Source organism: Loxodonta africana, chromosome 6, assembly GCF_030014295.1.
Source record: "Loxodonta africana isolate mLoxAfr1 chromosome 6, mLoxAfr1.hap2, whole genome shotgun sequence".
In the NCBI taxonomy this organism is placed as follows: domain Eukaryota; kingdom Metazoa; phylum Chordata; class Mammalia; order Proboscidea; family Elephantidae; genus Loxodonta; species Loxodonta africana.
Window position 1 is genome coordinate 42,968,593 of NC_087347.1, and position 205,908 is coordinate 43,174,500.

The 205,908-nt window shown below is 35.9% G+C and overlaps 1 protein-coding gene across 14 annotated transcripts; it reads right to left on the minus strand.

Moving 5' to 3' along the window:
• Positions 1–1,258: 1,258 nt before the first annotated feature.
• Positions 1,259–188,291, minus strand: NBEAL1 (neurobeachin like 1). Of its 14 annotated transcripts, none has more exons than XM_064286784.1 (58): positions 188,033–188,144; positions 186,599–186,883; positions 161,284–161,329; positions 152,909–152,955; positions 151,962–152,053; positions 146,675–146,836; positions 135,105–135,186; positions 134,387–134,514; positions 125,871–125,953; positions 120,777–120,862; positions 116,022–116,328; positions 114,254–114,360; positions 98,550–98,636; positions 96,161–96,244; positions 94,254–94,352; positions 93,579–94,159; positions 92,709–92,841; positions 91,981–92,100; positions 90,505–90,808; positions 88,639–88,724; positions 85,960–86,049; positions 83,571–83,739; positions 82,323–82,456; positions 81,709–81,868; positions 81,501–81,603; positions 80,732–80,888; positions 78,555–78,713; positions 76,988–77,147; positions 75,947–76,035; positions 73,176–73,751; positions 72,654–72,829; positions 71,661–71,814; positions 71,245–71,373; positions 68,790–69,095; positions 68,549–68,698; positions 63,195–63,352; positions 60,467–60,591; positions 56,602–56,728; positions 50,523–50,671; positions 49,764–49,897; positions 47,304–47,405; positions 45,788–45,883; positions 45,082–45,206; positions 43,923–44,063; positions 40,277–40,407; positions 37,084–37,193; positions 34,198–34,315; positions 28,744–28,841; positions 27,810–27,926; positions 25,624–25,713; positions 24,012–24,121; positions 22,367–22,539; positions 21,148–21,242; positions 19,660–19,776; positions 19,083–19,244; positions 18,016–18,164; positions 14,649–14,784; positions 1,261–12,080 (listed from the first exon to the last, which is right to left on the minus strand). In XM_064286784.1, the coding sequence occupies exons 2-58, from the start codon at positions 186,647–186,649 to the stop codon at positions 11,979–11,981; spliced, it is 8,262 nt and encodes a 2,753-aa protein (XP_064142854.1). In that variant the 5' UTR covers positions 186,650–186,883; positions 188,033–188,144; the 3' UTR covers positions 1,261–11,978. The 14 variants fall into 14 exon arrangements, 13 of the variants coding, with proteins under 13 accessions (XP_064142860.1, XP_023397999.1, XP_023397998.1 ...); XM_064286786.1 differs by having other exon boundaries at positions 186,599–186,680; positions 188,033–188,143; XM_064286788.1 differs by having other exon boundaries at positions 186,599–186,674; positions 188,033–188,132.
• Positions 188,292–205,908: the final 17,617 nt, after the last annotated feature.

A 205,908-nucleotide genomic window follows, 5' to 3' on the forward strand; every position in this document is an offset into this window, starting at 1 on the left:
GAATATAAGTAAAATTCTGTAGGAAATGCATCTCTTCATATGATTTAAGTATTTTTTTCAATTATTTCACATATTTAATGAATATTATTTATTGTTAAAATAAGCCAGGGTTCAATGCCAATTCTATTCAACATCAATATTCAATTCTGCTTTTTGTTTTAATAATTTTAAACCCTAAGAACCTTTTTCACATAAATAACAAAGATGGAACGTTGCCGTAGTAATGTCATTTAATTGTTTGCAGTTCCTTTGAGTTACAGGTCAAAATTTAGGAGTCTTGAGTGGCACAAACAATTAAATGCTTGGCTACTAACCAAAAGGTTGGCAGTTCTAATCCACCTAGCAGCGTTTTGAAAGGCCTATGGTCTTCCTAAAAATTAGTCATTAAAAACCCTATGAAGCACAATTCTACTCTGAAAAAAATGGGGTTGCCAGGAGTTGGAATTGACCCCCCGGTTAACTAGTTTATACATACAATTAAATATGATTATATGGTGTTTAATGATTCATTAGCTCACATCTCAAATGGTACTCTTTCCATTTAACTAAAAAATAAAGATTTGGAAACATCTATGCCACACCCTCACATCCACTCTCTGCCATTCTTTGCCCTAAACTGTGTGACTCACAGCAACCCTACAGCACAAGGTAGAACTGCCCCACAGGATTTTCAAGAAGTTCCGCCAATAGAAGGCACCAACAGGAAGGCAGCTGAGAAGAAGGTAGGTTGAGAATGCTTCCTTTTTTTCCCTTTCACCTCTGAGCTGTATTTTCTGATGGCCTGTATACCTCTACAGATAACCTTTGAGGTAGAGGCCCCTCCTATGATCCTCCAGCCCTCTCGGAGCAACAGTAATATTATTTTCTCTCTTTGCCTCTTCATATCTTTATTCACTCAGGATTTAGGATTTTAGTATGTGCGCTAGAGCATCTGGGATTGGATCCGAATGTGCTTATTTGGTTAATTGACGCCTGGATTCAGTAGTGGCTTAAGTCATTCAAGTTGGATGTCAGAAATTTACTAGCATACTGTATTGCAGGGGTTAGGAAACTAAGGATTGCAGGTGCCTGTTTTTATAAATAAAGTTTTATTGGAGCAGTCGTATTCATTTATTTACGTATTGTCTGTGGGTGCTTTCATGCTACAATGACACAATGGAGTAGTTGTAACAGAGACCTTATAGCCCACAAAGTCTAAAATACTTATTATCTGGCACTTTACAGAAAACGTTTGCCAACTTCTGCTGTAGAGGAGAAGTCCAAAGGTTTATGGAGATGTGGATATTGGTGTAGATTTGGTTGGCGTATGTCAAAATAAGTCACAAATCAACAAAATGTTAAATAAATGGTATTCTATTTTTCTACCCTGAAAAATAAACTTTCGCAGTAACAAAATTAAAATGTGTAAAGTTATGGTTTTTATGACTGAAGGTCAGCAAAATATCAAAGATAGCTGAACTTAATTGTCTCATGTTTGAGTATTTTATAATGGTATAGTGATGTTTGGGTGAGTAATAAAATATAGATACATGATTCATAACATACATTCATTTCAAACATTTATTGTTCCCTTCATTTCAGGAAGATTATTATTTTTATAATCAAGATTTTAACATCATTTGTGTACTATTGACAATAATGCTAAATCAGATTGTCTTGGGTCATTGTAGTCCTTGGATAGATGTAAAAAAATTTTTTCTTCCAGGTTTAAAAGGTATAATTTATATACAGAAGAATTTTTTTTTTTTTGCAAGCATCACTATTTATTTCCAAATTTTTAATCACCCCAAACTGAAACCCTGTCTATTGACCAATAACTCCACATACCCCTCCCCAGCCTCTGGTAACCACTAGTCTACTTTGTCTCTATGTATTTGCCTGTTCTAGATATTTCATGTAAGTGGGATCATACGGTATCTGTCCCTTTGTGTCTGGCTTATTTAACTCAGAATAATGTATTCAAGGTGCTCCCATGTGTTGTTTTAATATATTTAAAAAATAGCAACCTAAAAACAGTGGGATCTGTTGATGGTATATAAGGCAATTGTGAGAAATAAAGGAACGAAGGTTGTCTTCTGAGAGTATGAGCACTGGGTAGTGTTGTTAGTTGTCATCGAGTCGATTCTGACCCATGGTGATCCACATGTGCAGAGCAGAACCACACTCCATAGGGTTTTCAAGGCTGTGACCTTTCAGGAGCAGATTGTCAGGCCTTACTTTTGAGGTGTCTCTGGGTGGGTTTGAACTGCCAACCTTTCGTTACTAGTCTAGCACTTAACCATTTGTGCCACCCCAGGGCTGGCTAATATACTTGTGGTGTGCTTTTGTGTGGCCATTCTTGCCATGGTCTTGTAACTCCCACCCAAGTAACTAGAAGGGATTGTGCAAATAGGGTAATTGTGGTCCACCAAGGGAATTGGTCAGTTTTGCTATCCCGCTGGACTTGAAACGATCCATCTCATAGGCAGGAAAGAGGATTCCACCACCACCGAGGAAGAACAGCCAGGAGCAAGAGCGCACTCTTTGGTCCTGGGATCCCGGCGCTGAGACACTCCTGGAACCAGGAGACTGAGAGACAGAGAGCTGTCACACAAAAGATGGAAAGAAGCAGTGGCAGGAAAACGATGGCAGGAAAGACCTGCAAGAGACAGCGCGGTGGGATTCCCGGCCCACAAAAAAAGTTGAGCGCCTTCAGGCAGGAGGTTTGCTGGCTGAGTAGGGTGCCTCCAGCCACCTGATGGAGCTAGGTTTGTGGACCCATAGAGCTAAAACTGACTGAGAGCTTGCTTAATGGTGGAATGGGGTGCCTCTGGGCACTTAACCAGCAGAGCTAGAAGACCTTTGTAACACTGTCCTGAGCAGGGCAGAAGCTGAGGGGCCAGAAAGAGGCATGCCTGCAGCACGGCAGAGAAGAGGCAGTCCTGATGGAAGAATTATATCCTGAATGTTCCTGAGCCTGCGTTGTAACCTTTTACTTCCCTGATAAGCCCCATAATTGTGAGCATTGTCTGTGAGTTGTGTGTGGCCACCGCAGTGAATTATCGAACCCAGCAGAGAAGTGAAGAGTGCTGTGGGAGAGACGGTTGGTGTCAGAATTGGTAAAGATGGCAGAGAGAGGAGGCATGTCTGACCTCTGCCTTATAGGAATGAGCCTTGGGCTGTTGATCTTGATTCTCCTTCCCCCTTGTGAACTTAGAGGAGATCAGGTGCTCCCTCCACACCATTTTTACAATACTGCATTATAAATTAGTAAATTTGTACTCTATAGAGTCACTCTCTCATGAATTTGTGTTGAGTAGCATTCCCAAACTTGATCATCTTTAGGATACTTATGGGGCTAGATCTTGAAATACGGCAGGTTCATTGGGGTCATACCATCCTGAGAAAGTCTGCAACTGGCTGAGTCCCTCTGTATTACTGTGGCTCTAAAAAAAATTATTAATATAACCGCTACATATTTAACCAATATGGGAAAACCAAAGTATCTGAAATGGTTTTCCACTTTCAATATGAATTTACAGTTTCCTCAAATTAAAGTTCCTCAAACTTCTACACCTCAAGTATAAGTTGCAGATGACCTGCACATTCCCTTTCAGTTGTAAAATTTGCCGGATCCTACTTTTTAGGTAGTCAATGTCCTTTCCGCCTCTTTGACCTTGTGTTCAGGTTCTCATGTAAGCAACTTCTCATGTGTTTTCCCATCTGTAAAGGCCTCTGTGACTTTCCTTGGTAGTGTTCTGACAAATAATGTTTGAACAGATTCTGAAACTATTGTTCTAGGTTGAATAATTAAATCTATCTTCATCTTCTCTAATAATCACAATATCATATGCATACGATGACTCGGCACATGGATTTCCTTCTGAAAATATATAACTTTTAAAAATATTTAGGCTATATGTTAACAACTGAATAATGTATGAAGACACCTTTCAAAAATAATTTGATATGAATACAGTGTAATTAACAGTCATTTACAATATTTATGGAGTCTTCCTCTAACTCTTTCAATCTCTGCAAAGTTATACTTGAATTGCTTTCAAATAAATACAACTTACATGCTATGCTACGTAGGTAAAGAGTTTTACAAAAGTTGAATGGACTGTCAAAGTCATTCTAATAAGTTCAGTATTGAATAAAGTATTAGTAAATGTTAATACACAATAAAAAAAACTTTTGAAAAGTTGTTTGATCTACAGTTCTCATCAAATGGATGATCGGATGTTATATGGCAAAAAAAATATGAGTTCCAATATTATTGTGTGAAACAAACATATTTATTTGAAACCTGGTATAGTTTTACTGGACTTGCTTCACAAAAGCAAGGTGGTCTGAATTGAACCTGTAACTAACCTGGCTTTGATTGTCCAGTGACTGAGAAATTTCACCAGATGAATTAATGCAGGAAGTTTTCAGTTCTAGTGAAGTATCTTCAATAAAAGTGTAGTAAAGAGCATAGATGGTGCTGGGCTAGATAAAGTTTAATGTTCATGTCTGTTGTCTTGTTATTCTGGATCTAGAGACAAAAGTACAAGCAAAAATCTGGAACAGAGTCTGGCTTCTGTCTTACTATGGCTTAGGTTCTATTAACCTCAACAAAAAACAGAAAGATTACGTCAATGTTTAGATAGCCAAAATATGATGAATAAAAGATCTCAATTATGAAAGGAAATAAAGGTTAAAAAAAAAAAACTAAATGTATTATTTGGTTACCCACAAATGGAGATTTACAGCTATGATTCTTAGCTAGGATAAAAAAATTGACAGTTTTCAAGGTGCTGTTTAAACGAAAGGCTAAATGCTGACAAAAACTGGTCAATGAACATAACATTGACCTTGTGAACATAGGACCACATACGAAATTATGCAATAAGAAAGCAGCAGTGATTAATCTGCTGCTTAACAAATACTACATTTAATTCCTTGCCTCCTCTAATGACTTAGCCAGGGCTAAGTTCCAATCAGATACTACAAATTGGGAATTACAAATCCACTAAAGAAAGTAACATCATTTTTTTATTTGATCCAAACCCATTTTCATATACAAAGCTAATTTATTATGTACAAAATAAACGTACATTCTTAAAAACTGCTAGAATACAAATTTCCAAGGGACTAAAAAAAGTGCAAAATTTCCAATTATTATTTTCAATCATGCTATACAGAAAAACAAATCAAACATTAGCTCATATACACACATTGAAAATTATTAAAACAGCACTCGATGTAACAAATAAAATAAAACATACATCTTATGTAATTCATTTTAAAAAGATAAGGAAGGAAAGAATGTATTGCACCAAACTAACAGTAACTTCATGATAATGAGAATGATAATCAAAATTAGGCATACTCATATATCTTTGTTAAATCTAAATCTTGCTCAACTTTTAAAATCTTTTTTGGCATACAAATATCCACTGAGTCACAGTTTGTACATCAATAATTAGATATAAATAAGGCCTAAGATTCTCTTTTTCATAGTCAATTCCAGTAGAATAAGAAGAAACATCTTTTAATAGCTACACAACTTTTTGAATTCCTTAAACACCTAAGTAGCAGCATAATTTCCAAGTACTTTTTTTAAACAGTCGTTCTGAATTTCCAACTTTTCCCCCTTTGAATTGAACTATGTGCATATACATGCGTTCAAGTTACTGTCACCCTCTATGATAGAAATGCTCCTATGGTAGAAATACTTTGTTTAATCCGGGTCCCAGAAAAACTGACAAAAGAGACAAATATGTTTGGTATTTTTCTGCCTTAATAGATTCACTCTATAGCAATGATTCTGACAGAAAATGGCTGTCTGGCCAAGTCTACTGATTACTTTTTGTGAATTTTTTTGTACCCCAAGTCTATGAAAGCACACAATTGAGGGCAAGAAAGTCATATCTGTTGAGTTTCTGAGTAAAACAGAGCAGGCACATGGTGTTCTAACAACTTTTTTTCCCCTTTTTTTGTAAAGCTGACTATAAGGTAAGCAGTAGCCACAAAAAAATTTTTGTTTTATGAATCACAGTTTTCGAAAGTAGTAATAGCAGAATAGGAAAAAAAAACTAAAATGTAAAAGATCTTTGACAGTAATATCTACTTTAATATGACATAATTTTGGAAGGAGTATAGAAACTATATATCACTAAAAAACTATCTAGGAAAAGCAATTAAAATTCCAAAGAAAAAAATAGTTATTCTCTTCGATTCTTACATAAGAAACTATGAGGCTGAAATTGTTTCAGTTAATCTAAGCATTGATTATCTCCCTACTAGAACTACTTTTCAAAGTATCTATTGATGGAGTTAAGTAATTTTAGCATTCTGAAGAGCAAAATAATTGTCTATCACAGATAAGAGCTTTTTTCCCTTTAAAAATTCAAGAGTAGCATTTATGAATTTGTAGGTTGAGCCCATGACTAAATCGTCAAACGCACTGCTTGGATAGTATGGAAAAATGTTTCCAAAAGAATAAACAAAGATAGCACTCACCATGAGTTGGGATAGACTTGACGTCAGCTAATAGCACTGACTACGAAAGAACCTCTAGTTGAAAGATATTACCAAAATAAAATTCAAAAAGGTCCAATTGGAATAAGACTTCTTTTTAAAAATCGTTTTTATTTTATTCAATAAAATATAATTTTATTTTTCAATCTAAGTCCTAACTTGTCTTCTTATTTTCAAATTACATTGTTTTGAAAATGACAATCATTTTGTACACTCAAAAAGTTATAAATAAATTTTAAATGAGATAGCCATCTTATAAGTGGAATGGAAAAACGTACACACACAAACACAACTCCACTATTAGCCGACTCTGAAATATGAATGGGCAATTCTTTAAATGACAAAATTGTGTTGTTGTTATATTTGCAAAAGAAGTTTCCAAGGAAACATATTAAAAGTGTACCATGGAAAAAATGTTGAATTAGTGACTTTCTATTTGTTTTTTTCCTTCTAAATTTTCAGGTCATAATAAGGGTATGAACATTAAGACAAAGGTAAATACTGCTGTATCTCTGACCTTTGCTTATCACTAAAGTCATTACTTTTATAGGTTCAAATCCTTCAATGTATGTGGAAACCACCCACCTATGACAAATGTCAGTGAGATAATCTAAAGCTGTGTTTTATGAATTACCACAATCTACCAGAAAAGTATCTGATAATATAGCCACCTTTTATACAGGTTCTTACACTGTGGAAAATTCCATAACTCATATATTCTAAAATGGCCTTACATTTTTAACTTAGTAAAATGAGTCATTTCCAGTTTAGGCCTGAATAACTTAAACGTTAATGTGTTATTCCCTGTAATACTAGGCCTCTTCATATGAAATAAAGAATATTTCCATACAGAGGCTGTACATACAAAAGTCATCAGGAATATTTGGAGAATTTTTTCCAATGTTTTTTAATTAGGAAACTTGTATAGATTACAAGCTTCAAGTCTACAAAATATATTATTTTTAAATTTAGCATTTTGTTACACTTTTTATTAACACTTTAAAATATTACCTAATTCAAGTGTGCAAAATATTCACTGATAGTCAGTAGGCACTAATACTAGCAAACAGACATCCTTTCTTGGAGGCAAATATTAGCTAAACTTTTCAAATGTAAAAGACCTGAAGAGAGTTCATAATAAAAATAATAAAACTAAACAGGAAACTTGGTTGTTTCTGTGGCATGTAAAATGAAGACAATAAAGACATTCTCAACAAATTTTAGACAAAATGTCTATAAGATAAATGATTAAGCCAATTTTCAAATAAGTCTGTGAATATTTTATCTGATTTATAAAAATGAATGGACATAATTTCTATAGATGAAAACATTTTAAGATGTAATAATCCTGAGATACATATTTTTTAATATCAAGTAAAGAGATTCAGAAAGTCCCAACTAATGCCTAAATGCCTAGACATCTGTATATTCATAAAATTCCATGGACAAGTCTGAATGGCATGAACAATTAAGAAAATGCTAGGTTCAAATTAAAGATGGTGTGGCCAAGTAAACATTTTAAAATTAAAATGATGACTGGTAACTTTTTTTTAATGTCATCAGACAAAGCACCACCAGGACTCTGATAAATATGGGAAAACTCTACGGAACAATGTTCTAGATGGGGCCAAAGTTTGAAACAAATCAAATGTTGAGTATATATGATATATGAATAGGCAAATAGAGAATATCGAGTATGGATATTTATTAAGAATGGTAATGGTCACTTACTGGGAAAAAAAAACTTTCAGTTATTAAGATGAACAATAATTAGGAAAACCTAGGAGTCTGGCTGATATAAGAAAACATAAGAGATTAGATTTAGAAAGAAAAAGGATATATTTCAATTCTTATATCCTAATCAAAAATTGTATCCTGTATCCTGAAGACAGGCTTAAGAACCTATTTTTGGAAGACAGGTTTAACAATATATATGAAGGGACCAACTTTTACACACACACACACACACACACACACACACTCACACATACACATATATGTTGTATATTATTTAATATTTATATTTAATATAGTCCATGCACTTGCAGCTTTTCATAGGAAATGTGGTAAAGACAATGCCACTCATTTAATAAATATAAATATATAAATAGGAGCTAACCTCTTTAAATTCAACTAAGAGATTTCCATTAGTGATTTATTTAGTAATAATTATATAAAACGTACATGGCAAAGGCCATATCTCTATCTTCACTAAATAAAAATCTGGAATCCAAGTTAACAATTCTCCCTGCTTACTCCTATTCAAACAAAATACAAAAAGTCCTAGGTTAAGATTCAACCTTCAAATTTATATTTTAACTAAGAGGGTACATTCATTCTTTTCAGAAGCATAAAATTAACTCTCAGTACCAGTTTTTTGAAGGATAACTTTTATATGCCTTAAATAGAGAAAAAGATGAAGCTTCACTAATATTTCTTGCTAGTGACAAAGTGAATTGGCATTTTTTCTACTACAGAAGGATGCACTGTACCCTAACGGAAACTGATAGAAATTTCTTCATGGCTGAAATAAGCCTCACAGGATAAAAGGAAAGAATTTCAACAACTGGCCAAGCCTCCTTTTTACATATCATATGTTCCTTTATCTCCATGCTATGATCTATTTTTCCTTCAATCCTCCAATTTTATGCAAGTAATGACAGAATACTGTTGGGAGAGTTGAAAAAATTTTTTATAAAGCTTCTTTATTCTCTAAATGAGGACACCTATATGTTTTAATACTTGATCTCACTTTCTAAAAGTAAAATCAGTATCTTAGCATCGAACTCTCCCATCACCACTATGCTGATTTTTATTTTCATAATCACCAGTGTCAAGAAACAAAAGCTGACAAAACGTTATACAAAGACAAGGGACTTTGTAACAGCCAAGTAGAGATATTATATTCATCAACTGAAATGCCCATCTGTTATTCCATTGCAATGGTATTATTAATTTTTCTCATTACACAATATAGAAATAATTTCTATGGATAACATTTAAATATATCAGACTCCCCAAAAGTGTATGCTTCCAGTGATTTAATCTAGTGAGTTTTAATTCTGTGTGCTACACTGTTTGAAAGAGGAATATATTACTCAGTGAATAGTTCTACTGTATTTATTTTAGGAGATAACTTTTAAGTTCCATTCTTTTAGACAGCTGTTAGCATTCTCAAGGATTTTCCTTAAAAATTCCACATTTTTGATTTTTACTTTCTGGAAGAAGTAATAAAAAGAGTAATTCTACTGTTCTGAACATCTAGTACTACCCTACGAAGATATCGATTCTATTGTGAACAGAACTTCTTCCTTTTTGTGCTATAAAATGAATAAAGCTTGTTCAGTTTCTCCACCTAAATAAAAAGCAGCACTGTCGAACAGCATAAATTTAAGGTTTTTCTCTCTGATAATATGAGTACAGTTTTTTGTAACTTATAAGCATCAAAAAATAATTTGCAAAACCTATATTAAGTGATCTTAAACACAGAGAACAAAGAAGGCATCTTTACAACAAAATCTCTGGATAAATAACCAAAAGATGTTCAAACTTTTGATTTAGAGAGGCTTTTAAAACCAGTATTTTAAAAATCAAAAATCAATCATGGTGGTTCTGCTGATGTGAAATTGCAAAATAAACCACAAAATAAAAAAATGAAAATAAAATGAAGTAAGCTACTGGAAGCAATTTATCTTACTTATAAATCATAATTATCTCTACTGACTCGGTTTGAGAGTTTTTTCTATACAAATTCTTTAAGTCTTCAAAAAGGAAACCTTCACATTTACAAATGCTCTATTTTACACCTCCTGCATTAGTTTATTGCAGAGTTATTTCTCTAAAACATAAATATTTTTATTGAATAAAACATAGGATTTAATTTATTTGAAAGCAAATTCTTCTATAACTTTTTATTATTCCTGACTCGTAAAAACAAAATCTACATATAAAAAAGGCTTCCCCAAACAGAATGATTTTCTTTTTTAAATTATTTTACTCACTCATAGGACTGTAAAGAAAAGGGTACTAGATACTGTGGTCAACAGGAGGGATGAATTGCAGAGGGAAATATTCTCAAAGATTCAATTGAGAAGACAACTGGACATGATATGTGGAATATATTCTTAACCCTTCCTTCACTTTTTTTTTTTTTAATTTGATCACAGAACCCTTTAAGAAAGCCATGGAACCATTATTTGCTGAAAGCACAGTTAACATACAAATTTTCCACACAATTTCAGGAGATGCATAAATTCCCCCAAACCCATGGAATCTCAGATTAAGAACACAATTAGTTGTAAAAGCTCTCTAAACTAACTCAAAAGATGAAAGCATGAGGTGTAATGATCTCTTTGAATTTTAAATTAAATCAATCGAACTTTCACTTTAAAATCTTGAGTAATAAATACATAATGTAACATTTAGCTATATATAATAAAATTAACAGTAATCCTAAAAGTTAAACATAACATGAAATAGAAGCATGTATTTTTAAAAAGTACTGTATCTAAATGACTAGTATAAATTATGCATGTCTTTTCAGTTCATTCATTAGTCACACGGAAGTCATACGTAAAGATGTAATATATTTGGATATTATTACTAACTCTGCTAATTATTAGGGGAAAAGCCCTGCAATATTTGCTTAGTAAAGAAAAATCTAAGAAATTTTAAACTCTGCAGATATAAATTATGCTGCAAATGCTACCTGAAGGACCCAACTGTCAAAATCACAGTCAGCATTTTTAATTATGCTCTGAATGTACGACATCTGTAAAATATATCTCTAGTTTCTCCTCTTCTTCGTCAACCTTTATTATTTAAGGATAATAATACCTCTGAATAAATCCTCAATAGTAATGTGCTAAGTAGTAGTGCAAGTAGTGGAATGAACCAAATGTCTTAGTTTCAATATTCTTATTTTCATCTTATCATGGAAGCCTGGAATTTATACAGAGTTTTGAAAATCCAAATGTGCAACTAATACCTTTAAAATATTACCTTCAATCAGGAGTCCCATAAATAAATCGATGCGCTTTTTTATATGGTGGTCAGCAAACAGGAAAATGATCAAAGAACGTATTAAAAGCCATGTCTCTCGACCTAATACTTTGCTGTTTAGAATAATCAAATTGGGCCTAATTTCTTCATTTTTTGAATTTTGTTTTTAAAAAAATTTGATTACTGATTCTTAGGAATGGGCCACTAAACCTAATCAAATATATTTTCTAAATTCCAATTTAGTACAGACCAAGAATTAGTTATGATTGGGTTCAAGAAATCTGATCAGAAATTTAATAAATGAATAATAATACAACCTATATCTGTATAGACACATCATACCAAATTTTGATAATCCCTAAATGATTTTCAGAAATAAAGCCCTGAAACATTTCAGATAGTTGCGAGATTGGTTAAAGTGACAAAGCAATAAATCAATTTTAGTTATCTATGACAGAAGACAGAAATAACAATCACTTGGAATCCTGAGTATTATATTCAGTTTCTCCAGCTGAAATCTGGCTGAGTCGCTTGCTAGATCCCCACAATTTTCGAGAAAGCTGACCTGAACGCATCTGTTTAAAGTAATCCAGAAAAATGAAGAACAGATGTTATTAAGGGGAAAAAAGAATAAATGAAATTGATAAACAAGGCACTGATTTTTTTAGAACGAAGAAGAAATAGGTTTTGTTAGTACAATCATTCATTAACATTTTAGAGATTCTTGATAAATAATAATTTAAAAAAGCTTCTACAACATTTGTTATATCTTTCAGTTGAAAAAGGTCTAATATCAATGTGGAAATTTTTTAATTCAATGTCCCAGTTATGTCAAAATTACCAGATTCCTTATTTTATTTATTAACAAAAACACATACTGCTTCATTAAAATAAGCTTGTCATACTACACTCAATCTAGCCAACAAAACACATAGATTTGGGTCCTGGATTTGCAGTACTATTAATGCCAATCAAAGGATAAGAAAAAAAGTACAATGATTTTTTGACAAAAAAACTAATTAAAAAAAATGATGTAGGAATTTCAAAATATATTCTTCAATGATAAAATGTTAAAAAGCAATTTAGGGAAAAAAATAGAATAAGCTCTTTGAAGGTGAGAATCCCATTCTGTCCACTATTAAATCTGCACTACTTATCACACGTCCCAGCAAATAACAAATATTATTTACATATTAACTGAATCAGTGAATAAAAACCCTTTTTAAAGTGCTTACATTTCTAGGCAGGACAAAAACAAACACATAAAAAAAAAAACCATGGGAAACATTTGTCATTCTTGCCAAAATTGTTGGAATTACTTTTCTAAGTGCAATCTGCTTTTTAATGGTGATTCCTCTGCCATCTTTCTTGAATGGTTACTTTTCTAGGGTACATTTACTGGAGTGATAAAAAACAAGTCTCGTGGAAAGACACGGACAGCTTTTGGTATGCTTATTTTGCATTTTCATTTCCAGATGTATTTTCTGAAACATTACTTTCATTAATCTATTACTACCCTTACCGCTGTATTTATAAATAAGAATTTCACACTGACAGTAGAGTATATAAAACTGATACATGATTTAAAAAACACTTAATCAAGAATTTGATTTTTTAAATAAAAATAAACCTTGAAATATACATGTGCCTTTTCATAACTAAATATTGATCTATTTAATATTCTATACTGTCATATTTATAGAACAGATGAGATTTTAATTCTGTAAGTCTAAGTATCCAATAAGATTATTTACAAAAGTAGAACCATAATTCAGCTGATATATTCAAAGCTGTAGAACAGATAGAAAACAGTTTTATTCTAAATCTATCTATACACAATTCAGATTCTATGTGTTGTAGACTATATAAATCTTTCGACAAGGGCAAATTATCATACTTCAAAAATATTACAAAACATTAATTTAGGCTTATAAAATGAAGCTGCTTAGGTGTATTTTTTCCAATCAATTTTTAAAAGAAAACATGTAGTAGTCATCTCGTGTAAAAAATTTTCAGTAGAATCAGAAGCAGATAAATTGGGGGAGGACAAATTTAAAAGGCACTTGAAACCACAGAAAGTAAAACAAACTCAGAGTAAAGTCTGAGCAGATTTCTTAAGTGATCATCATATTAGTAGACGACATTAGGCAATATTTATTTAGAAATGTTATTAATCAAGAAACTCAATTAGCATTGAATAGAAACATACTTAAAGTATAAGTGGAACACTGAAGTATAGAGTTGCCGACATTGTTTAGGGGACTATTATGTTTGAAACTACATGTTGTTGCAGTCACTTTAATTTAGCAAAACTTCTCCTTTGTTAAAATAATACTCTGAAAAAGCTATAATGACTAAAGAAATTTTAAAATACTTATAAAACAAAAATGGTTTCTCTGATAGAGGATAAAACCACTGACAACGAGATAGTAATTTTTTTTCCTTCAATAACCCCTACAGATGTCGTACTGCTAGATTTCTCAGAAAAGGGAGATGATGATGCTAAAAATTTATAATGCTTAATTTGATGCTATGTAATAAAATAAATTCTCCAGAAGAATAATTAAATTACTGGGAGTATAGCCATACAGTTTCCTAGGAAAGAGTATGAGATTTACGATATTTAAGTATTCAGGAATTGATAAATTTTTGGCAAGTAAATTTATAATAACCACAGGAAACTCACTGAGAATAAGCACGTTATATGGGGCATATTCTTAGTTCCAAGAAAAAAATCTTGGTTTTACAAAAGGAAAACTGACATACAGTCATGCTGAGTATTTGTTACAGCAGAGAGTTATATTTTTGAGCCTACGTTTCATTTTTTATAAAGGCTTTATGTATTGAAAATCTAAGAAGTGATCTCATATCTATATTTGGAAAGACAGAAAATAAAAGAATTTTCTCATCCCTATAGAGTAGTAGATGGAAACTGCCAAGTGTGTGCTCTCAGTTATATCATAATATAAATATCACTATTGAATAATAGCTTTATCCCCTTTTCATTTACCACCCTTTGAAAAATCAAATTTGTTTTTTAATTTGTTCATCCATAATGGTGACTTCTGACACAACTGGACCAAAGGAGAACCAAGGGAATCTACAACAGTGTGAGAAAGGAAACTCTTGATGCTAAGTTTTACCTCAGCTGGCTTGCCAACACCCACTACAATCAATTTGCCATCTTCTAATCCTACAAGAATATGGCTGTACTCTTTGGTTACACAAACACAGTGGATAGGCAATCGCATGGCTAATGGGTTGATGCTGAGATTCAAACTAGAAGAGAAATAAAAAAATATACACATGATTACATGGATATATAATAAATTCACAGAAATTTATACCTGGAAAATAACAATCATCTAGTTCTGCATTCTAATTTTATAAATGTTAGAATGTAGGTTCAGAAAGTCTAAGTGATTCACCTAAGGGCCCACATTCAGAACATTACTTAAAATTCTTGATAAAAAGCTTCTTTCTGCTCTATTCTACACATTTTCCATCTAACAATATATACCCAACCAGTAAGTATTAATAAAGTAATCACCAACCTAACATATTAAAATTATTTTCCTTAGTCTCTAAAGAATCTTACTCTTTCTTCAACTGTCCAATCCATTCTACTATTACAAATCTTCTTTTTGATTCATCATTTGTCTGAGGTTAATAACCCATATCTGTTCCCTTGGAGGGGCCCTGGGGACAAAGTGGTTAAGAGCTTGGCTCCTAACCAAAAGGTCAGCAGTTTGAACCGATCAGCTGCTCCTTGGAAACCCTATGGGGCAGTTCTACTCTGTCTATAGGGTCAAGATGCATTAGAATCCACTCAACAGGAACAGGTTTGGTTTTCTGGGTCCCTTGGCAAAGTGATCCTAGTGGGATTAGCAAGAAAGTGAGAGACAAAGTGAGGAGGAAAACACATATGGTTGTGTCTATAAATTAACTAGAGTCCTGTCCTTTGTGTCTATTATGGATTGAATTGTGTCCCCCTAAAAGATATATTTAAGTCCAAACCCCTACACCTGTGAATGTAACCTGGTTTGGAAATAGGCTCTTTCTTTGAAGATGTTATCAGTTAAATTAATGAAGTCATCCTGAGTAGCATATGTCCTAATCCCTTCTGAGATGTTTCTTATAAAAGGAGAGAACAGACACAGAGACAGAGTCACACAGGAGGAAGATACCATGTAAAGATATATCTATAAGCCAAGAGAAACCTGGAGCAACCAGAAGCTGGAAGACACAAGGAAAGATCTCTCCCCAGAATGGACCGAGAGATCATGGTCCTGTTTGCACACTGAATTCAGAATCCTAGTCTCCAGAACTGTGAGACAATAAACTTCTGTTCTTTGAAGTTGCCCATTTTATGGTATTTTGTTTATGGCAGCCCTAGGAAATTAAGACAGTGTCCTACCTAAAACAGGTAGAGATAAATTTCTTGCACCAGCCACCATTCTCTGAGCCTCAGATCGTCAGTGGGCATTTGTTCCAGCCTTGCCTTAATCCCTGAAATCCAGCACAGTACATACTGTGCTCACTGCTGTCTCTGGGCCATTGTTCTTTATTTTCTCAGATCTTGACTACTCCCACCTTTAGAAGGTTGCTCTCCCTCTTTCCATCTCCACTTCTATTCCTACTAATCCTTCATAAAGACTCCTCTGGCTACTCAGATCCACAGTAATCCTTAATGTCATCAAATTCCTCCTGCACATTTAATTGTTATTAGGTCTTCAAGCTGGTTCCAACTCCTAGCAACCCCATGTACAAGCGAACGAAATACTGCCTGGTCCTGCACCATCTTCACAATCATTACTATGCTTGAGCACATGTAACTGTAGGAAAAAAAAACCAAACCCATTGCCGTCTAGTCGATTCCAACTCATAGCAACCCTATAGGACAGGGCAGAACTGCCCCATAGCATTTCCAAGGAGCGGCTGGTGGATTTGAACTGCTGACCTTTGGTTAGCAGCTGAGCTCCTAACCATTGCACCACCAGGGCTCACATATAACTAGTACCACATAAGCTAGTTTTTGACTTTTCTAATTAATACATACTATATTACTATGTCCTCAACTAGTCTGAAACTCTCCTAAGTCAGTTATTATGAGTAAGCAGTACAGTACTCAGAAGACAGCAGCTCTCATTAGATGATTTTCACTTCTTTGATTATTAATTGGAAGTTGGATGCCACCCAAAATCTACTGCTGTCGAGTCAATTCCGACTCATAACGACCCTGCAGGACACAGCAAAACTGCCCCAAAGGGTTTCCAAGGCTGTAATCTTTACAGAAGCAGACTGCCACATCTTTCTTCCATGGAGTGGCTGATGGGTTTGAGCCATTTAGCAGCCAAGCGCTTAACCACTGCATCACCAGGGCTCCTTGAAAGTTGGATAGGAAAGCCAAAATCCTCAAAAAGTGTGTGTGAGGGAGAATGGGGTGATGGAGGTCAATAAAACTGGTCTATTTGCGTTGTCTAATATCCATTATGAAAAATACTTGCACTTATTTAATGATTAAAAAATGAAGAATCCTATGACATACATACTTGTGTTCTAGACTGAACTGTTCAAAGATCCATTGATTTTTCAAATTTTGAATTCTCCGAACAGTACCCTGAAACCAGGGTTGTAAAAAATGTTGGAAAGATATAATTGGAATAGGGATTCAATGGTCTGCTACAGGAGAAAGAATGACAAAATGAGAAAGAAAAGACCAACATAATTAGGAGATTTTGGTATAGAAGTGAATCTGATATACATGTAATTAAGATAAAACACTCTGAACCAGGAAATTATTTCTAAGGAAGGTTTTTAGGGGGCTGAAGATAGTTTGAGGAGTGTAAGTAAGCTGTAATACATTTTTAAAAAGCGAAGAGAAGAAAATGAAAGAAGGCACTTGGGGCACATAGGAAACAGCAGTTTTGTGTATGCTGTTGCTGGGTGCAATCGAGTTGATTCTGACTCCTGGCGACCTCATGTGGCAGAGCAGAACTGCTTGGAAAGGTCTTCTAGGCTATAATCTTCATGGGAGTGGATCACCAGATCCTTCTCCTGCTTTGGGTATACAAGCTACTAAATATGAAGAATATATATCCACTATTTAAACATCTTTCTTCTTCACCGGATTAAATAACAAAAGACTTCTCTACCCAACTGTATACACACACATATACATAAAAAAATATATACATGCATAAATACATTAGCCTTAAAAATTTAGTTTATAGTAATTCGAGCCATAATTTGGACAATTTCCAAATCCTTAACCCAAGTTTGGCGCTATAATTTTTTTTGCTGGCTCTAAATATTTTCTTAATACATATGTATTTCATTTACTAATCTAGGAATACTTTAGCTGCCCATATTTCCTTCAGAGTTTCCCGAAAAAGGCATTTTTCATAATAATTGATAAACCAAAAAATTAGAAACCTTAGATTCCTGATTTCCACTCTAGGCTGAAATTATTACCACCTTTTTTCTTAAGTGACACTTTTTAAAATTTACCTGTGGAGATCTCTTATAGACAGGAACCCTTGTACGCTGCCCGTGACAATATGTTCTCCAATTATACATATATCTGAGACTTGCTCCTTCAGGATTTGAGATCTTAAATACTTGCCATTTACAGAAAACAGATGCAATGTATTCTTACCCTGCGAAGGTTAGATGAGAAAAATTTAATTATTTCAAATAAAAACTGAGTTTTTATATTGTCAAACTATGATTATAATGGAATGATTACTGGGTTTTTTAAACTTTGGAATAAAACTATCGTTATTTTTAAAAAGAGTGTGTAAACAATATTATAATATTATTACGGTGATTTAAAATCAGATAATCAAGTTAATAAATATTAAACAAGAAATCTCATTCCCTCCAAAAAAAGGACTAAATCTCATCCAATTAAAAAAAAAAACAAACCCACATTCTTTTAAAAAAATTCTCTTAATTTTTAAAAAGCTACATGATTGACAGGAAAATAAATATATAAAATTCAGTTTATTTATACCTTGCCTTGTTCAAAAAGAATTTAAGTTGTCTACAATTTCCACTTAAGCTTACAGTCAAAGTCCTATGTCATCAGAAATTATTTTTGAAACCATGTGTTATACAAGCAATAAAAAAATCAAAACTCATTGCTGCTGAGTTGACTCCGACTCATAGCAACCCTATAAGACAGAGTAGAACTGCCACACAGGATTTCCAAGGCTGTGATCCTCACAGAAGCAGACTGCCACATATTTCTCCCACAGAGTGGCTGGTGGGTTTGAACTGCCAACTTTTTGGTTAGCAGTCCTGCACTTAACCACTGTACCACCACAACTCCTTACAGGGCAATAGAAATACCTAAAATAAAGTATAAATGTACAGCCAAGACTGTGGTAGAAGCCCATGTAATGGTAAAAAAAAAAAAAAAAAATGGTAAGGAACGAATAATTACATGATGACAAGAAAACATCCTGTTTAAAATACGGTGTTCTTAACTTCTACGAAATGCCTCATATATAATGTGAGAAGGAAAGACAAGCCAAGCTGAACAGCCTAGCCCTACTGCATGAAATATGATATACCTTAAGGGTGGTTTTTTCTTCAATGCTAGAGTAGATGACAATATGTCCTTCCCAAGATATAGCCAAATTGGGAATGGTCAGAAGCAGAGAACTCTCACAAGGTGGTCGTAAAGTCCTCATGTACTGACCCTTCTGAATGGTATATACAATCACGGTGCCATCCTACAAAGAGAAAATATTAGAAAAGGAAAAGAACAAAGGAAAAGAATAGCAAAAAAGGGAGAAAGGAAAGCAGGCTGGAGAAAGCTATGTGGGAACAGAACTAAAAAAAAGGATTATTCCATCAAAGGTATACCCTGCATATACCGTAGGAAAAATTTCAACCTTGAAATTTCAAATAGTATTTTCCCTTACAGAATGCCCTCTTCTGTTAACCAATAAGAACAATAAAATTCCAAAATAGAACCTATTTTTTTAAGTTTTTTCTTTTATATTACTCCATTTTCACGAAGTTCTACAAAAATATGATATAAAAACTGTACTTTTACCAATTCTCCTAGAAAAACTTTTAAAACATAAATATTACTTATGAATTTGGAGAAAAAATAATTAGTATTTTTAAAAGGTGAAATCTTACCCTTGATCCTGACACTGCCATGTCTAGTTCAGTGCTGATGCTGACACTCAATACCTCATCAGTGTGTCCATACAGAATCTGAAAGGGTTTAGATGCTAAGCCGACAGGAATGCCTCCCTAATATTAAAAGAGAAAAGCAAAGGTAAAGATACTTTCTTGCAGGCTTTTTTTTTATAATGAGAAATATGTTGCCCCTTAAACTTTCTAATCACAAAATAACGCTGGAACACATTTTTACCGTTGAATTATTCATAGCACTACTTATTCTTTTGTTTTCTTCTTGGATTCCCAAATTATTCTTAAATCTTTTGAAGCTCAAAAACTTAATCTGAATGGTCTCAACAGTGATTGTCTTGTATTAATTGTTTTAGGTATGTTATTTCGCTATTTTGATCTGCAGACTTATTTTTCCTTCACTTCAAAGAAACTTTTTATTATAGCTCTGAATACTTTCTCTTTTCAATGTATTGAAGTCTCTATTTCAAGGATGTCAATTATCTTTGTATTCACTGGTTTTTGATTTCTATAGCTATAATTCTTTCTCTAAATGCTTTAATCTTTTTATCTTTTTTATTCGTATTTACTGTGATTACCCTAAATCTTTGTCCATGCCATTAATTTGATTTTCAGCCCCATCAAATCTGTTCCTTTCCACTTCTGTTTAGGGTTTATTATATTTATAATGGTATTGGTTTTAGTCTAGTTTGATTCTTCTTCAACCTCCCTTTTATTTCACCTTATTATGTTGTTTTATCAAGAGTCCCTGGTTGGCACAAACAGTTAAGCATTTGACTACTAGCCAAAAAGTTGGCAGTTCAATCTTACCCAGAGGCGCCTCAGAAGACAGGCCTGGCAATCTGCTCTATGGAGTTCTATGAAACAGTTCTGCTCTGCACACATGGGGTCTCTATGAGTCAGAATCAACTTGATGGCAATTAAAAACAACAATGCTATTTTATCATTTCATCTTTGAACTCCTATTTTATTTAACTCCTATTTCTATGCTCTTCTAATAGCATGATTTTATTGCAAGAAATATGTCTCTGTCCCTGAGTTGTTTTCTTCCAAAAGAAAGAAGATTCTTCATCTGTCTTTAGCATGCTTTGTTTATATATTACCTTCTTTGCTACACAATGTTTGGAATAGTTCCCATAGTATTTGCTTTGCTTATGGTTATCCTTCTATCTGCTCTATATAATGTGGATAAATTCTCCTTGACTCTCTATTACCTGGGACATATCTGTCTTCTTTTAAGAGTGCCAGTCTGAGTGCTTAGTGCTGTAATAGGAGATACGGTAATGAATCAGAGACTAAACCTAGAAAAAAATGTAGTGATCAGAATAGGAAAGAAGAGGGGTGAGAGAATGCAATGGAGCTCAAACAGTCATTCACAGCCACAGAAAAATATATTACCCTATGAGAACATCTCAACAGTATTCCCAGAATGAACTTATGATCTTATCCAAGAGCATTTAAATGTGTGACTACCTGTTGTGTTATCTGCCATATCATACATGTAGTATCTCTGGAACCAGAAATCAAATGTATTCCACAGTAATCTGTAGCTAAGCAAGTCACAATATCTGTTTAAAAAAAAAAAAAAAAATTAAATGGCTTTGTTTTGCTGAAACAGAACTTTTAAGAGAAATTTTAGTTTATGTTCAAACTATTACTAAATCAGTTGTTTCTAACAGAGGGAAACGTTGGGAAAGAATTAGGAAAGAGTGACACAGGGAAGAAGCAATATCAAAACCACCTAGGAGAGCTTTCTTTGAAGCCACACTTCTTAGAGGGTGAGGAGTAGAGCTGGGGATTGGAAATGCTTATTAGAATCTTGGGTGGAGGCTAGGTAGCTTGAAATAAATCCCCAGTTGATTTTGATATGCCTCTCCAGTTTCATTCCCACTCACCTTCTACTCCCATTGAGAATTACAATCTTATAGAATGTATCCTTAAGGAAAACAGTACATAATCTGTATATATATTTTATATATAAATCCACATTGTAATATGCATTTCTCAGGAACTATAAAAAGCTGGGATAAGTGACATATTAGGAGTCACTGATAAAGAATCAGGAGCAGGCTCCATTTCCCTTCCCTAACAGGTCTGCTGGAAACCCTGGTGGTGTAGTGGTTAACAGCTACAGCTGCTAACCAAAAGGTTGGCAGCTTGAGTCTTCCAGGTGCTCCTTAGATACCCTATGGGGCAGTTCTACTCTGTCCTACAGGGTCGCTATGAGTCAGAAACGACTCAATGGCAGTGGATTTGGAATAGTTTGTTAGAAAAAAAAATCTACTCAATATTTTATTCTTACATTGAAGGCTGTGGCACTAAGAAGCACCTGGTTAAACTACACTAAAGAAGTTTACCTCTCTCATGCTTTACTGTTAACAGAGTAATACAGCAGTTAATATTTTAACTGCTACAGATTTAAATTTATTAACATTTTGTCTTCAAATATCATTAAAAAAATGACTTTTAAAAAATATTTCAGACACTCTAAGTTGTATTTATATGCTGCTTTGGTATACCTAAAGTACATCAGATACTCTTATATAAAGGATATACTATAATACTGAATTGCCAAAAAGTTCACTTTGCTTCAAAGGTTAAACTTCGGGCTCTTTATAAGGTTAATGCACTACTTTTATAGACAGAAAAAATGAAGAAACTTTGGTTTTTCTGGAAAAAAGTTAATGCTTACCCATATGTCTGATATTGTGTGAGATAATTTTGCCTTTTGTGAGTGACATCACTTGAATGCTATTATCCCAGTGTCCAGCACTAAAGAGCAACTTTGCATCATGTGATACTACAAATAGCTTAGAAGTGACCTCCAGCCCTGGAGCAAAAGGACCATTCATGCAACGCTGAGTTCTGTAAGCACAAATAACAAGTAGATTTTTCCTTAAAAGATCACTTAGGTTGGTATCAATTATTTCTTTTATATCTCTAAAGACAAAAGTCCCAACTGTTCAATTTGAAATGCCTATTAATAAATGATAAAGACTTTCATGAAATACATTGGTCTTACTTCATTCATATTTGGAATAAAATAAAAATATACATAATAGTCGTGAGGGTTAAGCATAAAGAAGTGGTGAAGGTGTGAAAAAGGTTCAAATCTTATCCTTCAAAGCCAATTTAATAAAATTGTTAGTTCCATAAATGGCAGCCTCAAAGTATAAGGACAAAATAGGATCTGCCAGGACCAGGAAAATCAAACGTAAACTAAAACCAGGGATCTACCACATAGTGATGAATCAGGCAGATAACTGCATATCTAGCAATACTCGTGAAGATTGTTTTCCATTCCAACCAAAATAAGCATTTAGGTTTTACCTGTTTCCAACCAAAACACCCATGAGCTTAACCAATCTAGATTCTGCAGAAAGATGCAAAGAAGTAATCGCACTTTAGTGTGTGTGCAGAAAATGAGGGCTGATTCTGACACTTAAGCTCCAGAACTTTCTTATTCAATATTAATTTTCTTAAAGCCTGCCTTATGCTAAGCACAACAATACTAAGTCCTATGTGGGATAAGAAGTAAAAATGATGTTGTTTCTAATCTCATGAGATTTTAGGCTAGTTGGTAAAGACAAGAAAAATATAATTATATCACTTTAAATACTAAAAACAGCAATGAATGTTAGATATGATTTAACTGGAAAAATGTACACAAACATTTATGCTAAGAGAACTCAGTCTAAGGGAAACATCACTTTAAGTTAGAATGTAAACTTTCAACATTTTTAGAAAATAAGTAAGGTAAACACTGAATTCTTATTACATAAAATACATAGGGCTTAGACCAAACAGTCAACATTTACCCAGAAGCAAAGATGAGAAGGCAAGGAGGGGAAGGGAAGCTAGATCAATGGGAACAAAACAAACAGAATGGAGATAATCAGAATGCTGACACACTGCGAAAACTGTAACCACTGGCACAGAACAGTTTGTATAAAATTGTTAAAGGGAATCCTAATTTGCTGTGTAAACCTTCACCTAAAACACAATAAAACATTATTTAAAAAAAAAAATAGGGCTTATTTGTAAATAACACTGTAAAATAAAATTATAATTAAGTTCGAGAACTATTCCTAATATAGTTTTTGCTTCCATAACTGATATTACAGAACCTCTGTTTTGTCTTTAAACCATTATCAAGTAAGGGCATAACTTAAAAGAAAAAACGAAGGAAGGGAAAGAAGGAAGAAAGGAGGGAGGGAAGAAAATCTGGGTCTCTACAACATTACTTTCAAAATGATACCAATCAATAAAGCTAGTTGTTTTTCCTGGTAATAAGGTAATCACCTGCTGCAGCTATTCAGCTTTAAGTATTTACTTACTTTGGATTTGTCACAGTTTGGTCCTTGATGAATGTAAAGTAATTAGAAATGTTTCTGTCGTAAGGCAGCCATCCATGTGTTCCAATAATGTTATTCATGCTTATTGTTATCTGGAAAAGAACACATGAAGACTCAAATTAAATAAAAGATGAAAGTCAGCAACGTAGAACCAAATGTTCACACGACGTTAGCATTTCTCATTTAGGGAATACCGTGTGACTGCGTAAAGAGCCCTGGCGGCACAGTGTTTAAGCACTTGACTGCTAACTGAAAGGCTGGTGTTCAAACCCAGGAGCTGCTCCTCTGGAAAAAGATGTGGCAGTCTGCTTTGGAAAATCCACGGGACAGTTCTGCCCCGTCCTATAGAGTTGCTATGAGTCAGAATCGACTCGATGGCAGTGGGCTTCAGTTTTGGGTGTGACTGTGTACTTAAAACAGAAAGTCTTAAAAAAATTCACCCTAAAATGGAAAAACTTCTTTATCTTAATGCAAAAAAAGCTGTGAAATGTATCTTTTCGCAACCTGTTACTTTTATAAGGTGGGGGGCCTTTTCATTTTGCAGAGAAAACATTCACTCTGATCGTTACTCCAGCGATGGTCTACAATTCATCGGAAGTTCTACTTCTGATTTGAGGAAGAGTATTTTCCTCATAACTTCTCAAAGTTTATTATCATCTGTTAGTAGTCAGAAGAAATTCAGGGTCAAGACTTAACATAAAAATATGATACCTATCCCTTAAAACACAAACCAGAAGTAGAACTTTTGATGAATTGCAAAGGTCGCCACTGGAGTGACAGTCATAGTGAATACTACCTTTTCAAAATGAATCCCCTGAATTATAGAAGTAACAGATTATTTTTTAAAAATCAGATAAGTTAAAAAAAACTATAGGTATTAAAAAAAATTTCACAAAGTTTACCATTCAAAAAATACTATAAGTGTTTTTATATCTTTCTAGATTTTTTTTTACTAAGAAAATATACAATATGTATACTTACCCAAATAGGTCTAATTCTGGAATCTCTGCTGTTCAATGGGCTATACCCTGTTATTGCAATTTCTAAGTGACAAATTCGAATAAGACAGCCTAGGTTTGATCCATGTGCCAGGGTCCCAGATCCCTTGCTAGCTGTCTGACCTTGGGAAAATTATATCTCTTGAGTTTTAATTTCTCATCTGTAGAAGGGCAATAATAATAGTGCCTATCTCATAGGATTATTATGTGGACTAAATGACAAAATTCATGTAACGCACTCATTAAAGTGCCCTGCATGTACACCTTTTTCAATCCTATATTGATTCTCATTATCATTATAGCTTTATAATAAAGTTTAATATCTGGTAAGATTTTATTCCTAATTTCTTTTTCAAAAATTTCCTATTTTCACACATTTAATCTTCCAGAAAAGGTTCAGAATGACAATAGCTACTTAAAAAAAAAACTGTGTAAATAGAAAAAATGTTTTGTGCCTTGGTCAAAATAATTCTAGATAAATTTTCTCCATTGTTTTTAAAATTGACTTTTTAAAATCTTTATTTCCTGAATATTTTTATAAGTTGTTATGGATATAGACATGGTGGTGTGAAAAAGGTATAAAGCAACTAACTTACCAGTAACTCAGGACTGCCTTGAGACATAAAAGAGCGAGACTGATTTTTGGGGACAATGGCCTTTATTAGTGGAATACCATCACTAATTCCCTATAAAATGAAAGACAGAGGTTTAGTAACTCATTCTGCTCATCTTTATTAGGCATAAATTATTGAAAACTTCTATTTCTTTAAACAAGGATGATCCCTGTGATATAGCACTTTATTGAAACATACCAGTGTTTAAAGTATAAGAAAGGAATTGTATACCATGTTTGCATGGCATACTTGAAACTTCTGAAACCTATCACCTTCGTCTATACCACTACTCTGTTGTGGGACAGAAATGGAGATTTTAAACTTTATCAAACATTTAAAACAGTCCATGATTTAGGATCTTTCCTTCTCCCCTGCTGTATTGACATGAATATAAAGTAGAAAATAGAAAATATAAACCATGTAAGAATACATTTCTCAAATCAGTCAAATGGGAATTTTGATTATATGCATAGAAATTTCCTTTTGGGTCTAACTTCCATTAACTGAGGTAAAATCTGAAAGCCACAAAAATAGGACGAGAAAATAAAGATGGTCCTCAGAAAACATGCACTATTATCTTATCACAATATGATGGAGAACAACTCTTTCTTTTTTCCTTCCTTCCTTCCTCCTTCCCTTTCCTCCCCCCCTTCTTTCCTTCCTTCCTTTCTGTCTCTCTGTCTTTCTCTACCTACCTACATATCTGTCCATCTTGAAGCTCTCCTCAAGAACTTAGATCCTTGATGTGACAACAGTTCATAAAATGATACCTAACATTCATTAGGTAAAGATAACCTAACACTATTGGATATGTACTATGTGCTAGGCGCTGTTCTAAGAGCTTTATATGAACTAACTCAATGACAAATCATAAACCATATAAAGTTAGTGCTCATCTTTTCTCTTTATACTGTGAATTAATCAAGAAAAGAATGACTTACATCTGAACAAAAGCATAAATGAAAATGATCTCTGAAGAAATACATTTATTAAGCCTGTGCTTTCACTGCTACCTCCATTTTTTTTACCATCTTATCACCTATGAAGAGGTGACCTACAGAGTTCTCTTTTCACGTAAATGTGTGGGGAAAGATCTTGACTTATGATAATGAAAAGGGGTTAACAAGTTATCAGTACCCAAGGATATCTACCACGTTCTTTCGCCTGCTCTAGATACTGGTCCTAGGGAAAGCTACCCTGTGACAAGTTGGGTACAGAGAAGGGCAAATGTGACACTGCACCAATGAGATTCAGAATGTATTCTCTTATAACAATGTCACAACTGATTAGACATGATGGAAGTAGTTCTATCAGCATTACATAACAAATACAGCATTACGTGTCCATCAGATTATGGCTTAAATAGGGTTTTGCAGGTTGCCCTGTATTCAAAAAAAAAGTACACACAGGAGGTCTGGGACTGCTATTCTTAGAAAGTCCTGCTTGCAAGGTTGGTCTCTGGCTGGTCTTTGGGAAACCTTGGCTGGTAAACAGTTACCTACACTGATAGAGAACTTTCCCTAAATGATAAGGGAAGCTCACTGCACCTAGACTGTACAAACATGGTCTATGCTGATCACTTGCTTTTCTTCTGGGAGTCTGAAATTTTGGTATGTGGTAGACAGACAGTATCTACATGACCAGCCCCCAATAAAAACCTTACAGCCTGTTCAAACTTATGGCCTGTGGGACAAATCCAGCCTACCGCCTGCTTTGTAAAGCTTGTACTTAACTTTTACATTAACCAATATGTAAATTTAAACATATGAATTCCCTCCTGATATTATGAATTAGCAAGCTGACATATTAGGCCATATTTTACAGATGAGTAGACATTATAAATAAGAGCTATTTTAAACTCCCTCTACAATTGACAGAAAATGCATTTTAAATAAAATTATTTATTCTTTTTTGTCAGGAAAATGAGAAGTAGGAGAAAGAAAGCCAAGAGAACAGTTAAGACTATCATTTAGCAGCAAACGAAAGCTTTCAAATAAAATTGTTTTAAATGTCCACGAATAGAATTGTTGAGATATTATTTGCTATTTGGGGTTAAGTATTTTTTTTTTTTTATTACAATCCTCACCCAACGTTATAGAATAAAATTAACTTTAAGGCATACAGGATTCACAAAGACAACTCTTTGCTATTACTGAGTTGGATATTACCTCTATAAAAAATGACTTGAGTTCAGTGAGGTGTTCAAATAGGTTTAGGGTTGAAGTGTCTGTTCTGGTCTGCTTCTGCACTGCTTCCTCTGCTGATAATCTAGGAGGGTGTGGTTCCTTCAAAATAATTTTAAAGAAAAATAATCCACAATTATATTGAAACATCTCTCATTGTATCACTTCATGCATACTGGCCTCTAGCTACAATGCACACTGTGCACTGCTCATAGCTCCGTGCATTGGCTGGGGCGGTTCCCTCAGCAGAGTTCTACTCTCTTCATTTGTATAAAAACTCTACTTCCACTTTCAAGTTTTTCATACTGATATCTCCCCCGAATATCTAAATCAGAATTAATTATTCTCTTTTGATATTTTCCTCAGTACATTACTTTATTCTTTTATTTAATACTTGTTTCTGTTGGATTATAAATCATTGTTTATAGTCTGCCTTTCCCAACAACACAATAGGTACCTTAAAGTCAGAGATCAAATCTTACTAATTTTAGGATTTTCAACACCTAGAACAATATCTTAAGCATGGAAAATGCTTACTAAATGTTTGGTAAAATTTAATACATTATTCCAAATTAAAGATTTATAATTTGGCTGAATCTTTAATTTCCCAAACAACCTCACTTTTTCTTCTCTTAGAGATAGTAAATAAGGTGATTGGCTTTCTGAGTAAATAGAAATCCTTCCATTACAGAGTAGTTGGCTGTATATGTGCATTCTGACTGCAATATTTTGTTATTTCAAAATAGGAACAATTATTTAAATCTATTTAATTTTAAATGACAGTGTAATTTTTTTCCAGATTCTAGATAATTCTGAAATAAGGTTTTTAAACCAATATCCTTAAAAACACTGGTAATATACAATTCCTTAGCAATTCAATTCCAGGTTTTTTATGTTATCAATAACTTATATGATTTACCTTTAACAGTTGACAAGGTGTTTGCCCAAAATTATTAATCATCCCTTCTAAGGCTTTTCTTTCTTTCTCATCTGTTAAGGCATCCAGATCCACGGCTCCTAAAACCAGTAGAAGCAGTCAACTCACCAGAGAGTGAAAATAAATCAGAAAGCCATACAATGTCAGAAAAGGATCAATGTATTTTCAACAAATATTATTCCATTCTTCAATTTACAATAACATTGTCAAGAGGTAATTTAAAAAACAAAAAACAGTAAATCTTCAATCATTATATTTGTGCAAAAATAAATTTTATCCATTATTTAGAATTAAAATTTTAGAAAGCTAACTGGTCAAATATAATTAGGCAGAAAATAATCTCACACAGTGGTTAAATGTTCGGCTGCTAACTGAAAGGTTGGCAGTTTGACCCACTAGCTGCTCTGCAGGAGAAAGATGTGGCAGTCTCCCACAAAGATTACAGCCTTGGACACTCTATTAGCAGTTCTACTCTGTCCTACAGGGTCGCTGTGAGTCAGAATCAACTCAACAATACACAACAACAACCATCTCACTTAAACATTCTTTTGTTATTAAGGGGAATCCTCCGATAACAATAAAGACCAACCCTCAGTCATATGTTACATGGAAGTTATGGAATCTAGGGTGCCACTGGGTATAATTCTGAGACGGCTACTGACGCAATCACAAGTAGGTCATACAGCAATGCAGACCTAAATGTCCATGTCGCATCCATAATCTTGGTCTCATAGGTAAGCACTATTCCCAAGAAATACATTGTTAGTCTATAGTGTTAGTGAGAAATGCTGCATTTGTGGCATAATGGTTAGGCGTAAATTAATGTACAGAGAAAAAGTTCAAGTACTTCATTATAAGAGATAAAAGATCCATTCTGGAACTATTTTGTAATTCTGAATATATATATTTATTTATTTATTCCTCCAAACAATGTGTTTCAAGTGCCAAATATATGCTAGACGCTGTGCTGGCTAGTGGCACAGAGCAGTGAATAAAGCCTTAACTTCCTAAAGTTTACAATCTTCTTCACTCTTGTGAAGATTATTTTTTTTTATCTGCCAAACAAAAAGGCAAATTATATGTACCTACCCACATAAATACAGTGTGGAAATTAACTTTTATTTGAATGTTTCCTCCTAAAATCATTTCCTGGCATCCCCTGTGAAAAGTAAAGATATGTAGAGCTCTTGCAACACTTGGAATGAAGAATCACTAACTCAGAGAAAACCAGTTTCAAAGCAAATCTCTTGTGATTTAGAAAATCGAAAATGTTTCCATCACCTCTGAAGTGTAGACACTAGTTGGTTAAAGTCAACTCATGTCTGTTTGTTTTTAATAGGAATCACTAAGAACAAGATGAGATTAAGAGAGGCTTGAAGGTTAAAAAAACAAAGGATTTGGCCCTAATTCATCTGAGAGGAGCAGCCAAGACAAAATAGAGTGGTATTGCAGAAAAACATGAAAATCTCTAATTCAGCAGAGAAATAAGAAGTTCTCTTAAAGTATAAATGGGTCCTTGTTGAATTTTGGAGTTTCTGGGTGTGCAAATGGTTAAGTGCTTGACTACTAACAGAAAGGTTGGCTATTTGAACCCACCCAGTGGCACCTCAGAAGAAAGGCCTAGAAATCTGCTTCCTAAAGGTCACACCGTTGAAAACTCTATGGAACGAAGTTCTCCTCTGACACATATGGGGTTGTCACATGAGTTGGAATGGCTCCATGGCAAGTGGTTTGAGTTTTTTATTGTTGTTGTTGCTGAATTGTACCAATCCCACAAAGGAAAGACTCCTAGAGATATCTGAAGTTCTACATTTACTATGGAAAGACTTTATACCCTCCCTTAAACAACCCACTGGCCAAGAGCCAGAACTTGAGGCACCACTGGAAAAGAGAAAAGACGAGGGAGTCCAAGCACTTGCACATTTGCTCCTGGGGAAGAATATGCCCACCTCCCAGAGTTCTAATTAGTGGTAGTTCTGGACTCCAATTAATGAGTCCTTCAGTGGGGCTGACCATGCTGTCCCCACTGCTGCTCTTGAGTTTCCATTTTTACTCCAAATCTGGAAGTGTCCTCTCAGTAAAGAAAGCCCTCAGATGATGTAGAGGGAATAAAAGAAAAATGCAGATATTAGTGCTATCTGAGACCAGCCGGAAATGTCAACGGTAGCAACTGAAACAGCCCAGATAACTATTGAAATATAAGCTAAAGTTCAGAACACGATTACTATGTCATGAATGTGATTTTTTTTTGAGGAGGGGACAGCTTGTGAGTTAAAAGTTTATGAGTCGATGTGGCATGCAATCACTTTTTATGATGTCCTTTTCTGGACTGAAATTTCTCTGAGTCATAGTGGCAGTCCGGCTTTTGATTTCACCTCCTGAAGAGGACTTCCTCTGCTGGTTAGGTGGCTGAATTGGGATTACCTATATCTGTAGTCTGTGATTTAGTTACATAAGCGAATATGATCTTTTATGTAATATGTAATAATAATAATGCCTGCGTTTGCATGCTATCTGCTGGGCACTCAGCTAATCTTGACAAGGCTACATGGTGCAGAAATTGAAGCACAGGAATGCATGTGATTCACTTACGGTCCCATCTGCTAGGAAGTAATGGTCCTGGGATCTGATGAAGGCAGTATGGTTCAAGACACTGTGTTAAACCATCTGCTTTTCCTTTGGAACGAAAACCCTGATATGAGCACTAGCAATAATTTTCAAAGATTAACAAATTTCCCTCTCAAGAGAAAATAACATTTTGTGAAAGTAGAAAAGGAAAGAGTATGTAAGAAGACAACAAAGAACAGCAGTTAAGAGTTAGGACCAAGTTTGAATTCTAAGTCTTCTTCCTGCTTCTGTGTGACTGTGGATAAGTAGCAACCTTGTAAAGACTCAGTTTTCTCATCTTTAGAACTGGGATTATAACAGTAAATTTACTGTAAGGATTAAATGAGATAATGTGTATTAAGTAACATATCTAGCACAATAAATAGTAGCAATTAATTTAACGTCAAGATACACTGCCCCCACTAATAGTGAATTCATTCCAATGAAATCTAAAACTTCCGTTTATCTTACCCTCAGAACATATACTAAAAGATTGTTTTATATAGACCACTGAGGATTTGACAATAGCAGGAATATTTTTGATTACAAGAAAGAAATATAAAAATTGCTTTTAGCACATTCAAAGTTCTGGCAACACTCTGACAACATTAAGCAAATAATTAAACTGAGAAGCTGCTGTCCAAGACAAACCAGAATAAGTAATACCAGCTTCACAGTCTGCTCCTGAAAGCATCCCCAGTCTTTGGTTTCTTCTGAGCCATTTGGTTTATAGTCACTGTTTCCCTGGAGCAGCAGGTGCTTGTCACGCAGCATTGTGGCTTCCAGTACCAAAGGAAGCTTTGTGACCAGATCACCCTAAGTCACTCTCACGTTTCAAGCTGCTGAAGACTGTGGTTAGACAAATTGTGGAAGGATCCTATAATTTAAGACCAGGGATCTTCTTTCCATAGGAGTGATTCCATGTGCATTGCACGTGAGTTTAAATTTCCTAAAGTTTTGAGATATCTGTAAAACATCGGATGGCCTTTTCCTTGTGTGTTTTGTTCAATTAATGTACTTAATTTTCTGCTGATTTGAGATTATACTTTATTTAAGAAAAGTCTCAACAAGTGTTCTTGAAAACTTGTCAATAAAGTTTTTGAGTTTCTGGCAGGTAACTGACTTTAATAATAAGAAGTTGTATCTAACTTGTCTATAACCAAGGACTGGTAATTGTGTTTATGTGTGTTCACTCCCAAAATAAAGTTAACTCCAAAAAAATAAAAAAGGCTAACTGGCATTCTACGAAAGTTTCTCTTGGAAAAATGTAAACTATACTCATAATAAGGTGCCCTGGTGGCACAGTAGTTGAGTGCTCAGCTGCTAATTGAAAGATGGGAAGTTTGACCAGCCACTACACATGAGAAAGATGTGGCAGTCTGCTTCCTTTAAGATTTACGGCCTTAGAAACCTTATGAGGCAGTTCTACTCTGTCCTGTGGAGTTGCTATGAGTTGGAATCGACTTGACAGCAATGGGTTTGGTATGTGTTTATACTCATAGTATACGTTCACCATAGTCAAGCTAAAACAAGAGTAATAATCATACAATAACACGACTCTAAGTTCCTGCTTACCTAACAAACACTGGAGAAGGTGATATTCTAGTTAACTGATTATTCTCAGCAAGATTTAACATGAATTGTCACATGGCTAGTAATTGGCTAAAGTAAGTATGTCTGAAATCAAAGTCCATGCTCCTAAACACCATGCAATACTACCTCCCTATGAAACTATTAGAGGCATATTAGTGGTTTAGTGGTAGAATTCTCGCCTTCATGTGGGAGACCTGAGTCTGATTCCCAGACAATGCACCTGATATGCAGCCACCAGTCATCTCTCAGTGGTGGATTGCATGTTGCTATGATGCTGACCAGGTTTCAGTGGTGTGTCCAGATTAAGACCGATGAGGAAGGCCTGCAGATCTATTTCAGAAAATCAACCGATGAAAACCCTATGAATCACAACAGCCTGATCTGCAACCAATCATGGGAATAGCACAGGACCAGGCAACATTCTGGACCAGGAAACAGTCTTTCTGGAGTCCCTGGGTGGTACAAATGGTTAACATGCTCAGCTCGAACTGAAAGGTTGGAGGTCTGAGTCCACTCAGAAGTACCTCAGAAGAAATGTTCAGCAATCTACTTCCAAAAAATCAGCCACAGTCCTACTGTGACATATATACATGGAGTCACCATGAAGCAGACCAACTCAATGGTAGCTGGCTTCAACTGGTATGAAACTATCACCAGAATGAATATGGCACCCTGAAAACATGCTTACCAATTTACCAAAAGTCACATGAGCTTTGCTCAAATTTACGTAACTTCACACTCTTTACAATCTTTAGACTACTGGTTCTACCTAAGGATTAGATTAGAAAAAACTACTTTTTATGCCTTTTAATGTCTTTAGATCATTTCCTTGATCCTGAACTAAATATTAGAACAATGCTATCTTTATTTTTTTTTTTATCATTTTAAGAATTTGTTATTTTTAATTCTAAAAACAATTTAAAACTGAACATTTAATACAGAATCCCACTAAATCAGCCACATATGACCAAAGGTAATAAAAAATTTGTATGACACTAATCACTGATACCTATAATTAATCACTGATACCTATAATTAGATTTGCATATATAACCTAACTACATTACCAAAAAGAAAATCAGTAGCCTCTTCATCTTTCAAATACAAAAAGATAACTAAAATTTTTTCAAAGTAGTCTTTCTCATATTAAATAGCCCCAAAATACCATGTGTAAATACACATTAAACTATAGTTTCTATCAATATAATGCAAAAGAAAAGCTATATAGGCTTATACCTTCATAACTACAGTAATAGAAAACGTTGAGTGCCTCCACTGCAGCTGGCCCCCTCTGTTTATACCCAAAAATCAAATCTATCCATTCGTGGAGATGAGCAGAAACATACTCAGACTCCTAGAAAAAGAATAAATTTAATAATTAATATAGACACCTTCCAACTAAAATGTAAATACAGATCCTTTAAAAAGTAGAAGGAAATTAACATTTCCATATATAAAGCTTACTGACTACAAATAAAATTATTTCAAAATCATGTTAAACATTTATTTAATATCTATGACATGTATTGACTACTCGTATCTACTATAACGTAGATATATTTATTACCTTCTACTACATACATACTTCCTAATTAAAGGGCAAAAAAAATAACACAAACATTCTAATAGCCCACAAACAACAAAAGAATTAATGACATCTTTGTGGTGAAATTTCCATTGAAACAGTTGTCTAGAAATTCAATTCAAGGAAATAATGAAAAAAAAAAAAAAAACTACAGTAGGCAGTATTAAAAATGGCTGCAAATCGTCCTCCACCCCCACCAAGAGGCAGACTGAGTAGCAGGCATGAGGCTGATGATGTGATGGCTTCAAAGGCAGTGAGGAAACTGTTACTGGAAACATGAAAAGAGGGGACTCATGTTTTAGTTACATGAAAGATAGCAAAGGTAGCTCATGAACTTCTAGATCTGGGTACAGAAATTTCCAGGTAGAATATTTTAAAGTGCCAACTGGTTTCTTTCAGCTGCCTAAATGATAAAATGTGGAGGGGTAAGATGAGTTAAAAAAAGAAACTGTTCAGTTTGGTATGGTCAGGAAAGAGGCAGAAAAAAATACTCAGTTGTAAATAATGGCCTTTTTTATAGAAGAAGATGAATGACTCAGAGTGGGGAGTCAAGTGCCCAAGGGTGGAACCCAGAGCCACTGAGAAGCACTCCCAGGGAGTAAGACTGGGGCTGCTAACCAAAAGGTGGGCAATTCGAACCCACCAGCTGCTTCGTGTGAGAAAGATGTGGCAGTCTGCCTCCATAAAGATTTACAGCCTTAGAAACCCTCTGGGGCAGTTCTACTCTGTCCTGTAGGGTTTCCATGAGTCAGAATCAAGTCGACAGCAGTGGGTTCGGTTTTTCTTTTTTGTTTTTGAATTGAAGTTAAATTGTGGCTCTCCTGTCCTTGTCTTACCATAGATGTTATGCGGGGGCAGATAACTTGCCTCTTTACTTCGGTTTTCAGACACAAGAGGAGCCACACTTGAGGAATTTCATCTACACATGGACTTGATTTGGATGATAAGATCCTAGACTTCAGGCCTGATGCCTTAATGGAGGGGCCAACAAACTACTGCCTGTGGGTGAAATCTGGTTGGCTGCCAGATTTGTAGATTAGCAGAACACAGACACAACTATTTGCTGTCACACTACAATAGCAGAACTGAAGAGTTGCCACAGAGACTTTATGGCCTACAAAGCCGAACATAATTACTATCCGGCTCTTTTCAGAAAAAGTTTGATCCCTGCCTTAATGGGATGAGACTTTTGGGAGTCTTGAGACGAAGTGAGAATATTTTACATGTGGAATTAAATAATTTGTGACCAGTGGACAGACTGTGGTGGATTAAAAACTGCAAATTCTTTGTCACTCTCACCATGAAAGGAGAGTTTACTTCCCCTTTCCTCCTGGAATTTGAACTGATCCTATGACTGCTTAACCATTACAAGATGGCAGAAGGGATGCTGTGACAGTTCTGAACCTAAGCCTTAAGAAAGCATGAAAGCTCCTACTTTTGTACTTTTTGGGGACTTGGTGAGGGCAAGAAATCCAACTATCCCAGTGTGTCAATGCAGTCTATAGATGACTAACCCTGGCTGCTGTACGACTGCAAATGCATGAGAAACCTCAAGCAAGACCAGCAGAAGTATGGCCCAACTGAGACCAGCCAGCCCATAGAACAGTGAAAAATAATAAAACGGGCACTAAATTTCAGGAGTTTGTTACACACTTCTTAATATTTTATTAATAATGATCTAGAAAGTACATCTTCCCAAAATCCTGGATTCCGCTTCATTTCATAGACGGTATAGGAGAAACGTACCTGAGAAGTTCCTGGCTGGCTAAGTAACAGGTTATTTTTCACAGTTGCTTTGTTTCTTTTTTCCAATTCCCTATTCATACATAGGGCTGTTAGCTTACAAATGTTATAATCTAATCCTGAATTTTATAAATCTGTTTACAAATGTTATAATTCAATCTTGAATTCCATAAACTTGACGAACTATGTACTAATGACAAGGAGTGTTGCAAAGTACTGGCCTAATCAGTTTCAGAGTCTGCAAGACTTCACTTTAGACAACTAAATTGTCTGTTGTGGGAAAAATATGGAGCCATCAACATTATCTGCAAGATAGTAACACAATAATATCAACTAACTCTCACTACTCCTTCAATTCCAAACTGGAGATACTTCTAATAATTTTTTAAGTGGCTTTCGGAATTTGGCTTTCTTATTAGAAACTTAGTGAAATCCTTCAGAGAAAACAAAAGCTTACCATTGTTAGATTTGAAACAAATGTGGGAACTGGAAAACCTCAAAGTATACCAGTTTGTTGAATGGAACAGTTTCACATACAGCAGGCAGGTATCTTATGGAACTGAAAATATTTAATCTTTTGATAAACAGTCATAAAATTGTACTATATTATCACTATATCAAAATTCATATCTTCAAAATAAATTAGTATATTGTACTTTCTAAAGCACCATACATATTAGATTACAAATTAATCTAGAAAATAATGAACAGTCAGATATACATTATTCCATCCTCTAAAAAACATACATCTTTACCTTCTTAATCTCTCTAATAACTAAAGACAAAAACCTTACCAGAGCTCTCCTATGTTTACAGATGAAATCTTCAGCTGACTTAGCCCATTTGGGAAGAATGACATCATTCACTAGTTCTTTGGAAACTTGTAGACAACCCAAATTAAATTCTAAAACATGTAAAAGATAAGCGTACAAAGCACTTTCAGATTTAAATAAAACGAACACAAATTTGAGTACATTCTTGAGCAAAACAGATGGCTTTTTTTCTTCTTTAGTTAAGAGTGAAAAGTGACAACTGAGTTATCTTTTGTTCTAAATTTATTCCACAGATAAAAAAAATTCTTATCTGTCAGAATGTATTTTATCAGTTGATTAAAAAATTGTAGATGAAAATAGAAGTTTTAAATTAGTTATCTGCAAGGTGAATCAGGTAATTCTTTTGTTGAGAAAAATGGGGAAGCTATAGCTATGATCCTCATCTTAATCTGAACAAAAAGTAAACATTCTTCCTACATTAAAAATAAATAACACAGAAGGTGGAAACAATCCAAGTGTCCATTAAACAGATAAATGCATAAATAATAGAATATTACTCAACCATAAAAAGAAATGAAGTTTGATACAAGCCACAACATGGATGAACTTTGAAAACATTTATCTGAGTCAAATAAGTTAGGCACAAAATGACAAATACTGTATGATCCCACTCATATGGAATACCTACAACTGGCAAATCCATACAGCCAAAGTGAGTGGTTGCCATGAGTGGGTGCGAGGCGGAAATGGGGAATTACTGCTTAAGAGGTGCTGAGTTTCTTAGAAGGGTGATGAAAATAATTTGGAAATTGTTAGTGGTAATGGTAGCACAATATGGTGAATGTAATTAATGTCACTGAATTGTACATGTAAAAATGGCAGATGTTTTGCTTTATATATTTTACCACAATAAATTTTTTAAAAAATACAAAAGTAAATAACATAGCCCCTCTAATGGTTAATTTAAGAAACATAGCTCCTTAGAGCTTTTTGGTGTGACTTACGCCCTAAATTTGCTCACTGGGAGAATTGTATTTGTCTTATGGAAGAATACTGTGTTTATATACCACTGTTCTAAGTAGGTATTGACAAAAAGATTCACTCAAATACAGTTACAACACGACATTTTAACAAACTTTTCCCAACAATCGAGTTTTTTTGTTTATAGTGTGGGGAAAAAAGTGCTAACACGAGACTTTTAAAAAAAGAAGCTGTCTTAAAATACCAGTGTATTCCAAGTTGGAGAAAGGTTTAAAGGTCATAGAATGGCAGGATGCACAGGGTCTTTGACTTAATCTTAACCCAACTACTGTTTAGCAGATATTGTTTGTTACCCACCCAATAGCCATTCCTTCTTCTTATGGGCTAGCAGAGCCTTAATTTTCTTTGAGTGTCCATTTCTACCCTATATGACTCAGAGATTAACCAAAGTCAATCAGGGTATTTTCTGCTCATTTTATGTGACTGGTTTAGGTGTTGGTATATTACCCAGCTCTGGACAATAAGGGGAGGTTATGAGAAAAGTTTTCTCACTTTTAAGAAAAAACACAATGAATTAACAATTCTACTTCTTTCTCCAACACTGCTGTATTGGCCTATGATGCTGAGAACTGCTTTCATCATTTCTAAACATGAGAAGAACTAGCCAAGGACAAAGCCAAAATACTTAGAATGGCAGAATGGAAATAAAGAACTTGGCCTTGATAATTTTTTAAGCTACTTGAAACAATCATACCTTAGAGTTTTTTTGTTATGGAAAATAATAAATTTCCTTGTTCACATAATTTTGAGTTGGTTTTATTAATATTTGTTCCTGAAGGCATTATGATATTATGATTTGTTCCTGAAGGCTTTGATGATTTTTTTAAGCTACCTGAAACAATCATCCTTAGAGTTTTTTATTAAGGAAAATACTAAATTTCCTTGTTCACACAATTTTGAGTTGATTAATTAATATTTGTCCCTGAAAGCATTGCTTTCTCCTACTGAGCTCATTTCAAACAAAGAGGCAAAGAAGTGGAGGCCATCAGAATAGTAGTGCTCAGTGCCCCTTGCTCTGGTGAATACTTTATCATAAATTTGGAAAACTCTGTATCCGAATCTAATCTGCTCATCCCTCCTGCCCCAGATACCCTGCTTTAGAAAACGCTAATTCCATAGACTGAGAGTCTAGGATCAGACTCAGTCAATTGATTTATCTGAATTTCTAAAAGTCACCAATTCTGACTGCCCTACACTGAGAATCAGATGCCCTGCTCCAACACCCTGCCCCAGGATGCATGGTTAAAGTGACACCAAGCCCTGGACATGCCTCTCCCTGGATGATAAATAATTCTACTGACCAAGCAAAGGGTCAAACAGTAACATTACCTGCGAGAGGAGGAAAGAAGTTGGCAACAGTCTTTTGACACTTCGGAGTCTCCTAGAGAACACCAGTAGTGTCAATCTTGCCAATTTCCTCATTTGCGCTTAAAAATAAACCTAACGGTATCTCATAGAAAAAGTATTTAGATAGTATCTGGATATTTTTAAAGACCATATTTAGCTTCAGCTTCTTTACTTGAAAAACATACTGTGAATTTTCAAGTACTGTAGTGATTTATACTCTGCCACTATTTTCATTTTTTCCTCCTCTTATTGCCCTAATTCAGGAGACTTCAAACTTTTCTATAAAGGGTCAGAGAATAAAAATATTCCACTTTGTGGAATATTTGTTGCAGCTACTCAAACCTGCTGTTATACTGTGAACCCAATCACAGATAACACATAAATGAATGGGCTGGCTGTGTTCCAATAAAACTATTTATAAAAACCAATGGTAGGCGACCAATGGTAGGCGATATTTGGCCAGTGGACCCATAGTTTGTTGACTACTGATCTAAATGCTCACGTTATCTTTCACTTAAAGATTTTTAACCTAAATAGCTATACGGCTGAAATAGCATATAGCCATTTTTGTTTCTCTAGTAAACACTGTGCTCTGATAAATTCTCTTGCCAATTCAAATTGACTCATTTATCTTAGTTCCTTATAACATTTCCCTGGTAGGTAAGACTGGTTACCTGGGCATTGGTTAAGCCCTGTCACTGAGTAATTCATAGACTGAATGAACCTTAAATAATCTGCAGAACATCACAAAATTTTTCTGAAGAACATTTTCCAGACCACTCCACTGGGACCTGTTGAGTCAAATTCTTAATCCTCTATTTCTTACGATTTTGATTTTCCAAAAACTCTGGGAAATAGAAGAACTCAGGAATAAGCTCCTTCACATCATATGGATTATCCATGAGAGCCTGCCAGGTAGCAGGGATGGAATGGAATTGTCGGTCTGCACAGTCAAACCTGCACGTGGAGAATGAAAGGGAATAGTGATTACTGAATGAGCAACAAGAGGCATTAAACAAAACTTCTAAAATCCCTTCAGATCTCCTAGGCAATCAAGCGTCTATCTTTTTCTTTAATGTCTAAAAATATAATTTTTTCTACCTATTATGATAATCTCATTTGTATTTTGTTGTTAGGAACTAAATAATTTTAATCACCAATACCATCTTAGTTAAAATATTTGAAAACCAAATCACCTGGAAAAAAAGTTCAAGTGATCAAATTAAAGATAATCTTATGACAATTTTTTAAAAAGGCTTTGTTTTTTGCTGAGTAAAATTTATCACAAAAAGTGAGTAAATGTTATTTGGATATTTGAAAGAGTTTAAATATCACTCTAAATATTATACTGTTAATCTACTTGGTTAATACATCTATAGGAATGTTGCTGATTTAGTCCTTGACATTTGCTGGTAAACATCTTTATAAACTCTTCTGCCCAAAACCAGATGAGGAAGAGGAACAGAAACAGTTTTGAAATGGCTTAAGTTTTTATATTTTACTTGCATATACTATTATCCTATTTTTATTTAATTTTTAAGTTCCTCCATGGGCACTCAGAGCCTATGGTTGCTGGAAAAACTCAAGTGGTCATGCTACAATTTTATCATGCTTTTCCTAATCACAGAAAGCATAGATTTGTTTCATTTTCTTTGATATTATTTTCCAAGGATTTATTTATTAAGTGATGGCTTTGGGTCTGAAAAGGTAAGGATATGCTCTAAAGAAAAAAGTGACACTGATGACTGATTTGACTCTTTGTTTATGCCTATTAATCTTGTTTTGAGGCAGAGCGGATCATTATATACCACTTAGCAGAATTTTGAATTTAATTATAAACAGACATTGGGTAATCTTCAAAGTTTAATGGTATCCATATTTAAGGAGAGGTACAGCTTTAGTGGCAGAATTTTTTTTTTTTGAGCAGCTTTATTAAGATATAATTCACATACGTACAATTCATCCACTTAAAGGGTATAATTCAATGATTTTTAGTATATTCACAGAGTTGCGCAACCACCACCATAATTTTGGGACATTTTCATATCACCCCAAAATGAAACCCTGTATCCATTAGCAGTCACTCCCCATTTCATCTCGCTCCAACCACTGGCAACCACTAATCTGTTTTCTCTCTCTCTAGATTTGCTTATCTGGGCATTTCATACAAACGGGATCATACAATATGTGGTCCTTTGTGACTGCTTGCTTTCATTTGGTATACTGTTTTCAAGGTTCATCCATATAGTAGCATGTATCAGTACTTCATTCCTTTTAACCATTTGTGGCCAAATAATATTCCATTATATGGACCATAAAAAAGTTTTTACTTTTTTATGGATATAACATCTTTTTTCTTAATCAACAAATTTACAAAACAAATGACTGTGGATAAATAGAATATACATTTTATTTGTTCATTTATCAGTTGATGGGCATTTGAGGTTTTTCCATTTTTTTGCTATAACCAATAATGCTACTATGAACATGCATGTACAAGTTTTTATGTAGACATGTGTTTTCAGTTATCTTGGGTATATACCTAACAGTGGAATTGCTGGGTCACATGGTAATTCTATGTTTAACCATTTGAAGTACTGCCAGACTGTTTTCCACAGCAGCTGCATCTATTTACATTCTCACCAGCAGTGTAAGACAGTTCCGATTTCTCCACATCCCCACTAACACTTATTATGTCTTTTTGTTTATGGCCATCCTAGTTGGGTATGAAGTGGTATGTCATTGTGGTTTTGATTTGAATTTCCCTGAAGACTAATGATGTTGAGCCTCTTTTTATGTGTTTATTGGACACTGGTGTATCTTCTTTAGAAAAATGTCTATTCAAGTCCTTTCCCTGTTTTCAACTTAGTAATTTGTCTTTTTATTTTCGAGTTCTAAGAGTTTTTGTATATACTTTAGATACAAGTCCCTTATCAGATGTATGACTTACAAATATTTTCTCCCAACGAGTGGGTGGTCTCTTTGCTTTCTTGATGGTGTCCTTTGAAGCACAAAGAGAATCTATATTTGAAGCTCTTTAAAAAATCATTTATTCATGAAATTATTAAAAGCTGAAAAGACACAGTTATACTTACTGTACCTTATGGGGTGGCGGGGGGGACTACCTGCTATCGTGGTATCTGGAAGTCCCTGGGTGGTGCAAACAGTTAACACACTCGAGGTTAACCAAAGGGTGGAGGTTTGAGTCCATCCATAGGCACCTCAGAAAAAAGCTCTGGCAACCTACTTCTAAAAAACAGCCACTAAAAACCCTATGGAGTTTTGACATACATGGGGTCGCTGTACGTTGGAATTGATTTGACAGCAACTGGTTTCCTGTCATATTTGCAATATTTCAGGATTTGCAGTAATCTTGCAGACAAAGTTTCTTCTTGAAAGGCAAGGCTTATCGTACTTAAGGTAGTGATAAAAGATTCAGGCTAATTCTGAGAGGCAGGAGCTCTCTGGAAAGTCAGAGTAGAATAGGCAATGATTACATAAGCTATTGATTGGGTGGGAAAGGCAAAATGATAATGTTAAAGCGTAAGGCAAAATGGAGACAAAATGTGAATAAGTAGGAAGCCAGCTGGAGGATACACTGGGGATTAGAGGATTCATGGAGAAATGTGTTTCTTTAGGACGATTAGGAAAATGTGAAAAATAGGTTAGTTATAACCGTAGTAGGCAATATGTTTATACAATGGTATCATAGACCTGTTTAAGCTGCTGCGGATAATGTAAGAGTCCCTCGTTCTTTTTTTTAATTGTACTTTAGATGAAGGTTTACAGAACAAACTAGCTTCTCATTAAACAATCAGTACGCATATTATTTTGTGACATTGGTTGCCAACCCCACTACCTGTCAACACCCTCCCCTTCTCAACCTTCAGTGCCCCATTACCAGCTTTCCGGTCCCCTCCTGCCTTCTAGTCCTTGCCCCTTGGCTAGTGCGCCTCTTCAGTCTCACTTTATTTTATAGGCCTGTCTAATCTTTGGCTGAAGGGTGAACCTCTGGAATGACTTCATTACTGAGCTAAAAGGGCGTCCAGGGGCCAAACTCAGAGTCCCTCATTCTTCCTATTCCTCTTGCTAAATAAACATTTTTAGCAGGACTATATAGACATTGATTAGGTTTGAATCTCTAGTAGATAGATGTCTTGGATCTAGGTCTAAATCAGATCCAACTCTAAATCACTGGTAGGTCCCTGAAACCAGTAGAATCACGAAGGTATATGTGATAACAATAAAAAGGAATTCTCCATACAAGTCATTTGTGTAAGTCAGTTTGAGGGACCTATTCTCAAATGAGTTTGGCATAGACTATCTTTATCTAGAGGTGCTGTATGAATCAATGCCTACCGGAGGAGAGTAAAAAAGACTTGACCCTGTTATACAACAAATAGCATAAAGACAAATAGTTTTAAACACGAACATAGAGTCATAAGAAAATATCTCATGTACCCAAAATATACCTTCCACTTTGCAGCTGGATGTGAAGGGAGGTGAATGGTTCTACGCGAATCAGATAGTGCATGACCCCCGCAGAATTTGAATAGTGAGTACCATAATGAAACTTGTCGATAGTTCCCATCGGATCCTCAAAATTTTCATATCTAAAAAAAGAAACCAAAGTTTTATAACCACTAACAGTAAAATTAAATCAGAGGGACATAAGTTTGTATTGTTTTGCTGAAAACATGGTTTTAAAAAAGTCCTCATTAATGTTTCATTATCAAATAAGTATGCTTATCATCCATACCATATTAATAAAGGAAAAAGTTTTATTTATTAAAAGTTTTTTTTTTTTTGAAAAACGAATTATTGCTAATACTGGATTCTGAAACAGTTTCGTATTATGTAATAATACATGCTCATTGTTAAAAAAAAAACTAGAAAACACAGAGAACTAAAAGAGAAGAAAAATCTTGGAGAAGATTTGTGAAGAAAAAAATAATAATGCATCATCTACTTTCAAATAAATCTAGAACTACTAAGTTAGTTTGCAAAACATTTCTTTGTTCTTATTCTCAGAAGTCACAGCTGACAAGTAATCCACAAGTACACTTGGAGAAAAAGGAAATTAAAATCAGATAATTCTATTACCCATTGCCACCATTCTTTGAAGAAAAAAAAATTGTGAGATGTTTACATGTAGGTTAGGTAATAAATAAATAGAACTATAAGTATTTCCTGTCTTTATTAAAATGATACTTTGTAAATTTTCTCATATTTCACTGTTCTTTATTCGTATTATTGTTAAACAGTAGACTAGCATTATTAAATTTATATCTACCAAAATATTATTATGTTAGTTATTTTTACATGTTGATTGGGTTATTAAAATCTCAAATTTTCAAGAGCCTATTACCCTTTAACACATAATTATTACAAGATGAAAATAAATTCTGATTATCATCAATTTAAATTTAGCAAAGGGAATGAACACAACTGTAGCTATTTTAAGGGTAACAGACATTTTCAAGAAAATTTAGTGCAGCAATTATCAGACTCTGAATATCAAAAGTAGCTGTACATTCAAAAAAATACCATTTGGTGTGTCATAGTAAAAATCAATACTATAAATTCAAACAAGCAACAGATATCTTTCAAAAGACATAAAAGGCAACTTACTTTTCTCGTGTAGCTTTGGCATTTTTATCATTAACAACCCCAATTGGTTTGGAAAGATCTCGAAATACAGCTGGGTTATTAAGGTCCAACTCTTCTGAAGTATAGTCTTGTAAAATCCAGGGAAACTAAAAGAACCACAATTTGCAATTCAGACATTCTTTCCTAGAGAATTTAATACCCCCATATCCAATATCAAATGTTTATCTAAAGACAAAAAAAGGACAGTCTTTAAAAATACTTTTTTCCTGTTGCAAATGTTTTTTCACTCTTAGTTCAATAACCAGAATTTCCCTGGAATATTTTCAATAAACTCAAAGAAAAGCTCCTCTATTTTTTAAATTACTCTTCATGTTTATACACCGTACTTTCACACAGATAACGTGTGCCTTCTGTGTTTGTTTCCCAACTGTGCCCTCCCTCTGCTAGGTATTTTCATAAGCGTGCCATACTAATCTTTTTACAACATGTAAAAAAAAATTGGCATAGTAGCGCTTATGAAAATACCTTGTGGGGAGAGGGAGCAATTGGCAAACAAACGTAGAAGGCCACGTTATTGGGGTAAAAATGGGAAGAGAATATAAAGTCAAGAACAGTTTTATATAGTTTTAAAAATCAAAGAGTCATTGAAGTAACATGTACATATATTTCTGAGCATTATAAAACTGAAAGGTAATTTCATATTTACGAGATTTATACAACAACTTACCACAGGATATTGTGCGAGGTCATTATAGGTTCGCCCTGCCATTGTATTTATTTGAATGAGGTAGTCAAAATTTGATATCTCTCTGTTTACCCATTTCTAGACAGCACAGAAAAGAGCAAAATAAAATTCAATTAAGCTACATTTCTTAGAAATCAGCACAATTACTGATAGTACTAACATAATCTTGTATTCCCATTATCTCTACCATCTTCATAATATAAAGAGGGCTAAAAAAAAAAAAAAAGGCTTAACAAGGAGATAAATCAACATAATTTTCCTAAATTTATTTTCTTTAAAAAATTGGGCTCTAGAAAAGCAAAAGTCAACACAAATCTTACACTACAGTCCACAGGGTCTTCATAAGAATTGTCTTTTCTTCAATTAAATAACTGATTTGATAATCTTAAAAATGTTAATTTTAGAATGATTGCCCCATTTTGAAAAATTTCTATTAAAAGTTTAAGATGTAAATAATATGCATATTAAGATGTATCTTAAAAGTATATTAAAACTATTTAAGAATTTTAATGAAATATTAGATTAACTTTCTTCAGAGAACTGCCTTTATATAGCAATGATAGATGGGATTTTGCCACATTAGATACAAAATTTTCTAAAGAGATAATCATTTTTTTCTTTCAATCACCTTATTGTACCTAGTCTGCTAATTACTCTACACAGTGTGAGTACACTCAACTATTTTGCTGAGAGATTAACATTCACTTTTAGGTTTACTGTGGGCCTTGAGCAAAGGATAGACTTATGGGAAATAGTGACAAATGAATCTCTGTATATAGATCTTATAAAGTCCAATTATAATTATTCTTGAGTACCAGTTTGAAGAATCATTACTTTAATGAATAAAATTTATTCCATAGGCAACAGGGAAAGTACTTTATGAAATAAAGTTCCATTTCACAGACAGTAGGAAAGAACTGCTATGGCTTCTGAATGAGAGCGACACTTAAGAAAAATGAATGCATACATAGGAGGAAGGAGAGAGTCAGGTGGCAAAAATCATGTTAGAAGATTACTAATAGTCCTGGAAAGCAAAAAAGAGAGAGAAAAAAAAAAAAGCCTTCACTTGGGTTTTTGCAAATTCAAGTGATGTTAGGAAACTGGTGAGGATAAAATACACGAGGACATTAATTTGCCTTTGCTAGCAGGATTGGTGATTTTATTTGCTTTTTATTCTTGGCATTATCTTGTATTTTCCTCATTTTTACCTTGTGCATGATTTTTATTACTAAGAAAAAAAACACTTTTTTTTTTTAAAGAAAATGATTAAGGAAGAAGAATCCATAGGACATGTCTATGAACTGAATGATGTGGGAGGGGGAGACACTGTGTGTGAGGGAAACAAAGGATGATTCAAAGATAATTTGAAAGATCAATCTGGAGGGAAAAATAACAGTTGAAATAATCGAAATAAAATAATTAGAAAGAGAAAATTTGATTTTCAGCAAAAGTCTGAGATATAAAATGAACACCAAGAGTGCCTATTAAAATTTCCTACCTGTGTCAATCCTGATGTTTTGAATACCTCCTGTGGTGATCTGGTTCCATAACTATTTGGAGAATGAAGTGACAACAGTCTGCTATATACTCTGTTTCTAACCTATAAAAAACAGCATTTTATAGTTTTAAAATTGATCAAGACAAATATGGGATTGTGATTTCTATAACAGCTTTATTGAGATATAATTCACATACCATAAAATTCACCCTTTTAAAATATACAATCCAATAGCTTTTAGTATATTCACATAGTTATACAACTATCACCACAATTTTAGAACGCTTCCATTATCCGAAAAAGAAACCTCACACACATTAGCAGTCACTTGCCAACTCCCCCTCCCTCCTATCCCTTGGCAACCATTAATGTACTTTCTGTCTCTCTGCATTTGCATATTCTGGACATTTCACATAAATGGTGGATTATGATTTTAACTTAACTACTAGACTTGGTGGAGTCAAGCCACGTATTTTTTGAGAAAGTTATAGTATATAATCATTAGACTTTGTATCAGAAAACTGTTCAAGTCTAGTACAAATTTAGTCACATCATTTACTATTGACAAATCAATTAATATACTGAGTTTCATTTGTAAATTAAACATAATAATCTTTATCCTTATAGTGTTGTGAATTATATAAACGACACAGTGGCTACAACAATGGGATCAAGCACAGCAAAAATTGTGAGGATGGTGCAGGACTGGGCAGTGTTTCATTCTGTTGTACAAATAGGGTCGCTATGAGTTGGAACCAACTCGACAGCACCCAACAACAACATATAAATGTAAAGTAATGAGATTCACCTTTGAACTTCAGTTTCCTCATCTATGAAAAAAAGAATGATGGAATTATTCCTATCTATTACTAATCTGAGGGTTATTATTAAGATTAAGTACTTTATACAAACATGCCTCAAAAACCATAGGCTGCTCATCTAGCCTAAGACCAGGAGAACTAGATGGTGCCTAGCCATCACTACTAACTGTTCTGACCAGGAACACAATCAGATAGAAAGGGAGAAAAACACACAACAAAACTCAGACTTCTAAAAAAGGCCAGACTTACTGGAATGGTAGAGACTAGAGGAACACCTGAGATTAACAGCCCTAAAATATCCTTTGAACTTAGAACGGAAGCCAATCCTGGCGGTCACCTTTCATCCCAATAACAGATTTGCTTATAAAACAAACAGTATCACCCGTGAGTACTGTGCTCTCTTAAATAATCAACTACATGAGACTAAATGTCAATATTTACCCTAAAACAAAGATGAGAAGCTATGGAGGGGCAGGGAAGCTGGATTAATGGGAACAGAACAAACAGAATGAAAAAAATGAGAATGTTGACACATTGTGAAAAATGTAACAAATATCATGGATCAATTTGTAAAAACATTGTTAAATGGGAACCTAATTTGTTATATAAACTCTCACCTAAAACACAATATTTTTTTTAAAAAAATGCTATACAATATACAGTATTCAGCAGGTACAGACTTGGTAATTACATGACATACCCCAAAAAACCCACTGCCATCAAGTCAATTCCGACTCATGGCGACACTATAGGACACAGTATAACTGCCCCATAGAGTTTCCAAGGAGCACCTGGTAGATTCGAACTGCCGACCTTTTGGTTAGCAGCCATAGCACTTAACCACTAAAAAAGTCATGCTTTGTATTCTCCTAAGGGGGAAATTTATTTTTAATAGTAAAGAGGTATCTTTTTGTAAACACAGAATAATACTCTTAAATTTCTGAATCAAATCATTTCTTAAGTGAACCTAGGTCTTACAGATAAACAGAAACATTGTCTGGGTTAATCTTAAGTGCCATGACAGAATGAACATGCAAGTACTTTATTAGTGGAGATAAGCGAGAGAAAATGGGGAGAGAGCCAAGCAAGATGGGGAATGCCATCAGACAATCATGGAAGTCTGACCTCAAGTGAGGGAAGCTCCTAAGTAACTTGCCCCAAGGTTACACAACTAGTAGAACAGGTACTTGAACCCAGGTAATGTGGCCTCAGATTAAGCTCTTATAAAAAAAAAAAAAGCTCTTATGCAAACATTTATTGTATTCTTAGAAGAAACAGATGTTTCATTATTGTTGAATGTGAACCAAATCTATTTCCATAAAGCCAGTCATATCCTATATTGCATGTTATATCATAATCAGATACTGTAAGGCACCCAACTGGCTGTCACTAATAAGCTACAACTTCTTTATCTACCCATGTATATAAGAACTGACAACAACTACCCTTTCAATAGTCAAATATAAACAAATCCCAGCAAAAATTCATATAATGCTAAGACCCAAAGTATATATTTTTTTTCATGTAATATTTAGACCTGATGAAAGAGTACAATCCAAAGTTCCATTAGAGTTCACTAGCTGGGAAAGACTTTCAGGCTAATAATTCAGGGCTTCCAAAAAGTTAGTGTCTTACACACCTCTTTTTTGAAATTGAGAAAGTAGTTGGACTGGTCAACATGAAAAATCTCAAGGGCTGATCTCCTTAAATTGTAACGCCGCAGATGAATCTCTCGAACTTGGGAGTGAGGCCACTTGAAATCAAAACCTACTCCTGAAAACAGAAGCAATCTTGTGATTGAGGTGCCATACAAAGTTACTTGTGCTATGCAAAAAATATCTCCTAATTCCTGACAAAAGCAGCACTTAAAGAAAAAGAATTTCTATGTCATAAAAGCTATTTGCTAAATCTACTGGACTTTTGAATTGTGTTTTTTAACTACTAAAAAAAATTCTGTCGCTGTTCTACTGCCTTCCCAAGAGAACAGAGAATAATTCTGAATATTATATCTTAGAAATATTTTTCCTTTTCTCTTTATGCTGGTATCATTGATTTAATCATCTTTTCATTAAGACATAAAGGAATAGATGAGATGCCTACAGAAATAAGTATGCATACAAAGGTATGATAAAATTAAAATTGTATTTCATATCTTAGGTTTACAGCAATTCCCTTAGGCCAAACCTTTTAAAGAACATTAGTAATAAAAATAAAAGCATTCCCTTCAACACATTGTTGAATGATAAATTTAACCCCATACTTAGTTTCCATTTCTCCTTTTACATGACAGACTACAATTTCACAGTTCTGTCTTATTGTTTCCTTCATCTCATTCATGATCGATAAACTGGATAGTTAATTATTAAACAACAGAAATTATTCTCCCAGAACTACTCACCATCTTCTTTTTCAATGCTGCCATCATAGAAGTAAATGTGTTGAGTAGTGATTTCTAATCTGCCAGGAATTACATTAATTATTGTAATGAGTTCACAGTCTTCTGTCAACACCAATTTTTCTTTTTGATCTTGTTCTTCTTTCTCATCACTGTAAAACAAACAAAAAAACGTCCAATATCATATTCTGCTTAAATAGAAAGAATATCATATTCAAATAAATATCACGCCTATAAAATAATTACCCAAGAAAGAATAGGAATTACCTACAAAAAATAGTCTATTACATACATATTGTCAAATATTTTTTATTACACAATGGTTTGGTTTCATTAAAAATAATAGGCTATACATTTTAATTGTATATGCTCCATTAATATAAAATATAATCAAGACTTTAGTAGTACTGCCAGAGAACAGGTCAAACATGAAGCAGTACTGGTGATGCCATTTTAGTTGTATTTTGGGAGACCTCGCTTAACCCAGGAAATTCTTGAATCTGTGAATACAAGGCTGTATTATTAAAGGCACTGTATAAATAATTATTAAAGTACTAATCATGATTCTTGGAAACCCTGGTGGCGTAGTGGTTAAGAACTACAGCTGCCAACCAAAAAGTTGGCAGTTCGAATCCACCAGGAGCTCCCTGGAAACTCTATGGGGCAGTTCTACTCTGTCCTACAGTGTCACCGTAAGTCGGAATTGACTCGACAGCAATGGGTTGGTTTTTTGTTGAATCATGATTCTTAAACTGTAAAAGAAAAATTTGAAGAGCAATTAAAACTAGTACATAACCATTATAGCATCCCCCTGACAATGGAAGTGGAACATCTTTTTATACGCTTATCAGCCTTTTAGGAAGCCACGGTGGTACAGTGGTTAATCGCTTGGCTGCTAACCTAAAGGTCAGTAGTTTGAACCCACCAGCCAATCCACGGGAGAAAGACGTGACAGTCTGCTTCCAGAAAGATTTACAGCTTGGAAACCCTATGGGGCAGTTTTATCCCGACCTATAGGTCGCTAGGAGTCAGAAGAGACTCGATGACAATTGGTTTGGTTATTTGTCTATTGATGTCTTCTTTGGAATAATGTCTAGTCAGGGTCTTTGCCCATTTTTTTAATTGGGTTATCTGTCTTTCCATTGTTGAATTTTAGAGTTTTTGTAAAAATAAATTCTGGATGTAGATCCTTATCAAATATACGACCTGCAAATATTTTCTCCCACTGATTGGTTTGTCTTTTCACTTTCTTGATGATGTCTTTTGATGCACCAAAATTTTTAATTTTGATGAAGTATAATTTTTCTGATTTTTCCCCCCTTTGGCTGCTGTCTTAGTTATCTAGTGCTGCTATAACACAATACCAAAAATGCATGGCTTTAACAAACAACTTTATCTTCTCACAGTTTAGGAGGCAAAATTCCAAATTCAGGGTACCACCTCCAGGGGAAGGCTTTCTCTTTCTGTTGGCTCTGAAAAAGGATCCTTGTTTCTTTTGAGCTTCTGCTGGGCCATCTTCATGTGGCTTGCCATATCTCTACTCTGCTGACTTTTTAAATCTCTTTTATATCTCAAAAGAAATTGACTCATTTTCAATTTCTTGAATGAAATTCAAGTAGAATGATTCTACACTAATCCTGCCTCATTAATATAACAAAAACAACACCATTTCCAAATGGGATTATAACTACAGGCATATTGTTGTTGTTGTTGTTGTTGTTAGGTGCCGCTGAGTCAGTTCCATCTCGTAGCAACCCTATGGACTACAGAATGAAACACTGCCCAGTCCTGTGCCATGCTCACAATAGTTTTAATGCTTGAGCCCATTGCTGCAGCCACTGTGTCAATCTATGTTGTTGAGGGGCTGTCTTCCTCTTTTCCACTGACCCTGTAAAACTTCTTTGGTAAAGTACAGGGTCAGCAGAAAACTACAGGCATAAAGGTTAGAATTTAAAACATACATTTTGGGGGGACACAATTCAACTCATAACACTTCACCTTTTGGCCCTCCAAAACTCAGATCCTTGCCACATGTAAAACACATTCACCCCATCACATCATCTCAAAAGTCTTAAATCTACTCTAAGTCCAAAATCTCATCTTCTGAATCATCTAAATCAATTATGGGTAAGACTTGAGGAGTACCCTATCTTGGGGCAAAATTCCTCTTCATCTGTGAACCTGTGAAATCTAGATTATAAGCTGTTTCCAAAATACAATAGTGGAACAGGTACAAGGCAGACATTACAAATGGGAGAAATTTGCATAACAGGTATCCAGCAAATCCAATACCCAGCAGAAATTTTTACATTAGCTCTCAAGGCTTGAAAATAATCCTATGTTCTCTGAGACCACCTGGGCCATGTCCCTGCCCTCCAGACTCTGGGTGTTGACCATGCTCTCTGGATTCTGGGTGAAGGCCCCTTGGCCCTGGGCTTCAGCTTTACCTTCCAAGCCCACTGGGACAGCACCTCTGCTCCCTTGGCTTTGAGCAGCTCCATTCTCCTAGTACATCTGAGTGGTGACCCTTCCCCTCAGGCTCAGCGGGCCCTATTCTTCTGTCGCTTGGCAGCCTAACCCCCTCTGCTGAGGGCAGCGTCCCCATACCCCTGGCACACCTAAACGGCAGCGCCACCCTCTTTGAAATCCTGGAGGCTATGGCCCCACCCTTTGAAACCGAGGCATTTCTGCTGGCCATGATCCTTTTAACAGTTCTGCTTATCTCTGAGCTACTCCAGGGACAGTTTTCTTTTCATGGAGGACAACAAATGTAGCTCCTTTGTCCTGTTTTCTGGCTGTCGAATTCTAAGAGGCAGACAGCATTCTCTCCTTTCATTCTTTCTCTGTCCCCTTTAGTCTAAGATGATGGGTTTTCTTCTGTGGTAGTTGGTTAGATCCATCAGTCACAGGCTTAATCTCTTTAACAAAAGTTTGTGCAGCCACATTCTTGGTGAAAATTCTAGTGCGTGTGTCCTTAGTTTGTACAACAGAAATTTCTAAATCTTTAAGTTTTGTTTTCATTTTGCACAGTTCATTTTTAAGTCTGTCTCTTCCCTCTACATTTTAGTATAAGCATCAAAGAAAAAATCATACGGCCCCTTTAAGGTCTTGCTTAGAAATCTCCTCAGCCAGATATCCAAGTTGATCACTTACAAGTTCTACCTTCCATCAAACATTTGAACATAATTCAGACAAATTCTTTACCACTGCGTAAAAAGCATCACCCTTCTTTCAATGTCCAGTCACATGTTCATCATTTTCAGTTAGGGCCTCACCAAAAGTCCATTTAACATCCACATTTCTAGCCACACTCTGTTGCTGGCACTATAAGTATTCTCTAGAACAACAGAAACTTTCTCTATAAATCTCCTCACTTTCTTCTGACCCTTCACCAGAATTGCCTTTGACATTCATAATTGTACCAACAGTCTCTTCAAGGCAATGTAGGCTTTTACTATTTGGCACCTCAAAAGTCTTTCAGCCTCTACTATTATCCAATTCTCAAACCACTTGCACATTTTAGGTATCTGTTAGAGCAGCACTCCATTATTCTGGTACCAAAGTCTGTTTTACTTATCTAATACTGCTATAACAAATACCATAAATGGGTGGCTTTAACAAACAGAAATTTATTTTCTCACAGTTTAGGTGGTTAGAAGTCCAGACTCAAGGTGCTGGCTCTAGAGGGAAGGCTTTCTCTCTCTGTTGGCTGTGGAGGAAAGTTCTTGTCTCTTTTGAGCTTCTGCCCCTGGGTAAACTACATGTGGCTTGGCATTTCTCTTCCGTACACATTTGGTATCATATCTAAGAAACCATCACCAAATCCACAGTCATGCAGATTTAGCCACAGGTGTTCTTCTAAGATTTTTGTAGTTTTAGCTTTTAGAGTTAGGCCTTTAAACCATTTTGAGTTAAATTTTATATACGGTGTAAGGTGGGGTTCTGTGTTAGTTACCAAGTGCTGTTATAACAGAAATACCACAAGTGGATGGCTTTAACAAACCAATTTATTTGCTCACAATTTAGGAAGCTAGAAGTCCGAATTCAGGGTGCTGGCTCTAGAGGAAGGCCTTCTCTCTTCGTTGGCTCTGTAGGAAGGTCCTTATCTCTTCAGTTTCTGTTTCCTGGCTCCTTGGAGATCTCCATGTGGATTGGCATCTATCTTCCCCCATCTCTGCTTCCTTAATCTACTTTTATTACTTGTAAGAGACTGACTCAAACACAACCTAACCTAATCTTGCTGTATTAACATAACAAAGACAACCCATCTCCAAATGGGATTATAACCACAGGCATAGTTAACCTGAACCCACTGCATAGTTAGGCATAGTTAGGATTTAAAATACATGTTTTTGAGGGGCACAGTTCAATCCTTAACAGGGTCCAAATTCATTCTTTAGCATGTGGATATCCAGTTGTCCCAGCACCACTGACTTCATTTTGAAGGATAGTTTTGCTGGATATAAAATTCTTGGTTGACAGTTTTTTTCCTTCACCGTTTTGACTATGCCATCCTACTGTCTTTTGGACTCTACTGTTTCTGATGAAAAATCTGGAATTAAATTTATTATGATTCCCTTCTATAAAGCTCTTACTGGGTTTATAACGTATAAAGTTATGACAATAATATCACGAAGGACAGATGAGGAAATAGACACCCATTTTATATTTACTTAGAGGCAGTTTTTAAACCATAAATTAAAATGTGAAAAATAGATATTGTCATGGATTGAATTATATCCCCCCCAAAATTTATCAATTTGGCTGGGCCATGATTCCCAGTATTGTGTGGTTGTCCTCCATTTTGTGATTGTAATTTTATGTTAAAGAGGATTAGGCTGGGACTGTACACCCTTACTAAGGTCACATCCCTTTAGGGGGTTTCCCTGGAGTGTGGCCTGCACCACCTTTTATCTTACAAGAGATAGAAGGAAAGGGAAGCAAGCAGACAGTTGGGGACCTCGTACCACCAAGAAAGCAGTGCCGGGAGCACAGCACATCCTTTGGACCTGAGGTTCCTGTGCTGAGATGCTCCCAGACAAAGGGAAGACTGACGCATCACAACGACCTTCCTCCAGAGCCGACAGAGACAGAAAACCTTCCCCTGGAGCCGGCACCCTAAATTTGGACTTCTAGCCTACTGGACTGTGAGAGAATAAACTTTTCTTTGTTAAAGCCATCCACTTGTGGTATTTCTGCTATAGCAGCACTAGATAAATAAGACAGATATAAAGCTACTCAAGTTAACTATTTCTTCTTGAGGAAGCATTGGTAATTTGTGTTTGTTAAAAAATTTGTCAATTTCATTTAAGTTGTCAAACTTATTGGCATAAAGTTGTCATTGGTATTCCTTTATAATCATTTCAACATTAGCAGTGATATTTCCTTTTCGTTCCTGGTAATCAGGGACAAATTACCCAATAAGCTGGGTTCACACAAGCTTACTTATGCTTACTTACTGAGCTGTAGTACACAATTTCATCTGTTTTTCACCACATCAGTGATGTGAAATTCATGTGAAATTGTGTACTACAGATTAGTAAGTAAACACAATTAAGCCCATGCATACCCTGTTTACTAATTAATCCGCCACTGTTGGTAAGAGTAATTTATATTGTCCTTTTTTCCTGGTCAGTCTCAGTAGGGGCTTATGTTTTTTGTTTGTTTGATTGATTTTTAATAACTACCTTTTTTTTTTTTTCATTTACCTTTCTGTTTTTTGGTTTTCTCTTTGATGAACTCCTGCTTTTGTCTTTATAATTTCCTTCCTTCTGCTTATTGAAGAGTTCATATTTAATGCCGTATATTTCCATCCAAACCAATTTTGTATATTGTCTTTTCATTATCATTCAGTTCAAAATATTTTCTAATTTCAAGGTCCAAATCCAAGTTACCCCACTTCCAAGAAGCCTTTCTCAATAATCTCAGTTAATACTGATAGACTCCTAACAGCTTATGTAGCATTAACTGTTGAACCTTGGAAATACAGAGTATTAGAATTTTAAGCAAGTATCTCCCATGATTTCATAACCTCATGTCTCAGAACAAATAATTTTAAATTCTTTCAAATACTTATACATACATATTTACTCTGGCTGTTATGTCATCTTCAGGTAGGTCTAATTTATCCTCCTCCATATCACTAACTTTTACTTGTTTCACTACTTCCAAAAGCAATGAATCACTGGAAGGCTGTGAGTGCTGGATGCCTGTTTAAACACAAAGTATTTATTAAACACAGAGTAAGAGAAAGTTATATTATTGCCCTACTATGTTCCTTAATGTTATTTCATAAAACTAATATGTGTATTATAAATTAAAGAGGTACTTACCTTGAAATTTTTCCAAGATAAAAAAGTAAAATAAGTTACTATAGAAGAGTTTTGAAACATGACTTAGAATAATTTATGATGCTTGATGGTGACTTTTAAAAAATTACAATACATGTAGTAAAAGGAATAAATGTTTTTAAACTATGGTATCTAGTTTTAATAATGGTATTATTTGTTTTTCCGCAATAGGTGAAGTGCTCTCTTTGATCATCTTAAATTCTAATGCCAAAAATTAAGGCAAAGATTAATTATTCCAATTTTATTAATATAACAGAGCTATAAATTTTTTTTTTTTTATTTCTACCATACATTTTTTTTAACAAAGAAACACTATTAAAGAGCAACACGACAAATCATCTTCAACTGGAAGATAATACATAGACCGAGACCTGAGGTGTTCCTTTCTGGAGCACATGAAGTTTAACAGATTAATTCTGATATATACATATAAAAACCGAAAACCAAACCCATTGCCATCGAGTTGATTCTGACTCATAGTGACTCTATATAGGATACAGTTGAACTGCCCTGTAACTTCTAAGGCTGCAAGTCTTAACAGAAGCAGACTGTCACATCTTTGTCCTGAGAAACAATTGGGTGAGTTCAAACTGCTGACGTTTTAGTTAGCAGCTGAGCGGTTAACCACTGTGCCACGGGGGCTCCGTATACACACACACACACACACGCAACACATAAGCTAAACAGTTTGTAAAATGCCAGACGGTGTAACAAATGAACCTGGGCTGTAAAGTGGCAAACCCATATTCAAATTCTGTTCTGCCATTTATTAGCCACATGACCCCTCTCAATCTATTTTTCTGATCTTTGAAATGGTGAATTCATCACAGGATTATTATAAATATGTAAGGTAATATACGTGAAGTACTTGGCACACATTAAGTATAAAACAAATGGCAGTTATTATACATTCACCTCATTTATATGAATGATATGAGAAGAACAGTAATATAAATTTACATAAGTTATAGGTAGAATGGAGAATACTTATATATTTAAATAAATAAAGACATTTCAATTATGGAAAATAAAAATAGTTCATACTAAATAACAAACAGTATAAAGATGACAAAGTAACTAAGTCTAAATGCTACATTCCATCCTCTCCCTCAACTCCTCAAATGGTATCACTGCTCAGACATATGAAATGAATCAACCTAATGTACAGTTTAATTATTCCATATAAATTTGCCTCGATCAGACTTCCTCTACACTGGAAAGTACTGGCACACACTTTCCCTGGAACAAGTAACTACTTCTACTGAACATGGTTTTTTATTTGGTCTAACTAAAACACAGTTTTACTGTTAAACATTTAATTAAGTAAAGTACACGAGAATTCAAGAACAACTGGCAAGAAAGAAGACTAGATAATCTGATACAAACAACTGACTATGTAAATGAATGACACAACTACATTAAATTGAAAATCTGATGGATGATTGATGAATGAACTGAGGGTGGGACGGACTGCAGACGAGGAGGCCAATGGGGAAGCTATTACAGCACAAGTGAAGCCAAGGTAATAAAAAGGGAATGAAAACAAGGAAAAACATTCAATAAGAGGTAAAATCAGCAGGACACTGTGCCTGAAGAGCTGTAATGTTTAAAGGATTAAGAGAGAAGAGGACAGACTCATAGATAACACTAACGTTTCTAATTTGAGCAACGAATAGATAGAGACACTGTTAACAAGATACAGTAGAAACAAAATATAGAGTAAAAAGTATGGGAAATGATAACGAATTTGGTTTCATACATGTTATATGGAGGCCTCTATGGAAAAGTCAACTATATCCCAGTAGACAGTTTGAAACCTTGGTCTAGAGTTCAGAAGGCAGGTTAATACTAGGAATACACACTGGAAACTTCTACATACAAGGTGGTGAAGCCATGAGATTACCAGGAAGACCAGAAACAAAGGTAAAAAGCAAGAGCTTTGGGCACGGATTTGGGAACACCGTCATTTAAAAGCCGAACAAGAAAAGGTTCTAGAAAACAAGACTAAGAATTGATAAGAAAAGTAAAGAAGTTAAGCAGCAGATATGAAAAAAAATATATATTTAAGGAGCTTCAAATGCTTTATAGACAATGGAAGCGGTGTGAAGACTGAAAATAAATTTTTGCACTTGGCAGTTAGCAAACAGTATGTCTAATGAAAAGGCGTGGTGCAAAACAAAAAATGTTCAACCAAATATTTTTAATGATACATTCAAGAACATACATATAACTTTGTTTTTGGCTATTCCGAATCCCTAATTTACAAGTGCTGTGTTTCCAAAGACAATTTACAAGTCATTTGCTTGAAATTCACAATGGATTTCATATCAAAAATAATATTCAAAAAAATGATTAAAAGCTTGTAACCTATAATATAAACACTATTCTGTACATTTGCACTGAAATACTTACAAAGCAGTACTGGGGTAGGTGAAACAAACCAAAATAAAAATATATTTTAAAAAATAACACCATGAATTCTGGTAGCTAATAAAAATACTTATATAGATAGAAATAAGGAAACGGTAAAACATTTTGCAGTTAATTCTGAAGCATATTTAAGGGAATGTTAACAGGCTTTAAAGACGGATGCCACTACTTTTTTTTTTTCTATTATCAATTTTACTTTGAAATGCATGAATTTTTCTTCTGTACAGTTTTATTGTGGCCATTATAACTGGGGTAATTTTCTTAAATATGTAAAAAGAAAAACTGAGACATGAAAAGAAATAAATAAAAAAAGAAACGACATTGTTTTCCTAGGCTTTAAATGACTAAGACCAAAAAGGGATATAAAATTATGCTTGCATGCTTGCGGAAAGGGGTTAAAAGGAGAGGAGGAGGGAAATTCCTGAGGTGTGACTTCTTGGTAAAAGTCAAGAAAAAAAAAAAAAAACGACTCCTTAAACACCTACTAGGTTGAAGTAATTCACCCAAAAGATGTCTTCTGAGTGATAAGGACAGGGAATGGAGAAAGTATAACTGTCATAGGGTATGTACAGTCACAGTAAGGAGAAGCTGACTACAACTGACTGTTCCTATATAAGATATATGTATTTGTTTGTATCACGGGCAGGGCTGGTATTTTTGCTAAGGAAAATCGCTTTCTCTGATTTATTTTAGAATGTAAGACCCTAAATGGCAGGCATCATATCCCTTTTTATTTTATGGCTTCAGCTATACTGGCCAATATACATGGCAATTTTAAAAAGAAAGATTTAAAAACTGCTAGTTATTTCATCTAAAACCTAATCATTGAACACAATGTACCACGGTGTCTATAGTATAACCCATTACCGTCGAGTCAATTCTGACTCATAAGAACCCTATAGGATAAGAGTAGAACTGCCACATAGGGTTTTCTAGGCTGTTATCTTTATGCAAGCAGACTGCCACATCTTTCTCTCATGGAGTGACTGTTGGGTTTGAACTGCTGACTGTTTGGTTAGCAGCTGAGCACTTAACCACTGTGCCACCGGGTATACAACCATTTAAATGTAATTTGTAAAATGTCACCCTTCCTTCATACACAATTAATAAAAATAACAATAACCAACCCTCAGAATGTTCAACAATTAATCAGTCGTTGGAACTCACCTAGATTATCTCTCAAGGCACTAGCTTCCTCATGGGTTTTGAAGTTATAATTCGGCACCAATTTAAGTCTCATGCGGGAATAATTTTCTACATTAGCTAGTTTCCAGTGAATTGGATTCTGTTTCCTATGAATATTCATAAGTAAACAATTAAAACTATTTAGCTTAAAGTTAGAAAGCACTGATTGACTGACATAACGTAAAAAGTACTAGGTACCTTATATTTGTTTAGCACCATTTTATAAAAAAAAAACTATCACATTCATTACCTCGATTTGAACCAAACAACCATGAGAGAAAAACCAAAGTGAGTATGTACGGCTGCAGTTTATAGATAAGAAATCTGAAGTTAAGAAAGTTAAATTATTTGCCCAAGATGTCACGTGTTTTATAGGTAGCAGAAATAAGATCTGGACCTGGATCTCAGATTTATAGCTTGATACCTTATTACTCCTACACCAATAAGTGTAAATTCTTAACTAGTTATATCAATAAGCTTATATTTCCAAATACAGTTTTCAAAATAAAACAATAATATTTACTACACATAAAGATAACATAATTCCAAATGGATCAAAAACCTAAGTATAAGAGCTAATACTGTAAAAATCTTAGAAGAAAACATAAGTCTTCATGACACCAAAAAAAAAGTACAGCAACAATAGAAAAAATTGATAAACTTCATCAAAATTAAAAACTTTTGTGACTCAAAAGACACTATCAAGAAAGTAAAAAGACAACCTACAAAATGGGAGAATACATTTGCAAATTACATATCTGAAAAGGGTCCACTATCCAGAATATACAAGAACTCCTATAATTCAACAACCAAAAAAAAAAACAAAAGCCCAATTAAAAAATGGGCCAAGGACTTGAATAGACATTTCTCCAAAGAAGATGTACACAGGCCCCAGATGATGACCAGGTTCGTTCCTAAGCCTTTCTTTAAGTCGAATCTGTACATAAGGCGGAACAGTTAGGTACAGTTCGTATCTAACTTCCGTTGGTCAAATGTTTATCTTAGTATATAGTGTACCTTTCTATGCATAAAAAAAGGAAAGAAACACTTCCAGATACACTAAAACATCTTTAACATAATAATACAGTAATAATAACGTTTTGATGTGCATCAAAAAGTAGCGCCCTGTGGTATTAAAAACAATTGTATGTACCTCAAATTTTTAATGTAATCAGCTTTACAGAGGTTGGTTCATAACTACAGGTTGTATGTAAACCAGAAGTTCATAACCCAGGAACTGCCTTATACAAATGGCTCAAAAAGCATATGAAAAAGTGCTAAAAATCATTAGCTATTAGGGAAATGCAAATCGAAACCCCAATGAGATACCAAGTTAAAACAAAGAATTACCATACGACCCAGCAATTCCATTCCCAGGCATATACCCAAAGAATTAAAAACAGGTGATTAAACACTTACACACAAATGTTGACAGCACCACCATTCACAATAGCCAAAAGATGGAAACAAACCAAACATTCATTAACTGATGAATGGATATATAAAGTGTGGTGTTGGCCCCCCAGATGCCCTTTTAACTTAGTACTGAAGTCACTCCTGAGGTTCACCCTTCAGCCAAAGATTAGACAGGTCTAAAGAGCCAACAATAACACATATGAAGAACGTGCTGTGTAGTTTAATCATGTATATGAGACTAATGGGCACACCAGCCCAAAAGCAAAGATGAGAAGGCAGGAAGGGACAGGAAAGCTGAATGAATGGAAACAGGGAGCCTGGGTGGAGAAGGGTAGACTGTTGACACATCACACGGTTGGCAACCAATGTCAGAAAACAATTTGTATATTAACTGTTTAATGAGAAACTAATTTGCTCTGTAAACTTTCACCTAAAGCACAATTTAAAAAAAAAAAACTTAAGTGTATATTTTGTATATAAAATAAAAATGACACTGGATAATAAATAAATAAAAATAAAATGTGGTATATATATATCTATACAATGCAATATTTATTACTCAGTCAAAAAAAAATGATGAACCTTGAAACCATTATGCTGTGTAGGAAGTCAGACACAAAAGGCCACATAGCATGTGATTGGATTTTATATGCAATATCCAGAACAGACAAATGCATACAGACAGAAAGCAGATCAGTAATTGCCAAGGGCTGGGGGAGAGGGGTCTGCGGTGACTACTGAATGCATATGGAGCTTCCTTTTGAGGTGATAAAAAAGTTCTGGAGCTAGAGAGTGGTGATGATTGCACAACTATTTAGTTTGAAGTGAAGGTACTTAATGCCACTGAATTATGCACCTTAAAATGGTTTAAAATGAAAAAGTTCATGTTATGTGCATTTTACCACAATTGTTTTTTTAAAAAAGATAATTCAGCAAAACATAAGTGACCTTAGGATGAATTAAGTAAACTGTAAGATATTAAAACAAATAGTATCACTAGTACTAGCTCAAAGTGGTGGTATCAGGATGGCAGGAAAAAAGTGGTTCAAAAGTTAGAGTCTAAATTTCAATAAACTGCCTACCACAGAATAAAGGAAATGGATATAACTGCATGATGAAAACATATACACACAAACCTCTAAACATCCCAGTCCTATAATTCACAAAAAGAAAGCAGCATTAATTAAAACCATTCTTTCATAAAGAAAAATTAGAGTAAAGGAGCCATTGGCTCAAAAAGTTCTAGATCAGAATTCTAAATAAAAAAGGTAATTAATAAATTATAGACTCCTACCTTTCAGCCCAAGGTCCCCTCTCACATGTAAGATAGAGCTGTATTGCCTTCCAGCGTCTCAGAGTGGCTAACTGTTGGCTGCTAAGTTGTTTAAGCATATTATTATACCTCAAGTTCTCTTGGCGTGCTTTTCGATTAAATGGCTCCACAAATGACTCCTGAAAGAAACAGCAATAAATAATAGCACTGAATCTCATATATAAAGTTTTAATGCCTTAACTTTGAAAAGCTGACCCAATAAAACACGAGAAATTTGGTCATCAATAGGTTTTTCTTGTTCCATTAGAATAATTTTCTTTGATAAAGTATATTATTCCAGCTATCATATATCTGTGTGTGTGTGTGTGTGTGTGTAGAGCAACCCTATAGGACAGAGTAGAACTGCTCCATGGCGTTTCCAAGGAGTGCCTGGTGGATTTGAACTGCTGACCTTTTGGTTGGCAGCCAAGCTCTTAACCACTGTACCACTAGGACTCTGGGATACACACATACACACACACACATATATACATATATATGTTAGAAAAATACTTAACCAACAATAAATATGTGAAGAACTCAAAACCTGAAGGTGCCTCAACACAGGATTTTTAAACTTAGAATTAACTCCTACTGTCAAATGAAACCCTGGTGGCGCAGTGGTTAAGTGCTACGGCTGCTAACTAAAGGGTTGGCAGTTCGAATCCGCCAGGTGCTCCCTGGAAACTCTATGGGGCAGTCCTACTCTGTCCTATAGGGTTGCTATGAGCCAGAATCGACTCGACGGCACTAGGTTTTTTTGTCAAATGAAATAATTTTCGTTTGGGATCTTTTGGTTTATGACGCATCTGGAATGAAGTTCAAGTTTAAAGGAAGTAGAAGGAGGTATAACCACATTCCACACTGCTAGTGATAGTTCTAAAAACAATGCCAGAGACAAAAGAAATCTATATGGGCAAATCTCCCACAATGAAAATTTCATCACTTAGACACTACCTGAATGGCATCCCAGCTAGCAAATCAAGTCACATACTGATCTTATTCCAATTTTAAGGATAAAATAGATTCTGGTACTAGTTTCTGCCAAGATAAAACTTCAAGCTCTGAAATTAAAGTTACAGCTTTCAAAAAGACAAGTGGTGAGACCAGCAATTTAACTCATTGATATTCATATATTAGGAACTAAAAAGGACAGCATTAATTTCTTTCAAACAAATCAACAGTGAATTGCAACAGAAAAAACAAAGACATAGATGAAACAACTTTTGAAAGACAGTACAGCAGTGTGTAGTTACAGCTGGATATGAATTTTAGCTACTTAACTTTCTGGAGGTTCGGCATGTTCATTTGTAAAATGAGGTTCACAATAATTGTCATCATAAGGGCTTAGTCCAGAAAATAGTATGCTCTCAATAAACAGTAGCCATTATTATTATAGTTGTTATAATTATTACTGGACTTGTAGGAAATAAATTATTTGGGACAAGTGTTATCAAATATTTAAAACAGATCATTGCTGAGAAAACGGAGGCAGTCAAGACATCTCCATGATACTTTAATATCAATTCGACACTTTTAAAGTTCAAGCATATAAGAATATCCTTACATTAGGTTTTTTAAATAATGGTTAACAGTGAAGTTATGGAGAAAGTGTTGTTGGGAATATAAATTGGTAGAACTTCTTTAATGATATAACAGTATTTACCGTAAGTGTTACTTATCAGTAATTCCATTTATCCTAGGAAATTCATCCTGGATAAGCATATGACTATAAAGATGTTCAATACTATTTATAATAAAAGAAAAACTGGCAAATCAGATCCAACAATGGAAAATAAATTTAAATAATAAGATGGAATACTATGCAGCCATATAATAAAAAATGGGAAAATGTTCACAATACAGCTTAAGTTAAGAAAGTAAGTAGCGAATGAAATTGTCCTATTGGGTTTTTTTTAATATACATAAAGATACACGAAAGATATATACTAAAATATAATAGTGGTTAAATCATAGATGTTACATAACTTTATCCAACAAGAATTCCTTAGTATTTGTGGATCCCTCGATACACAACCCCTCCTCCAAAACACTCTTCCACAATATATATTTGATTGACACAAAAAAAATGAGTGAATGAATGAATATGTACATATAGTTCCTAATATATGAGTATCAATGAGTCATTCCATTTTCTTTTAACTTACATAATTATCCTTGAAAAAGTGAGTTGTATAGGTTTCACATGTGATGTTATCAGTATTTTTTATTTTAGTCATTCTAACAGGTATATAATAAAATCTCATTCTCATTTTAAATTTGTATTTTCCATTTTTTTAAATTGGGGTGTTTGTTTTCTTATTGTGGAGTTTTGACAGTTCTTTATATATTTTGGACACACGTTCATTGTCTGATATGTGATCTGCAAATATTTTCTCCAGCCCATGGCTTGTCTATTCTTTAACACTGTCCTGCTCAAAGACAAAAAGTTTTTGATTATGATGAAGTCCAACTTATCCACGTTTTCTTTTATGGGTCATGTTTTTGGTGTCTAAGAACTTTGTCTAACCAATGGCATAAAAACTTTGTCCAACAATGGCATGAAGATTTTCATCCTACGATTTCTTCAAGAAGATTTATAGTTTTACATTTTACTTTTAAGGCTAATTTAAATCTAAACCGAAAAAAAAAAAAAAAAAAACACCAAACTCATTGCCATTGAGTTGACTGCAACTCTATAGGACAGAGCAGAACTGCCCCATAGGGTTTCCAAGGAGTGGCTGGTGGCCTCAAACTGCTGACCTTTTGGTTAGCAGCTGAACTCTTAACCACTGTGCCACCAAGTCCTCATAATTTAAGTCTATGACCCATTTTAATTCTTATATACAGTGTGAAGTGTAAGCCAAGGTTCTTTTTTTCTAAAAGTACATGGATATCCAATTGTTTCAGCACAATTTGTGAAAAATATTGTCCATTCTTCTTTGAATTATTGTTGCACCTTTGTCAAATATCACTTAACCATATTTGTGTGTCTCTATTTCTGAATTTTGCATTCTATTCCATTGGTCTATATGTATATTCTTTTGCCAACATCACACTGTTTTGACAAGTGTAGCTTTATAGTACATCTTAAAATTGTGTAGTCTAAATCCTCCAATTTTTTCTTTTCCAAAATTGTTTTCGCTCCTCTGTCTTTCCACATAAATTTTAGAATCAACTTGTCTATATGTACAAATAATCCTCCTATGGCTCTGATTGGGATTGCATTAGATCTTTAGATTAATTTGGGAAGAACTGACATCTTAAAATGACTCAAGAGTATTGAGGCTTCCAAACATGAACAGTGTCTACTGAGTCTTCCAATCCATGAATAGTATCTCTCCACTTATTTATATCTTCTTTATTTCATCAGTGTTTCGTAGTTTTTAGCACACAGCTCCTATATATATTTTGTTAGATTGATACCTAAGTATTTCATTCTTTTTAGAGCTATTTTAAATAATATTTCTCTTAAAATTTCAGTTTCCTATTATTCATTGCTAGTGTATAAAAATATGATCAAATGTTGTATATTGCTCTTGTGTCCTGCAACCTTCCTAAACTCACTTATTAGTTCTATGAGTTTCTTTGTAGATTCCTTAGGATTTTCAACGTGGTTAATCATGTCTACAAACAGGGACAGTTTTATTTCTTCCTTTCCAATGTGAATGTCTTTTATTTCTTTTTGTATTGTTATTGCATTTGCTAGGTCTCACAGTACAATACTGACTTGAAGCAGTGAGAATGGATATCCTTGCCTAGCTCCTGATCTTAGGGAGAAAGCATTCAGTTTTCATTATTCAATATGAAGCTAGCTGTAGGATTTTTGTAGATGTCCTAGCATGCTGAGAACTTTCATGAATGGATGTTGACTCTTGTCAAATGCTTTTTTGGCATCTATCAATGTGATCTTGTAATTTTTTATGATAAGTCTACTAATGTGGTCCATTATATTGACTGATTTTTTTAACTAGCCTTGCATCGCCAAGGGAAACTTTGGTTACAGCGGATTATTTTTTGATATATTGCTGGATTTGGTTTGCACCCGTGTTCCAGAAGAATACTGGTCTCTATTTTTTTTTGTACTGTCTTTGTATGGTTTTGGTATGAGTGTAATATGGGAAATAAAATAAGCTGGGAAGTGTTCATGCCTTCCCTATTTTCTGAAGAGACTGTAAGGAACTGGTGTAATTTCTTCATTAAATGTCTATAGAATTTGCCACTGAAACTGTTTGGGCTTAAGAGTCTTCCTTTATGGAAGGTTTTTAATTACAAATTCAATTTAACAGATGTAGGACTATACAAAGGAACCCCAGTGGCACAGTGGTTAAGTGCTTGGCTCCAAACCGAAAGGTCAATGGTTTGAATCCACCAGGCCATGTGGAGGAAAAAGACGCGCCAATCTGCTTCTGTAAAGATTTACAGCCTTGGAAACCCTATGGGGCAGTTCTACTCTGTCCTGCAGGGTTGGTATGACTCGATAGCAGTTAAGAGCTACAGTTGCTAACCAAAACGTCAGCAGTTCGATTCCATCAGGAGCTCCCTGGAAACCGTATGGGGCAGTTCTACTCTGCCCTATAGGGTCGCTATAAGTCGGAATTCACTCGACGGCAACAGGTTTGGTTTTGGTTTTTTATTCAAGTTGTCTGCCTATTCTTGAATTTGTTTTGGAAATTTATGTCTTTCAATAAACTGGTCCATTTCAATTAAGTCGTCAAATTTAAATATTTGTTCATTTGCTTTATTCTCTTATTATCATTTTGATGTCTGCGGGGTCAGTGGTGGTATCCCTCTTTCATTCCTGGTATTGGTAATTTTTTACTTGTTTTGCTTTGTCAACCTGGCTAGAAGTCTATCAATTTTATTGATATTTTTTGAAGAAACAGATTTTGGTTTCATTGATTTTTCTCTACTGTTTTGCTGTTTTCAATATCGCTGATTTCTGCTCTTTATTAATTCCTGTTTGCTATGGGTTTAGAGCACTTTTCTTTTCCTAGCTTAAGGTCAAAGCTTAAATTTCCAATATGAGCATTTAGTACTATAAATTTTCCCTTTAACCCACTGATATATATCCACCCTCCTTAGAGATATCTACTAACGTACTATCAGCTCAATACTTTTTACATAGTCACCATTATAGAACATTTTGCCATTAATTTATTTTAGCCATTACTAATCAGTTGTTTCTTCATTCAATTTTGACATAATTTTCAGGCAAACAATAGAAAATACTATTTGTTTTCAAATTTCAACTTGGTATTACTTCTCATTGGAATATCAAATGCTTGTAAGCAACATGAATAACCATGATACTAAAAACATTTAACAATTTTTACCTGAAATTTCAGTTTGCTTTCTCCTCCTTCACGATCTCGTTTATGCATATTCACCATTAAGGCTTCATAACAATCTTTCCAATAAAGTGCCATGTTCTCATGAGCATCATTAAACGTATGGATTTCATACTGCTTCATATAAGGTACAATCTGATTAAAAAAAAAAAAACATTTAACATATACTTCTACAAAAGTAATAATTTAGTAAAAAAAAATCTCGATCAAAAAGGGTAAAACTTACATATTTTTCTATGTAAGCTTGCCATTCATTTGAACTACAATATTCTTGAAAATCTTCAAAAAATGAGGAGCTACCACTGGTAAGAGGTAAAGAAGGCAGATGCAAGTTCATGAATAGAAGCTCATAAATTTTGGAAACCAGGGTACGAAAAACAGGAATCAGAAATGAGTAGATTTCAGTTTGTTCCTTGATTGACTGACTTAGAACATTTTCCAGCTTCCCTAAAATATAACATGCCTCATTCTGATTTTCAATCACTTTGGTCTGAAGGAGTGTATTTAGCTTTGCTGATGCCATTGCACAAACCTGGAGGAAAAAATAGTGTAGGTAAGAAAAAACAGATCGAAGAAAAAAGAGCAGACATTTAATGATAGCAAAAGTTCTATCTAGCTTCTCTTCATTTTTTTTTTTTTTTTATTAAAACTTAACCCATATTTATTAATTTGAAATACACAGAAAAGTTGTGGTGGGTAGTTTATCAACCCATCCTTTCCACTCCTCTTTATAGTTTGCAAGGGATGGGGAATGACCCCATCTCTAGCTCCAACAATAGGTTTAAAAAAATATATAAGCTAAACAGAATATCCAAGCCCTTGCCAGTGTCCGGTTCAGGTAACTCATCTCATATCAGTCAACTCATGTCACTGCCTTTGTCACAGAGATTCATTCAGGGGTGGCCCTATCAGTGCAACCTCAGAACTTTTATATAATAACTGCCAAGAACTGCAAAGGGTTTCAGAGGTTACTTTACCTCCAAGTTAACAAGTTAGCCTGTCACAGTGTCATGGATGCTGGCAGAAGATATGAAACTCCTGGGTCAGAGACAAAGAGCCTCAGCAATAGCAGTAGTCACAATACCAACATTTGCGCTGGCTCCCCAAACTACGATTCCCACAGGGAGAGATGAACAGGACTAGACGATGCTGCACATGTAGTGGTTGCATTACAAGAGAGGAAGCCTGGGCACAGGGACCTCAAACCTTTTATACTGTGCAGGAAGCTTGCCCGACCTTTGCCTTAGAGAGAGACATCATCTTTATTATAATGATCAGTAAGTCTGCCCTTTGCACTGGAGGAAGACACTATCTCTATCTCCCAAAGTTGTTCACTATACAATCTTCGAAAAGAAGTTTGTAACAAAGCCAGCTTGTGCTTCGTTTGCAAATATGTAGAAACATGAGAGACCCGTGGAGAATCATCTACCAACAATGACTACAGGAAGAAGCATGTGCTTTTCCCTGGATATGAATAAGAAAGAATGTAGCCCCAATTGCTGCTGGCAGCCATTTTGTGGCCATCAGGGAAGCCAGATCAAGAAGGTTGACACATGATCAAGAATAGTGTTGTGAGAACAGCAAATAAATGGAGCCAGAGCCCTGACTAAATCATTTCTTAAAATCATTTTAACTATGAGATTTTCAATTATATGAGCCAATAAATCTCCTCAACTAAGTCAGCTTGCATTGGTTTCTGTTACTTGGAACCAAAAGCATTCTGATACATAAAGGACAGGTACATAGGAGACTGAGAACTTGATTAGAAACCTAACCACTCTTAAGGTTCCCAAGAAAATACCTATTCAGGGCACAAAGCCAGGCAAAGGAATGCTCTATATTACTATTAAGCTTTAGCCTTAAGCACAGTGTAGGGAGGTAAATTAGGTCATAAAGGGGACTCATTTTGTCTAAGGTAGAAAAGATCCAAGTCTTATAGCCAAAGCAGGACAAGCAATCCATTGTGTCTCCTTCTCCCTTTTGGATCATATTTCTTCCAAAATAAAGAAAAGTGAGAGACAGAAGAAGAAAATATTAGAATCTGCCATCACTTCTAGAATGTGCTTATGCCACAAGTTCAGGACAGTGCTGGTCTGAGCTGTACACACAGGTCTTTGCAGGCCACACCAACAAGATTAGACCTCAGACAGTCTTTTCCAAGCAAATCTTGATGAACCAGAATACGTAACACGAAACAATGCCTAAGATGGCTCAAAATTTTAACTCCTCTTCTGGAAAGCGAAGTTTCTTCGCCCCTTCAGACTTTCCCCAAACCCCCCAATTTAGTCCATGAATATGATTATGAATGTGAACAAGTTAAAAAATAATTTTCCTAGAAGCACAAGCTCTAAACTGCACAGATATAAACAGCCTAAGCAGGTTGCAGATATAGATAATAAAATAGATAATGAGAAATGCTTTCTAATGTAGGCTGTGTATAAACCCTTTAAACACAAACCTTAAAATTATACTGAGTCATAAATATCAAGGAGAAATAATTAATTAGATGTCTCTTCAGCTCCTTTCTAATCTCACAAAACTGAAAAGAAAGTGAAATCATGGACACTTTTGGAACTAATGAAAAAATTAAAATACTGAAAAGGCATTATCATCTAGTTATCAAATGAATAATACCTATGCTGTGTGTAAGTATAGAAAATAATGCAAAACAACTGACAAACCTGCAAATTACCCTTTCCAATGAATCCTAGAAGCAACTGGATCTGAATTTGAGAGAGTTTTACCCATTCAGGACTTTCAGCATACCAGACTGACAGACAGTCGAAGAGCAGCATTATATCCTCTAAAAGCTACCACAAAGAAAAAATTAAGAAATTAAAACATCAGTTTTTTAATCTACTGATGAGTTTTTCCCAACACTAATACAAATCATAAATACTTAAAAACTAGCTCAAAGTTCAGTTGGCAAAGTCCAAAGGAATCATTCTATAAATAAGTAACAAAATCTGATTATTTCTCACATCTTTTTATGTTTATTGAATATTAATGTTCTAAAAAAAAGAGGGATGCAAAATTTCTTACTTTGACTAAAGTCCTGGACTACCAAAAATATAATTTTAAAGGGACATTGCTGTACCTTTTCAGTCCACATGTTTGAATTAACTAGTCCCTCTGACTGCAGAAAGTCCTGTATGATCAGCATGAGTCGGAAGGCATTTTCAGCAGTTCCTGGGTTAGTTTTTGCTTCTCTGTTTTCTGTGACTGCCCATTCTAACATCTTCTGCAGCAAACTAGGTATAAAACAAAGTCTTCATTAAATCATTATAAACTTTGACAAACAGTAGGACATAGAAAACAAACAAAATGTTACTTATTAATAGAACTGAATTTCCCAAGTTACACTATCTCTGGGAGGTATCACCAAGACAGTGTGGATGGAACTTAGTAACAGTGGAGCACCTTTTTAATCTCTGGAGTATCTACCTTTTTTACACCTAATATTATAAAGGTCAAAGTAAAAGGTATACTTCTTTTACTATAAAAAGGCTATGAAAATAATCCATATTCTAGTCTATATGAGATATTTAATTTCTTTAAAGCTGAAAACTGGAAAGGCTAGAGAAGAAAGCCTTATTATGCCTTGTGGAGTTTAGCCAAGTGGAAAAACAAAGAGGTAATTCTTCCCTGCTGTGCTATTGTTACAGAGTCCTATCATCTTCAAGGAACCCTAAATGCTTTAAAGAAGTAATTTCATCAAAACACTACTCCCTACCCTTAGCATGGAAACACTCAAATTTGGACAAACCTCTAGAACACAGTGCATCAAGTTCTCAGATAACACAGAAGACAATTTGAACAAGTAACCTGTCATTACTTATAACCCAAATTAATTTAAGATTTAAATCCCCTCACACTGGAGTTAGCTTTGGATTGCTCTCTAGATCCCAATAGAAAGGTAAAAGACAGGAAAAGGGGCTTAGCACAGTTTCTCCTTTTCTCTCTTCGCAGCCACAGAAGATACTGAAAGACACAGAAGATACTGAAAAAATAAATTTTCAGTAACTTATTATTTTAGGCTCCTGCCTATTACAAAAGGAAGGAGACAAATCATCACCAACTGAATGCTTACATTAGTTTTATTTCATCTGAAGGTCGAAGTAGCTCACTGGATATTCCTGGTTTAGTTAGTGCAGAAAACACTTGTCCCCGTTCAATCCAAGTATCATCATCAGACTTTTCAAGTCCCTTGCACATTATATAATTTAAAATATCTGTCAGTAATTGAAGAAGCTCCTCCTCACACCTCTATAAAAAAGATAAAGTAATACCGAATTACTAGAAGGAGGAAGTGCTAAAAGCACGTAAGAACTATTACATATACAGATTATGATCATTAACATATTTTAAAAGTGCTTGATGAACTTGGCACTTCACTAGGCCCTAGAGATACAAAGATAAATGGACACTAGCTTTGCTCTCAAGGTACTCATAGTCTAATGACTTCTAGGCTTTTAAGTCTTAGATCATGAAACTTAGCAGTTGAATATAATAATAAATTGTTAATAATTGCCCACACATTCCTAAGGATGAGAGGTATATAATGGCTATACTGAAAAGAAAAAAAAGCAAATGGACAGATAAGGGATATTACCTCCTGGCTTTCAAATAAGGAGAAGTCATCACTAAAGCCCATATCATTTGTGTTGCCACTTTCTTTATCAGACTGCACAGAAAATGATTTAGTCGACTCTATTGGGGATGGCGTACTAGGCAGGCTGTCTGGCATCTGACTTCCACTATCACTCAGCTCACATGAGTCAATTCTACTGAGATCTAAACTCAAATGTGAAGGGTTATTATGCCAGAAGTCTTCTTGATTCTCTGATTTGAAAGACATTTCTCCTACAGAGCTATCTTCTTGAAATAATGGCGTGTTTGAGTCTAGGGAGTGTCGATCCCCCAAACTCCACTGATCTGAAGACACATTAGTCGAGGCAAAAGTGTTGATTTTTTCCTCATCTGTCTTTTCATCAAAGTTCCTCTTAATGTCTTCAGCTGAAATATTTGTGTCATTGTCTTTCATTAAAACAGCCCTACTGTGCTTGTTAAGAGTATTTCCATTTTCGAAATTGGCTTTTAGAAGAAGCCTAACCAAGGTGTCTTGCCAACCCACTTGGTGCGATATGTGGTACGCTGCGTCTGGCTGGGACCGCAGAATCGGTAAAATCTGCAAAGAAATTAAGGATACAAAATTCTTCAAAAAGTGCACCGTACTTCACAATAAAAATAGTCTTTTCAGTTATTTTAATGAGAAAGTAACTTAATAAGAAACTATGGGAAGATTTACTTTAAAAAGATTATGGTATTGACTGGATTATAAGCTATTTGGAAAACATTGTGTTTCTAACTAATCCATATATTATTCATTGTACCTCATACAGAGTAAAGAGGGACTCAAATATTTGCTGAAAGATAAACAAAGGAAAGGTAATTAAAACGGCCCTCTAAATGCCAAGACACTCATGTTAATAATTTAATTTGGTCAAAGAGAAACTATAAATAGAATGATGGTATATATAAAAAGGAATAAAGTTATATTTTCTTAACTGAATACTTTCACGAGCTTATTACATTTGTTCACAAAATATTATTGAGTACTTACTCTATGGCTGGCACAGCTTTTGGCACTAGGAATAGGGCGGTGACTAGGACACGCAGACACCTGGATACACCAAGGATAGTGTTTCCCCATCTCATTCTTTTCCCCCAAAATTAGCAGTTGCTTTTGCAAAAAAAAATCATTAAGTCTATACTATATTGTACAAACAAAGCAAAAAGTAAATTCTGAAAAATAAATTTCAGTAAGATGGATGCTGCTGTTTAGCCTGAATAAGAAGTTGAAATTAAGAGTAGTCTTTGGCATGGTAACGTTTGTGATCTCTACTATCCAACTGATTTCAAAATTTTTGAATGAAAACAATTTCTCAAAAACTATCAAAAATTCATATAAGAGCTTTAAGACATTTTTATCGTAAAGCCAATAAATATCTGGGTAGATTAAAAAAAAAAAAAAAAAACTTCATATTTGGCTCCTAGTGTTTGGAGCATCTGTTTTAACAAAAGTTCTAAATCTGGCAATTTTCACAGCTGGAGGTGAATAATGTTGGCAGGGACTTCAATATTAACGATATTAACGCAGGAATATGATACAGAAAGCAGTGAGTCACAATGACATGCAACGTTTCTGTCTTCATTAATGCTATCGATCAGTGAACTACCATTACTCTGTCAGTGTAGAACACCAATTTTTCTTTCTTCCAGATTAAGTTTTGCTTAGGAAAGAAATGTTTCATGACTTTACAGCTTTCGAGTTTCAATAAAATAAGACTTATTTAATGTCTGTTTTATACACATATAATGGGTAAAAACTAGAAGCTGGCGGCATTGAAATATGTTTCTATCCAATTGCACATGGATGGGAAAGGATCAATCTACATGACCTGCTTCAAATTCTCAGGGTTGTGGAACATACACAGAAACAGTCACTGTCACACTATTTGTGGAAATGTAAACTGATGGTTATTGTGAAGGAAAATATGGCAAAATTCATCAAAATGTAAAATGCAAACAACCTTTGACACAGCAATTCCACTTTGTAGAGTATGTTCTAGAGATACATTCCCAAAAATCGGCATATATATATATATATACACAAAAGATGTTCTTTACAGCAGCATACAACACAAAAAGGTAGGAAACAACCTAAATGCCCATCAATGGAGAACTAGATAATATTTTATAGAACAGCCACAGAATGAAAAACTATGCACCCATGAAAGAAAGATGTATATCCAGAAAATTAATATGACATAATTAGGGAATAAAATTGAAAAGAAGAGCAAGAGAGCAAATTAAATAGTGGATATGTGAATGGTTACCAGTGAAGGAGAGCGAAGGTTATGATCAGGAAGGGGCACCCAGGGTAACTATTTCTCGGTTTAAGTAAGGGTTAAACAGATGCACCAAAGGCTAATCATAGTTGAAATACTGTACTCATAAACAAATTATAGAAAACTCTTTCAACAGAGTTCAAAAGATTTAAAAACTCTAAAACATGTTCTACGAATCAGAAACGGTCATATTCATTGTAGGTTCTTGATAAACTATTCTCTAGTAATAAATTTCTGACTTTGGAAAGAGGATATTTCCAGGATACTATGTGGGGATAAGAAGATGAAATTCATACACTGTTTGCTAATAAAGTTAATAAATCTCAAAAAGAAACTGCTTACTTATAAAATTATATCATTTGTAAAACAAGAGAAATTTAAACTTACATCTGGTGCAACACACAGAACCCAAAAGTCATTCATAGTATAACAACACCGCTATTTTTAAAGTATATCTTAAAAGTTTACGAACCTTTCTACAGATGACCACTCTGACATTTATATATGCTCTGTGAGATATATATACCACAGATAACAGATCTTTGAAATTAATAACAGGATCTATGGTGGGAAAAACAAAAAGTTAAAATTAAATTCTACAGATAATCAAAGAAAGAACTGTGGGCAATAGTTGTATAAATGCTGAAATAATTGCTTCATTTTTTAAAAATTACAATGTGTAAAAATATAAACCTAACTCGTTGCAATCAAATCGATTCTGACTCATAGCGACCCTATAGGATAAAGTAGAACTGCCCCATAGAGTTTCCAAGGAGCACCTGGTGGATTCAAACTGCTGACCTTTTGGTTAGCAGCCATAGCCTCTCAACCACTACACCACCAGGGTTTATAGTATGTTCAAATTAAATAAAATTTAGAACGTCCGATGCCTTCCTGAGCCAACCTTAAATAACTGTTCTTTTCCTTCCATTGGCTAAACAGACTGTCTATACTGCTAGGCTCTTATAATATTATTTATCTTTTTATGTACATGTCTTCTCGAGAAACTGTAAACCACTCAAGACAAAGGACCTTATCTAATGCCTTTCTGAACTCCCGGCATAAATCTGGCATAAATTCTACACTTTGCAGTTAAGTACTCGAAATTTTTTAAAAATAAAAATTGGAAAACAAAAAATATCTGAAATTAGTTTTCATTTTTGTCTTTAAGTACTTAAGCTCCTTTAAGAAAGAGAGACTCTTTTGTACACAATTCCTTTAATGTACTTTTCTCAAAACGTAGCCTCAATTGTTAACTTAGTCATTCAGTCGATAAAACATTTACTGAAGGCCCACCAAGTACTAGGCACTGTACTATGCCATGGGGAGACAATAATAACAAAGACACATAAGGTATAATCTCCAAGGAAAACACTGCTGAATCAAATAGCAGGTAATTTTTAACCAATCTAACGGGGTGGTGGTGGGGGCGAGGAAGGGAACCTCCAGGAAAAAAAAAAAGAGAACCAACGAATAGAATTACTCTGCTATTGAGAACATTTCTTAAACGCACCTGTATTTATGATTTGATTAGTGAGGTTCTTCACCAGAGAAGTATTAACAGGTGCCTCACTGAGAAGGAGTCCCAATCCTGAGTAGCCAACTTCTCTGAGTCGAATACGTTGTTTACTTCGTTCATAAACATTTGTGCATTTCAACATTTGTTCCATAACCTGGTCACAAGTAATATATTCTTCTCAATACAGAGAACTAAAAACAGTTTATCACTTAGGTCAGTATTAAATAAAATATTACTTTACAATGTTTTTGTAGCATCATTGTATTCCTCAAATATTAAAAACAAACAACAAAAAACCCAATAATAATAGGAAGAAGTACTCCACATCACACTATCATTAAAAAATGGATCTAAGAATTATCACTGAGATGCATAATTAAATAATATGTTTAAATTCTAGTTTACATATACTTCTTAAAGGAAAAAAATAGAAATAGTTTTAAATTTCTTTAAGGCTAAAGCTTAGAAACAAACCTTGTAGCTTGCAAAAGGAACAAATGTGTGTCTCTTAGACACCTGTGAATCAATCTGGTAATCTATTAATGTAACAGTTATCAAAATAATTTCCAAGGATAACTTAAAATTTCTTGAAGAAACTCCATATGCTAAAATGGGGGGCTGAACTAGTGGCCTTGTACTTTTTGGGGTAAGATCAACACTTTTTTTTAATGAAATACTGAAACCCTATATGAAAAGGGTAATCTTGACAAAATAATACCATGAGCAATCCCTGCAAAGCTGTTTTGGAGAACTAAAAATCTCCATAAAGGATCCCTTGTGTGGGCAGATGCTGTAAAAAGCAGCATAGGTCACCACAATCAAGACTCAAGAGAGATTATGTCAGGTTTGTTTTTGAAAGTTTAGGAATATCAAACACAGGCAGCCCAAATGTGACTCCAGCAGTAGACACTATAATACAACTCTAAGGATGTAAGGGGAAACAACCAACACAAGACAATTATGCATACTGAACAGGAGAATAAATCATGGGGAAAAAAAAACAATGCATTTGGCTGGAGAAATATAACTGATTTCTCTAAGTTTAGTTGACAAAAAGGTGAGGTGAGTTCAGTCAAAGCTCCGAGTGACTATTTTGGATAACTTAATAAAATAGATCATATATTCTTTGAGAAGTTACTAATCTCTCTGGCCTCAGTTTCTACATCTGTAAAATGAAGATAATAATAGCACCAACTTCATAAAGTTGTTGCAAGGATTAAATAAGCCAGCATAGGAAAAGTGCTTAGCGCCTGCCAAGGTATTCTGAATTTCCAAATAGGCCCAGCTTAAGTCAAAAAGGAGATGAAAGGATTTCATTTTGAAGATGGTACGACGAAGTGGATTTTCCTCTCCAATGAATTGTCAGATCGCAATATAACTAGTTTTTTTTTTTTAAATATACAAATAACTGAAATATGAAAAATTTAATAAAATGAACTGAACCACTTAAAATCAGAAGTGAATATGAAAATAATTTATATTCATAGAATAGATATGTTGCAAGTGCATTCATATACCTATAAATACCACAATTATTAAGATCCTTAAGAAATGTTTTTACCTTAAAAATGATTTCTCTTAGTCTGTCAGAATACTTCTGATTTAAAAGCAAGGCATAAAGTATATCAGCATTTCCTGGTTCAAACAGCAGTAAGAAAAGCTGACCTCTAGTTGGGCTGGTACGTAGGAGACTGAAGAGTACATCCAAAATTCCAAAGAGCTTTTAAAATTAAACAACACAAACCAAATAACCACACTCATATATAGAAGTACAGATAAAGCCATAAGCCATAAAATAGTTTTTCAACTAAAAATCCTATATACCCTAAGGAGTCCTTGGGTGGCACAAACACTTAACACACTCACTGCTAACTGAAAGGTTGGTGGCTGAAGTATACCCAGAGGCACCTCAGAAGAAAGACCTGGCTGTCGATCTACTTCCAAAAAAACAGCTACTGGAAACCCTATGGAGTACAGCTGTACTCTGACATGTGGGGTCGCCATGAATTGGAATTGACTCAGTGCAACTGGTTTGCTCTGGTTTTCAATATAGCCTAACATTCTAGCTTAACTGGACTGATCTTCTGAACCAACCCTGTCTTTTCCTTCCAACATACTTTTGGCTTGTTTCCTTTCCTTTTGTATATCCTCTCCCTACCCATATTCACCTGTTTAAACTTTACCTAACCTGTTTTGCACATGTGAAAAGCCATCTCTTCCATAAAGCATTTCCTGGTCTCCTTAATATGTAATACCCTCCTATGACAACCTCACGTTATTATTGTTGGTTAGCTGCCATCAAGTAAGCCCCCAGCACATGGCAACCCCATGCACAACAGGATCGAACTGTTGTGATTCAAAAGGTTTTCACTGGTAGACTGTTTCAAAGTAGACTGCCAGGTCTTTCCTCCTAGTCTGTTTTAGTTTGAAGTTCTGCTGAAACCTGTTCAGCATCACGGTAACACATAAGCCTCCACTGTCAGGTGGGTGGTGGTGCCCTTGAGGTGAACCGGCTCAGAATCTAACCCAGGTTTCCTGCATGGAAGGTGAGAACAGTGCCTTGTAACTCTCTTACAGATATTATTATGCTCCACTTTGATTCACAGCTATTCATAAACCTCTCTTACTGATCCCAGCCCCCAATAGGCTAAAAATACGAATGATAAGTCACTTATCATTGTATCACCTGCAACTTACAGGATTATTTTGTATATATACTAAGTTCTCAACAAATAACTTTTTGACTGAATTGATCAAGAAAATATCACTGGCAATGACCCACAGCCATATGATAGACCATACAGCAATCATGAAATAAGATGGCTACTCATTCTTCTAAACAGTCTAACCTTACATGAAAATAGCCAGTTAACTCATCAGTATAATACTAATTATGAAGTCATGTAACCATTGAGCACATAATGAATATTACCTGACAGTAAAGTGGGAAAATATTTTAGTCAACATAAATTAAGGCTGCTCACCTTTGTAATGCTGAATGTGGTGCGTGGAAAGCGCACAGAAGTAACAGTAAATACTCTTGGGTTCCAATCCCAGGTTTATTAGCTGTGTGACTTTCTAAGTCGCATAATCTCCCTAAATATCTATATTTCCAAATGTATAAATGGGAAGAATACTTCCTGCTCTGTATATTTTACAACAGTGGTTGTCAGTTTTTACTGTGCATCAGAATGCCCTAGAGGGTTTGATTCAGTAGATGGGAACTTGGGGGACAGGTATTTGCATGTCTATCAAATTCCTAGGTAAAGCTGGTCAGAGACCAGACACTGAGAACCACTTGTTTTAAAGCATAGTGCTGAAGATGAAATAATGTATGTGAAAGTATTTTAAAAATAGAAATACATTTACAATTCAGTCATTATGCAAAATGTTTATGAAACTAGGTTATGTTAAAATTTACTTTAGAAATCTGCCTAATAACTTTGATGATGGTAAATATATACAATATGAACTACAAAAATAAGCTTCATAATTGCCAAAGCCATGTACTGTATTTTCTAGCTAATTAAAATATTTAACTGTATTGTCATCTATTTTATTAAACTTTCAGTTAGTACATAAAATTTACTTCAACTGAATGATATTATTATGTGACACTTGACACATTTTACTTTTAAAATATTTAACATATTAACTAAACAAATTTAAGCTTATAAGGAGATGTTACAGCAACTTAAATGTTAAAAAGAAAAAACAGATTTATCTCAAGCATAATACCTGTTCTTCTTCATTGGTAGCAGCTATGTAACCCATAATACTTTGTATCTCTTCATGAGTTCCACCTTTGCTCAGAAAATATTTAATTAGTCCATACAAAGATGTCCTTATTGTTCGAATATCATCTAGAGACAGCTCATTATATCTACACCCAGTCCTGAAAGTGAAAGCCAAGGAGCAAGAATCAAAAATTTTAATTTTTACATTTTTGTGTATTTTTTTTTACTAGAAAAGACTTCATAGATAAGGAACAGACCTTTCTGTGTAATTATTAGAATTCATGGTATCTTTGACTTCTTTTTCTTTTTTAAGGAAAACTTTCTGAAGTTCAAAGCCTCAGAAAAAACATTAAAAATAATAAAACAGCTTACATTTATACAACACTCACTATGTGACAGGCACAGTTCTAAGTGCTTTACACATACTCATTTAACTTAGTCCTGAAAACAACCATGGGTCATAGTTTTATTATCTCCTTGTCACAGATGAGGAAACACAAGTAACATGCCTACGGCTACACAATTAATAAAACGCAAGATTCAAACCCGATCTACGTGGTCCATTTTTCAATATCTCAACCTCCACACTATCCTGCCTCTCTGAAGTTAAAACCCAAACCCAAACCCATCGCTGTCAAGTCGATTCCGACCCATAGCGACCTCTGAAGTAAAGGGATGTTGGAATTGCTGGAAAAGAGACAATCGGCAACTTCCAATCAAGTAGCTGAGAGGAAACATTATGAAACTGAGAAGGAGCATGGACATCATACCCATAATAAATCCTAAGCGTATCTAGGAGAAACTGAACGCCATATTTCTTTCGAAAAACTCTCCTGCTGTCTTTGATGATGGTGGAAAGATACTGTATATGACCTAAAACAGAAAGTTCACTCTTAAATGATATACCTAATAAAGTCACATAAGTAGTTAAAAATTTCTACAACAACTATAAAATTTTATCTAACAGTCTGCTCTCACCAATTCGAAAAGGAAAATCTCCATGATTCCAAATACGAAAGTCAAAGAGTAAATATTGATACATTTGTTGTAAGAGCTGCACATTTTTCTCTAATGACACCTGCTCAATTAATATTTGAATTGCCATCAGTACATTTACATCCATCAAGGTGCTTGGCACCTGAAATCCAAACAGAGAGGATTCTGTAAAGTTCAGTGTAAACAATCATCATTAAGGTATAATTTCAAATGATTACCTCAGACCACCTACTTACTATAAAAATATTAAGATTTTAGTCAGAAAAACAAACAAAAATTATTTTTTCTGATATAAAGCAGAAAGACTTTTCTTACAGCATATTCCTAAAACAGAGTCTTAGATGGATTAAATATTCCACATGCCAAAGCTAAGAACAAAGTTCTATATATGCAAAGTTCTACACCAAAGTCATTCTTGCGTAAGGTGATTCAATAAAAGTTTTTAACACTTTCCTATGAAACAAATAAAATCCATTAATTTAACTTAAGCAATACTACTATAATTTTTAAAAACACATTTATTAGGAAGAAAGACCCCCCAAACCAACTGTTAATTACAATCATCAGCCACATCTACGCAATACTGACTGGCTCACCTTTTGAAGTAGGGCACCAAGAGTTGCGACTCCATGGGAGTGAATAAGGTTGTCTTGGTTGATAGGATGTCTCTGAATAAAGTGCTTCACAATCAAAATAAACGTTGCAACTAAATTTCTCTCTAGTCTTGACTCTGAAATTGTGAACACGTCATTAATTACCATAATCATTCTTATAATTTTTGTTTCACATCTCAGTATCACAATGTATATTGTAACAAGGAAGGAATTTGGTTCAGCTGTTTGCCTCCAAGGCTCACTTACAGAACATAAACACATCAGAGAAGGCAGCAACTGCATATTACACCCACTCCTCACTTATCAACATGGTTAGGTTCCAAAGACCAAGTAGTTATGCAAGAATCAACATTATGTGAAAATGGAGGATGGCCACATCAGGTCACAAAAATATCATGTGGGACACATATATCTCTCTGGACCCAGAATGGGGAAAATATAGGTAGGTGGGTGCTATATGTCCCACTAGTCACGGAAGGGTTACAGCCAGACATACATCGCTAATGTGTGAAATAGATAGTAAATCTTTACTATTGTTGTAAATGCAAAATGTTGGATAGCGAGATACCAATAAGTGAGAAGTAAAAAAAAAAAAAAAAAGACCAGTTGCCATTGAGTCGATTCTGACTCATAGCAGCCCTATAGGACAGGGTAGAACTGCCCCATAGGGTTTCCAAGGAGCACCTGGTAGATTCGAACTGGCAACCTTTTGGTTAACAGCTGTAGCTCTTAACCACTACACCACCAGGGTTTCCAAGTGAGTAGTAGGTGTATATATTTATATACACATGTAAATGTTTTCTCTACCACAAATTTAAATAATGTTGCCATATTTCAACTAAGAATTAAAGTAACGCTACCCCCAAAAACCAAACCCACTGCTGTCGAGTCAATTCCGACTCATAGCTACCCTATAGGACAGAGTAGAACTGTCCCGTAGAGTTTCCAAGGAACGCCTGGTTGATTCGAACTGCTGATCTTTTTAGTTAGTAGCTGTAGCTCTTAACCACTATACCACCAGGGTTTCCAAAGTAAAGGACAGCAAAGAAAAAAACCAACTTAAGGTTTTTGACCAAAATATTAGAAACTTTCTGAACTATATTAGTAAAATTGGGGATGGGCTGCTATAGCTACGAATAGTTAAGCTTCTTCCAAAGGGTGTTTTAATCAATTTTCCAATTAAGTTTCAAGTTTCTCAATGACGATTTTGTGTTAATACCATCTTAATACCTGATGTCTTTGTGGAGGTCAGTACCACCCAATCTCCTTCTACAGGCGTTACCAATTCAGAAACTGTGCTTTCATTCATTCCTTCAGGAATCTGTCCTTCAATGAAGTGGCTGATTTGTTCCAATAAAGGAAAGAATACATTTAATCCACCTATGCAGTTTATGATGTCCTGAAAGGAAAATTACAATTTTTTAGTCTTCATATCTACGCTGTATGTATGAGGCTACAATTTGCTAAACCTTTAGGTAATGTATAGTTGTACAACATAATATATAGCAAAGACATCAGAAGTATGGTATCTGGAAAAACCTGTCTCTGTCACTTACTATACGTGTGACTTTGGGTAAGTTAGCCTCTCTGGGTCTGAGTTTCATTGACTGTAAAATAGAACTACATGTTATATCACTGTATGACCACAGAATAATTTATTTAACCAGTCCTTTACTAGGATATTTAAATTGTTTCCTATTTTTTCCTATTGTACATAATAGTTTTAAAAAACAACTTGTCTAAGATAAATTTCTAGCATTGGAATTTCTGGGTCAAAGAGCATTTTTTTACCACAAAGAAATTGCCCAATTGCCTTTCAAATATTTCATTATGTCACAAGCATATCCACCAAAGCACAGGAATCCATTTTCTCACACTCTTCTCAAACATCCCTTTATCAGGTATTTAAATTTCTGTCATTTGACAACTTTTTTAATTATCTTGTTTTTATTTTAACTCAAATTTATGAACAGTTGAGCATTTTTTTCAAATGTTTACCCATCATTTGTACTTCTTTTTCTGTAGACAACCTCTTCATAGTCTTAAACTGTTTTTCATACTGATTTTTAAGGACTCTAAGAAAATCATATTCAAATTTAGCTTTCTGGACAGCAAATATTTTTTTCCCAGTTGCCATTTAATGTTGTCTTTGATTTTGTTGCAGTATAAAAGTACAATTGTCTCTCTCTGGTAATTCTGTTCCTTTTTGACTTCCACGTAAAGTCAAAAATCTAGCTAGTTAATCCATATAGCTGTAACCCAAAGCACCAAAGACTCCTTTGGTTTTCTGGTTTAGTACATGGCATAAATAATCAGCTACCTACATGCAAGTAATATATAAAACTAGCCTTGTAAAACCAATCTTACAGTGACAGAGAATATTAACATGAATTTTCAATTATATTATAAATCTTACTACATTAACAGATAGGAGTAAGTGTTCCTATCTCAAAGTTAAAGAGAAAAATGCTCTATACCATATGAATAATATGAGATTAACATTAATTGATGAATTCATTTTACAATGGCAGAATTATGCTAATGATTTCAGTCCCACTGAAACAATAAGCATATTTGACTAGTTGTGAACTGACTAGAAGATAAAAGTTTTTTGCTATTTACCAACAAGTTCCCTTATAACTATCTTTTATATTTCTTTTTATTTCACTTAGGCTATAATTTCTATTAAAGATACCTTTTAAGGAAATAATATATTAAAAAAATAGGATATCTCTGACTTTCGTATTAGTCTAAGTAACCTTTACTAATTCAATCACTCAGTCAACAAATATCCATGTGCCAGGCACTTGTGACAAAAGCAATGTTCCCTCCTTCAACGTCCTTAGGAGTACTGGAAAGTCAAGCAAGCAGTTACCAGTCATCATGATAAGTGAAATAATAAAGTGCTATGGGTATGCATGGCAAGAGCAGTTAACTCAGTCTAGGAAGATAAGTAGAGGCTTCTAGACGGAAGCAAGGTTCTAGCTGAGACATAAAGATAAGTTAAGTGAAGAAGGCAGACAAGATAAGATAGATGAGAAGAGGAAAGGTTACTCATCTTTGTAACTTCAGAAAGGAAAGATGTGAATTTGTTTAAAGCTAATAGACAGGAGGCTATAGAAAAGGAAAAGGTCAGGAGGGTTGGAATCTATGACATAGCTTCAGGAGTTAAATATACCTTTAAAGTGGGATAATGGACTAAAGCAGCATATTTTTTCTCATTAGAGTGTCAGCCTCATGTCATAGAAGAAGATAACTAACTTCAAGCAAGTTAACCACTACTATAGTCATTCAATTACCAGCAGCAAACATTTTAACTGGGACCTATTATTCAGATCAGGAGCCCTGGTGGTGCAATGGTTAAGCGTTTGGCTGCTAATCGAAAGGTCAGCAGTTTGAATCCACCAGCTGCTCCACAGGGGAAAAGACCTGTCAATCTGCTCCTGTAAAGACTGCAGCCTGGGAAACCCTACGGGGCAGCTCTATTCTGTCACACTGGGTCACCATGAGTCAGAATCAGCAATTATCCAGATCAATCTGGTGGTGCTTAAAAAATAAACTCTTTAAAAGAATTAGTAAACCTACATAATATGATGCCCATCAATTATCATCAGTTTACCTTAATGTCCCAGTTTACCACTTTGTTTCCTGTTAGCCTTCCATGCAAACAATTAGTAGATAAATCAAGACAGATGGGATTTTTGCAGGCCTAGGAATAAAAGAGAAGTATGGCAAACAGTTAAGTGCAATTGGGACAAAATAAAACTTTAACCATATATGAAACATTTCATCATAATTTTAAAAGGTATATCGTATAGTCAATGATGAAATGCCCATAACAGGAATTTTCATATTACTGTTTTCTGTCTTTTAAAAGAAAAAATCAAGACAGAGATTCTAAAGCACTCACTCATCAAAAGCACCACTGATGCTTGTCAGAACGAGCTATAGCTAGAACTTCTCATTTTCCAATCACGTTGTTTTAAATTTTTTCTCTTTTAAACCAATTATGCAAAAGTTTTTTTGTTTTTGTTTTATTTCAGTGTTTTATTCCTATTAGTACTTCCCTAGTGACAATTTCATAATATACATAAAATGTGTGTCTAAAATGTGAGATATGGAAATCACAGAACAGAAAGGTATATCACAATATGAAAATCTGATCATGTTACTCACAGACATTTCTGGTTATATTCAGACTAAGAGCTCAGAAATGCCAGAAAGTCATTTCTTAACTTCCATTCATAAAGGCTTATAAAGCATGTAACGTCACATTCAACCTGTGAATTTCTAGGTAATGAAGCATCCTTGAATCCAATCACCATTCCAAAAGAGAATAAAGAAATCCACAAATTTTAGCACATCAACAGATATTACATAGTTGTTGCTTCTCTCTTAAAGCATTTGAGAAATATTGCTTTAATAAAACTAAAAAACCTCATTTAACTCAGTGAACTGTGTATCAGTCTCAGGGAACAGAAATGTCTTTCTCCCATGACTATATTAGTCTGAGCACTGTACGTTTATGGCCTGTCCTGTCACAATAATCTCCTAATGAGATCACTGCCTCTTGTCTCCCACCCCTTCAATTCACTTTCACACTGAAGCTTGAGGCTTTTTTCTAAAATGCAAACCTGATGATATCACTCTTGTGCTTAAAATTCTATTCACTGCCTACTATTTAGTCTAGCAGAGGAGGTTTGCTATAATCCAGCCTGTACTTGCCTTCTAATCTCATATCCTGACATGCTCTCCTCCTGCTCATACCCAGTACCCAAATATCTGTAGAACCCAGTTTTACAGTCTGTGCCTTTGTAGGTATTGTTCACTCTGCTTTGTACCTCTCTCCCACCCTGGCCTTTTAAGACATAAATCAAACCATCTTCTCTTTGATCTTCTAACCTACTGGAAGAGCCAATCACTCCCTCCTTATGCCTTCCATGTATTTTGTGCAAAAGTTAAACACAAAAATACAGTACAGTGGTTAAGGATATGAGTTAAAACAGACTGGGTTCTAACTCCAGCACTACCATTCACTAAAGTAAGAGCCTCAGCAAGTAACTTATCTTTACTGAGCCTCAGGATACTAAAGCTTAAAAAAGATACAGATAATACCACATACCCCTCAGGGTTTTTGTGAAGATTAAAATATATATATATGCAAAACACTTAGCATAGTGCTTAATATATTGTAAGCATCCAAAAATGGTAGCTAAAAAGGAAAACACATGCTCATAAAATTACATTACACTTATTTTATGAATTTATTTGATTTTAGACTATAAGCTTAAGGCCCGAGACTTTATTTATCTTTGTATCCTAAGAGTTTAGCCCAGTACCTGGCACAGAGAAAACAATAAATTTTATAGAAATGGATGACTAAAAATCTCCTACAAATGAGTACCAAATGAAAAACTGTTAATAATTGGTGTTAATAGCTGGTGAATTTAGGTGAAGAGTATACAAGATTTCACCTTACTATTCTTTCAACTTCTATTTCGGTTTGAAATTTATCAAAATAAAAAGGTGGAGAAAAATAAAACTGGTAAAAAAAAATTATTATGTCAAATATCACAACAAATAAGTATTCAAAGAAATAAATTATGACCATGTACCACTTGGCTAAATTACAAAAAAACATTCTACAGTGAATATTCTCATACAAGAAAAGCATATCCTGGGTCTATGTAACAGTGAGTATACTGAAAGCAACTGATATTGTTTATGCCACTCTTCCTTTTCATCCTCCCAATTCTACTTTTTATCTTAACTTCCACTCAGCTTCACTTCTACTCTACTTAACTTCCCTCAGTCCTTGATGACTTCAATTATTTATGCTAGACAGGCCCTTGAAAGAAAAAGGACTGGGCACCATACGCGTGTAGGTAGTTTCTCTTTTCTTCTTCTGAAGCAAACGTTTCATTTCCGCTTGCTCATATCATATTAAAAAAAAAAAAAGTTGAGCACAACACGGTTTCAGCTCTCATCCAGAACACTATGAGAATATAAACTTTCATTTACTGTAGTCAAGTTATCAGTACAAATCCTTGCTACAACTATTCTTGTTAAAATTATTTGGATGACACACAGAGTTACTTACGGTTGCATCTGAACCCTAATCAACAAAGTGTGTCTCAATTTTTTTCTGCTTTTCCTTTGAAAAGTCATGTATTTTTTTAAATGGCAATTCAAGCCCCTCTCTCTCAATTACTGACTGTAATAACTAAAGCAATAGAAAAGGAAGTTTAGTTGACAGTAAAGTTACAACTAGATGGATAGTCCATGCATTTACTCTGACCTTTGGTGTGTAGTGAAGAAGGACGTTACCAGGCAGGTCAGCCATGTCAGACTCCTGACATTTCCAAGGGCTTAAACAGTTTGGACCTGAAAATTATTTGGACACACACACACACACATCATTTAACAGATATGGCTTCCTAGGTTCTGTTTAAGCAGAACAAAATGAAACTGAATTTCTATTCCTCATTTAAGTCGATTTTAAATTAAGCTGTTTCTAATTACTTAAATAACACAGTTAAAACACACTGGCTAAAATGTACTTTAATTTTTACATCACCTGAAATTCATCCAAAATCTAGAAAAGTTAGGGGGTAGATCAATCTCTACTACAGAAAGTTACATAACATTAAAAAACATATCAATATCAAATATAATGAAGTTTTTCTATTAGGCTATAATACATAAACTAAATCAAATTTACAAGACAAAGTAACAAGACAATAAATAGGGTGAACAGACATCACAGAAATGGAATAGTAAATGAGTAGGAAAAAATCTTAACTTTATTAAAATTCAAGAAACACAAATTAAAACAAGGTTCCATTTCACATTTCATAATGAAGGATCAATATTGACCATTCCATTTTGTTGAGGTTGTGGTGAAACTGGTTCACTCTTGTGTTACTGGCAGGAATTACAAACTGGTATATACCTTCTGGAAACTGATTAGGCGACATTTAGTGAAAGCCATAAAAATATCCATAAACTCGGAATACCTATCCTGGGAATTTATCCTAGTTAAATAAGTCAAAACAAGAAAAAACTATAATGGCACAACTCATCCTATTCAATATTTGAAATTTATGTCAATATTAAAAATTATAAACTACCTAAATAAGACACTCACTATGAATCTAATGAAATATTATACAGCCATTATAAATAATTATAAGACAATTATTATTTATAAGAATGGAGTTATAAGTTGGAAAAATTATAAGAACAAAATCCAAGCCATAATGGCTGTAATGACTGCCCTAAAAGACTTAATATTAACTTGGAGTTTAGATTGCAGATCTCCTTCAAATACTTCGATGAGTTTCAAAGTAATCATGAGGGTTTAATGTAAACTTTGAAAGTCTGGACAGCCCATTCACCTTAAAACCCCCATGTAATTTAAGACATTTGATAAATAATAAAGTACTCTGCACAGTTAATATACATGACTACTTAAAGACTTAACTCCTGAACATCCTACTAAAATATTGATGTAATTTTCAAAGTGGCTAGGATCCAGTAATGACAATTAGTATATCTTTAAAATCAGCCCCCAAAAAAAGAAAGCACAGTATGTAATCTTACCTAAACCAAAAAACCCACTGCCTTGAGTCAATTTCAACTCATAACAACCCCAAAGGGTCTCCAAGGCTGTAAATCTCTATGGAAACAGACTGCCACATCTCTCTCCCAAGGAGAAACATTTCGGTTAGCAGCTGATCACTTTAACCACTGCAACCACCAGGGCTCCTTAATTTTATCTAAGGGTTCCTAATTCTACTCTCTCATGAATGACAAGTTTTGGGATGGGATAAGACTCATATGATTTTGTATTCAGTCACATGATTTCTTATGAAGATTTGTTTCATCAATTTATTAAGATCTGTCAAAAGTACTGAAAACATCACGGAAGGTATCTGAAATATTTCCTTTTACGGAAGAAAACCCCAGAAGGTTGCTTTATTTATGCCTACAGAAAGCAGTATGGTGTGTGTTAGGGTTTTTTTCTCATTTTCAGCTTCAATTAAAACAAATACGCTATTCAGACCAACTATATGCCTCAGATGAAGAAAGCGAATCTTGCTCTAGGCAACAGGAAAAAAATCATATTTAATTTTAATGAAACTGTATGACCATCCATGCTCACCTGCTAAATATAATGCCTTCACCTGAGAAGGCTGTAGTGCTTCATAGAAGATGATAACAGACCCTAGCTGACCTTCCAAAGATGTGGGACATCCCCATTCACTGTCTTGGGTTCCAGCTGATATCAATTTGGTGATCAATTTTGATTTTTCATTTGTTCCTCCCCAGGAAGCTGACGACAGGATTCCACCAAATGAAGTCCGATGAGGGATAATGGGAGAAGAAAAGGGTGGATCTGGGATTTGGGATGGCGGAGGAGTCGTCGTTCTTTGCCCAGCAGAACCAATGCAACAGGAAGTAAAAGGCTAAAAATTAAGAAACCAAAAAAAAGAAAGAAACCCATCCACACAATTTTAATTAAATACCTACCATCATATTTAAAATGAAGCTGCACTTAACACAAATAAGTACATTGAAAATAAAACTGGAAGCAGTTTTATTTCTACTAGATTATGATGCATACATACGTGGATATAAGAAATCATTACGAAGTTACTTTGGCCAAGGGGATTTGAATGTGTTACTTTTATGACTCACTCTTTTTGTAAATGTTTAATTTTTTAATGAGCGTATATTAAATAAAAAAAAACTTTACTGTATTCTAAAATAGAGAAAACTGCCTTTTCCTCTTAAAATTTATAAACCAAGAATTATACACATCAGTATAAAAAAACGCTAATTAAGGGTTATCCATCATCAAGATGAGTGCCAACAAGAAATTATTAGAATAGTAGAAGGATTTGAAAAATAATCAAATCTATTCCCTTACCTTCAGGAAGACGTCATCTCAAAATTACCTAAAAACTTCACACAGAACTTTTACACTAATGTTTAACTACCTCTGAAGAGTCCCAGGGTGGCACGAATGGTTATTGCTCGACTACCAGCTGAAAGGTTGGCAATTCAAACTCACCCAGAGGTGCCTAGGAAGACAGGCCTAGCAGTCTGCTTCTGAAAAGTTCCAGCCTTGAAAACCCTATACAGCAGTTCTACTCTGTACACAATGAGTTGTCATGAGTTGGAATCGACTGGATGGCAACTAACAACAACAACACAGCTAACTACAGTGTGAAGGTTTTACGTTTCTTCTTTATTGTCTCTAATTCAGTGGAGGTGGAGAACAGTCCGTCATAATACTCTCTAAGTATTTTGTGTACTTGAAGAGCTTGAGTAAGTGATCCTTTGCTCTCCTCTATTCAATTCTTCTGACTTTTCTATTACAGGTCTTTTTCTCAAGTCTTTAATTGCATTTGTTACTCTTCCTTGAATTGTTTTTATTACATGTTGTCTGCCTTCATTCTAACGATAACAGGCTAACATAATTAAATATTAACTTACTGTGTTTCACTACATAGAGACCACTTTAAAATTTACAAGCACGTATTTAGAATAAACAGAACAAACCCTTTACATTAAACTGAAAAATTTTAAGAGTTCTTAATTAATTGGGCCTGTGAAATAGGTTAGATGTGCTTACTTCATTCAGGGCTGGAAATCTGAGAGGGGCAGAGACCTTCTGCTGTCCATTGTCGTAGATATAGACAAGGCTTTGACCAAAGGGCCTTTTTCCAGGCATATGAACAACCGTTATGTTGTGCTGGTGAAGTAAAACATACATTTAAAAAGCTAAAATTACATTGTATCTTTGGAACTGGCAAATGTTTTCAGAGTACTAATCTACAAATAGTTTGTGTGAACAGTAGAACATTAAGATTAAGCTGATTAAATGCTGATTAAAATGATGATCTCAAATTGAGTAAGGATTTTTTTCTGTAGTATTATAAAAGCACTTCAGCCTATTACCGAAAATTTACACACAACCGTAACATAGTAAATTTTTCCAGTCTATGAGTATTCTTTAGGATCAATTTTTCTAATGAGACATTTTACATTTTAAGAAAAGGAAAAGCAGTGCATCGTTTTTAACAATCTTTGTTCTCATTTTAAATTGGAATTCAAAACTGAATTTGAAAGAAATTCTAACATTTCATTTTCATTCCTTTTGCAGCAAAATGAAAAGTGCTGAATCCATGACAGTGATTGTAAATTAACCCCATTATATGTAATTTCAGTACAATAGAACTTTAATGTGGAAATTAATCAAATCTCAAAAAGCAGATGACAACTCCTGATGTACATGCACTAAGCTGTGTGTTTGCTGAAGGCAAGAACCAAGAAGTTAAAAGTGATACCCTAAAGCCTTACCCAAAGGGAATCACAGAAACTGTGGTCAGGAAGCATAACTGTTGCATATTCTCTTTTGGTGCACACGGCCACAACCAACATACCAGAATGGGTAATGAAAGCTTCAAAACCTATGCCACTTCCTGTAAAAAAACTAACAAAAGTATGTATTATCAGGACTTTGAAGTCAGTTGTTCAGTATCATTGTCACTGAAGCACACAAAACCATAAAGCCAGCATGTCTTTATCAACAATCCTGTGGTTTAAATTCTTCTGCCACAGAGTAGTCCAACCTTGTTTCAAAGAGGATTTTTAAATCCTTTTTGGGTGTGAGAGTTTAATAAATTACAAAACGTAGCTTTATGAGTGGAATTCTATTAGCAAATCACAGTAAAACTACAAACTTTCAAATCTTCAAAATTCTCCAAGGTAAGTTTAGATGCGCATTCTTATTGAAAGCATGAGCAAAGGTATTAAATATCACAAGACATGTTAAAAATGATTATTCAAGTTTGAAGGTACATACACATTGATTTTCTGATCCTCTATATAAATATATAGCACATTTAACGAACAGAGAGATAACTATTCATTTTCAAGTATCATTCCTTTTTTCTCCTTTTTCACACTGCTTTTAAGAAAGAACATTGTTTCCAAGCTAGCTTTGGAACTGAACTAGCAACTGAACTGTAATCTGAGATATGCAGTTATTATAATGAAAACAATAAAGCATTTATAGTTAAACCGTGTGCAGCCAAATGATGAAAAGGCTTTAGATACATAATTGCACATTTAAAAACTATATGTATAAAAAAGCTTATTTCTGTTCAAGAAGCACAGCACATATTGTTACAACAGTATTCATGTATATTCTACAACTTGTACAAGTACCTGTACAACTGTTTTCTTTTTCCTCCTTTGTTAGCAATGCCAGCAGTCAACTGATCCTGATCTAAGCAAAACCAAGCATTGAAGGAAAAGGCAGACCCTGGCCATTTCTGTATGGAGGGCACAGAAATTCCTGCCATACTGTGTGACAAATTAAAATACTGCAGTGCACTCTCAAGACTTTGTTTCCGGGCCATTGTCAGGATTGCTCGAGTCACAGGAATGGTATATGGGTGAATATACTCAGATTCATCCACTCTCAACAATCTTAGTAGCCGACGGACTTCTTCTGAGCTCACTGACTGACTCCCCAGGGAACCATGGAGTGCAATCAGGTTTTCAGCACAAGCTCGATGGAGGGAAGAATGGGAATCAAGGGCTTCAATGATCCGAATTCCCATGTTTGCATTGACACAAGTAGTTCGACTCTGCCTATTAATACAACAAATTCTTTTTAGCCAATCAGAGATGAAGATTTGTAGGTCATGGGATTCTAGCTCTGGAAGCCACTGGATAAGAAGCAAAAGAGGCTGGACATTACTAATGCCCAAAATCCCAACTGAAGTGTGGTCACCCTCTACAGCCTAGAAAGCAACATAAAAGACAAAAAGAAAGTTACAACTTTGATGTGGAGATAATTGACAATGGAGATTCTTTTAATAAAGCTAAAAATCTTACCATATTCATAAGTTCTTTAAGTAGTTCCAGCGGTGGCTGACCCAGTGATTTTAATACTTCAAACATGTGTGTATAACCAATTCTTTCTTTAAAAACTTCCTAGGGGAGGGAAAAACAATGTAACAAACCACATTTTCAAAGACTGAATTTGTCGGAATATTGAATATATTAACACTAAATTATATTATGAGCTCAATATTTCTGTTTTCTTAAATCACATCTTCATCTTAAAATATATTGCACATGCCATTTGAAATACAAAGTTAAAATCATTTTACAAAATGCTAAATGATATTAGTAATAATTGCATATTATAAAATTATTATATTTTTGCAAATTAGGGCACATGATGATTACTTTCTCACTTGATTTGTAATTGATAGGTGAGGGCAAAACAAAAGAGTATTAGATAAACTCTAAATAAAAGTCTTGGGGGTAACAAAAGTCAGACAGTAGTCCTAAAGGACTAGATTAAGAGTCCTGGCAATTTTGAGTGGCAGCCAGAGAAAAACTGGGTGCAAAGAATTTTTTCTCTACTCTTTGTGTCTTAAAATGTCTGAATTATCTGGATCATCACATGTATTACTGAAACAGTTGGTACACAAAGCCATAAAGTAAAACATAAAGACAACCAAAAACTTTAGCACAGGTTAAATTTGGTCCATTAACATAGGCAGTAATACATACATGTACTATAAAATCAGAAGATCTGAACAAAACTAGTAAGATTGGGTTGGTTCTGGGGAGGGGAACAAGCTGACTATGGGTCAAGGGTAGGAAGAAAAAAATTTTTTTTCAAAAGGTATCTTTTTATACCCTTTTGAAATTTTAAGTCATGCAATGGTGCTACACAGTGAAAAAATTAATATTTAAAAAAGATTTGAGGCTTAAACTTCATAATGCTGTTCAGGCAACCCATCATACCCATGAACTAATTACTTAGAACTTAAAATAATTTTTTGCTTATACAAACTATTATAAATAGAGATTAAATTCCCAAGCCAGTCTGCTAAAGTTGTAAAAGCCTATTTAGTAGGAACTTAATCATGAGTTATACCAACATTTCTAGAGCAAAAGTTAAAGTCTTTTAACATAAACCAATAGAAAGTAGGGAATATAGCTAAAGGCATGGCTCACAGAAAAAGGAGCAACCAATTAATTTCTGGTACCCAAAGAGTAAAGTATAAAGTACAAAAGAGGTAGTGGGTGAACAAGAAGGTGAAGTGGTAAAAATAGTCACTAACATTTGTTAAGCACTTAGCATATGCCTGGCACTCAACATAGATGATTTCACTAATCCCTACAACTACTCAATGAGATAACCACTAGCAAAAAATCAGCATAACTGGACAGCAGGAGAGGGTCAATGGTAGTGAATGAGAAGGAATCAGAAATCCTGAGGGGTAATGACCCCAAATAAAGAAGCAGAATGCCCATGACCTCACATTCTGGAAAAGCAAGTCCCAAACTGATAGTCCTGTTCACATGTGAAAAATGTTTAAATTCTAAGCAGTCATAAACTGACTAAATAGTGAAAGAGTATTTTACTAATGAAGGAAAGCGGTAATATCGAACTTTGATTTTTTAAACTCAGTAACCACAGAATCACTTAAGAGGGTCATTTCAACACCAATGTTATCTTTCCATCCTTTGACCAACACTGTAAATCTCTTTGCAGTTCAGTCATCTATGTCTTTAAAAACCCCAAAGCAGTGTTCACAAGGGTTTCTCTGAAAAAGTATCATCAAAGTTATTCTTATACTAAGATGAATTATTTGGTGAATTATTTCATCATTTCAGGTGTGAAACCATATGTTTTGTATACTTTCATACATTACTTTGAGATCTACACAGTGAAAACTGGTACATCTGAGATAACATTTGAAGCCTGGAGATATATCTCTCACCTTAGCAGCTGGAGATTTGTCCATTACTGCTGTCAGAGCTTGAATAGTTGATATAGCCAAACAATCCAACTGTCCCTGAAACACCTAGTGGGAGGAAAAAAGCAAGAAACTAACAAATGTGTTTAAGATTCTTACTCAGTTAGGAAACCTCAGTTCTGAAAACCTGAAAAAATAAGTACTTGACATGCATTAGATTTCACCTACAATGAAATGGATTTCTGGAACACTATAACCTGCAGATAAAGTTACCTACTTAACAAAAAAATAAGCCACATGTCAAGAAGGATAAAGCTACGTTTACTCATTACATTAAAACGTTTTGAGAAAAAAACAAGCTTACCACATGCTTTTTAAAAATAATGGACAATCTCAAGAGGAAGGGAAGGAAGTCTAGCATTGGAAATTATGTTTTAATTTCCCTTCAAAACTACATGTGAACTTTCTAGGCCTAAGTTTCATTAGCATGTATAATAAGATAGCTAAAACAATCTTGTCCACCTAGTTTCCAAACTCTGTGTTATAACAAATGGAATATGCATATACCAATCAAGTAATCATACTTACACAAACAACGAGCTGTATCTATTTTTACAAAAAATGCAGAATTTGAGGCAGATACAGAAAATGGAAAATACATCTACAAACAGTGTCATGCTTTTGAGAAGGCAACCTTTAATGCCAAAAAGTTTTAAGAAAAAATAAAAATTAGCTTCATTTTGTCTAGTGCTCTTTAAGCTTCATTGTAAAAGAGATGTGCTAAATTTCTGGGCAATATGTTTACAGCAAAATGAAAAAAACAAAAATAACATCAACAATATAAAAAAACTGAACTTGACTTTTATATCTAACCATGAAAGCATACTATTAGGACTAGGAAGTTATAAAAACTAACGGTCCCTAAAATCTGCTTTCAGGAATATATTAATATGATCTGAAGTTAAGTCACTCCACAAATATGGATTTTTCCCTCTCCCTTAACAGAAAAGATTTAAGTATAACAGGGACAGCTTAGATCTCTGTAGCTTTATGCTAAACTCTTCATGCCTGTTGTTGCTGTTGTTAGGTGCCATTGAGTCGATTTCCACTATAGCAACCCTACAGGACAGAGTAGAACTGCCCCGTAGGGTTTCCAAGAAGCAGCTGGTGGATTTGAACTGCCAAGCTTTTGGTTAACAGCCAAGCTCTTAACCACTGTGCCAGCAGTGCTTAAGCAAGTTATCTAACCACCCTGGAATCCTGGTTTTGTTGATATTGTTTGTTTGATGACATTATTATATATAATAAACATATTAAATATGTACAAAACATATTGTAATACACATTAAACATTCTGCATAAGCAGAATTTCCTATGAATAAGATCTGCCTTAGACTTTATAGAAGGGGACTAAGCATCAGAGTACCAGAAAGACCTAATTTTGCCTCCAACTGGAATTGTAACATAAACCTCAAAGAAGACTATTATAAGTTTTACTAGTCTATGAAAGAAGGCCATAAGAAGAACTAAAACTTGTAGTGATATCAAACTATTAAGTACTCTGTAACTGCTATCTCAAATACAGAATAGAAAATAATAAATTATCACATCTCTTTTTATACCACAGCTCTATTTATAAACTTGGACATTAAGATAATGTTAATAAAAGACATCAATGCAAGCTCTCTCATTTTGGGAAAGAAAAATAATGAAGCACATTTTTACACGTAGTTTTTTTTTCTGAAATAAATTGCTTAAGGTATTGTAAAAAAGCAACATGAATTGTGTATTCTGCCTAGTTTATATCCACGTAGTTGTATTTTTAGGGGGAAAAAAAGTCATGTTTTATGCTAAATTAATTGTCTCAAAGAATTTGGCATCTTCTTCCCTTCCTCCAAGATTTGGGTTGTCCATTGGATTATAATCATTACTTGTCAACAAGAAGCAAAGAATCAAGATATTAAAAACAACCATACATGTTCACAAACAAAGCCCTAAGATCCCAATACACCACAGTGCTTAGAATAGGAAGCTCCCCAACATAATGAAGTCATCACCAGGTGGACAGCACTGATGAGATCCCATTCCTGTACTTTACATCTTCTCAAACTGAAAAGAACACACACGCATTTGTGTATATATAAGATGGAATTCTATTGATCATTTATGTCAATCACCAAGATTTCAATGTGTCTTTTAGATGAAAACAATTTTTTAATTTTAATTTTTAAATAATTTTCAAAGTAGTTAATGAAGATTCCCTATTTTCTGCTGCTGACAAGTTGATTCCAACTCATTTAGAATTCGATAACATTTGTATATTTTAAGATGCAAGAAGAAAAGTACAGGAATAGTTACTCCCATTTACTGATTCTGGACTTCAGTTGAAACAAGATGCAGGCTTTATCGATACCTGGTCCTCATTCATTTCTGTCAGTAATTTGTTGGCAAGATCTTTCTCGTTCTTGTCTGCCACCTTAGTGTTAGCATTTAAAAATAGCTGTTAAAAACAGAGACAAGAATAACGGAGAAAGAATATTACATTGTTACCTACAAGTGGAAATGAAGTATAAATGGACTTCCATGTCTCTTGAAAATAAATCCAAGAATCCACTTGTGACATATACCACTTTTAGAAATTGACTATTAAATATTAGCTTTTTAAATTACAAATTAATATTATAATGATTATTATTGTTAATTATTATGATTGACCATTATGATATATTTCTCTCTAGAAATCAAAATTACTAGACTAAGAAACAAAAGTAATAATTAGAATCAGTTAATACAGGTAACACCCTGCTTTTCAGAAGTTCATGTTACGTCCCTTTACTTTTATGAAAAACCTACGTCAGCACCTGTTTTCACTGACTGAAAGAAATCCAAAAAGGATTTCTGCTTTAATGAAAAGAGCATTCAGTAGAGAACCACACCTACTCTCACTCTTCCCAACCACCCCGTCTCATTCCTCAGGGGCAAGCAAGATGCTTGGTAAAGTGTCTACATCAACTGTTCACCTTCCTTTTCACATACCAGCTTAACCAAGCTCCTCTTTTCAAACTCCTCTGCCCTTATTAAACAACCCAGTTAAAACCAATCAAATGCCTGGTGACATATAAGGCCACCATGCACTGCAAGATCCCATCCTTGACTTGTCATCCCTGGTGCATTTCTCTAATTGCAGGACTCATCCTCAGTGCATACAGTTAATATAAATCCCGCTCCTCTGCAAGATTCACACCTCGGTCCTTCAACCTAGCCCCATGTGGTATTACCAGTTAGGCTACCAGGGCTACAATCCTCACCACTACCACCTCTCAGTCTTCCAGTGTGCTTGCTGTCTTCCCTATTCTAGTGAATGAAACTATATTGTATATACGTTATTTCTACTTTATATAGGCTGTGTATTTATCATACCTTTCCTGCTTTTACTATATATTAGTGTTATTTTAGGTTTTATGTGTTATTTGATATGATTTGGTAGATTATTTTTTGGGCCTGGGAATACGCAAAGATTTTTCCCAAATAAGTTAATATAATTGCTTCTTCACTTTACGTCATTTCGGCTTACAAAGGGTTTCACAGGAAAGCTCTACCTTCAGATAGTGGGGGAAACCTGTATTTCTAAATCCTTCAAGAATTAGTGAAGAGAATGCCTCAGAGAAAAGAAGGAAACTTGCTACAGAGACACACTAAAGATACTGTAAGAAATAATGCACGGTAGAGGTTCTGTAGTCAAGTAAATGTTATTAAATGAAATTTTTAAAGGTTCTTTCTGGAAACACTTCTTAGAGTTTCAATAATGCTACTGTGTGCTTTGACAAGAGAGGTCAGTCTACAGCATTTCCCAAGTTTATCTGACTACACACTTTGTGAGTGGATTCTATTAAACAGTACACTCCAAAGTCATCTAGAGTTGAGTGTAATTTTTATTAGTCTGTATTCTGGAAATGAAGATTGAATTTGTTATCTCCAACACATATGGGAATCGACCTCTTTGCTGACAGAAGAAATAAAGGAATAAAGTATTTTGTCTTAAGTATATATATATATATATATATAACTCAAAATAAGAAAAACAATTCAAATGAGAGTAAAAGGAATAACTAACATTTATAAAGAAACTTAGCATGTGTCCTAAGATGGAAGTTCTCTGAAGTTCTATTATTTTAGAAAAGAGAAAATGAAGTTTCATTTACCAGCTGAAGTAACTCAATCTAAAATAAACTGGACAGAGGTCTAGTACTATGCGGTATCTAAGAACATATATAAGGCTTAACACAGCAATAGATTAGTATACAAATACAGACTTTGGAGTCAGAGACTATTTCTCTGCTACTAGAAATTCAGTTTTTTTGTTTGTTTTCCTTCTCATTAAATTCAAATATCCTTAACAGCTTTTTAAAAAATCAAAAACCACTTACATTAATTTACATTAATTCAAATCATATCCCCCTTCCAAAATGCAATACAGAAAACAAAATTACCGTTAAATGCTTAAGGTTCATCTTACTTATCTTAAAAGTTAAATGTATGATTCCATGGAATTGTATTTTAAGTACTTAAGAGTATAACGAAACTCATTTTGACAAGCCCAGAAACCTTTACACAAATACTTAAGGAAATTAATACTCACTTAAACTGGTTGATAAATCTCAGACAAAACGAACAGCATGAAAACTGCAACAGCAGTCGGCTTAAAATTTTCTATGTGATTCATAAATCGCTTATGATACTTTTAGCTTCAGTTGACAATGTTTCCAGTGGATCTCAATGTTTAAATAGCAAAAGTGTCTTTATCTTATATAACCACATAAAATAAATGAGTCAGTCCTTACTAACAAAAAGCAATCTAAACAAAAAGCAGCTATCTGTAACACATCATGCAATACAATGCTCTCTAATTTAAGAAGCTTTAAAAGGGTTCCACACACTTTTATATATTCATAAATTATATCAACTATCTCCATTAAATGTGTTCATCTGTCAAAAACTGTAATTTTACTATATTTAATGCAAAGAAAACATTTTTTCTACAGACTAAACAGTGACCTTAAGTTCTGTAATACAGTTACAAAACTACATACTACGACAGACTCATGGTCAGAAAACCTGGGTGAGAAATCCTAGCTCCATCATTTCTTAGTGCTGACCCTGAGCTAATCTTTCAATCTCTCAAGGCATTTTTCCTCATTTGTATAATGAAGGAGTTAGGAAGTTTATTTCAAAGGTTACCCCCATTTTAAGGACTTAATGACTTTAATGTATGGTGGTAAATCCACAATGGTTTTGAGGTTCCTGAGATAAGAAAGACCATTGCCAGCAGGGAAGGCCCGGACCACATAGCCTGGCTTTTCCTCTCTAGAGTTGCCTGTTTCAAAACAAAATAATAAGTGCTATCATACAGTTAAATTTTAAAATGCCATGACTGTCCGAACTACATCATAAGAAACTTGCCATATACTACAGTAAAAGGACCATTAGGTTGACATCATGAAAATTATGCCTATCAGCCATTTTTTTTTTAAAGATATTGTTGACCATGGTATGTTAGATTTTATGTTATCTCTGAGTTTCATATGATGTAGAAAAGCCTATACTAATACATTTTAGCCGGAAATTATATTTTATCCTTCTATAATGTGTGATTAGCAGGTGCCTTACACATGTGAGATTTCGTTTTTATTATTGAAGTTCCCTTTATCACCAATAAAGCCACACTGCTTTTTAATAATAATCAAAAGTTTTTATAAATATTTCTGTCATGCTGCTTTCATCTCCCTAGGATTCCTTTCCCATGAATGACTTTAAAAGGGGAAGGGACATCTGGACTCTCCACTGGTAATCTGAATTTGTTGACTTCAAATATTGTATACTATTTACTTCATAAACACTTTGTTTCCTATTTCATGTTATTCTTTACTGTTCTACTACAAATTAAGCAATGTAGTGACATAAATGCTTTCAGGGATACCCTTCCTAACTGTGAAAAAACTTAACAAGCTGATGACATTAAATTCATTCTTCTAGATTATTACCACTATCAGAGTGAACCTCTAGTATTTTCACCTGGGGTTCCATGAAAGGAATACCTCAAATACAAAGGTAAAAGCTCTTTGAAGTATTTTCATTTTCAAAGGCTTCACAAGAAGCTCTCTAAAAACTTCTGATACCATGTTAAAATTCACGGAAAGATGACATAATAATCATATTAGTTATTATGTACTCTCACACACTGTAGCTAGAGTTATAAATTTAGAAAAAAAGAAAGCAAATGGGCATTATATATCAAGAACTTTAACTGTATCTCTATTTTTTCTACTTGTCTATATTTTCCAGTTATAACTTGTTTTTATACAGTGTTCCCTAATTTAAAAAACAAAAAGTTTATGCCCTTTTACCTAGTAGTTATGCTAGCAATAGAATTCTATTCTATGAAATTTAAAATTGAGTTACATAGTAGTAAAAAACCTGGAAACAAATTAAGTATCTACCAGTAGGGAATAGTTAGTTACTAAGTATATTACAGTATATCCACTGAATACCACATTATGTAGACATTAAAATCATAACAACACAGAAAAACGCTAATGAGGTAATCTTAAATGAAACAAAAGTACAAAATTACGGTGCATCAAATGCTCACACTCAGATTTTAGAATACTTTTAAAAATCATCTTATGTCAACAGAGTGATGGGGATAACAATAGATCATTTATTTATCTATATTTTAATTTTTTTCTAAAGAATAAAATTTCTATAATAAAAAATAAGCTTTATCTTAAAAAGACAAAATAATTTCTCACAAGAGAAATTTAAAAATGAAATAAAATTATAGCAAACCAGTTAACCCACGGCTGTTGAGCTGATTCTGACTCATAGCGACCCTACAGGACAGAAAAGGACAGCTCCATGGGGCTTTCAAGGCTGTACATCTTTACAGAAGCAGACTGCCACGTCTTTCTCCTGAGGAGTGGCTGGTGAGTTTGAACCGCCGGCCTTTCAATTACCAGACAAGCACTTTAACCACTGTACATCCAGGGCTCCATATCAATGATAATTACTTTAAATATACATTTTTGGAAAAAAATCAATCCATATATCAGAAAGTAGTGCAGGTACAAATCTTCAATATGTCTGTTTTAAACATATGCACATAGTTAGCTGATTCAAGACATGTACATTGCTATAAAGGTTTTTCTGAAATTTTACTTAAAAACATTTTCCTCAAAGTAACAGAGGAAAACACTCCTAACCAACTAAATTTTATTCTTTTTAAGATAGAAATAATTACTTATGGAAAAAAGACCAAATCAGAAATATTGGGAGAGTAAATTTATTCATCTTAACTAACACATATATTCACCTACTGCAACATCTATGACCCCCTAGAGAAAAAAATACTAAAAAGATATGATTCTGCAAGAATAATCAAATTTTCAAAAATAGGATGTTAAATTGTAACACATGACTGGCCCCATATCCTTAAGATCTAAGAAGTTTCTTTTGTATTTTAGAGCCTAAGTTTGTTAAAATGATTCTTAATTTTCAAGAATCACAAAATCATCTCTATGGATGCAGAAAAAGCATTTGATAAAATCCAACACCCTTTCTTGATGACAACCCCAAAGAAGATCAGAATAGAAGGGAAATACACCAGTATGATTTGGGGCATATATGAAAAGGAACAGCCAACATTATACTCAATGGAAAAAGGCTGAAAGCTTTACCGCTGAGATTAGGAACAAGACAAGGGTGCCCACTCTCACCACTTCTATTCAATATTGTATTAGAAGTCCTAGCCAGAGCAATAAGACATGAAAAAGAAATAAAAGTATCCAGATTGGAAAAGAAGAAGTGAAAGTATCTCTATTTGCAGATAATATCTTCTATATAGAAAACCCCAAAGAGTCCAAAAGAAAATTTCTAGAGCTAATAGAGGAATTTAGCAAAGTTGTAGGGAACGAGGTCAACAAACAAAAATCAGTTGGATTTCTAAACACCAGCAATGAAAAATCTGAACAGGAAATTAGGGAAACAATTCCATTCATAACAGCATCTAAAAGAAAAATATACCCTGGAATAAAGCTAACAGGGACATGAAGGACTTATGAAATAAAAACTATAAAACACTGCTAAGAGATTAAAGAAGATAAAATAAATGGAAAGATGTTCTGTGTTGGAAAAGATGTTCTTGAGTTGAAAAACTTAATATTGTTAAGATGTTGATACTATCCAAAGTGGTCTACAGATTCAACACAATCCCAATCAAAATTCCAACAGCCTTCTTTACGAAAAAGGAAAAACCAATCCTCAACTTTATGTGGAATGGCAAGAGGCCCTGAATAGGTCAAGAAATGTTGAAAGAGAAGAACAACGTAGAAGGACTCACACTTCTTGATTTTAAAGCACATTATATCGACAGCACTGGGTTGGGTTTATGCACTAATGAAAACAGCCTGGTACTGGTATAACAATAGACTAGCCAAAGGAATAGAATTGAGAGTCCAGAAATAAACACACACTTCTATGATCAACTGCTTTTTGACAAGGGTGCTAAGTCCTTTTTTTTTTTTGATGGGGAAAAAAGAGTCTCTTCAATGAATGGTACTGGGAAAACTGAAGTTTCACATGCAGAAAAATGAAACAGGATCCATGCTTCACATCATACACAAAAACAAACTAAAAATGGATTAAGGACCTAAACTAAACGTGCAAACTAAAACCATAAAATTCTCAGAAGAAAATGCAGAGGCAATGCTGTCCAGCCTAGCCTTTAACAATGAATTATCCAATATAATAACAAAAGCACAAAGGGTAAAAGACAAAATAAATAAATAGGACTGCATAAAAATTAAAAACTTTTGTTCATCAAAAGACCTTACGAGAGGGAGGGAGAATCACTAGTGAGGTACTAGACAAGTGTCAATTCTGGTGAAGGGAAAGGCAATACATAATATGGGGGAAGTCAGCACAACGTGACCAGGGCAAAGGAAGACACTGAGACGTACACAAGAATAAAGGGCAACTGTCTTAGTTATGTAGTGCTGTTATAACAGAAATAACACAAGTGGATGGCTTTAACAAAAAAAGTTTATTCTCTCACAGTCTGGGAGGCTAGAAGTCTGAATTCAGGGCACTAGTGCCCAGGGAAGGCTTTCTCTCTGTCGGCTCTGGGGAAGATCCTTGTCATCAATCTTCCCCTGGCTTAGGAGCTTCTCAGCGCAGGGATCCTGGGTACAAAGGACAAGCTCTGCTCCTGGCACTACTTTCTTGAAGGTATGAGGTCCCTCTGTCTTTCTGCTTGCTTCTCTTTTATATATCAAAAGAGATTGATTCAAGATACAACCTAATCTTGTAGATTGAATTCTGCCTCATTAACATAACTGCCTCTAATCCTACCTCATTAATGTCATAGAGGTAGGATTTACAACACATAGGAAAATCACATCAGATGACAAAGTTGTGGACAATCACAATACTGGGAATCATGGTCTAGCCAAATTGACACATATTTTGGGGGGACACAATTCAATCCATAACAACTACGGTAAATGCTATAACATACACAATCCTGCATCAACAGTAATATCCAACATTAATTTGTGAGTAGATAAATAGGTAAATACATATGCTAAATAGCTGTGGGAAGTCCTACAGGAGTACACCCTAGTGCATATATAGGTATGGTTGTGGAAATTTCTACAAACATAGTTGTAAATGCTGCGTATATATTTATATATAACAGAGCACATAGAAATACTTAGATATTGGGACTGAACTACTGGCTTGAAGACTAATGACCAGAGTCTTGGGGGACATCTAGGTCAATTGGCAAAACAGCTCATAAAGACAATGCTCTACATCCTGGTCTGGTGAGTAGCGTCTGGGGTCTTAAAAGCTTCCAAGCAACCATTTAAGAAACAACTATTGGTCTCTTCCTATCTGGAGCAAAGGAGAATGGAGAAAAACAAAGGCTTAAGGAAGCAATTAGTCCAAAGGGCTAATGGCCCACAGGAACCACAACCTCCTCTAACTTGAGACCATAAGAATTAGATGGTACCCAGCTACCACTACAGACCATAAGAATTAGATGGTGCCTGGGCCTACAACAGAAGGTCCCAGTTAGAATAGGTAGAAAATGTAGAATAAAATTCAAATAAAAAAAAAAAAAAGGCCAGCCTTATTGGTCTGATAGAAACTGAAACAACCCCCAAAACTATTGCCCTAAGACAACTTTCTAACTTGAAACTGAAGACACTCCTGGAGGCCACCTTTCAGTCAAGTAATAGATGGGCCTACAAAATAAACAATACCACTCGCAAAGAACATGCTGCTGAGAATAATCAACTACACAAGACCAAAAGGGCAACATTTGCTCAAATCCAAAGATGAGAAGGGCAGGAAGGGACAGGGAAACCGGACAAATGGGAATGAGAAAGCCAGGGAGGAAATGGGGAGAGTGCTGACACACTGCAGGGACTGTGACCAATGTCACAGAATAATTTGTGTATAAATTACTGACTGGAAAACTAATTTGCTATATAAACTTTCATCTAAAGAAGATCAAATGTTCAAAATAGATAAATAAGTAAAAGCAGTAAGAGACACAGGGAGACACACATGGACATGTGAAGATGCATCTGTAAGTCAGGGAAATCCTGGAGGTACCAGAAGTTTTAAGTGACAATGAAGATCTTCCCCTAAGACAGACAAAGAGGGAGAACATGGCCCTGTCAATATCCTGAATTCAAACTTCTCACCTCCAGACCGTGAGACAATAAATGCCTGTTCTTACCAGTCCAAAAAAAAAAAAAGTCTACCAAAAAAGTGGAATGACAAGCTACCGCCTGGGAGAATATCTCTGGAAGCCAATTATGAAGCTAATAATCAAAATATACAGGTAGTCCTTGGGTTATGAATGAGATCCATTCCTGTGTCTTCAAACCAAATTTGTAGGTAAGTCAGAACAGGTACATACGGTTCTTATTTAGTGCAAGAAAAGGCTCAAGTCCTTTTCAATGATTTAAAAGCTACATGTGCAGCAAGTGAAGGTGATTGTGATGAAGAATTTGTTGCAAGTAGGGGCTGGTTCAATTGTTTCAAAGCGAGGGCAAATTTACATAACATTTAAAGGCAAGTATGAGTTGTCCCAAGGTCAGAAGTTTGTAACCCAGGGACTAACTGTACATAAAACTTCGACAACCGAACAACAAAAAGACAAATAACTCAATCATAAAATGGACAAAGTACTTGAACAGACATTTCACCAAAAACCCACTGCCATCGAGTCGATTCTGACTCATAGCGATGCTACAGGACAGAGTAGAACTGCCCACAGGGTTTCCAAGGAGCGCCTGGTGGATCTGAACTGCTGACCTTTTGGCTAGCAGCCATAGCTCTTAACAACTACATCACCAGGGGACATTCAAACAGCCACCAAACACACAAAAAAATGCTCAAGTCATTAGCCATCAGAGTTGGAAATCAAAACCACAATGAGATACACCATTTCACTCCCACTAGGATGGCTAAGAAAAAAAAAAAATGTTAGCGGCAATGTGGGGAAACTGGAACCCTTACTTATTGCTGGTGGGAATGCAAAATGGTACAGCCATTGTGGAAAACAAGATGGCAGTTCCTCAAAAATTAAAAATAGAACTACTACATGACCTAGCAATTCCACTCCTAGGAATATACTCAAAAGACTTGAAAGCAGAGATTCAAACAGAGACTTTACACCAATGTTCACGGCAGCACTATTCACAATAGCCAAAAGGTGGAAACCACCTAAATGTCCATCAACAGATGAATGAATAAACAAAATGTGGTACATACGGGACAATGGAATACTACTCAAAAAGTAGGACAAATGAAGCTTGAAACATGCTACAATATGGATGGAGTTTGAAGACATTATATTGGATGAAATACCTCAATCACAAAAGGAGAACATCACTTATATAAAAAGCTAAGAAAAGGCAAATGTATACAGGGTAAAGTTTACTAGTGGTTACCAGGGGAAGAAGGAAGAGGGAAAGGGGGGATTGACGGTGATGAAAAAATCATATTGATTAAGGGTAGGGTTGCATGGCTGATTGTTGTAATTGCTGTCAATAAGTTGTATACCTATAAAAAGTTGAGCTGGCAAAAACTATGTGATGGATATATTTACAACAACCACCACCAAAAAAAAGAGTAGCTGCCAAGCCTGCTTATTTACAACCAAAAAATCTCATGTGATTTGGTTCCTTGGTCTTAAGGTTAGAGCTAATGATTAGAAAGAAGAGATTAAAGTCAACATGCTTGCCTTCACTGTTTAGTACAAAACATAAAAAGTGTAGTGTGTCACTCCATAGATATGTAAAAGATACCACGGGGGCCCAAAACATATGTCTACCTAAATCCAGCAGAATCAGAGAACATTACAGTTGTTAAAAAAAAAGAGCAGAAAAGAAAGAATTTCAAGTAGCAATAACAGCACCAAGTAAACAAAGAGCAAGAAAACTGGTTCAAGATACCACAAAGGGTTTAATAAGGCTGTTGGTAGCACAATGGTTATACACTCAAGAGCTAACCCAAAAGTCCGCGGTTAGAACACACCTGCCACTCCACAGAAGAAAAGACCTGGTGAACTGTTCCTATAAAGATTACAGCCTGGGAAATCCTATGGGGCAGTTTTGCCCTGTCATATTGGGTTGCTATGAGTCAGAATCAACTTGACGGTATACAACAACAGTAAAAAGTTTATGTAAGAAAAGCTACACAGGCTGAGCCAAATTTCTTAGAGCCTTGTACATGTTATGTTAAAGAGTTTTAAAGATCACTAGAATAGTTTAACGGTTTTGGAGAAAGTATTCTGGGCTAAGGATTGGCATGACGACACTGATATGCTAAAAAGATGGTTTTGGCTTCAGTGTGGAAGGGAATCAGATGGGAGTGGAAGAGAACAGTTAAAAGAACACTGCAACGATCAGGTAAGAAATGAGATCCTGAAATAGGACAGTGACACTGGGAATAAAAGGCTGTATTTGAGAGCACATTTAAAAAGTAGAATTGTCAGAATTTGGTAAAACAAAGCAGATGTGGGAGATAAGACACAAGAGAAGTCTAGATTGATTCCCAAGATTCTCCCCTGAGATACTGGGTGGATAATGGAGCCTCCGACATAAACTGAAAATAAAGAAGCAACTATGAGGATGAGGCAAGAAAGGGGAGGAGAGTAAAGGATGATCTGTTCCATTTCAGATGTGAAAAATTTGAGACTTCTGAGGGGCATTAAGTAGAATTCCTCAAAAGAGATCTGCACTGGAAACAAGAAATTTGGGGATGTTTAACTTATAGACAGTATCTGAAGTCATGCATAATTAAGAAAAACTAAAGAATGGCCACAGCAGTATGCAGAAAAGCAGATGAGTGTGTTGACAATTCAGAAACAAAAATTTTTTTTAATGTTTCAAGAAGAGATGATCAACAGTGACAAAAAGAAAGTGCCAGTTAAAATAAAAACTGTGTGTCCATTAAATTTGGAAACCAGAAGGTTTTAAGCAGCCTTGATTAAAAACAGTCTCAGTGGAGTTGCAAAGGCAGATGCAAGATACTGACTGAAATAAGTAAGACACTATCCAAGTCCATCCTACCTCACAAAGTGCTCCAGACCCTACAACTACATATATTACATTCCTCTTGTAGCTACAGTGCACCTTACCAAACCTAAGATTTAGGAAGAAGAGCTCCACAGACACATCCAAACTCCCTGAGAGACCGAACTACTGGGCTGAGGGCTGTGAGACCATGTTCTTGGGGAACATTTAGCTCAACTGGTATAACATAAAGAAAACGTTCTACATTCTACTTTGGTGAATAGCATCTGGGGTCTTAAAAGTCTGTGAGCAGCTATCTGAGACACTCCACTGGTCCCATCCCTTCAGGAGCAAGGGACAATAAAGAAAAATAAAGACACAAAGCAAAGATTAGTCTAAATGACTAAGGGACCACAAGTACTACAGCCTCCACCAGACTGAGTCTAGCAGAACTAGATGATGCCCAGCTACCACCACTTACTGCTCTGCCAATAATTACACTAGAGGGTCCCAGGTGGAGCTGGAGAAAAATATAGAACAGAATTCTAACTAACAACAACAACAAAAAAAAAAACTACACTTACTGGTCTGACAAGACTAGAGAAACTTCTAGAGTATAGCCCCAGGATAACCTTTTAGCTCAGTACTGAAGTCACTCCCGAGGTTCACCCTTTAGCCAAAGATTAGACAGGCCCATAAAACAAAATGAGACTAAATGGGCACACCAGCCCAGGGACAAGGAGGAGAAGGCAGGAGGGGACAGGAAAGCTGGTAATAGAGAACCCAAGGTTGAGAAGGGGAGAGTGTTGACATGTTGTGGGGTTGGCAACCAATGTCATAAAACAATATGTGTACTAACTGTTTAATGAGAAGCTAGTTTGTTCTGTAAACATTCATCTATAGTACAATTAAAAAAAAAAAAAGAATTAGGAAGAAAGCAATCACTCAACAAATTCATACTAGTTTTCTGATAGTCCTTTATTTTAAGAGAGCCTTTTATTGAAAGCACAAATGAATTTCTAATAGGAAAAATATGTGCCAGTATAAGAAAGCAAAGAGAAAAAGACGAGTACCCTTGAGATGAAACACTTTGAAACAAAGGCCCTAAAGGCAGTTAGTCAAATGGTGTCGGAGGCTGCTTCTGGAGTGTCTGGGTAATTTTCATTTCCTTTGTTTTTTCTTCCATGTCTAAATGTAGAGATTTCCAACAAGCTCAAAGTTTTTAGACAATAGTTTCCATGGCAGTAAGGCAGTAATTAAATTTCACTATCAAATAATTACTATCAAAGCAAAATTCAAATAACACAGTATCTCTTTCAAAATAGCAAAAGTACAATATATAAAATGTACAGGAAGTAAAGCTATTCATGAAATGTTTAAAAAAAAAGGGAAAATGCTTATATGCTAAGTAAAAAGAATAAGGAAAAAAAAAAAGCCTGGAATGTTAAGAAACTGCTAACCTCTTAAAGATGGGGTTTGAAATTACATTTTTCTGTTTCCTTACACTTTGTTAATCAAATGGTTTCCTTGCCTAATTTTGCTTATGTAAGAATTAAATTTTTTTTCTTAAATGGAAGTTAGGACAAACATAAAATCAAGGTCTCCTTTTGTGCTTTTGCTCCTTAGCATCTATTTGATGCAGTTTTCCATAGACTCTGTTCCTATGCCTCAAGATTTTGCATCAAAATACTGTTTTGCTAAAAAATTCAATCTTACCTTGTGCACAAACTACTTGCAAACATATTAATAATGTTATTACAAGTCTGCACTAATTTCTACAGCTTCTGTACAACTGCAAAAGGGGTAACATTGATACTGGAATAGCCACTGAGTAGTTGATCACTTAAGAAACTTTAAAATTCATTAGTGTTATAATATGATTTATAGCTATCTAAAATGTTTATTAATGTATTATATTGATATTATTCAGCATGATGTATCTTATATTTTCATTAAAAGAGATATAATTTTTATATTAGGAATTATGGGAATTACTAACAGCAAACACATCAGGTAGAAGAGAAAAAATTTTAAACTAATATTTATTATTATATTGGAGAATTAATACGCTGTTGCAATTTGCATTTTACGATGGCCATGTATTATTTTAACAATGATAAAAATGTTAATTGATCTTAACAGGGTATCATATTATATATTAATTTTGATCTCAATTATGCAAAAATACTGTTTAGAAAAAAGACTAAAAATAAACATACAAAATTGTCACTTCAGGCATTATATACCATTAAACTTAAGAACAAAAGCCTTAAAGTCAGACAAAACTAAACTGAAACCCTGGCTGTGCCACTTGAAATCTCTAACTTATAAAGTGGTCATTATGAGGACAAAATATGTTGTATGCCCTCAAATATGATGTACCTAATACAACATCTGCCATACAGTAAGGAGTTAGTAAATACTAGCCTTCATTCTGGTTGATAGAATTATAGGGTATATTTTTTCTTTTTCATTATTATCTTGATTTTTCTAATTTTTTTTACAATGAACATACTTCAAAAATCTGCATGTACTTAAAAATTTCAGCTGTCCCTTATTGTTTTTTAATTATTGTGATATACACACAACAAAACTTTCAACATTTCATCAATTTCTACATGGCTCTACATTATTTTTAATTCCAATATGTAAAAAGCCTAAGTGTAGAATTAAATAAAACATTGCCCTCACCAAACTCTTTCCTCACTTTACTAGCTATGTGTATAAAGTGTTCCAATCTAGTTTTAAAGTAAAGTATGTGCTAAGTGATACCTGCATTTTAGTGAAGCTGAAATTCTATCTTAAAAAAGAAGTTCATATGACAAACAACTTTCAGAATAAGGTAGGTCTATAATTATTGACAGGAGCTAACATAAAAGCTCTTCCAGAAGTACAGTAAGAATGATGGAACATGTGACAGTCTTTAACAGCAGGTACCACTCACCCAACGCTAGGTGAAAAACTGAATAAAAAGTGAGGGAAGCAAAATCTTTATCACCTGAGTATGTTCTGACACAAATAGCTAGCCAAGAGATCAGAAATAACTAATGGCTTCAAAGGCCTCAAGGATATTACTAAGCATTAAAAACCCACTGTCGTCAAGTTGATTCTGACTCCTAGCAACCCTATAGGACAGAGTAGAACTGCCCCATAGTGTTTTCAAGGCTGTAAATCTTTTTTTTTTTTTTAATAATTTTTATTGAGCTTTAAGTGAACGTTTACAAATCAAGTCAGACTGTCACATATAAGCTTATATATACCTTACTCCACACTCCCACTTACTCTCCCCCTAATGAGTCAGCCCTTCCAGTCTCTCCTTTCGTGACAATTTTGCCAGTTTCTAACCCTCTCTACCCTCCTATCTCCCCTCCAGACAGGAGATGCCATCCATCACAGTCTCAAGTGTCCACCTGATACAAGTAGCTCATTCTTCATCAACATCTCTCTTCAACCCATTGTCCAGTCCCTTCCATGTCTGATGAGTTGTCTTTGGGAATGGTTCCTGTCCTGGGCCAACAGAAGGTTTGGGGACCATGACTGCCGGGATTCCTCTAGTCTCAGTCAGACCATTACGTCTGGTCTTTTTATGAGAATTTGGGGTCTGCATCCCACTGACCTCCTGCTCCCTCGGGGGTTCTCTGTTGTGGTCCCTGTCAGGGCAGTCATTGGTTGTGGCCGGGCACCATCTAGTTCTTCTGGTCTCAGGATGATGTAAGTCTCTGGCTCATGTGGCCCTTTCTGTCTCTTGGGCTCATAGTTGTCGTGTGACCTTGGTGTTCTTCATTCTCCTTTGATCCAGGTGGGTTGAGACCAATTGATGCATCTTAGATGGCCGCTTGTTAGCATTTAAGACCCCAGGCGCCACATTTCAAAGTAGGATGCAGAATGTTTTCATATTATTTTGCCAATTGACTTAGAAGTCCCCTTAAACCATAGTCCCCAAACCCCCGACAAGGCTGTAAATCTTAATGGAAGCAGACTGCCACATCTTTCTCCTGCAGAGCAGCTAGTGAATTCCAACCACCGACCTTTCAGTTAGCAGCCGAGCACTTAACTACTGGTGTTACGTACCAGGGCTCCTATCCAAAAACCAAACCCACTGCCATTGAGTCGATTCCAACTCAAAGTGACCCTAGAGGAAATAGCAGAACTGCCACCTGAGGTTTCCAAGGAGCAGCTGGTGGATTCGAACTGCTGACCTTTTGATTAGCAGCCAAGCTCTTAACCACTGTGCCACCAGGGCTCCCTATGAGGGCTCCTACCAAGTATAAAACTAACCTAAAAAATAAAATACTTCATGAACTGAAATGCTCATGATACAAAGAAATTTGCTTCCAGTTTGACTGTTCTTAGTTCTTAAAGTATTTAGACAATTATAAATACTAGTTTTAATTCAAGATAAAACGTGGTTAATGATTAAATAGAAACACAAGTTAATTATAAAAATTCACTAATATATGTTAAAATTGGTATCAAAATATAAACAATAGCTTCTTAAAATCAAAGACAATAATAATAATAGAAAAACTACCTTGCAGTTCTGCAGTAGTCGTATGAGATGTTCAAAGCAATTGCTGTTAAGAAAAATGGCCTGAAGAACAGGCCTGTCTGTGCAATCTAACATGGCTGTGATGGTATCTAGGAAAATAAAAACAATATCATCCATGTACAAAGGGAAAGGTTTGGCATCATACAAACATTTACTCTGATCACATTTTTAATTTATGCTTTTCAGTTGACAAAACAGATGTAAATTAATTTTGAATGATAGGGTAAAGAGCAGAAAACAATCTGTACTTTTACTTGATAAGAAAAGAATTTCTATACTTTATTATATTGAACTTTTTACATATAAAAAGTCTGTTGCCATCGAGTTGATTCTGACTTATAGTGACCCAACTAGAGTTTTACATATACGAGTGGTATATACTCCCTAGGGTTTTAATTATCTGTTCTTCCGTTATAAGGCTCAAGTTTAAACCAACTGTGGTGTCCAACTTGCTATCAATAAGCAATACCTGAATATGTCTGGCAACACAGTCTCATTTATGTATTATAAAATTAACATATGGCCATTACGAACATGGTGCTTAGGTAATTAATCCATTTGTAATACTGTTTTGCTGTCTTTTTTTCAACTGAAGGGATATACCCATCCAGAAATCAAAGGATATCTAGAATGGGCAATACCATAGTTGCTAACAAAAAAGAAGTCTATTCAGTACAGACTCAAACTTACTTATACATTTATAATCTATAAGAAAATCATAAAATAGAACATGTTAGAATAGAAGATACAAAATAGTAAAAGCTATATAATCTTATTTCCCCCATAGAAACAATGTTATAATGGTTCATTAAGTTTTTGACCAAGATTTGGATGTCCAATATTTTTAAATGAGACACCATACACACACACAAACATATAAAAACTTTTTTTTTTTAATCTCTAGAAGCTATGCACCAAGCTATTAAAACAGGTTATATCTTGATGATAGGATATAAAGAACATTTATTTTCTTTCTACTTATCTGAGTTTCCTAATTTAGCTGTAATAAACATATATATATTTTGTATAATAAAGGAACTATCAGTTTCTAATATCTGTATCTACCAATCTAACAGGGGAACACAATAAGAAATTATATATATATATATATATATATATATATATATATATATATATATATACTGGAGTGAAGAGTGTACAAAGCAAAGACATATAAGCACAGAGTAATAAAAAACAACCATTACAAAAAGAGAGAGAGAGATACACGCACAGGGGATCTGATTTAAAAAAAAAAAGAGGCCCTCTGAAGGAGGGAGAAATGTTGGCGTGACCTCTACAGAGAAGTTACGCAGGCACGTATAAAACTGATTTTATGTTCCTCTTTGTCACAGGTTAAAAACTACAAATGGCACTTTCTGGAAATTTACTTTTCCTAGAGTTTTGAAATCAGAGCTGCCTTTGTTTTTAACAATGATGCTTTTAGTGGTTTACACTTTCCAAAAAGAATACAGAATCAACAAATATTTTATTATATGTATTTTTAACACAATAAAAAATAAGAAGACTATAGAGGCTCAACTTTGTCACTGTTAAAGCAAAGATGAACAAATCAAATCTATATTAATTATTTTGAAGTCAAAAACTAAAACTCACGTGATGGCTGAATCAATCAATACTTTCTATACAACTGCCTTACATTTCAAAAGGAAGTGGCATATATGAAAAAAAAAACTCAGAAAATTGTAAAAAAAAAAAAAAACTCAGAAAATTGTCATTATGTAATACTCACTCAGCATCTTGATCTGTAGAGCTATGAACCGGCTTTCCCACTGCCTGGATCTCCTTTGATTAGGTAAAGCTGAATGATCTGAATTTAGCAATTTAAAGTAATTCTCCAGAATAGTGCTGGTTTCCACTTGGCGCTGGTCAGAGCTGCTAGTCAGAAGGATATGGATCACTTCTGTAAGGCACTTGAGAGTTAATTCTACCTTCCTACCCACTTCTTCAGGATCTCCATCCTCCCAGGAATCACAATCTGCCAAAACTCGCATAAGAACTTCCATAGTGGCTGGAGAAATCGCTTGCAAAGCATTCCTCTAAAATATTAGAGACAATAAAAATGAAACCCAATCCTAACTGAAATTCTGTATGTTTGCAACTACAAAGAGAATTTAATAAATCTGCAGGCAACATTTTCTTTAAGAAAATCAAAATACATTTTAAACAAATATTTTAGCAGACAGTGCTAGTGTTTCACACATTAAATCTCCCCTTCCTCACTAACAGAACTCTGATTTTGTTCAGGATAGCAACCTGCTTGCGTAGAAAACTCATCTTCTAGCCTTGCAGCTAGGGCTGACCATGTGACATAGTTCTGGTCAAGGATATCTGGCAATAGACCATGGAGAAAACATCGCTTTACAAACTAAAAGAGAAGGACCTTGTGCCCTTGGCCCTGTCACCTCCTTCCTGCATGGAATGCAGAAATAATACTTGGAGCTACCATTACGCCATGAGGAGACGCGCACAAAAATTAAAGTCACGGGCTACAGAGAACACAGTAGGAATACTGTGAGGACCTTATGTCCCTGACGATATCACTGAGCTATAGTGCCGGTCCAAAGCTGTTTGCATCTGGATTTCTTAAGCAGGAATAAAAAAATCTCAACTTAGTTAAGCCTGTTTGCCAGGTGTTCTGGTGATTACAGAAATGCATTTCAACTGATACAGCTATTGCCTGGCTATCATTCTATAAACATATTTCATAACTCTGTACACTAAGAAATCGATAGCTATACTGAGGTGACCCAAAAAAGTTAGAAATAAAAAATACATATTGCCTTAAATTGTTAAACTGATACATAATGAATCACAACACAGCTATGCAAAATCACCTGAAAGCAGCAGCACTTATGCCATCAAGATTTGTTATCAGCAATAATTATCAATAGAATAAATAATATCAATGATAACAAGTGTTATGATAGAAGAAACTCCCAATGGCCCACCCAAAATTTTGATGGGCACATGGCTACCTGGAATAAAGATTACTTTTCCTAGCCTCCTTGCTGCTAAGAAGGGCCGAGGAAGCAAGTTTTACTAAGTTTTTTAACTGGAAATATTTGCCTTTTTTTGTAGTCTCATGACTGAGTTTGGCAATGAAGCCAGACAATGTGAGTCAGCTTTTTGGTACCTCCTTAAAAGACAGTTGGCATATTAACTCTGGACTACTTACTGTTATTCTTTTCCATTTTTTTTAAATGAGAGAGAAACTAAAGCTGTTACAATTTTTGTATTAACTGCTACTTATGGTGGATCCTAAATCTAACTGATATAACTGTGATTTCCTCAGTTCTACAGGTACTTTATTAGTGCTTTACATATATTACGTGTCTTTTAGTTCTCACAATGGCCCTGTAAGTTAAGTGTTACTACTTCCATATTACAAAAAAGGAACTAAAACACATGTAAATAGTTTATTCAAAGTTATACTAGAGATGGACAAGGGATTCAAACCTAGGTCTATCTTGGCTCCAAAACTCTTGCTCCTAACATAACACAAAACTAAACTGGTGATTGTAGTAACAGATCTAAAGAATGAATATGTCAATGAGATGCCCAGGCATGATTCTTTGGAATGAGACTTCAATATCTCCGTTCTTTCTGACAGATCATTCCTTCCTTTAGATATTCAAATTATCTAAATACCCTTGTGCTGATGCCATATTTAACAAACAACCTTCTGACTTCTATACAGATCTAACTACAGATCACAGGGAAGCCCTGGTGGCACAGTGGTTAAGAACTATGGCTGCTAACCAAAAGGTCGGCAGTTCAAATCCACCAGGCGCACCTTGGAAATTCTATGGGACAGTTCTATTCTGTCCTATAAGGTCGCTATGAGTCAGAATAGACTCAATAACAACAGGTACGGTACAGATCACAAAGGTTTTGAGCATTTTCAGTACATAAAATGATAAACTGGTCTTCCAATATCTACTTGATTTCCATGTGAGTTTTAATTACTAGAGGTCTCTCAGGGCTTCATTGTCCCTGGGTACTAACAAGAATGAGTCTCTGGGTGTTCACAAAGAGAATGGGATCTATCGGGCTTCCTGTCAGTCAATAACAATGCCACTTATAATTTCATTCATGTATAATTACTCTCATTCTCAGTAGTGGAGAAATGGTGAAAATGGGGAGATACTGACCCAAAAGAAGGGTATCAGCTACTAAAGGAAGGTGACTAAGCAAACCTAAATGAAAAGTAAGATTCTGTTCAGCAATTCTCTCACTTTAAGAAGACTCTTATCTTTCACCAGGGTAAAGAGAAGGAGGCAAGGTACTGACCAGGAAACCCAAGTAGGAAATTTGGCTAAGTACTGAAAAAGGTGTAGGGTAAAAAAACAAAAGAGAAGGGAATGTCAGCAGGACTCTGCAAGATAACATGATGCTGGTATAAAAGGGAATAAAAATAATACAGAAAAAAAATGCCCACTGAGCACAAGGACTACTCCCTGAAAAAAAAAAAAAAGGAATAAGGAGAAAAAACAAAACAGAGCAAAGATAGGGATGAGAGGAAGAAGCAGCAGTACCAACTGACAGGAAACTCAACCTCATAATGGTATTCGCAAGATTAATGCTCAAGAAATATATCTAAATTGAGTACATTAAATGAAAAAGAGACTGACTACATATATATAAAGTCATCTGTTTATGAAGGTCACTTGAAAAACAAAGGTTGCTCTTCCTCAAATCTCCGAACTAAATAAGAAATGGTAGATAAGATATAAAATAATTAGCAATTCCCTACTGGTATAAAAGTTCCCTACTACTGCAAGATAAAAAGAACCTCACGAGGGGCTCCTGAACTCAAATAAAGGTCTAAGTATTAAACTCCCTGATATCTTCCAGAAGGTAGACAAAGATTCCTTACTAGTGCCCAAAGTGAAAAAGTACTATACCTAGTGTATTATTGGTATAAGTTTATGTGTTTAAATAAAAATTAAGTTTTAAAATAAGTTTCTACGGTTTTAAATAAAATTGTAGTTTAAACATAATTTGGTATAACAATATAAAGAACATGGTATTTTAAAATATGAAAAACTAGTAGATTAAAAAAAAAAAAAAGGAAGATAACTTTCATTCTGAGAAAAAAGAAAGACAGACAGTAAATTTAAAGTTAATATGAAATCACCTAAGTTTAGGGTTCTTAACCTCAGGTATACAGAATTCAAGAAATTTGTGAAAGTGGATGAAAAAGAATTATATCTTTATTTTCACTAACTTCCAACTAAAAATTAGTATTTTCTTCAATTTTAAATGTAAGCAACAAACCACAATAGTATTAGCAGTACCTGTTACAGTTGTTGCACTATCTTAAAATATCATTTACGCTTATCTCTTCTTTGAAGTTACATTAGTTACTAGACTTGCTGCTAAAACTTTTTATTTAATATGTTATAAAGAAATACATATTACTACATCACAAATTTGTTTCATTAATATTTTGATAACTGCACTTCAGTATAATTGATTTCCTTTGTGATTTTATGTATTTCACCTAATGCTTTTAAAAACATTCCGAGAAGGGGTTTATGGGACTGTCAAAGGAACTTGCAGCACAAAAAGTGTTAAGAACCTCTGGTCTAAACTGCATTGGTTTAAGAATACATGTAGAATATTCTCTTTGAACTATAATCCTGTTGTCAATGAGTAATTATACTCAAAGTTTACCACAGAGAGCTCTTCAGTTGCTCACCTTAAAAAAAAAAAAAAAATCACAAATATTACTGGAATTTCTTTCTTTTAAGTAAAACAGTACAGGCATTTGTTGAAAAAAAATGCATGTAATTTAGTAATTTTAACTAGACAGAAAAAAAAAAAAGAGTGACTAAATTCATGTCTTTGAAAATCAAACTCCTAGAGTTTGATTCCATCAAGTAGACTAATAATGCTGACTTCCTCTAGATTCTAATGTAAGAACTAGTAGCTGAAAAGCCAACATAACAAAGAACTCACAATACTACTCTCAAAAAAATCAATTGACTATATAGCACTACTTGAAAAATCAACATAGGATGCTCACAAAAAGCAACAAAAAATGTTAAATCTGTTAAATTACTTACCCAGTAATTTTATTGTTAGTGTTAATATTATTAATTACAGTTTTTTGTTTTTGTTTTTTTTTGGGGGGGAAGTTAAATAAAAGGAGGACATAAGTAGATTAGTTTTAAACAAGATATAAAATCAGACAAATATTTGTATGGTTTATACAATTATAAAAAGACAGAGTAAATTATACAATCCATCAAAACCAAAAAAAAAAAAAAACAAATATTTGTATGGTTTATACAATTATAAAAAGACAGAGTAAATTATACAATCCATCAAAACCAAAAAAAAAAAAAAAACAAATATTTGTATGGTTTATACAATTATAAAAAAACAAAGAGTAAATTATACAATCCATAGAAGAGCTAAATTAAGTAAGCTCTTCTCACCATTAAGTATTTTATATCTTAACGTTCAACACTTTTCTCACCTGTCCACCAGCTACAATGGCTCCAAAGAGATGCAACAAGCAACACTTAAGACTTTCCTTGAGATGTTCGCTTTCCTGAAAACATTCTGTGAATATGATAAACAAATAAGTAAGATTTTTCTTTCACAATATGATTTATCTATCTCTAAGAAATGTCAGGCACTGAAACATGAAGATCTATTTGTGAAAAGGATAAAATTTGTTAAAAGACTAGGTTAATATGCATTTTTTGCAGGAAGGGAAAAAAGAAACCATCTATCATATAGTACTTTATGTTATCACATTCTCATAATTCTCCACATAAGAGTGATATTTTACTCCATTTATAACTGAGTAATCAGAATGCCAGAAGTTAATATTTTGCCTGAGATCCCATGATTAGTAAACGACAAAGCTAGGAAGTAACTCAAACCTGACATACAACTGGTTGTCTTTTTCCTACCACTACTGCTATGAGCCCAGTTTAGTCAATTAAAAAATCAAAGAGTTGGAGAAACAGATTTCCTGGGTCCTTTCCAGTGCCAAAATCCTAAAATTCTAATGCCAACCTTTCTTTGATCATTGTAAATTTTTGTTTTGTTTTTAATAACTTACTCACGCACAAAACAAAGAAAAATTAAAACAGTATAAAAGAGCTGACAAGGAAAAGTCTCCCTCTGACCTACTCTGCAATCCGCCAGGCTCCCATCTACCTTAAAAAAAAAAAGGAAAAGAAAAAGCTATACACACTCTCCTGCATCATGTTTTTTTACCTCAATATATTCTGGATATTGTTACATCTGAACATAAACATCTATCTGTCTTACTCATTTTTCAGAGCAGACCTCTACATTGACATACTTTATTTAAACAAGTCTCTACTGATAAATTCTTATGCTTTTCCCCTTTCTTTTGATGCTGCTAATACTTTTGTAATAAATATCCTTTTGCAAGCATCAGCACACTCATAGATGACACTTTAACGATAGAATTATTTCTGATCTTCTATATAGCAAACATAGTCTACACGGGTACAGTAAAAACAGTTAAGCACTGGACTACTAGCCAAAAGGCTGGTGGTCTGAACACACCCACAGCCATCTCAGAAGACAGGCCTGGAGATCTGCTTCCAAAAGGTCACAGCCTTGAAAACCCCATGGAGGAGTTCTACTCTGCATACATGGAGTCACCAAGAGTTGGAATCAACTCTACAGTAACTAACAATAATATAACAAACATTAGTAAAAAAGAACAGTCCTGAGGTAGAAATCTATTGCTCCTAAAGCTCTTAACCACTGCAAAAGGGCAAGAAGAAATAAAAGGCATGCAATTTGGAAAGGATAAAGTAAGCTGTCTTTTTTTTTTTCCCTGACAATATGATAATATGACTGCATACATATAAAATCCTAAAAACATAAGGTTACTAGAATACATCAATAGCTTTAGTAAGTCACAGGATACAAGACCGATATACAAAAATAAATCGTGTTATCCTATACTAAAAAAACACAAAACCAAACCCAGTGCCATCGAGTCGATTCCGACTCATAGCGACCCTATAAGACAGAGTAGAACTGCCCCATAGAGTTTCCAAGGAGCTCCCGGCAGATTTGAACTGCCAACCCTTTGGTTACCAGCCGTAGCACTTAACCACTACGCCACCAGGGTTTCCTTATCCTATACTAGGAACAATTAGAAAATACAATTTAAAAACAGTATTATTTACAAAGCATAACAAAAATGAAGTACTTCGGGATAAACTAACAAAATATGTATACAACGTACATGCCGAAAACTACAAAATGTTGATGAAAGAAAATAAGACCTAAATAAACACTGATATGCCATGTTCATAGACTGAAGTTTCAATATTTTTAAGACAGCAATTCTCAAATGGTTCCATAGATTCAATACAATCCCAATCAAAATTTCAGCAGCTTTTTTTGTAAATACTGAAAAACAGATTCTAAAATAAATATATAAAAATGCAAAGGATCTAAAATAGTAAATCTAAACAATCTTGAAAAAAAAAAAAGACCAAACTTGGAAGACTTACACTACCTGATTTTACAACTTAGTATAAATTCAGTGATCAGCATAGTGTGGTAATAGCCTAAGGGCAAACATATGAAACAAAAAAGGGAATTCAGAAATAGAGTCACACTATATGGTCAATGGAAACGCTGGTGGCATGGTGGTTAAGTGGTACAGCCGCTAACCAAAAGGTCAGCAGTTAGAATCCACCAGGCACTCCTCGGGAACTCTATGGGGCAGCTCTACTATATATATGGTCAGCTGATCGTCAACAAGGGCGCGAATGTAATTCTATGGGAAAAGGGTAGCCTTTGCAACAAATGGTGCTAGAACAACTGGATATCCATATGGAAAACATTAACTCAAAATGGATCATTGACCTAAATGTGAAAACTAAAATCAGGAAGCTAGAACAAAATGTAGGAAAAAATCTTCATGACCTTGAGGTAGGCAAGATTTCTCTGATAAGACACAAAAAGCATGGATCATAAAGAGGAAAAATTTATAAATTAGATTTCATCAAAATTTAAAATTTCTACATTACAAAAGACTCCATTAACTAAATGAAAAGGTAAACTGAATAAGAGAAAATACTCCCAATGATCAAATTTGAGACGATTTATCCTCAAAAAGGTAGTGACCATAACTGACTATAAAATCAAACACATAAAAGTCAACGAGTCCGTAAACCCACTGCCGTCAAGTTAACTCCAACTCATAGCGACCCAACAGGACAGAGTAGAACTGCCCCACAGAGTTTCCAAGGAACATCTGGTGGATTCTAACTGCTGACCTTTTGGTTAGCAGCAGTAGCACTTAACCACTACACTACTAGGGTTTCTCAATGAGTCCACAGTAATATTCAAAAAGAAAACTTATTTACACCACCAGAAGTGACTACTATATGAACTAATCTTGAAACCAGATATGTAAAAGAGAAAGATTCAGTCATTTTATCCAGCCTTTTTAGAAACCAACTAGAGTTCATCCCCAGCTGATGAGGTAAAATTCTTTATTTTTACAGAAGAAAGTAATAGCTAATAAGTGTCTAAAGAATGACAGAATTAGAAAATCATGATTTTGCAACCATCAGTGAAAAACCGATCCAGGCAAGAATCATCAAATGGATGCTAAAACATTAGATGATATGTTAGAAAACAAGATACTCACACTGTGCTAAAGTATTATCCCAAGGGTAACCTGCTAAATTGCAAAAAGAAAAATATATCTTTACAATGGAGAAATTTTACCGTCACCACTGTAAGTAATTATTTAACAAGACCCTTTTTCCTTCTCTATGAGAAAATGGAAGAAGCCCTGGCAGTGCAATGGTTAAGCTCTTGGCTGTTAACCAAAGGGCTGGTTGTTGGAACCCACCAGAGGCTCCATGGGAGAAAAAGACCCTACGTTCTGCTTTCTGTAAGGGCTCCCATTGAAAACTCATTGCCGTCAATTCCCATTCACAGAGACCCTATAGGACAGAGGAGAACTGCCCCACAGGGTTTCCAAGGCTATAATCTTTAGGGAAGCTGACTGACCCACTTTCTCCTGTGAAGCGGCTAGTGGGTTCGAACCACCCACCTTTTGATTAGCTGACGAGCGATTAACAACTTCACCACCAGGGCTCCCTTCTGTAAGGATTACATAGGAAACCCTATGGGGCAGTTCTACTCTGTCTTATAGGGTCACTATGAGTCAGAATTGACTCAAGGGCACACAACAACAATGTGGGAAAATAAAACTAGAATTATTTCACTGGAAATCTGACAACTGCAGACAATCAGTAGTGTTAGTGTTACTGGCAACAGTGCTTATGTTAAAAATAGTCCACACAATGGGTTGGAGAGAGATGCTGATGAAGAGTGAGCTACTTGTAGCAGGTGGACACTTGAGACTGTGTTGGCATCTCCTATCTGGAGGGGAGATAGGAAGGTAGAGAGGGTTAGAAACTGGCAAAATCGTCACGAAAGGAGAGACTGGAAGGAGGGAGTGGGCTGACTCACTAGGGGGAGAGTAAGTGGGAGTATGGAGTAAGGTGTATATAAGCTTATATGTGACAGACTGACTTGATCTGTAAACTTTCACTTAAAGCACAATAAAAATTATTTAAAATAAATAAATATCCCCCCCCCGCCAGAAAAAAAATAGTCCATAACCTGGACTGGGAGGACATGAATGAACTATAAATACCTAGTGGGCTCCCTGATTGTGATGTAACTTGTAATTCAGGCATTTCCTCTCCCAGGGTTTGGAAGCTATGTGCATGGGCTATTACAGGATATACTGGGTCTTATGGGGTACAAAGCTTCTAAGCCAGAAAGGCTCCTGCACCCATCAAATTGGTCTCGTACCCTCATTCAAAGGACCAAAGAGTAGCCTTGGACTGCTGTGAGGACTCCTGCTGAATGGCAACACCTTACACTATCTACTGGCATGTTGGGGTTCCTCTCCTGTGTCCTCTTAAGTGAAGCCAGGGCCAGGCATGGCCTATTGTGAACAAGTAAGCTTGACTGTCTAGCTGAAGCTGGCATCACTACTGGTGGTCAGCAGAGTGGGCACTGCAGCCACTTTTCACCAGGCTATCAAACAAAGGACTGTTTCTGTCTTGTCTCAGTTCTTAGGAAACAAAACAAAAAAAGAACTGAAACAAATACGGCAAAATGTTAACATCTGGCAAATTCAAGTGGAAAATAAATGGTGTTCTTTTTAAATTCTGTATAAGTTTTCTATATTCTTAAAATATAGCATAATTTTTTTTAATCGAAAACTACAGCCCATATAGGTCATGTATATAGTGACAGGCTCTAAGCTTTTCATTTTCAGTAAAAATTCTGAAGTTCTAAAATATACTATGGTCATTAAAATACTCAACTCTTCTCAAAAGTAAAACACTTTGAGAAAAGTAAATTAAACAGAACCAAGAACAATATTCACAGCCAAAAAGGAATGAAGTACTCTAGTGATAGGTTCTTAACAATCTTCACCTTATTAATTCACAAAGCTAAATCAAGGTCAGAATCAGAGTAGGATTATGAGAGTAAGATCGAAATCAAACTAGGAGAAACTAAAAGTGTTACTTACGATAAAAGAAAGGGATGAACTCCACTGTGAGAGAAGCTGGCTTATATTTCTGTCTGCTCTTTTCCACAGTACTAAGGATACGTCTATCATTAAAAATAAGTTAATGACAAATTATAAAATGGAAAAATAGAAATGCACAATTACAAAAACAATTATAAAACAATTTAATCTTTTAGTTTTGTTTTACTGAACAATATATTTCCATGACTGGCACACTCTTGAAAGCAAAGTCTAGCCAATAACTTAAATGCTCACCAATTAAAGGAATATCTTCTTTTGAGTTAAGAAACATTTTTTAATGGTTTAGCAATGAAACATAGCAGCCAGGCTAAATCTCCAAACAACTAGAAACTGAAGAAGAAAATTCCCAATCAGTAAAAAGAACATGTTCAGTAGAATTGCTAATTTGACATGTAAAGCTAGTAGCTTATTAGTACAGTGAAACTGAAATTCATCAAAAATCAGGCTACAATGTCACTTTCTGACATACATAAGTCCAGAACCCTTAGCTTCTTTCATCTTAAGGATACTAACCCAGTATAGGCTGGGACTTTTTATCTTTTTTTAAAGACACTGCCAATAATTTTGATGGCTATAATATTTCTACAGGCTTTGATAAGGCAACGCAATTTCCACGTGTTTTCACCATGAACATTTCAATTCACACAAAATGACTCTCTCAGATGGACATGGGGAGCGCAGAGTGGGAAATGAAGACAATTGTTATAATGATACTTCCACCAACAGAGGAATGTGGAAATTAAAAAGAAAATAATGCTTTTTTTCATGTCCTGAAAAAACACTTAACATTTATAGATTAAAGCCAACAAAAATGAGAAAAGTCTGAAGAAGAACCACATAGAAATTCCATACATATAAACATGATCTACTGATAAAAGCACTGGTTTGAGATGCCTTCTTCTTAATCATAACTGAGTTGCTGAAATTAGTTTCCTTACACTTACGTAAAAGCTAGGAAGAAAAGTCTATTGCCATGTAATAAGGCAAACAGGAGAGAAACAGCTGAATCACAGTGATGACAGACAAAGAGCTCTATAATCCGTATCTATTACCCAGATTCACCAGAAATCATACTGAATATCACAGGTCACTGCAATGCTTTCCAGGTCTATGCCTATTTCCAATATGTAGGGCATAAGAATTATCATACTCCTTGTATTTATTTTCAGAAGACAGCCCTGCCGATGTACTTCCAAAAGGTAGCAGCCATTGAAAACCCTATAGAGTGCAGTGCTACTCAGAAACACGAGGTCACCATGACTCAGAATCAACCTGACAGCAACTATTTTAATGTTTATTTTAATTTCAAACATAACATCCTAGAAGATCATCGGATCCTTCTATTTAATTAAGATCATTATCAAAGATTTATGAGGAAACATTTACTAAAGTTTCAAACAAACTTTATGAGGAAACATTTACTAACGTTTCAAACAAAAAATTTCAGTCATGTGGTAGAAAAATTCATTTTACAAGAATGAAAAATGATTAAGCAGGCAGTAAAACTATTCTAAGGAGCCTTGGTGTGGTGGCGCAGTGCTAAGCATTTGGCTGCTAACCAAAAAGTTAGTGGTTCAAACCCACTCAGTGGCTCCTTGGGAGAAAAAAGCCTAGCAATCTGCTTCTGGAAAGGCTACAGCCTAGAAAAGCCCAGGGGCAGTCCTACTGTCCTACAGGGTCACTATGAGTCAAACTGACTCAATGGCACACAACAACAAAAATTATTCTGTAGGATATTGTAATGGTGAACACGTGACATTACACATTTGTCAAAACTGGCTGCCATGATAAAAACTAAGACGATAAAGATCATGGAAAAAAAAATAGGGACAACGCTAGGAGCCCTAACACATGACATAAACAGAATACAAAACATAACAATGCACAAACACTAGAGGACAAAGTAGATAACGGGAAGGTCCTAAAAATCAAACACTTATGCTCATCAAAAGACTTCACTAGAAGAGTAAAAAGACAACCTACAGACTAGGATTGGCTACAACATATCCAATCAGCATCTAATCTCTAAAATATACAAGATACAGCAAAACCTTGAAAACAAAAAGACAAATAACCCAATTAAAAAATGAGCAAAAGGATATGAACAAGCACTTCACCAAAGTAGACATTCAAATGGCTAACAGATATATAAGGAAATGCTCACGATCATTAGCCATTAGAGAAATGCAAATCAAAACTACAATGAGATACCATCTCACCCCAACAAGGCCAGCATCAATCCAAAAACCACAATAAAATAAATATTGGAGAGGTTGTGGAGACACTGAACACTTATACACTCCTGGTGGGAATGTAAAATGGTAAACCACTTTGGAAATCAACTTTAAAAAGCTAGAAATAGATGTACCATATGACCCAGCAACGCCACTCGCCGGAATAGAGAAATAAGAGCCATCACATGAATAGATACATGCACACCCATGTTCATCGCAGCACTGTTCACAACAGCAAAAAGATGGAAACAACCTACAGGTGCCCACCAATGGACAAATGGATAAACAAATTATGGTGTATTTGCACAATGGAATACTACACAACAATAAAGAACAAGGATGGATCCGTGAAACATCTCATAACATGGATGAAACTGGAAGGCATTATGCTGAGTGAAATTAGTCAGCTGCAAAAGGACAAGTATTGTATGAAATCACTATTATAAGAACTCAAGAAAAGGTTTAAACACAGAAGAAAACATTCTTTGATGGTTACAAGGGTGGGGAGGGATGGAGGGGTTATTAACTAACTAGATAGTACACAAGAACTATCTTAAGTGAAGGGATGGATAACAGACAATACAGTTGAAGTCAGCACAACTGGACTAAAGCAAAAGCTAAGAAGTTTCCTGAACACAACCAAACACTTTGAGGGACACAGTAGCCGGGGCAGGGTTCTGAGGACCATGATATTAGGGGATATCTAGGTAAACTGCTATAACAAAGTTTATTAAGAAAATGTCCTGCATTCTCCTTGGTCCCACATCCTCTTCTGAATCTGGTTTGAATTTCTGGCAGTTCCCTGTCAATGTACTGTGGCAGCCACTTTCGAAAGATCTTCAGCAAAATTTTACTTATGTGTGATATTAATGACATTGTTCGAAAATTTCCACACTTGGTTTGATCACCTTGAAATAGGCATAAACATGGATCTCTTCCAGTCAGTTGGCCAGGTAGCCATCTTCCAAGTTTCTTGACATAGGTGAGTGGGCACTTCCAGCACTGCATTCATTTGATGAAACATCTCAACTGGTATTCTGTCAATTCCTGAAGCCTTGTTTTTCACCAAAGCCTTCAGTGCAGCTTGGACCTCTTCCGTCAGTACCATCGGCTCCTGATCATAAGCATCTTCTGAAATGGTTGAATGTCAGCCAATTCTTTTTGGTACGGTAACTCTGTGTATTCCTTCCATCTTTTTTTGAGGCTTCCTGTGTCGTTTAATATTTTCCCCATAGAATCCTTCAATATCGCAACTTGAGGCTTGAATTTTTTCTTCAGTTCTTTCAGCTTGAGAAACGCCAAATTTGTTCTTCCCTTTCGGTATTCTAACTTCAGGTCTTTTCATATGTTGTTATAGTACTTTGTCTTCTTCGGCCGCCCTTTGAAATCTTCTGCTCACCTGTATTACTTCATCATTTCTCCCTTTTGCTTTAGCTACTCTACATTCAAGAGCAAGTTTCAGAGACTGTTCTGACAATATATTTTAGTCTTTTCTTTCTTTCCTATCTTTTTAATGACCTCTTGCTTTCTTCATGTACGATGTCCTTGATGTCATTCCACAACTCATCTGGTCTTCGGTGACCCTTCTGGTATTTGAATACCTGTGGCATAGCTTCCAGCATCACAGCAACACGCAACCCCACATATGACAAACTGACAGACGTGTTTCTCTTTCGCCACCTTTAATCCGGAACATTTCCACAGTGTTTCTGTATGTGTCCGACATTTTTTAAAAATGCTGCCCCTTCCTTTTTTCACTAGAACATTATTCATTTTGGATTTGCTTGGAGTTTCCTTATAACTAGATTCTGATTATGCATTCTTGGGTGGAATACCACATAGGCAGTGATGTGTCCTTCTAACATTTGGAGGCACACAATGTACATCAGCATCTCACTGATGATATTTTTTATCATCCAGTCAAATTACTATAGGGTTCGCTATGAATTGGAATCGAATCGACGGCAGTGGGTTGGGTTAGTCAAATTACTGTCCAGTTTTCCCATATTAATTACTACCTGTTTCTTTACAACTAGTAATTTGTGTGAAGACACTTTAAAACCACACAAATACCATACTCTTCCTCAAGACCTCATCAAAACTTAGTATCCATCGATGATTCTTACCTGATCCAGTGTTTACTATTATGGGTGCAAAATGCTGATTTTTCCAACTCTAGCATTCCCTTTACATTTCCTAACACTTGGCATTTCACTGTAAGCCAAGAGTGTCCTCTCTTCTTGTCTGTCTTCTATCACTAGAATCAAACTCACAAATTTCCTTTTTCTCCAATGGCTTACAATTATTTACTTTAACTATTTTAGTGCACATGTTGTCCCAGGCATGGCTTTAAGGTAATTATTTTTCTCTGTAGGAAAGAAACAATCCTTTTTTTTTTTTTTAATTTTTATTGTGTTTTAAGTGAAAGTTTACAAATCAAGTCAGTCTTTCACACAAAAACTTATATACACCTTGCTACATACTCCCAATTGCTCTCCCCCTAATGAGACAGCCCACTCCCTCCCTCCACTCTCTTTTCCTGTCTATTTCATCAGCTTCTAACCCCCTCTACCCTCTCATCTCCCCTCCAGGCAGGAGATGCCAACATAGTCTCAAGTGTCCACCTAATACAAGAAGCTCACTCCTCACCAGCAACCCTCTCCAACTCATTGTCCAGTCCAATCCCTGTCTGAAGAGTTAGCTTTGGGAATGGTTCTGGTCCTGGGCCAACAGAAGGTCTGGGGGCCATTACCACAGGGGTCTTTCTAGTCTCAGTCAGACCATTAAGTCTGGTCTTTTTACGAGAAGTTGGGGTTTGCATCCCACTGCTCTCCTGCTCCATCAAGGGTTCTCTGTTGTGTTCCCTGTCAGGGCAGTCATGGGTTGTAGCTGGGCACCATCTAGTTCTTCTGGTCTCAGGCCGATGTAGTCTCTGGTTTATGTGGCTCTTTCTGTCTCTTGGGCTCATAATTACCTTGTGTCCTTGATGTTCTTCATTCTCCTTTGATCCAGGTGGGTTGAGACCAATTGATACATCTTAGATGGCCGCTTGCTAGCGTTTAAGACCCCATATGCCACTCTCCAAAGTGGGAAGCAGAATGTTTTCTTAATAGATTTTATTACACCAATTGACTTAGATGTCCCCTGAAACCATGGTCCCCAAACCCCCGTCCCCGCTACACTGGCCTTCGAAGTGTTCAGCTTATTCCGGAAACTTCTTTGCTTTTGATTTAGTCCAATTGTGCTGACCTCTTTTGTATTGTGTGCTGTCTTTCCCTTCACCTAAAGTAGTTATCTACTATCTAATTAGTGAATATCTCTCTCCCACCCTCCCTCCCACCTCCTCCTCATAACCATCAATGAATATTTTCTTCTCTGTTTAAACTACTTCTGGAGTTCTTATAATAGTGGTCTTACATAATATCTGTCCTCTTGCAACTGACCAATTTCACTCAGCATAATGCCTTCCAGATTCCTCCACATTATGAAATTTTTCACAGATTCATCACTGTTCTTTACTGATGTGTAGTATTCCATTGTGTGAATATACCATAATTTATTTATCCATTCATCCACTAATGGGCACCTTGGTTGCTTCCATCTTTTTGTTACTGTAAACAGTGCTGCAATAAACATGGGTGTGCGTATATGTGTTTGTGTAAAGACTCTTATTTCTCTAGGATATATTCCAAGGAATGGGATTGCTGGATCATATGGTAGTTCTATTTCTAGCTTTTTAAGGAAGTGCCAAATGGATTTCCAAAGTGGTTCTACCATTTTACATTCCCACCGGCAGTGTATAAATGTTCCAATCTCTCCACAGCCTCTCCAACATTAAAGAAACAAGTCTTACTGAAATTGCATGAGACACAAATAACTCAATAAAAATACTTGAATGAATAAGTCATATTGAAAGATTTTCCTTCCCTTATAGAAAAAAAAAATTTTTTTTTTAATACCTATTTCAGTTCCACTTGAAGAAATCTTTCTAACCATGAGAGATTCTGCAAGCAGCATCAAGCCAAAACTGACCTAACAGATTAATCAACACTATTAATCAAATCAAATCACATGTGGAGATATCAAAAATCAAAACCAAACTCTTTGCTGGTGAGTCAATTCCAACTCATAGCAACCCTACAGAACAGAGGGTTTCCAAGGAGCAGTTGGTGGATTCGAACTCTCAACCTTTTGGTTAGCAGCCATAGCTGTTAACCACTGTACCACCAGGGCTCCAGAGATATGAAAATTATCCCTTTATTTCATCAAGCAAGAAAACAAAACTAGAAACATAATTTTAAATGGCTCTGTTTTGAAATTATGCTAATTTTAATGAAACGTGTTTGAAACTGTTTTAGGTATTTTGGTAAGCAAGAAATACAAACAACGAAAATACATATATTTCAAACTTACATTTAATTCAGAGTAAGATTAATAAATAAGTATACATCACTGTTATTAAAGCCCCGTACAGGTCTTTCATAAGCTATAGATTTCTCCTAATTCCATGATTTATTTGCATCATGATTTATCTCCCTGTCAAAGTCAAAGTCAGAGAAACCTAGGTCTAAAATCCTGCTTTATGAAACAACTCATACATTACTACAAAGATACTTGAGAGTAGTAAAAATAATACATGGGAAGCTTTTAGCATAATTCCCGGCACATATGACACATGCACTCACTAAATGCCGCTGCTTATCCTCTATTCTCTGTTCCCCATCACAATGTCATCTCAGTATGTATAATTCTCTTTCTATGTTATACTACTTAAAATTTCCTTGTTCTTGGCTCTCAAAGTGTTTTTTTTTCCAAACACCAATTTTATTTAGTTTGTTTTAATTTGTTCTCAGATCTGTTTTTTTTTCTTCCTTAAATTTGTTTTGCTTATTATGAATTCCTTTAAAAGTCTGTCATGTTTAGATTGATTTTATGTTCCTCTTTCTCCACCTGTCTTGCTGCTAAAGAAAAATTCTGTTTCAGTGTTTCAAAACTTAATGTGTTCTCTTAGGTTTGCAGTAGTGGCAAATCCAACATGGAGGATGAGAAAACAGCAAGAGGAAAAGATATACTTTCATTCAGAAAGGTCTGGCACACAAAAGGACAAATACATGATCCCGTTTATATGAAGTATTTAGAACAGGCAAATGCATAGAGACAGAAAGTAGATTAGCAATTACCAGGGACTGGGAAGAGGGGGAAATGGGGAATTACTACTTAATGGGTACTCAGTTTCTGTTTGGATTATGAAAATTTTGAAAATACTGGTAATGGTTGCACAATATCATGAATATAACTAATCCACTGAGCTGCACTTAACATGATTAAAATGACAATTTTATGTTAAATACATTTTACCAAAATTAAAAGAAAATAAGCTCTGATATAAACTTCAAAATAGAGAGAACAATGATTGATCAGGAACCAAAGTGCTGAATGAGCAGAAAGGCTGCAAATGGAGCACTGTTCTATGTCTCTCTGAGTCTTTAAAGAGTCATGAGCAGTACACAGGCAGAGGCGAAAGGTAGCCGCTGGGGCTGTTTGCCAAATATTTCTGTTTCTACCCCTTCCAGTCACATGGTACAACTGAACTTCTTGGCCCCACTGTGATAGATGAAACCACGTGACTCATTCAGGTCAATGAGTTCTGAATGAAAACGAGAAGTATCAAGTGTCACGTATAGACAAGAGTATTAAGTTACCAATGTGAGACCCTTCAGAGCTTTTGTTTCCCTCTCATATGCTAACTAACAAAGCCTTAGATGCTAGCTGTTCTGTCTGCTTCGGACCTTGAGTAACTATGATGACTAGAGGCCCCCTCCCCTCCCATGATAGACAGGAAGCATGAACGAGAAATAAACCTGGTTATTCTGAGCCCTTGTTTATTATTGCAGCATAATCTAGCTTATCCTGATTGATACATCTTTGCAAAGGAAAGGTCAAAGGACTTTCTCCCTGGAAAAACGGAGATATTATAACTCAAGAGAAAAGGAAGTATTCAGTAGGTCATTCGTACCTTCCCATTAATAAAGTCAAGAAAAGTATTAGGACAACTTCTTTGAATATATAAAAGAAAGTAAATGTATAAAAATGCAGAGAAGGTTATTATGTTTAATGGTTAGGATTATTATTCCTATTTTATACTTGTGGGCCTTGGCATATCTTTCCAATTGCTTTCATAGAAAATGAGAGCTGCTTTTAAGGGTTGCACATATTATCACAGTCACATTTTAAATGAATATCGTGATTTATTAAACATACCCTGAAACTCTGTGTCTCCAGTTCCGATACGGATCATATAAACTTTCACAAAATGCCAATGCATGGATTACAAACTCTTCAATAGATGTCTGATCTGCCATTTCCTTCTCCTTTTTTTTGCTTTTTAACTGAGAATAAATTCAAACATAAAATTTTACTTACTTAATTAAGCCACATAACAAGTTCAACATTCTTACCTACAGCATTAAAATGCCACGTGTGTCATTAATTATCTAATAATAAATCATTTTAATTCAAATAAGTCTAACATCCCCTTTGAGTCTAAAGAGAGTCAGTCAATCATATGGACTACATACACCCTTACAGATTTTAAATATTTCCTAGAAAGGGCTTAAAATAGATAACCAAACATCTTTGCAAAACATAATATGCTTTCAGTAAGATAGATATATGACAAGTAAATAATAAATACATAATACGACAAATTGTATAATTTTTAAAAGCCGTTTATAAAACACTTTAATTTTTCAATTAAAATAACAAATATATTAATAACTGATTGCTTACATTTAGGTAATATATGTAAGATGTCTGAAATATATAGTACCCAATCATAATTTTAATTCTTTTCTCGATTATTACCTCTGAAAATAATTACCTTTACTAACTGTAATATGAAAAGCAAAACAAACAACAACGAAAAAGTGAAACTGAGTTACCCTCAGTAAAGCAACAAAAAATATTGGTTCACACCTACTTGCTGAATATAGAGTGTTGTCATGGTGATAATATGATTAATATACGAGCAAGTTCCAATTTCTTCCACATTAGACAGATTTCTGTAAGAAAAAAAATTACTCATACATTTATTACATTTGGAAACTCTGGTGGCGTAGTGGTTAAGTGCTACCGCTGCTAACCAAGAGGTTGGCAGTTCAAATCCACCAGGCGCTCCTTGGAAACTCTATCGGGCAGTTCTACCCTGTCCTATAGGGTTACTATGAGTCGGAATCGACTCGACGGCAGTGGGTTTTTTTAATAGATATGAATGGTGAGCCACATGCATGCTCACGTATTCAGCTTTAATCTTTAGAATACCCATTGGCAAACAAAATGCAAATGACATTTATTTTTAAAAAATCAATATGGCTTTATGACTGCTTTTCCATCGAGAATGTGAAATATACCTCAAGTACCAATTAATGACTATAAACAGAACGGTTAAGAATTAAATGCTGATTAGCATCTATTTCTTAATAGACAAACTGGAAAAATATTACAAAGTATAAACAAAAGAGAAAAAGTCACCAATTTTCTTACATGTTATTATATTTTCCTCGTTTTTTTCCCTATGCAGATTCTTAGTTTTTTACATACTGTCACCACTGTACCACATGTCTGGTTTTGCTTTTACATTTTACATTACACATATGTCTGATCTCTTTAGTGATATTAAAAGTTTCTGAGAGAAAACTTTACACATTCCATAGGGCATGGTATCTTGACCTATTCAAACCAGCAGATCAACTGTTCAGTTTTTAACTAATTATGATACAGTCCTTATTTTTATATTGTTTTTATAAGACATAACATAAATTGCTAACATTTACTATACCTAAAATCACCAGTAATTTTCCTAAAATAAAAAAACAAACTAATAATTTTCTGTTGTGAGTCACTGTGGCCTTGAAAAATACTTTATATCTTAAAATACAGTAGTTACTAAGAGAATAGGAAAAACTGTCTGAATAAACAGATTTCTTAATGTAACAAAACAGACTGGCATGAGATCTTGGAGAAAATAAACAGTAAAGGGCAAAGGTAAAATTGAAAGCCTCTTCAAGAGTTCTGTTTCCAGTAACGGTGAGCTAGGACCAATCTTCCTCCTAAGAACTATAAAAGATCAACGACACACTGAAAAACAATTTACTTCACAGCATCAGAAAGCTATCAAGGCAGTGAACAATTACAGACCTGAAATGCGGAAGAAAGAAACCTAGGGAGAGATAAACTCTGCATTTAAAACCATTTTGAACTCAAGATTTCTGCCAGTACAGACAGAGGTAGATGAGAAGCTGATGAACGCTTCTGAGTTTAACAGTGCTGATAAGGACAAAAACTGGAATTCAAGGCCCACAAAGAGCAGACTCTCAAATTCTGGTTTGAGACCACCAAAATGACACACACAAGGAGAAAGAATGAAATAGAAAAGGATCAGCATTCACACACACAGAAGTCCAAATCATCTCAATCTTGACTATATTAGGGAATCCTACCTTTTCAAAAACTAATAACAACTTACCTCTGTGGAAGGATAGTGTCATCCTAGGCCTGAAATTATCTCTGCAGTTTTTCAAAACCAATGCTTAATACTCAATCAAAAAGAAGTACTCTCTTGAGAAGACAATAAGTTTGAACATCAGCAATAAATAAATAAATAAATAAAATAGATCCCACAAGTTGAGGGGGGAAAAAAGGCATCCCTAAAAAAATATAAACTAACCCTTACCCATTGTTGGTATAAATGCAAAATGGTAGCCATCGCGGCAAACACTGTGGGTTTCTTCAAAAAAAACTAAAAATAGAACTACCATATGACCTATAAATTCCACACCTAGGTATGTCATGGATTGAATTGTGTCCCCCGAAAACGGATAGCAATTTGGCTAGGCCATGATTCCTAGTATTGTGTGATTGTCCACCATTTTGTCATCTGATGTGATTTTTCCTGTGTTATAAGTCCTGCCTCTACGATGCTAATGAGGCACAGTTAGAGGCCGTTCTATTAATGAGGCAGGACTCAATCCACTAAAATGTATTTTGAGTCAATCTCTTTTGAGATATAAAAGAGAGAATTGAGTAAAGAGAGGGACCTTACACCACCAAGAAATTAGTGCCAGAAACATAGTACATTCTTTGGACCCAGGGTCTCTGCACCGAGAAGTTCCTACACCAGGGGAAGAGTGATAACAAGGATCTTCCTACAGAGCCGAGAGGGAGAGAAAGCCTTCCCCTGGAACTGCCACCCTGAATTCATACTTCTAGCCTCCTACACTATGAGAGAATAAACTTTTGTTCAATAAAGCCATCCACTGGTGGTATTTCAGTTATAGCAGCACTACATAATTAAGACAGTATATAAACCCAAAAGATTTGAAAGCAGAGATTCAGAGACTGGTATGCCAGTGTTCACTGCAGCAGTATTTACAACAGCCAAAAGGTGGAATCAACCTGAATGTCCATCGATAGATGAATGGATAAACAAGATGTGGTCCACACATAAAATGGAATACTACTCAGCCACTAGGAGAAATGAAGTCCTGGTACATGCCACAGTATGGATGGAGCTGGAAGACATTATGCTGAGTGAAATAAGTCAATCACCAAAGGACAAATATTATATAACCTTACTTCTATAAAAAGACAAGAAAAAGTAAATGTACAGAGAAAAAAAATGTATTAGTGGCTACCGGGGCGGGAGGGTGCGAGAGCAGGGGGGTTAACGGTGACGGACACATCGAAGGATAGGGCTGCACAGCTGATTACTGCAATTGCTGCCAATTAGCTGTACGCCTGTAAAAAGCTGAATTGCCAAAGGCTGTTTTTGTGTGGCAGATATATTTACAACAATGACTTAAAAAAAAAAAAGGAGTAGCTGCTAAGGCTGCGTATGTACAACCAAAAACCTCATGGGATTTGGTTCCTTGGTTTGGAGATTTAGGGTCATGACTTCACGGGACCTCCAAGTTAATTGGCCTAAAAACATGTCTAGTGTTTCTGTTCTACTTCCTAGTTCACTGCACAGTACCTGGGGTCTTAAAAGCTTCCAAGCAGCTATTCAAGCCACAACAATTGGTCTCTATTCACCTGGAGCAACAGAGAGGAGAGTCGGGAATAGAAGGATATGGAAGGTGTAGCTAATTGCCTCCATGAACAACTGCCTCTTTTGCCATGAGACCAGAAGAACTGGATGGTGTCCAGAAACCATTACTGAATATCCCAAATGTTCCAAAGATTCCATAGAAGAATCCTGATCAAAGGAGGAAAATGCAGAATAGCATTTCAATTCTCATGGACTCCAGACTTCCTGGAGCCATGAAGGTTGGATGAACTCCCAAAACTACTGCCCTGAGATAATCTATAAACTATAAACCAAAAATATCCCCTGAAGTCTTCTTAAAAGAATAGTCTAGCTTAACTAATAAAAAATGTCTGCTTCAGCAGTATGCTCTTTTAAGAACTATGTATGGAATCAGGACCCCTGGTGGAGCAGAGGTTAAAGAGCTCAGCTGCTAACCAAAATGGTTGGTAGTTTGATATCACCAGCCACTCCGAGGGAGAAAGATATGGCAGTTTGCTTCCGTAAAAGTTTACATCCTTGGAAACCCTATGGGACAGTTCTAATCTGTCCTATAGTGTCACTATGAGTCAGAACTGAATCAATGGCAGTGTTTTATTTTTTTTTATGCAGGATCGAATTCATAACTGCAACACCAAAGATTAGATACGAACCTTAAAGGGTAGTGAATTTATGTTAATGGGGGAGGAAAAACTCAGAAAAGGAGGTGAGAATGGTTACATAACTCGAAGAATGTAATCAATCTCACTAAATGGTATGTGTAAAAAGAAAATGTGTAGAAACTGTTAAATTGATATTGTTTCGCTGTGCATATTCTCAACAACAAATAAAATTAAAAAAAAAAAAGAATAAAACTGTATGATCAATTGCATTTCTAAGAAGTTAAAAATGAGATAAAATTAATCCACAGTATTAGAAGTCAGAATAGCTACCTTTGGGGAGTATGAAGAGGGTGACGATTATGACAGGAATTGGGGCGAGTTTTGGGGGTACCGGTAATGCCCTATTTCTTGACATTACTTGTCATTTTCTTGTAATGTACTGAGATGTGCACTTACGATCTCTTCATTTTATGCATGTTATAGTTCAATAAGATACAGTGCCATACCAAGGACAAGGTAGTATGAACAGTTTGCCATGTGTGCGAGGCAATAAAGGAGTACAATGTTGTCGTTAATTTAAAGAGAGTGGTAAAACAATAAAAGTCAATCTTCTTTTTATTATCACATGTACCAGTAACTCTAAGCAAAATATTCCTTCCTGGAAAAACACCTTCCATTAATCTAAGTTCTGAAACAATTGTTGTGGTTGTTTATTTTTGTTATCGAGAAGCTCAGTATCATCAGTCGGAACAAGGCCAGGGCCAACTGTGAAACGAACCATCAAATGCTCACATGCAAGTTCAAACTGAAACTGAAGAAAATTAAAATGAGTCCCCAAAAGCCAAAGTATGACCTTGAGTATATCTCACCTGAATTTAGAGACCATAATAAGGAAAAGATTTGACGCATTGAACACTACTGACGGAACACCAGATGAACTATGGGACAACATCAAGGATATCAATATGTAAAGAAAGCGAAACCTCATTAAAAAGACAGAAAAGAAAAAAAAATGGATGTCAGAAGTGACTCTGCCTGAAACTTGCTCTTGAACACAGAGCAGCTAAAGTGAATGGAAGAAATAAAGAAGTAAAAGAGCTGAACAGAAAGTTTCAAAGGGCTGCTCAAGAAGACAAAGTAAAGTATTTTAGTGAAATGTGCAAAGACCTGGACTTAGAAAATCAAAAGGAATAACATGCTTGGCATTTCACAAGCTGAAAAAACTAAAGAAAACACTGAAACTTTGAGTTGCAATACTGAAGGATTCTATGGGCAAAATATTGAATGACACTGGAACCATCAAAAGAAGATGGAAGGAATACAGAGTCACTGTACCAAAAAGAATTGGTTGATGTTCAACCACTTCAGGAGGTAGCATATGTATCAGGAACTGATGGTACTGAAGGAAGAAGTCCAAGCTGCACTCAAGGCACTGGAGAAAAGCAAGGCTCCAAGAATTGACAGAATATCAATTGAGATGTTTCAACAAATAGATGTAACACTGAAAGCGCTCAATCATCTAATGCCAAGAAATTTGGAAGACAGCTATCTGGCCAGCCAACTGGAAGATAGCCTTATTTGTGCCCATTCCAAAGAAAGGTGATCCAAAAGGATGCAGACATTATCAAACAATATCATTAATATCACATGCAAATAAAATTTTGCTGAGGAGAAATCTAAAACGGTTACAGCAGCATATGGACAAGTAACTGCCAGAAATTCAAGCTGGATTCAGAAGAGGACATGGAACGAGGGCAATCACTGCAGATGTCAGATAGATCTTGGCTGAAAACAGAGAATACCAAAGGATGTTCACCTGTGTTTTATTGACTACGCAAAGATATTTGACTATGTCGATCATAACAAATTAGGATAACATTGCAAAGAAAGGGAATTCTAGAACATTTAATTGTGGTCATGAGGAAACTGTGCATAGACCAAGAGGCAGTCATTCAAACAGAACAAGGGGATACTTTGTAGTTTAAAATCAGGAAAGATGTGCATCAGAGTTGTATCCTTTCTCCATACTTATTCAATCTGTATGCTGAGCAAATAATCCAGGAAGCTAGACTATATGAACAAGAACAAGGCATCAGGATTGAAGGAAAACTCATTTACGACCTGTGATATACAGAAGACACAATCTAGCTTACCAAAAGTAAATAGGATTTGAAGTACTTAATGATGAAGATTAGAGACTACAGCCTTCAGTTTGGATTATACCTCAACATAAAGAAAACAAAAATCTTCACAACTGAGAGGCCCCGGATAAGTAAAGCATTACTTAAAAAGAAGAACAAAGTGGGAGACCTCATACTACCTGATTTTACAACCTGATTTATACCACCACAGCAGTCAAAACAGCCTGGTACCGATACAACAACAGATACCTAGACCAATGGAACAGAATTCAGAATCCAGACATAAATTCAGCTACCTATGAGCAGCTCATATTTGACAAAGGCTCAAAGCCTGTTAAATGGGGAAAAGAGAGTCTCTTTAACAAACGGTGCTGGCATAACTGGATATCCATCTGCAAAAAAATGAAAAAAGACCCATGCACAAAAACTAACTCAAAATGGACCTAAATATAATATCTGAAACAATAAAGATCATGGAAGAAAAAACAGCAACAACACTAGGAGCCCTATACATGGCATAAACAATATACAAAACATTACTAACAATGCACAAACACCAGAAGAGAAACTAGGTAAATGGGAGATCCTAAAAATCAAACACATATGCTCATCCAAAGGCTTCACCAGAAGAGTAAAAAGACAACCTACAGACTGCGAAAAAATTTTTGGCTATGACATCAGCATCTAATCTCTAAAATCTACAAGATACTACAAAATCTCAACGACAAAAAGAAAAATAACCCAATTAAAAAATGGCAAAGGACATGAACAGTCACTTCACCAAAGAAGACATTCAGGCAGCTCACAGATACATAAGGAAATGCTCATGATCATCAGCCATTAGAGAATGCAAATCACAACTACAATGAGATACACCATCTCACCCCAACATGGCTGGCATCAATCCAAAAAGCACAAAATAATATATGTTAGAGAGGTTGTAGAGACACTAGAACACTTATACAATGCTGGTGGAAATGTAAAATGGTACAAAAACTTTGGAAATTGATTTGGCGCTTCCTTAAAAAGCTAGAAATAGAACTACCATGCAATCCAGCAATCCCACTCCTCGGAATATATCCTAGAGAAAGAAGAGCCATCACAGGAAAAGATGCATGCACACCCATGTTCACTGCAGCAATATTTACAACAGCAAAAAAATGGAAACAACCACAGTGCCCATCAAAGGATGAATGCATAAACAAATTATGGTATATTCACACAATGGAATGCTACACAATGGTAAAGAACAATGATGATTCCGTGAAACATCTCATAACATGGAGGAATCTGGAAGGCATTATGATGAGTGAAATTAGTCAATCACAAAAGGACAAGTATTGTATGAGACCACTATTATAAGAACTCAAGAAAAGATTTAAACACAGAAAAAAAACATTCTTTGATAGTTATGAGGGTGGGAGCGAAGCAAAGGGGTATTCACTAATTAGATAGTAGACAAGAATTATCTTTGATGAAGGGAAAGACAACACACTATTCAGGGGAAGTAAACACCACCAGACTAAACCAAAAGCTAAGAAGTTTCCTGAATACAACCGAACAATACAAGGGACAGAGTACCAGGGGCAGGGGTCTGAGGACCATGGTTTCAGGGAACATCTAGGTCAACTGGCATAATAAAGCATATTAAGAAAATGTTCTCATAAGAACTACTTTAGGTGATGGGAAAGACAGCACACAATACAGGGGAGGTCAGCACAACTGGACTAAACCAAAAGCAAAGAAGTTTCCGGAATAAACGGAATGCTTCAAAGGCCAGCGTAGCAGGGGCAGGGTGCTGGGGACCATGGTTTCAGGGGACATCTAAGTCAATTGGTGTAATAAAATCTATTAAGAAAACACTCTGCATCCCACTTTGGAGAGTGGCATATGGGGTCTTAAACGCTAGCAAGCGGCCATCTAAGATGCATCAATTGGTCTCAACCCACCTGGATCAAAGGAGAATGAAGAACACAAGGCGACTACGAGCCCAAGAGACAGAAAGGGCCACATGAACCAGAGACTACATCAACCTGAGACCAGAAGAACTAGATGGTGCCCAGCTACAACCAATGACTGCCCTGACAGGAAACACAACAGGGAACCCCTGAGGGGGCAGGAGAGCAGTGGGATGCAGACGCAAATTCTCATAAAAAGACCAGACTTAATGGTCTGACTGAGACTAGAAGGACCCTGGTGGTCATGGCCCCCAGACCTTCTGTTGGCCCAGGACAGGAACCATTCCTGAAGCCAACTCTTCAGACATTGATTGGACTGGACAATGGGTTTAGAGGGATGCTGGTGGGGAGTGAGCTTCTTGGATCAGGTGGACACTTGAGACTGTTGGCATCTCCTGCCTGGAAGGGAGATGAGAGGGTGGAGGGGATTAGAAGCTGGCGAAATGGACACGAAAAGAGAGAGTGGAGGGAGAGAGCCGGATGTCTCATTAGGGGGAGAGTAACTGGGAGTGTGTAGCAAGGTGTATATGGGTTTTTGTGTGAGAGACTGACTTGATTTGTAAACTTTCACCTAAAGGACAATAAAAATTATAAAAAAAAAAAGAAAATGGTCTGCATCCCACTTTGTTGAGTGGCGTCTGATGTCTTAAAAGTTAGCAAGCGACCATCTAAGACACATCAATTGGTCTCGGCCCACCTGGAGCAAAGGAGCATGAAGAACACCAAAGACACTAGGAAAACATGAGCCCAAGAGACAGAAAGGGCCACATAAACCAGACACTCCATCAGCCTGAGACAAGAAGAATTAGATGGCGCCCGACTACCATCAATGACCGCCCTGACAGGGAACACAACATAGAATCCCTGAAGGAGCAGGAAAAAGTGGGATGCAGACTTAAAATCTAGTAAAAAGATCAGACTTAATGCTCTAAGATTGGAGGACCCCAGAGGTCACGGCCCCCAGATTTTCTGTTAACCCAAATATAAAACCATCCCCAAAGCCAACTCTTCAGACAAAGATTAGACTGGACTGTAAGACAGAAAATGATACTGGTGAAGAGTGTGCTTCTTAGCTCCAGTAGGCACATGAAACTACATGGACAGCTCCTGTCTGGAGGTGAGATGAGAAGGCAGAGGAGGACATAAGCTGTCTGAATGGACACAGGAAATACAGGGTGGAGAGAAGGAGAATGCTGTCACATTGTCAGGAGAGCAACCAGGTCTCATAACAATGTGTGTATAAGGTTTATATGAGAAACTGACTTGAACTGTAAAATTTCATTTAGAGCACAATTTTTAAAAAAAAGAGTTCTAGAATTTATAAGAAAAAAAAATATTTACAACTAGATCAATAAGCAACATCATGATAAACAGAGAAGTTGTCAAGGATTTCATTTTAATTGGATTCACAATCAACGCTCAAGGAAGCAGCAGTCAAGAAATGAAACGACATATCACACTCATCAAATCTGTTGCAAAAGACCTCTTTAAAGTGTTAAAAAGCAAAGATGTCACCTTGAGGACTAAAATGTGCCTGACCTAAGGCATGGTATTTTCAATCGCTTCATATGCATGCAAAAGCTGGACAATGAATCTGGAAGACCAAAAGAGAATTGTTGCATTTGAATTGAGCTGCTGGTGAAGAATACCGAATATACCATGGACTGCCGGAAGAATGCACAAATCTGTTTGGAAAAAGTATAGCCAGAATGCTCCTTAGAATCAAGGATGGCTAGACATCGTCTCAAGTACTTTGGATATGCTATCAGGAGGGATCATTCCATGGAGAAGGACATCATTCTTGAAAAAGTAGATGGTCGGTGAAAAAGAGGAAGAACCTCAATAAGATGGACTGACACGATGGCTGCAACAATGGGCTCAAACACAGCAATGATTGTGAGGATGGTGCAGGACCAGGCAGTGTTTCATTCTGTTGTACACAGTTATGCTGTGAGTTGGAACCTCATTGCTTTCAGTAAAACCAGCTAACAACAACAGAATTAAATTGATTAGTCAGAGGTTATTAGCTTTCATTTGAGTCTTCCAAACAGCAATGTTGTTTTTATATATTAAATAAAGAAATATCTTAGGTATAACTTTGTAAATTATGCTTCTCAAATGTACGAGAGAGTAGAAGTACAGATTACAGGAAATTTTCAAAAACATCTTTATCATGGTAAAATGTCATTTATGAAGTGGCAAAACATGAAAACTGTCAGCTTTGCAATACTATGTCTCTAGGTCTGTCTATATTTCTATCAGAACTCTTTTCTCTTTTAAAATCTTAGCTTTGATCTCTCACCAAAAATAAGTGAAGACTCTGGAAATAGAAATATGTTCTTTAACTGGCTACTATTAAACATTAAAGTTATCATCAGAGATTAAATCATCCTAAAAATTTTTTTTCAACCAAAAAAGGTTTAGCATTCCAGTGCATCCCTCTTTTATCAAGGGCTATACATAATGGATTTAAAATAATTACTTATCTTTAGGGTTTCTGCTTTCAGTAACTTTGTGCTAAGTAATCAACAGGAGAAAAAAGCAAATTAACTATTGCAGAGGTCAACTCATGTTTTACCACTTGAGTAAAACCCTTTTTCCTCAACCCTTTCAATTCTTATGCAATTTTAAATTTTAAGGATGAAGAAAAGCATGAAAATGAAAATATATGTAAGGTTCTGGACTGTATAAGCTAGGAGACAAACATTTTAGTAATTATTTCTCAATGTTTTCATGATATCTGCAATCAAAGGCAATGAGCAATTAAGTCAAAGGTGAATAAAATGTAAATTAAGTCCCTAGCTATCTACTAATTAATTATAAAATACTTAAAAAGCAAATAGAATATTTGTTGTTATTGTTAGGTGCTGTCAAGTCGATTTCGACTCATAGTGACCCTCCATACAAGAGAAGGAAACACTGCCTGGTCCTGCACCGTCCTCCCAATGGTTGTTATGCTTGAGCCCATTGTTGTAGCCACTCTGTCAATTCATTTCGTTAAGGGTCTTCCACTTTTTCACCGACCCTCTACTTTACCAAGAATGATGTCCTTCTCCAGGGACTGATCCCTCCTAAATAGAATGTAGTACAGAGGAAGTGGCTTTCAAAAAGAAGGGAAAAATTTAAGGGGCTTATGATGCCCCTAACCCAATGGTTCTCAAATTCTTATGTGCAAAGTTCACAGGGAATTTATGAAAAATCCAGACACCTGGGGCCCTCTGATTCAGAAATTCCATAAGCAAGGCTCGGGCTCTGTATTTCTAACAAGCACCCTATTTGATATTTAAAACCAAAAAAGAAACCACTGCTGTCACCAAAATTTAAGTAGCACTGACCTAACCAATAAACCTGAAAATAGAAGAATCTACAGAATAAGTATATTTGGTAAAATTATAAAACGGCAAATTAGAAAAACACATATTCACAAATGGTAACCAAGAGGAATAAAAACGTGAATATGTTCACAGGTGAAAATCATATAGGAAGTACTGATGCAATAAATTCCTGGCAAAATAAAATCTGTCATTGGCTACTCTAAAGCAGTTTATTTTTTTTAATCTTGGCTGAATCTCTCCACAACTAGGTATACTAGCTCAAAAGTCTTTCCAATAAACTAACAAACCACAAGCCTATTACAAAAGGTACATTAGTTCTTTAATGCTCCATATGAACAACAACAAAAAATTAATAAATCAACAAACACATTATTATTTTTGGTAATAATTATTTTTAAACAGATAATTCGTTTATTTTTTTGTATCAGATACCTGCAAAGAATAATAAAGAACTTGACAAGCAAAATCGACAAGGCTTGCTGTTGTTCCTCTAATCCATCTGCTGTTTTCTGAACGCACTGTAGCAGCTGGATCCTCAGAACCTGCAGAATATTATCAGGAAGCAGAGATATTCCAGGAGGCACATCATCTACCCTACAATGTAAGGAGAACAAAATAAGAAGATTTAAATGAAGGAAGAAACTCATTAGTACTTTAGAGAAATTCCATTTTGTATTCAAACCCAAGAATTTTTTACTCTTTTCAGATACTCTGTGCCTTCTTCTCTGCAGGGCATCACCAGGTGAGCAGTGACACTTTAGAAGATTAATACAGCAGAGTGGTTAGTCTTACTTCAGAGGAGGCTTACTGAGAAGAAACAGTGCCACTATTTTTGTGTTATTTTTAAAGAAAATATTTAGAATATAAGTTAACCTACTTCCTCCTTATGAATAATGTGTCTGTATGTAAATACACGTGTGTATGTGTACACAAACATCATTTCTAAAAGAAACAAAAACCAACAAATAATTGTAGCTAGTTTAATACCTGTCAACTACTTTACTAAATAACATCCATCTACCTATAGGCTCCTTGAGGAAGAGAAGATGAGCAAAAGAAAGGGAGAGGACAAATACTGTATGATCCCACTTACATGAAATATTTAGAATAGGCAAATTCATAGAGACAGAAAGAAGATGAATGGTTACCATGGGCTTAGGGTAAAAAGGAATAGGGAGGTGATACTTAATGGTTACAGAGCTTCTGTTTGGGGTGATGAAAAAATTTTGAAATACATGGTGATGATGGCTACACAACAATGCGAATATAACTAATGCCACTGAACTGTACACTTAAAAACAGTTAAAACAGCCAATTTTATGTTATATATATTTTACCACAATAAAAAATAAAATTTTTAAAAAGGAAAGAAGAAAAGATAAAGAGGTAAATGTAGAAGACCAAGCTTAAGCATGAATAGAAAAAAAAATTTTAAGTAATGTATCAATATTTTGCAAAACCTGGTTTCTGTGTAAAAAGACTACATGGTTCTTTAAGGGCATAAGCCAGTATCAGACATGACTGGCTCCTCCGGTGTGTCTCTCACAATAAAACTTCTCCCTAGATTTAAAGTCAGAACCCTGGGTACTAAGTCCTACCTCTATAACATTTAATCTCTGAAATTTTCAAACCTGTAAAACTGCAATATCATGTTCCTTATTTCACAGAGCTGTGAAACCAGAAAATCAATGAGAAAATACTTTGAAATACGTAAAGGACTAGAAAAATGTAATATATTTTAAATATATTACCAGTCTCTAAACCCTGAGAATCTTTTCATAAGTCACCATATAATAGTATCCTTATTTTTTTTTTATCACTAGTAAGAAAAATATCAAAATCTGCACAGAACTACATATTTAAAGGGCTCCTATAAATTTTTTTTTTTTTTTTATGATTAAATGACTACTACATAAAGTGGTCTCTTCTTCAGATAATACTTGATATGAAGTATTACTAGTACTTTTATAACGAATAAGTAAAAGGCTATTTCATTCACTGTGGACAGGAAATTTGAAGTACATTCCAGTAGTCACATAAATACATATGGAAACATAATTAGGCTCTTTCTGAACACGTGACATCATAATTAAGGTGTTTATAAAATGACCACCTAACTTCAGTTTTTAAATAACTGTAGTTATTTAAAAGAGTATTTTCCTGTGTCCTGGTTGTCCCATTTTCTATTTGCGCATGTTCTTTATTTTATTGCACAATCCCCAAAAAAAATAGCTTGTAAAAGAAAAATTACCACCACCATCACTAACTTTCATTATAAAATTTCATTATAAAATAGCTTGTAAAAGAAAAATTACCACCACCATCACTAACTTTCATTATAAAATTGGGGCTTGGTTACATACCCTTAAAGACAAAGTTGGGATATTTGGCCATGTTCCTAATGCGTGAGCATTTAGAACTTGGAAGTATTTCCCCACCTCTAGGACTTTACTGTCCAAAACGCTATGCTCTCTCACTGAAATTTCCCAAACTCCAGAAATCTTTTCCAGTCTTCTTTGTTTGGCTATTATCTACTGTAAACAACTGCCAACTGCTGTCTCCATCTAACACAGGAAGAAACCCAGCTTAAAAAGTACAAGGCTTTAAAATCTGGTAAAAGTAATCCCTGCTGTATGTAATGAATTCTGTTAAATTAGAAACTGTAGAAAGTCAGTTTACTTAAAATGAGGATTATCCACGAGTTTCTTATCTTTAAGGTGACTAATCTCGTGTACATACTACATACTAGTTGCCTTCCATATGGTTTGGACTTAACAAATTATAAGTTTTCTACCAATAAAATCTAAATTCATGATTCAGTTTTCTGACAATGATGTGAACTATTATTTTACATAAACCAACTAAATCATGAAAAAAGCAACACACTTGGCATTCTTCATCTTACTTCAAATACAGTAGCAATATATGTCTACTTGAAATTTTTGGAGACGGTCTCCCAAAAAAAGGAGATACTTAAAATACATGGATGATAACAAGTCCATCTTCGGAATTTTAGGAGACTTCGTTCCAATAATCCAAACTTTCAAAGGCTCAAATCCTGACTCCACAAAATTCTTCAGCCTGTGACTTAAAAGTGAGCTGTAAATTATTAAAAGCAGTTCTAACTAACACACTATAAGAATACTCTTTTATTAGTAGAAATCAATAAAACTTAATCTTATTTTGAGGATAGTTCAAGATTTAATACTTTTAAACCTTTATAAACCTGTCACAACTAACATTCTAATGAAGAAATCAGAAAATGTTTACTTGTAAAGAATGAAACACTAGTCCTTTCTGAGCACAACCGCATCCTTTCTTGAGTTCAATGCCTTGATTCAAAGTCCTAACGATTCCTCCTCTGGATTATTATTACAATTGCCTCTTAATTGAACTGTCTGCCTCTGTCTCATCTCTCTCCAATCCAACCCACATGATGCCACTAAAGTGACTTTTGAAAAACAAATTTCTCATGCAGAAAATTACTCAGTAGCTCCCCATATCCTCCATAACAAAAAAATCAAAGTCTATCAGCATTGCAAGCGTAGCTCTTCATAATCTGGACCCTCTTGATTCTCCAGACTTTATTCCCTTGTACCTACCCTCTTACTGCCTACCCAGGTCCCCGAAGAACAAACACATTTTCCTCCTCCTTGTAGTTTCTTTAATTCTCCAGACCCTCTACTACTCATCATCAACCACTACATTTTCCACTACAGCACATCTCCATAAATGGAGCTCCTTCTGTGGTAAAAGGTCTCTCTTCATTTCTCCTCCTTCTTACCCTAGCCAGCCTCTCTTGCCTGACTAACAACTACTAGTCCTTCAAGATGACTTGAGATACAGAAAAAATTGTATCTGGGAAGTAGTCCTGGGAACTGTAAAAGTGGGAAAACTGTGGTAGGTAGAGAAATGGGAGAAGAAAGATCTGTACTTTCAGCTGTACCTTTCCATATAATTTGAACTTTTTCCTTGTTTTATGATTTGTAAATCTAATTTTTAACAATGTGAATACTTTCAAATGGTACAACCACTTTGGAAATCGATTTGGTGCTTCCTTAAAAAGCTAGAAATAGAACTACCATACGATCAAGCAATCCCACTCCTTGGAATATATCCTAGAGAAATATGAGCCTTTACACGAACAGATATGTGCACACCCATGTTTACTGCAGCACTGTTTACAATAGCAAAAAGATGGAAGCAACCAAGGTGCCCATCAATGGATGAATAGATAAATAAATTATGGTATATTCACACAATGGAATACTACTCATCAATAAAGAACAGTGAGGAATCTGTGAAACATGGAGGAACCTGGAAGGCATTATGCTGAGTGAAATTAGTCAGTTGCAAAAGGGCAGATATTGTATAAGACCACTATTATAAGAACTTGAGAAATAGTTTAAACAAAGAAAACATTCTCTTGTGGCTACAAGAAGGGGAATGGAGGGAGGGTGGGAGAGGAGCATTCACTAATTAGACAGTAGATAAGAATTACTTTAGGTGAAGGGAAAGACAGCAATACAGGAGAGGTCAGCACAATTGGACTAAACCAAAAGCAAAGAAGCTTCCCGAATAAACGGAATGCTTCAAAGGCCAGCGTAGCAGGGGCAGGGCGCTGGGGACCATGGTTTCAGGGGACATCTAAGTCAATTGGCATAATAAAATCTATTAAGAAAACATTCTGCATCCCACTTTGAAGAGTGGCGTCTGGGGTCTTAAACGCTAGCAGGCAGCCATCTAAGATGCATCAATTGGTCTCAATCCACCTGGATCAAAGGAGAATGAAGAACACCAAGGACATAAGGCGATTACGAGCCCAAGAGACAGAAAGGGCCACATGATCCAGCGACTACATTATCCTGAGACCAGAACAACTAGATGGTACCCGGCTACAACTGGTGACTGCCCTGACAGGGAACACAACAGAGAACCCCTGAGGGAGCAGGAGAGCAGTGGGATGCAGACCTCAACTTCTCATAAGACCAGACTTAATGGTCTGACTGAGGCTAGAAGGACCCCAGTGGCCATGGCCCCCAGACCTTCTGTTGGCCCAGGACCAGAACCATTCCCAAAGCCAACTCTTCAGACATGGATTGGACTGGACAATGGGTTGGAGAGGGATGCTGGTGAGGAATGAGCTTCTTGGATCAGGTGGACACTTGAGACTATGTTGGCATCTCCTGCCTAGAGGAGAGATGAGAGGGTGGAGGGGGTTAGAAGCTGGCGAAATGGACACAAAAAGAGAGAGTAGAGGGAGGGAGCGGGCTGTCTCATTAGGGGCAGAGTAATTGGGAGTGTGTAGCAAGGTGTATATGGGTTTTTGTGTGAGAGACTGACTTGATCTGTAAACTTTCACTTAAAGCACAATAAAAATTATTTTTTAAAGAAGATGTGAATACTTTGCCTCCTCCAAGCTATTTTCTAAGGCCCTACTCTAAGGTCAGGAATGGCCAAATAAGTTTTGACCTGCATGCCCAGTAACAATTAATTAGTAGTGATTCACCAAAGTAGTGAGGCTTCTAAAGTCCATATCTAGGATCAGCAAGAAAGACTGCTGTGATCAGTTAGTAATGTCTGCTATGACAACAGGATTATGGAGGAATTTGTTTGTGCTACATAGTTGCCACCCTTGTATTGTGTTATCAACGAAATCTTTGGGCCAAAAATGAACAAACTCACCCAAAAGTTAGGAAATTAATGCATTTCTACATACCTGGTAGGAAGCTTCTCAAAGTCAACATCTAAGAATTGCTCATAGCTGGAAACAAAACTGTCCAACCATAACTTCAGGTAATCTGGATCTTTCTGAAATAAAACCATTATCATATTAAGCATGCTTGTCAGAAAAACAAAATGTTTCCACTTTTATTAAGCAGATATGAAGTAATATATCTAAAGAAGCAGTAATATGAAATCTGTAAGTAATATTCAGGAAGACATATATGCTGTTCTAAAATGTGTACTAAGTATAGTAAGAATCTTCAAATGGCTTCCCATCTCACTCAGAGAAAGAGCCAAAGTCTTAACAATACCATATCCTATGATCTTATCCACTACTACCCTGTATCACACAGGTAGTTGTTCCTGGGACATGACAGACATGCTCCCACCTCAAGGCCTTTGAACCAACTGTTTACTCTTCCCCGGAACTCTTCCTTCTCCAGAGAGCTGAATGGCTAATTTCCTTATCTCTTCGCATCATTTCTTAAATGGCATGTTCTCAGTGAGGCCTACTTTATCACCCTTTTTCAAATTGCAAACTTTCTCATTGCCCTTTACCTCATCCTATTCTGTTTTCCCCTCATGGTCCTTTATCACCTTCTAACGTACTTTATAATTTACTTGTTTATTCTGTTTTCCCCTCATGGTCCTTTATTACCTTCTAACATACTTTATAATTTACTTGTTTATTAGTTTATTGTTTATTGTCTGTCACTTCTACTAGAATGTAGGCTTCGCAAGGGCAGGAATTTTTAACTTTTTGTTCACTAATGGATACCAAATGCCTAGAACGGTGTCTGGCACTGAGTAGGTGCTCAATAAATATTTGTTCAACGAATTAATGGGAAGTACAAAATGTATTTTTTTTTTAATCTCTTGGAAATGGATCACTAATCTAAACACAAAAACCAAAACCTTGTAGAAGAAAATATAGACTACCTTTGCAATCTGTGATAGGCAAAGATTTCTTAGATAGGACACAAAAACTATGAACCAAAAAAGAAAAAGTTAATTGGTCTGAACCAAAATTTAAAACTTCTGTTCATCAAAATACACCATTATGAAAATGAAAAGGCACACCACATATTGGGTGAAAATATTCTCAATATATCTGACAAAGGACTTATATCTAGGATATACAAAGAACTCCTATAAATCAATAACAAAAGGGCAACAATCAAATTAAAAAATTGGCTTAGAACTTGGAAACTTCATAAAAGGAGATGCATAAATGGCCAAATTGCACACAGAAACATGTCATCATCATTAGTTACCCAGGCAAACGCAAATTAAAACCAAGTGGTATTTAAGGAGCACTGAGTTTCTGCTTGGGGTAATGAAACACTTTTGGAAATAATGAGATGACTATACAACATGTTGAATATAATTAATGTCACCAAATTGTACATTTAAGAATGGTTAAAAAGGCAAAATTTTTAATATATATTTTACCACAATAAATTTTTTTTAAAATAAGATACCATTACACACCCACTAGACCCACCACCATTGAGTCGATTCTGAATCATAGAGACATTACAGGACAGGGTAGAACTGCCCCGTATGGTTTCCAAGGATCCACTGGTGAATTTGAACAGCCGACTCTGTTTAGCAGCCAAGTTCTTAACTACTTTGCCACCAGGCCTCCTACACACCCACTAGAATGCCTAAAATTGAGAAGACTGATCAAACCAAGTGTTGGTGAAGATAGGAGTAACTGGAACTCTCATACATTTCTAGTAGGGGTATAAAAGGATTGAATCACTTAGAAAACAATGTGGCAGACAATTTGGAAAACAATTACACATACCATATTGCCCAGCCATTCCTCTCCCAGAGAAATTAAAACAAAAACACTTGTTTCACCAAAAGGTTAATGGATAAACAAATTATGGTATATTTATACAATGAAAAACTATTCAGCAATAAAAATGAACTGACACACACAACAAATATAAATTACAAAAACATGTTGAGTGAAAGATGTCACGTATCAAAGTGTACACACTGTGTAATTTCATTTAGTATGAAGATCTAGAGCAGGATGCAGTGATAGAAATTAGATCAATGACTGCCTTTGGATGGACTGACTGCAAAGGGGCACAAAGGAAACTCTCTTGGGTGCTAGAAATTTTCTATTTTCTTATTATGGTGGTGGTTACCCAAATGTTCACACACATTAAAACTCATCACATTTTACACTAAAATCTATGCATTTTATGGTCTGTAAAATCTATCTCAATAAAGGTGATCTAAAAAAATTATGATTTCTCAGAAATGTTTTTCTGAATATAATTTCTATCATCAAAAGCAATGTTCAATTTTTTCCTTCATCCTTTCAACACTTTACTCCAGTCAATTCTTAATAGCATGTTACTCAGGAGTCTTAGCTACTTGGTGAATAAATACCATCCCTTAAACATTGCTCTTGGATAAAAGGAACTCAAGTAATTTACTTCCCTAAAATAAAAGCATTACACTACAAATCAGAATCTAAAAGAATGTTCCCAGAATATACAGACTGCTGACCTTTTGTATATTTGTTTTTCTATTAATATACTGTTCCAAAATCAGCTCATAAATTGCCACTATCTACATAATCACTGAGAAACAAGAAGATGGAAATACTTCAGAAAGAAAACTACTCCTGTGAGAAATTTCTCAAGGGTTCTATTACTTGCTTTTTTCATTTTCAACTAGAACACCATTCATTTATTCCTTCATTCATTTATCCACTCGGGATAGAACTCTATCACTGTTCCTTCCTAAAAAGGCAGAAGATTACATCTCTGTAAAAGTTAGATGCAAAACAGTCACACAATGCCGTAAAGAATTAATGCCTTTCTGTTCATATTTTATTTAGGAACTCTACAGTACATCTAATTCAAAGTATAAAGGTCAGGGCTACCAAGTGTTTGGCAAGTACGGAGTTCTCCTAGGAAACTGAGCAACTATTAAAAAAAAGAAATGATACCTAAGCATGACAATGTTTCATTTAGTAGCTAGTAAAGCACTAACAATTTTTTGAGCTTCTGCCGTGTGGCTAAGTACTATAGCAGGCATTTTAAAAAATATATCCTCCTATTTATTCCTTACAACTATCCAGCTAAGTAGGTTTCGTTTTCCTCATTTTATAGGTTAGAAAAGGGAAGTTCAAAGGTTTTATAACTTGTCCAAGGTCATACAGCTAGTAAATGATAGTGCTGGGATTAAAATTCAAGGACGTATGAAACCAGTATGTGCTCTTTCCACTACACAGCCTTCGATGTGTTAGTGTAAATCAAATGGAGCTTTAATAGACAAAAAAAAGGAATATGAGAGATTAGTTCAGATCAACTCAAGATCATAAAAAATTTAATACGCAAAACAGGTACATTTCATATTTTGTTGCCGAAGGCCATAAAACAAAAGATTTCCACACACCCAAAAAAACAATATTAATTAAATCTTAGCCTTAGTCATTTTCATGGTTAATACCAGTTTGGTAAATTGAAACATCACAGTAGGGTCTATCTCCCCATTTGTACAGTATGTATTAACACAACAGAAATGTATTAAGTACTGTATGAGTGCTGGGACCAAATTACACAGACTCTCATCCCTGTTGTAACTACTTGAATAAGCCCCCCATGTCTGCGTATCAGTCGTCTCCTCTATAAAATGAAGATAATAGTACCTATCTTAAAGGAATGTTATGAAAATAACCCAATACACGTCAAGGGCTTAAAACAATGCCTAGCACATATCCACGCTTAGTAAATATTAATTTTTATAACCTACTATTGCCATAATCAGGGAACTCCACAAAACAAAGTTTTATACTATGCATAAACATATTTAAATGCTCCATGATTCCTACTGTCACCTAATTTTAGTTTTATTCTTTTCCCTTTACATCGAACAGGTTGCTTCACCTGTCTGAACTGCTCATCTATAAAATGAAAATATACTTCCCACCTCACTGAGTTATTGAGAGCACTAAGTGAGATAATACATATAAAGCAGTATTCTAGGCATTGTTGAGCGCTTTATATTGGACTACTCAAAGCATGTTGGCTACCATTATTAAGATACAGGTTCTGCCATCGAGTTAGTTGCTCATGGTCCAATATGAGAAAATAAGTAAAATAGCTACGAAACCAGCTTTATCAATTTTACACTCAACTATTTGTCCTCTCATCCTCTCTGGCACTGTTTAAGGCAGTCTTTCTTTTGGACTGTGACATAGTTCCCTACTGATCTCTGTAGCTTCAATGTTTGTTACCTACACACAGCCACTAATGGGGATTTGTTACATTTAAATCTAATCATCTTTTTCTCTCATGCTCAAATCAAGGCTTCAAACCTATCGTTCCAGTTCGAACCCCTTCTGAGAATTTGCATTTCTAATAAGTTCCCAGGTTATGTTAATGCTCTGGTTAGAGACCAATTCTCAGAACCACTAGTAGAGCAATGGTTATCAAAATTTATTGTATGGAAGAATCACCTAGGGATTTGGTCAAAATGTAGATTCTGATTCAGTATATCAGGGGTGAAAATGCTAATTATCAGCAGGGGATTGAACCAGTTCAAAGCCCTTGCTCAAAGACCTTTGATGGCTCCCCACTACCACAGGATGAAGGCTAAACTCTTAGAACTTTGCTGTCCAATAAGGTAGCTACTGCTCACATTTGATTACATAAATTACATTAAACACAGGAGGCTTTTATCTTCTCATAACATCCACTTTCCCTCTGGAAGGTTTTAGAGGTAATAGAATTAAGAGATCCATGCAATTTCACCTATTCTTAAGGAATAGAGCTACAGGTAAAAAAAGAAGGAAACACGATCCTTCCCCCATGCAATGATATTTGAGTTATAGTATTTCTTCAAGTTTTAAAACTATAAACTTTCATACACATATACATACTTCAAACATATATTGGGCAGCCTCTAACTTACATATGAGCTGCATTTTAAAAGTTCATTTGTCAGTTATATTCATAATATATTTAACAACCCTAGTAGAAGATATATTTCCCCCATAAAAACAGTATTATGTATAGTGATTAGTCTTTGAGAACCTAGCTACTTCAATAAACATTTAGTAACTGCCAACTGGGTAACAATCAGGAACAGTACAAGACTCTGTATGAAGACAAAATATAATCTTGTCCTTAAAATGCTCATGATTCCACAGAAAAGACAGGCATAAACAAACACAAACCAGCACAGCAGGTATTATAGTTGTGAAAGTTCAGTTGACTCTTCCAGGGTGAAGGTAACTGAGTGAATCGAAAGTGTTCACAGAATCATAAGCAGATATTCTCAAAGGCGGGGTAGGGAGAAAGAGGGAGAATTCCAGTAAGAGTGAAAACAGCAAGATATGTTCAAAGATGTACAATATTTGGTATTGTTCACAGTATGAAAATGACAGAAAGCAGTGGGACGGGTGTGTGGGATTATAAGACTGGAGAAGTCAGCATTTCCTAAGCAAGTATCCTACTCAACACTGCTCACTTCGATAATAATAGATATGATCTAAAATTAAAACAAAAAAAGATGTCTGGGCTTAATGAAGTTTGAGAAGCACTACTTTGAGATAGTTAAACGAAATTTTTAACAATAGATTGCCTTTAAGATGAAACGTGCCTTGTGCATGGAACTGCAAGGGATGGATATAATATGAAAATTTCCAAACATATATGACCACGAACCTTTTCCTCCCATCTTAATTTCATTAGTCTTACCAAAGAACCAACCTTCCATTTTGTTGATCTTTTTTTTCCATTATATGCTTATTATTTAATTTCTGCTCATAGAACTTCATGCACTTTATTAAAACTTCAAACACATAAAAGTAGAAAAAATGGTACAGTGAAACCTGTGAGAGCTAGAAATCAATGGGACTGCCCTGTTTATTCAGGTCTTTCAAGTTTTCCACCTTTGACAGAATGGAGTCACCACTTTCCCATCGCTCTCTATTTAGTGGAAAATAAATGAGTTTTCCTTCTCTGATAGGTTTCTGCCTTACACAGGATTCCAGCTTCCATAGGTTTTAATGTATAATGACCTAGTTTCAACTATGACTAAGATCAAATGTATCTGACTGGCTTCATTTTTTTTTTAATAGCCTGATCAGATAAGGACCCAATTAAAGTCCATACATTGCAACTGGTTGACAATGCCTTTTTAGAAGTCTCTTTAAATCTATAGGCTTCCTCTACATCTTTTTTTTCCCCTCAATTTGTCTGTTGAAGACACTAGGGTCATTTGTGATACAGAATTTCCCACATTATGGATTTTCCTGACTGCATATCCTTGTATCATTTAACATGTTCCTCAGTCCTGTTTCCTATGAACTAGTGGTTAGCTCTAGAGGCTCGATCAGACTCAGGTTCAAATTTTTGGCAAAAAAAAAAAAAAAAACTACACATGTAGTAAAAATACTACATACATGTTCTTCAGAAGGCACATATCTGGCTCTCTCTTTTTAGTGAAGTTAGAAGCTACTGATCATCATTTCCTAGATCTAGTATTTCAGTATAAGCAATTTCTGCAATAAACTTTTCAATTTCCTTCACTCTTTCTTTCTTGGGGTTTATTTTGTTCTTTTCATATCTTCTTGAAATCGATGACACGTTAGTTACCTACTCCAGCACAAGAAATTACTCTAAAATTTAACAGCTTAAAACAATAAACATTTACTATCTCATATAGTTTTAGGTTCAGGAATCCATGAGTGGCTTAGGTGTGTGTTACAGGCTCAGCATTTCTCATGAAGTTGTAGTCAAGATGTCAGCTGGGGCTGCGGTCATATCAAAGCTTCACTGGGCTGGAGAATCCACTTCCAAGATCACTCACATGGTGATTGGCAAGAGACTTCAGTTTTCCACAATGTGGACCTTTTCACAGGGCCGCTCACAACAGAGCTGGCTTCCCTGACAGCAAATGATCCAAGAGAAAAAGACTACTGAGAAAGAAGCTGCAGTGTCTTTATAACCTAATTTTGGAAATGACATACCATCATTTTGCCATTTTTTACTGGTCACAGAGACCAATCCTGATACAATATGGGAGGATACTACACAAGCGTGAATATTAGGTGGTGGGGACCTTGGAGATTGGCTACCACAATGGCAAGTTTATTAATTTTCAGCCTTTTATTTTCTAATATATGTATTTAAAATCATAAATTTTGCAAAATAATACTGTAGCTGCCCTCCTCCCCAGGTTTTAAAATGTAGTGCCTTTTATCATTCGGCCCAAATAAATTTCCATTTTTCCTTTATTACTTGTCCTTTAATCCAAGGTTTATTTAAAAGTTTATTTCTTGAGTTCCAAACACAGAATTTTTTTTTTTAATCTATACTTTAGCTACTAATTTCTTCCTTAACTGCATTATTTTAGTCATTTGAAAACTGCTTTAAGATTTGTTACATCATCACATTGGCAAATGTTTGGTGCGTGCTTGAAAGGAGTACATATTGGGTATAGTGTTCTACATAAATTCATTACTGTTTGTCAATCCTATTAACTCTCCTGTATTTTTTTTTAATCCTTATTTTGTGTGTGTGCGTGTGGCGGGGGCGTTGTTTTTTCTATCAATTATTAAGAAAAGTATGTTAAAAAAAAACCCTACTATGTATGTGATTTGTCCATTTTTCCGTATTTCTCATGTTTGCTTTATTTCTTTTGAAACTATATCATTAGGTACATACAAATTTTAAATTGTTAAAATCTTCCCAATGAATTGAACTGTTTCTGTTTTGCTGGAAATAGCTTTATTTCATACTTCTCACTGAATGATATTTTCACTTGGTTGGAAATTCTAGACTGGCAGGTCATTTCTTTAAAAATATTAATCCACTACCCTTTGCCTTCCATCATTATTACTGAAAAATCAGGAATTTTTCTAACTGCTGTACTTTTAAAGATGATCTTTTTTCTCTGGCAGCTTTTAATATTTTTCTCCTTCTCTTTGGTTTCCTGTAAAACCACTGAAATGCATCTAGGTATGAATTTTTTATTTATCTTCCTTGAGATTCACTGGACTTCTCAGATCTATGGACTGTCATCGTCCATCAATCCGGAAAAGCTCTCACCTGTTACCTCTTCCTATATTATCTTTAATTCTTTCCTTTCAAGATTTCAATTAAACATGCATTAAACCTTTTCACACTACCCTCCACATCTCTTAACCTTCCTTCTAATCTTTTCCATCTCTTTGAATTCCTAGGATACATTCTAAAATACTCCTTTTGACTTACTTCCCAATTCTCTAATTCTCCTCTCTTTGACTGTCTAATCTAATGTAACCCCATCATCATTTTTCCCTGTTTCTAAGCATTCTATTTACTTCTTTTTTAAAACTGTCAGCTCATTTTTTAGATCATATTTATTTGATTCTAAGACATGCTTTTTTTTTTTTTTTACATTTTGACATCACTGAAATCAAAAAGCATCTTACAGTTGCCCTCCAAAAGGCAGCTATTATGAAATATTCATCACTGCATGTGCAAACCTGGTAATGGCTGTTCATATTGACATCCCATCACTAGAGTTATCTATATAGTTGAGTTTAACTGCTGTTCAAAATGTCTTCAAAAAATTATACTCCAGAAGCCTGTACACCAATGTTCACTGCACCACTTTTCACAATAGCCAAAAGATGGAAATAACCAAAATGTTCATCAACAGACGAACAGACGAACAAAACATGGTATATACGCAATGTAATACTACTCAGCCACGAAGAGAACTGAAGTTCTGATGCATGCTACTACATTAATGAACCCTGGAAACATAATGCTGAGCAAAAAAAGATGCGAAAGGACGAATTTTGTATGATCCCACTTATATGAAATAAGCAGATATACAGAAAACAAAGATTATTACAGTTATCAGGGGTGGGAGGGAAAAAAGAAGGGGTTTTGCTTAGGGGCCACTGAAGTTATGTTAACGGTGATGGAATGATTTGGAAAAAGACAGCGAGAATAGATGCACAACTTGAAGAATGTAATCAATGTCACTGAATTGTACATGTAAAAACTGTTGAGATGGCATATGTTTTGTTATATAATATTTTCACCATAATACATTTTTTAATTATACTATAATTAGGCACTGAAAAGTTACTGTATACACAGAAAGGCATGAAAACAAGGCAGAAGTATAATACACAATTTTATATTAACGAAGCAAATATTCATTATTGTAGGAATGATTACAACTCTGTTTTCTTGCAAAGCAATAGTTAAGTGCTTTACAGATTTGAGAAAAGGGAGATACCGTAAAATACATGAAACTGAAATACATGCAAAAGAATTACCTACCATATGCCAAGGAATGCAAATGAAGACCAGAGAAACTGCCAAACCCCTTGGAAAAGATAAAAGAATTTTCAAAGCAATGAGAACCTGCTATGGTCGATTTATATATCATGAATTACGAAATTAAGCCACAGTTTGTTAGCATTTTTTCTAATTGGTATATAAGTGTCACATTATACAGTGAATCCATTATTTTTAATAAAAGCTGGCAAGGGGATGAGGAAACAAGTGCCTAACCCTTGCCTGACTTCTGACACCTTCAAAGAATTCTATAGTAAGGTATACCTTACAGTCATTCCACATAGTCCCCCACATCTTAACAGATTTTAAGTGACCAGAATAAAATTGTCACAAAAAAAATTAACTATATGTTCACAAAAGAAATCTAGATAGTTTTTCTCAACATCGAGGCCTCTGAGTATAAATAAAGAAAAAATAAGTTAACCAAGCTGAACACTTACATTCAGACACTACAAGGCACCAAACCTTGATCCACAAGTGTTTTATTTTACATCTTTAACTACTGGAAATTAAGTTCAGCATCTGATTCCAAATATATCTACTTAAAAATCTATTATAAGGATTCTAATAAAGAAGAATATTTTAAATGGTAACTACTAAGTACTAATAAATAAAGCAAGTAACAACTCTGACTCTTTTCAGTTATGCTTAATATCTTTTTCTGGAACTTAGGAATAGTCTAATTATGTTAACATAAACACATGAAACTATCTTAGAAGTTGTACAATATATCCCAGTAGTGGCAAACATACAATATCAGGAACCTCATCGGTAGGTCTAGAAATAAAAATGAATAAAGAAATAAAATAGCTATTATTATAAATTACAATAATTCTATGATTTAAAGTGATTACAGAACTAATGGACCACAACTACCACAGCCTCCACCAGACTGAGTCCAGCACAACTAGACGGTGCCCAGCTATCACCACTTACTGCTCTGACAGAGATCACAATAGAGGATCCCGGACAGAGCTGGGGAAAAATGTAGAACAAAATTCTAACTCACAAAAAAAAAAAAAAAAAAAAAGACCAGGCTTACTGGCTGACAGAGACTGGAGAAATCCCGAGAGTATGACCCCTGGACACCCTTTTAGCTCAGTAATGAAGTCACTCCTGAGGTTCACCCTTCGGCCAAAGATTAGACAGGTCCCTAAAACAAAACAAGACTCAAGGGGCACACCCGCCCAGGGGCAAGGACTAGAAAGCAGGAGAGGACTGGAAAGCTGGTAATAGGGAACCCAAGTTCGAGAAGGGAGGAGAGTGTTGACATGTCCTGAGGTTAGAAAACAGTATGTGTACTAATTGTTTAATGAGAAGCTAGTTTGTTCTATAAACCTTCATCTACACTATAATAAACAAAAATTTTTTTAAACCTACAAAAAAAAAAAAATTAATAAATAAAGTGATTACATATACATACCTCAGCCCCAAAGTCTAAAGCTAACCTAATGGGAAAACTTTCAATCTTTTTAAATAAAAAAAAGTGAGGTGCAAGGAGCATATGTCCTTTGTCTCTACTACTATAGAACATCATGCTAGAGCTATTGAACAATACAATTAAGACAAGAGAGAACAATTGGAGGCAGTAAGAATTAGGAGAGTCCCCACTTTCTATAGAGACCATATGCAAGAAGCAAGCTGAAGGTGCTGCTCAGTCATCAGAAAGTACAGTCTCCAATGCCCTCTTCAGGTGTAATCAAGGAAAATGAAGAGAAAAAAAAGGGACCTCCAGGAGTACGGAGCCAAGAGCAATAGAGAACAGTGGCCTGTGCAGCTACTCTGAAGGGGCAGAACCAGAATCAAACCATGGAACATTCCCTATCCTAGGGTAGGGTACCAGGCAACAACTGCCCAGCAGGTTTTCAGAATTGTTATGGACCAGTGCCTCCTATGTGTCTCCTATTCTTCTCCTTTTTGAAGAGTCTTTATTGTGGCAATCCTATCTCAGTTTCACCACTGTATGTTAGGTTCGTAGGGGACAAAGTGTCTTCTGAGTTCAAAGGTCTCCGTATCAAGGTGAACCACACTGTGGTATCAAGTATCAAGGTGGACTCAATGTATAACATAAGATCCTGGGTTTCGAGACTGATCTTGTCAAGAAAAGGCAAATGTATAGAGAACAGAGTTTATTAGTGGTTACCAGGGGTGGGAGAGAGGGGGAAAAGGGAGGTTAACGGTGATGGAAAAATCACATTGATTAGGGGTAGGGTTGCACAACCAATTACTGTAATTGCTGTCAGTAAATTGTACACCTGTAAAAAGTTGAACTGACAAAAGTTCTGTGATATATATTTACAAAAATGACCAAAAAAAAGAGTAGCTGCTGAGGCCGCCTGTGTACAGCCAAACACCTCTTGGGATCTCGTTCCTTGGTTTGGATATTTAGGGTCATGGTTTCATTGGACATCCCAGTTAATTGACCTTATAACGTGCTTAGTACTTCTGTTCTACCTCCTAGTTCACTGCATAGTGCCTGCAGTCTTAAAAGCTTGCAAGTGGCCATCCAAGGCACAACTGTTCTCTGTTCACCTAGAGCAATGGAGGAAGAGTACAGTCAGGAAGATAAGGATATGGAATGGGTGGCTAATTGCCTCCATAAACAACTGTTTTTTTTGTTTTGTTTTGTTTTTTTTGCCATGAAACCAGAAGAACTGGATGGTACCCAGCTACCATTAGTGAATATTTTGATCAAAGATCCCACAAAAGAATCCTGATCAGAAGAGGGGAAATGCAGAACAGAATTTAAAATTCTTATGGACTCTAGACTTTCTGGAGCCATGAAGGGTAGATAAGCTTAAAAAAAATCTTTAAACCTTAAACCAAAAATATCCCCAGAAGGAACCCGAGGTCAAGAAGGGGAGAGTGTTGACGTGTCACGGTGTTGGTGACCAATGTCGTAAAACAATATGTGTATTCCTTGTTTAATGAGAAACGAATTTGCTCTGTAAACCTTCATCTAAAGCACAATTATATATATATATACGCACACACACACACATATATATACACACACATATATCCCCTGAAGTTAGCTTAAAACCAAACAATAGTTTAGCTTAACTATAAACAATGTCTGCCTTGAGCATTACGCTCTTTTAAGAACTATCTATGTGGGATCAAGTTGACAACAACAAGTAAGTTCATGTTAATGAGGGAGGAATAACCCAGAAAAGGAGAGTGAGAATGGCTACACGACTTGAAAGATGTAATCAATGTCACTAAATTGTGCATGTACAAACTGTTGACTTGGTGTATATTTTGCTGTGTACACTCTCAGCAACAACAAAGTAAATAAAATTAGAAGGAAAAAAAAAAACTCACGTAATAACCAGAAGGGAATTAAAAAGAATGTTGTTGATAGACACACTGTGAAAAATGTAATCAATGTCACTGAATAATTTGTGTAGAAATTGTTAAATGGGAACCTAATTAGCTGTGTAAACTCTCACAGAAAGCACAAAAAAATATTATTTAAAAAAAAAAAAAATCTCATGATTGGATAGGATTCTTGAGATGTAAATGAAGTAAGAAGTATGAAGTATATTTTGCACATGGGGGATGTGAGCAATTGCGACGGAGAAGGCACAGGTAGACTGAATTCTTGGTCCCAATTCCCTGGAAGTAAATTTGCCAGGTTGTTTTGCATTTTGCCACTGTGGGCAGCGTATATCTCCCTGCCCCACTGACATAGGTCATGGAGATGTGACTTGGACATATAGTGAGCAGAGGACTTAAATATGCTGTTGCGGTTCGGTCTGGTTTCTCGCAGTCCTCCATAAGAGTATGTCCCAGGTAGCTTATTGTCCCTTGACAATAAACATAAGTGAAGCATATCTGAATGCAATCTGCAACCTGAAGCAGAACTCTAACAGACCCGAAAGCCCATCATCATGATAACAAATCCACTGGGTTACAGACTGGTATGTTAAGCAGCATTACTGTGCCAACAGCCAGGCAATACAACAACCTACTCAGCGGGAGAAGATATTCCCAGTACAAACATCCAACTAAGGCCTCATTCAAAAAATGTAATACAAATCAGTGTGAAAAAGAAAAAAATCAAAAAACACCTATGCGAAGGGAAGGACAACACTCAATACAGGGGAGGTTAGCACAACTGGACTAAACCAAAAGCAAAGCAGTTTCCTGAATAAACTGAATGCTGCGAAATTCAGCAAAGCAGGGGCAGGAGTTTGGGGACTATGGCTTCAGGGAACATCTAAGTCAACTGGCAAAATAAAATCTATTAAGAAAACATTCTGCATCCCACTTTGAAGTGTGGTGTCTGGGGTCTTAAACGCTAGCAAGCGGCCATCTAAGATGCATCAATGAGTCTCAACCCACCTGGATCAAAGGAGAATGAAGAACACCAAGCTCACAACGTAATTATGAACCCGAGAGACAGAAAGGGCTACATGAACTAGAGACTATATCATCCTGAGACCAGAAGAACTAGATGGTGCCCAGCCACAACCGATGACCGCCCTGACAGGGAACACAACAGAGAACCCCTGAGGGAGCAGGAGATCAGTGGGATGCAGACCCCAAATTCTCATAAAAAGACTAAACTTAATGGTCTGACTGAGACTAGAAAGACCTGGCGGTCATGGTCCCCAAACCTTCTGTTGGCCCAGGACAAGAACCATTCCCAAAGCCAACTCATCAGACATGGATTGGACTGGACAATGGGTTGGAGAGAGATGCTGATGAGGAGTGAACTACTTGCATCAGGTGGACACTTGAGACTATGTTGGCATCTCCCATCTGGAGGGGAGATGGGAGGGTAGAGGGGGTTAGAAACTGGCAAAATGGTCACGAAAGGAGAGACTGGAAGCAGGGAACGGGCTGACGCATTAGGGGGAGAGTAAATGGAAGTATGTAGTAAGGTGTATATAAGTTTATTTGTGAGAGGCTGACTTGATTTGTAAACTTTCACTTAAAGCACAATAAAAATTATTTAAAAAAAAACACACCTATGCAAAAGACTTAAAGACACTTCACAAAAGAGGATACTCAAATAGTCAATAAACATGAAAAAGTGTCTAATTTCATTAGCAGTCAGAGAAGGGCAATCCAAAACCATTACACACTCATCAGAAAAGCTAAAATGGGAAACTGAAAATTTCAAGTGTAGGTGAGGATACAGAGCAAACAGAGCCCTCATACACTGCCAGTGGGAGTTTTAACTGGTACAATCACTGAACTAAGTAGTAAAAAACTAGAAAAAAAAAAAAGTATGTACTAAATCTGAATACAGACATAATCTGTGATCCAATTATTTCACTCCTAAAAGTAAACCCAACAGAAAATCAAATATATACATACACCAAAAGACATGTAAAAGAACACTCAGAGCAGCGTTATTTCAAATGGCCTAAAACTGCAAACTACCCAAATGCCCATCAACTGCAGAATGAATAAATGAATTGTGATACATTCATATAATGAAATACTATATGGCAGTGAAAAAAAGGATAACCTACTGCTACATGCAACAACACACAAGCATCACACAGATATAATTTTGAATGAAAGATACCGGACACATACAAGACTACATACTGCATGACTCCACTTAAATTAAAGTTCAAAACACACAAAAAAATACGATTTGTAGAGATGTGAGTCAGCATAGCAACTACTTTTGTAGGCATGGGAACAACTACGAGGAGGCACGCGAGGCTTCCGGGGTGCTGATGATCTTTTACACATTTATCTGTGTAGTGGTTACAAGGGTATCCTCACTCTGTAAAACCACATTAAGCCATTCACTTAAGATGCATGTTTTTTATTTTGTTGAGTGTAGGTATATTATACTTCCATTAAAACATTATAAAGAGAAAAAACTTAGGAGAACTATCAAATAAGATTCTGATTCAAACAAATCCAGTTGTTAAAAAGAGACAAATAATCCAATTTAAAAATGGGCTGAGGATATAAACAGACACTTCACCAAAGAAGACATTCAAGCAGCTAACAGACACATGAGAAATGCTCGCGATCACTTGCCATTGGAAAAATACAAATCCAAACTGTGATGAGATACCATCTTACCTCGACATTAGTGGCACTAATCAAAAAAAAAATAATAATAAATGCTGGACAGGTTGCAGGGAGATTGTAGCTATTATTGCGCTGCTAGTGGGAATGGAAAATGGTACAACCATTTTGGAAAACGATACGGCGCTTCCTTAAAAAGCTAGAAATACCATATATTTCTATATTGGAATATATCCTAGAGAAATAAGAGTCATCGCATGAATAGACATATGCACACCCACGTTCACTGCAGCTTTATTCACAATAGCAAAAGATGGAAACAACCTAACTGCCCATCAACAGATGAATGGATAAACAAACTATGGTACATACATACCATGGAATACTAGGAACCATAAAGAACAATGATGAATCTGCGAAACATCTCACAACAAGAAGGAATCTGGAAGGCATTATGCAGAGTGAAAAAGTCAATCACAAAAGGACAAATATTGTATGAGACCACCACTATAAAAACTGATGAAAAGGTTTACACACAAAAAGAAAACAATCTTTGATGGTTATGAGGGAGCAGGAGAGGTGGGGAGGGTAAAACACTAACTAGATAACAGGTAAGTGTGCTAAGTTTGGTGAAGGGTTAAGAAAGTACACAATACTGGGGAAGTCAACACAACTTGACCAAGGCAAAGTCATAAAAGATTCATAGACACATCATAACTCCGAGGGACCAAGTTATTGGTCTCAGGGCTTGGGGGACATCTAGCTCAATAGGCATAACATAGTTTATAAAAAAAAATGCTCTACATCTACTTTTCTGAGTAGCATCTGGGGTCTTCAAAGCTTGTAACCCACCATCTAAGATACATCTACTGGTCCCACCTTGTCTGGAGCAAGGGAGAATGAAGAAAACCAAAGACACAAGGCAAGGATTAATCCAAAGGACTAATGGACCACAACTACCACAGCCTCCACCACAGTGAGTCCAGCACAACTAGATGGTGCCCGACTACCACCACTGACTACTCTGACAGGGATCACAACAGAGGGTCCTGGACAGAGTTACAGAAAAATGCAGAACAAAATTCACATACAAAAAAGACCAGACTTACTGGTCTGACAGAGACTGGAAAAACCTCGAGAGTATGACCCCTGGATGCCCCTTTAACTCCATACTTAAGTCACTCCTGAGGGTCACTCTTCAGTCAAAGATTAGATAGGCCTATATCACAAACAGTAACAAACATAGTTCAACCATGTACATGAGACTAAATGGGCACACCAGCCCAGGGGCAAGGACAAGAAGGCAGGAGAGGACGGGGAAGTTGGACAAACGGAAATTCGGAACCCAAGGTTGAGAAGAGGAGAGTGCTGACATGTCATGGGGTTGGCAACCAATGTCAGAAAACAATATGCGTATTAATTGCTTAATGAGAAACTAATTTTCTCTGTTAACTTTCACCTAAAGCACATTTAAAAAATTCATTATTAAAAAAGAATAGAAATTTAAACACAGATTGGATATTAAGCAATTCTTGTTTGTTTTCACTATGAAAATGGTGGTGTAAAAAAATAAAATTAAAAAATAGGTATTTATCTCCTCGAGATACATACTGAAATATCAGCACATGAACTATGATGTCTGGAATGTTTTAAAATACTCCAGGGAGCTGGGGCAGCAGGTTACAGATAAAATAAGATTGTCTGTACACTGATAACTATTAAAGCTGGTACTACTAGGTACTTTGTATATATTATCAAATTTATCCCCAGAACATTTTACAGATAAGGAAACAAAGGCTCTTGGCTCATGTGCTCAAAGTCTAACAGACACTAAACATAGTTGGAATTGCAAATACCTAAAAATCAAAATATCATCTTCAAGGTACAGAAGAACTGACAATATCCAGGAAAGCAGATAGGAAAAGGAAGCTACAAAAAGACAAAGCAGGAGCAGTACTTCAGATGTAATAAATGATCAAGAGTTGTGTTTTCAAAACTAAGGCTCAAGAACCCTAGAGGGTCATCAGAAATATTTCAACTATAAGTTATGAGAATTTTTAAAGTTTGTGTTTTCATTTCTACTAATTTTTAAATTTATTTAAGCATATTTCTATACATGTTTACATTACTTTAAGCATAAGTACTATAACTAGTCCATCACCTGTCTGTCAGTTGTACTGTGGTGGCTTGCATGTTGCTGTGATGTTCGAAGCTATTCCAAAAACTATTTCAAAAACCTGGAAAGGTTTCAATGAAGGTTCCAGACTAAGACAGACTAGGAAGAAAGGCCTGGCAATCTACTTTTGAAATCTACCCAGTGAAAATCCTACAGAATATTGTCCCACATAGAGCTGGAAGATGAGCCCCCTAGGTAGGGAGGCACTCAAAATACACAGTGGCTGCAACAATAGACTCAAGGACACCAACGATCATGAAGGTGGTGCAAGGCCAACCAACATTTCATTTTGTTGTACACAGGGTCACCACTGAGTCAGATTCAACTAGACAGACTACAACTAACAACAACGACACTGTAACTAGTACTGTTGCTCAACTTCAGTGGCCACGTCTGCAACAGCACCAAGTGAACATTAGTGACTATTCAACTTAAGAGTACAGTATTTTTCAAATTACTTATCTCTGGAGTTACAGACAGGTTCTTAGGGATCTGAGAATTTTCAGATGCTCTATAGAAGTACCACGCAAAACGTGGTACACAGACCAGTAATAGTCCTCGGCTGGACAAGCACAAAAATCAACCAATTGTTGTTGCTGTGTGCCATCAAGTCGACAGCAGATTGCCGCATCTTTCTCCTGTGAGTAAACATTTAAGAACTTTAATGTCAGTTTGACAGTAACTTTTAGCCTGGTGATTGATTATTAAAAAGATAATAAAATGTAGGCCTGTGTTTTTAGCATTTCTTTCACTCTTCTAGAACTGCATTTGCTGAAGCCACCAATGATCTCCTGTCAAATTAATATATGCTTCATAACATAACACTTCTCTTGACATTTATGTTGAATTTGACATTACTGACCAACTACTCCCCTTCTTTATGACATCCCTCCTCTTTCTGAGGCAACCACTCACTCCTGGTTCTCCTCCCATTCAAACTCCTTACAAGCTCTTCCTCCCTCTATCTTCCTTTTAGGACCTGATGACTAACCCTCCTCTTAATCAGTTGCCACTGAGTCAATTCCAATTCACGGTGACCCCACGCAGGTGAGACTAAATTATACAGGGTTTTCAGTAGCTATTTTTTGATAGTATATCAATCACCAGGCCTTCCCTCCAAGGCACCTCTAGGTGGACTCGAACTTCTAATCCTTCAGTTAGCAGTCAAGCATGTTAACCATTTGCACCACCCAAGGACTCCTTTCTCTGCTTACTTTCATATAATTCTTCAACAATGCCCAATATGATAGTTTTCAAAACTTCCTTTCCAGCTCAGACATCCCTTATAAACTTCAGAACCCATACAAGGGACATCTTTACCTGCACTGCAAACGTAGCATGTTAACTCCTACTAGTTAACCTGAAAACCTAGTTAAACTGTACTACCTAATTTGGTGAATGGGATGACCAAGTACCAGTTTCTAAAACAAAAATATCTGAAAATTATTTTTGACTCCTCTTTTTCCCCTCATGCTCCATATCTACACATTAAATGCTCTCACATTTATTCCTAACAGGTAAATTTAAATTTTGATACTCAACAAGAAAAAATAATACCTTTTCAGGTATCTTAACAACTTTTTGGAACATTGCAGAAGCTCCTCAAGCCAAAGCACAAAGGTAATATTCATTTACTAAGAGCTAGCCCATGTCTATTGATATAAAATATGTATTTCTTGCTTTCACATCTAACTTCCTAAAATGAACATGTAATTGGTAACTACTATTATTGGGCTGGAAACCCTGGTGGCATAGTGGTTAAGAGTTTGGCTGCTAACCAAAGGCCAGCAGTTCGAATCCACCAGGGGCTCCTTGGAAACCCTATGGGACAGTTCTACTCTGTCCTATAGGGTTGCTATGAGTCAAAATCGACTCGACTGCAAGGGGTTTGGGTTGGTTTTTATTATTGGGCTGGTGGCACAGTGGTTAAGAGTTCAGCTCCTAACCAAAAACTTGGCAGTTCAAATCCCCCAGCTGCTCCTTGCAAATTCTATGGGGCAGTTCTACTGTGTCCTATAGGGTCACTACAAGTTGAAATCAACTCGACAACAACGGTTTTTTGAGTTTATTATTCTGCTAATGGTTTTGTTTTGTTTTTCCTTAAAGGCTAAGAACATTATCTTCCTTACATACAAAGTCATTATCAAGCCACAGAAAATCAGAAGAGCCATTTCCACACTTTGCACATGCCAGGGACTTATTAAATACGTGTTAAATAAGTAATAGCAGCTGGTCTATATTGGCCCACCTTACCGAATGCATCCCTTAGGATTATAACCAAATGTTTATAACTAATAATTTTCTATTTAGAAGAATATTTGTTCATTTGATTTTTTCTAAATCTATTTATAAAAAAAAGTACTTGACTTTCATCTGAATAAAACACCTCTAAATTCTATTCTCCTTATAAAGCAAAACTTTTACTCTGAAAAGGAAGTTTACTCTGAGCTCACTGCAAAGCTATCTATTTCAGTCATATCCCAGATTTAGCAGGACAAAGGGCAACAGCAGGAAATGGAGAATCACCAAAGACCAAAACAAATTTGATTTAGAGTTTGAACAAACAAAAAATACTCAAATGATTATTCAGGATAATTAAGCACTACAAAGCAAAAAACTTAATAAATTTTATTCTAAGCCTTTATTTAGATTAAAAATTATTTAAGACATTCATGAGCAGAAGCTTCATTACTACTGATGAGAGTGTATTATCCTATATTATTATACAACATAAAGATAAAAGTAATCTTAATACAGGTACACATAGTTACATTTACAAAATACTAGTAAAGATTACATTTTCATATTTACCGTCGGTTCTTTTTCTCTCATCAACTTTAAGATACATGTAAAAAAAAATTTTTTTTCCATTTGACAGATGAGAAAACTGAGCTATAAGGAAACTAGGTAACTACTTTCAGATCCTTAAGATGAGAAGCAGATTTGGGACTATCTTAGCTCTAACTCTGTGCCTTCCCAATATTACCCAGTATAAACTGAATCTCAAAAAAAAAAGGTAGTGACAAAATGAACCATGAATTTAAACTCACATTTCCACATTTCAATGTGGCATGCTTCTGAGTCACTTTGTATCTTTTTACTCAGTTAACACATTCGATACTTTGCACTAGACAGAACAAAAGAAGCTTGATCTTATCTAAAAATTTGAAAGGCTCAGTTTCTCTCTTCTACATATTCTGGTGGTCAACAATGCACTTCCAAAAGGTAAATGTCCAATAAAAATATAACATTATGCTTGTCCAAGGGCAGCAAGGCAGCAGCTGAGATAGGGATTATCATAACACCCAAATCCAAAACCAAACCCGTTGTCGTCGAGTCGATTCTGACTCATAGCGACCCTATAGAACAGAGTAGAACTGCTTCACAGTTTCCAATGAGCGCCTGATGGATTCGAACTGCTGACCTGTTGGTTAGCAGTCACAGCACTTAATCACTATGCCACCAGGGTTTCCATCATGATACAGGTATGTCTTATTCTACATAAAAGATGAATTCCAAAAAGTTGTATGATAATATAGGCGCCAAAATTGTTCTCAGCACTGTCTCTCTCACCTCAAGTACATTATCAAGTAAAGAAATAATGTCAATTGGAGGTCCTAGCCAGAGCGACTAGGCTAGATACAGAAATAAAGGGCATCCAGATTGGCAAGGAAGAAGTAAAATTATCTCTATTTGCAGATGACATGATCTTATACACAAAAAACCCTAAGGAATCCTCCAGAAAACTACTGACACTAACAGAAGAGCTCAGCAGAGTATCACGATACAAGATAAACATATAAAAACCAGTTGGATTCCTCTACATCCACAAAAAGAGCATCAAAGAGGAAATCACCAAATCAATACCATTTACAGTAGCCCCCAAGAAGATAAAATACTTAGGAATAAATCTTACCAGAGATGTCAAAGACTTATACAAAGAAAACTACAAAACACTTCTGCAAGAAACCAAAAGAGACCTACGTAAGTGGAAAAACATACCTTGCTCATGGATAGGAAGACTTAACATTGTAAAAATGTCTATTCTACCAAAAGCAATCTATAGATTTAATGCAATTCCAATTCAAATTCTAATGACATTTTTTAATGAGATGGAGAAACAAATCACCAACTTCATATGGAAGGGAAAGAGGCCCAGGATAAGTAAAGCATTACTGAAAAAGAAGAACAAAGTGGGAGGCCTTACTCTACCTGATTTTAGAACCTATTATATCACCGCAGTAGTCAAAACAGCCTGGTACTGGTACAACAACAGATACATAGACCAATGGAACAGAATTGAGAATCCAGACTTAAATCCATCTACATATGAGCAGTTGATATTTGACAAAGGCCCCAAAACAGTTAAATGGGGAAAAGACAGTCTGTTTAACAAATGGCGCTGGCATAACTGGATAGCCAACTGCAAAAAATGAAACAAGACCCATATATCATACCATGCACAAAAATGAACTCAAAACAGATCAAAGACCTAAATATAAAATCTAAAACAGTAAAGATCATGGAAGAAAAAATAGGGACAACATTAGGAGCCCTAATACATGGCATAAACAGTATACAAAACATTACTAACAATGCAGAAGAAAAACTAGATAACTGGGAGCTCCTAAAAATCAAACAACTATGCTCATCCAAATACTTCACCAAAAGAGTAAAAAGATTACCGACAGACTAGGAAAAAGTTTTTAGATATGACATTTCCCATCAGCACCTGATCTCTAAAATCTACATGATACTGCACAAACTCAACTACAAAAAGACAAATAACCCAATTAAAAAATGGACAAAAGATATGAACAGACACTTCACTGAAGAAGACATTCAGGTAGCTAACAGATACATGAGGAAACGCTCACGATCATCAGCCGTTAGAGAAACGAAAATCAAAACTGCAATGAGATGCCATCTCATGCCAACAAGGCTGGCATTAATGCAAAAAACACAAAATGATAAATGTTGGAGAGGTTGTGGAGAGACTGGAACACTTATACACTGCTGGTGGGAATGTAAAATGGTACAACCACTTTGGAAATCCATTTGGCGCTTCCTTAAAAAGCTAGAAATAAAGAAGAGGAGTAGCAATATTAATTTCTGACAAAATAGACTTTAGACTTAAATCCACCACAAAGGATAAAGAAGGACACTATATAATGATAAAAGGGACAATTGATCAGGAAGACATAACCATATTAAATATTTACGCACCCAATGACAGGGCTGCAAGATACATAAATCAAATTTTAACAGAACTGAAAAGCGAGATAGATACCTCCACAATTATAGTAGGAGACTTCAACACACCACTTTCGGAGAAGGACAGGACATCCAGTAAGAAGCTCAACAGAGACACGGAAGATCTAATTACAACAATCAACCAACTTGACCTCATTGACTTATACAGAACTCTCCACCCAACTGCTGCAAAATATACTTTTTTTTCCAGTGCACATGGAACATTCTCTAGAATAGACCACATATTAGGTCATAAAACAAACCTTTGCAGAGTCCAAAACATCGAAATATTACAAAGCATCTTCTCAGACCACAAGGCAATAAAACTAGAGATCAATAACAGAAAAACGAGGGAAAAGAAATCAAATACTTGGAAAATGAACAATACCCTCCTGAAAAAAGACTGGGTTATAGAAGACATCAAGGAGGGAATAAGGAAATTCATAGAAAGCAACGAGAATGAAAATACTTCCTATCAAAACCTCTGGGACACAGCAAAAGCAGTGCTCAGAGGCCAATTTATATCAATAAATGCACACATACAAAAAGAAGAAAGAGCCAAAATCAGAGAACCGTCCCTACAACTTGAACAAATAGAAAGTGAGCAACAAAAGAATCCATCAGGCACCAGAAGAAAACAAATAATAAAAATTAGAGCTGAACTAAATGAATTAGAGAACAGAAAAACAATTGAAAGAATTAACAAAGCCAAAAGCTGGTTCTTTGAAAAAATTAACAAAATTGATAAACCATTGGCTAGACTGACTAAAGAAATACAGGAAAGGAAACAAATAACCCGAATAAGAAATGAGAAGGACCACATCACAACAGAACCAAATGAAATTAAAAGAATCATTTCAGATTATTATGAAAAATTGTACTCTAACAAATTTGAAAACCTAGAAGAAATGGATGAATTCCTGGAAAAACACTACCTACCTAAACTAACACATTCAGAAGTAGAACAACTAAATAGACCCATAACAAAAAAAGAGATTGAAACGGTAATCAAAAAACTCCCAACAAAAAAAAGTCCTGGCCCGGACGGCTTCACTGCAGAGTTCTACCAAATTTTCAGAGAAGAGTTAACACCACTACTACTAAAGGTATTCCAAAGCATAGAAAATGACGGAATACTACCCAACTCATTCTATGAAGCCACCATCTCCCTGATACCAAAACCAGGTAAAGACATTACAAAAAAAGAAAATTATAGACCTATATCCCTCATGAACATTGATGCAAAAATCCTCAACAAAATTCTAGCCAATAGAATCCAACAACACATCAAAAAAATAATTCACCCTGATCAAGTGGGATTTATACCAGGTTTTTATGCAAGGCTGGTTTAATATCAGAAAAACCATTAATGTAATCCATCACATAAATAAAACAAAAGACAAAAACCACATGATCTTATCAACTGATGCAGAAAAGGCATTTGACAAAGTCCAACACCCATTCATGATAAAAACTCTTACCAAAATAGGAATTGAAGGAAAATTCCTCAACATAATAAAGGGCATCTATGCAAAGCCAACAGCCAATGTCACTCTAAATGGAGAGAACCTGAAAGCATTTCCCTTGAGAACGGGAACCAGACAAGGATGCCCTTTATCACCGCTCTTATTCAACATCGTGTTGGAAGTCTTAGCCAGGGCAATCAGGCTAGACAAAGAAATAAAAGGTATCCGGATTGGCAAGGAAGAAGTAAAGTTATCACTATTTGCAGATGACATGATTATATACACAGAAAACCCTAAGGAATCCTCCAGAAAACTACTGAAACTAATAGAAGAGTTTGGCAGAGTCTCAGGTTATAAAATAAACATACAAAAATCACTTGGATTCCTCTACATCAACAAAAAGAACACCGAAGAGGAAATAACCAAATCAATACCATTCACAATAGCCCCCAAGAAGATAAGATACTTAGGAATAAATCTTACCAAGGATGTAAAAGACCTATACAAAGAAAACTACAAAGCTCTACTACAAGAAATTCAAAAGGACATACTTAAGTGGAAAAACATACCTTGCTCATGGATAGGAAGACTTAACATAGTAAAAATGTCTATTCTACCAAAAGCCATCTATACATTTAACGCACTTCCGATCCAAATTCCAATGTCATATTTTAAGGGGATAGAGAAACAAATCACCAATTTCATATGGAACGGAAAGAAGCCCCGGATAAGCAAAGCACTACTGAAAAAGAAGAAGAAAGTGGGAGGCCTCACTCTACCTGACTTCAGAAACTATTATACAGCCACAGTAGTCAAAACAGCCTGGTATTGGTACAACAACAGACACATAGACCAATGGAACAGAATTGAGAACCCAGACATAGATCCATCCACGTATGAGCAGCTGATATTTGACAAAGGACCAGTGTCAATTAACTGGGGAAAAGATAGCCTTTTTAACAAATGGTGCTGGCATAACTGGATATCCATTTGCAAAAAAATGAAACAGGACCCATACCTCACACCATGCACAAAAACTAACTCCAAGTGGATCAAAGACCTAAACATAAAGACTAAAACGATAAAGATCATGGGAGAAAAAATTGGGACAACCCTAGGAGCCCTAATACAAGGTATAAACAATACAAAACATTACCAAAAATGATGAAGAGAAACCCGATAACTGGGAGCTCCTAAAAATCAAACACCTATGCTCATCTAAAGACTTCACCAAAAGAGTAAAAAGACCACCTACAGATTGGGAAAGAATTTTCAGCTATGACATCTCAGACCAGCGCCTGATCTCTAAAATCTACATGATTCTGTCAAAACTCAACCACAAAAAGACAAACAACCCAATCAAGAAGTGGGCAAAGGATATGAACACACATTTCTCTAAAGAAGATATTCAGGCAGCCAACAGATACATGAGAAAATGCTCTCGATCATTAGCCATTAGAGAAATGCAAATTAAAACTACGATGAGATTCCATCTCACACCAGCAAGGCTGGCATTAATCCAAAAAACACAAAATAATAAATGTTGGAGAGGCTGCGGAGAGATTGGAACTCTCATACACTGCTGGTGGGAATGTAAAATGGTACAACCACTTTGGAAATCTATCTGGCGTTATCTTAAACAGTTAGAAATAGAACTACCATACAACCCAGAAATCCCACTCCTAGGAATATACCCTAGAGATACAAGAGCCTTCATACAAACAGATATATGCACACCCATGTTTATTGCAGCTCTGTTTACAATAGCAAAAAGTTGGAAGCAACCAAGGTGTCCATCAACGGATGAATGGGTAAATAAATTGTGGTATATTCACACAATGGAATACTACGCATCGATAAAGAACAGTGACGAATCTCTGAAACATTTCATAACATGGAGGAACCTGGAAGGCATTATGCTGAGCGAAATGAGTCAGAGGCAAAAGGACAAATATTGTATAAGACCACTATTATAAGTTCTTGAGAAATAGTAAACCTGAGAAGAACACATACTTTTGTGGTTACGAGGGGGGGAGGGAGGGAGGGTGGGAGAGGGTTTTTTATTGATTAATCAGTAGATAAGAACTGCTTTAGGTGAAGGGAAAGACAACACTCAATACATGGAAGGTCAGCTCAATTGGACTGGACCAAAAGCAAAGAAGTTTCCGGGATAAAATGAATGCTTCAAAGGTCAGCGGAGCAAGCGCGGGGGTCTGGGGAACATGGTTTGCGGGGACTTCTAAGTCAATTGGCAAAATAATTCTATTATGAAATCATTCTGCATCCCACTTTGAAATGTGGCGTCTGGGGTCTTAAATGCTAACAAGCAGCCATCTAAGATGCAGCAATTGGTCTCAACCCACCTGGAGCAAAGGAAAATGAAGAACACCAAGCCCACATGACAACTAAGAGCCCAAGAGACAGAAAGGGCCACATGAACCAGAGACCTACATCATCCTGAGACCAGAAGAACTAGTTGGTGCCCGGCCACAATCGATGACTGCCCTGACAGGGAGCTCAGCAGAGGACCCCTGAGGGAGCAGGAGATCAGTGGGATGCAGACCCCAAATTCTCATAACAAGACCAAACTTAATGGTCTGACTGAGACTGGAGGAATCCCGGCGGCCATGCTCCCCAGACCTTCAGTTGACACAGGACAGGAACCATCCCCGAAGACAACTCATCAGAAATGAAAGGGACTGGTCAGCGGGTGGGAGAGAGATGCTGATGAAGAGTGAGCTAATTATATCAGGTGGACACTTGAGATTGTGTTGGCAACTCTTGCCTGGAGGGGGGATGGGAGGATAGAGAGAGAGGGAAGCCGGCAAAATTGTCAAGAAAGGAGAGACTGAAAGGGCTGACTCAAGACGGGGAGAGTAAGTGGGAGTAGGGAGTGAGATGTATGTAAACTTATATGTGACAGACTGATTGGATTTGTAAACGTTCACTTGAAGCTTAATAAAAGTTATTATAAAAAAAAATAATAATAAAAAATAAAAAAGCTAGAAATAGAACTACCATATGATCCAGCAATCCCACTCTTTGAAATATATCCTAGAGAAATAAGAGCCTTTTCACAAACAGATATATGCACACCCATGTTCACTGCAGCACTGTTTACAATAGCAAAAAGATGGAAGCAACCAAGGTGCCCATCAATGGATGAATGGATAAATAAATCATGGTACATTCACACAATGGAAAAGTACACATCAATAAAGAACAGTGATAAATCTGTGAAATGTTTCATAACATGGAGGAATCTGGAAGGCATTATGCTGAGTGAAATTAGTCAGTTGCAAAAGGCCAAATATTGTATAAGACCACTACTATAAGAACTCGAGAAATAGTTTAAACAGAGAAAAAAATATTCTTTGATGGTTACGAGATGGAGGGTGGAAGAGGGGTACTCACTAATTAGATAGTAGATAAGAACTACTTTAGGTGAAGGGAAAGACAACACACAATTCAGGAGAGGTCAGCACAACTGGACTAAACCAAAAGCAAAGAAGTTTCCTGAATAAACTGAATGCTTCAACAGTCAGCAAAGCAGGGATGGGAGTCTGGGGACCATGGTTTCAGGGGACATCTAAGTCAGTTGGCATAATAAAATCTATTAAGAAAACATTCTGCATCCCACTTTGGAGAGTGGCATCTTGGGTCTTAAACACTGGCAAGCGGCCATCTAAGAGGCATCAATTGGTCTTAACCCACCTAGAGCAAAGGAGAATGAAGAACACAAAGGACACAAGTTAATTATGAGCACAAAAGACAGAAAGAGCCACATAAACCAGAGACTACATCAGCCTGAGACCAGAAGAACTACATGGTACCTGGCTACAACCAATGACTGCCCTGAGAAGGAACACAACAGAGAACCCCTGAGGGAACAGGAGAGCAGTAGGACACAGACCCCAAATTCTCGTAAAAAGACCAGACTTAATCGTCTGACTGAGACTAGAAAGACCCTGGTGGTCATGGCCCCCAGACCTTCTGTTAGCCCAAGACAGAAACCATTCCCAAAGCCAACTCTTCATACAGGGATTGGACTGGACACAGGACAGAAAAAGATGCTAGTGAAGAATGAGCTTCTTGATTAAGTAGACACTTGAGGCTATGCTGGCATCTCCTATCTGGAGGGAAGATGAGAAGGCAGAGGGGGTCAGAAGCTGGCGGAATGGACATGAAAAGAGAGAGTGGAGGGAAGGAGCAGGCTGTCTCATTAGGGGGAGAACAATTAGGGATATACAGCAAGGTATACATAAATTTTTGTATGAGAGACTGACTTGATTTGTAAACTTTCACTTAAAGCACAATAAAAATTAAAAAGAAATAATGTCAAAAGATACAAGGAAAAATATATCCAGTACGGGTAATATAAACTAAAAATCTTTAGACATTAAAAAATTAACCAATGTGCCTTCTATACTTCATTATGATCTGACAAGTAGTAGTTAACTACTGAACTAAAAACCAGACACAAGATTAAGCCCATTCAAATTAATGTTTGAATTATGAAATACACTGTTAATCAAATTCCTGACTCTGGGTAGGGATAACCATTTGGAAGTGAGAAAAGTTCAGACTATATTATTTCAATTATACATTGGTAAAAGGACCTTTGGAGGGAGGAAATGTTGAGTGATCAGAAATCATCCTGCCTGTGTTATATAGTAACAACTACACGAGGTTAACAAATAACCCATAATGTTATTTGTTAACAATAACACCATATTTCTAACAATGCAATTAAGTCCTGTTCTAGAAGGAGAAAAGGAAAAGTTAGGACTGACAAGTTTGGTTAACAAAATAAATTGCTAATTTTTTTTTACCCAAATTCTTTTCCAATGTTGAGTTTAATATGTGGAGACCAATCTGCTAAAAACTGAAACCAGTTATTTATATTAATTCTACTAAAATGACTTTAATCACTAGTATTTAGGCTTGTAACTTAACCCAGATTAAAAGGCTGCTGTTGTTGGGTGCCATCAAGTCGATTTTGACTCATAGCGACCCCACGTGACAGAGCAGAACTGTCCCATAGGGTTTTCCTGGCTGTAGTCTTTAAGGAAGGAGATCATCAGGTCTTTCTCCCATGGAGCCACTGGGTGGGCTCAAACCACCAATCCTTCTTTTGGCAGCTGAGTGCTTAACCATTGCACCACCGGGGCTCCTTAAATTAATAGGTAAAACCCATGGCCATCGAGTCGATTCCAACTCACAGTGACCCTACAGGACAGAGCAGAACTGTCCTAATACAGTTTCCCACGAGCACGTGCTGGCTTTGAACTGCCCACCTTCTGGTTGGCAGCCATAGCACTTAACTACTACATCACCAGAGTTTCCAAATAGGTAGAAGACCCTATATATGTCTTCCTTTGACCAAGCAGAATTACCTAAAGGATATTTCTGACGTAGTCCTAGCTATTTAAATACCTACTAAACTTTTATAATGCTCAATGGCAACTTTTAGAACATCACATTACACAGACACATACTAACTATATCTTAACACTGACCTACTGCTACTACACTGTGGTATATTTGTGCTAAGGGTAGCACTGTGACAAATGTGGTGGATGTTTTAACCCTACTGCCCTGAAGCAGTCTTTCCTAAACCTTCAAAGTCATCTTCTGTAGTCAGGTATGTATAGTGTTTCATATAGACGGCATACCAACTAGGGAAGCAAAATGGTAGATGCTGCTTACATTTTAATTATTAAAGATGAACTTGATATTGAAGAAAAAAAATCGGTCGCTTTGGCAGGATGCTAACAAATCAAGTCATTATTCTGAAAACTGATACAGAGAAAGAACCAAATATTTATTTTGCCTTTTCCTTAAAGAACTGCCATAAATAATTGAGGGAAATTTCTTTGCATAAGTGTTCTACTAAAACAAAATAATGAAGAAGTGATAGAGTCAGGATATGACTATTTTGCAAATCCCTAATGAAATAATGCATATAGGTAAAAATTACTGAAGATCATTATAGCAATGACTATTCTAAACCCTCCAAAAATTGAACCAGAATCAGATCAAGTCTTCAAATCTATCACTTGATATTTCAGAACAAGTCTCTAGTTCCTCTCATACAGAGGAACAATTAAACAAAACCAAGGGAATTCAATCAGCAAAATTGATTGTGAAAAACTAAGATCAAAAACCTGTTTTCTGGAAGAACTAGGTAGTGCCTGGCTACCATCAATGACTGCCCTGACAGGGAACACAACAGAGAATCCCTGACGAGCAAGAGAAAAGTGGGATGCATCTCAAATTCTAGTAAAAAGAGCAAACTTGATGGTCTGACTCAGACTGGAGGGACCACAGAGGACACAGCTCCTGGACTCTCCCTTAGCCCAAAACTAAAACCACTCCCAAAGCCAATTCTTCAGACAAAGATTAGACTGGACTACAAGACATAAAGTGATACTGGTGAGAAGTGTGCTTCTTAGCTCAAGTAGACACATGAGACTATGTGGGCAGCTCCTGTCAGGAGGCAAGATAAGAAGGCAGAGGGGGACAGGAGCTAGTTGATCGGACATAGGAAATGCAGGGTGGAGAGGAGGAGTGCGCTGCCACATTATAGGGAGAGCAACTAGGGTCACATAACAACGTGTATGAGAAACCGACTTGAACTGTAAACTTTCACTTAAAGCGCAATCAAAAAAAAAAAAAACCTGGTTTCTTCAACAAATAAATGGCAAGAAGTAATGCTTTGTTTAAATAGAGTCAAACAACCTAATGGTGGAGGGAGGGGGAACATTTATGAAACTACCAGGAAAGATATTTGATGATTTAAGGAATTATTGTACTGTGATTATGTTTTTAAAAGGAGTTATTATTTTACTGAAATATTTTTTAAGTATTTATGAATAAAATCACATATTGTCTGGTACCTTACCCATACCAGTTGCCATGGGAGTCAATTTTGCCCCATAGCAACCCTAAAGGACAGAGTAGAACTGCCTTATAGGGTTTCCAGGGAGCGCCTGGTAGATTTGAATTGCCGACCTTTCGGTTAGCAGCCATAGCTCTTAATCACTATGCCACCAGGGTTTCCTGTTGTCTGGTATCTGCTTTTAAAAAAAAAAGGGGGTAGAGAGAGAGGAAAGGGAGAGTTACAGAAGCAGCAAGACTGGACATGAGTTGACAACTATTGAAACTGGGTGACAGTTACAAGGAAGTTCACTATAATATCCTGGCTACTTTGTGCCTGCTTGAAATTTTCTATAATAACTTGAAAAAATACAAAGATGAACTGAAAATTCTATAAAACAATCCATAGAATAAGGACAAAAAGCTTGTCTCTCAGAGGTCAAAACAAACAAAGATCTTAACGATCTAACTAGGGCAGCACTCTACACACACACAATTACTTGACAAATGAGAAAACCGAAACCCAAAGAGGTAAGTCTTGCTCAAGGTACAGAACAAAACAACAGCAGAGCCAAAACTAGTCTCTACAATTACAAGGCCAGAAAGAGGTCTAAGAAGCCCTTGCAGCTAAGTTGTACAAAACATTTCAAAAAGAAGATCTAAACAGTTCTGAAGTAGCCTGAAAGTCTATCAAAAGTATAAAAAAAAAAAATCTTAAAAGTTAGTCAGAAAAAAAAGTTAGGTGGTTTGAGGCACTAAATGCTAGAGTAAGAACAGTAAGGCTAGAGAATAAGTCTAGAGAACTGGTATTTATTTGATAATAAGCCTAACTATGGAGCAAAGGAAACCCTGGTGGCGTAGTGGTTAACTGCTATGGCTGCTAACCAAAGGGTCTGCAGTTTGAATCTACCAGGCGCTCCTTGGAAACTCTATGGGGCAGTTCTACACTGTCCTATAGTGTCGCTATGAGTTGGAATCGACTCGATAGCACTGGGTTTGGTTCTTTTTGGTTATGGAGCAAAAGTGTTAAATCTATGATGTATGCTTGGTAGCTACTTGATTCAAGGTGTTTGCAGAAAACAAAGCTGTTGTCTACCTTAAAAGCAGTTTACCCATGCACTGGTGAAACATGCCATCATGATTTTAAATAATTATTCTTTAAAAATAATTGTACACAAGTTTTAAATCTTATTAAGTGTACACATGGTTTAAATCTTACACATAAAAGTGAGATTTATCTTCCCATTCAAGAGAAAGGCTTCAAAATTTAACCATGAAGGTGAGTAGTGTCTGGGGTCTTAAAAGCTTATGAGCAGCCATCTAAAATACTCCACTGGTCTCACCCCATCCAGAGCAAGGGAGAATGAAGAAGAACAAAGACACAGGAAAGATGAGTTCAAAGGACTAATGGACCACAACTACCACAGCCTCCACCAGACTGAGTCCAGTACAACTAGGTGGTGCCTGGCTACCACCACTGACTGCTCTGACAGGGATCACAATAGAGGGTCCAGACAGAACTGGAGAAAAATGCAGAACAAAATTCTAATTCAAAAAAAAGACCAGACGTACTGGCCTGACAGAGACTGGAGAAATCCTGAGAGTGTGGCCCCTGGAGACCCTTTTAGCTCAGTAATGAAGTCACTCCTCAGGTTCGCCCTTCAGCCAAAGATTAGACAGGCCTATAAAACAAAACGAGACTAAAGGGGCATACCAGCCCAGGGACAAGGACAAGAAGGCAGGAGGGGACAGGAAAGCTGATAATAGGTAACCCAAGTTCAAGAATGGAAAGTGCTGGCAGGTCATGAAGCTGGTATCCAACATCACAAAATAATATGTGTACTAATTGTTTAATGAGAAGCTAGTTTGTTCTATAAACTTTCATCTAAAGTACAACATTTTTTTTTTTTTTAGCCATGAAGGGCCTTCATTGAGGATAGACATTTTCAAAAGAGTAAGGGTCAAATTTATACTTAAAGTTGTTAAGAAGAATAAAATTCAGTATATGGCAAAGAACTATACTATCTTTTCAATAAGCACTATGTCACTTAAACATTAACTTGACCTAGAAACAACATAACTAATTAATAAGACAATGTAACCTCATTTACCTTTCATCATTCTGAAAATAGTAAAACCTAGTAAGTTTGACGTACTTTGAAGTAAAACATCTTCCAGCTGATCATTCATGCTAACAATGTGTTTTAATTTTTGGCTAACATGTGTTAGTGACTACTTTCAAAAGGGTCTGGTGAATTGGACTCCTTTTTTATTCGAAGAGTGGTCTATTTTTAAAAAGACATTTCTGGCACTAAATTGGAAAAAAACAGAAGATATTTTAAAAATCCGTATCAAACATTTCAAAGTAACAGTATAATGTCCTTTCATAATTATAATAAATATCACACAAGGAAGTCAAAGGAAATTCCAGTGTGATCTTTAAAATTTAATATTACAGGTAACTGAGATCATTGTTCAAATAACCTAAGAACAGCTTATTCTTTAAAGAGCTGCAAGTATAAAAGGAGCCTGAAGCAATAATACAGAAATGGAGGTTGTGACATGAGAACTTCACTACCCACATCTAAATTAACTTCAATAATAGACTAGAGGTGTTTCTGTGACCCTTGCCAGAATCTTCAAAGTTGTAATGTAGCTCCCTGCTAGAAAAGCATGTTTCTAAGTAGTACCCTTCTCCAGTAACCTAAAATCAAAGTATTAATGCAAAAATTCACATACAAAGAGAGAAAAGGGAATTTTTGTTTGTTTTAATGGGTATTCTTTTTAATGTCAGTTATTCTTTATAATGTCACTGACTTTTTTTTTTAAAGGGAATATTTTTGATGACAAAAATAAAAATAATGAGTCATATTGGATAAAAACATAAATCTGAGTCAGCCTCAGCTGTTCTAGGCTCAGTTCTGCCACTCACTAGCCATTTAACTCATGCATCAGTTTTCTCACCAGCAAAATGGGGATAATTACAATAACCGCCTCACAGTGTTGTTGTTAGGATTAAATGAAACAATGCTCATAAAGTGCTAAAGTGCTAACATAGTGGCAAGCACACAGTGAGCACCTCCGTGAACGGCCTTTTTATACAATAAATAACCTTTTTATACATTTAAAGGGGTTAATTACGAAAAAAATGATTAATGCTCTTCTTACAAAAAGTGTCTCTATCCTACCACCACTTGTGCGAGAAAAAGAAAACACCAACAAAAATAAAGATATTTCATTTCTCTGTTAAGGTCATAACTTTACTTAAATAATTTTGGAATCACTGAACACAACTATCAAACAAAAACCACACCTTATACTTTTTAATAGTAAGCCCATACTGTGTACGTGTTTAAATATAAAAAAGGTGGAAAACAGAAAGTCACTTAAATATTTTTAAAACTTGGGTTATTACTGTGAATAAGTACACTGTTACCTGTTAAATAAAGCAATGATAAGGCCAGTCACAATTTTATTACAAAGTATTTTAAAACTCAGAAATAAAACGGAAAGCAGTTACCTTTGTACAATAAAGCATCCAAAGTTCAAAGAGCCTCTCTCTGGATGCCATCCTGGCTTTCGGTCTGCCACATTAACTTTTCCTCAAAAAAAAAAAAAATTATGTTCAAGACCACAGCATGTTCATTTTATTTTCCAAGTTTTTCAGCCATTACAGTAAAGCTCAAAGCAGGAGAGAAAACAAAAAGAAGTGAAACAAATGAACTGTCTTCTAGTCAATAAAAGAAAGTTTCAGCAGTTACTCCAAGGTATCGTCAAGCAGTGGAACTTGGGCAAGTAAATAAATCTGTGAAGAGAAAAATACCCAAAGGTTTGTTAGAAAAAGGGGCCGTATTAAAAAATCTAGACTTATCACAAAGTAGAAAAGATTAATCTGCTTCACTTCCCACAAACCGGCTAAACGTTTACACTGATTAGACTTCATAGAACCTTACATTTCAGGGAGAAAAATCACAGCTAACACAAATATTCACATCAATACAAAGTCAGAGAACGCTCTGGGGCAGACTCATAAAGGTGCGTACTCATAGCCAAAAATGCGTCCAGTGATAAACAGAAACGATCAACAATTATGTCTATTTTCTATAGACATAAAGAAAAGACATGTTCTGCGGACATATTCCAAAGACATAAAACCTCCTAACATTTTCCAGTCTGCTTCTTAAAAGTTGTTGAGAATGTTTGTTGTGTAGCAGGGCGTGGGGGAAGGGGTGAGGAATTCCTGGTCTGTTTGTTTTAACAATCCTCTAAGGGTGAAAGTCGACCTGCCCACCTGGCCGCTCTACCTCTCTCTCCATTCAGGAAGAAGGAGCACACACACCCGGGCAAGGGAAAAACATCCCGGGAAAGCCTCCAAGTGTTTTGGGGGATCTTTAAATTTCCTCCTCGCATCTCAGACAACAGAACTGGAGGCCAATTTAAGTTCTGCCAAGCAGCCAAGAGAAGCTATAGAAACGGGGCAAAGCGAGCTCGGCGTCTCTGGACCCCCGACATCCAAGCCCACCCGACCGCACCGGGACACGCCCGGGACAGCCTCGCCCCCTCGCAGCCACCGCTACTGTACAGCCCCCACCACCACCAAGCACCCGGAGCCCTCCCGTTCTCGCCCCGCGGCTCCCTCTCGCCTCCGACCCGCTTCCCCTCACCGCGCTCACTTTAGGGGCCGCGCCGCCACCACTCGGCAGCCGTCTAACTTGCTTCCCTCGCCCCCCTCCCGAGCCTAAGCCCCGTGTCACCCCGCTGGCAAGCAGAAGGGCGGGGGGGGCGGCGACAGCGCAAGGCGGGGCGCGAAGGCCGAGACCAGAGAGGGGCGGGGCTGCCCCATGGCCTAATCATTCCGGCCGCTTAGGATTTACCCAGCCCTGGGGCGTCCGCTGTTCATTGGCCGCGGAGGCCGGGAGGGGCGAGTGTGGCCTGGAGCCCCGCCCCAGCATACCTGCGCAACCGCAGTCCACAAGGCTCCCGCAGCCTTTCCCGCGGCTGGCGCCAGGCCAGGCGTTCAGGTCAGTCTTCCCCCTGTCGGGGATGGGAAGAGAGAGCGAGAGGGAACCGCCGCGCGGACGTAGGAGCCCCGCCCCTACTGGGGTGGGCCAACGGAGCGCTCGGCTGATGGCGTCATTTCCGCGAATCATCTGAGGGAGGGCAGCCCCCTGGTGATAACTAGAGGGGATTGTTTTCATTTCTAGCTGTGGGAAGAGGGTTGGTCACGTGAGTATAACCCTGTGCCGTCGTGAGTATACGGTGATGTAAAAATAAGCATTTCTCCAAAAATTCATTTTCTTCATAGTGTTTGTTTCATATTTCCATTGCCGTCGTTGAGTGTCATCTCCAAAGGGCTTATTTTAACACTAATAAAACCAAAAAAGAAAGAAACCCTTGCCTTTTTTATCTAGTCCATTTCGACTTCTAGCGGCCAGAGCAGAACCGCCCCATAGAGTTCCCAAGAAGCGCCTGGTGGATTCGAACTGCCGACCGTACCTCTTAACCGCTACGCCAGGAAGGTTTACAACACTAAAAAGTGGCCCCATTTTCCTGGTGGGGATAAACTTTGGTCTAATGAGTGAGTCCTTTAACGACTTAGGCTTCCCTCCACCAATGAAGCTGCAGCCATTTTTTCTCCTGAAGTACCTAGAGGCAAAGCATTTGCCTACCAGCGAATACATTTTCCCGGTTATTTTCTTTATAAGGTAACCTAGCAACTTCTAAAATAACATCCGCACCTTGTTATGCTAAAAGCCTATTTCTAGTCTGGTTTTCATGGCCTCCACATTAACTGAAACAGCCCTGCCTGAGCCATCTAGAATGGTCCTGTGCTCAAATAGTTTCTCAGCTGATGGCAAGGGTAAGCGGTTCACTTCACCACATCAGATAAAAATCTTAGAATGCCACTAAATTAATTAGCAATGAGAGCATTATTTCCCCATAGAAAGATTTACATAAGGAGGCAAATCTTGTTGCTTTTTCATCATGATTGAGAGCAAGTAAGATTAATTAGATTTACTCGATGGGTAGTATCATCTTCTATAATAGTCTGTATGCAACCATTTCCATTATGGGCAACCTGCCACCTAAAGCAGTTACTCGATTCTGCTAGATAAGCCCTGTTCCTTTGAGCAGAATCGGAGACATGCAGACAGACAAGTTCTTGCTCTTCAGATTCCTTTTTTCTGAATTCAGCCGTGGTCCTCTCCCTTCTGTCTCCAACTTTTCTAAGTAGCTACCATACAGTTGTGTACCTACTTAGATCATTTTGATTATGATTACATTGACTTGAATGTGGGAGCTACCAAAACTCCTGAGCCATCTGTTTACGGCTGATTTTATTAAAGCGGATTACTTTTTGTATTCCATTTTAGAATCACAGAACTAGAGAACTCGAAGTTACCTTAGAGATCATGTAATGCAGGGCCTTTATTTTAAATATTAAAAAAAAAACTAAGGCCTGAATTGAATCTAACCAAGCCTCTAGAATCCAACCAGCACTAACAGAACTTTCTGCAATGATGGAAATGTTCCAAATCTGTGCTGTTCCAGACAGTGGCCATTGGCCACATGTAGCTATTGAACGCTTGAAATGTGGCTTGTACAGCTGAGAAATTGTTTTTTTAATTAAAATAGTTTTTAATTTAATTTTAATAGCTATATGTGGCTAAAAGCTACTGTATTAAAAAATGTACCTCTATAGCCAATTTGCATTTGTAGGAAACACAGGGGCTAGAGAAACAAGTTAAATAATACTGGGAAGAAGCAAATAGACAAATGAAGAATGTGACATTCTAAGGACAGTAGACCTGGTGGTTCATGTAAAAGGTCAATGGCAGGAAGAAAAGGTGAAAGGGCTGACCTCTTGTCTAAAAGAGACTAAAGAGATACAGTGGTCAAAAGTGATGAGTTAACCTTCTCTAGATAGTGATTTGAACAAAGCAATGGGGAAAGACTTTTCTGAGCTAAAAGCGGAAAATCTGATTATGGACTGAATATTATTATTTTTGATAGGCATGATAATAGATAGCATTGCAGTTCTGTAAAAAACAATTATGGTTTTTTGAAAAGGATACTAAAATATATAAGGGTGAAATGACATAATGTCTAAGATTTGTTATATTTCAGCACAAAAAAGAGAAAAAATTTTAAAGGAAAAAGCAAAGTCTTGATAAGTGTGGAATCTAGGAGTTCATTATAGTATTCTCTATATATGAAAATATTGAAAATAAAGTCCAAGGGGGTTGACTTGCCCTGTAGTACACTGCTGGAACTAGAACCCAGAACTCCTTACTTCTATATTGTGCTGCCTTTTCAGAGTCCATAGAATGATGATTTTAGAGCAGGGTTTCTCAACTTTAGCACTATCGACATTTTAGGCTAGATAATTCTTTGTTATGGAGAACTGTCCCATGCATTGTAGGATGTTTAGCAGCATCTCTGGCCTTTACCCAGTAGATGTCAATAGCATCCTCCAGTTGTGACAATCTAAACTGTCTCTGGACAATGCCAAATATTCCTCTGGGGAACAGAATCATCCCAGGTGAGAACTTCTGGTTTAGAACATGGTTCCCAGGGTTCCCTACTCACACAAGATGTCTTTTAAGGACTCTATATGAGAGGCAAGGTAGATTCAGCTACCTTGAGAATTTCAAGAATGAGAACTTGGAGAACTTCAAGAATGTGATCTCGTACTAAAAGTGCAAGTTAACTCAAGACAGGGCTCCCTACGAGTGGCTACCACTAGAAGGGGGAGTAGAAATCAAGCATCCACAATAATTATTTGTTCAGCACCTAATATGCACATAGTATGATGTGCTTTACATTTTTTATCACTACTCCTCAAAGTAACATTGCAAGGCACATGGTATCCTCATTTTACAGATTAAAAAGGTGTGATTCAGAAAGTTTGACTGTCACCAGGTCACACAGCTAGCTACAAAAAGGAGAGGCAAAACTCATGCCAGTTGGCTATGTCTGACTTCGATGTCCAAGTGCTTTCCACTTGGGTACTGTGTAACGTTGCGTGTCAACCTGGCTGGGCAATGATTCTCAATGGTTTGGGAGTTACGATGTAGTTTGACAGCTATGTGATGATGTATTCACCTCCATAATGAGATCTGATATAATGTAATCATGTCCATGATGAGATCTGCTATGAGCAACCGATCAGTTGAAAAGAGTTTCCTTGGGAGTGTGGCCTGCATCCAATATATATGTACTTACTGACAAAGCTTGCAGACTTTTGCTCTCTCTGAATCCTGCATCTGGCTCCTCATCTGACCTCCAGTTCCTGGGACTTGAGCTAACAGCTTACTTGCCGATCTTCAGATTTGTAATCCTCCCCAGCCTATGAGCCTGCCATCTTACTAGCCTGTCTTGGGATTCGCCAGCCTCTGCATGTGAGCCAGAGGCTTCCCGTCTAACCTGCTGATCTTGGGTTCCTCAGCCCTATGGCTACATGAGTCAAGAGAAGCCTTCAGCCTGACCCTCAGACTTAGGACTTTCCAGCTTCTATGACCACGTGAGGCATTTTCTTGACATAATTCTCTCTCGGTATACACACACACACACTTCACTAGTTTTGCTTCTCTAGAGAACCGAGCCTAAGACAGATACTCACACTCTAACAGCCTTTTTAGCACTCAAGATTAAAGAGGCAGGTCTTAATCATACCTACTGCTGTTGAGTTGATTCTAATTCATAGTGGCCCTATAGGGTTTCCAAGACTGGAAATCTGTACAGAAACGGGATACTACATCTTTCTCCCATGGAGTCACTGGTAGTTTCGAAACACCAACCTTTCAGTTACCAGTCAGTCACTTTAACAGCTAGGATAAAAAAATGAAAAGAAATAAAGAAGGAAACTTTTTAAAAGAGAAAATGGGGAGCAATGTAGAGAACTAACACCAACAAATCACTATGGTTAGGGAAGTCTTCCAGTAGACAGCAGTACCTAAGCAGGGTTCTGAAGAAATGCTTGGATTTAGGTATCCTGCAAGAAAGGAGAATTTTGGAAAGAACAAATTGGATAAAGACTTGACTCCTGAGGAAACTCTCCTCAGCATTTTAAGACCATGACTTGACTGTTTAGCTGGGATGGAATAAGCAAGGAGATGAGGCTGGGATGATATAATGGGCAACCAACTCACAGTGGGTCCTTATTTATATTCCATTCTGTGTAAAATTAGAATTTTTAAGCAGGGACATGACAAGACATGACAAGATTAAAACTATGTTTATTGTCCTGGACCTTGTGATATCTTGCCCAAGGTAACATGTAATCATACACACACATACATGCACACACATACACACAGAATTTTATAATTACAATTAAGTAGAAACTTAACACACCTTAGAAACACACCTTAGTCCTTGAAGTGACATCTTTGCTTTTTTTTTTTAATAATTTTTATTGAGCTTTAAGTGAACGTTTACAAATCAAGTCAATCTGTCACATATAAGCTTATATACACCTTACTCCATACTCCCACTTCCTCTCCCCCTAATGAGTCAGCCCTTCCAGTCTCTCCTTTCGTGACAATTTTGCCAGTTTCTAACCCCCTCTACCCTCCTATCTCCCCTCGAGACAGGAGATGCCAACACAGTCTCAAGTGTCCACCTGATACAAGTAGCTCACTCTTCATCAGTTTCTCTCTCCTACCCATTGTCCAGTCCCTTCCATGTCTGATGAGTTGTCTTTGGGAATGGTTCCTGCCCTGTGCCAACAGAAGGTTTGGGGACCATGACTGCCGGGATTCCTCTAGTCTCAGTCAGACCATTAAGTATGGTCTTTTTATGAAAACTTGGGGTCTGCATCCCACTGATCTCCTGCCCCCTCAGGGGTTCTCCATTGTGCTCCCTGTCAGGGCAGTCATCGGTTGTGGCCGGGCACCATCTAGTTCTTCTGGTCTCAGGATGATGTAAGTCTCTGGTTCATGTGGCCCTTTCTGTCTCTTCTGGTCTCAGGATGATGTAAGTCTCTGGTTAATGTGGCCCTTTCTGTCTCTTGGGCTCTTAGTTATCGTGTGACCTTGGTGTTCTTCGTTCTCCTTTGATCCAGGTGGGTTGAGACCAATTGATGCATCTTAGATGGCCGCTTGTTAGCATTTAAGACCCCAGACGCCACATTTCAAAGTGGGATGCAGAATGTTTTCATAATAAAATTATTTTGCCAATTGACTTAGAAGTCCCCTTAAGCCATAGTCCCCAAACCCCCGCCCTTGCTCCGCTGACCTTCGAAGCACGCAGTTTATCCCGGAAACTTCTTTGCTTTTGGTCCAGTCCAATTGAGCTGTCCTTCTGTGTATTAAGTATTGTCCTTCCCTTCACCTAAAGTAGTTCTTATCTACTAACTAATCAGTAAAAAACCCTCTCCCACCCTCCCTCCCTCCCCCACCCTCCCTCCCCCACCCTCCCTCCCTCCCCCACCCTCCCTCCCTCCCCCCCTCGTAACCACAAAAGTATGTGTTCTTCTCAGTTTATACATTTCTCAAGATCTTATAATAGTGGTCTTATACAATATTTGTCCTTTTGCCTCTGACTAATTTCACTCAGCATAATGCCTTCCAGGTTCCTCCATGCTATGAAATGTTTCACAGATTCGTCACTGTTCTTTATTGATGCGTAGTATTCCCTTGTGTGAATATACCATAATTTATTTACCCATTCATCCGTTGATGGACACCTTGGTTGCTTCCAGCTTTTTGCTATTGTAAACAGAGCTGCAATAAACATGGTACACCAAGATTTTAATGCTAATACTTTTAAAAGGTACATGTCTGAAATCCAGTGTCTCCTACTTAAATTGACAGCTTGACGCATATTAAAGACCATAAACTCAAAAATTATTAAAATACAGGATTGAGTTACTGGATTTGAAGGTTTAGGACCATAGTCTCAGGGGGTAACTTGGGAAATTGGCATAGCACACCTCATAAAGATAATATTCTACATCCTAGTGGGGTTTTGTTGGGTTAGTTTGGTAAGTAGTGTCTGAGGTCTTAAAAGTTTGCGAGTAGCCATCTAAGACAGATATAAGTAGCCATCTAAGAAAGAGGTAACTAAGAAAACCAAGAACTCAAAGAAAAAAACTAATCTACAGGACTAATAGTCTACACGAACCATGGCCTCACCTACTTTGAGACCAGAAGAACTAGGTGGTGCTCAGCTACCACTACTGACCTCTCAAACTAGGAATACAATAGATGGTCCTAGAAAGAATAGGAAAAAAATGTAGAACAAAACTCAAATTCCTAAAAAAGGCCAGACTTAGTGGACTGATAGAGACTAGAGGAACCCCCGAGACTATTTCCCTGAGATATCCCTTAAGCTTGGGACTCAAACCACTCCCGATGGTTACTCATTAGCCAAAAGAAAGAGTGGCTCATAAAATAAATAATATCATCCATGAGTACTGTGGTCCTCTAAACAATCATTTAAATGAGACTTAAAAGTCAACATTTACCCTAAACCAAAGATGAGAAGATAAGGCGGGGACAAGGAAGCTAAATTAATGGAAACTGCACAACCGGAATGGAAATAATGAGAATGCTGACACATTGTGAAAAATGTAACCAATATCACCGAATAATATGTATAAAACCAAACCTGTTGCCATCAAATCAATTCTGACTCACAGCAAACTTATAGAACAGAGTAGAATGGCCTCGTAGGGTTTACAGGGAGTTGCTGGTGGATTCAAACTGCTGACCTTTTTGGTTAGCAGCCAACTATTAATCACTACACCACTAGGGCTCCCTGAATAATATATACATAGAAATTGTTGAATGAAAATCTAATTTGCCATGTAAATTTTCTCCAAAAATGCAATAAAATATTTTTAAAAAACAAAAATGATTAAAATAGCAAATACTTCAGAATTTTTCAAAGACATTTCTGAAAAAAGTTACATATTTAATTTTCCTTTTTCTTAATGGATTTAATATAGGGGGAAAGATCTTGTTTTATTGAGCATTCCATTTTCATGTTTATTTCCTTACAAAAGGATCATTAGCTTTCAGATATCTCATGATTCATCATGAAACAGATTAGTATGTCAAGAAAATTATGGCTTCTAGCTGTGAATAAGCAGATTGAAAACAGTGCCCTGAAGAAATAAGTATGAATGAAAGAAAAGCTTGTTTCAGTATAAATTCAGAGAAAAAAAGAAAAAGAAACTGTTTTTGTTGTTTTCCTCAATTTGTTTTTTTAATTTCCAAGTGAGAAATCAAGCAGCCTCTCTACAGGATATACCCTCAGTTGAATAATGTACACAAATAGATATGCTATCATAAAAACCTAGTTTCCTAATATTTCCTCTTATTGTTTGCAGTTACCCACTCTGTAACATTAAAAGCTTTCTGATATAGAAAATTCATTTTATCACAAAAAAGAAACTGATTGTTTCATTCCAGTAGGTTATGGTAAAAAAAAGCAAGAAACTCTAGAAGCCAAATGAGACATTTTGTGTAATGTTGTATGCATTGTAAATTTTATTTCTCATCAGTCAGTTGCAATAGCTATTAAAAGTAATAGAGGTTATGGAATGAATTACAAATTCCAGCCACCTGAGTGACCACTAACTGATCAGCTGAGTCAGCATGTGGACAATGAAAAGAGCAACTTCCTTTTCCATAGAAGTTCCTGACCCACTATTTGCAGTAGTAATCACCAGCCTCGACAACTTCCTAGGATATGTTCCTAGGAATTCTATTATCTTTCTGTCTCTCCAGCAGTACTGTTCTTAACTACCTGTTAAGAGGGGAAGTTAAGCATTTATTTCTTGGTCTTATTACAATATTAAGGTAGGTTAGCTGTCTGGGTGTTAGAGGAGCTCTGTTCCACAATATGATACAGGGACTTTGGTTCCTCCCTTGTCAATTCTCTTCCTTCCCCTAAGATACTGTCTTTGTCAGTCAGCTCACAGGAAGGGAGAAAGAGTGGAAATGAAGAGCAATTCTTTTTTAAGTATGTGACATGGCAGTTGCACATCATTTCTCTTCATATCCCATAGGCAGGAACTTAGTCAAAAAGCTACATCTATCTGGAAGGGATACTGGCACTACAAAGAGGTGGGGAATGAACAGGTAATAAATGGTGCTAAGGTAACTGACTCTCCATGTGAAAAAAAATTTACTTTGTTTCACATACTTTGGATGTGTTATCAGGAGGGACCAGACCCTGGAGAAGGACACCATGCTTAGTAAACTAAAGGGTCAGTGAAAAAGAGGAAGACCCTTGACAAGAGGGATTGACACAGTGGTTACAGCAATGGGCTTAAACATAGCAAAGATTGTGAGGACGGCACAGGAGTAGGCATCATTTCGTTCTGCTATACATAGGGTCATTATGAGTCGGAACGACTCAATGGCATCTAATAACAACATCTCACACCGTATGCAAAAAAAAAAAAAAATCACCCAAGTTGATAACAGACCTAATAAGATAATATCTTCATGATCTCTGGATAGTGAATAATTTCTTAATCAAGAAACAAAAAGCACTAGCCATGAAGGAAAAATGTGATAACTTGAAATACATTAATATTAAGAAAGCCTGTTCCTCTAAAGCAACATAAAGAGAGTGAAGACACCTGGAATGGGAAAATATGTTTGCAACATATATACTTGATAAAAGACTTATTCAGAATATGTGAAGAATTCCAACAAATCTGAAAGAAATACATATAATCCAAAAGAAAAACAGTGGGCAAAACACTTGAACTGGCCATTGGCAGGAAAGGAAATAAATATGGCCACCAAATATTGAAAAAGTGCTCAAACTTAATGGCAATTAAGGAAACAAAAATGAAAACCACAATTAAAAACAATTGTATACTTACCAGATTTGCAAAAATTATAAAGTCTGACAGTGGAAAGTATTGATGAAGATACCATATAACTAGAATTATGTTATACCCTTAGTGAGATTGTAAATAGGTACAATCAGTTTGGAAATCAGTTTGGCACTATCTAGTGAAGCTAAAGATATGCGTACTTGTAAAAATGGTGTGGCATCAGAAGTCCTCTAACTTTACGATGGGGTGGCGGAATCAAAATCAGCATCAGCCCAAGGCTGATTCCTATTAGGTGGAGGTGAGTCATACCTCCACTCTTCAATCTTTTTACCAGTCCTGACACCAGCCGTCCCTCCCACTGCACTCTCTACTTGTCTGCTGGGTTTGATAATTTGCTGCAATGGCTACACAGAACTCACAAACCATACTCATGACTATGGGGTTTATTAGGAAAGTAACAGTTTCAACTCAGGATCAGGTTCAACAGTCTACAGTGCAGGGTCAAGATCAGGAAGCATGTAGGTAAAGTCTGGAAGGCTCCCCGGAATTGGAGAGCACATCCTCCCTTCTTCAGTACAGGATGGCTCTCAGCTTCTCTAGGCCATGCAAACAGCTCCTCTCTCTGCCATGCACACCTCCTGAGGACAGGCCTCCTCTAGGCCCCATCAGGATAGGCTCCTCTTGGCTCTAGCCTCTCCCTTGCTTGAGCAAGTGTTACAAAGCTCTTTAACTGTTTGGATAACCCACTCCACCAGGAAACCTCCTGCTTGAAAGCACTCAGCTCTCTCATGCTGTGGGTCAGCAGCCTAGCTCTGCCAACAAGTACCTGGAGGCACCCTACTCTGCCAGCAAGTCTCCTGTCTGAAGGTTCTCAGCTTCTCCCTCCATGGGCCAGGAAGCCCACTATAGCCCCCTTGTTCCACGGGCTGGGAAGCCCACCACACTGGCACTGTCTTGTGCCAGTCTCCTGGTTTCTGCAATCTCATAGTGCTGCTGCCTACAGTGTTACTGCTGTCTCCTGGGTGTAGGAGGTTCTCAGCGCAGGGACCCTGGGTGCAAAGGACATGAACAGCTCGTGGTTCTTTTTCTTAATGGTAGTGAGGTTCCTGACACCCACTCCCACCTCTGGGATTGGCTTCTTTTTAGCCTAGTGGGATGTTAAAACCAACCAATCCCCTACAAGTGTTTCCATGCACCTTATTTGCATGGTCCCACTGCCTCAAGGGTTCCATGCCACTAGCAAAACTGTCCAATCCCCTTGATGGGCCGCAAGCACCTTATTTGCATAGACCCACCCAATCATTTTGTGGGAGTCACAAGACCATGGCTAGAAGAGCCATATTAAAGCAATTCACTGCACTGCAATATCCCATGACTCAACAATTCAACTCCTTTGGTCCCTGAAGAAGCTCTGGTGGCACAGTGGTTAAAGCGTTCTGCTGATAACCAAAAGGTCAGCAGTTCAAACCCATCAGCCATTCCATGAGAGAAAGATGTAGCAGTCTGCTTCCATAAAGATTTACAGCCTTGGAAACCCTATGAGACAGTTCTACTTTGTCCTATAGGGTCGATATGAGTCAGAATCAACTCGATGGCAGTGGGCTTTGGGGTATATACCCAGAAGAAACTGTGCATGTGTGCACCAGAAGACACGTACTATTTATACCATTTAAATACATCAATCTATGTATTTCACCAATTTAATAGGGCAAAGGAAAAAAAACATACAACCATCTCAATAGATGCAGCAAAACCATGTGACAAAATTCAACATCCATTCATAATGAAAACACTTGACAAATTAAATATGAACTGAGATTTAAAGAGCTATTTCATGAGGGAGATATAAAACTCAAATAAGATATAGTCTATATGATGGGTTTTTCTGAAGACTATGTAACACTTTGTAGTATTATTATTATAACTATAAGAAATTAATCAAATTACTATATAGTATCTAAAATAAATGTAGAAAATTAGAGCTTAGAGTCAATTTTTACAATGCATGCAGTAGTAGCACAAATGTACTATTATGTAAATATAGAGAATGCTGATATATCTAGTTTTATTTAGTAAAGATGCACATGCTAACATTTATCTAGAAAAGTAAATGAATAAAGTGTCTTAATGTACCAGTACTGATAGAGGAAATATAAAACTAAATTATATTTACAGCAAACAACGGGAAACATATTTCGTTAAACTTATCACTTTTTTCAAAACTATTTTATTATTTGTTGCTTTCTGTGGAGATAAAAAAGATATCCTTGAGAATCTACTACCCTCTGTTCTCTTTTTTTATGCCCCTGGCAACCAGATAAATTAGAGGGAGTAACCTTCATAGACTAAAGACAGCCAGTTTCATTAACGAGTATAACAAAGAAACTGATAAATTTGGAGAGAATATTTAAGACTTATGATCATAAACTGCATTTTTTTTAAGAGTGCTCATAACTGATTAAAAATCCAAACAGCTATTCAAAAAGGGCATCTAAGACAGTATGATTAATTATTCTAACCCTGGGGAAAATGAGAACTAGGAAAAGTATAATTGGATAAACATTGATCATACAGCTGCCTAGGAGATGCACTGAGCTCAGGCTATTCTGAATTTCCACACTTTCATGTCTGAATCTTTTACAATTAGAATATTTATGTGTTACTTATATAATAAAGGAGTCCCTCAGTGATGCAAACAGTTAACACATTCAGCCAATAATGGAAAGGTTGGAGGTTGGAGTCCACTCAGAGGTACCTCAAAAGAAAGGCCGGATGTACAACAACTAACTCAAAATGGATCAAAGACCTAAATATAAAACTAAAATGATAAAGATAATGGAAAAAAAAATAGGGACAATGCTAGGAGCCCTAATACACGGCATAAACAGACTATAAACCATAACTAACAATGCACAAACACCAGGAGAGAAAGTAGATAACTGGGAGCTCCTAAAAATCAAAAACTTATGCTCATCAAAAGACTTCACCAAAAAAGTAAAAAGAGAACCTACAGACTGGGAAAAAAAATTTTGGCTACAACATATTCAATCAGGATCTAATCTCTAAAATCTACAAGATATCGCAACATCTCAACAACAAAAAGACAACCCAATGAAAAAATGGGCAAAGGAGATGAACAGACACTTCATCAAAGAAGACATTCAAGTGGCTAAAGGATACATGAGGAAATGTTCACGATCATTAGCCATTAAATAAATGCAAATAAAAAATACAATGAGATACCATCTTACCCCAACAAGGCTGACACTAATCTAAAAGAAACAAAATGATAAATGTTGGAGAGGTTGTGGAGAGACTGGAACACTTATGCACTGCTGGTGGGAATGTAAAATGGTACAATCACTTTGGAAATCGATTTGGTACTTCCCTGAAAAGCTAGAAATAGATGTTCCATACAATCCAGCAATCCCACTCCTTAGGATATAGCCTAGAGAAATAAGAGTCGTCACATGAATAGATACATGCTTACCCATGTTCATTGCAGCACTGTTCATAAAAGGAAAAAGATGGAAACAACCTAGGTGCCCATCAGCAGATGAATGGATAAATTACGGTACATACACACAATGGAATACTATGCAACGATAAAGAACAATGATGAATCCACAAAACATCTCACAGCATGGATGAATCTGGAGGGCATTATGTTGAGTGAAATTAGTCAGTCATAAAAGGACAAATATTGTATGAGACCGCTATTATAAGAACTCAAGAAAAGGTTTAAACACAGAAGAAAACATTCTTTGATGGTTACAAGGGTGGGGAGGGAGGGAAGTGGGCATTCAGTAACTAGATAGTAGACAAGAACCACGTTGAAAAAAAAACAACTTTTCATTCAAATTGTCTTCTATCATTTTCAAAACACTTTTACAGCCATTATTTTATTGATCATTACAAAATTTCTGTGATGTAGGATGGTTTATCTCTAATTTATAGATGAGGATATTCACTTGTGAAAAAGATAAGTGACTTTATCAAGGCCAAATGAACTAGGAAAGAGAAGGTGTTTGAGTGTCAGAAGAGGAAAGTAGGAAATTCTACTTTTCAAACTTTTCCTTGTAATTTCTTTGAGGCCAAATATAGACTCTCTAGTTTCTCCTCCCCAAGCCCAGCACAGGACCTTGCACCTACTAGAGTTTTGAGAATATGTATAGGTTGACTGACTAATTGTAAAAGACAAAGGTCAATCTCCCATCTTATGCCACCCTATTTTTTATTAAAAATGTCAAATCAGACCCTTAGGCAATGGTTTTGTATAAATCACATACATTTTCTGTTTCCTATAAATGAATGTTGTTTTGTCGCTATATTCAGAAAGAAGAAGAAAGGCTGGGAGATCTACTTCTGAAAAATCAGCCACTGAAAATCCATGGAACACAGTTCTACTTTGACACAAATGGAATCACCATGAGTCGGAGTCGAATTAATCATAACAGATTAATTAAAAAAAAAAGAAAAAAGATCACGTAGAAATTTTAAGCACACATACACACATGAAGCCCACAGAAATTTATTTTTTAAGAGTAGATTGCAATATAAAAATGGGCTAAGTGAATAAAGTGATATTTCACATAAGAAAAAATAAAAACAATATAAGAAAAACATCAATCTCGCTATCAAAAGATATGAATTTCAATAAAACTGAGATATTTCAAATCAGCAAAGTCTTTACACTATTATATTTAATTCTAATGAGGATACAGTCAGATACACAATCAAAAACCACTTATAGGGAAATTAGAATCATATAAATTTATAGAAATTTGAAAGTGTTATCAGAAAATGTTTATGCTCTTTAAACAGCATTTCTATGCCTAGGAATCTAAACCAAGAAACACGGTAGTCAGAAATGCAAAATATATAAGCAGTTACAAACAGGAGAGAAGCTAAATCTCAGTTCACAGTGAAAATTCAAAGTGATACTTTAAATCATATATTCAAATGCTGACTGGCACTTGACATTAATCACTGCAAAGATTAAAAAGGTAATTATGTAAAAACACAATGCATAGTACCTAGTCAGTTTCTTTTCCTTTGTGCCTTGCATTCCGAAAATTTCCAAAATCAAATAGAAATAGAACCTGTAAAACTCATGTCAGGAAATTGAATAATACAGAAAGAGAAAAGAAAGCTATGAATTCAGCATCAGACCAGTTAATGATCTGTTCCATGTAATAGCTTTTTATTAACGGTCTGCATCCAGTCCCTGAGACAGATGTCCGTGTCATGAGAAATACTATCCACACTGGAACCCCGTGTGTAGAGTGTCCACAACAGAGACAAGACATTTCGGAGAACCGCTGAGTTCCAGAACTAGAAGGGATCTTATGTCATTCATCCTTATTCCCGCGGGTTGCAGATGAAGAAATTGAGAGCCAGAGAAATGAAGTGATTCACTCAAGATTATTCAGCTAAGTGGCATAACTAGTTTTCTGCTCTTTCTACTACTTTATAGCAATTTTTCATGTCTCACAAACTACTGATCCTACCAGCATCCACTGCTTCAATTTCTGTTGTCCTTTATTGTTAGGTGCCATTGAGTCGGTTCCAACTCATAGTGACCCTATGTACAACAGAACGAAACACTGCCTAATCTGGACCATTCTCACAATCATCGCTATGTTTGAGCCCATTGTTGCAGCCCATTGTTTCATCCCATCAAGGGTCTTCTGCTTTTTTGCTGATCCTCTACCGTACCAAACATGATGTCCTTCCCCAAAGACCGGTCCCTCCTGAGAGCGTGTCCAGAGTACGTGAGAGGAAGTGTCACCATCCTCGCTTCCAAGAAGCACTCTGGCTGTATTTCTTTCAAGAAAGACTTGTTCATTCTTCTGGCAGTCCATGGTATATTCCATTTTCTTCACCAACATCATAATTCAAAGGCATCAATTCTTCTTCAGTCTTCCCTATTCATTGTCCAGCTTTCACTTGCAATATGAGGCAACTGAAAATATTATGGCTTGTGTCAGGTGCACCTTAGTCCTCAAAGTGACAGCTTTGCCTTTCAACACTTTACAGAGGTCTTTTGCAGCAGATTTGGCCAATGCAATGCATCATTTGACTTCTTGATTGCTGCTTCCATGGGTGTTGATTGTGAATCCAAATAAAATGAAATCCTTGACAACTTTAATCTTTTCTCTATTTATCATGATACTGGTTTTTGGTCCAGGTGTGAGGATTTTTGTTTTATGTTGAGGTGTAATCCATACTGAAGGCTGTGGTCTTTGATCTTCATCAGTAAATGCTTCAAGTCCTCTTCACTTTCAGCAAGCAAGGTTGTGTCATCTGCATATTGCAGGTTGTTAATGAGTCTTCCACCAATCCTGACTCCCCGTTCTTCTTCATACAGTCCAGTTTGTCAGATTATTTGCTCAGCATACAGATTGAATAAGTATAGTGAAAAGATACAACCCTGACACACACCTTTCTTGATTTTAAACCATGCAGTATCACATCGTTCTGTTCGAACAACTGCTTCTTGATCTATGTACAGGTTCCTCACGAGCACAATTAAGAGTTCTGGAATTCTCATTGTTTGCAATGTTACCCATAATTTGTTATGATCTATACAGTTGAATGCTTTTGCACAGTCAATAAGACACAGGTAAACATCTTCCTGGTATTCTCTGTTTTCAGCCATGACACCAGCAATGATATCATTTATCGCATGTCCTCTTCTGAATCCAGCTTCAATTTCTGGCAGTTTCCTGTGGATGTACTGCTGCAACTGGTTTTGAATTATCTTAAGCAAAATTTTACTTGTGTGTGATATTAGATCTGTTAGATCAACTTTCTTTGGAATGGGCACAAATACGGATCTCTTTCAGTAGGTTGGCCAGGTAGCTGTCTTCCAAATGTCTTGGTATAGACAAGTGAGCACCTCCCGCACTGCATCCATTTGTTGCAACATCTCAATTAGTATTCCACCAATTGTTGGAGCCTTGTTTGTCTCCAATGTCTTCAGTATAGCTTGGACTTCTTCCTTCAGTACCATTGGTTCTTGATCATATGCTACCTCCTATTCTTTTTGGTACTGAGACTCTGTGTATTCCTTTTACCTTCTTTGGTGCTTCCTGAGTCATTCAATATTTGCCCACAGAATCCTTCAATATTGCAACTCAAGGCTTGAATTTTTTCTTCAGTTCTTTCAGCTTGAGAAATGCCAAGTGTGTTCTTCCCTTTTGGTTTTCTAACTCTAAGTCTTTGCACGTTTCACTATAAGACTTTACTTTCTTTTCTCCAGCCACTCTTTGAAATATTCTGTTCAGTTCTTTTACTTCATCATTTCTTCCATTCACTTTAGCTACTCTTAACATTCAAAAGTAAGTTTCAGAGTCTCTTCTGACATCCATTTCGGTCTTTTCTTTCTTTCCTGTCTTTTTAATGACTTTTTGTTCTCTTCATGTATGATGTCTTTGATGTCACCCCACAACTTGTCTCGTGTCATTAGTGCTCAATGCATCAAATCTATTCTTGTGATGTCCAGCATTGTTTCTATCACCAAGGCCATGTTTTCCAACTTCCAGTTCTTCATTTCCAACTTTTGCTTTCCCATCACCAGTAATTACCAATGATTTTTGATTGCATGTTTGATCAATTTCAAACTGCAGAAGTTGGTAAAAATGTCCAGTTTCCTCATCTTTGGCTTTAGTAGTTGGTACATAAATTTGAATAGTAGTCATATTAACTGGTCTTCTTTGTAGGCGTATGGATATTATCCTATTACAGTGTTGTACTTCAGGATAGATCTTGAAATGTTCTTTTTGACAATGAATATGATGCCATTCTTCTTCAATTTGCCATTTCTTGCATGATTGTCTAATTCAAAATGGTCAATACCAGTGCATTTCAGCTCACTAATGCCTAGGATATCAATCTTTATGCATTTCATTTTTGACAACTTCCAATTTTCCTACTTCATACATTCCACATTACAATTATTGATGGATATTCACAGCTGTTTATTCACATTTTGGGTCATGTCACATCAGCAAAGGAAGGTCCTGAAAGCTTGACACTAACCACATCATTAAGGTCAACTCTACTTTGAAGAGGCAGCTCTTCCTCAGTCGTATATTGAGTGCCTTCCAACTTAAGGGGCTTATCTTCTAGAACTATTTCAGACAATGTTCCGCTACTATTCATAAGGTTTTCACTACCCAACTTTTTCAGAAGTAGACTGTCAGGTCCTTCTTCCTAGTCTTAGTCTGGAAGCTCTGCTGAAACATGTTTACCACAGGTGACCAACCCTGTTGGTATTTAAAATACTAGTGCCATAGCTTCCAGCATCACATCAACACATTGACTTCCTGTAAAAATACTTTTAGCCAAAGGCTGTAGACAAAAGTAGAGGAATTAATTGGATATAAAACTGCAGAGCAGGTTTAGGAGAATTTAGAAGTAATCAATTCACAGCTAAAAGTTATAATTAAATGAAATTCATAAACATTTTAAACCATCTTTTTCTCCCTTACAATTCTTAAAAGTGGAAATGGATAAAGCTCTAGATTCTGTGCTTACCACTACAGAGTTAAATCTATGAAACTGTAAACTCCAGTGTAATTAAAAATTAAAATGACCTCAGTGTTTCCATGGAAATAAAAAGACTTCGTGAATAAAGAATTGCTATTATGTAACCGACATAGAAGCAGTTTCTCTTAAAGCCATACATTGTTTTAGAGCTGCTACAAGCCAGATGTTTTTGTTTTGTTTTCTTGTTGCTCATATCTTTTGGTTAAACAATTCTCAGAGGTCTAAATACACCTGGATTTTTAATGAATATAATTTGATCTCAAAACACAGCAATATATTTTCATATGTTAATCAAATTTGAAAAGAGGGGAAAAAACTCCCTAAGAAAGTTTACTTATTTTAAATCATCTTTTTAAAGCCAGAATTCATTCTGCCACTTAACCATATTTTAGGTAAAAGAAAAATTAGTGAGATAATTTCATAGTTTATTCAATCTCAAAATTGAATAATGTATGAAAAGATAACAAAAATTTATA

Excerpts from the sequence above, each read along its gene's own strand:
- NBEAL1 (XM_023542230.2), bottom strand. The coding sequence starts at position 188,276 with ATGAAAACAATCCCCTCTAGTTATCACCAGGGGGCTGCCCTCCCTCAG. Across the intron at positions 114,361-116,021 it reads TCTACAGATCAAGATGCTGA|ATACCATCACAGCCATGTTA; the intron begins GTGAGTATTACA and ends TTATTTTCCTAG. Across the intron at positions 86,050-88,638 it reads TTCTTCACTACACACCAAAG|GCCTGCAAAAATCCCATCTG; the intron begins GTCAGAGTAAAT and ends TTTTATTCCTAG.